Source organism: Staurois parvus, unplaced genomic scaffold, assembly GCF_062004578.1.
Source record: "Staurois parvus isolate SC_StPar_1 unplaced genomic scaffold, SC_StPar_1.0 ptg000684l, whole genome shotgun sequence".
NCBI lineage: Eukaryota > Metazoa > Chordata > Amphibia > Anura > Ranidae > Staurois > Staurois parvus.
The window spans coordinates 1,496,450-1,784,807 of NW_028318480.1; the positions used below are offsets into that span (position 1 = coordinate 1,496,450).

At 42.2% G+C, this 288,358-nt stretch overlaps 2 protein-coding genes and 2 long non-coding RNA genes across 7 annotated transcripts; 3 read left to right on the plus strand and 1 right to left on the minus strand.

Annotated features, from left to right (window-relative positions):
• Window positions 1–78,028: 78,028 nt before the first annotated feature.
• Window positions 78,029–80,676, minus strand: LOC149447485 (uncharacterized). The gene is made up of 2 exons (XR_016305865.1): window positions 80,469–80,676; window positions 78,029–79,073 (listed from the first exon to the last, which is right to left on the minus strand). It is a non-coding gene; the product is annotated as an uncharacterized LOC149447485 (long non-coding RNA).
• A 13,379-nt stretch (window positions 80,677–94,055) lies between these two features.
• On the plus strand, window positions 94,056–207,284 carry MSH5 (mutS homolog 5). 2 transcript variants are annotated; one of them, XM_089652504.1, is made up of 24 exons: window positions 94,056–94,143; window positions 97,895–98,018; window positions 112,716–112,797; window positions 112,945–113,015; window positions 117,933–118,054; window positions 124,976–125,085; window positions 126,138–126,173; window positions 130,214–130,296; window positions 139,206–139,251; window positions 139,348–139,486; window positions 141,553–141,615; window positions 147,311–147,439; window positions 156,219–156,291; window positions 158,297–158,406; window positions 166,722–166,802; window positions 167,999–168,086; window positions 177,550–177,736; window positions 186,692–186,818; window positions 191,390–191,539; window positions 193,202–193,276; window positions 194,959–195,102; window positions 202,358–202,495; window positions 204,161–204,234; window positions 204,506–207,284. In XM_089652504.1, exons 1-24 carry the CDS (start codon window positions 94,069–94,071, stop codon window positions 204,612–204,614), a joined length of 2,436 nt encoding a protein of 811 aa, XP_089508630.1. In that variant the 5' UTR covers window positions 94,056–94,068; the 3' UTR covers window positions 204,615–207,284. The 2 variants fall into 2 exon arrangements, with proteins under 2 accessions (XP_089508630.1, XP_089508629.1); XM_089652503.1 differs by having other exon boundaries at window positions 112,716–112,796; window positions 112,956–113,015.
• Window positions 132,033–137,770, plus strand: LOC149447487 (uncharacterized). The gene is made up of 2 exons (XR_016305868.1): window positions 132,033–135,432; window positions 135,528–137,770. It is a non-coding gene; the product is annotated as an uncharacterized LOC149447487 (long non-coding RNA).
• A 36,184-nt stretch (window positions 207,285–243,468) lies between the features above and the next one.
• On the plus strand, window positions 243,469–278,572 carry SAPCD1 (suppressor APC domain containing 1). 3 transcript variants are annotated; one of them, XM_089652506.1, is made up of 7 exons: window positions 243,469–243,577; window positions 244,073–244,395; window positions 250,256–250,380; window positions 264,977–265,111; window positions 268,636–268,734; window positions 270,707–270,790; window positions 277,947–278,572. In XM_089652506.1, the coding sequence occupies exons 1-7, from the start codon at window positions 243,534–243,536 to the stop codon at window positions 278,049–278,051; spliced, it is 915 nt and encodes a 304-aa protein (XP_089508632.1). In that variant the 5' UTR covers window positions 243,469–243,533; the 3' UTR covers window positions 278,052–278,572. The 3 variants fall into 3 exon arrangements, with proteins under 3 accessions (XP_089508632.1, XP_089508631.1, XP_089508633.1); XM_089652505.1 differs by lacking the exon at window positions 243,469–243,577 and having other exon boundaries at window positions 244,008–244,395; XM_089652507.1 differs by lacking the exons at window positions 243,469–243,577; window positions 244,073–244,395; window positions 250,256–250,380 and adding an exon at window positions 259,865–260,507.
• The last annotated feature ends 9,786 nt before the right edge of the window (window positions 278,573–288,358 follow it).

The following is a 288,358-nucleotide window of genomic DNA, read 5'->3' on the forward strand; positions in this document are numbered from 1 at the left end:
AGTGCTAGTGCTCTAATATTAATATGGAGCACTATATTCATAATAGAGAACCGGTATGTTTCGTACCAGTTGGGACTATGTAATTTTTTGGGGACTTATATTTACTTGGTTGTGATAGCACCTATTTGATATTAAGAGTTTATTTGTGACATGTGCAGTTAAGGTCTTGACTGTTTATTGCTACACATGTTGCCAGCTTACAGCTTGTGTGCATTTGCCTGCTTCTGAAATTAATGTTTTCAATATTCAAGTTCAAGTGAATGGATACACAGCTCTACGTAACTCAGCAGCAGCTTGAAGCAACGTTTATGTAAGCCTAAGGCAAAAAGCAGGTCAAAGGAACTCAAACCCCAGCAAAAGCAACAAAAAATAGCTGAATGTGATATTCAGCTTGCTATAGAAAAACAAAAAGAACAGGAAAAAAGGAGGTGTAGTGACCAGAATTAAGTGAACCTGATTATTTGCTGTGCAGATTTGTGTGTCATGTATCTTCGGTGGAAAAAAAAACTCTGAAGATATGCTGTGGTATCTACAGTTGTGACCAAAATTATTCAACCCCCAATGCTGTAAAGGGGTTTAGGGACTATAGTGTACATTTGGAATTGTATTCAGAATCAAATCCTACAAGGACGTTGTAACTACCCAAATGCAACTAAAATGACATCAATTGTTTATGTAATACAGTAGTAAATGGTTCTTATGTGGTTTCTTCATTGCCACAATTATTCAACCCCTTAAAGACTACCACTCTGAAGAACAGAGGTTCATACAGGTGCTTTCCATCAGGTATTGAAAACACCTGTGGATGTCACCGAGCAGCAATCAAGCATAATAAGCACCAATTAGGCAGCTTTAAAATGACTGTGATACTCAGCTCCTTCTAGACATTTACTGGTGTGGTTACAAACATGGTGAAGGCAAGAGAATGGTCCAGGAAGACAAGAGAAGAGGTGATTTCTCTTCACAGGAAGGGCAATGGCTATAAGAAGATTGCAAAGATGTTAAACATACCAAGAGACACCTTAGGAAGCATCATTCGCAAATTCAAGGCAAAGGGCACTGTTGAAACGCTACCTGGTCGTGGCAGAAAGAAGATGCTGACTTCGACTGCTGTGCGCTACCTGAAGCGTAGAGTGGAGAGAAGTCCCCGTGTGACTGCTGAGGAACTGAGAAAAGATTTGTCAGATGTGGGTACAGAAGTTTCAGCCCAGACAATAAGACGCACACTGCGTAATGAAGGCCTCCGTGCCAGAACTCCCAGGCGTACCCCCTTGCTGTCTCCAAAGAATAAGAAGAGTCGACTGCAGTATGCCAAAAGCCATGTGGACAAACCACAAAAGTTGTGGGATAGTGTTCTGTGGACTGATGAAACAAAATTAGAACTGTTTGGGCCCATGGATCAACGCTATGTTTGGAGGAGGAAGAACAAGGCCTATGATGAAAAGAACACCTTGCCTACTGTGAAGCATGGTGGAGGGTCAATCATGCTTTGGGGCTGTTTTGCTTCTGCAGGTACAGGGAAGCTTCAGCGTGTGCAAGGTACCATGAATTCTCTTCAGTACCAGGAGATATTGGATGGAAACGTGATGCAGTCCGTCACACACCTGAGGCTTGGGAGACGTTGGACCTTTCAACAGGACAATGATCCCAAGCATACCTCCAAGTCCACTAGAGCATGGTTGCAGAGGAAAGGCTGGAACATTTTGGAGTGGCCATCGCAGTCACCAGACTTAAATCCGATTGAGAACCTCTGGTGGGACTTAAAGAAAGCAGTTGCAGTGCGCAAGCCTAAGAATGTGACTGAACTGGAGGCCTTTGCCCATGAAGAATGGGCGAAGATACCCGTAGATCGCTGCAAGACACTTGTGTCAAGCTATGCTTCACGTTTAAAAGCTGTTATAACTGTAAAAGGATGCTGTACTAAGTACTAAGATTGAATGTCACTTGGGGGTTGAATAAAACTGATAATGCTGTGAGCACAGAAAAGACATTTGTGGTTATTTCATTATAACTGTTATGTTATATTTGTCTGACCTACAAGTGCCTCTTTAATGTAAATGTAAGCAAGATGACTGAATGATCAAAAGCAATGTCAAACTGGCCAAAACACTCAATTTCAGTGGGGGTTGAATAATTTTGGTCACAACTGTAGCACCAAGCTGTCAGCAGCAGATCCTTTAACCCTCCACCAGCTTGACATCTTCCCATAGTGAATCCTGGTGTCATCTGTTTTTCAGATAAGCAACGCACACACACCTGGCTATTCAGATGCTGTACAAGGAAACGTGATTCATCAGACCAGGCCACCTTCATCCATTACTCTGTGGTCCAGTTCTGATACTCACATGCCCGTTGTTGGCACATTTCGCTGTGAACACGGGTCAGCTTGGGCACCCTGACCAGTCTCTAGCTGCACAGCTCCATACACAACAAACTGCAATGCACTGTGTGTTCTGACACCTTTCTATCATCTTTCATTTTTTTTCAGCAATTTGAGCTACAGTGGCACTTCTGTTGGATTGGACTACATTGGCCAGCCTTTGCTCCCCACGTGCATTAATGATCCTTGGTCGCCCATGACCCTGTTTCCGGTTTTCCATCCTTGGACCAGTTTTGGTGGCTCCTGACCTCTGCAGGCCATGAACATCCCACAAGAGCTTTAGTTTTGGAGATGACCTGACCCAGTTGTCCAGCCAATACAATTTGGCCCTTGTCAAAGTCCCTCAAATCCTTACACTTGCCTATTTTTTCTACTTTCAACACATGAACTTCAGAGACAGCATGTTCACTTACTGCCTATTATATTCCACCCATTTTCAGGTGGCACTGTCACAAGATAATCAATGTTATTAAGTTTACCTGTCAGAGATCATATTGGGACAGGCTCATCTGGTAGTGACAGTCCAAGCTGCTTTATTCACTTGCACTATGTACGTTTATTCAGCAAGGCAGTAAACAAGCACAGCTTCAATGCAGGAGGGATTTGCACAGCAAGTTTATAGCATAAAACAAACAAAACTCTGGTCAGTTCCTGAATAACAGGAAGTCACTTAATGGGTTTTGAAAAATAAACAAATAAACAAACAAACTTGTTTGGCTACAAGGTAAGATGTAGACGTAAAGTGGAGTTCCAGCTAAAAATAAAAAAATAAAATACAGTCACTTCTCCCTCGGTCCAGCGGTGTCCTCACCACGGCTGATTTCACCGGCCATCTTCTCTTCCTGGCGCCGGCATCTTCAGTGTGGGCACCCGGCTGTGACAGCTTGCGGCTTCACAGCCGGGTGCCCTCTGCACATTCGTGAGAAGCGCTGCACTTAGTGAATGGCCCCGTAGTCTTCTGGAACCTGTCATGTGTCCCAGAAGAATATGGGGGGGGGGGACAACTTCCGCTTCCGATCGCCTAGGTGATCACAGAGGAAGTGGGAGCGGGTACCTGTCAAATTCGGGTACCTGCTCCCCAAAGGTGCCAATCCTTACTGGGGAGCGGGAGACAAAGGCTTAAAGCGGAACTTCCCCTTTTGGGTGGAGCTCTGCTTTAAGCTGGCTATAGATGGATCAAAATTTGGCCAGTTAAGCAGGGACTGGACGAATTTCGATCCATGTGTGACCACTGCTGCTCAACAGCATTCAATCTATCGGTCAACTTCTGTTGAATGGACCTGTTGGAAAAAAGCCACTCGGGCAGCACATGCAGCCAATTGCTGAGCATGCAGTCCCCCCCCCCCACTGTCAGAATCCAATAGCTCAGCATGGGGGATTCTCCCATCCACCTTGAACATGTGGATGAGAGAATTGGTTCAGTGTTTTTTCATTCAGCCACGTGGCTGAAGGAAAAAAATGAACCATGTATGGCCAGCTTTAGGAATGGAGGCTATAGTTCAGTCAGCTGATGAAATCTGATTGGGTTATGGGTTAGTGCACACAGCCATTGCAGAATAATTGTTACGTTGTTGTTCTAGGAGGACAAACAGAAATTATTGTTTGGAATCCTGAGTTTCTGGGGTAGTGGGACTAGGACTGTCATTATATGATTGTTCAAGGACTGCAAATATTGCTGGATTTTGAGCTGTCGGTATATTTCTGAGATTTCTATTAACTGCTCTGATGCTAAACATCTCATTGTTATTCTGAGATTTTGGGTATTATTGATGTGATACCCAAGGTATTAAAGTACTAACGGCTACATTTTTTATTTTGGATATAGTAAGGGAAGGTTGTAATAGGCAGCACAGTGCCTAAGTGATTAGCACATCCACCTGTCAGCACTAGGGTCATTGCTGTGAATCCCAACCATGGCAGTACCTGCACAGAGTTTGCATGTTCTCCCTGTGCCTGTGTGGGTTTCCTCCGGGTACTCCGGTTTCATCCCGCACTCCAAAGGCATGCTGGTAGGTTATTTGGCTCCCGTCTAAGGCTCTGTTCACATACATGCATTTTGCGCTTGATGCTTTCTCTGGTGCTTTTTGCAGCTTGTTTTGTGTCTTTCTACACACATTTTTGATGCGTTTTCTCGTGTTTTTGACACATTTTGCGTTTTGCTCAGCTGTTTTTTTTTTTGTCAATGTGGATTTTTTTTGTTGCTGGACAGAATAAAAATGCAAAATGTTAAACGCGTCAAAACGCACTAACATGCATTTTAGCAGCTTCTCCATTGAACTCTATTGTAGCAAAAATGCTGCTTTTTGCTTTTAAAAAATTCCCTGACCCCTTCCAAAAATGCAGCAGCTCAAAAAAGCATAGATGTGAATAAGTCCCATAGGAAACCATGTTAAATGGACTATAGTGCGTTTCTGCAAAAAGTGCTAAAAAATAAGTGTGAGCGGAGCCTAAATTGACCATAGTATGTGTCTGTATGAATGTGAGTTAGGGACCTTAGATTGTACACCCCTTGAAGGTTAGGGACTGATATGAATGTACAATATATGTAAAGTGCTGTGTGAATTGACAGCGCTATATGTCCTCATGCACACTGGACGTTTTTACAGTTGCTGTTTGGGGCTTTTGACATTTTTTTCTAGAGCCAGTAAACTCCCCAGCATGTTATCCTATATGTCCATGTACACACAGACTGTAATCAACATTTTTTGGCAGGGGCGTTTTTTGGCTGGAAAAAAAGGCAGAACTAGTGGGTTTCTAGAGGAGTTTTTTAGCTGGAAAAACGCTCTAATGCTGAAAAACGTGCCAAAACGCAGTTAAACATGGTAAATCGCGGCAAACCACCATTTTTGGAGTTTTTTTTTTTTACCAAAACAATAATTTGTATTTTGTCAAATTAAACTCTAAAAAACGCTAAAAACCACAAATGCGAAAAAGTGTGGCAAAACGCCGCTAAACACTAATACAAAAACGCAAAAAAAGGCTGAAAAACTCACTTTACAAAGCTAATGTTACCAGCGTTATTAAAACGCCCAGTGTGCATGGAACCTATAAGAACCTGTAATAAATAACCCCTGTCAGTTTGTTTTGGCCGTTTGTGTCCCATTGGGGTGATTTACCTTCACTTCCTGTCCCATAGCTAAAACAGGAATTGAGAGGAGATTCATTTAAATTAAGGGAATCCATTGAGGCCCTCAAATCAACAGAACTAGTGTCTCTTTTGGAAGAATTCCCTTCTATTACTGTTGTGGGAACAACCTAAAATTTAGGATTTTTTTTTTTACATTTACTTTTGATGATAATGGTAAACAGGCAAATAGAGAGGGTGAATCTCTATAATGGGGTCAGTGGTAGCAAAAAAAAACCTGGCATGGTTTTGCACTTTAACCTGACCATAGATGAATTAAAAAAAATTAACAGATTCTTCTATCCTCACAGCAGAGGTGGATATAGGAATCCTCTGCACTGAGACATTGGGGTTGATTTACTAAAACTGGAGCGTGCAGAATCTGGTGCAGCTCTGCATAGAAACCAATCAGCTTCCAGGTTTTACTGCCGAAGCTTAATTGAACAAGCTGAAGTTAGAAGCTGATTGGCTACCATGCACAGCTGCACCAGATTCTGAGTGTTCCGGGTTTAGTAAATCTCCCCCATTGCATTATGCCAGTGGGCATTCTGCACTTTCAGAATGCACTACTCAGCAGCTGCATTGGCTGATTGAGATATTTTTTTCAACATTCTTGCTCGACAGAAGTCGATTGTTATCTTGACTTTTGTTGAGTGGGTACAGCCATACATGGATCAAAATTCAGCCTGTTCAGCAGACGAAACTCACAAATGAAGTGCCACTCTATTGTGTGACACTCCATGAATAACAAATGTATTTCCATTAGAGGTCAGACAAAAATTATGTAAAAAGCCAATGCATTTTGAAGGCTAACCCTTGATCTAGAAAACTGGACACCGGCATGCCACTGCTCTAGAGCCCCCAGCCCAGTGTACCATTATATTTTAAGCCCAAAATGAATTGGCCCTTGGAGAATTGGAGAATGATTTCTGACAAACATACACACTCACAGACAAATTCTTGTTCCCCACTTGTGCCCCCTTTGTATTGATGCATGTCTGGGAGCTTTCACACAAGCTGCAGAGAAAACACTTCATACATTAAGAGTTATCCAGCTGGTAGATTGTAGAAGTTCTCACTGATGGGAAGAGTTAATATTTGCTAAGGACGGCTGCCAAAGCTGTCCTTACTATTATGTTGAATAGTGTGTATGCTTTGTTGTGAGTCTGTCTAAGCTGCACCATCAACAGAAATGTCATTTCCAAATCCTTGCTCTTTATATCATCCTTTATTAAAGTGGTTGTAAACCTCAGACCTATAATATAAGCAAAGCATATCCCTCTAGAGTGCGTACTTATCTCTATCCAGACCAATAAGGGCCAGTACATACCATAAAAATGCACTCTGAATGCATTCTGGATATGTTTTTGCTTACAGTACACACCACACTCCATTCCGGTGCAGTTCTGATGCAGTTTGCTATGTTCCAGTACAGTTCTCTGCAGAAAAAATGCAGCATGTTCTACTTCTTTCTGCACCGAAAACTAGCTGGAACTGATGACATTGGTGTGAACAAGGGCCATTGGAATACATGGAAAATGGCTTTTTTGATGCAGAAACAATACGCACTGGACTGCATCTAATGTGAACTAGTGTTATTTCTGTCTGCTGCCTTATTCCTCTGCTATCTACATGAGTCACATCTGACAAGTTTTCCTGATACCAAGAAAAAAAATGTAACTGAGGAGGCACCTCCAGCACACAGTTTATGATTGCTAGCCTAAGCTTTGTTCCCTTGTGCTGTGCGAAGGGGTGGGGTGGGGGTGCATCCCTTCCCTCCAATCCGCTCTCACTGAGTTCTGCAGAACATAAATTAATTTCCTCACTCCCTGCTTTCTGAAAGCACAGACAAGCTGTATAAATTCTGTACTTTGTATAGATACAGAGGAGAGAGGGCTTCAGATAAACTAAACATGTACAATGTATAGAAGGATTTATTTAATCTCTATTGCCTGAGGCCAGTCACTTCACTGGGTATATGCAGGGCCTTTTTTTCAGCAGGAATGAGGGGGGAAGCAGTTCCAGCACCTCAAGTATGTAATGTCAGGGGTTGATGGGGTGTGTTGGATGGTCTACAGTATTGAGGCTGGCTGCTGGGGGTTCTATTGTTGCTAGTGGGATCTATTGTATCAGGGGATCTATTGTTTTCCTGGGAGATCTATTGTTGCTGGTGGGGGATCTGTTGTTGCTGTGTGGTCAATTGTTGCTGGGAGGGATCTACAGTTAAGGGAGGGAGTCTATTGATGCTAGCTACTGGCAGATCTGTTGTTGCTGGCAGGGGTCTGTTGTTGCTTAGGTAGATTTATTGTTACTGGGAGGGGGCATTTTTTTGCTGAGGATCTATTGTTGCTAGGAGAAGCCATTGTTGCTGGAGTGTCTATTGTTGCAAGGGTATCTATTGTTACTGGGGGAGGTCTATTATTCCTCGCAGCAGGAAATCTAATTTACTGCCTTTATTAGTTAGAAATTATAAAAGTACTTAGCCTGATAAAATTATACTTGGTTCTGTATTGTCTGTGAGATGGGAACCAAGGGATGCTAAGAGGTGGGTAGTGGGCTTGTATATTTAAAAGATGCTACTTCGTTGCTCTCCAACTGCTGCAAGTATTCTACACTTCCAGGTGTGTGTGTGATACAAACCAGCGGGAGGAACTACAGCGTGTGATAGGGGAGCTTTTAATCCATTTGACCTGTCAAATGCATGCAGCTCTGGGGTGCAGAGAAGCAGCGTCTTTTCAATACACATCTGCGAGTAATGTAAGCATGTCTACACTTCTTTTACAGGTAGGTAAGTAAATGTTAGCATGTGAAGAAAGGGTCACTTTAATGCCCCCCAATCATGATGCAGCAAATGACTGCAGATCTACTTGGATCTCTACTCTTCTTGGCTCTCTAAATGTTCTGTCTGGCATGTAATTCAATGACATGTGTGACACGCAGATGGGATTGTGTCCCTTCATTATTCTGCTCATTAGAATGTTCTGCAGCATGTTGGATGAAAGAACCTTGTTTCATTTAGAGACTGCATGGGTTAAGGTGAATTTGTTTGAGAAAAAAATGTAAGCCTTTATTGCTGAGCTTCTCCTAAAACTTTTGGGTCCCTGAGTGTCTTTGGTTTCAGATTTTCAAAATCATTGACCTGGAGCAAGCGTGTAGCAAGTGAAGTCTGAGTGACTTGTTTTGATTTAGTGACTTATAAGGGTATAAATTCACTGGGTAACCAGTAGGCTTCATATTAATGAGCATCTGCTAAACTCGAGTTTAGGAGCTTTTGCCATTTTTTTTTCAAAGCTCCTAAACTCAACTCCATGAAAGCCTATGGAGTTTATTTACTAAAGCTGGAGAGTATAAAATTAGATGCATTTCTGCATAGAAACCAATCAGCTTCCAGGTTTTATTGCCAAAGCTTAACTGAACAAGCTGAGGTTAGAAGCTGATTGGCTACCATGCAAAGCTGCACTAGATTCTCAGTGAACCAGTTTTAGTAAATAAACCCCTATGTGTCCATGTACACATAGTCTTTTAGCAGAGTTGAAGAGCTATTAAAAAGCGGTTAAACCTCCCTCTCCTGAACGCGAAAGAATCGTATTCAGGATAGGAACATTTTGACCGCCGACTGAGGGAAAACTCAAAACACGGTAAAAACACGTCAACCACGGTACTGCATTTTTGCCTCAATTTGCATTTCCCAGCGGTCAGATTAGGCTCGTGTACATGAAGCCTTACAACCAGGCAAAAAAAGCTTTCAGAAAAGAAGTTTTCAGAAAGAGATCAGCAATGACAGCTAACATATTTTCTCAGTAAAGATTTACTTTAACAGGCTGACATTTTTTCTGAATTTCAGACATAGCGCTAAATGCATTGTTGAAATACATAAACTTGAACTATTGTACCTGCCAACAGAATTGTAATTCTGTTCAGTGAGCCTTTTGTTCTGGGGATCTGTACCAACCATCACAGCCAGGTTAGTGAGCTCACTGTTCTTCACTGCAGGTAAGGAAAGCATTTATCCCTATATACTGGAAGCTTCCAGAACATAGAGGGTGGAGGAAAGTCAAATAGGCAGCCTGCATCTTTATTGTGCTTCAGCCAATCCCTGGGGAGGTGTGCCCAGTAGATAGCTGGAGGAGAACATAAATAGTCTGGGCTCTGGAGCAGCTGGGGTCTGGTCCTGCTGGAGAAGTTTCCAGTTGCAAGGGCTGTTGAGACAATCCTGGTGAATTCTGCTGCTGCTAGTGATCCAGCTATAGCACAGCTGAGGGGCTATTTCTAATTACTTCTGGAGCTAAGGATTGGGTCTGGAGGACTCATGGAAGAGTGCCTGGTAGGAGGCGTGCAGCTGCTATGAGATATTGTAAGCTCAAGAATCTAGTGACTGTCTAGTGTGCTGTTCTACTTTTGGGGGAGCAGCGGTAGCTCTTTCTCGGAGGCTGCTCCTGCAGGGTCTCAGTTATTATACATTATTATTATACAGGATTTACATAGCACCAACAGTTTGCGCAGCACTTTACAATATAAGGGAGACAGTACAATTACAATACATTTCAGTACAGAAAGAATAGGAGGGCCCTGCTTGTGGAGCTTACAATCTAAAGGAAGAGGGAGGTGATACAAAAGGTGATAGCTGCGGGGGATGATCTGGTAGAGGTGGGGTAGGCTTCCCTGAATAAGTGAGTTTTCAAAGATCGCCTAAAGGCAGACAGGGTGGGGGCTGACCGGACATACTGAGGTAGGTAGTTCCAGAGGATGGGAGAGGCTCTTGAGAAGTCTTGATAGGAAGATGTCTTGGGAGTAGCGGAGCGGGTGATTTGGGTGATATCTGCGGATGAGGTTAGTGATGTAGCTTGGGGCAGTGTTGTGGATGGTTTTGTATGATGTGGTTAGTATTTTATACGTTGGGTTAGTGGAAGCCAATGAAGGGATTGGCAGAGAGGGGCAGCAGTCGCTGATGGGTTGGTAAAGTGTATGAGTCTAGCAGCAGCATTCATAATAGACTGAAGGGGGGATAACCTATGTAACGGTAGACCAGTGAGGAGGGAGTTGCAGTAATCAAGGCGGCTTTCCCATTGGTTACGGGTCTGAAGACCGTTCTAAGAAGTTTAATTTAGTGAAATGTGACCTCCTGCTACTAGTCCTCATTTTCAGAGTCTCCCATACCACCCAACTCCACTGTATGGTTTCCGGTTGGATGCTGCCACCCCATGTAACTCTGACAACAATCATGGATCAGGCAGAGTCTATTTCTAGGCAGAGCCCAAACTGTTTGCAAGAGCATGTAGTGCATGCAGACACAGCGGCTTGTAGACAAGTGCAGTCTGCTTTCTCCACTGCAGATAGCGCTAAACCGCAGTGGCATAACATGGTGAGAGGAAGTCAAGAGGAACATGTTCCTCTATGGTTTCCTGGGTCCCAGGGGGAGCTATCCGATTGGATGATGCTACCCTATGTGACTCTGGCGGCCATGTTGGGTCAGGCAGAGTCTATTTAAGACCCTGGCTCCTGGGTTTGGCATGCATTTTGTCACCCATCTGTCAGGGAACATGAATAGCCATAGGGAAAGGTTCCAGATGAGTCAGAGCAGGATATGGACATGTCATTCTACCTGGAATCCTCCCATTTGGATGTCCATTGGCCAGGCCAAACTCTGACCAGACTGACACTGAAAGCAAGACCTGCTCCATTCCATATTGCCACAACTGGGCTCTGTGTATTTTTTGTATTTACTGCCATTGCATCTCCTCACATGCAGCTTATCAGTCCTTAGATGAGATGGATGCATATTTTTTCCTATAATTTATACTACTAAGGAGGAGCAGTACTGTATTGTTAAACTAGAATGGACTACAAATACCTCCTTCTCTCTTCTCCTCCTTAACATAGAGGATAGACTTCTGTAGTTCACAGACAGAGCTCAGAACAATGACATTTAATCACAGGCATTGCAGAGTATACAGGGAGTTATAAGCTCACAAGATTTCTGGCAGGATCAACAAGTATTTTTGCACTTAAACAGATCCAACAACACACTTTAAATGCTATTATTAGCAGACCAAAAGGAAGTAAATAAGAGGCCATTGTCAGGGTTTATATACACTTTAGGCATGACAGAGGAAAATACATATTTATTAAGTAAGACTAAATTGTTGTGTATAGAACTGTTTGTCACTGCTTACAAAGGGAATGCCCATACTATGGTCAAGCATATTCTAGAATCAGTTTGGCCAGATGCCAATTACCCTACCAGTCAGTATGCTTCCGCTTGGGTAAACCAAGACACCTGGAGGAACCCCACAAAAATAAACATAAGAACAATATAAAAAACCCAGGACCCACAACTGAAAGAGAAGTATTTTATCCACCATTACTTTAAAAGGAATTCCCACAAAATATATTTATTTGCTACATCCCTTCTGGATTCTTATTGCTGTCTGAGGTATGACAAGGAAATCTCCCTCCACCCCTGACATGGATCTCACAAGCTGATACCTTTGTATTTCAGAAGAGCTACCACCAGTAAGTATTTATTCTATATCCCTATAATAAACCTACTAGGGTTCATACATCACATAAATACCATACCATTCTCTTTGTTCAGGATTCCTTATGGGACTATATGAATAACTCATAACTTTAGCAAGGATTCTGGACAGCAGTGAACATCTGATGATTAATGGATCCTTGCCTAGTTCCACCCAAAAAGAAGAAAATAGGTGCTGCTTACTGATTAGGCACAATTGCCATTTCCAGATTTTCGCTTTAAGGCTTGTCATACATTATACAATTTTCTTGTACAACTTTCCTTTAGATTTACCAAAACCATATAACATAGCTCCCGAATGTCTCTGGATTCGAGGAACTGTCCTTCATTTGGAAGAAAGTCACTCTGTCCCTTCTTCTACATCATTTGTCCCTCATTTTGGTCTGATCTATATAGTTGTATATAAAATGCACTATTTAGCTAATTAAAAGTGTTTCATAGAGCTAAACCTTTCATCCAATTTCTAAATTGCTACATTTGTAAATTGTAAGATCCAATATAAAGGAATAGTACTGGTAAAAAAAAGCACTTGGGGCACATGGCAGGAGATGTGTCCTATGCCTACCTATTTTTGCTAATAGGTGTCCCTCATTCCCATCTCAGAAAGTTGAGAGGTAAGCATATAATATGAGGACAACCCTGAACACTTTCAAATGGTATGCAATCAGGCAGGCCCTTGCACTACATAGTTGAAGGCAAATCTAAAGGAAATTAAATAAGAAAATTGCATAATTGTATGGCCAGCTTAAGTGATACTAAAGTCTTTTTTTTTTCAATAGATTGCATCAAGGTAAAAACCTTGAGCCTTTAGAATTAGATAGCAAATCTACTTTTTAAATCCATGTCCACTTTAAACAGAGGATCTCATTTAAACACAAGTGGCCATGTGCATTGTGATACTACAAGAGGGGAAGAGAAACTAGGATGAGAAGAAACACTTCAATGTACATAACACTGAATGTTTCTGCAACATAAACTACATAAACTCTGTAGCTACAACTACAAGATCATAAAACATTGGGACTTTTGAGCTGGACAAATCCAGGTTACAGTTCCAACTCTTACAAAGTCCAGCTCTGGTCCAGAATTAGAAAAGATGGAAGGTGTTCAATAGTCTTGTCCTAGGGTAAAAATGCTGCTCCACTATAGATACAGTATGGTGGGTGAGCTTTGTCACCCTAATGCAGGAAATGTACTACTGGCAGGATCTCCAGGTGAAAAAAAAAAGAAATCCATTGTAGCCACAACATCTAAGGCACACTAAGTTGCAAAATAGATTTTCTTTCCTAAAATGGTTCCATCATGAAATGTGTTTCTTATTCAGAAATCAATAACAGAATTGAAAATTGACTTGGGCACTTTTCTTAAAATTATTGGCATCTAGAATAGAAGTAGGAAAGGATGATACAGGGGAGATTGGTTCCAGAGAATTATTCCAACTGTAACATCTAAAAATTAAAGCATATCTAGGCTCAAACACAAAAATGCAATACATTCAAACACCTTTCCTTCATATGCAGATTGACATTTGTAGTGTATAGTGTTTTATGGCACTGTTTTGCCTCTCTCGTCCCTCCTCTGGCATGGATGAGGTTGTAAAGTGAACCCGTGCTTTCCCATGCAAATTTTAGTATAGCAACTAGAACTGATTTTTTACTTTTAAAAACTGTTGTAGGATAATTTTTTTACCCAAACTAGAATTGAGCTTAAAGTGTTACTAAACCCGTGACCCTGAATCCGCTATATCCAGCTGTCTGTAGTATATAGAACATGGAATTATTTTAGTAAATGTAAATTGCTAAATACCTTTTCTCATCAGCAGTATATAGCAGTCTTGTGACTTCTATCAGTGTCCAGCCAAGGATGGGTAATTTTCTAGGAGGCGTTTTCATCTCTGGCAATTCACACCAAACAGAGCATGTGTAGACTTGGCACTGCTGCTCTAACTATGGCAGATGGATTGGGGACAGCAAAAGAAGGGGGGGATCAGAGAAGACAGGATCAAACACAAAGTTCCACAGGGAGTATAACAAGCATGCTTTACTGCATATACAGACTGATTTTACTGTTGTGGGTTTAGTAACACTAGTGAACATTGAAATGCATGCAGGGATGACAGACTACCTGAGCAAGGCACTTTTTCATCCAAGTCCATTTACATCCCACTGTCCATATAGCTGCATATAACTTCCAAACAGGTCCACTTGAAAAACAGACAGATCGACCTATCAGAAAGCCGGTGTAAAAGGTGCCTAAGAGAGGAGATCCAAACTCTTACAAATGCCTATTCCTCAGTGGTTCTCTTTAAGGTACTGTAAAATGTACTGAAAACACAATGGTATGAATTGGCACTAACACAGCAAGGATGGATGTCTCACCAGTATATATACAGTTAGGTCCATATATATTTGGACACAGGCACAGTTTTCATACTTTTGGCTCTGTATGCCACCAGAATAAATTAAAACGAAACAATCCAAATGAATTTGAAGTGGAGACTTTCAGCGTTAATTTAAGGGGTTGAACATGAATATCAAGTACAAATTTTAGGAACTGCATCCATTTTTATATACAGTCCCTCCATTTTCAGGGGCTCAAATGTAATTGGACAAATTAATATAATCATAAATAAAATGTTCATTTTTAATATTTTGTTGAGAATCCTTTACTGGCAATGACTGCCTGAAGTCTGGAACCCATGGACATTACCAAAGACTGGGTTTCCTCCTTTCTGGTGCTTTGCCAGGCTCGAACTGCAGCTCTCTTCAGTTGTCCTTTGTTTTTGGGTTTTTCTGCCTATAATTTTGCCTTCAGCAAGTGAAATGCATGCTCAATTGGGTTGAGATCAGGTGATTGACTCAGCCATTGCATAATATTCCACTTTTTTTCTTCAAAAGCTCCTGGGTTGCTTTTGCAGTGTGTTTTGGATCATTGTCCATCTGTACTGTGAAGTGCCGTCCAATCAACTTTGCTGCATTTGGCTGAATCTGGGCTGACAGTATATCTCTAAACACTGCAGAATTCATCCGGCTGCTTCTGTCTTCTGTCACATCATCAATAAACACCAATGACCCAGTGACACTGGAAGCCATGCATGCACATGCCATCACACTGCCTCCACCATGTTTTACAGAAGAGGTTGTGTGCTTTGGATCATGAGCTGTTCCAAGCCTTCTCCACACTTTTTTCTTCCCGTCATTTTGGAACAGATTAAACTTAGTTTTATCTGTCCAAAGAATGCTTTTCCAGAATTGGTCTGGCTTTTTTAAATGTTCTTTGGCAAAGTCTAATCTGGCTTTTCTGTTCTTCAGACTTATGAATGGTTTGCATCTTGTGGTGAACCCTCTGTATTTGCTCTTGTGAAGTCTTCTCTTGATTGTAGATTTTGATAATGATACGCACACCTCCTGGAGAGCATCCTTCACTTGTCTGGATGTTGTGAATGGGTTTTTCTTTACAATAGAGAGGATCCTGCGATCATCCACCACTGTTGTCTTCCATGGACGTTCATGCCTTTTTATGTTGCTGAGCTCACCAGTGCATTCTTCTATCCTCAGAATGTACTAAACTGTTGATTTGGCCACTCCTAATGTTGCTGCTATCTCTCTGATGGATTTGTTTCATTTTTGAAGGCTTACAATGGCCTGTTTCAGTTGCATGGACAGCTCCTTTGAACGCATGATGTAGGTTCACAGCAATAGATTCCAAATGCAAATACCACACTTAGGATCAACTCCAGACCTTTTACCTGCTTAATTGATAAAGAAATAATGAAGGAATAGCCCACACCTGGCCAAGAAATAGCTTTTGATTAAATTGTCCAATTACTATTGGTCCCTTGAAAAAGGGGGATGGCTACTCTTAAGAGATGTAATTCCTAAACCCTTCTTCAAATTTGGATGTATAGACCCTCAAATTAAACCTGAGAGTGTGCACTTTCAGCCTATATCCATTATATAACGATAGCTTGAATATGTTTTGGTAAATAGCTAAAAAAAATTAAATTGTGCCGGTGTCCAAATATATATGGACCTAACTTCATTTCCTTGTAATTCACTTTTAATATTTGCATTTCATCCTTTTATTTAGCTGCTTAGTTGTGTATTTCATTTATTTTATTTGCTCTGAATTTCTTGATCTAGAGGAGCCAAACAAGAACAGAAAATGAGCAGGCTGAGGATTTGATAAAAGGAGGTACGTAGGAGGAAGGAAGGAGGGGAGGGGTGAAGCGCAAGGACGGAAATGAGAAAAAACCGTCTGACACATCTATGAAGCTAAGCTTCCTCTTCCCTTCATTCTGGAGCATAGGTTAATATTAGGGCACTGCATTTTCGTTTTTATGTTGTGCTGTGATTCCAAAAGAGGAGTACAAATCATGTAACATGCACTTGTAATTTTACACAGCTTGGAGAAACACACAGAACCTAAAAAATGAATAAGGTTTCAAAATAAATATACAGCTTTCTATCCCTACCACCAGGTTTTTGAAATATCAGTATGTATGGAGAAATCTAGATATGAAAAAAAATACACAAAAAGGCAGGTACGCAGTTTTATGATAAAAGAATTTAGCGAAAACTGGTGTGAACCAAATACAATGCTATGATCAATAAACAAATGTATTATACTTTGTTTAAAAAAGTTCTCAAACAATGTTGTAAAGAAAATATATATACTGTGTAATTAATATCCAATAATTATATTTGTAAGGAGTCAGTCATATGGACACTGGGGTCCATACAGCATGAAAAAATGGTTTATTTTTGCAGAGCAGAGTGGAGCTGTACACACGCAGCTTGTGTTAGTCAATAGCTGCAATGGCTGTACAGACCCATCCACACATCTAAGTACAACAGGTGTGCGGGGACAGATGTGGGGCTCAAATGCAGACATGTTCATTGGAGGTTACGCATTCACCCCTGCATGTCTTCACACTTGGATGTGCTCTTGGATGTGACCACACTTGAGTCCTTTCAGCCTATGGGGAGGTGCAGCGTGGAGCAGCGGCAGTATATATACAGAGTCCAGTTGCAGGAATAGAACTTGTATTAGATTTTTGTATTAGATTCAATGAGCACCTGGCCAGGAACACTCACAGCTTGTAGCAACAATGTAGAACTGAGCAGGTCTTGCACATGCTGACAGCATCTGTCTTAGAGGGTGGAGTGTGGCGTGGCCGGTTGGGACGAGGATTCTAGGAAGGTTGGCATGTCCCTATTTTCATCTGGAACCTTTTCCTTCCGCTAGTAACTTTCCCTGACAGACGGGTGACCTGTTCCTACGCTACCCACCTGCAATATGCACACCAAACCCTGGGAGCCAGAGTCTTAAATAGACTCTGCCTGACCCAACATGGCCGCCAGAGTCACATGGGGTAGCAGCATCCAATCAGATAGCTCCCCCTGGGACCCAGGAGACCATAGAGGAGCATGTTCCTTTTGACTTCCTCTCCCCGTGTCATGCCACTGTGGTTGAGCGCCACCTGCAGTAGAGAAAGCAGACTGCTTCTGTCTATAAGCCGCTGTGTCTCCATTCAATACACAGGCTGCCTGCATGCAGCACCCTGCTTCTCTTGCATACAGTTTGGGCTGCCTTGACAGTGCAAAAGAGCCCTTAAACAGAAAAAAGTCATTCATTTACAGTAGCTCACAGAAGTAAGTACACCCCTCACATTTTTGTAAATATTTTATTCTATCTTTTCATGTGACAACACTGAAGAAATTACACTTTGCTACAATGTAAAGTAGTGAATGTACAGCTTGTATAACAGTGTAAATTTGCTGTACCCTCAAAATAACTCAACACACAGCCATTAATGTCTAAACCGCTGGCAACAAAAGCGAGAACACTCCTAAGTGAAAATTGGGCCCAAAGTGTCAATATTTTGTGTGGCCACCATTATTTTCCAGCACTGTCTTAACCCTCTTGGGCATGGAGCTCACCAGAGCTTCACAGGTTGCCACTAGAGTCCTCTTCCATTCCTCCATGATGACATCACGGAGCTGGTGGATGTTAGAGACCTTGCGCTCCTCCACCTTCCATTTGAGGATGCCCCATAGATGCTCAATAGGGTTTAGGTCTGGAGACATGCTTGGCCAGTCCATCACCTTTATCCTCAGCTTCTTTAGCAAGGCAGTGGTCGTCTTGGAGGTGCAAAAAAAGAGCGCTCCACATAGTGTAAAACCAAAATCACAACATTTATTTAAGGTATGGTTGCACTCACATGTATGCAAACATCATTAGGCATTGATTGGCAAACATAATCCAAATTTTCCAGTTTCCAAAATGGCCAATGGCCGTTCACGCATGCGCCTGGCTCTGCCCTACGCGTTTCATCACAGGTAACATCAGGGGCACGCCCACATGCCTAACCAAGCTCTTTATATAGGACATGAAGCCCCATAGGATCACATTTGATTGGCCACACTTGGCAAATGAAGCAGGAAGTACACCTGCAAAGCAATCAGGCTCTGATCAACCGGGAACATCACCATCTAGTGCTAAAAGACCAGATGGCAGTCCCAGAATGTGACTAAAGGATAAAACATACGAAAAATATTTTTTACATATATGTATAGTTAACTGTTATTGGTGAAGCAGTTGATATCCCACTTGAAGTTGAGACCGCACGGCGAGCAGCTATTAAGTCGATAAATCCAACTGGTCTCGGCTTTAGAGATAGTTCTTTTTGCATTACTTCCTCATCAATCTGGATCGGACTGGTAGCCGCATGTGTAATGCCCCACACTGCTGTACAATATATACTCCCCTGCACTTCAGTAATTCCAGGGAAGATAATAAGGCCTCAATGGGGAACAGTACATCTTGATGCAGTCAGCAACGTATGGAGACGAACTCGAGATCAAGTACCCATCACCAGGTTATGAAGTGCTGAACACACCCTTGGTGAGTGATTCTCTACTTTCACGTACGCTGATCTGCCTATACCTATATGCCATCTCAAGCTTAACCTCTATGACAACCTCCATTCACTGCTGGAACAGCCATTTATTTTCTTTTAGTCCCTGACTTCAAATATATGACGGCTGGACAATGACTGTCCTTTAACATCATTTGAGACTCATGTGATTCACCCACATGGATGTGGGGTTGACTGAATCATGCTCTCTGGATTACATATAGGATCTTCTATATTTCCTATTTACAGGATAACTGGAACTTTTGAGACTCAGTTTTCAATCATTATTGTCTTTCATTATTATGGAAATTTTAATGATGTTGATGGTCATTCTTTGCCCTCTATACAAAGCTACTTATTGAATTACTCATTTAACAGGGTAATATTTAGAGCATACCTGTGGTTATTGCCAATTATATCACATAACATTACTGACAGCCTGTTGATATTGCAATCCGGATTGCTGACTTTTAATGTTTGCGGTATGTTTTTTTTACCATGCAAGGTTTCACTTTTTTTGTAAAATTTGTAATAAAGGACTTTTGGTACTTCTAACTACTCTGCATGGGTTTATCTAGAACCGTTCTTTTCACAACCTACTGTGGCAGTGCGGTATCCTGCCACGGTCGAAATCAAGCTTATAACCCTAGATTCTCAACCAGGCAGGTTGAGGGGCTCCAGAGGGTTTATGTAATGCAGAGGAAATTGGCTTTTCAGTTTCCTCATTTATTTGTAAAGTCTGCTTTGGGATCTGGACCCTGGAGCTTTCTAAGTGATCTTGGAGGGATGAAATCTCCAATTTGGGGTCCGTGTTTTGAGAACCCCCAGCACATTGATTGTACAGGTGTGTGCTGTCCTTTTTGTAGAGGCCTAACCCATGATTCTGGGCTCCACCCCGGCAGACAGGAGGTCACCACCTTGGAGTCAGGTGAGATTCACCTAGGAGTAGCTGTGTGCTAGTGGCTAGCTGTGTGCTAAACAACCATTTTGGAAAGAGTCTGCAAGAGACAGACGTAAATCTGTGTACAAGCCAGGAGGCTGAATATTTGTTGCATTTGTCTGATGGTGGATATCCCTACATGGGAAGCATGTTATAGAACTTTCCTTTTAATAAAATTGGGCTAAAAGGCCTTTAAAAAAGAAAGTGAGTGGCTGTGTGCTGGAAAAGCTCTACCATTTGAAGCTAGTTCCCACACTACTCTTATGGCTGTCTTTTTGTGCAATAGTTTTGCTCGGTTATAACATCTGTATTCATGATGAGACAGAGTAATTACGTAGGAGTGATCCTTCTACCTTTGTGGCATTTGTCTTATTATTATATTGTCTTCTCTCATTCGTGAAGCGCACCGACAGGCTGATTCTACTTGGCGATTTCAACGCGAGAGAAGGATCCAATCATTCTGCCTGGGATGGCATCATTGGAAAAAATGGAATCGGCAAATGTAACAGCAATGGCATATTACTACTGAAGACATGTACAGCTCACGATCTGATCATCACCAATACCATCTTTCGCCTGCCCACTCGCAAAAAGACGTCCTGGATGCACCCACACTCCAAGCACTGGCATCCTATTGATTATGTCATTGTGGAAAGGAAAGACAGACAGAATGTAAGGGTGACCAAGGCCATGCCGAGTGCTGACTGTTGGATTGACCATAGACTCATCATCTCCAAATTAAGATTTCACATCAAGCCAAAGAGACGTCCACAGGGAAACAAAGCTGTGATGAAATGGATTAACGTCAGAGGAACCCCAACACAGCAGCTTCACTAGCAGAAGATCTTGACAACCAACTCTCAGAGCTGCAATTAGAGGGAAATGCTGAAAAGGACTGGAAATGCTTCTGGTATATTGTGCATTCTTCTGCACTAAAGGTTCTTTGACGCTCACACAGGAAACACCAGGACTGGTTTGAAAAAAATGATGAGATCAAGGCCCTACTTGCTGAAAAGCACAGCCTTCACCATGCTTATCAGAATGACCCGTCGTCAACAGCTAAGCAAAATGCCTTCAACAACACTCGCAGGACCGCACAGAGCAAGCTTTACAAGATGCAGGACTCCTGGTTGAGTGCCAAAGCAGATGAAATTCAGAAGTTTGCTGATAGAAACAATTCCAAACGGTTCAGTGAAGCCCTCAGATCCTTGTACAGACCTCAGCCCTCAGGGAGCTCCCCTCTACTAGACTCAGATGGTGCAACTCTCATTAATGAGAGGACTCTGATCCTACAGCGTTGGGCTGGGCAGTTCCAATCTTGTCTGAACTGCCCATCTTCCATTAACAATGAAGCAATCGACAGAATGCCCCAGGCAGCTATCAACCGCAGCCTGGACGCCCTACCAACAAAGACTGAAACCCTACAGGCTATCAGTCAGCTGCCCAGTGGTAAGGCCCCAGGATCTGATACAATCCCAGTGGAAGATTACAAGGATGGCGGTTCAGTGCTTGTCGACAAACTCACTCTGCTGTTCCAGTCCTTCTGAAATCAAGGATCCATTCCTTAGGAACTGGAAGATGCGTTCATCGTACATCTCTACAAGAAGAAAGGGAATCGACAAGTCTGCAATAATCATAGAGGAATATCACTGCTTTCCATCGCAGGCAAGATCCTTGCATGAGTGTTGCTGAACCGCCTGATTGACCACCTGGAACAGGGCTTATTACCCAAGACACAGTGCGGTTTCTGCAAAGAGCGTGGCACTGTGGACATGATCTTCGCAGCCCAACAGCTCCAAGAGAAGTGTCAAGAGCAGAATCGTGAATTGTACACCACCTTTGTGGATCTCACCAAGGCTTTTGACACTGTCAGTCACGAAGGTGTGTGGCGCATCATGTCGAAGTTTGGATGCCCTGACAGATTCATCCTAATGGTATGTCAGTTCCACAACGGCATGACGGCTTGTGCTTTGGATGACGGAGAAGTTTCAGAGGCCTTTCCCGTTACAAACGGCGTCAAGCAAGGTTTCGTGCTGGCACCAACCCTGTTTAGCATAATGTTTTCAGCCATGATGTCAGACGCCTTCCAGAACAATTCCTTGGGAGTTAGTTTGAGTTACAGGACCAATGGAAAACTGTTTAACCAGAGAATACTCCAGGCTGTCACCAAGGTAAAGGAGACTGTGCTATGAGACCTCCTTTTTGCTGATGACTGTGCCCTGAATGCTGGATCAGAGCAGGAAATGCAAGCCAGTGTGTGGACAAATTCGCAGCAGCATGCGATAACTTCGGCCTCCTCATCAAAACAAAGAAGACCAAAGTGATGCATCAGCCAGCTCCGAAAGCCCAACACCAAAAGCCTACAGTGAAGGGACAAAAGCTGCAAGCAGTGGACCAATTTACATACCTTGGCAGCACCCTATCCCGAGCAGTGACAATTGACATCAAGGTCACCTGCATAATAGCCAAGTCAAGCTCTGCATTTGGCAGATTACTGACCAATGTGTGGGACCGCCGTGGAATAAGCCTTGCCACAAAGCTCAAAGTCTACCGAGCAGTAGTGCTAACTACCCTGATGCATGCCAGTGAGACTTGGACTTTATACAAGATGCATGCTAGGCTATTGAACCACTTCCACATGACCTGCCTCCGTAGACTTCTGAGGATCTGTTGGCAGGACAAGGTGCCAGACACAGAAGTCCTCTCCAAAGCAGGCCTGCCATCAGTTCACACTCTGCTGATGAAAGCCCAGACACGCTGGGCAGGCCATGTTGCAAGGATGGAAGACCACAGCATCCCTAAACAGCTCCTCTATGGTGAGCTGTCTCAAGGAAAGCGATCGCACGGAGGACAAAGGAAGCAATACAAAGACACATTGAAAGCCTCCTTCAAGTACCTGGATATAGACATCACCTCCTCGGAAGCCCTGGCACAAGACCAATCGACATGGTGCACGTTGATTCACCAAGGCTTCCAGACATTTGAGAGAAGAACAACCATAGTACAAGAGAAGCGAGCACTCGGCTAAACTAGAGCTGCAGATGCTGCAATAGTAGTGCCCACATATGTCTGCCTGACATGTGGCAGAACATTTTGTGCCCGTATAGGGCTTACCAGCCACCTAAGGACACACCGTGGACAGCACACTACCTGTTAGATATCAAGGTCCTCTTCGAACATGGTGGACGAACATCATCATCATATTGTCAAAAGCCAAACCTGAGGATAGCTCAGGGCTCCCATTTTGGAGACAGGAATCTGTCCAGGAGACAAGAGGGCTTCACCTTAGGAGACAGGTGTGAGCCAGTATCGCTGTATGCTGCTGCTGTGTGTGAAAGAGGAGCTAAGCATTGAAGAACTTGAAGCTGTGTGCTTTGAACAGCCAATGGTCTGAGGGACCAGTTCTAAATACAGTGGTGTTACTGAAGGATAGCCAAATGGGCTAGCATTTTTCAGTTTATTGTTGGAGAAGAACCCCTGCATGGCTAACCAGTTTGAACTAAACTTTGTGGCGGAACATTGCTTTTGCTCAATTAAATGTGGGCTGCCGTGCTCTTAAACTGAAGTTCGGACTGAAATGTCTTACTAAAACGCATCTACCACTCTGAGTCTAATCACCCCATGCCAATATATATACAATATACTCTTACCAGCCACTTTATTAGGTACACCTTGCTAGTGCCAAAAAAATATCCCCCACACCATTACACCACCACCACCAGCCTGAGCTGTTGCTACAAGGCAGGATGGATCCATGCTTTCATGTTGTTTACGTCAAATTCAGACCCTACCATCTGAATGTCACAGCAACCAGTTTGCTCATTCTCCTCTGATATCTGACATCAACAAGGCAATTTAGTCCACACAACTGCTGCTCACTGGATATTTTCTCTTTTTCGGACCATTCTCTGTAAACCCTAGAGATGGTTGTGTTTGAAAATTCCAGTAGATCAGCAGTTTTTTTAAATATTCAGACCAACCCGTCAGGCACCAACAACCATGCTATGTTCAAAGTCACTTAAATCCCTCTTCTTCCCTTTTCTGATGCTCGGTTTGAACTTCAACAAGTTGTCTTCACCAAATCTATATGTCTAAATGCATTGAGTTACTGCCATGTGATTGTCTGATTAGCAATTTGTGTTACCAAGCTATATCTATAGTGACTTAAGAAAGTATGCATACCCCTTTAAATTTTCCACATTTTGTCATGTTACAACCAAAAACAAAAATGTATTTTATTGGATTTTATGTGATAGACCAACACAAAATGGCACATAATTGTGAAGTGGAAGGAAAAAGATAAAATGGCTTTCAAACATTTTTAGAAATAAATATGTGAAAAGTGTGGCGTGCATTTGTATTCAGCCAGCCTGAGTCAATACTTTGTAGAACCACCTTTCGCTGCAATTACAGCTGTAAGTCTTTTTGGGGATGTCTCTACCAGCTTTGCACATCTAGAGAGTGAAATTTGTGCCCATTCTTCTTTGCGAAGTAGCTCAAGCTCTGTCAGATTGGATGGAGAGCGTCTGTGAACAGCAATTTTCAAGTCTTGTCACAGATTCTCAATTGGATTTAGGTCCGGACTTTGACTGGGCCATTCTGACACATTAATATGCTTTAATCCAAACCATTCCATTGTAGCTCTGGCTGATTGTTTAGGGTCGTTGTCCTGCTGAAAGGTGAACCTCTGTCCCAGTCTCAAGTCTTTTAGAGACTCTAACAGGTTTTCTTCTAAGATTGCCCTGTATTTGGCTCCATCCATCTTTCCAGAAACTCTGACCAGCTTCCCTGTCCCTGCTGAAGAAAAGCATCTTCACAACATGATTCTGCCATCACCATGTTTCATGGTAGGTGTTTAGGGTAATGTGCAGTGTTAGTTTTCTGCCACACATAGCATTTTGCTTTAGGCCAAAAAGTTCAGTGTTGGTCTTATCTGACCAGAGCACCTTCTTCCACAGGTTTGCTGTGTCCCTCACATGGCCTCTCGCAAACTGCAAATGGGATTTCATATGGCTTTTTTTCAACAATGGTTTTTTTTTTGCCACTCTTCCATAAAGGCCAGATATGTGGCGTGCACGATTAATAGTTGTCCTGTGGACACATTCTCCCACCTGAGCTGTGAATCTCTGCAGCTCCTCTAGAGTTACCATGGGCCTCTTGGCTGCTTCTCTGATTAATGCTCTCCTTGCCCGGCCTCTCAGTTTAGGTGGATGGCCATGTCTTGGTAGGTTTGCAGTTGTGCCATACTCTTTCCATTTTCAGATGATAGCTTGAACAGTGCTCCATGAGATGTTCAAAGCTTGGGATATTTTTTTATAACCTAACCCTGCTTTAAACGTCTCCACAACTTTATACCTGACCTGTCTAGTGTTGTCCTTGGCCTTCATGGCTGTTTGTTCACTAATGTTCTCTAACAAACCTCTGAGTGTCACAAGTTAGCCTCTTGTTTGTTTATTCTTACCTCCTTGCTGCTCCTGATTCCTTTCACATGTGTCTGTGCACACGTCGTCTGCTATCCTCTGGGTTTTATTTCCTTCCCTTCCATCACTTCTTGGCCCGCCTCCTAGTTTGCTTGTCTATCTAAGACAAGCTCAGTCTAGCCCACTTTACCTGAGCAACTTCCTAGTTGTCAGAGCTCCTGTGTGTTGTTACTGCCTGAATCATACACTGACTACTTGTGTACCGACCTTGGCTTCGTTCTCTGACCTTGCTTGTTTTCCACCTGTCCTGACCTAGGCTAGCCTATCAGATTCCGTTTGTCTCCTCCCATTATACTCTGCTCCTGCGAGCGGTCTTCTCAACCTCAGCTGGGCGTACCTGGGGGCAGCGACCTGGTCCCAGCTTGCTGCAAGTCCATCCCCACCATCAGGGGCTCTGGTGAAGAAGCAAGCTGGGGCTTAGACTCTGCGCCCTGGGGAACCCCGAGTTGAGTATCAACAAGAGCTCACTTCCACAGGTGATGACACAGGGTGTCAGAGATCGCCTCAGCGCTGGTCCCGGCGCAGGCGCAGAATGCCGTCTCATGCAGGGATGCGGGCGCTAGGTCCTGGCCAGCCGCGGCGACGGAGTTCGCGCATGCGCACTGGCGTTCGCGGGTGCGCGCCAGGCACCAATGACGGCACAGGGCGCAGTATTTAAATCCCCCCTGTGCTGTCACTGGTTGCTGTATGGTCTTTCTGTATCCCTGTTCCTGAACCTGTGTAGTTGTGAGTATTATTGACCCGGATTGCCTGACCTTGCTGATTTCTCCTGTCCTGACCCCTGGCTTGCCCAACCTCGCTCCTGGATGCCCCTTTAGAGATCTGACCTCTTGTTACTGACCTGGCGTGTGACCCGACCATTCTCTGCCCGCTGCCTTGTACCGCACCGACCCCGCGGCTACCGACTCGGCTTGTCTGACTTTGCACCGGCTCATCCATCCCGCCGGGATCTCCGGTCCTCCTAACGTCAGGCTCTCACCCTGCGGGAGCCTCTGGCGGACTCCTCTACCACTGGTGGGTGTACCCAGTAGCCGCGACCTGGTCTCGGGATGCTCCAAGTCCATCCCCACCATCAGGGGCCCTGGTGAACAAGTGACCCGGGACTTAGACTCCGCGCTCTGGGGAAATCTGACCTGTGGATTGTTAGAGGTGCCGCCGGGTAGTCCCTCACACAGGGCTTCACAGAACAGCTGTATTTATACTGAGATTAAATTACACACAGGTGGGCTGTCAGGGATCCCGGGTCCTCGGCGGCGCGCGCATGCGCAGACCGCCGATCCGTCCTAGCCGGCGAGCGCAGAATCCTCGGCGATCGCGGCGGCCGCGCATGCGCAGTAGCGATCGCGGCCGCACCAATGGGAGAGCAGGGCGCCCTATTTAAAGCTGCCTGTGCATCTCCAAATTGCCGCAAGGTCTTGTTCCTGTTCCTGTAAGTACGCTCCTTGTTGCCAAACTCTGCCTGTCCTGTTTATGCTGACCTTCTCCTGCTCTGACCCCGGCTCGTCCCTGACCATCCTTCTGCCTGACCTCCTGCACCGCGCTGCCCGCTACCTGCTGAACCTGGCTTGTGACCCCGACCATTCTCCGCTTACTCCCCCCGTACCACGCTGCCCGCACAATACCGACCCGGCTAGTCTGACCTCGCCTACTCCTGATAGCTGCCCATCCATCCCGCTCGGATCGGGATCTGTCATCCCATCCGTCCCGCTCGGATCGGGATCTGTCATCCCCTTCACAGCAGGCTCTACCCGGGCACATACCCTCAGCGGGACCCCTCTGCCACCGCCGGGGGTGCCCAGGGACGCGACCTGGTTTCAGTCTTGCACCAAGTCCATCCCCACCATCAGGGGCCCTGGTGAAAAGGCAGACTGGGACTTAGACTCCGCGTCCTGGGAAACCCCGTGCCGTGGACCACTAGAGATCCCGTTGGGCGGAGCCTGACAGTACCTTGCGGCCATGACTGAGCCTGGAAGGGGAACTTCCCCTCTGGACGACATCTGTCGACAGATGGAGACCCTTACACTGGGAATTAGGGGCCTACAGGAAGGTTATACGGTATTGGACAGACGCACGCAGTCCTTAGCTACCCCTACCAGGGGGTCTGGGGAACCCATTAGGAAGACTCCGGGGTTGTTACCCGCACCAGAACCCCGTGTCCCCACACCGGAACGTTTTTCCGGAGACCGAAGTAGATTCAGGGCCTTTCGTAACTCCTGTCAGTTATACTTTGACCTCCAGCCTCAGACCTTTTCCTCCGAATCAGTGAGGGTAGGGTTCATTATTTCCCTACTACAGGGGGGACCCCAAGACTGGGCCCACCGTCTCCGAGAGAAGCGAGACCCACTATTGCAGTCAGTGACGGTATTTTTTGAGGCTATGGCCCTCTTGTATGACGACCCGCTGCGCACCGCAACGGCCGAGAAGGCCCTATATACACTCAGGCAGGGTCACCGGACAGTGGAGGACTATGCCGCCGAATTCAGGCGTTGGCATAGTGACTGCCAATGGAACGAGGCGGCTCTGCACCACCAGTTCCGTGTAGGGTTAGCTGAACCCCTGAAGGACGAATTGGCCCGAATAGACATACCTAGCACTTTGGAGGCCTTGATAGCTTTGACTATTCGAATTGACCGCCGGTTACGGGAGCACAGGCAGGGAAGATGCAACCAAGGACAAGGATCAACTGGAACACCCCCTCAGGCCTCTACCCAGTTACAGCCGGCAGGCCAGAATCAGGTTGCCATGGATTCACCCGAGACCGGGCCATCGGGAAGGATCCGACCGACACTTACGCCTGAGGAACGCCAGAGGCGTCTTGCCAACCATCTCTGCCTCTACTGTGGGGGAACAGGCCATGTGGTACGTACCTGTCCAGCCAAGAGGGGTAAGTGTTCCGCTGTTTTCTCTACAGTCACTTCTAACAGTGTGGGCAATACTAGCTATCTGGCGGTACCTGTGTCACTTCAGCTGCCGGGGAGAATAGTGGTGACCACGGCTATTGTGGATTCTGGGGCGTGTAGTTGCTTCATAGATTTAGACTTTGCAGTTCAGCAACAAATTCCCCTACAAACCAAGGAGGTGGGATTGAATATTTTTCTAGCAGATGGTTCACGTATTAAGTCAGGGGTGGTGGACCACGAGACCCCACCTATCCGTACTACCATATCGACCCATCATGAAGAACTCCTTCGGTTGGACGCCATAGCATCCCCACTATTTCCAATTATTTTGGGGCTCCCGTGGTTACGAGCCCATAATCCCCAGGTGGACTGGAAGGCGGGTTCTATGCAGTTCCTCTCCCCATACTGCCAGCAGCATTGCCTCCCTAAGATCTCCCTGATTCCACCGACTTTGTTGTGTCTAGAGACAGATGCAGAGCTGGCGCAAGTCATTCCGTCAGTTTACCATAATTTTCTGGACGTGTTTAGCAAGCGGGGGGCGGACATTCTCCCTCCGCACCGAGCTTATGAATGCCCAATTGATCTCCTCCCGGGGTCGGAAATCCCATTTGGGCGGATATTCCCCTTATCCGAGCGGGAGTTAGGGGTACTAAAGGAGTATATAGATGAAAACCTCCATAAGGGGTTTATTAGACCCTCCACGTCACCAGCCGGGGCGGGCATTTTCTTTGTGGAGAAAAAAGACAAGTCCCTCCGGCCCTGCGTAGATTACCGGGACTTGAATAAGGTCACAGTAAAAAACCGTTACCCGCTACCACTCGTCCCCGAGCTGTTTCAGAGGCTGAAGTCAGCATCTGTCTTCACTAAACTAGACTTGAGAGGTGCCTATAATTTAGTTCGTATCAGAGAGGGGGACGAGTGGAAGACAGCATTCCGTACCAGATTCGGACACTTTGAATACTTGGTTATGCCCTTCGGCCTATGCAACGCCCCTGCCACCTTCCAACATTTCATAAACGATGTGTTCAGGGACTACCTAGATATCTTCGTCATTGTATACCTGGACGATATCCTTGTCTTTTCCCCAACCTTGGAGGACCATAGAGGTCACGTGAGGCGCGTGTTAGAACGGCTCCGCCAACACAGCTTATATGCCAAGGCAGACAAGTGCTGCTTTGAACAGAGTAGCAGTTCGTTTCTGGGTCTAACCATCTCTCCCACGGGAATAGCCATGGATCCTCAAAAGGTTTCGGCCATTTTAGATTGGCCAGCCCCCGCCGATAAGAAAGCGGTCCAACGCTTCATCGGCTTCGCGAATTTCTACAGAAAGTTCATTAAGAACTTTTTGGGCCTAGTGTCCCCAATCACCCAGCTGACCAGGCAGGGGGTTCGCTTCCAATGGACACCCGAGGCACAGAGGGCTTTCGAAGCCTTGAAGGAATTGTTTACGGCGGCTCCTATTCTGAGCCACCCTGATTCGTCCTTGCCATATATCTTGGAGGTGGACGCATCCGAGAATGCGGTCGGGGCGATCCTGTCCCAGAGGAAGGGCATCAAAGAACTCATGCACCCAGTGGCTTTCTTCTCCAGGAAACTGACTCCTGCGGAAAGGAATTATGATATCGGGGATCGGGAGCTCTTGGCGATTAAGGTGGCACTAGAGGAATGGAGATACTTGTTAGAAGGGGCGGTACACCCAATATTGATTTTTACGGATCATAAGAACCTAGAGTATCTGAGGACAGCTAAACGTCTGAGGCCACGTCAAGCCAGGTGGGCGCTGTTCTTTTCACGGTTCTTTTTCCATATAACCTATAGGCCAGGGTCTAAGAACACAAAACCAGACGCGCTCTCCCGCATGTTTGGGGATCCCGAAGAGAACCCCAAGCCAGACACTATCCTGTCCCCAGGAAATTTCTTAGTTCTCCAATCGGAGCTCCATTCTCAACTGCAGACCGCGTCCGTAGGAATGCAAGGTCCACCTGGGGTTCCCTTACTAAATAGGGAAGGACTTTTTTGGAAGGAGGATCAGATTGTGGTCCCTGAGGAGGCCCGTACATTGGTATTAGGATACTGCCACGATCACCCGCTGGCCGGGCACTTCGGGGTACGTAAGACCTTGGAGCTGCTGCAGCGTACTTTCTGGTGGCCTAATATGGCCAGGGAGTGCGAAACCTACATTAAGACCTGTCCCGTGTGTCAGAGAAACAAACCCACTAGGAATAAAGCTTGGGGTCTCTTGCGCCCATTACCCATTCCCGACAGGCCATGGACCATGATTTCCATTGACTTTATCGTGGAACTTCCACCTTCTCAGGACCACACAGCAATCTTCGTGATTGTGGACCGCCTGTCCAAGATGGCCCATTTTGTACCCTTAAAGGACACACCTACGGCCCTTGAAACAGCACGTGTGTTTATTAAGGAAGTAGTAAGACTCCACGGAATTCCCAGGGACATTGTATCTGACAGAGGGGTTCAGTTTACGTCCAGGTTCTGGAAAGCTCTATGTGAAACCCTGGGGATTAAGTTATCGTTCTCTTCTGCTTATCACCCACAGACCAATGGCCAGACGGAGCGTACAAACCAGACCCTAGAGCAGTACCTCAGGTGCTATACCACCTTCCTCCAAGATGACTGGGTTACTCTCCTGCCGCTTGCGGAATTCGCATATAATAATGCAAGTCACTCTGCTACTAGACAGTCCCCGTTTTTCACAAACTATGGGTTCCACCCTGTATTCCTGCCAGATCTAATCCCAGAGGTTGCAGTCCCAGCCACGCAGGATATGTTGACCTTTCTGTCAACCAATAGCAAGGTATTGCGGGAAGCAATGGCAAAGGCCCAGGATGACAACAAGAGGGCGTTTGATAGGAAGAGAAGAGGGGAATTGAGTTTGCGGCCAGAGGACCAGGTTTGGTTGTCCACCGCAAATTTAAAAATGTCCTGCCCTTCAAAGAAATTGGCTCCCAAGTTCTTGGGGCCTTTCCGGGTCAAACGTAAGGTCAACGAGGTGACATACGAGCTGGCACTGCCCGAATCTATGAAGGTTCATCCGGTCTTCCATGTGTCCCTGTTGAAACCGGCAACTCCAGACCCCTTCCCGGATCGAAGGTCTAAGCCACCGGAGGCAGTAGACGTGGATGGGGAGGAGGAATTTGAAGTTGAAGCTATCTTAGATTGCAGGAAGAGGGGAGGCCAAACTCAGTTTCTGGTTAAATGGAAAGGATATGGGGCGGAGGAAAATTCATGGGAGCCGGCCCAAAATGTGCACGTCCCAAGGCTTGTGCGGGAATTTTTTCGGAACCAGCCGTTGAGTAGGGGTCGGTTGGGCATCCGGAGGTTGCCCGTAGGGGGGGGGCAATGTCAGGGATCCCGGGTCCTCGGCGGCGCGCGCATGCGCAGACCGCCGATCCGTCCCAGCCGGCGAGCGCAGAATCCTCGGCGATCGCGGCGGCCGCGCATGCGCAGTAGCGATCGCGGCCGCACCAATGGGAGAGCAGGGCGCCCTATTTAAAGCTGCCTGTGCATCTCCAAATTGCCGCAAGGTCTCGTTCCTGTTCCTGTAAGTACGCTCCTTGTTGCCAAACTCTGCCTGTCCTGTTTATGCTGACCTTCTCCTGCTCTGACCCCGGCTCGTCCCTGACCATCCTTCTGCCTGACCTCCTGCACCGCGCTGCCCGCTACCTGCTGAACCTGGCTTGTGACCCCGACCATTCTCCGCTTACTCCCCCCCGTACCACGCTGCCCGCACAATACCGACCCGGCTAGTCTGACCTCGCCTACTCCTGATAGCTGCCCATCCATCCCGCTCGGATCGGGATCTGTCATCCCATCCGTCCCGCTCGGATCGGGATCTGTCATCCCCTTCACAGCAGGCTCTACCCGGGCACATACCCTCAGCGGGACCCCTCTGCCACCGCCGGGGGTGCCCAGGGACGCGACCTGGTTTCAGTCTTGCACCAAGTCCATCCCCACCATCAGGGGCCCTGGTGAAAAGGCAGACTGGGACTTAGACTCCGCGTCCTGGGAAACCCCGTGCCGTGGACCACTAGAGATCCCGTTGGGCGGAGCCTGACATGGGCTCTATTTACTAATTAGGTGATTTCTGAAGGTAATTGGTTGTAAACTGTTGTGCTAGCTCACACCAGCACTGTCATGGGGGACTCACTAGAGGTAAATTACCTTGGTAAGAAAAGTCTGAAGTTTCATTGGAAATCCTTCTCTGATCCTCTTCCTCCACAATCAGATTGTCTCATTATTAATGTGGCAAGAGAATATACAAATTAAAGGCTCCAGATAATGTGATATTGCTTAAAAACAACTTTTTATGTAAAACTAAAAAACATTGCACTTGCAATGCTACTCACAGAACTAGTATATAATGCTGCCTGTACTTGCTTCTAAGCGCTGTTCAGTGTCTCACACTGGCCTGACACCTGAAATGCAAAAAAGTGCACTTACTGGTATGATCTGATCAATAGGTACAAGATGTTGTGGGGGGGGGGGGGGGGGGGGATGTGCTCAAAAAACTAAATCTGCTGTGTTTTTGCTAGTGAAATACTGCTTTATAAATGCCATGCTTTATCATGCCTACAGTTAACCTGTACATTAAATACTTTTTTAAAAGATGGAAAATAGGCAATCAATGAATAGTAAACAGGTAAAACTCAAATGCCCCTGCACTGCGCTTTCTGGTATCTTAGGGCCCACAAAGCGCTCACATTTCGGTCAAATCCAGCTGAAATGTGAGCCATAGGTTGCCCTGAAAGCACCAACTGATATGACAAAAATTTATTTAAAAATTGACTGGGCTGGTTGGAAAATTATTGGCCCAGCAGTGGCTGCATCCTATCAAATGTACTCACTGTTTGGCAGCACCACTGTATTTGGGCAGACATGGGTGTCACAGTCAGCTGAATACAATACCTCTCAGTGGAGTCCCTCTCCCACCCATGCTGTCAGGGTTCCTTCACACACGAGGTATGTTTATTGCCCTCTAAAAAGCTATCTGCAATGGGTCGCTTTTCAGTGGGCAGGATAGCAGCAGCTGACAGGCTTTAAAGGGGCTATAGCCACATCTTGACTCTTTCTTTTTTTTTTACTTTCTTTTTAAATTCCAAATTGCAGTTTTACATTGCTTCACAAAACTTTTAGCCCATGGTTGCGGTGCAGCTCTTTGATCTCAATGGGTGCATTTGACAGTTAAAAATGTCACAGCCAAAAATGTCACCGCCACAAAGCAAAGTCTCACAGCCACAGTATGTGGACAGCCCTGTCTGGCTGTATTGTTATATCTATTTTTATATTAACTTTGGTTTTTCCCTGCACACCAGGATTCAACCAGAGAGAGAAATTGTTAGTGCTGTTGCAGATTGCTGTCATTCTAACATGTTTCAGGCAGTTGTGACTGTGGGATATGTAGAGGCAGAATTAGAAGAGGATCTGTAAATCTAATCATTCAAATCTTATATAGCCTTTAAAGTATAACTTTTCTTTCGCAAATCTATTCTTTAAACGACTCCACTTCTTCTCTTCACCTTATTCCTCAGAAGTTATAGTTATGATATGTGCTCTGTGTAATGGTTTTGCACACAGCAGCCCTGATCCTCTTCTTCTCGGGTCCTCTGTGGGTGCTCCTGTCTCCTCCTCCTTAGACAGTGCCCCCAATAGCAAGCTGCTTGCTATGGGGACACTGGCGCATGCTCGCTCTCGATCCTGTCTCTGTGCATCCATAAGACACATAGAGCTGTAGCTCGGCCCCACCCCCCGCTGTCTACTCATTGACTCACTGGCTGTAACTGACAGCAGTGGGTGCCAATGGCTCCCACTGCTGTATCAGCCAATGAAGGTAGGGAGTCCAGGGACAGCCAAGGCTCTTGTGCACATCGCTGGATCAAGATGGGGCTCAGGTGAGTATTGGGTGGCTGTGGAAGAAGCAGCACACAGAAGGTTTTTTTACCTTCATGCATAGGATGCATGAAGGCAAAAAAACCTTCTGCTTTTAGAACCACTTTAAAGCAGAACTTTACGCGTAACAACTTGATAAAAAAAGGAACGTAATTATGCTACCAAAATTAGTGTGTGCTGTAAACTGCCTCCAGCATTGTTCCTGTTTCTTTTTGCTGCAGGCTGCCATTTTGCTGAAGCCCAGAGCCCCGAAACATCAGCAAATCATAAAGTGGAACTAAACCCATCGATCTAAAAGTTTCAAGAAACAGTTACATTCCTGGAATGTAGGTATAGTGAACTGTCACATTTGCTCGTGTCCTCAAACTATCAAACTATCAGATGGCTGGTTTGACAGTTGGAGATCAAACAGAAGCAGCTTCCTTGGCAAAGGATAGTAGAGTTTAATTCTGCTTTAATGCTGTCAACAAATCGGCCTCTACAAATTCAGCAGTGCCTAAAAATGGAGAGCGACTAAGCATGTCCAGAGCAAGATGAGACCGTGTATTACTGGATTTTAAACAGTAGAGAAGCTTATTTTTAATGTTTTACATTGCTATACTTGCAAAAGGGGCCAACCTGAAGTGATCTAGCAGGGCTTAATCTTCTGAATAAAGTTTCACTTTAAGTAGCTGAGTAATTCCTTGTCTTCTTGCATTTATTCTTGGGTGTAGATATATACATAACGGCCTCCACCCTTGATCACTCATATCTGAACTTTGACCATGCTGAAATCTATTTATCTAATAACATCAGGGCTTTTCTGTTACTAATTTGTTTTGAACAATGTTACCAAACTAGAAAGACCGACTTTATTGGCACAACACGAGGTGACCTAATTAAAATACTATAATTTTATTTTCACATAATAAAATAGAGATTAAAAAAAATTATGCAACACCCTCAAATACACAATGTGTCTGATACCAACTAACACCCAACCCTAATATGGAATCAGGAACTAATCATTAACGTGTAGCTATTGTGACATAAAATGAGTCTAGGTGCTCTGAATCCTAGTCCACAGTATCACCAAACTCAAGTCGACGCATTTCGCGAACCTTTCTTGCTTCCTCAGGACTGGTTGGATAAGTGTTGCCATTCACTATGAAATATAACAAATGTATAAATATACATACTATAATCACATTTTCATAAACAATACCCTCTATCATCATTTATTTAAATACAATTAGAATTAATTACTTGTCTGATCAGGACACATATAGGAGATGGATGACTAAAAAAAGGTCTTGGGGGCTGATGCAGGAGCATGAAAGACAAGACAATCACCCCAAAAATGGATCCTGGATTATTAGGCGAACCACCAATTATGGGAGCTCAGGTAGCAAAGGACTCAACTAAATAGAATACAAAATACAACAATATGGTGAGAGGTATGATATATACTTTCAACCCTCTACAAAATTGGTGTCCCCTACATCAGGAAAACTCACCATACCTATATAGTGGTGTGACACTACCAAAAATCCAATATGGCCCAACCCCTGTTACTTTCAAGAGGTACACATGTACCAATTTATATATGGCTGATAAAATGGGCCCTATTTTGCATTGAAGGACCCTTTTATCAAAATATCCCCTGCTAGGGTCCTCCAGGATCTGGTCCAATGCTGCAAATTTTACAACACTGGTATCACTGGAATGTTGAAGCCTCACATGGTGTCCTACATGTGTAAATAACATATTGTTTCTAATATAGTAGATATGGTCTTTAATTCTCTGCCAGAAACGGCATTTAGATTTACCCACATGAAAGGCACCACATACATAAAACATAATGTAAACCACACCAATGGTCTGACAATTTACATGGTGTGAGAGTGAATGTAGTTTGTGAGTATCCTGGGGGCAAAAGCCTTTCCCTGAGGAGATCGGTCTCTCTCTTAACCACTTGCCAACTGTGCTATAGCTGAATGACGGCTACAGCGCAGTTGTCCAGTTCTGGGAGGGTGTCATACCACATCCTCCCATGCGGCCTTTTACCACCTGATCACCTGTGTCCAATCACACAGCAGATCACTGGGTAAATGCAGCTGCCGGTTATCGGTTGCACTTTCCTCACGCGGTCACAGCGCGAGGAAAGTACTGCCGATAACTGGCAATTGTCAGAGGACGGATCAGCACTGATGATCAGTGTCCAGAAGTGCCACCCACCTGTGCCCATCAGTGCCACCCACTTGTGCCCAGCAGTGCCAGCCACCTGTGCCCAGCAGTGCCCCCCAGCAGTGCCACCCATCAGTGCTGCCTATCAGTGCCTATCATTGTTGCATATCAGTGCTACTTATCCATGCCACCTCATCAGTGCCACCTATCAGTGCCCGTCATTGCTGCCTATCAGTGCAGCCTCATCAACATGCATCAGTGAAGGAGAAAAATTACCTGTTTGCAAAAGTTTATAACAGAAACAAAGAAAAACTTTTTTTTTCAAAATTTTTGATATTTTTTCATTTATAGTGCAAAAAAGGAGAAACCCATTGGAGATTAAATACCACAAAAAGAAAGCGCTTTTTTTTTTACACGTTTTTTTTTTACTTTTTTGTTTATAGCGCAACAAATAAAACACCCAACGGCGAGTAAATAACACCAAAAGAAAGCTCTATTGTGAAAAAAATGATAAAAATTTTATATGGGTACAGTGTGGCATGACCGCGCAACTGTCATTCAAAGTGCGACAGCGCTGAAAGCTGAAAATTGGCATGGGCAGAAAGGGGGTACAAGTGCCCAGTAGGCAAGTGGTTAAAGTACTCATCATTGCAACAAATTCTCCGCAGTCTCAAATATGGACTATCGGGGATGCTGTTTATTCAGAGAGCTTGTGGCTTCATATTGCCAGCTGTATCTAATAGAGTAGTCTCCGAAATACTATGCCCCTGAATCAAAATTGGGATATCTAAAAATGATATATGCTGGCAATCATATTGCATGGTGAACCTTAAAGTGACACTAAGTCCTCATGCACACTGGACTTTTGTACAGCGGCTGTTTTTGGCTTTTGGCATTTTTTTCTACAGCCAGTAAACTCCCCAGCATGTTATTCTATTTGTCCATGTACACATCAGCTTTTATCGGCGTTTTTTGGCAGGGGAGTTTTTTGGCTGGAAATAAAAACAGAACTAGTGGGTTTCTAGAGGAGTTTTTTAGCTGTAAAAACGCTTGAATGCTGAAAAAAGGGGTAAACTTGGTAAAACGTGGTATAACGAGGCAAATCAGTGTTTTTGGACTTTTTTTGAGCAAAATATTTTGCTGTGTAAAAAAACGCTAAAAAACCACAAACGCGGAAAAATGTTAATGCAAAAATGCTAAGAAACACTAAAAAAAAGTGCGTTTTTAACATGACTTTACACAGCTAACGCTGCAAGCGTTATAATGCCCAGTGTGCACAGAGCCACACTGGAAGTTTTTACAGCTGCTGTTTTTGGCTTCTGGTGTTTTTTTCTACAGTCAGTAAACTCCCCAGCATGTTATCCTATGTGTCCATGCACATACTGTATAGGCTTTAATCATTATTTTTGGCAAGAGCGTTTTCTGGCTGGAAACCCCCCCCCCAGAACTACTGGGTTTCAAGAGGATTTTTTTAGCTGTAAAAATGTTCTAACGCTGATAAAAGCTGAAAAACACACAAAAAAATTGGCTATCTGGCGTTTATAAGCGTTTTTTGAGCCTGAAGATTTTGTGGGAGTATAATTTTAATTAAAAAAAGCAAATGCTGAAAGCACTAAAAAAAACACTAAAAGCAAAAATGCAACAAAACTCAAGTTTTTAATGCAGCATTCTATAACTAATGCCATTGGCATTTTTATAACGACCAGTGTGCATGAGGCTTCAATTTTTTTTTTTAATAACAAACATGTCTATACTTACCTGCTCTGTGCAGTGATTTGCACAGAGCAGCCCCAATCCTCTTCGGATCCACGCCGGTGCTCCTGGCTCCTCCCCCTCAAGCAGTACCCCCCACATAGAGCCGTGGCTCAGCCTTGCCCACCTGCTCTCTCCTCATTGGCTGTGATTGATAGCAGCGGGAGCCAATGGGCTCCCGCTGTTGTCTCAGCCAATGAGGAGGGAGAGTCCCCAGATAGCAGAGGCTAGAGATGAGCGAATCGAACATGACGAAGTGGAATTTGTTTCGAAGATTAGGAAATATTCGATTCGCGCGAATCCGAAAATTAGCAAACTTCGGATGCACGAATCGAATTTTCCCAAAAAATGGCGGCGACATGTGTGGCGACGGAGCGGGGATCTCTGGGAAGGCGCACAGACAAGGCGCGCTGACCCATAATGCATTCATTCATGACATGTGATCGCATTAGCCAATCAGCAGCCAGCCAGCCAGCACTGTGTAATGGTGGAGCTATAAATCGCGGCCATCTTAGAATTCTCCATTAGCCTCCGGTCATTCAAGAGAGACAGACCTGTGTGTATTAGGGACAGAGTTAGGGCCACAGAGACTTTAGGGCCACAGAATCGTTACTCAGGGACACAGAATCGTTACTTAGGGACACAGAATCGTTACTCAGGGACACAGAATTGTTACTCAGGGACACAGAATTGTTACTCAGGGACACAGAATCGTTACTCAGGGACAGACACAGAATTCTTACTCAGGGACACAGAATTGTTACTCAGGGACACAGAATCGTTACTCAGGGACACAGAATCGTTACTCAGGGACACAGAATTGTTACTCAGGGACAGACACAGAATTGTTACTCAGGGACACAGAATTGTTACTCAGGGACACAGAATTGTTACTCAGGGACACAGAATCGTTACTCAGGGACACAGAATTGTTACTCAGGGACACAGAATTGTTACTCAGGGACACAGAATCGTTACTCAGGGACAAAGAATCGTTACTCAGGGACACAGAATTGTTACTCAGGGACACAGAATCGTTACTGAGGGACACAGAATCGTTACTCAGGGACACAGAATCGTTACTCAGGGACACAGAATCGTTACTCAGGGACACAGAATTGTTACTCAGGGACACATAATTGTTACTCAGGGACACAGAATCGTTACTGAGGGACACAGAATCGTTACTGAGGGACACAGAATTGTTACTCAGGGACACAGAATTGTTACTCAGGGACACAGAATTGTTACTCAGGGACACAGAATCGTTACTCAGGGACAGACACAGAATTGTTACTCAGGGACACAGAATTGTTACTCAGGGACACAGAATCGTTACTCAGGGACACAGAATCGTTACTCAGGGACACAGAATCGTTACTGAGGGACACAGAATTGTTACTGAGGGACACAGAATCGTTACTGAGGGACACAGAATCGTTACTCAGGGACACAGAATCGTTACTCAGGGACACAGAATCGTTACTGAGGGACACAGAATCGTTACTCAGGGACACAGAATTGTTACTCAGCGACACAGAATCGTTACTCAGGGACACAGAATCGTTACTCAGGGACACAGAATCGTTACTCAGGGACAGACACAAAATTGTTACTCAGGGACACAGAATCGTTACTCAGGGACACAGAATCGTTACTCAGGGACACAGAATCGTTACTGAGGGACACAGAATCGTTACTCAGGGACACAGAATCGTTACTCAGGGACACAGAATCGTTACTCAGGTACACAGAATCGTTACTCAGGGACACAGAATCATTACTCAGGGACACAGAATCGTTACTCAGGGACACAGAATCGTTACTGAGGGACACAGAATCGTTACTGAGGGACACAGAATCGTTACTCAGGGACACAGAATTGTTACTCAGAGACACAGAATTGTTACTCAGGGACACAGAATCGTTACGTTATTTTTGGGGTGCTTATTGAATTAAAGAGTATGTCAGACAACACGCAGAGGAGTGGCAGAGGAGGCAATGTTTCAGGAGCGAACAGACGTGGCAGCAGAGGAAGGGGTCGAGGCAGCACTAGTCGCAGCCAGAGGCCAGTGCTCCCGGTGTCATCCAGCGGTCGTGTCTCCACCGACAACCCTGCCGTCATCGATTGGTTGGCTCGGTCGTCTTCCTCTTCCCAGGTCACCTCTGACATCTACAGCCAACGGTCGGTGTGTACGTCAGACACAACCGTTAGTTGGCATGGCCCGGGAGCAAGCCCACTGAAATCACGTGTCCTCTACCTGCCCCTGTCCTTTGGTGTTCCCTCACCAAGCGAAGTATCGCATGCTGTGGGCTCAGCCCCACTGTACAGTGAGGAAGAGCTAACAGAGGGCGGTCAGGAACGGGGGGAGACATCCGCCTCTTCAGCAGCCAGGCGAAAAAGTACTGGCGAGGAGAGTGGCTCGGTAGCCGGTCTAGAGACAGGTCTGTCTCCTGACCCACACGCAGCCGAGGGGGCTAGTAGTGAGGCGGAGACCCTAATTGATGATGATGAGGCTGATTGCACTTGGCAGCCTCGTCGTCATCAGGCTATTGCTTCCGCATCATCAGGAGAAGAGGGTGCCAGCTTGGCAGCGAGCAAAACAGTCGGTGGGTTGCCCAGGAGGCAGCAGGGTCGCAGCAGTGTCAGTGGAGGCAAACGGCCACGGAGTAGAGCACCAGCTCCACTGCAGCCTACCACCACGGCCAGTAGTGGTGCCGGTGTGCACGGAGGAAGTAGCAGTCAGCCAGTGAGGAGTAGCGGGGGCAAAGTTTCCTACTCGGCGGTGTGGCAATTTTTCGTCAAGCCGCCCGAGGAAGTAAACGTAGCCGTATGTCGACTATGTGGCCAGAAAGTCAAGCGTGGCCAGGGGGCCCATGTTGGGACTACAGCGTTGCGTCAGCATATGCAGCGTCGCCATTCGGTGGCCTGGGAAAACCGTGATAAAGATACGGCGGTTCTGCCTGCCCCAGCCCCCGCTCCATCACCCGCTCCGTTACTTGCTCCGTCACCCGACGTCAATCGCCCTCTATCAGCCAGTCAAGGCTCCAACACCTCTGCTGAGGGGAGTTGTCGCTCGTTGGCATCTTCCGCTCGTTCAGATGCTCCTTCTCCTGCTACTCCTCTTCACGGATTCCGTCAGCAGTCTTTCTTGGAATCCGTTTCCAAGAGACAACAGTTTGCGAGCACGCACCCGACGGTGCAGAAGCTGAACGTCCTCCTGTCCAAGTTGCTGGTGCTGCAGTCCCTCCCTTTCCAAGTGGTGGACTCAGCACCTTTCCGAGAAATGATGGCTTGTGCCGAGCCGCGGTGCAGAGTGCCAAGCCGGCATTTCTTCGCCAAAAAGGCAGTGCCAGCCCTGCATTCACATGTAGAAGAGATGGTGGGCCAGTCTTTGAGCATGTCGGTCTCTGCCAAAGTGCACGGCAGCGCCGACGTGTGGAGCTGTAACTACGGTCAGGGACAGTACATGTCATTTACGGCCCACTGGGTGAACGTGCTGCCGGCACAGCCGCACCAGCAACTTGGACAGGTCACGCCGCTTTTGCCTCCACGTTTGCACGTCCTTGGTCCAGCAAAGATGTCCGCCTCTACCACCTCTTCTTCCGCCGTGTCCTCAGCCGCCACCCCCGTGCCAAGTCCCATTACCCGACCGGCATATCACATGTGCAGGGCGCAACGGAGTCACGCTGTGCTGCACCTGGTATGCCTTGGCGAACGTAGTCACACAGGGGAGGAACTTCTGAGTGTAATGAACAGAGAAATCGACAGATGGCTGTCTCTGCGCAAACTGAAAATCGGAACCATGTTGACCGACAACGGAAAGAACATGGTGTCTGCTCTGCGTCAAGGAAGGTTGTGCCATGCGCCATGCATGGCTCACGTGTTCAATCTGGTTGTCAAGCGGTTCCTAAAATCCACCATCCCACTGCAAGACATCCTTAAAATGTCACGTAAACTTTGCATGCATTTCAGCCATTCCTACACCGCAAAGCACACCCTCCTTGAGCTGCAGCGGCAGAACGGAATTCCACAGCATCGCCTGATCTGCGACGTTGCAACAAGGTGGAATTCAACCCTACATATGTTAGACCGCCTTTACGAACAGCGAAAGGCCATCACCGATTTCCTGATGTTACAAGCGGATAAAGGTACTCCCCTGTGTAACTTAGATGTCAGCCATTGGCAGCTCATGCGTGACACCTGCCGCTTGCTCAGGCCCTTTGAGGAGGCCACGCTATTCGTGAGTCGGCAGGACTATGGGATGAACGACGTCATTCCTCTGTTGCACGTCCTAGAACAAATGCTGTTAACAATGGCTGGTCAGGGTGCGGTAGACGTGGCGCACAGATCTCAACGCCACATGACCCCTGTGGGGGCAGGACAGGAAGAAGAGGAGGAGGTAGAGGAGGACATTGGTGCTCAGGAATTATTGAGTGAAATGGGTGGTTTTTCCACTCAGCGGACAGGAGTGGAGGAGCAGGAGCATCTGGTAGAGGAGGAGGAGGAGACAGAGGACCCAGACGCACCGTGGCAGTATGCTGTGGAGATGGAGGCAGGGAGTCCCTCGCATTCCTTGGCACAAATGGCCCGTAGCATGCTCGGTTGCTTGCGTAGCGACAGCCGAATAATAACCATCAGACAGAGGGATGACTTTTGGCTGTCCACCTTGTTGGACCCTCGCTACCGTTCAAAAATGGTGGCCTTTTTCACACCTGCTGAGAGGGAGGCCAAAATAAAGTACTATAAAAACCACCTATGTAGTCAGTTGGTCTCTGCCTTTGTGCGCCAACGTCCATCCTCAGACACTGTGGGCCCTGTGCGCTCGCGTTCCGCTGCCATGGCAGCAGGGGAGGGGTGGGGTGGTAGGAGCAGTGGCAGCTCCACCAGCAGCGGCTGCCTCAGTCTGCAGTCGATGATGAGTAGCTTTCTTCACCAGCGCAGTGAGGAAACTACTAACCAGCCGCAGCAGCAGCAGCATCAGGTGGACCTGGAGCAGGACCTCAAACAACAGGCTTGGGCCTACTTGGACAGCACCCTGCCAACCGAGGTAGACAATCCCCTTGACTACTGGGCAACGAAACTTGACCTTTGGCCCCAACTAGCTGAATTTGCCCTTGAAAGGCTGTCATGCCCGGCCAGTAGCGTGGCATCGGAGCGCGAGAGACTCACGTTTGTGAAAATGAATCAGGCGTGGATTAGTCTGGATTTCAAACCACCAGTTCCTGACACAACTGACTAAATCCGCCATGAATCATGCCCCAAACATGTTATTATTTTTAACATAGGCCTCTGTATGGCCTTCAATTTAAGCTGCTTACGCTTCGCCACTCTGCCATGGGCCCCTGTACCGCCTCCTCTTGCTGCTGCCAGGTCCAGAGTGTGTCATGGGTCCCTGTACGGCCTCCCATTGCTGCTGACTTCATCGCCACACTCTGCCATGTGCCACTTTCAGGTCTCCTCACACTGCTGGTGGGTTCCATTTTGTCATAGGGTGCTGTATGGCCTCCCATTGCTGCTGCCAGGCCCGTAATCTGCCATGGGCCCCCGTACCGACTCCTCATGCTGCTGCCAGGCCCGTAATCTGTCATGGGCCCCTGTACCGCCTCCTCATGCTGCTGCCAGGTCCAGAGTGTGTCATGGGTCCCTGTACGGCCTCCCATTGCTGCTGTCTCCATCGCCACACTCTGCCATGTGCCACTTTCAGGTCTAGTCACACTGCTGGTGGGTTCCATTTTGTCATAGGGTGCTGTATGGCCTCCCATTGCTGCTGCCAGACCCGTAATCTGCTATGGGCCCCCGTACCGACTCCTCATGCTGCTGCCAGGCCCGTAATCTGTCATGGGCCCCTGTACCGCCTCCTCATGCTGCTGCCAGGTCCAGAGTGTGTCATGGGTCCCTGTATGGCCTCCATATTGCTGCTGTCTCCATCGCCACACTCTGCCATGTGCCACTTTCAGGTCTCCTCACACTGCTGGTGGGTTCCATTTAGTCATAGGGTGCTGTATGGCCTCCCATTGCTGCTGCCAGGCCCGTAATCTGCCATGGGCCCCCGTACCGACTGCTCATGCTGCTGCCAGGCCCGTAATCTGTCATGGGCCCCTGTACCGCCTCCTCATGCTGCTGCCAGGTCCAGAGTGTGTCATGGGTCCCTGTACGGCCTCCCATTGCTGCTGTCTCCATCGCCACACTCTGCCATGTGCCACTTTCAGGTCTCCTCACACTGCTGGTGGGTTCCATTTTGTGATAGGGTGCTGTATGGCCTCCCATTGCTGCTGCCAGGCCCGTAATCTGCCATGGGCCCCCGTACCGACTCCTCATGCTGCTGCCAGGCCCGTAATCTATCATGGGCCCCTGTACCGCCTCCTCATGCTGCTGCCAGGTCCAGAGTGTGTCATGGGTCCCTGTACGGCCTCCCATTGCTGCTGTCTCCATCGCCACACTCTGCCATGTGCCACTTTCAGGTTTCCTCACACTGCTGGTGGGTTCCATTTTGTCATAGGGTGCTGTATGGCCTCCCATTGCTGCTGCCAGGCCCGTAATCTGCCATGGGCCCCCGTACCGACTCCTCATGCTGCTGCCAGGCCCGTAATCTGTCATGGGCCCCTGTACCGCCTCCTCATGCTGCTGCCAGGTCCAGAGTGTGTCATGGGTCCCTGTACGGCCTCCCATTGCTGCTGTCTCCATCGCCACACTCTGCCATGTGCCACTTTCAGGTCTCCTCACACTGCTGGTGGGTTCCATTTTGTCATAGGGTGCTGTATGGCCTCCCATTGCTGCTGCCAGGCCCGTAATCTGCCATGGGCCCTCGTACCGACTCCTCATGCTGCTGCCAGGCCCGTAATCTGTCATGGGCCCCTGTACCGCCTCCTCATGCTGCTGCCAGGTCCAGAGTGTGTCATGGGTCCCTGTACGGCCTCCCATTGCTGCTGTCTCCATCGCCACACTCTGCCATGTGCCACTTTCAGGTCTAGTCACACTGCTGGTGGGTTCCATTTTGTCATAGGGTGCTGTATGGCCTCCCATTGCTGCTGCCAGGCCCGTAATCTGCCATGGGCCCCCGTACCGACTCCTCATGCTGCTGCCAGGCCCGTAATCTGTCATGGGCCCCTGTACCGCCTCCTCATGCTGCTGCCAGGTCCAGAGTGTGTCATGAGTCCCTGTACGGCCTCCCATTGCTGCTGTCTCCATCGCCACACTCTGCCATGTGCCACTTTCAGGTCTCCTCACACTGCTGGTGGGTTCCATTTTGTCATAGGGTGCTGTATGGCCTCCCATTGCTGCTGCCAGGCCCGTAATCTGCCATGGGCCCCCGTACCGACTCCTCATGCTGCTGCCAGGCCCGTAATCTGTCATGGGCCCCTGTACCGCCTCCTCATGCTGCTGCCAGGTCCAGAGTGTGTCATGGGCCCTGTACGGCCTCCCATTGCTGCTGTCTCCATCGCCACACTCTGCCACGTGCCACTTTCAGGTCTCCTCACACTGCTGGTGGGTTCCATTTTGTCATAGGGTGCTGTATGGCCTCCCATTGCTGCTGCCTCCACCGCCACACTGTGGCTCCACACTCTGGTTTTGGCCCCGTGACTGCCCAAATGAGTGAAGTGTGCGGTGATTCTAAGATCGACGGCACTCATCTGCATGTCATACTGACTGACAGTATTATTTCTCTTCCCCAGCAGACTCCAAGGGCATTTAAATTAAAGGTACAGTGTTCTGCACTAATATAAAGGCTCTCTGAAGCCTAGAAACACCCTTTTTATAAGTTAAATTCGCAGCAAATATATTCGCATCGAATCGAATTTATTCCGCGAATTCGGCGAATCAGCCGAATCGAATTTTTGAATAATTCGCTCATCTCTAGCAGAGGCTGTTGAGAATGTCACTGGATCGGAGGGGGCTCCGGTAAGGATTGGGGTGCTGAGGGGGCCGCTGCAGACAGAAGGTTTTTTTAATCTTCATGCATAGACTACAAGAAGGTAAAAAACCTTGAGACTTTAGAACCACTTTAAGTTAAATTGATTCTCTTCAAGGCTCACTATGAACTCTGAAAGCTCCTCAACTTTCCCTGTCAATGACAAAACGTCAACTTTTGAGGGCCACTTAAGTGATCTGGTAACCGGGCGTGGGCCACAATTAAATTAAATGGTTCAGGATTATGATTTTTTTTTTAATAGCATAAAGAACTTCCCTCTTGCAGCCACTAAATGCCAGCGGAAGGGAGAGCAGTTTCAGGAGGAAAATAGAGAGGATCAGTTTCTATGTATGCTACCACTCCTGTCCAAGTGTAAAACAGAATGTGACAGGGAGATTGCACGGGCCTCCTGCAGCATAGGACAGGGTCGCATTGCAACCCCTGAAGCTACATCAGTGGTTGGGGGGTGTAGTAAAAACATTTCTCAACTATGGGGTTTTACCAATGTGCAAACTGCAAATATAAACAAGCCCTTACCGTCCTGAGCCTCCTATAGGGGGGGTTTACCTGCACCATGGGTGCGGCGCAGTGCACCTGTGGCTTTTCTGCGGGTTAGCTGCGCTTTCCTTAGACTTCTATTATATCATGCTGGTGTGGTGAATGTTCTGAAAGCACACCAAACCCACAGGATATAATAGACGTCTATACATCGCAAAAATGCCACAGGTGCACTGCACTGTAACCGCAGATCAGTGTGAAAGCAGCCTACTAGTTGTAAACCCTTTTATAGGTGCTAATATGCCCATTGAAAAAGCACAGTGTATGTGTAGTGTAGCCTTCCTGGCGGTATTCCCGAGTGTAGCTCGGGGTAAAGTTTTAGTACCAAAAGTGGTAACCCTGAGCTACACTCGGGCTTACCATGCTGCGCTGCTCTGGGATCTGTTCTTCTCTTACCTTGTCCTGCGCTCCCGCGATGTCCCCCCTGCAGTGTCCCCGGCAATGTAATCCGGCGGATGCCGGAATCTGTCTTCTGGGTTCCGTCCCCTGCGTCGGGACGTGCGGGGGACAGAATGGCGGGAAATTTGAAAATGACAAAAAGTGACATTCACTAAATACACTAAAATCACATAGTATAACACTACTGTATCAAACCATTTCACATACATTTTGTCGCTAGTGCTTTGTCCTGTGTCCTGCCTGCATTTTTACTGTTCTTTCTGCCTGGAAACTGAAAAATGTCCATGGTGTCCAAAAAGTGTCCCTTTAGGTCAAAAGCGGTTTTAGACCAGCTAGAGAACAGCGATAGTAAATTAGAACTACTTGCAGAATTGAGTGATAATGATTCGTGGGGAAATTCGTCATCAGACACTGAAAACGATTTTGCAACTTTGCTTAGATATGTGCGAACTTGGCGCTATATTTCAAATTTCAGTGTTTTTGGTTTGATTATATTATTGAATTAAATTTATTATTATATTATTTTTTATGATTATTTATTAAATTATAATTTATGATTTCGTGTTTCAAATTTTATCATACCCGGGATGTTTACTAGATTCTTGTTCGGACAGATTTCAGTGAGTTATTCTTAAAAATTACAGGCCTACAATAAAAAAAATACATATTTCCATGCAAAAAAATGTACCGCTTTCAGCACAGAAATATGGACATAATCAGACCGCTAGGGAGGTTAATTCACTGACCTTCTTTTCTTTTTTCAGCTTCTGCTGGCATCGCTATCCAGGCTGCTAGAAAGGTCCCAGGTGCACTGCACTTGGTATCACAGGGACAGGAGTGGACACTATAGAGGAAGCATCGGTGTATGAGGCTCCTGTTACTTCCACGGCTGCCAGCTTCCTCTGCTGCTTCGTGAATTCTGATGCCCTGGGATGGTGGGCTGGAAAGCCAAGATCATGATCAATGGGTTGCCTACCCTGGGTATGCGCTTACCTGGTTTGAGGTCGCGTGCCACATCTGAGAGCTCAAATGCCATGGGCTGAACAGGGGCGGACTGACAACTCATGGGGCCCCTGGGCAATTGGGGATCATGGGGCCCATGTGTCCTTGCCCACACTCAAAACACACCCAAAAAATCCTATAAAAGGTACCTGGGGCATTTTATGGGGCCCCCTACTGACCCCGGGCCCTCAGGTAGTGCCCGAGTGTTTGAATGGTCAGTCCGCCCCTGGGGCTGAACATCCCTGCCATAGACTATGTTTACACTTGTGGCTAAACTGCTGCACCTCTATAAAGCAATTTGCATTCTGATCACTTTTAAGAGGCGTTTGACAATGTGAAGCCTCCTTGGCACCTGTTTTAACCCCATAAATACCAGACCAACATGATGCAACCACGTGTATTGCACACTGTTACGAGGTGTTTGTGGTGCGTGTTAATTCACTTGAATAGGTCGCATTCTGAGGCGGTGCTGCCTGCTGAGTGTGATAAGAGTGTGATAAGATCACTGTCACTTGGGATGTCAGTGACACCAAGTTAGTTCCCCCCCCCAGTGTCAGAATGTCCGCCACAGTCCTGCTAAAAGTCGCTGATCGCTGCCATTACTAGTAGAAAAAAAAATCCCAGTATCTATATCGCCATTTGTAAACGCTATAACTTTCATGTAAACCAATTAATTTAAATGTATTGGGTTTTTTTTAGCGAAGACGTCGCAGAATACATTTTGGCCTAAATTTATGACAAAATTAGATTTTTTTAATATTTTTACTGGACATGTTTAATAGCAAAGTCCAAAATATTGTTTTTTTCCTCAAAATAGTCAGTCTTTTTTTGTTTATAGTGCAAAAAATAAAAAACGCACAGGTGATAAAATCCCACCAAAAGAAAGTTCAATTCGTGGGAAAAAAAGGACATAAATTTAATTTAGGTGCAGCATTACATGACCCTGCAATTGTCAGGTAAAATAACGCAGCGCCGTAACGCAAAAAATGGCCTAGTCAGGAAGGGGGGTAAATCCTCAGGAGGGCAAGTGGTTAAGGATGGGGGGGGACTAAAAACAAAGCTAAGCAGCATGTTTTTAACGTCCATCCCCTAACTTCAAGTCCAAATGTACCCTTATTGTCCATCTTCACATTTGTCTTATGTTTCCAGTTACAAAGTTGCATAAAAATCTTTGCAAGCACACATCACAGGAATATGCAATATGGCAAAGAGATACAAACCGCAGGGGGCAGATGAGAGCAAGGGGGGGGGGAGGTACACGGGAAGGAGACTGGAAAAGAAGGGGGAGAGGGGGGAGACACGGGCCTACCCCTAGCAGCCATCTAATAATATAAAAAAGGGAAAAGAGTTATTTGTAGATGTCAAATCCTGGGTCTCTATCCAGCTGTTACACACTTGATCACATTTTTTGGACAGTTACTGCTAGTGTACCTAAGTTTGTACAGTGAAAGAGTGCTATGAATTGCTGCCTTCCATCCAGAGTGAGTTGGGGGGGTGGGTGTGTTGGAATCCACTGTTCATATAATTTTGTACAACAATTACAGTACATCAGCATTCAGTACAGATATATTCTTCAACCAATAGATGGCAGTGTTTATAAGTGTGTAGCTGCATCTATGATAAACTCTGTGTCTGTTCTCTGAATAAAGTTCCTGTTTCCTGTTTGCAGAGCAGCAGCAGATGAACACATGTGGACTGTGCACTGTCTGTTCTGTAGGGCTATTTACAGAATCTCTAACAAGGTGATTTCCATTTAAGGAGTATTTCCTTGCTAGCATAGTAAGCAGCAAAGAATAAAGTTTTTTTTAGGCCTCTTTCACAAGGGTGGCAGGGAGGAAAGTGGTAAAAACAGGCTGGTGAGCCACGGTTGTACCACCCCTGACCACTCACCTACAGGCTAAACAACAGTTGGCAGACGCTCTTCACATGCCACGACAACTATGCCTTGGCTCGTGGCCCAGGAAATTTTAACACGACTTGCCAAGTTCACGGGCGGCCTTTCAAACTTACCTTTTCAAATCAATGTGGCCTCGCTGCATACACAAGCCAAATGATTGTCTCACAGTTGCTGCGCATCAGCCTTATTTTAAACTGATGCCTGACAGTAATAGATCGCTTTTCAAATCCCTGACTAGTGTGAACCTCGCCTTAGAATGGGGAAAGTTAGATCAATTGTGATATGTTTATTAATGTCCATGTACCTATTGTGGAAACTGCCCATTCTTTCTGTTCTGACACTTTAAAGGTTCTCTAAATTTAAAACTCAAACCAGACTATTCCTATATAAATATTCTTTGTAATATTGGTATACTGCCTTTTTTTTTTTTTTTGCTCAGTGTTGTCAACTTTTAAATTATTATTATTATACAGTATTTATAAAGCGCCAATAGTTCACTCAGCGCTGTACATTACAAAGGGGGACAGAACATGTGACAGAACAATACCAATACAATGCAAAACATGAGGGGATCGAGGGCCCTGCTCTTTCGAGCTTACAATCTAGGAGGGAGGGGATGGTGGTACAGGAGGAGATAGCTGTGGGGGATGGAGTGGTAGGAAGAGTGGAGGAGGTCAGCAAGTTAGCAGGGGGTGAGGTAGGCTTCCCTGAAGAGATGGGTTTTCAGGGTGAGCCTAAAGGAGAGGAGAGTAGGTGATAATCTGATGGGTTGGGGAAGGGAGTTCCAGAGGATGGGTGACACCCTGGAGAAGTCCTGGAGGCGGGCATGGGAGGAGGAGACCAGGGAACTAGAGAGAAGGAGGTCTTGTGAGGAGCGGAGTGTGCGTGCTGGGCGGTACTTGGATATTAGGTCAGTGATGTAGTTAGGGGCAGTATGGTGGACAGCTTTGTACGTCAGTGTTAGGATTTTAAATTTGATCCGTTGCGCAATCGGAAGCCAGTGGAGGGATTGGCAGAGATAGGTGGCGGAAATGGAGCGGTTGAAAAGGTGAATGAGTCTGGCAGCCGTATTCAGGATCGACTGAAGCGGGGATAGCCAGCGGCGAGGCAGGCCAGTGAGGAGGGAGTTGCAGTAGTCGAGTCGTGATATGATGAGGGAGTGGATGAGCTGTTTAGTGGTTTCTGGGGTTAGGAATGTGCGTATTTTGGCGATGTTGCGGAGGTGGAGTCTGCACGAGTTAGTTAAAGATTGGACTTGGGGCTGGAAGGATAGGTTGGAGTCCAGAATGACACCAAGTACTCTGGCCTGCAGAGCGGGTTTGATATTGGCGTTGTTGGATGTGATGTAGAAGTCAATGGGGGGTGGGGTTCGGGCTGGGGGGAAGACAAGAAGCTCGGTTTTGGAGAGATTCAGTTTAAGGAAGTGGAGCGACATCCAATCTGATATGTCGCTCAGTAGGTGTGTGATTTGGGCAGAGACCGAGGGGGTGAGGTGGGGGGTTGAGAGATAGATTTGAGTGTCGTCGGCATAGAGGTGGTAGTTGAAGCCGTGAGAGTGTATGAGTTGGCCAAGGGAGGAGGTGTAGATGGAGAAGAGAAGGGGCCCAAGGACAGAGCCTTGAGGGACCCCAACAGAGAGGGGGAGTGAGGGGGAGGTGGTTGTATTATAGGTAACGCTGAAAGAGCGTTGTGACAGGTAGGATGAGAGCCAGGAGAGAGCAGAATCTCTGAGGCCGAGGGAGTGTAGTATTTTGAGGAGGAGGGGGTGGTCAACTGTGTCGAAGGCCGCAGAGAGGTCAAGGAGTAGGAGCACTGAATAGTGGCCATTAGCTTTGGCGGTTAGAAGGTCGTTGGAGAGTTTGAGTAAGGCGGTTTCGGTGGAGTGTAGGGGGCGGAAGCCAGACTGTAGGGGATCGAGGAGGTTGTTGTTGTTGAGGTGAGAGCATAGGCGGGTGTAGACGAGGCGCTCGAGGAGTTTAGATGTAAGTGGGAGCAGGGAGATGGGTCTGAGGTTGTTCGGGTCATTGGGGTCCAGGGAGGGCTTTTTAAGTATGGGGGTGATGTGTGCATGCTTCAGTGGGGAGGGGAAAGTGCCGGAGGAGAGGGAGAGATTAAAGATGTGGGTGAGGGAGCGTAGGATGGAGGGGGAGGGAGGTCGTAGGAATTGTGAGGGGATAGGGTCGAGGGGGCAGGTGGTGAGGCGGGCATCAGAGAGGATCTTGGAGACTTCCTCGATGGTAGTAAGGTCAAAGGTGTGGAGTGTTGGGGGAGCTTCAGTATGAGGAATGTAGGGTAAGGTGGGAGTGGAGGTCAGAGCAGTGGTGGGGCCGTGGGAGAGGGGTGATGAGGGGGTAGCTGAGTGAGGGGGAACGGGGTTGGAGAGAGTTTGAGCAGTGACGAAGTCCCTGCGGGTAATGTCGAGGAGGAGGGGGGATGAGGGGGTAGCTGTGTGAGAGGGGACGGGTTGAGAGGGCGTGTGAGTTGCGGCAATGTCCTTGCGAATTGTGTCAATCTTGTTTTTGAAGTGATTGGCAATCTCAAGGGCGGTGAGTGAGGTGCTGGGTGGAGGTGGGGGTGGAGAGAGTAGAGAGTTGAAGGTGGAGAAGAGTCAGCGAGGATTGGAGGAGAGGGCCTTGCTGAGGGTCAGGAAGTAGGCTTGTTTGGCTGCGTGGAGGGAGGAGGTGTAGGTGCGGAAGGCAGATTTGTAGCGGGTGAAAGCTTGTTGGGATTTTGTTTTGCGCCATAGTCGCTCCAAGGCATGACTGCGTCGTTTGAGGGTTTTGGTGTGATCAGTCTGCCAGGGCTGGAGCGGTCGGAGTCTGATGTTGCGTGTGGTTAAAGGCGCTAGTGAGTCAAGGGCTGCTGACAGCGCGTTGTTGTAGACAGTCATAGCCAAGTCGGGGCAGGACAGGGGGAAGATGCAGTCGTGGAGTTGATCAGCTGCAGAGTGGAGGGGGGCAGGGTTAAGGTTGCGGAGGTTACGGCTGGTAGTAGTGTGACATTTGGAGGGGTAGGCGTTGGAGGACGAGGAGATAGAGAAGGTGATCAGGTTGTGGTCAGAGAGAGGGAAGGGGGTGTTAGTGAGGTTGTGGGGAGCGCAGCGGTTGGAGAAGACAAGATCAAGGATATTACCGTCGGAGTGGGTGGTGGATTGTATGCACTGTGCAAGTGCAAAGGAGGAGGTTAAGTGGAGGAGACGGGCTGTGTCTGGGTTGTCAAGGTTGACAGGGATGTTGAAATCCCCAAGGATGATAGTGGGTAGCTCAGAGGAGAGGAAGAAGGGTAGCCAGGAGGAGAAATCATCCAGGAAGCGGGGTATGGATCCAGGAGGCCGGTATATCACAGCAATCTTCAGGGGGGTTGGGGAGAATAGTCGGAGGCAGTGGGCCTCGAAGGAGGAGAAGGATAGGGAGGGGGGGTTTGGGAGGACTCGGAAGGTGCTCTGCGGTGACAGGAGCAGACCAACCCCACCACCTTTACGACCGTTAGGTCTGGGTGAGTGGGTCCAGGTGAGACCTCCATAGGAGAGTGCAGCAGGGGAGGTAGAGTCAGTGGGCTGGATCCAGGTTTCCGTGATCGCCAGGAGGTTGAGGGAGCGGGAAACAAAGAGGTCGTGGATGGCGGTAAGCTTGTTGCACACCGAGCGGGCGTTCAGGAGTGCACATGAAAACGGGGGGGAGATTTTAGGGAGCAGGGGGACAGATACTAGGTTGCGGGGGTTGCAGTAGGACATGGAGGCGGGAGGGTGTTGTGCGGGTAAGGGAGGTGGTGGAGGGCCAGGATTCGGGGAGATGTCTCCCGCGGCTAGGAGGAGGAGAAGGGTGAGAAAGGTGGCATGGGAGCGGGATGTGCAGGAGCGTGAGAAACTCCTAGTGGAGGTGTTCGGGTCAGTGGGAGAGTGGAATAATAGGAGGAGGTGGTGGGTGCCATAGAGGGGCGAAGGAAGCAGTGAGGACACAATATACAAATGTTTAGGAGGAGCAGAGGGATATAGTGAATGGATTTTGGGAATGGAGGAGAGGAAAATGAGAAGGAGTAGAAGAGGCATTTTGGGGGGTGATGAGAGCAGTAGTAGGGAGATGATAGCAATGAGGGGGAGATGTGCAAGTTTTGGGGTGGAGCAGAGGGGTAAAGAAATGAGATTTGGGAACAGAGGATAGTAATATGAAGAGGAGTGTATTATATAAAGGTACACAGAGTGGGATTCAGGCATGTAAGAGATGTTTCCCAGGGTGTTTGCTTGCAGTCTGTCCAGCATGCAGTAGAGTTTCTTGCTGTTGTTGTGTCTTTCTCCTGCTTTAGTTCAACTGCTGTGTTTAACTGCTTTGCACTCTTTCGAAGCAGCACCCCCATCAGAGACTGTGCCCCCCATCAGAGATCTCCCCCCATGAGCTGATCTAAATTTATAGGGAGATGCTCAAATGAGCATTCAACTCCACCCCAATTAGAAGCTGATAAGGCTCACATGAATAGTGGGGGATGTCTCATAGAAACCAGGCTACAGTCGTAAACTGGGTGCAACTGGAGGTGAGGACTGCTCAACATACACACAAATATAAATACACCATTTGTTCTGAATATAACAGGAGTGAAAGCGATTTTGAGTTAGGAGTGGAGGTAGGAGAGATGCATTTACCCAGGAGGAAAACAGCAGGAGTCAATGCGTTTGAGTTAGGAGTGGAGGTAGGAGAGATGCATTTACCTGTGAAAGTAGAGAAGGCATAGTTAGATTGCTGTGTTTAACTGCTTCGCACTCTTTTGAAGCCGCACCCCATCAGAAGCAGCACCCCCATCAGAGACTGTGCCCCCCATGAGCTGATCTAAATTTATATGAAATATTAAATTTGAAGTCTGGGTTCAAAAATATTTATACAAATATATTTTTCAATAGGTAGCTAAATGCATGGATAAAATACATATATGAAGGCTGTATTACCTGCCATAGGATTTGTATTCCTGTCCATCCAGTTCTGAGATTTACACAGTGTAATGCATGCAGTTACAGTGCGGTCCAGTGTGTACAAACACGGTCACTGGCCAGGTTTACTTGCGGCTTAGCGGTTGGTAAGACTGCAGCTCAACTGCTTGTTTTTACCTCACCTTGGCCATCTGTATAAAAAACCTTACACTGCTTGCATTTAAAACAATTCCTGAAGCCCATGTGCACGTGGACTTGGGGCCCATTTACACTTGTGCATTCCTACAGCACACCTGCCATTCATTGTAAATGGCACCCCAACGCATTGTTCAGTAAAATCCAAGTAATGCTCTGCAGCACATTACAACACATATACTGTCCACTGTGTTGTTACACTGTGTTGCTACAATAAAGGGTCATATCTGTTTTTTGTCTGCTGCAGTATGTTGGAAGCACATTTGTAATAAATGGTCTGTCTTAACCCTGTCCCGTCTAGTGTACGTATATAAACTTCATGGCTCCAGCTATGATCCTGATATTAAACCTTTCAGCAGGCAATCAGTTTTCAAGTAAAAGTGATCAAGCGGTGATAAAGCCACTTGATCACTTTCACAGTAATTGGAAGGTGCCTCCCGTCACCCTGTTGCCACATTTGGCCTCTCCTGTCCCACCAGGAAGTCAAAGACTGCTTTAAGTGGTCGGGTCAACTGCACACAGAAGAAATGGAAGAGAATCCATTCCCCAATCTCCACCTGTGATGAATGAAGCCAGGAGCGATGAGGATTGTCACTTCTGGTTTTGTTTTTTTGTTTACCTGGCCAGTACTGGCCAGGGAGGAAGCCAATAACATTGATCTGTGTTTGGGCGCCTTGAAGGGCAGACGAGGGGTCAAGGGTCTCTTAGATTGCTGATATCTCAATAAAGAGTACCTGTCACTGCCCTAGCTACACAAGGGATGTTGTTCATCTCTATATGATAGCAATGAAGTTAAATTTAAAAAAAAAAGTAAATAAATAATCTTATGAAAATAAAATAAATAATAAAGTAAAAAAAAATCTAAACCATCCCCATACTCACATGCAAACATGCACATAGGTCCTGCACACATATGTAACAGTGATTGCACCACACAAGGTATCACTGCGAACATCAGAGCTCACATTTAACTCTAATTGAGATTTTTAAGTACCGTAATTTGTCACCATTGTGAAATTTTAAATCTTGACAAGTTTGGTATCTGTTACTCTGCGCAACACACTCTGTTTTATATTTTACCCAAAATTGGGTATTATATTGTGTTTGTGTGCACTAAAATGCATTTTCATGCAGCATAAAAAGTTACAACAACCCCCATTTTATTCTCCCGGTGCTCAGATTTCAGAACATATATATATTCTTTGGTGTTCTAAGTAATTTTCTAGCAAAAACAAATGTTTATTTTAACATGTATGTGAGAAATGCCAAAATTTGCCTGGATGGCAAGTGGTTAAAGTGGTTCTACGATCAAAAACCTTCTGAATGCAGTTCCCCCAGTGCCTCCCACCTCATACTTACCTGAGACTGATCTCAATAAAGCTCTGTGCATGAGAGCAGAGGCCCTCTCGATCCTCAACAGCTCAGAGACAGTAGCCAGGGGCCATTGGCTCCCGCTGTTGTCAGTCACAGCCAGTGAGGAGAGAGTGGGTGTGGGGCTAAGCACACAGAGCTGGCTCGGGAGTGAGCATGCACGAGTGCCCCCATAACAAGCTGGGGAGAAGCCAGGAGCGTTGGCAGGGGACCCAAGAAGAGGAGAATCGGGGTTGCTCTATGGAAAGACATTGCACAGGGTAGGTAAGTGAGACATCTTTATTGCTTTAAAAAAAAAAAAAACAGGTTTGCAATTACTTTAATGCAGCGCTTGTAACACGTAGCGTAAAACACAAATATTAACGTATCACAATGGGTTACTATCATGTAATGTGAAAGTTCCCGGCAGGGTCACCAACCTCCCAAAGTGAAATTTCCTAGCACGACACAAAGAATTTCCTTACAAAGCCTATTATTTTTTTTGCTGACATGACAAACAATTTACTGACAGAACCACATTTTTACTGACAGGTCAAAAAGTTAGCCAAAATAACTAAATATCAATATTTAGGCTACAAACATGTAGCTAGTGTGATTAGCAATGTGCAAAAGGTATAACAAAAGGCAAAAAGCATACTCCTCCTTTTACATGACAGTCAGGTTAATATAACCCAGCACAGAGTTCCCCTTTACAGTGCAACTCTGATGTAGGGGGGTCTCTGTTCACCAGAGCCCCCCCTCCCTTCCCTACACAAGAGTCCACAGAGCTCTCCTTTACATCAGTCCAAAAAGTTCTCCCTTGCATTAGAGTCAGCAGAGCCCCCCCCTTACACAAGAGTCCACAGAGTTGAGCATTCCCCCTTCCATCAGAGTCTTCAGGATTCCCCATTACAGTGCAAGGGGGAACTCTGCGGACCCTGATGTAAAGAGGAACTCTGGCCACAACTATCATCATACCCTCTTATTACAACCATATATTGCAGTTTACATGCCCCCACTGCCTGTCCTTGTAGACATGGACTCAGGCTCCCAATATGAACTCTAGGAGCAGAACTAGCACGGCAGCACAGAGGAGGAATGAAAAAGCAGGAATCCGGTGACTGTCTTATTATGATAATGACAAATTCTCACGTGGTAACAGTCCTGGGAGGCGGTACTGAGTCCCAGGCCGGCTCCCCCTCCAGTTCTGCTGTAATTCATAAAAGATGCCAAACAGAACCACAACGTCACACTATTTGTGTGAAAAAAAATGATAAAAACTTCATATGGGTGCAGTGTTGCATGACCGCGCAATTGTCACCCAAAGTGTGACAGCACTGAAAGCTGAAAATTGGCCTGGGCAGGAAGGGGGTATAAGTGCCTGGTAGGCAAGTGGTTAAAGGGATGAGGTGGCAACCCTAGTCTTATGGCTGGGTGTTTAGAAATTTACATGTAGTGATATGACCTATCTCATGGTTGGGCAGTGTCCCTCATCTCCTGTATTTACAGGCAGAGTAAATTGGATAATGAATGACAACCTACCAGACCTCCGGCAAATAAAATGTGTGGATGTAATCAACTTTTTTACATTGGTTTGGATATATGAAAAACATGGTGACTGATTCATCATCCTACCTGGGAACCTGGGCTGCCAACCATCTGTAAATGTATAGTTTGTAAAATTCAGCTGATGTCCGTTACAAACAACAGTTGCCCGTAACAAAATATGGCCCCAGGCAGGCTTGGATGGGGGATGGGCACAGTGACGTTGTGGTTCTGTTTGGCGTCTTTTATGAATTACAGCAGGACTGGAGGGGGAGCCGGCCTGGGACTCTGTAGGACACAGCGATCACAGAAATTGCTGGGTGCGGGGGACGCGTTCTGGGAGGATGTCATATGACGCCCTCCCAGAACTGGCCGGCCGCCATAAAGCGGTCATTCGGCTATCTGCGGTCAGTAAGTGGTTAAACCCGAACACATATTAATGACACAGGTTCTGGAGCTAATTTAACCACTTGCCGTCCGCCTGCTGTTTATAAACGGCAGGACGGTGGCACTCCAGGGATGGGTTGCCGTTCATAAACGGCACCCGCCATTTCTAGCTGTGCACGCTCCCTGGGAGCGCGCAGCACCGCAATCCGGTGCCCGCTGTGTCCTCCGGAAACAGTGAAACACCGATCATTGGACGGGATCTCTGTACGAGGTCCTGATCATGTGATCACTGATTGGCCAATCAGTGATCACATGCAAAGTAGTAAGCAAGATGTCACTTGTGACATCATTGCTTACTACCTGTGAAATCTGTGAATGGTACAAGGATATTCACAACAGCCTTGTACCATGTGACAAGCTGTGACCAATCACAGCTCACTCAGTAGTTCTCAATGGCTGAGAGAGAGAAAGAGAAATGATTGCTTTTACATCCTATACGGGTGTAAAAGCAATCACTGTAAAAAAAAAAAATCTTCATCACCCCCCACAAGTAGTAAGTACAGTGTCACCATGGTGACACTGTACTGCTAGGGTGACAGTAAGAAAAAAAAAATATAAAAAAAAAATAAAAAGGTAAAAAAAGTTTAAAAATTATAATTTTTGGTTATAAACTAATTTGGCTTATTTTTTTTTTTTACTAAAAAGCTAATGGAATAAATTTCGGCCAAGATTTATGATGAAAGATTATTTATTTGCAAAATGTTATAAGAAAAACACTTTTTTTCAAAATTTTTGGACTTTTTCATTTACATAGCAAAAAAAATAAAATCCCAGCGGTGAATAAATACCACCAAAATAAAACTTTATCTGTCTCAAAAAAATGGTAAAAATTTCATATAGGTAGTGTTGCATGACTGCGCAATTGTCAAAGTGTGATAGCGCTGAAAGCTGAAAATAGCCCTGGACAGAAAAGGGGTAAAAGTGTCCGGACAGGAAGTGGTTAATGCAGATAAGGCACTAAGTGCGTTTAATTATCACCTTAATCAGCCCAGAACCTTCATTAATACAGTATGTTCGGGTTTAAAGGGATGAGATGGCAACCCTACACGTCTCACATTTACAATGTACTAATGTATTTTATCCACTTCCAGTACAATGACAATGAAAACGTTTATCGCACCAATAAAACTTGTTTGGCCTCCATTTAGCTCTGCTTATAACGAAAGTATGAGAACAGCCCCAAGACTGAGTCACGCCTGTGTCTGTCTGAGCCGTGCCTATCGCTACACTACAGCACCTCCCGCAAACCCACACAGCATGACTGAAACAAATTCTGTCAGCTCACGTCCTATACAGCCCGCCTTTATATACTGCTATAAATAGCTCCCTGGTTCCACCAATCAACAGCTATCTCCGCCCAAAGGACTCATTAGGTGGAACGCAACAGCCGAAAGAGGCTTGGATCGTGCGTGGCACGCCCATTCAGCGCATTCTCCAATCAGCAAATCGCTTTGATGACCTATGCACGTAGGACGTGCCTGAGAACTGAAAGGAGGTGTGTAAAATTGGCGGGAAAGGGGAAGGTCTATCTTGGCGAATGTTTCTTTCCCGAACAACAAATGAGGGTATAGAGATGGAGCAGGGAGGAGTTCATCAGCATATAACCTAGACTCTGCCGTATGAAATACAGTGATAGGACCATTTCAGTGCTGTGTGTGGCTCCTCAGCAAGGGCCCGGTAACACTGCAATGTGTACTGGATTCATGTGTTGGTGTTACTGTGTTCAAGATGAATGGGTTGTAATGGCTGTTCACACATTAAAAAACATTGTTTATATGTCATCGTGGTACAACATGAGCTATATGATGCAGCACACGGTAGTGAGGTGTGTTGGGGCAATATCAGCACGGCTCACTCACACGTCACTGAAGAGGACCTGTCATGGATGCAATTTATCTGTGAAAGATTTGTAATCTAGGTTTGGTTAAAGACTAACGCCACACTTACTATGGAAAACAGATGTAAAGCCATAAACGTGTTCCTGTATAAAAGTGAGAAAACATACTAGTCCATTGGAAAGTTCTTCCCACACTGCTCCTCATCCCTGTACACACATCAATTACACAGGTACTGAGGCCATGTTAATGTAGATAAGGCACTGAGTGAGTTAAAAGTGATTCTAAAGGCTTGGTAATTTTAAAGAAAAAAAGAACAAACATGTCTATACTTACATACCGTGTGCAGTGGTTTTGCATAGAGCAGCCTGGATCCTCCTCTTCTCGGGTCCTCCTGTCTGTCGGGTGCCTTCACAGCAAGCAGATTGCTATGGGGCCACCCGCTGCTCAGTATGTCCATTCACACACCAAGCCTAGGCTTAGCCCCTCCCCCTCTCCTCTTTGGCTCCACGTCTCCATCTTTTGTCTCAGCCAACTAGAAGAGGGAGTCCCAGGATAACCGAGACGCCATTGCACATTGCTGGATCAAGAGAGGGCTTAGATGAGTATTAGTGGGGGCTGGGGGGGAATGCTGCACAGAGAAGATTTTTTACATAGAATGCATGAAGGTAAAAAACCTTCAGCCTTTAGAACCACTTTAACCAGTTGCCGCCCAACCTATGGCCAAATGGCGGGGCGAACACCTCATCCCTCCAGGAGGACACCATATGGGGACCACCACAGGACCGATGCTTGCGTTCGCCTTTGCGGGGGGGGGGTGATTTTTTTTTTTGTTTGGTATTTTTTTAAATTTAGTTTTACACTGTCCCTTTCTTTTTTGGATCTTTCTTATTGCTATCACAGGGAATGTAAATATCCCCTGTGATAGCAATAGGCAGTGACAGGTACTCTTTTCTGAGAAAAAAAACTATTATTTTCTCAAAACGTTTTTTGTTTAAAAATAAAAAGCACACAGGTGATCAAACAGCACCAAAAGAAAGCTCTATTTGTGTGAAAAAAAGGACATAAGTTTAATTATGTACCGTATTGCATGACCGTGCAATTGTCAGTCAAATTAGTGCAGCGCTGTATTGCAAAAAAAAATTGTGTAAATTGCAGTATCTATACCATAGTTTGTAGATGCTATAACTTTCATACAAAGCAATCAATATACACTTATTGGGATATTTTTTTTTACCAAAAACATGTAGCAGAATACATTTTGGCCAAAATTTATAACTAACTTTGAGTTTACTATATATTTTTTATAGCCGAAAGTAAAAAATATTGTTTTTCTTCAGAATTTTCGGTCTTTTTTTCTTTATAGTGCAAAAAATAAAAAGTGCACAGGTGATCAAATACCACCTAAAGAAAGCTCTATGTGAAAAAAGGACATAAATTTTGTTTGGGTACAGCATTGCATGACCACGCAATTATCAGTTGAATTAGTGCAGCGCCGAGTAGCAAAAAGAGGCGTGGTCATTAAGGGGGGTAAATCCTCTGGAGGGCAAGTGGTTAAAGCATCTGAACACACCAAGATACGTGTGAACAAGTGCTTTCCCAGTTTAAAAATGGCTGTGTTTATATCCGGCGAAACGGAAATGATGAAATGCTCATAGCTTCCTGTTTCTTAGACCATAGAGATGATTGTAGGCATTCCTGTCTCCGGTCAGTTCTATGGTCAAACGGTGGAACTGTTGGCTACATTCTCATATTTCTCTGTGGGACAGGAGAGCCTGAGAAAGCTGTAGAAGGCAGGGAGGGGGAAGTGACATTCCTTCCCTACTGCTTGCAAAAATGATCTAGCAGTTAAAAAAAAAAAATTATACCAGAATGATGCCTGTAGCTACAGGCATCATCCCGGTAAAACCACAGTCCAGCGACGTACCAGTATGTTACTTGTCCTTGTTGGGCATATATGTAACAGCAGAGAACATGGGCATATGATGAATCGGGTCTGTGGACCAATGTGATCGCAATTCATTCTTTTTTGTAATGCCCATGTTGAGGGTTAGGCCCAAAAAAGTTTTAAATTCAGAAACCATGATAGATTTCTATGCGAATTGTCTGGCAAGAGCTGAATTTAAGTGGGTGGCCATTTATTGTTGTGCGTATAAATTGCTTTGGCCCACAATCAAGTGGTACAAAAACAGAGGAGCGGCTAAAAGCTAGTGCTGGCATCGAACAGGGCTGACCCTGCTAGCACTGCATTTTTGGGAACACTATACTAAGGATGCACTAGTGTTTGATCAATATATTGATCCATACAAACACTATACTAGCAATGGTGATGATCAGTGATGCATAGCGTGAGTGCGATAATGTGCAGGCAATTTAACGCTAGCTGACCCTGGCTGGGAGGGGAGCTTACAGACCTGGATGTTATCTGATGCCGCTACTGTGGTAATACAGTGATCAGTGAAAAATTCTATATACTGACACTGTACTAATGGCACTGGGTGGGTGACAGAGTGATCAAATGGACAGTCAAAGTGCTTTTACTCAGTGTGGTGTTCACTCTTCTCTCCCTGGACTGACAGGAAGGGCAGAAAAAAAATACCTTTATCAGCGTAGTGCAATACTACCCTAGTAACATTGTGGGGGGGGTTTGATCAGTTTTTTTTTATACTTTGCATTACAGGAGCAATAAAGATTATTACTCTGCAATGCAAAACTTGCTTTGAACTATCATGAATGGGTTAAGTTCATAACCGTTCAAAATACAGTGATCTGTGATTGGCTCCAGTTGGTCACATGGTATAGGGTGCTATGATTGGCCCAATGAATCATGTGAGATCTGTGGGCTAATCACAGCTCACCAGGAAGAGGAGCAAAGCTATTGTGAATCAGCTTGATTCATAACAGCTTTGTTAGCATTGGGTCCCGTTCACTGGGATCTTCATTCTGCTGTGGACACGGGGGGGGGGGGGGGGAAGAGACAGAGTGACGTACCTGTACATCGCTTTGCCTGTAGCTGACGCCCATCTGCATTACATCACAGGCGTGCGGTCTTAAAGTGGCTAAACTGTGTTTTTAATGCATTATCTGCATTAAGGTAAAAAACCTTTTGCATGCAGATTCCTCTTTATACTTATCTGAGCCCAATCTCGTTCCAGCAAGATCAATCACAGCCAGGGACTACAGAACAACCTCTAAATTATCTCCATAACATAAGGAGGGGATGTTCTGTGGTCAAAGGACAGAACTGAGCTTATAAATTGGCTTGAGACGTCGATGCAGCACAGGAAGTTAGCACATAAGAATTATGGCAGAGAGCGGGTGGTGGGTCCAAGCCATGCTGTGCGTGTCAATGGATGCACACAGCGAGCCTCCGGATTATGCCCACACGTCTGCCACCATAGCAGGCGCTTACTATGGGGGCAGATGCAGAAGAAGAGGAGCCAAGATCGCCAGCAGAGGTTTCAGGCTGCTCTGTGCACTACAATTGCACAGAGCAGGTGAGTATAAAATGTTTATTATTTCAGTTTTAAAAAAAATTGCCTTATGGAAGTATTCCTCTCCCTGGACTGTCCAAACCCCTGACTGGACTTCTGTTCATCTCCTTCCCATTCTTCACCACCATGGCTAACCACCACCACCCCCCTGAAGATTTATTCTCATAATATACAGGGCTTCAGGGGAGTGGCCTGCGCATAGAGGAGGAAGCAGCTCGTTGAGTGTGCTCCTGCTTAGACCCAGGGGATATCTTGCTTTACAGACATTATCTCTCACCCTCTCCCATTCTCTGTGGGTCGAAAGGGGTGCAGTGCATCCGGACATCCTCCGGGGCCAGGTCCCTCGACTCTGCGCCAATGCATCCCGGAGTTCTTCACGCCGGATGGTAGGGCCTGTTCCTCCCGCTCCGCTTCCAAGATGGCGGCTGCACACAAAAGCAGCCCTGCTCTGGCTCGCTCCCGGTCCCTCTCACATCTCGAGCCCTGTATAGCAGCCAGCTGAGGGCAATGGGCAGGGTCCCCCCATGTCATCTCCATCCTCACCCACTGACAGTCAGGGACATGAGGAATGGGACCTCAGGGACTATCTCCGGGCCTTGCCCACCCGTACAGAAATGGAGGCCTATGTGAAGCGTCTGGAGCAGGGGTATCGCACAGAACTCCACTGCCTCAAAACTGAATTGCAGGTGATCCGTTCAAAAACTGCGGAGCTGGAGCAGACATGCCATCAGTTGTCCTTTGCTATAACTTCTCAGGAGCAGCGTTTGGATGCTCACGAGGACCATGTTGCCCATCTATTCCTTCATGAAGATTTAGATAACCGCAACCGCTGCAATAACATTCGGTTGCAGGGTTTACCCTAAGCAACTGGCATGGAAGATTTTTGTACCTACGGTCCAGGGCATTTTCACTGGCCTTTTGGGCACTTCTAATTCTGTGAATCTAGAAATTGATAGTGCATCGAGCCTTGGGCCCCAGTAATCCTGATCCTACTAAATCTAGGGATGTCATTTGTCGGGTGCACTTTTACCGTACCAAGGTGGACACCATGTGGAAGGTTCGTGAGAAGGGCCAACTGGACTTTGATGGGGCGTCCATTACGATTTTTCCTGATATCTCTCACCATACCCTAGAAAAGCAGAAAGTTCTCAAGCCCTTACTTGCTTTGCTACAGGAATGCAATATCTCCTATTATTGGGGCTTTCCTTGCCAACTGAAGATCCCGCGTGAGGGCAAGTTCTTCACCATTCAGAAGCCCTTCTGAAATTCCCTTGGTGTTGTCGTCTCTCCATCTACCTGACCTTCCTACCCTGGACTGGCCTTGGTCGTATTCTCTGCCAGTAGGATTTGGACGCTCTTGTACCCCTCACCTGTTGATGTCCACCACTTCGGGTTATGGGCCTCCGGAGGAACCTGGGGACACCGGTTGATATCTATCTGTATGGACTTCACTGCTGCTGCTCATTTTTCTCTCCCCTTTTTTTATTTTTCTCATCGGGGCCTGTGTTCAATTTTCTGATGTTCTGTTTTTGTCATTGTATTTATTATGATTGTGTTTCTACGCATATGTTATATCTGCATCTATAGGGCCGCCTTTGTTGCCCCCTGGTGCTGTGGGGGTTTCTCCCCTGCTCCCTCCGCGGGGGGTGACTCCTGCTCTCCTGGTGCCTATGTGCCCATTTCCGGATTTGTTTATGGGGCATTTTGGAGGTGTATTTCCTTTGGCGTTGGGTATGCAGGGTGCGCACATGGCGGCAGGATGGAGTGGGGGTGGAGTGTCCCCAATTGGGTTTGTCCATTTGCTTCCTATTTGGGGCTTTTTCCTCCCTGTGGGATCGGTACCTTCCATTTACTCCATAATGTTGTTGCTCCTTGTCCACCATTTCCCTCTTTGGGGGTGTGGGCTACTCACTCTCAGCTTTTCCCTTTTTTTTTTTTTGTGTACTTTATCACCTAATTTGCTATGAGATGCCCGCTGCTTGTCCTGTTGCCGCATGTTATACCGATATGTTTAGTCTCCAGTGTTCCGTGGGGGTCTTGGTTGGTTTGAATCGTTGGTGTGTGCCTTGCTTCTCATGGAATCATGTCTCTTATTTTGCCTGTTTTGTGGGTGTCCTTCTTTGCTTGACCTCATGGTTGTGTTTTTATTTTGCCCTACATTTATGGATTTGTGCCGAGGGGAGGCCTGCTTCAGATGCTTGCTAGGGTGGATCTGCCACTTTGCCTCTTTGACCCATGTTCATTTATATCCTGCTTGGGGTTCTTCATGTGCCAATGGCACTGACCTGTGGCGGGGGACGGGGGAATGTCTAATGTTGGTGGGTTCTTCTTATTACATTATTTTGTCTGTTATTATTTGGGGATCCTTAATATCGTTGTGCCTGATCTCCTTACCTACCACCCGGTCTCTTTTGTGAGACCCGTCTGTGTGTGTCCATTTCCCCCCATAGGTTCACTGACCCTCTGGAAGGGTTCGGTGTTTTTTGGATTCTTCCATTGTTTCTCTCCTATTGCTTTTCTCCTGGTTTTTCTTTTTTGTTACTTTTGGGTGTCGGGTAGCTCTGCACCCAGTGAGAGAATCTCTCTCCCCTACTGTTTTTTTTTTTCCCCTGTTCTCTTTTTCCCATATCTTTCTCTTTTCCATTTCTTGTTCTCCTTTCTCTCTTCTCTCCTTCCCCCTCCCCCCTTTTCTTTCCTTTCTTCTGCCATCTTCTTTTCCTTTTACTGTTCTTTCTTTTTCTAGTTCCATCTGAGGATGGTGTCCAGGGCACCATCTCCAACTCCTCTTAAGCTTTGTTCTTATAATGTCAATGGGTTAAATAACCAATCCAAGAGGGGACAGATATTATACTCCCTGCACAAGTCCCAGGTTGACATTGTATTTGTGGTGGTTTATGTAAGGATTTCTTCTACTTATAAAGGGCGTGTCCCTTTCCCTTAGATGAAATATTACAGTGCCTCCAGCCGTTAAAATACGGCAAATATTTAGTAAACCAATAATTTGGACACCTTGATAATTTGATCACCACTTATTATTATACCTTGAATTCTTTTAGCCAGTATGATTTCGTACCATACACACAAAATTCGCCTTATAATAGATAAATATAAAAATGTATTTATGTACAAAAATTATATATATATTAACACAAAACGCAAAAGACTGGTGATAAATGAATATTGATACACACAATCAAAGATATACCCTACCAATGTAATACACAATACTAAGGTATCAAACTAATGAAATCAATATAACAATTTTTAAATGATCTGATTAAAATTAAATTTATTAATGACTAATAATTTCGAGTATCTCAAAGGTTATATTCTCACAAACCGTGGCCATAGGATTGAAAGAAGATATTCTCTGATAAAATATACTCTAATTATTAATATTTAATAAATTATGAAATATGAAAAAATTATAATATGGCACCAAACAATTTTTAACAGTAAAACAGGATCTCTTTACATATATATAACTACCCAATATAGTTGTAATACGCTAAGGTAATTCTATGACTTCTACACAACAGAGGAAATAGGCAATGCAAAATTAAATTAATAGTCTCACCACACCCGGAATTCAGACTATGAAACTCTCCCGTGGATCAGCTGGCAATGGAACACCTTTAGAAATGATATTATAGGGCAAGTGATAGATATTTAGTATGGGAGAATGTAGGAAGTTAGGAGTACAGAGGTTTAGCAGTTTAGTAAAGTTTGGAAGTTTGAAAGGATGGAAGAGGGGTTATAGAGAGGTCTCTTCAGATGTCTTCCGATTTTCTTCCAATGAGGTCTTTCTTCAGTCAGGTTTTTTTCTTTTTGATGAGTTTTTTTTTCTTAAAGGTACAAGGGCTTTTATACCAACTAATCCATTGTTCTAAGATACCTTCCCACCAGGCTTCTTGATTGGCTAGTTGAGAAATGTGTGTACATAAGCTATTTCTCACCTGCCCCCCAGATGGCAGTCTTGTACCATAGAACAATTTGAGTATTTGAGATGACTCATACCTCGGGTGGAATTTAAGGTAATTTCAGGAATTAAATATACGTCTTTTTCCAGATATATAAGTGATCATACCTATAATATTCTAAATGGGGACCATGGAATATATATGTATATTCAGTTATTCCTTCTTGAAATACAAGCTTGTGTGAAAGCATCTGTTTCCTGATGAGACATACCACTGATGCTAACTCACCATATATCTTACTTTTTATCATCTCAATACTCAAATTAGTGATATACAATTCCCATTGCTGAATATTTTGTGTTGTGTGAAACCTATTCTTTATAACATCTCTAGATACTATGCTTTTGTAGTAATATCTTTGTAGTTAGATACATTCAATTTTTAGTCTTAAATGTCCTGAATTTAACTTCGGTTTCAGAATCAAACATTCCCATAGGTGGGAAAGGCCCTCTGTTTACCTGGCTATTGTGTTGGAGTCAGGGTAAACAGACATGTATACTTTCAACCTTAATGGACAATAGCATATTGTGATAGTTTGAGAGGTCTGTTAGTTTCATTACACTTTGCAAAGTTCTGTGTGAGCTCTCAGACAATCAGTTTGGTTCCTCTATTGTCATGTCCAGACCTTGTATATGTTTACCTGCCATCGAAGTCTAAATAATGGTGTTTGACCACCTGTAGAAATTCGAATAGTATATTGTCTCTAGGAGGAAAAAAAAAATCCCTTCATCCATCGTTTACATTTCTCTAGCTGGATGGTCATTCGACTTCTCAACCAAGACAAATTAACCCTTAACGTCCGGCTATGCTGACTTGATGTTATATAGGATTACGTCTTGATAAAATCATGTTTTTGAGACATAATTTCAAAAGACCCACAACATATTGTTCCAGAAGACCCACTTTTGTGCTGATGGCCTCCCGGCATGCCCCCAGAGATATTACTGTAGATGGTTCCACAGTGTTTTTCCCTCGTCTAAATCTAGGGGTGTCTCCATTGCCATTCATAAACGTCCCCCGAGTTCTCTCTTTGGACCATAGGGCGGATCTCAATGGGCGGTATCATTTTGTGAAGTTTTCCTTTTGGAACAGGCTGTACACCGTGGCTAATTTCTATGTCCCGAACCAGGATCAGGTTGCTTCTGTGACACGCTATTTGCACCTTCTTGCTGATTTTGCGGAGGGTACGGTGTTGTTAGGAGGTGATTTTAACGTGGTTTTGGAACCCCTCCTTGATTCCTCTTCCCACCACTCTCAACTATGCTACAGCCATCTTCCACTTTTGAAGAAACAATTTCATGATAATCAACTCTTGGACCTCTGGCGTTCGCTTTATCCTGAGACTCGTAACTATTTTTTGTCGCTCCATCAATCTTATAGCCGCCTTGATTACTTTTTTGCAAGCTCCCAGGTACTTGAGTGGCGTCCATCTAAGGATATTGGTTCTCTTATCTGGTCGGATCACTTTCCCTTGTTCCTTACCCTGTATCCTCCGCAGCCACCATTGATGCTGACACTAGCGATAGCCCTTTTACTCTTACGGAGTTGACAGGTGCTATCGTGGCGACTCCTTTGGGCAACAGTTCTAGCGCTGATGGATTCACTCCTAAATTCTATAAGACCTTCAGGGATCTGCTTTCTCCATTTTTGCTCCGCGTGTTTAACTCTATTTCTGCTAACTCCTCTTTTCCATCGGAAACGTTGGAAGCCCACATCTCCCTTCTTCCCAAGCCATATAAAGACTTGAGCCTCTGTTCTAGCTATCGGCCCATCTCTCTGATTGGTGTGGATGTTAAGATTTATGCCAAATTGCTTGCTGCTCATCTACATCCCCTGCTTCCAGATCTTATTCATACTGATCAGGTGGGGTTTGTGCAGGGTAGGGAAGCCCGTGATAACACTTTGAAAACCCTCTTGGTCATGAATCATGCTCAATCTGTGGGACTCCCTGCTTGCCTAGTGTCTGTTGATGCTGAGAAGGTGTTTGAGTGGGGTGGCCGTTTTTTTAGCTCAAACGCTTTCTCAAATAGGCCTGGGTCCTGGTTTCCAACAAAAGGTTCTTGATCTTTATTCCTCCCCTTCTGCCAGAATCCATCTTAACGGCTCCTTGACGACTCATTTCCCTATAGCTAATAGCACTCAGCAGGGTTGCCCATTTTCTTCTCTTTTATATGTTTTGGTTATGGAGCATTTGGCGATCGCACTTTGCAACAATCTCAACATCACGGTTGTCTCTGTAGGTTCGCAGGAGGTTAAATTGGCTCTTTTCGAGGATGATCTCCTGCTTTATGTCTCTAATTCTCATGTGTTTCTGCCTTCTATTTTGTTGGAATTCCAACGGTACAGCGAGTTTAGCAATTTCAACGTCAACTTAATGAAGATGGGAATTCTTAATGTTTCTATGTCACCTCTCTGGTTGCAAGAGCTCGGGCATAACTTTCCTTTCAAACTTTGCTCTGGCTCTCTCAAATACCTGGGTATTATAATTCCTACTAATCTTTCTCACATATTTTCTGAGAACTATACTCCTGTACTTCAAGGCACGTTACAGGATCTCCAGAATTATGACCATTCCTTATATTCCTGGTTTGGCCGGATCAGTATATTGAAAATGGATGTTGCTCCCTGCTTTCTTTATTTGTTACAGACTCTGCCTATTGCCATACACCGTCCCTTTTTCAGAAGATTGCAAACTGCTTTTACAAAGTTCATCTGAGGTCCTCGGAAGCCGAGATTACATAGAACGATCTTGACGCTTCCTAAGCAGAGGGGCGGAGCAGGGGCTCCCGATATGCGTCTTTATCATGCGGCGGTGGTTCTTACTCATCTGTTAAACTGGTTCCACCATGCCTCTATGAAGCAGTGGGTTTCCTTGGAACAGGTCATGGTACCGTGTGATCTTCTGTTTCTTCCCTGGATAGTCGCTACATCTCAGAGTCCGTCTTCCTCTTTACCGTTTCTGACTGCCCATCTTTTGGGTACATGGGATAATGTGGTCCTGCGGCTTGGGGTTTCTTCCCTGGTTGGTCCCATGACCCCGTGTTTAGAAACCCCTGGTTTCCTCCGGCTCAATCTCGTGCACATTTTCTTTGTTGGAGCAAGGCCACTCATAGGCGTTTGGTGCAAATACTCAGTCGAGGGTGTCTTCTGTCCTTCCGACATTCTTGTACCCTGAGTCGGGCCTCCTTTGCCCAGTGGTTGGAGTATAGGCAGTTTTGCTCCTTTAAGTGCACTTTTGCTGATTAACCAGGGACTCCACGCCGCTCGAATCCTTGCTCCTTCGGGATCTTCCCCCCTTGCGTCCTCTTTCTGTGATTTATCAGATCCTTCTTGCTACTGGGCATCCAAATCTTCCACGGTATGCCTCTAAGTGGGCTGGGACCCTTGCTACCCAGATATCGAATGAGGATTGGCTGAAATCCTTTACCCTTAATCCCCTTTTGTCTCTGACTAATAGAGCGCAGGAAACAAATTTCAAATTGCTTACTCGGTGGTACAGATGTTCTACCTTACTTCACAGGATTGGCTGTTTGAGCAGGAGTTATCTTTTTTCTCTCTTTCCAGTCTATACTGGTTTGTTGTCCTACTGGGTGCCTTTCCTCAGGCGGATCTATTCCTCTTCTTTTTCTTCACCTCCTCCTCCCTCCCCCCTTTTTTTTTTCTTTTCCTTTCTTTTTTTTTCCTCTCCTCTTTTTTCCTCTTCTTTCTCTTTTTTCTGGGTGATTGTTTGGTGTAGGGAAAGGGGTGTGGACTGCTGATGGTGGGTTCCATCGCTTCCTTCTCTGAGCTGATCTCTGTTTATGTATGGTACATCATCCCACAGGTTTTTGCTTCTTTTGCAGTTCTTTTAGACTTTATTATCTGTACCCTTCTGGGGGCCTGACTTTGTACAGAAAGGCTACTTGCACTTTAACCTTGGGGTCTGTAATTGAAGATATTCAGTGCCAGACTGTAACTCTTTATTATTGCCCTTGTTTTCTTGCCTGCCCTCTTTCTCCCCCCCTTCCCTTGCCCTAATTATGTATTTATGTTTTATATCCTACCAATGTTAATTGTTTATGTGCATGTTTTTTTTCTGTATAGTTTCTGAAAAACTTTAATAAACTGAGACTGATCATAATATACAGTGCTTCAAGTATCCTGTGAAACAGGCGAAGGTATTCCACCACCTTAAGACTAGCCACATTGATATAGTATGTTTACAAGAGACCAGATTCTCCTCCTCTTCTCCCAGATTTCTCTTTCCGCATTATCCCACCTTCTTTCTGGCCTCGACCCCTGAAAAACACAGGAGTGCTGATAGCATTCAGTCATAAACTTCTTGTCACATGCCTGATTGGAGACTGAAATGACGAGATCAGCCTCACTTGTGTCACTATCCCTGACCCCACTGGAAGTGAAACAGAGGGTGTCTAGGGACCAGGGGGACAAGAGTGCCAGCAGATGTTGTTTGAAGCACTTGCAACTGGAGTCCTTAAAAGACTGATGAACCACCGATTCAGGAAGAGTAGCGATATGCAGAGCTGGTATGGTAGATCACCAGGCGTGCACCAGAGCAAGGCAGGAAGCTGGGATGGGAGACAGGAGCAATGTCATAGGAATAGCCGGGGTCATCAATGGGCAAACAGCAAGGTACCAAATCATAAGCAAGCCAAAGTCAGGAGCAGAGCTGAGGTCAGGAACGAGTATCAAGCAGGAGAGGAAACGAGTTAAGTCAGGAGCAAGCTGGGTCAGCAACAAGAGAATCACACAGGAACAAGCAGGATATGGGGAACAGCTGAAGACCAGTCAGCACTAAGCACAGGCAGAGGCACCCTTTAAATAGTCCGCCTAGCGCCAATCTTCGCTGTGCTCGATCGCGCATTTCTGTGCACATGTGCACGCCTGGTCACTCTTCTCCAGATAATTCCGTGCACATTTCTATTCGCCAGCCGTCTCACAGGAATTCCCTTACACTTCTGTTCTCCTGTACGAAAGAACTTGCAGACCTTACAGGCAGATATCCACTGCTCCAAGGTGCCCTCAATGGCCAGGAGGTTATCCTAGTATCCTACTACACCCCCAAACTCTTTCAAAACAAATTTTTCTCTCACCTCCTTCAAGTAGTGGCGCAACATGCTAAGGGGATTTTACTCCTCATGGGAGACTCTAACATGGCTCTGAATTCTTCTTTGGACAGACAATATGCGCCAGGGGCTAATCCCTCTCATGACCCGGGTCTAGAAGCTCAAATGTGCACTCTCCTTTGATCACAAGGCTTACTCAATGTCTGGAGAGAGCTCCAGCCCAGAGGCCAAGAATACACTTTTTATTATCACCTACATAATAGCCACTGCAGGATTGACCACTTTTTTGTCCCCTTACGACATCTTTCCCAGGTGTGTAAAATTACTATCCCAGCCTCCCCATGGTCTGACCATGACCCATTTATTCTTTCTTACCTCCCCCACCCTACTTTCCACTGGAGACTCAATGATTCTCTTCTGACTTCCCAGGATTCATGCGCCGAGATCCAAAATTGGCTTCAATTTTCACCAACAATGTCAGCTCCCTCCCCTCAGCTACCACCCTATAGGAAGCTCATGAGGCAACCCTTCGGGGGCATCTGATTCAGATAGCCTGTGCTAAGAAGTGTGCTAAAGAACACAAGCTTCAAGAACTGATGGCGAAGCTCGTCTCTGCGGACGCCCTTTGGAAATCCCACCCTTTGGTGGTCAATTAACAGAGCGGGGCTCCCTGGCCACAGAAATGGATCTTTTGGCCACAGACCAGGCGGAGAAAGCCCTTAGATGGGCCAAGCACAAGTTCTATACCTGTGTGATCAAACCGGGCACAAGGTTAGCAAACAAATTGAATGGGATGGGCCACTTTCAGAAGCCACTCCATTTAGGCACCTCTAATGGGGATCTGACATTGGACCCTTGCCCTTACAAGGTCACGGCTACATTTTTGTCTTCCTTACATGAGAAACCAGCCCCTTTCCCCACGGCTCTTGCAGATCCATTTTTTCAAGATCTTCGTCTCCCTTCTCTCGGTGAGTTAGCCATGGAGACGCTTAACACAGACATTACGGAACTAGAGGTAGTATAAGCCATCAAGACTATTCGTACCTCAAAGGCCCCTGATCCGGACGGCTTTTCCAGCCTATACTTTTGCAAGTTCTCTTCCATTTTGGCACCTCACCTGCCAGCCTACTTCAATGACTTAAAACGGGGTTCCGTACCCTCCCCGGATTCCCTCAGAGTTCATATCACTATGATAGCCAAATCCTCGGAGGATGGCTCTGACCCTCGGGGCTTTAGTCCTATATCCCTGTTGAATGAGGATGTGAAGCTCTTAGGGGAAATTCTTGGTCCATATATATTTGGACACAGGCACAATTTTCATACTTCTGGCTCTGTATACCACCAGAATAGATTAAAACAAAACAACCCAAATGAATTTGAAGTGCAGACTTTCAGCTTTAATTCAAGGGGTTTAACATAAATATCAAGTACAAATTTTAGGAACTGCAACCATTTTTATACACAGTCCTTCCATTTTCAGGGGCTCAAATATAATTGGACAAATTAATATAATCATGAACAACATGTTCATTTTTAATACTTTGTTGAGAATCCTTTCCTGGCAATGATTGTCTGAAGTCTGGAACCCAGGGACATTTCCAAAGACTGGGTAATGATGCTTTGCCAGGCTCGAACTGCAGCTGTCTTCACTTGTTCTTTGTTTGTGGGTCTTTCTGCTTATAGTTTTGCCTTCTAAAGGTGAAATGCATGCTCAGTTGGGTTGAGATCAGGTGATTGACTCAGCCATTGCAGAATATTCCACTTCTTTACCTTCAAAAGCTCCTGGGTTGCTTTTGCAGTGTGTTTTGGATCATAGTCCATCTGTACTGTGAAGCGCCATTCAATCAACTTTGCTGAATCTGGGCTGACAGTATATCTCTAAACACTGCAGAATTCATCTGGCTGCTTTTATTTTCTGTCACATCATCAATATCATCAATAAACACCAATGACCCAGTGCCACTGGAAGCCATGCATGCCCATGCCATCACACTGCCTCCACCATGTTTTACAGATGAGGTTGTGTGCTTTGGATCATGAGCTGTTACAAGCCTTCGCCACACTTTTTTTTCTTCCCGTCATTCTGGTACAGATTAATCTTAGTTTCATCCGAGCAAAGAATGTATTTCCAGAATTGGTCTGGCTTTTTTAGATGTTTTTTTGGCAAAGTCTAATCTGGCTTTTCTATTCTTCAGGCTTATGAATGGTTTGCACCTTGTGGTGAACCCTCTGTATTTGCTCTCGTGAAGTCTTCTCTTGATTGTAGACTTTGACAACGATACGCCCACCTCCTGGAGAGTGTCCTTCACTTGTCTGGATGTTGCGAATGGGTTTTTCTTTACCATAGAGAGGATCCTGCGATCAACCACCACTGTTGTCTTCCATGAATGTCCATGCCTTTTTATGTTGCTGAGATCATCATTGCGTTCTTCTTTCCTCAGAATGTACCAAATTGTTGATTTGGCCACTAATGTTGCTGCTATCTCTCTGATGGATTTTGAACACATGATGTAGGTTCACAGCAATAGATTCCAAATGCAAATACCACACTTAGGATCAACTCCAGACCTTTTACCTGCTTAATTGATTAAGAAATAAGGAAGGAGTAGCCCACACCTGGTCATGAAACCGCTTTTGATTCAATTGTCCAATTACTTTTGGTCCCATGAAAAAGGGGAGATGGCTACTCTTAAGAGCTGTAATTCCTAAACCCTTCCTCTAATTTGGATGTACATACCCTCAAATTATTATTCATTATATAACTATAGATTGAATATGTTTTTGTAAATACCTAAAAAAACCTAAAATTGTACCTGTGTCCAAATATATATATGGACTCAACTGTATCCTGAATCATTGCAAGATCCCGAGCTTCATTCTCTCTCTTGATATCTGCAAGGCTTTTGATTCCCTATGTTGGGATTTTTTACGATGTGTCCTACAATGCTGGGGTTTTGACAATTCCATCTTGTCCTGGATTTCAGCACTTTACTTCTCTCCCTCAGCCTGTGTAAAATGTGCCGGCCTCCTTTTCCGACCCTTTCCCTAGGCACTAGGCAAGGATGCCCCCTTTCTCCCATTCTATTTGTCTTGGCACTTGAACCCTTGGCCATTGCGCTCTGGTCAGACCCCATATTTCGCTGATGATGCGCTCCTTACCCTGACTAATCCCGTAAGCTCTCTGCTCAAGCTACAATGCCTTCTTTCCCGCTTCTCAGTATTATCTGTCCTCCGGATTAACCCTCATAAAACCCTCCTTCCTCCATTTCTCATCTCCAACTGTATTTCCCCTATCCCTGGGTGGACTCTTCTCTAGACTACCTGGGAGTCAAATTGACTTGCTCCTATTCCACCCTCTTCTCAACTATTACCAGCTTCTTTGGACTATCATGGATTGGCCACATACACGCTATAAAAATGACCATTCTCCTAAAAATGTTGTATTACTTCCGGACTTTTGCCCATTCAAGTACCTTCCTTTTTTTTTTTACGCCTGTTTCAAAACCGGATTCTCTCTTTTTTTTGGGCTTATAAACGCCCCAGAGTCTTTCGCTTCACACTGTACACCCATTTGTTCAGAGGAGGCCTGGGGGTCTCTAATGTGGCAAAGTATTATAGAGCGGCACAAATTGCTCAACTCACCCTTCTTCATGCTACCATGGATATCCCCTTGTGGGTACATCTGGAACTCCCCAACTCTGCACCCATCTCTGTGATGGCTCTGCTATGGCTCCCTCATAGGCTTCGCCCCTCCTTCACCTAGCCCTTTAATGCTCCATAGCCTGAAAGTCTGGGATTCAGTCCGCAATTCCGGAAACCTTATGTCCCCTTTTCTACCTCTTTTACCGCTGCTCAAGAGTCCTCTTTTTCCTCCAGATCTGGAACAGCCGGCGACGCTTGGTTGGTGGTCAACTCATGGCTTCACCCAGGTTCGACACTTCCTCACCTTGCGTACCTTCCCTTCTTGGCCCTCTATCCGTGAGGCCTATGGTGCACCGCTGACAGTTTTTTCGTTATGACCAACTCCACCATTGAGTATTTTCTCTGAGACGCAACTCTATGTTCCCTTATCGGATCATGGCCTTCGAACACATCTGTCAGCACTCCCTGGGAGCCTCAGGCACTATTACTCTTATTTACTCTTCTCTGAATACTGTAGACTCCCCCTCATACATTCTTACAAGTCTAGTTGGGAGAGAGATCTGGGATCCCCCATTGAACTGAGCATTGGAATAAAAGCTTGGTCTTCTATCTCTCATTGCTCATTTAACACGACCACAATGGAAGCTGCATATAAAGTTATCTTTAGGTGGTACTGGGTCCCTGCCCGCATTGTAAGTTTGAACCCCCAGTATGATGATAGATGATTCAGAGGCTGTGGACAACGGGGTAATGTGTTTTACACCTGTTGGTCGTGTCCACGCCTTACGGGTTCTTGTCCAGTGTTTTTTGGCCTCCTATACTCATATTCCACATCCCTGTCCCCAAGGAAGCTAAACTGGCCCTGTTACATTGTCAGATCAAGGGCTTAGTCTCTCACCAACAAGAATTAGCCACCTATCTGTTCATAGCTGCTAAACGTGTCATCGCGAAGGCGTGGAAGAAACCATCAGTGTCATTTCAAATGGTAAAAATCAATTTGACAACCCTGATGTTACATGAAAAAATGTCCAGAAATTTACATTATTCTCATGCCAAATTCTTGAAAATATGGAGTCCCTGGTGGACCTACGCCTTCCCTACCTTATCCCCATTAGGTTTGGGTACTTCCTAAGTCTTGACTCCTACCCAGGCCTGCAGGAACTTCCACCATCCCTTTCCCCCGACCTTCTTCCTCCTGTCCCCTTTCTTCTGCCTTCTTCTCTGTCTTTTCCTATCCTGGGTTTTTTTTTTTTTGTGTTTTTTTTTTTTTAACAAAAAATAAAAACATAGATTTTTGTGGTTTTCTACACTTTTATTATATTGAGCCCCCAGGTACTATATCCTGGATCATTGAAGCAGGCCAAAGTTGTAAGACTGCACTATAATTATTCTTATTGTAAACAAAGTTGTTGTAGCCATCGCCTGGCTTGTCATCTGTTTTTTGCATTATACCCTTGTGTGGGTGACCAGTTGTATTGATGTGCTTTATGTTCTAATAAAAATTATGGAACCAGAAAAAAATGGCTTTAAAACCACTTAACTTTGTGCTAGTGTACCTGGCTAAAAAATAAATATATTTAAAATGTACATACAATCCCTGCCAAAACGTATGGAATCCCCACTCTTGGAAAATGTTAATTCAGTTGTTTGTGTAGAAAAAAAAAACGAATCACAGAGATGCCTCAAAACTATTTTCATTTAACATTCAAACCTTCTGACTTTAGGCAACACTTAAAAGAAAAGAAAGAAAACCTTAGTCAGTTGCAACTGTTTTTGCATATCAAGCAGAGGAAAAAAATCTGGAATCACTCAATTCTGAGGAAAATATTATGGGATCATGAAAAAAAAAACACTACAGTACACCACCAGTACTTTGTTGCACCATCTCTGCTTTTATAACAGCTTGAATTCTCTGAGGCATGGATTTAACTATCGGCAAACAGTATTCTTCATCTATCCGGCTCCAACTTTCTCTTATTGCAGTTTCCAGATCAGCTTTGCAGGTTGAAGTCTTGTCATGGACCATTTCCTGTCATTTCCACCACAGATTTTCAATTAACTTGAGGTCTGGACTATTTGCAGGCCATGCCATTGACATTAGATGTCTTTCTTAAAGGAAAGTTTTCACAGCTTTTGCCCTATGGCAAGATGCCTTCAGTTGATGGAATAAGAAAAGTGTCCAAAATCTCAATATAAACTTGTGCATTTATTGAAGATTTAATGACTGTCATCTCCCCGTACCTTTCCCTGACATGCAACCCCATATCATCAATAATTGTGCAAATTTGGATGTTTTCTTCAGGTCGTCTTTATACAATTCATTGAAAGGCACGAAACAAAAGTTACAGCATCATCACCCTGCCCAATGCAGATTTGCGATTCATCACTGAATATAACTTCCATCCAGTCATACATACACAACACCTGGCAAAATATATGGAATCACCACTCTTGGATGTTCATTCAATTGTGTGGTATAATACAGATGTTTCAGTCATGTCCAGGATATTTGTTTTTCTTCTTTCTTGTAGACAGGTTTCACAAACAAACTACTTAAAGTGGTATTAAAGTCAAAAATTGGAAAACCACAGACAGGGTTTTTATAACTGAAGAGACTCTACTTAGTGCATGGCCCACTTTCGCCTTTATTTTTTCCTTGTTAGATGAAACCACAAATTTCAGATAAATTCATAACTTGTCTGTGGCATTATGGTGTAAATTCCCTGAAACACAAATGATAAAATAATTTGTGTACATGTGTCATAGGCCAGCATGTACAGTAAAGCAGGGCTGTTTGTTCATTTACTGTTTAGTGCATCCCCATTGCTAATTGCCTAGGACCTTCTTGCTTTAAAACCCCACCAATTATAAGTTTGAAGAGAGCTGCTGGACAAATACCATTTTTGGATCATTTTTGTGCATTACAAACTGAAGTAACGTAATGTTTCTTCTGCACAGACTTTTGCACAGTTTTCATATTTAAAAATTGTCTTTAAAAGGTAGGGCAACCCTGAGGTAGTTTGAGGAGTGTTATGCAATGTAACCTAAATGAGAACAATAAAATGTTAATAGTTAGACTTAAAGATAGATGTTCTATAATACTAAAAGTAAAATATGTTGTAAAAAAATAAATGAATAATTAAAGTGTCATTATAGGCAGGCCCAGATACGTTGTTTTTCTAGTGGCTCACAATTGTTCTGTATACAAGTAGTTTAGAAACCCTATGCTATTAAATGTGAGGTGAGACTGACTTGTAATTGGAGGTGTTTCCCAGTCAAAAATGAAAATTTTGCCTTTCAGCTCCTCTCTTGGTATTTATCTAGTACTATTGGCTGCTTTGCAATCTTTGTGCATACTTAGCCTTAAGCCTTGTACCCACGGGCCGAAAATCAACCAAAATCAGTCAGTTCGACAGGAAACAACCAACTTTTGGCCAATATGTACTGCTGTCTGTTCTACAGGATCCAGTCTCAGGACAGGCTTCTCTCAAATGGCATGCTGGAAAACTAGCATTTGGCTCACATTCAATCAGCAACTGGTGTGTTCTGGCGGGTGGGAGTCCCCAAGTCAATACAATAGCACAGCGTTGGAGAGCGCTGCACTAACATCGCTTGTGTTGATTTTCATTCAGCCCGCTGAGTTGAACAAAAAAAAAAAAAAACTTCTAGTGTGTACCCAGCTTAACTCAACAGCTCCAAATCTATGTGTGAAAATGCAAAATGTTCTTTTGTTCTGAGTACCATCTATGTAGTTTCCATAGTAGGAAGCTGCACACTGAGGGTTTTTATTAAGCCAGCTCATACATTCATCATTTGTTTTTTTCCCATTCAACCAGTGGCTTGGATGAAAAACTTGTTCCAATTCCCCCATCTACACACTCGATGCGGATGGGGGATGCTCCTGCTTTGCTATTGTGTTTTTGACGGCGAGGAACCTTGCCCGCCGTTAGAATACAATGATCTAAGCTGCTGGCTATAGCTGGTGACACTGATCGATTGAGGAAAACTCAACAGGCTGGTTGTACAGAAGTTGATCAGTAGAACTTCTGTACAACCAGACTGTAGGAACCCTGGCTCTATAGAGCCCTCCCCCTTGCCTGGCTTGTCCTCTTACTTACTTGGGGCCGTACAAGTGGAGTAAGTGGAGAAAGGAAGTTTGGGTCTCTTTCTGTGGGGCGAGTGTGGCAGCTGGAGCGAGGAGAGGTGGACGCTTAGAAATGCCCACGTGACAGTAGCGGGGAATCATGGGAACAGCCGCCTGCTTCGGAGGAGACGGGACGCCGGGAGTATCTGTTTTGGACGGGAGCTCTCGGGTCCCCTGCATTGTTGGAGAAAGCCTCAGTGAAGCCACTGAGAAGCTGGTGACTTCCTGTGTGATGAAGACGGGTTTTTGCCAGAGGACACTGCTCTGCACAAAACTTAGGAGATTGGAACCTCGATCCCCACGGAGGGTGCCCCCTTTTAACAAAAGAGACCATAATATACAGCAGTATCTTGAATGGGAGAGGAAGATAAAGGATGAAGCTTTGAATTTCGAGAGGGAAGGGTGAGTGACTATTATCATGAATAATATAATGTCTGTGCCTCAATTGCCAAAGTAATTAAATTAATAAAAGGGGTGGACATTAATTGTAAAAAGGAGTGGGGTCACCCAGTGGGGAACAAGGAGTCAGAAGACAATATGAGAAGACCGATCTATAACATGATATGATCTATAGGCCCAGGGAGGAGGAGAACACCTGCATGGAGTTTTAACTGAGGACAATTTGGAAATTATAGTGGATTGAAGCTGGAAGGAAAATCTATTAATATAATAAGTAAATCTGTAAAAAGTGGGGGGACAAAAACCCCCCAGTTAAGCTCAATAAAAAAATATTTACCCCCCCAGGAGAAAGGTCTTGTGGGTCATACCCCAGAGAGACCACAGGAAACAAGGAGAAGTTATGAGTCGAGAAATAACTCTGGAAACCAAACCAGATCATCATTATGGGGATCAAATTTAAATCAGATTGAAGAATCAATAAATAATGAAAGTGAAATAGATCCTGAAGATACTGAAGAGCAGAGACTAAAGTCACAAATGCTGACAAAAAGGGATATGGTGGAGATGTTGGCGAAACTTGAGTATTCTATAAAAAACAAAATGGCTCTATTACACAATGACCTGGAGCAGGTCCTGTGATGAGTTGAAGAAACAGAAGGAAAACTAGAGAACAGGCACAAATAATTGTTAAATTGGAAACAGAGGAAATGCGAAGAGAACAAAGGAAGATAGCATATAGACTGGAGGATCAAGAGAACCAAGATAGAAGGAACAATTTGAGGATCAGGGGTTTGCCAGAAGTAACATCAGGAGAAGATTTACAGGATGAAATGAGAAGGATTTTTAATCCAGTAATAAGTAAACCACTGACAAAGCATCTGAAAATTGGTACATAGGATTAAGCAACCTGAAGGTGTGACACCAGAGGCCCCTAGACATGTAATAGTGCGATTCCATTGCTATGAAGATAAAGCAAACATCTGGAAGAAGTTATGGGGAAACTCTGTAGTAAAACATGGAGAAGCGAACTTGGAAATTTTTGCTGATATAGCGCCAGAGACATTGGCCAGGAGAAGATCTTTGAAACCACTACTAGAATTAATGCGTAAAAAGAACGTTCGATATAGTTGGGGCTTCCCAGCATGTTTGATTGGGTGGAAAGATGGGAGATCGGCGAGACTGAAATTCCCAGCGGACTTAAATGCTTTTTGTGTAAGACTTGATATTCAGAAAATTGATATCCCAGGATAGTCGGAAGGGGTTAAGCAGAGTGTAGACTTAGGAAGAGATAAGTGGGTTTTTGTACCCAAATATTCTCCCCTTCATATCCTCATTTATCCAGCAGGTGGTACGCGTGGGGGTGATTACGGGGAGAGAGGAGAGGTTTATAAATATATGTGTATGTTTGCATATATACCCTGTTTCCCCTAAAATAAGACCTACCCCGAAAATAAGACCTAGTGCTATTTTTGGGAATTGCTAAAGTATAAGACCTACCCCGAAAATAAGACCTAGTTGTGATCAGGGCTTTTTTCAGCCGTAACATGGCGGAACGCCATTCTGTCACCTCCAGCACTGGCCCTGCACACACCCATATCTACTGTCTCTTATAAACACAGAAGCATGGCTGAAGTGACAGCACCATCCGCTCCCACAGAACCTCCCTACCTCTGTACTCACTGTGGGACAAGGAAGGAACAGATATCTGCGGGTGCAGTATGCAGTGTGTTTAGGGGTGGGGCATCTCCTCCTGCAGCCTAATGCATGGACGGCGATACCCTAGGGGTGATCACCGGCCAGTGGGGAAGAGGCGGAGCTTACTATAGAGAGGTGCCGGTTGCTGACAACTGTGTTTTGCAATCTAGCTAACCATATGAGGGCAGTGAAGGGGGAGGGGGGTGTGTGCAAAGGTGAGCTGCAGTCGGGTGTTGCAGAGGTAAATTGAGTCAGGTGAGTTGCAGACAGGGTGCATAGGTGAGCTGCAGCTAGGGGGGTGCAGAGGTGAGCTGAGTTGCAACCCACGTTTGCACCCCCCAGCCATAGCTCAGCTCTGCACCCCCTGGCCACAGCTCAGCTCAGCTCTGCACCCCATGTCTGCAATTCACCCCTGCACCACCCTGTCTGTGGCTCATATCTGCACCCTGTCTGTGGCTCATATCTGCACCCTCTCTGAAACTCACTTGTCATGTCTCCCCTGCAACACCTGACTGCAGCTCACAACTGTCATCAGCTGGCCCACTCCATAGTAACCCTCATCCACAACTGCCTGCAGCTCACCTCTGGACCCCCTGTCCACACCTGGACATATAAAAAATAAGACCTACCCTGAAAATAATACCTAGTGTGTTTTTTTTGAGCCAAAAAAATATAAGACGTCTTATTTTCGGGGAAACACGGTACATGTATAGATTACTTTTTTCCCCCCTCTTTTTTTTTGCATCTCTGCTCTCCTTTTCCCTCTAACCCCACCCTTCTCCTTAAGTATATATGGAAGTAGGAGGTATTGGGAATGGTGTTCTGGTTGGGAAGACGTGTTTTGAGAAGAACCCCAAAGAGGAGTCGAGTGTTGGAATATATATTACTTCAGACTCCAGGGCTTGGAAATGGACCAAAAGGGACAAAAAATAGGGATGGATGAGGGGTGGGGGTAAGATGGGCAGGGGTTTTGGGGGGAAGGTGGTGGGGGATAAAGGTCACTCCGAAGATATTTTTCTGTTTCAAATCTTATATACTCAGGCTCCTGTAAGTGGGTACTCAGAGAAGATAGCCAGAAGTAAGAATGACCTTGAGTAATTTTATGACATATAACATGAAAGGGGTAAATACCCTGACTAAAAGGCATAAGATTCTTAGGGAAATTCATCAACATTCCATTGATATAGTGTTTCGGCAAGAGACATACTTATCACAGGACGCAAATTAGATGATATTCTAAATACTACCCAACGTAGTACTGTGCGGATTCACCAATTAAACATGCAAAAAGGGGTTGGAGTTGGGATGGCAAAAAATTTAATATTTACTTTGGAAGATAGACTAGTTGATCGTGAAGGTCATTTTCTATTTTTGAAAGGAAAATTACAGGGGATACAATGCACATTAGCAAATATTTATTGCCCTAATAAGAACTCCATGACATATCTAGAGAGCCTGCTAAGAAAACTTCAAATATTTAAGAAGGGTTACCTGATTGTAGCAGGGGATTTCAATTGTATGGACCCTTTGATGGATACTTCATTGCGTACATGGAGAGACGAAGGTAAAAATCTGAAGTTGGTCAAGAAAATGTTACATCAGTGCCAGCTGATGGACTCATGGATAATTAAACACCCAAAAGATAGAGATTATACCTTCTTCTCTCCGGTGCGTGGGATGTACTCAAGTTTGGATTATATAATGATTGAACATAGGCTGTTAGAATCTTTGGTAAAGTCCAAAATAGAGGTAATGACCTTATGAGACCACGCTCCTGTTATAACAAGACTAAGGTTGGAAAGGGACAGGAGTGAAGGTCGTACGTGGAGATTTAACAAGGCGCTTATACAGGATGTCGAGATGGATAGAAGAAGAGTGAATTAGAGGAATATTTTATACTCAATTAAACAGAAGAGGTTTCCATTGCTACTATCTGGGAAGCACATAAGACTTATATAAAGTGAATCCTAATCTCAATGGGAGCTGAAAAAAAGAAAGAACGGGGAGAGAAAACAAGTTTGCTTAGGGAACTATATGACTTAGGACAACTACATAAGGAGAAAATAGAAATAGAAATACAACAGAAGATAACTCAAAAAAGAGAAGAATTAAATGAGCTGATGGAACAGGAAATGAGAAGAGCCTTTAGTTACAAAATAGATATATCAGTGGGGGAATAGACCAGGAAAATATTTAATGAGAAGATTGAAGGAAAAGAAATCAAGGAGCTATATAGAGAAAATAAAAGATAAGAATGGAGAAATGGTACATTCAACCACTGAAACAACTGATATCGCTAAAATGTTTAAAAAATACTATAGTGAATTATATGAAAGAAACTCTAAAAACTCGATAAAATCAGAGGAAGAAAGAAGGGAAAAAAAGACAGGCGTACTTAAAAGAGGCTGGATTACCTAGACTAGAGGAAGGATCACCTAGACTAGAGGAAGGGAGATTAGCAGTATTAGATAACCCTATATCACAGGAAGAAATCTATACAGTATTGAAGAGTACAGCTGCAGGTAGGAGCCCTGGAGCAGATGGATATATGTTGAGATATTACTGGAAATTTAAAGAACTGGTGCCTAAGATGGGCAAGTACATGAATGCTTTAGGAGAGGGAATGGAAATCAGAGTGGAGTCATTGCAGGCATATATTGAAATCCTACCAAAAGAAGGGAAAGACCCATCCCAATGTGCCAGTTACAGACCCATATTGCTATTAAACATAGATACAAAATTATATGCAAAGGTTTTAGAGAATAGGATGAAAGAAATGATGCCAGAATAAATCCATTTAGATCAGGTGGGTTTTATCCTGGGGAGGAAGGGAAAAGATAATGGATTGAGATAATTATTGCTTTTGCAAAAAAGCAAAGAAGAAAATCATCCGGCAATAGTCCTATGAATTGATGCTGAGAAAGTCTTTGATAGGGTAGATTGAGGATTTATGTTTGACACATGTTTGGCAATAGGACCAAAACTTATGCAATGGATTAAAACGTTATACAGTTCCTCAACAGCAGCGGTCAAGGTTAATAGCTCGCTGTCAGTTATTTAAATGCACAATGGATCCAGACTGGGATGTCCACTCTCTCCCATACTTTTTGTTATATCATTGAAACTGCTTTTGGCGACCGTACAAAGGAATTTAGATGTAAAAGGAATTGTGATAGGGGAGGTGGAGCATAAGGTAGCAGTATATGCAAGTGATATACTATTTTATATAGTGAACCCCAGAGTAACTCTACCCAACTTAATAAAAATTAAAAAAAATGGAGGAAGAGAACTATCAAATTTGAAAATTAACCTCTTGAAGTCAAAAATACTAAATATCAACATTTCAAAGATAGATAAACAGATATTACAGAAAAATAATACAATGCAAATAATACAAATAAGCAAAACTGTGAAAAATTATATGTGAAAGTCCTTTCACATATAATTTTTCACAGTTTTGATTATTTGTATTATTTGCGGTGTATTATTTTTATTATTATTTTTTGATGTTTAGTCAATCCTTGAACAGCAGCATTTAATTTTTCACTTAATTTGTCACTTATTTCCTTGGTGCATGTTTAATACATATTTAGATATTACAGAAAGCTTTCCCTTTGCATGGAGGGATAAGGAGTTGAGTTTAGGTGTAAAGTTAACTCCCACGTTAAAAAATATATATATCAGACAAATTATATGCCATTAATAAATGAGCTGAAGGAAGACTTGAGGAAAATATCTACCAGACCAACCTCCTGGATTGGCCACATAAATCTATTAAAAATGATAATAGTCCCAAAGGACCTGTATAAAATGCATATGCTTCCAATATATTTACTGGGGTCATTCTTTGAGATAATATGATACTTAAGTATTTGAAGGCAAATTTATTACATAACTTCTTCAGCTCTGTGTATACAAAGGGGCATGGGGGAACTCTTGTACATAACGGCAATGGTATTGATACAGCTCCAGATGATCCACATTGGCTCACAATTTACATAGTTACATAGTTAGTCTAGCTGAAAAAAGACAAAAGTCCATCCAGTTCAACCATAGAAAAAAAAAAAAAGTTATAATCCTATACCCACAGTTGATCCAGAGAAAGGCAAAAAAAACCCAGTAAAGCACGATCCAATTTGCTCCTGGGAAAAAAATTCCTTCCTGATCCCGAGAGGCAATCGGATATTCCCTGGATCAACTTTACCTATAAATGTTAGTATCCAGTTATATTCTGTGTATCTAAGAAACAATCCAGGCCTTTTTTGAAGCAATCCACTGAGCTCGCCAGAACCAACTCTTGAGGGAGTCTATTCCACATTTTCACAGCTTTCACTTTGAAGAAACCTTTCTGTGTTTGGAGATTACATTTCTTTTCCTCCAGATGTAAAGAGTGCCCCCTTGTCCTCTGTGATGACCTCAGGGTGAATAACTCTACACCGAGTTCACTATATGAACCACTGCTGTATTTATACATGTTGATCATATCCCCCCTTAATCTCCTCTTCTCTAGAGAGAATAAATTCAATTCCTCTAATTTTTCCTCATAGCTGAGCTCTTCCATGCCTCGTATCAGTTTAGTTGCCCTTCTCTGTACTTTCTCTGGTTCCCCAATGTTCTTTTTGTGAATTGGTGCCCAAAACTGAACTGCATATTCCAGATGAGGTTTTACTAATGATTTGTACAGGGCTAATATGATATCTCTCTCTCTCTTTTAATACAAGAGAGGATTTAGCTCGCTTTAGAAACTGCAGCTTGGCATTGCATGTCATTATTAAGCTTGTGATCTACCAGAACTCCAAGATCCTTCTCCACCATTGATTCCCCCAGTTGTACTCCCCCAAGTATGTATGATGAATACATATTCTTAGTCCCCAAGTGCATAACCTTACATTTATCAACTCCAAAAGATAAACAAACGTAATCAGCGCTCCAGTCTTCATACAACCAAGGAGATGCCAAAATGCCAACCGAAGAGGTGCTGCCCCTCTAAGATTGGGAAATCTGAGCACTAGTGGAAAAGAACAGACAAGGGCGCACTCTCATCGTGCATTACCGTGGTAGAACACGTATTTATTGAATAAAAAGAGGATATATACTCACAAACCAACGTGATTAAAAGCAGTATAAGTGGTCCACAAAGACAGTCACAATACATCTGTGTCTAATGATGCGAATAACTGACGCATTTCGGGGGGTTCAGCTCCTGAAACGCGTCAGTTTATTCGCAACATTAGACACAGATGTATTGTGACTGTCTTTGTGGACCACTTATACTGCTTTTAATCACGTTGGTTTGTGAGTATATATCTTCTTTTTATTCAATAAATACGTGTTCTACCACGGTAATGCACGATGAGAGTGCTCCCTTGTCTGTTCTTTTTCATTTATCAACATTAAACCTCATTTGCCACATAGTTGCTCAATTAAACAGTGCATTCAGGTCGGTTTGTGAGTTGAAGACATCCTGTAAGGACGTTATCCCACTGCACAGCTTAGTGTCATATGCAAAGATTGAAATGGGATCTTTAATCTCAGACCCTATATCTTTTATAGGGCATCATACATACTAGGGGGCGTACAATTGGGGGAATCAATGGTGGAAAAGGATCTGGGCGTTCTGGTAGATCACAAGCTTAATAATGTCATGCAATGCCAAGCTGCAGTTTCTAAGGCGAGCAAAATCCTCTCTTGTATTAAAAGAGATATAGACTCCACAGAGGGAGATATTTTTACCACTGTACAAATCATTAGTAATACCTCACCTGGAATATGCAGTTCAATTTTGGGCACCAATTCACAAAAAGAACATTAGGGAACTGGAGAAAGTACAGAGAAGGGCAACTAAACTGATACAAGGCATGGAGGAGCTCAGCTATGAAGAAAGATTAGTGGAACTGAATTTATTCTCTCTTGAGAAGAGGAGATTAACCACTTGCCCTCCTGAGGATTTACCCCCCTTCCTGACCAGGCCTCTCTTTGCTACTCGGCGCTGCACTAATTCAATTGATAATTGCGCGGTCATGCAATGCTGCACCCAAACAAAATTTACGTCCTTTTTTACACACAAATAGAGCTTTCTTTCGGTGGTATTTGATCACCTGTGCGCTTTTTATTTTTCACACTATAAACAAAAAAAGACCAAAAATTTTGAAGAAAAACGATATTTTTTTACTTTCAGCTATAAAAAAATATATAGTAAACTCAAAGTTAGTTATAAATTTAGGCCAAAATGTATTCTGCTACATGTTTTTGGTAAAAAAAAATCCCAATAAGTGTATATTGATTGCTTTGTGTGAAAGTTATAGTGTCTACAAACTATGGTATAGATACTGCAATTTACGCCGTTTTTTTGCTATACAGCGCTGCGCTAGTTTAACGGACAATTGCGCGGTCATGCAATACGGTACATAAATGAAATTTTAACTTTTGAAGGTTAACTTTTATTAGGTAATGAAAGGGTTAACTGTTTGAGGGGAGTGTTTTACTAGGGGGCAGAGTGTGTACTTCACAGGAACACGCTGATCCCGAGAGTTAAAGTCTTCGCTTAGGTTCAGCGTGCTCTGAACTGACAGATAGCAGAGCTGCAATGTAAACAATGCAGCCGTGCTATCTGTCAGTGATTACTTGATTACACTAACCCGCCGAGAGCCGGTGATGGACACCCACTGCCACAATCAGCAGGACGGGTAGGGCGGACACACGCCTCGCGCGCGCCCCTTGTTTTGCACAATAACGTTAAAAGACGGCGTACAGGTGCCGCCCTGCTGCAGTAAAAACACTGCGGCGGGTTAGCAAGCGGTTAAGGGGCGATATGATCAACATGTATAAATACATCAGTGGTTCATATAGTAAAGCTATTAACCCTGAGGTCATCACAGAGGACAAGGGGACACTCTTTACGTCTGGAGGAAAAGAAATGTAATCTCCAAACATGGAGAGGTTTCTTCAAAGTGAGACCTGTGGTAATAAGGAATAGACTCCCTCAAGAGTTGGTTCTGGCCAGCTCAGTGGATTGCTTTAAAAAAGGCCTGGATTCTTTCTTGGATACACAGAATATAACTGGTTACTAACATTTATAGGCAAAGTTGATCCAGGGAATATCCGATTGCCTCTCGGGGGATCAGGAAGGAATTTTTTTCCCCTGCAGGAGAAAATTGGATCATGCTTTGCTGGTTTTTTTTGCCTTCCTCTAGATCAACTGTGAGTATAGGATTATAACTTTTTTTTTTTGTTTGTTTTTTAATGTTTGAACTGAATGGACTTTTGTCTTTTTTTCAGCCAGACTAACTATGTAAGTATATATGGGAAAATAAAAGACCAAGAGTTAGTTACGAGGTATTGTGTAAGGATAAATCTAATGGAGGTCTGAACGTGCCAGATTTTAGGAGATATTACTGTGTGGTATTACTTTCACAAATAGCAGACTGGATATATAATTCATGGAGAAAAGCTGGGTAATGATAGAAAGCACACTTAGTGAGTCACAGTTAGATAAGATTATTTGGCTTCCACAACAGTTTAGAAAATTTTCAAAAACTACAAGCATTCTAACACGAAATGTTTTTTGTATGTGGGAAAAAATTCATACACAATGGGGGTGGGAATATAATTCACTGTTAATACCGCTGGGGGGGAACAGAATTTTTTCCCTCCAGGGAAAGAGGATATTGCAGGAAAATGGATAAAAGATAGAAATGCACGTTTAAAAGATATCACTGATAAAGGGAAATTCTGCACTTTCATAGATTTAAAAAATAAGAAGGAAATATTTTCCATGTTAGATGAGTGGCGTTCTACTCAACTAAGACATTTTGTAGCAGCACTCCCGCAGCCACTAAGGATGACGGAGGCCATGTATCTATTTGAACAATTTTTTTATGCGAAGGCATGTTACTTCTCACGTTTATAAGATTCTTCCTGCTATATCTGGAACTGTCCATTTTAGAAAAGTTTTTAGAAAAGTGGGAAAAGGAATTCAAGAGGCATCAGTTGCCAAGGGAGCCAGTGATGAGATGGACGTGATGACAGCACTATGGTCCGACCAAGGTGTGGGGAGGATGTCGGAGGCAGGAAGTCGAGAATATGAACCAACAGTCGTGAATATATGATCGATATGTGAGAACGTTTTGTGGGGGTGAGAATAAGAGGTATATCTGTGTTTCAGAGGATTAAGCTCTCTCCACGTATCAACTAGAGAGTGACGATGCAAAAGTTGTTGGAAGGAGATTTGAGGGACAGCGGGAGAGGCGGTTGGGGGGATTTGTCTAGAAAGGGGCATAATGTGCAATTAGAGTCTCCGCAAGCAAGCAGAGTGCCATGTTTATGGTAGTCGATGAGAGCCATTAGATGGGAGAGGAACGGTAGCGGGCCCTGATTGGGGACATAATAATAGGTAATGATGGTAACGTCAGAATCGAGGAGAAGCCCCGACAGGAGGTACCGACCCTCAGGGTCTCTGATTTTGGTATGAAGTGTAAAAGGGTCTGTGCGATGGAAGGCTATAAGGACTCCTCTACACTTGGATTTTGCGGAAGCAGTGAAAACTTGAGGATAGTGGGGGCCACAAAATTTGGGTGTGGAAGTAGTAGTAAAGTGCATCTCCTGTAGGCAGACTACATGCACCTTTTGGGATGCAAAAGAACTAAAGGCTTTGTTGCATTTCTGTGGAACGTTTAGACCCTGAATATTCAGGGTGAGGATGTTCCGGGGAACCATGGGGGAAAAACATGGTCTGCCAAAGTTCTAACTTGAGTATACATGGTACGGTGCCGAGGGGAAATGTTGAGCAGGGAAAAAGGAGCAAGGAAGTCACACAAAGAAGCAAGAGAGGGAGGGTAAGTGGTAGACAATATCTGATAGGAATGGGTAAGGGCAACAGAGGCCCATAGTTTGGCCCCTGGGTCATCCCCATAGCAGATATACTGGGGGGACAAAGGTAGCCCAGGCAGCACAAAAACCCGGTACTGCATGGGCTAGCGATGGGTATGCAGTGACAAACGGGGGAAGACTGCTCAGTTATAAACATATGTAGGCAGACTCCTGCTGGAGTAGCAAGATTCTAGGCTCCCGAGATGTCGGGGAAGTCCGAGGACCCGGCAACACATCCGGCCGCCACAGCATATCAGGGATGTCAAAATGCGGAAGTAGTAGCCGGGTCCAGGCCTCTCAAGCATGTTAAATGGTGCCACTGTAAACACATATAACAGCGATAACAAATCAAAAAGAAAAACCTTAGGCATTCTAAACGTGGACATTGGCCAAAAAGCAGAGACAGGCTAAAAAGTACACTATATTAGCCATCAGGGAGGGCAAAGTTCGTCCACATTTGCAGGCAACGGAGGGACCAAGGAAGACGGCCTCAGGTGTAGATACGGCCCAACAGAGGGCAATAAAGTAGATCCGGGTGCATTTGTGAGCCTCAGTCCATGGAGTCCTGGGGAGCTGGGGCTGGAGAGGAATATCGTCCTCGCCTGTAGGAGCTGAGCTGACCCATGGCAGAGTGAAAAGGGCGGCACTTTTGCGGAGAGCAGGACGCTGACCGTCAGCGAGAGTCATCAGGGGTGGCTACTTGAGGTTGAAGTTGGAGATTCCGCAGTGTGTCGAGAAGGTCATCAGGAGACCTGTAGGTGTAGTCCCGAGATTGAAAAGAGAAACGAACCGCAAACTGGAAGCTCCATCTGTAGACTATTCCTGGTTGCTGAAGGACCTGGAAGTGGGGTTTACGCTCTACGCTTGGCAAATGTAGCTGGGCATAGACCTTGGAACAGCTGATAGATATGGCCCTGGAAGGTTAAAGGCCCAGCAGTGCAGGCTGCTTGTAGAAGGTGTTCTTCATGCGAAAGTAGTGAAACTTGACGATAATATCGCGTGGTGGGCCATCTGGACGACGTGGGGTTAACGCCCGGTGAACTCTGTCTAGGTATTGCTGGGGCCAACTCTTGGAACAGGGTCGTAACTGTGGAGAGGACGTCCATGATGTATTCTGGGAGGCCGCGAACATGTAAATTTGAGCCCTATTTTCGAAGTCCTCCAGTCAGGACTGTAGAGTCACATTTTCATCAAGTAGGAGTTCAAGTTCGTCAGAATGGGTATGCAGAGTGGCGTCTAGGTCGTCGACCCTGTGTTCTAGGTCAGAGGTGCATTGCCCCAGGTGCAGATTTCTTTAGACAGCTTGTCAGTTGTGTGGTCCGAGGTCTGTTTCAGGGCTTTGTGCAGCATCCTTTCAAATTGTTTGTTTGAGAAGGTCAGGAGAAGCAAGGTCAGAGATGGGGGTGTGTGTGGGTGTCCCCAGGTCAGAGTCTGACTCGCCATCCAAAGTGCAGCAGGATCTGGGATGTGCAGCCTGCAGGGCTGCATATGGCTGTGTCTGTGTCACAGATGCAGGAGCGGTCGCCATTTTGGATGTGGCCCGAGCCGAGGCCTCCTTGATCGGTTTAGCCTGTGGCTTGTGCTTGGCGGCCCCCTGGACCATATCTGCGGGTGCCGGGGAGGTCGCTATGGTAACCGGACTGATCATAGGGCCAAGTCAGGCCGGGAGAAATGTCTGGGAGGCTGTCTTCCCCGCTATGCTGCGGAGCCTCAGGCAGACATGTTCGTTCCAGCGGTCCGCGCATGAGCATTGAACATACACTATTTAATAGTACATATAACAAGTTATTTGTTTCCAGTAACCCTCAGTTTTCCTTAACAGAGATAATAAAAACGTTGCAGGGGTGAAAGGAATTTTTGGTATCCAAGGTATGCAAAGGATAGGTTTACGTTACTTTCCTAGGATGGGACTTCACTCACTGCTTTGTGGTGCACTGCATTGAAAAAAATAATGCTGGTTCAATTTTAGGACTGCTGTTTTGCATTGTTGGGCCTTTCAAATGGATATTTAAATGCAATGTAACAGAGACTTTAAGGTTAACATGCAACATAACACATCACATTGGAACACACAGGTGTGAAGGTGTCCTAAGGCCTGGTTCACACCAATGCATTTTTTATTGCTTATTGCAGAAAGCACTACAGTCCATTTAACATGGTTTCTTAAGGGACATATTTACTTTGCATTTTTCAGCCGCTGCATTTTGGAAAGGGTCAGGGACCTTTTTTAAACAGAAAAGGCAGTGTTCAATGGAGATGCTGCTAAAAGGTATGTAGTGCATATTTTCCAAATTTTGCATTTTTATTCTACCCAGGAACAAAAACATTTCCCATTTATCAAAAACAAAATGCGGCAAAAACGTTTGTGAAATGCAAAAAGCATTGCAAAAATGGATCAAAAGCAAACTGCATTGATGTGAACCAGGCCTTAGACTTTTGCTAAACTAAGGTGAGATTAGTCGGGGAGATGATTTTGAGCTCTTTGTATTTACTGGGGGGTGTCATTCAGCTAAAAGTTTATTGTAAATACACTGTATTGTGTGTTATTGCTGTTCATCATTTCATTAAATTCTGAAATCAATTATATTTATTTATTATTAGGTTGATCACAAATGGACCAATTCCCGATGACACACAATGTCCTGGTTACCGATTGTCCAGAAGATGAAGATGAACAATCATCGGAGGTGACATTTTAAAGAACATTTAAAGTTATATTAAAGGATTTTTTTTTTTAAATAACAAACATGTCATATTCACCTGCTCTGTGCAGTGGTTTTGCAGAAAACAGCACCAATCCTCTTCTTAATTCCCCCGCTGGCACACTTGGCCCCTCTCTACTGCAAAGTGCCCCCACAGCAAGCAGCTTGCTATGAGGACACCTAAGTAGGCTTGCTGACGAGCTGCTATTTTGCGTATCTATTCACACACAGAGCGGTGGCTCTACCCCACCCCCTCTCTCCTCATTGGCCCATTGGTTGTGATTGACAACAGCGGGAGCCAATAGCTTCTGCTGCTGTCTCAGCCAGAGAGGAGGGAGAGTCCCCGGGGATTCGAGGCTCATGTGCACATCTCTGAATCACGATGGGCCTCAGGTAAGTATTAGGGGAACTGCTGCACCCACAAGGTTTTTTTCCCTTCATGCATAGAGTGCATGAAGGTAAAAAAACCTTGACCCTTTACAATCACTTTAATATCTTGTGTCTGCAATCATGCTGTAGAAGTAACAATTTGTAACTGTGATTGGCTCCTATATTGGGTGATAAAAGAAACAGGATCTATGAATGGATAGGGGAACCCTTCAGTCATCCACCCATCCTCCATTCATAGATCCTGTTTCATTCTTAGAAGCTGTAGTTACAGCCTTTATGAATGGAGGAGCTGGGCAGATAGGGTCGGTATAGTCAAGTTTTCTTGATGAGTTCCTGTCAATTCTCCTTCCATTTTATTAACCCCTACGTACCGCAAGATTACAGCGGTGGGGGGCATCAATGGAGGAGGATTTCAGCTAACAGAATAGACATTAGCACAAGTGACACATCCAACTGTGACTGTAATAATGTCCCTTGTACTATTTATTTTTTTTTGTTTACTGCACTTAGGCTTAATGTAGGGTAAACAGATTTTTAACCACCTCCTGCCTGGTCTATAATAAAATGATGTCCTCACGTTGCAGCACGATCTGTCACCCACTGTGTCCAACAAACAAATCAGTGTACCGGGCCGCTGCCGGGACATTGTGATTGCTGTGTCCAATCACAGCAGATCACACATGTACACAATGAATGGCTTGTATTCATAGCCATTCATGTGTACTATTGAGTTGATCTCTGTGATTGGTCACAGTAGTCACATGATACAGGCAGGTTCAATCACAGCCCATCTGTACCATGTGATTAACTGTTGCCAATCACAACAGTACACACTTGATGAATGGATGCATTCATAAAAAATGGTTACTTATAACAGTGATTATCACTGTTATAAGTGATCATAGTGTGTAAAAAAACAAAAACAAAAAAAAACCTGATCAACTCCCCCCACTATGGTAACACTGTACTGTCCTGGTCACAGTATGTAAAAAAAAAAAAAAGGAGAAAAATTGTAGTTTGTGGATGCTATAATGATTTGTATTATTATTTTTTTACCAAAGACATGTAGCAGAATAAATGTTGACCCAAATTTATGAAGAAAGATTATTTATATGCAAAATTTTGTAACAGAAATGAAGAAAAACTATTTTTTTTTTCAGAATTTTCGGTCTTTTTTTGTTTATTTAGTAATACACTTTAAAAAAGTCTTCTCTGGTGCAAAAATTAAGGCTGGTTTTTTTTCTAGTTCGCAGCAAGGACTATTCTTACATTGAAAAGTACCCTTGTGCTGGTAGCTGCTATGTTTTTTGTCTTCCACCCCTCCCTGTTGATACTCTATCAGTACTGATCTTCCAGTGCTGCAGGGGTTAATACTAGCTGCTGGACCAGTCACATGCACTTGTCAAAAGTGCCAACTATACCTGCCATTTCCACCCTCTTGCTCTATTTATAAAAGCTGTACTATCCCTTCCTACAGTGAAACACTCTCTATGAATGGAAGAGTCAGAACGTTCATTCATCCATCTGTCATTCATTGATAGAGCACTTTTCATAGAGTGCCCTTTTTTACCGTCCTCTGACCATCACTGTAAACAAAGTCTTATACTGCTAAATCTGTTTATAATAGTTATTAAGCAGCCTTTTAAAAATGAATGGGCTGTAAGTCACCTCAATGCATGAAAGCATTTTTTGCAGCACACTACAGTGCACATTATGTGTTGTTTTGCACCATGGCACATTCTGCGTGTGCTTTGGGGTGTCATTGAAGATAAATGGCACAGTATCATTTTACCATTTTTATCATTTTACTGTGCATTACTGCAATGCGGGTTGTGTGAACAAACCCTGAAATAATTTTAAATGCAACTAGTATATATTACAGAATGTGACTTGATCTTGGCCTCAGCACAGCATTTTGCATAGCAGCACTGAAACTGTCAGAGGAAGTCAGTATTCGATTAAATCAGATTTCCTGCATTCATATCTGCTGGCAAGAAACATACTGGCAGGAGGAGATAGAAGAGAGACTTCATTAGCCCGTTGCTGCTCCTTTATTGTCTCTTTACAGATTGTGGGCAGGCTGGTGGCCAGACTGGGTTGCTTAACCACTTCAAGTCCTGACACTCTCACCCCCTTCCTGTCCAGGCCAATTTTCAGCTTTCAGCGCTATCAAACTTTGAATGACAATTGCACGGTCATGCAACACTGTACCAATATGAATTTTTTAGCATTTAGATAAATCTTTATTTTAGTGGTATTTATTCACCACTGGGATTTTTATATTTTGCTATATAAATGAAAAAGTCCAAACATTTTGAAAAAAAAAAAAAGTGTTTTTCTTATAAAATTTTGCAAATAAATAATCTTTCTTCATAAATCTTGGCCAAAATGTATTCATATATCTTTTTAGTAAAAAAAAAACCAAAAAAACCCAAATTAGTTTATAACCAAAAATTATAGTTTTTAAAAAAAATTAGAATTTTTTTATATTATTATGTTTTTGTTTTGTTTTGTTTTTTTAACATACTGTCACCCTAGCAGTACAGTATAACCATAGTGACACTGTACTAATTCTGGGGGATGATGAAGATTTTTTTTTTTATACGGATTGCTTTTACACCCATAAAGGCTGTAAAAGCAATAATTTCTCCTTCTCTCTGGCTGCATTCTTGCAGCCATTGAGAAATACTGTGTGAGCTGCGATTGGTCACATGTTGTGACTAGCCTTGTACCATGTGACCTCTGTGATCATTCACAGATTTAACACAAGTAATGATATCAGAAGTGACATCTTGCTTACTACTATTCATGTGATCACTGATTGGCCAATCAGTGATCACATGATCAGGACCTCACACAGAGACCCGTACAGCGATCAGTGTTCTGCTGTGTCTGGGAGCGCACACAGGCGGGGCTCCTGCAATGCTCCCGTCCGGCCGTTTATATACATGGGCCACGCGGGAAGTGGTTAAAAGAAGCAGTGAAAACTGTTACCTGTTCTGTCTGGCAGGGCTGTGCAACTCTCAGGAATGAATGAATGGATGAACAGAAATACAAATACTTTATTAGGTAAGACAGCTCTCATATCCTGTATATATTACAATATATTTAGCTGCTTGTCTGGAGTTTGGCTTTATGCTTTAAATGTGTACAGAAAAAAAGAGGTCAGCAGGTCTTACCATCTTTCCCTAACTGCACCTGAAATGAACTGAAAGTGGTCCAGCCCATGGCTTTTATGGACTGGCAATTGTATAATTGGTATAGCACTTTGAATCAATATAGACTGACTAGTACTGATAATTATGCCATTTAATGAAATTAAAATGATTTTCATGCTTTGGTATAGATATACCTCAGTGTATTATGGCAATCTGGACAGCTTGCTGCCGCCTATTACAACTCTAGTGACTGCTCCATACACTTCATGACAGATAGTCCAGATACTGAACATCTACAACTGCTTAAGAGAGGTAGGTTTTATTGTTGCGCACATGGTTTCCATTTTATCAGTGAACATTGTGAACACAAAGTTCTAACTTTAATGTAATATTTACCTGCTAGAGAAGTCACTTTACCATTTAATTGTATAAAAATAAATACTTTTCTACTTCTCTCTGCACTATTCCATGATCTTCTATAATTGCCAGAAAACTTCCCTTCATTGCAACCATTGCAATGGTACTTAGTGTGTAGATAGACTTTTCTAGGTTAAGCATCACCTTACGTGATAAGTCTTAAGTGGCTTGTTAAATTTCCCATAAATCTGCATAGTGTTAAAGGTCAAAATATAAGAGTGTCATCTTTAAGATACTTCAAAGTGCCTCTTGTCTAAAAAGGCCCCAGAGGGTGGGTGTGCAATATTCCATATTATTATTATATTGAGCTGCATTATATGATTATAGTAGGCCAATTGTCTTGCATCACACACTTCACTTTGGAGATGCTTTGCAGTAGTAGGCAAGGGTCTGCTACAAAGTTAGCTATGATAAAGGCATTAAAAATATTTGACCTGGAACAGTTTTTTTTCTTGCTCAGCAAAACTGGAGTTTATACCAAAGCAGTGATTCTGTGCAGCAGTGAAAATTTGAAGTGGGCCTTGTCAGTTAGGCTTGCTATCCAAATTATTAAAGTGGTTGTAAACCTGAAAAACACAAATCAGTGTAATCCTATAGTTAAAGAGATTTTACTTTTACTAAGCATTCGAGCTTAGGTTGGTATCTTGAAGCAATCCCCTTCTCCAGAAATCCTCCCTGCTCTTCTGAACATTGACCACCAATGTAATGGGGAATTTGTACTGACCGCCAATGTAGTGAAGAATTTACACTGACAACCAATGTATTGGGGGATTTTACACCAACAACCAAAACATTTCTACACTGGCCACCAATATAAGGAGAATTTACACTGACCATCAATTTAAGGGGGCTTTTACATATACCACCAATGTAAGGGAGGATTCACATGGGCCACAAATGCAAGTTGGGATATTTTACCAACTACCAATATAAAGAGAAGTTTCTACACTGGCCACCAATGTAAAGGATATTCACACTGATCACTAATATAATAGGAGCATTCACAGTGACATTTACACTGGCCACCAGTGTGAATGAAGGGGCTTGGTGTAGAACCTAATGTAATGAGAAGATATACACTGACCAACAATGTAATTGAAACATTTAGCCTATGTTCACATTTGTGCGTGTCAGGAACGCATGTAGAATCGCTTTCTTGACACCACAGAAACTTTCTGCCCTTCAGCAGATACACAGCAGTGCCATTAATTGTTAATGACACCCCCATGCATTTACTGATGTGTGCATTTTCACATGCACCAAAATTCACAGTGCAGTGGCACTGTGTGGCTTTGTGTGATTTTATAAAAAAGGTTAAAGACCTTTTTTTCTGCATTTCTAGCGCATAAACCAGCCCATTGAAATGAATGGACTGCCCTACATGTGACGTACATCTTTATCCACCCCATCAGTACACCTTTGCATCCTAAATTTCCCTGCTAACCTCTGCATCTCAAACCTCCCCCCTCTTCTTCACTCCAACCCCCCCCCCCCCCCACCTTAACTCAACATGTCCCCTCTGCTCAACTTTGCACCCACCTTCCTTACCTCTGTATATCCCCCCTTGCTGACCTGTGCACCCAAAACTGTAATTCCTTTTCTGCCTACCTCTGCACAACTCCCCTACACTTTGCTGACCTTTTCAGAACAGGCTGATGGTAGGTGAAGTGACAGGGGTGAAGACTTTAAGAGGCAAGGGAATTTAAACTGGGACAGCTGGCAAGTATGGGCCAGCTGCTTTGGGCCCCACAACAATGACTGGGCCCCGGGCAGCTGCCCCTTTTACCCCTCCTTAATGATGGCCCTGGGTATGTATTTAATGTAACATGCATGAAATGTGCAAATTCTGTGTAATATACTTGTTTTAACTACTGGTCAAAGCTTTTCAATTATTGTTTCATCGGGGATACTCTATAGCCAAAAGGTGCTCTTTGTTGTGGCAGTGATGTATATATGACAGCTAATTGAACTGAACCACATTTATGATGGTACAGAAGTGGATTGTACTAGATCATGATTCTCAAAGAACAGAATTCACCCTACTGAAGTCTTCTTAAACTTATATAACATATGAGACTGTGGCCAGCTAAATGTAGATATATTTTACAGTGTGTGCTAATGGTTTAACAACTTTTTTGCTGTGAATAATTTGTAATGATTTGGCTATGGGGGAAGACATATTTACTGTACATGACATGAAAAGGCTTTGGAGTAGTGCAGCAAAATTGCCATGCTTTGCTTTTATGCTCTTTAATTATACAGTGGGGTTGATTTACTAAAACTGGAGAGTGTAAAATCTGGTGCAGCTGTGCATTGTGGCCAATCAGCTTCTAACTTCAGCTTGTTCAAGTAAGCTTTGACAAAAAAAACCTGGAAGCGGTTTCTATGCAGAGCTCACCAGATTTTGCATGCTCCAGTTTTAGTAAATCAACCCCAGTTTGTCTGCACTACTCACTAAGAAGCCGAAGAGTACTAATGAGCCCCACAGCACTCACCAACCACGAAGAGGCAACTGATTAATGGAACCCTACTCCATCAATCTTTACTTGATACAAAGTTTACAGTGCAACATCTCTGGGGAGTGAGGGTTAGGGTATACAGGATACCCAGCAGGTCCAACAATATTATCTTCATGGATAGTTCATGTGGAGGAATTACTCCAGCCCTTCTCACAGACTAGTAGATGACTTCAGCTTCTCTTTCTTTAAACATTTGTTTTTTAAAAAAGGATCACAGCACAACCATCACTTGTACAACGGTTCCAGCCAGGGAGTGTCCAAAACAAACATGAACCATATTCCATATGAAACTGGTAAATATTACAAGGAGATTAAGTACTACATATAAGTACACTCCATTTTGAGCAGTCTATGTTTAGTCATTGGCTCATAATAAAAATTACAAGCATGAAGGTTTGCAAAGGCACCCAAAAGTTTTCATTGTTTTAGAAAGACGAGGAATCAGAGAATGTCCAGGAGGACATCCCGGATCCAAGGAAAATTTTACTTCATCCTCTCGAACATGCTGGTCTGGTGTGTCTTTAATTTGAAATTCGTTGATATTCGATTGAGTCTGTAAACCGAGATTGACAATACTTGATACATGGTGAGCTGTTCAAGCTTCCATTTGAGGTCTACTGGTGACAGCATGTGGCCAGTATTCCAGGACTTTCACAACAGCATATTTCCCTCTGTAGGATGCTTTTTAACTGGCAGTCACCCTTCTTCTCCCTTCCTCCTGGAGTCGCTTTCTAAATGGGCGGCATAGATTTCAGGCCCAAAAATCCAGGCTGTTCTCCTAGTAGTACCTCTCCCAGGCAACAGGCCTGGGAGAAAAGAAACATAGAGCACACTTTCCCGGGGCAGATCCTGGGAGGTAAGAGAGCTTCCTGGAAGTTTCTCCAAATTTATATACTCTCCTCCATCATGCACCACTTGTAAACAAAACTTCTAGTTGTTGGTCAGGGGGACTATAAATATTCATTACTCAGGGTATCCTCTCTTTCCTACACTATTGCCAGGAACACTCCCCAGGAGCAGGAGGAAGTACACCATTACCTGAGCTTAGGGGAACTTGCAGAAGGCAGACTATAAAAAGTCTACTGAGCATGCTCTGAAATGCGTTACCGCCCCCTTCACCTCCTACATCCGACTCTGCTCTCCAAGAATCATTTTGATACACAGACCTAGGTCTTACTTCCTGATCCTATAGATTGAGCTGCTGCTGGACGGCTGGATGTCTCACCTGGATCTTAATGCACCACACGATGATTCTTTTTAACTATTTAGATTGTAAGTGCAATTTATCTATTGTTCACTAATAAATTGTCTATACTGCACTTAGAGGCACCTTCTTCTCCTTTTCATATAAATCAGTCTATGCTACAAACAGCCTGGCAATGCTAACGTTAAAGTGGCTCTCATGCATACAGTGCCGGCTTTACAAGAGGTTAAAAGAAGGCCCCCCTCTATACAAAAATATAAAATTATATAAAAAATAAATAATATGTAATAATAAAAATACTTTTTTATTAAATGTATCTTGGGAAGTAATATTTGCTTGGCATCATCTGGACCAGTATATTGTATATTTTTAGAAACAAATTTTGTCTTGAGCTTACACTCTTAAGGAAGGTAGCCTTTGACTGCATGTGTGTGTGCACCTGTGACCTCAGAATATTTGTGTCATGCATTTTGCCAATGTGTGACTGTCATTGAGAATTTAAGCCGACTATGTGTATCATGGGGCCCCTCCAACCTAAAGTGCTTGGGCCTCCCAAGGACTAAATCTGGCCTTGTATATAAATGAACAATTGGTGCTTGACACCAGGAGACACAGGCATGAGAACCATATTTGTAGGCACAAAAAGTGCTATATGTGGGATGCTGGACTCAAGCCATCGAGGTCCTCTTGCCAGCCAATGACTCCAAAATGATAAACATCATTACAGAAAAAAAAAGTTCATTAATATGGGATACACCTGGGAGTAAACTGGGCAAACTTTGAACATACAGTAAGAAGAGCCTGATGAGCTTATTTCTTGTTGCAATGCATTATGTATAATTTTTTGATATGTCGAGTTATGGTAAAAGTGGTTGTAAAGTCTGTATTTTTTAATAAAATAATAAACAGGTTTATACTTACCTGCTGTGTGCAGTTGCTCCGTAGGCTGACCATACACTATACAATTTTCTGTACAATTTTTGCCCAATTTCCTGTAGATTTACTTTCAACTATGTAGTGCAAGGGCCTGCCTAATTTGATACAATTGAAAGTGTTGTTTAGGTTTGACCTCATTTTTTATGGTTTTTGGTAAATCTAAAGCAAAATTCTCAAGAAAATTGTATAATGTATGGCCAGCCTAAGCCAGGCTATGTGTGCCCAAAGACAAACACAAAGCGACTTGGCCCCACCCCCTGCTCTCTGCTCCCTGGATTTGACTGAGAGCAGCAGGAGCCAATGGCTACCACTGTTCAAAGCAAAGCCTGTGAGACCAGGAAGTGAGAAGACCTGAAGCTGGGCACAGCCCTGGATCGATGCAGGAGTTGGGTAAGTGTTGGGGAGAGGGGGGAACACACAGTGCAATGTTTTTATCTCAATGCAGAGAATGTACTAAGTTGAAGAACCTTCAGATGTTAGAACCACTTTATATTATGTTTTAGTGGCGTTATTAACTTGCATGCTATTGGTTTCCAAGCTGGTATTATATAAATTAAATAACTCAAGCACTTACTATGGTAAATAGAGAACAACAAATACACATATATATATAAATACTGTAGCCGCTAGTGCACACAACCCATGTCTCAGTGGAGCAAATAATAAAAATAAAGGTTTCCCCCCCCCCCTTTTTTTTTTTTTTTTTTTCCCTTCTTTCTCTTCTCTCTATCTACTATGACTCCCATTCTTTTCCTTTTCCTATCCTTTTCTTTCTTTCTATTCCCCTTTTTTCTTTTCTTTCTCGACAACCTCTTAGTCTTCGATCAGGCTTAGTCTTCATTTTATCCAGGATTACTTGGTATATGGTTAGCTTATCTCTTCTAGGATAGTCAATGGTACTCATGACATCTTCTCTTATACTGCGATGCTCATTTGGCCTCATGATAGCGTACTGCTTTTGGTTTAGGCTCTGAAGGTTCATTTTCTCCATGCATAGGCCAGTACGCCGATATTCACTTGGTGGAAGTAAGCTGTTATTACCTTCTCTATTGTACATTTTTGAACCTTGAGTACTACAGGCCTATCTCTGCCGTAATTTGCCATGCTTATGTTATCCACAGTGTCGCACTCTACCATGTTGTTTCTTCCTGTATTTTGGTTTAAGCTGTAACTATGACCTGATTGATGCTGTATGTGCATTTCTTTATATTTTCCTGTAACATGTTGTCACTTCTAAATAAACTTTTATGGAATAAAAAAAAAAATAAAAATAAAGGTGAAGAAAAAATGCTGCGCTACATCAAACAAATGCACAATACCTATGAATCAAATATTGTGAAAAATAAGAAATTAAATCCAAAAACCAAAAATCACCCAAATCAAAACAAAGAATAATAATTGAATCAACTAAAAAAGTCATTATAAACTCAACTACAAATAAAATAGTGTTCTTCTGTAAACTCTCTTGTAGAGGGTCATTTGGCTATCTGCGGTTGGCAAGAGGTTAAAAAGAACTCAACATAGTGCTTTATCCTTTTAAACATTTTTATGTAGCAATAAAACATAGGAAATGCACTCACATTCTGGAGGTGCTTATGTGCACCACCTATGATGAACATCCAGCAGTATATCGAATAAGCACAAGATGGCAGTATCATCTGAACATACATTCCGTATGGTGACAGTTTTCTGAGCTCATACAGGACTCTGCTGTTCAGATGATACTGCCATCTTGTGCTTAATCGATATATTGCTGGATGTTCATCATAGGTGGTGGAGATATGCACCTCCAGAACGTAAGTGCATTTCCTGTTTTATTGCTAAATAAAAGTTTAAAAAACAAGAAATTAAATCCGAAAACCAAAAATCACCCAAACCAAAACAAAGAATAATAATTGAATCAACCAAAAAAGTCATTATAAACGCAAATCCAATCAAAATAGTGTTCTACTGTAAACCCTCTTGTGGATAACGAAAATATGTGCAGCTGTCACAAATTCCAGTGAGAAAACATCCTCCACCATATATCTGCTCACCTCACACAGTGTGACCTCACATTGTACAATGTCACAGTCTAACTACACTTTTGGTCCCAATTGGAAGAACAGCTTGTTAAATGAGGTCTCCAAAGTATGCTTCCTCTTTATAAATGTCTTGGTGTCATCCATAATCTTCATTAAAAAGAACATAGTGCTTTATCCTTTTAAACTTTTTTGTAGCAATAAAACAAAGGAAATGCACTCACGTTCTGGAGGTGCATATCTGCACCACCTATGATGATCATCCGGCAATATATCGATTAAGCACAAGATGGCAGTATCATCTGAACAGCAGAGTCCTGTATGAGCTCAGAAAACCATCACCATATGGAATGTATGTTCAGATGATACTGCCATCTTGTGCTTAATCGATATATTGCCGGATGTTCATCATAGGTGGTGCATATGCATCTCCAGAATGTGAGTGCATTTCCTATGTTTTATTGCTACATAAAAATGTTTAAAAGAATAAAGCACTATGTTGAGTTGTTTTTAACCTCTTGCCGACCGCAGATAGCCGAATAACTCTCCACAAGAGGGTTTACAGAAGAACACTATTTTGATTGGACTTAAGTTTATAATGTATGAACATAAATCACGAGTGCCAAAAAAAAAATTAAAATAATACCAAATTAAATGCTGCTGTACATAAGTGTAAACCTACACCAAAAATTCTAAAACAACAAAAAAAAAATTATTTGTTCTAGTGCTAAATCAGTATGAAAAAATTAATAAACAAAAATATTGATATAAAATACAGTCCCACTCCAAAATTCGTGAAGAAAATATGACAAGTGAAAAAATCCTTAAATATTCAGAAAGTCCTTTTTTCTAAGGAAGTGTGCTTCCACCAAAAATTAGTGCTCAAACCAATATATACCACACTCACCAGATTATGGTGATAAAAGCACCTTTTAGGTATTTATGGGATCCTGGACCCTTATAATATGCCTCCAGATCTCTACTCCACCACAGGAAAGCTTTCCTCCAATTTCCAAGACCACCAGGTTCCACTTCCCAGAGATACTCAATGTAAAAACCAGCATTTTAATTGCATAAGATGAATCCACAATCCTCACAAACTTCAGGGTAGTTTTTAGAGATCCCTCAGTCAGCAGCAGATGTGAGTAGACAGTATGAAAAATCTCCCATACAAAAGATGGCCTCCTGGAACGCAGCACACTGGCGTGCATTCCACTCACCAGAAGTGACGTAGGACGGCAGGACCGGAAGTGCATTGATGCGTTTCGCCCCTCCCACAGGGCATTATCACAGACCTGGTCTTCCAGTTCCGCCGTCCTACATACTCATTTCACTTCCTCACTACCTATCATAGTTTCGGAGGCCATGAAATGCCAGGATAGCACCAACCCCCCCCCCCCCCCCAAATGATTTTGAAATATAAAAAAGAAAAGAAAAAAAAAAGTTTTTGTTTTCTTTCTTCATTTTCCAAAAACTTGTGGCAACAAATGAGATCTGCAAAATACTCACAATGCTTCTTATCAAATTCCTTGGGATTGTCTATTTTCCAAAAATTACTCATTTCAGGGCCTCCAAAACTGTGATAGGTAGTCAGGAAGTGTAATGAGGAAATAAACCCTTTTAAAAGCCTGACAGTGTTTATTGGATTTTGGGGTCCTGTACTTAGCTAGACTGCTAAAAGGTCTCTCACATGTGGTATCCCCATACTCCCGAGAAGTAGCAGAATGTATTTTGGGGAGTAATTCCATATATACACATGGCATGTGTGAGCAATAAATTATTTAAGTGACAATTTTGTGTAAAAAAAAAAAAAAAAATTTTTTGTCAATTTCCAAAAACTTGTGGTAAAAAATAAATTCTTCTATTGACTCAACATGCCTCTCAGCAAATAGTTTGGGGTATCTACTTTCCAAAAAGGGGTCATCTTGGGGGGAGGGGGCATTTTATGGCTAGCATTTGAAGTGTATGTCATCACTCAGTCTTCTAACCACCTGAAGACCAAGCCTTTTCTGACACTTTGTTCACATGAAAAAAAAAAACAGTATTTTTGCTAGGAAATTACTTTGAACCCCCAAACATTATATATTTTTTTAAAGCAGACACCCTAGTGAAAAAAATGGTGGGTGCTACAATTTTTTTTATGTCACATGGTACTCGCGCGGCTATTTTTCAAACGCAAATTTAAAATAAAAATACACTTTTTAAAATTTTAATGTACAAAAACACAATATATTGGCCAATTATTTGGTATGGTATGCCGAGTAAATATATACCAAACATGACATGCTTTAAAACTGCGCATGCCCCGTGCAATGGCGACAAACTGCATACATTTTTAATATCCATAGGCAACGCTTTAAAAGCCTTTACAAGCTACCATTTTAGATTTACAATGGAGGTCTAGTGCTAGAATTACTTCCTTTTATCTGACATTCGTGGCGATACCTCACATGCATGGTGCAACTGCTGTTTACATACTGGCACGGGGTCAACACTCACGCACGCAGCTGCGCGGGGGCCAGAGTACTTTTTTTTTTTTTTTACGTTATTTTGATTTTTTTTTATTTTTACACTGTCCCTTTCATTTTTTTTTTTTGATCACTTTTAATACTATCACAAGGAATTCAAATATCCGCTATAACTTCAAAGGGCATTGTCATATATTCTTTTGTTGAGAAATCTGGAGTCTATCAGACTCTAGATATCTGCTCTGCCCTTACATTATCTAATCTTCCCAAGATCGGTGTGATCAGATGCTTTCCCAATTTACAAATGGCACTGTTTATATCCTGCGAAACTGAAGTGATGAAATGCTCATAGCTTCCAATTTCTTAGACTATAGAGGTAATTGGCACCATTCCGGTCTCCAATCAGCTCTATGGTCAGCTGGCAGAAACACCGGCTACATTCTCAAGTTCCCCCGATGGCACAGGACTGCCCGAGGAGGCTGTGGAAGGCAGTGGGAGTGGGGGGCATCTTCTCCCGCTGCTTGTAAAAGCAATCCTGCAGCTAATTTGCCACTAGGATTGCTTTCACATGAAAGCCCATCGCCGGCTGAAAAAAAACAATACCAGGATGATGCTTGCAGCTGCAGGCATCATCCTGGTATAATCACTCAAAGTCCAGTGATGTACCATGTCACTGGTCCTTGTTGGGTGTATATGCCATGTTCTTTTTTTTTTTTATGCAGCCTGTGGGATGAATGAAAAAAAGAGAAGAAATCTCTGCCATACAAAGTGTGTGGTATGCCCACCATTAGAATATACCTCCTTGCATCCACCCACTTCTAATGGTGGGCACACATGAAATGTAACAACAAATGTTATAAAATATATATGCTGAATCATAGGGGCCATCCACCCACTGGCCACCCCAGGCTCCCATGCTTTGGCATATACAGTGAAGGAAATAAATATTTGATCCTCTTCTGATTTTGAATGTTTGCCCACTCACAAAGAAATGATTTGTATAAAAATCGAATGGTAGGTGTATTGTAACACAGAGACAGAATAACAAAAAAAATTCAAAAGGGCAGCACAGTGGCTAATGGTTAGCACTTCCACCTGGCAGTATTAGGGTTCTTGGTTCAAATCCCAACCACGGCACCACCTGCCTGGAATTTGCATGTTCTCCCTGTGCCTGCGTGGGTTTCCTCCAGGTACTCTGGTTTCCTGCCACACTCCAAAGACATGCTGCTAGGTGAATTGGATCCTGTCTAAATTGGCCCTAGTACGTGTATGTATGAATGTGAGTTAGGGACCTTAGATTATTCGCCCCTTGAGGGTTATGCGCAATAGAGACTTGGAAGCTGTACACGACAGCCATCTTGTTAAGGTCTCAGCCATTTTGTTTTTCATGAACAATGATCTTTCCCCCCTCCTCCCTCCTCTTGGAATGGAATTTGTAGCTGTAAGTTGTAACAGACTTTAAAAGAGTCTCTTATCTTAAATAAAACACAAATAGAGGCCAACTCCAGAGCTGTAAACCGCTAATTAGTCTTGGAAGGAGGTCTATTTTTCAGGAACCATGAAAACCACTTTCCTCTGCCCTATCGTAAAACAATAACTCAGTCAGCCATCACATATGACCTGTTAGGCCATTAGGGCTCTAGGAATGCAGAGCATGCCATAAAATGTCTATTCCACATGTAACAGTTCATAAAATTTATGAGGAACTGGGCACATTAATATTAGGTATATATTTGGAGAGATCATTTCATTCTGAACAGATCCAGGTCATACATGACTATGTTGGCACATGGCTGGAAAACCTTTGTGCAGGGTGCAGCTGAGAGTGGCATTGTTACGCAGGTGACAGCACGGTGCGAGATTGACTGGTCCTTTGGTCACGAGTTGGTGAGAAGGGCAGGGTCGGGGGCCCTGCTCCATCAGAAGCGTTATATAGAGCCAATTGAAATAAAGACATTGTTTTGTACCAGTGTCTGGCTTTTCAGGAAACTAATTACAGCTTCATCATCTGTCTGTTGAAGACCCCCCCTCCCATGTTAAGGTTATAGTCAAGGACACAGAAGGGCTTATCAACAACACCAGCTACCGCGGTAATTTGGATGGTCGTATCTGCGTGAATGGAAGACAGGACAAAAACATCCCGTTTGTCCTTCCACTTCACTGCGAGCAATTCCTCATTTCTCAAGCAGGCCTTTTCCCCCTAAGACAGGTATTTATAAGCCGTTGGGGGAAGCCCCAGCGATTAGGTCGTACGGTGCCACATGCGCCAATTCCAAGATTTTACAAATGTCTAAATAGTTGCATGCTTGAATAAAAATTGTCCATGTATACAGTGAAGGAAATAAGTATTTGATCTCCTGTTGATTTTGAATGTTTGCCCACTCACAAAGAAATCACAAAGAAAGCGATATGGCGCTGCGTTATTTTAACTGACAATTGCGTGGTCATGCAACGCTGCACCCAAATGAAATTACGTCTTTTTTTCCCCCCACAATTTGAGCTTTCTGCCAGTGGGATTTGATTGCCGGTGTGTTTTTTATTTTTTGCGCTATAAAAAGAAAAAAAAAAAGGACAATTTTGAGAAAAAATAATATCTTGGACTTTTTGCTACTAAACATGTCCAGTAAAAAAATGTAAAAAAATTTTTTTGTCAAACATAGGCCAAAATGTATTCTGTGACATGTCTTTACTAAACAAAATCCCAATACATGTAAATTAATTGCTTTACGTGAAAGTTATAGCGTTTACAAATGGCAGTATAGATACTGGGATTTTTTTTTTCTACTAATAATGGCGGCAATCAGCGACTTTTAGCGGGACTGTGGCGGACATTATGACACTGGGGAAGAACTAATGATGTCACTGACATCCCCAGTGACACCAATACAGTGATCATTGCTAAAAAGGAAAGCGCTGATACTGTACTAATGGCACTGGGCAGGAAGAGGTTAACATGAGGTGATCGAAGGGTTAACTATATGTATGGAGTGTTTTACTAGGGGGCAGTGGGGTGTTCTTCACTGTAAGCACACTGCTCGGGATGGCTGTGCTGTGAAAAGCCATCCTGAGCAGTGTGCCCGAGCTGACAGGGAGGAAGACAAAACAGTCTTCCTCCCCGTCAGAGATGCTCGGTAATCACCGGGTGCTGGTGGGTAATTACCGTCCTGGGTCTGGTGATTGGTGGCTGTGAATGGTGGTGCAGGTAGGGCGCGCGTGCCCCCTACCTGGAAATGCAAAATCACGTGTATATGTGATTTTGTGCACCCGTGCCGCCCTGTAGCAATATTTCTGCTATAGGGTGATCGGGAAGCAGTTAAAGAGAGGTTTTCAGGGATCGTCTAAAGGTGAAAACAGTAGCTTCAGAGATAGCCAGACAGATAGGGGTAATAAATGAGGTTAATACAGAATTTATCACAACTGTCGCCATCTTCTTTTATTACTTGATCCTTCACTTATGCAGTTAATATTTGTTATTTTTATCTGTTTGCTTTCATTCTCCTTTTGGATAGCTGAAATTCTTTGTATACTTTACTTTCTGTTCATATTTACAGTTAGCTAACTTGATTTAGATATATTCATAACACTGTGGTTGAATTTGATTAATTTCATTTGTTTATATTATTATTATTATTTTAGGGGAGATGAGTTGTACATGTCTCTACACTAAATATGTTAAGGCACATTTTAGAATTGTAGAAAGTAGGACCAAGAAATAAATAACTGAATAAAATATGTATATGACCTGTTAAACATGTTAATCCAGAGATGGAAAAAACTCTTTTGCAATTCATATGATGACGTCACTCTTACCATTGTTTGGTTTCCATTATTACTTATTGCTGTATTAGGTTGTCAAGGAAGAGTAGCGTATATTAATGTGACTGCATGATTCAAAAGGTGCTTATACAGAATGAGTAAACTATGAATAATTGCAGTGGGCTGGGGCATTTTTATAGCAGATACTTGGTGTTTAATGACGCATTTCAGATTGATGTACTTTTACTTGGCAATGACTGAAAGGCCAAAATCTAAGAAACTATTTTTGAAAGAAAAAAAAAGGATCCTTTTACTTACCTCATTAGCCTGTTTACCTTCCCAACCTCAACTCTTCCATAATGGATTTCATTATAGTCAGAGAAACAAACTTAGGGCTAGAGAACAAGTGAAATCTGAGAAAAGGCACTGATGCCTGAGCCATGAATCTACCTATTGTGAGTGCAAGTTAAACCATGACTTGTTTTGTAGCTCTTTTATTCTGGATGTCTGGCTCATAGATGCCACTAGCTACAACTTTGTGTACTATTATACCTTTTATAGATGTGGGGGAGATGTGACTTTATTTCCTGAGAATGTTTTGCACTTCTATGAAAAAAGTACTTTACTTAATTTATGTTGGATTTAATTGTTACACAATCCTTTTTTTAAAAAAATGTAAAATGATTGTATAAATACCCCCCCCCTTTTTTTTTTTATAAGTGATCACATACCCTCTGTTCTCAGCTACATAAGCACTGGAAGAAGAGAAACAGCAGGTCAGTGAACTTCCCTGTGAAAGGCTGTGCAAGGGGTGTGTCAGGCAATTGTTATCATTGGAGAAGAGGAGGGAGTCTTCTCAGCACAGCTAGAGAACCAACAACATTGTGTTCTCCTGCTTAGTGTGGTCAGTTTTTATTAGGAAAGCAGAAAGACTGGCAGGAACACTAGGGTATTCACCAAAGGAAGCAATACAAAGAGAACAGGATATTGTTTCATGCTGTATTGTCAAGAATATGAAATGTTGGGTTTATATATTCTTTAATGCTGAACTCCAGCCTCATCTTCATTCTTGCTCAGGTTTCTCTTCTGTACTGAAATTGCTTATTTTGATTTCACTGCACAATGAGTTTTTCACAGTGTGCATTGGAATCTGTAGTAAGTTAGATATAGCCTGCCGCATTTCCTGGCTGATTAATATCCAGCATCACCAGTCCTTTCTCTCCAGCCTTACTGTCTCCAACCCACCCTGTCATCCATTGGATTTCAATTCTTTCAGTCATGAAGGCTCAGCATCACATGCTTGTGTTATCTAAGGCAGTCTCCATGCAAATACTGTATCCTTAGAAACACCCACTTCTCCAGTATGACATTCACATCAAGACATTTTCATATACAGGGCAGAGACGAATCTGAAAGTTTGTTTGCTGAAATCCTTACAAATTATATCATATATCCTAAAGCTACCAGCTAGCTGATGTGACAGTAAACTGAAAATTAATTGGTTGCTAAGACATCACGACATTACAAATTCTAACAATAACATCCTTGGAAAAAAAAGTTTGCTAGTGAAGTCCATAGACTGTTCGTTTCTGCAGTGTTGGCCAAGTAGTGCTGTGCCTTATTTCTCCCTGAAAACTGAATTCAGTTTGCAATGTATTCCTAACTTTTATTTAACACTTTTTTTTCAGTAATCACTGATCTGCAACCAAAATGTATTGTGACCAGTGCAAAGCAGGATCCGAATTTCTCTGACTTTCTTCGAACCTTAAGTAATTTGGTTTTGCTCCTCCTTTTTATTACATTTCTCATTATTTTTCTATACATTGTACACATTTCTCTATACTGTATGTGACACGAATAACCCATTCTCTAGAAGCTACTAATATCCTCTTCACTATCACACATTCTCACATGTCTTCCTTTTCCAGATGATGAAAGTGATGGAAGATTGAAAGTGGAGATATTTCTGTATCCTCGTACGGACTTTGGTAATCAGTCTTACACAGCTCTCTATTTGTATCCTGTGTCCAGATATAAAATGTCAGTCATTATCTGTTCTGAAGTCCGTCATCTCTGTTTAAAAAGACAAGCCAGAGGATGACAGCAGAACTTGTGATCTGTGGAGACAGTATAGAAGCTGTAAATTCTTAACACATTACTAGCAAGTTTATTTGTTGGGACAAAGACCAATGTGCGGTATACCACTACAAACAATCCATATTTATGCTTCACTAAAATAATTCTGGAAACATAAATTTGGTCACAAGAGGCAATGGTTCTTTAAAGAAAAGGGAAACTGCTAGCAGGTATAAAGTTGCACTTACCTGCATTAGTTCCCATTCACCTCTGCTATGACTAATTGGCAGCCATTTAAACAGGCAAAGCTTTGACTTTTCCAGGTAATGTCAGGATTTAACTGCTCTCTCCAGTTTCACCACATTTCCAATTTACCAACAAGGCAGCCTATCATGGTGGGCTAGTAAGTATGTGGTGGGGGGAGTGAAGGTGCGGGCAAACTCCACCACTACTTAGATGTGTCAGTGTTTTGTCTGTTCATAAAATCCAGCTTTCTGCAATACCATTGGTGAAGAAAGCTGATGCAAGTATGTGCAGATACCTTTGGGTGTCTGTATTTTATATAATCTGTAAGTGTCTAACTTTATTTAGCCACTTGACGTCTGGGAGAGATTTTACCCCCCTCATGACCAGGCCATTTTTTGCTATACCGCATTTCGCTACTTTAACTGGTTATTGTGCGGTCATGCAACGCTGTACTCAAATTAAATTTATATCATCTTTTCACACAAATAGAGTATTCTTTTGGTTTGTGTCAGTGCGAAGCCTTGTCACTGGGGGAATATAGGCAGAAATGGTTAGGAAAAGGACACAGGGTTTGCACATTTACTAAGTGCAGGACTAAAGCGCATAGATTGTGAGTCGAGAAAATTGCTTTTGCAGCTTTCCTTGGATATTGGTACTTCTGGATGGTTCTCCATAGTTTGGAGTTTTCACAGTGCCTTGGGAGGGAAGAAATCTCCAACCCAGGGTCCGAGTTTTGTAGACAACCAGCAGGGTGTGTACCCAGGTGCACAAAGCCCTTATAAAGTTGGACTGTGAAAGTAGAGCAGGCAAACTAAAATCAGGCTATAATACTCACATACTGCCACAAATAAATGATAAGCTGCTGCAAGCACCTAAATGTGTTCCACATCAATAAAACTCCTCAAGAATAGTGCTGCACTGCCTTCTAGGGACCCAAATAATACACTAATAATAAAACACCCTCCTGAGCATCAAACCCATGTGTAATAGAATAAATCTGTGAAACAAATAAAGTCAATAGTAAATAAAAAAAACTGGCCGAGCCACTAAATACAAATGATAAGTGAAACATATATAAAAAATAAACCAAAATCAATTAGCAATAAACACCTGGCCAGCCTATAATAAACACATGGCTGAGCTGAAGAATAAAGTGTAAAAAAACAACAAAAACTGTAAAATATGTGAAACATATCAGAAATAAAACACGATCACAATAGCAGTAAACACCTGGCTGAGCTGTAATAAACACCCGGCTGACCTAAAGCATAAAGTGTGAAAATCAACAAAAACAGTATTAAATGATTGTAAAACAAATACCTGGCTGAGCAATCAGCCCCTCAGTGGAATAAATATGTGATGAATCGAGTAAATGTTCAACTGGGCTAGCTATTCACAAAAAGTGCATATTCAAAAAAATGATAAGCAGCTCTACTGAATATACAAAAAAACAGATAAATGGTGAATGATAGATAATGCTTACTAAAGTGCAAAATGCAGTCCAAAAGTGATATAACAGTCTCTTTCTGCCAACATTTAAACTAATGCACCAGTGACTTCAACAGGTGTGCAAATCTATCGTGCTCCTCCTCCTTCAGGCATGCACGCTCACCTTGACAGCTGACCCATAGAAAATATAGGTCAACATACGCTCAATATTATTCCCACTGGATCCTCTGCTTCCACAGGTAAGTTATATCACTTATGGACTGCATTTTGCACTTTAGTAAGCGTTATCTATCATTCACCATTCATCTGTTTTTTGAATATTCAGGAGAGCTACTTTTCTTTTCTTTTTTAATTATGCACTTTTTGTGAATATCTAGCCCAGTTGAACATGTATTTGATTCATCACATATTTATTCCACTGAGGGGCTGATTGCTCCGCCAGGCATTTGTTTTACAATCATTTAATACTATTTTTGTTGATTTTCACAATATATGCTTTAGGTCAGCCAGGTGTTTATTACACCTTAGCCAGGTGTTTACTGTTATTGTGATCGTGTTTTATTTCTGATTTGTTTCACATATTTTACTTTTTTTTGTTGTTTTTTACACTTTATTCTTCAGCTCAGCCGTGTTAAATAAAGGCTGGTCAGGTGTTTATTGCTAATTGATTTTGGTTTATTTTTTATGTATGTTTCACTTATTATTTGGATTTAGTGGCTCGGCCAGTTTTTTTTTTTATTTACTATTGACTTTATTTGTTTCACAAATTTATTCTATTACACATTGGGTTTGATGCTCAGGAGGGTGTTTATTATCAACGTATGTTTTGGATCACTAGGGAGCAACGCAGCACTATTCTTGGCAGCAGGCAAACTGACACTGACATCACCAGTGACACTAATACAGTGATCAGTGCTAATAATATGCACTGTCACTGTACTAATGACACTGGGTAGGAAAGTGTTAACATCTAGGGCAATCAAAAGGTTAACTGTGTGCCTAGAAAGTATTCTTGAGTTTACTGCGTGCTGATTTTAATAAGGAATGTGACAGTTTTTATTCACTGGTTTGCATGGAGACAAAAACCGGCACATCCCCAGAGACAAGAGTACCAACACAGATCTGTCTCCTGTCATCTGCTCTGCTGTTCGGCGGGTTCTGGCCATGAATCATCGGCGGGGACCCACTAATCAACATATGCTGGAGCCAGTTATAGAACAGCCAGGTTGGTGGGCGTGCTCCCTACTTGAATATAAACATTCATGTCGATACGTGATTATGCACAGCCGGCCTGCACTGTAGCAGTAAAGCTACAGTGCCCGGTTGGGAACTAGTTAAAGTGGTTGTAAGCCCCTGAAATGAAAAATGAACAAAGCACATCCTTCTGCAGTGTGCACTAACATCAACCTATAGCAGTTAGGGTGATTCTTGGCTGCTGTCTCCTTCTGCTATCTGCAGGAGTCACTTCTGATAATTTTTCTGGACACAAGGCAGTTCTTAGAGATGACATCGTCCCTACCCTCCAAGCCTTCAGCCCTCCAGCACACAGAAGGTGAAAGCCTCAGAAGTGCATGTTTCCCTTTTAGGACAGTGTAGAGGAGGTATATCCTTTCCCTTCATGGAGGTTTGGGATTACACTGGGCTCTCTGCTCTGCGTGTGTCAGATATACACACCTTGCTTTCTGCAAACTGAGAAATACCCTTTGATCATTGTACTTTGAAGAGATGACTGCAGATAAACAGGTATAGCTTATGCAGGGGGATTTGCTTCATCACTGTTTATTACCTGAGGCAAGTCACTTCAGTGGGCTTATGTTAAGTTTATTATTACTTTAAACCACTTCCTGTAAACCCAGGCTATTTTGGACACCCCTGCTGGGGAGGGGATATTATCACATGACCCTGGGCTCCCAGTATTGCTGCACAGAACAAGTCCCACAGGTCATTATAGGAGCACCATTCAATTCAGCATTAAGGACCACCCACTGCCACATCGGTCCTGGGACACCACAGGACCAGACAGAATTTAAGGTATTAAAGGGTATGTGTAAAGGTTTTTTTTTTTTTTTTTATTGCTAGGGGAGGGTAAACCAAAGCCCGTTCTAAAAGTTCACCTCCCCCCCCCCCCCCCCCCCTTCTGACTGGCTCCTATTCAGTACTTCTGCATAGCAGAATGGCAGGGAGCCTGGTCCAGTGAACAGGTAAGTATGTGAAAGGTCTTCGTAATGCTTCTATGACAGAAGCAATCCTGGGAAGGGGGGTCAACAGTAGGTTTACTTCCACCTTAAAGCAGAACTCCAGGCAAAAATTTCTTTACATGTCCTTGTTGCTTATTTCCTACCTTCACTAAATGTGTCATTCATCCACTCAGTAGTTCTGAAATAGCCTATTCATTTTCAAATCAAACTGTTAATTCTCTTTAGTTTCCTGGTTGTAGGACCAGCGGCTGCTATGCCTCCTATTCCCCAAGCCATTGGTCTTGGCCCATCCCTTCTGTAGTTCTTCCTATAGGAAGCAGTGATGTAATTCAGCCCCATTTGCTGTGGTGGGTGGACCAGGACACTTAGACTCTCAGACACATTCAACATGTACAGGCCTAGTGTAACCACCCACATTCACTACAGTTGATAGGAACTGTAGTTTCCATTTACTGCAGAGTGAGGAGAGGATATGATGTCATCCCTGCTGTTACACCTCCTCCTTGGCAGAGCAGATGCTGTTACCTTTTGAATTACAGAGATGGCATCATGACAATTCAGTTAGACTTTTCTCCTAAATGGTAAGGTTTTTCAAAATTCTACTAACTGAGTAGTGGTTTGTGTATGGGGTGTACTAATGGGTGATTTTTGCTTATCCTGGTGTTCTTTAAGGCACATTGTTCATACATAGAACTGGGATAAAGCTAAAAGGTAACATAAATGACCATGAAAACAAAACTTGAAACCTAACTTTTGTGGGTCATAGGTCCTCTTGCAGTTGCTTTAGTCTTTGTAAAACCGCACCAGTATGTCTCTGCTGTTCCCTTCTAATGACCAGGCCCCTGCCCTTTAATGTAGTATGTGAATGAGGACATTGAATTGCTTTTCAGGATTGAAAGAATACCGATAATGAATTTCTATCTGTGCCATCCACAGCGCTGCCTATCTGTAAGCAACGGATCCTTACTGCAAAGTTCTCATTGCTGCCTTCTAACCTCACTGAGCCCGAGAAGATTTTACATCTATCCTCTATCATTCCCTTTGACTGCCCTCTTATGGTGAGACGTAAGAAATATTACGATTGCCAGATCTGAACTGCATAAAGATCACAACATGGTCCAGATGTGTTTTGCTATAAATCTGTTGCAGATGATAGACATGTATATTTTGTAATGTGTGAAATTGCCACATCTTTTGACAACATCTTCCACTACACAGGGCTTACAGTGACACATGAATTAAGCAGGACTCCTAGCTAAAAAAAAAAAACCTTAAATGCAGCTATGTATTCATTAAACATAACATGAAATGTTCTTTAAAGCTCCAGGCAAACCGCTAGATATGCAGAGTGAATATGTGTGGTAGGGGGGAATTGAACCCCCTATGTGCAAAGGAGCTGAGTGAGCTATAGGGATCCTTGTGTCAAGGACCAGAGGTAGCAAAAGATGCTTGCTGGAGTAAACACCTGGGGAACTCAGTGGAAGGGGAAACATGTGATGTATGAGCTAATGTAATAAGTGGCTCATAGACAGTGTTGGTCAAAGAGGTGGAAGAAGGTGGTTTTGAGCACTAAAATGTGTGGATGCACAGGACACAGTGGAAAGTGAAAAAACATGGATGAAAAAACAGAGACATTTTGTTTTGGGGCATTTATTTGATAGAAACAGAATTACACTGTATCTTGATGCACCTATTGGAGTAGTGCTACACTGTTTTTGATTACTATGCATGACAATTGTGCATTTAGCCACTTGCCTCTAGCTTAGCTTTAAAAGCACTTGTATTGTGGCCTCATTCATGCAGGTGTACCAGTCTGTAAGCCTGTGCGAAGGACTGGATTTGGCTGTCCAGGATGCACAGGTGTTGCATGCAGGCAGCCTGTTGAAATCAATGACAGGCAGCTTGCATGGACCTCCACGTGCATCCTGGCCTGTACATTCATGCAGGTCTAATGCTCAGATCAGAATGCAATCTGCCTACATCTTGATTCATGCATCGGGCCTACATGGATGTGCACTTCAGGATGCATGTAGAGGTGTGCGCAGCCAGCTGCCTCTTATTGATTTCAACGGGCTGCCTTGCATATCCCTGCACAGAGCACCTGTGACTGGTATACCCATATGAATCAGGCTTTAGACCCCCTTCCTTCTCAGTTATTTCGTTCGGTACAATATTACAACAGCAACAAAACAGAATAAAAACAACTGGCAGAACAGCTACCTTAAAAGCGGTCAGCTTAAAACATTTTTCAGTTCAAACAAAGATGGGATTACCTTTTCAAGGCATGTCAGCAGGGGATAAGCTCTCATAGACATTATCAGTGTTCTGTTCATGATAAGAAACAATACGCTGCAGGAATATTGGTGGTTTTTGTGTTATCACCAAATGATAGTAAAAATTCATGCTTTAATAGAAATACTGGTCCTGGAATAGAACAGTCTAACATATTTTTAATCAAATATATTAGAAAAGGGAATATCCTAAAGCATTCTGTTAAAGTATAAAAAACATTTTTATATTTCGAGAGTTAGAGTAAGAAGAGTATGTCAAGCCAATTCTTTTTTTTTTATGTTTTGGATTGAATGGAGAAGGGTTAGAACTCCCTGTTGGATTACTACCACTATGCTTATTGCTTTTTTGGAAATGGTTTCACCAGACAAGAAGTGAAAGAAAATCTGAAACAATGACACAAATAAAAAAAAAAAAAAGTGTTCTAACTTTCCACGATCTGTACAAAAAAAACAAACAAAAATGGAAAATTGTATCACACTTACTATAATTTTCCTTTCCTGACGCCAATCCATGGCAGCATACATGTGATATAGCTCTGCCTCTATATATACATCCACAGGACCTATGTATATCTATAAAAGTCTGACTGAGAGCAATCTCCCCCATTCTCCGTACAATCAAGATCAAACAAAGGAGGGTTCATATGCTACCATGGATTGGCATCTGGAAAGGAAAATTATGGTAAGTATGATACAATTTTCCGTTTTCCTGATGCCAACATGGCAGCATACATTTGCTAAATAACTAGCTAAACAGGGAGGGCTAAACTGTATAATCACACTGCATTACAATGGACATGGAAGCCTAGACTACCATTCTGTTGAAGTCCATTGACGTATAAGCTCCTGGATCTTCCCTGTAGTGCCTGATGCAGGTGCACTGTGGTAACTAGCCTGCTGCTTTGCAGAAGTCTTCATAGACACTTTGCATGCGCTGTCCCGAATGTAGAGATGGACCTGGCTGAATGAGCCTCTACCACTTCTGGAGGCTCTTGCCTGGCTTCACTATGTTTTCAGGATGACCTTGACACTCTAAGATGACAAGGTTTACTGCATCTTCCGCCTCTGAATTTGCCTGGAAACACAAACAGCCTCCCAGAGGATTTAAGCTAGGAAGCATCTTGGATACCTGGTAAATCCAGCTTGTGTAGGTTATGTGTCATCCGTGCCAGAAAGGATGGAATCACCAATTTTGTAAGATCAAAACTGAAGCCACTTGGGGACAAAAAGGTGCTCAAGGGGCATAGGCCCCAACTTGTTCAGAAGAAAGAAGATGTAGGACTCTGCAGCTTGAAGCGCTTGCAGGTCCAAAACTCTGCCCCCTGTAGTTACCGAGGGGCACTGCTTCTTGAGTGACATCCTACTGAAGACTCCTTTCTATTGGTGCAAACAAAGACCTGGCAAGGAAATCCAGTGCCAGAATATAATCCCACAGGGGAAAGGTTTTTCCTCCTCAGGGCAAAGTCTCCGGACCAACCTCCTAAAATGCTCCCCTGACCGCTCACACGCTCATTCTCTGATGAAGCTGAAATGGCTGAAATTTGAGCCCTTACAGAACTAGGCTGGGCCCCAAATTCAGATCTGTGTGAGGAACTTATAGCAACTGGGTGACCATCGGTTGCTAGGATCAAAATCCTGCTCAGCTGCAAAGAATGAACTTGTTCCAGACTTCGAGTAAAATGGCATTTGTTGGAATCCTTCCTGAAAGCCTGCAGGATTTACCACTGACAGAGGATAGCCCTAATCCTTCAATCCTTCCCTCTCAATTTCCAATACATTCTGGGCCAGTTGTTGTGGCTTTGGAAGAAAGCCATTTGCTAGTCAACTATTCCTTGGCTGAGTAAGTATGAACAGGAGCCAGGCGCTGTGTAGTTTTGTGATAAAAGTAATACACCTTATATGGAGGTGTGCCTTTAATAATTCATATGGTAAAAAATAGATAACCAGCCTGTGGCTTTAAGAAGCCAGGTTCCAAGATGGATGGCCTGTCCGCTCAGAGGGAAGCAGTGGAGAGTAGTTTGTGTAATTTGCTTCTTTGCTGAACAACTGCTGCAAGTAAGGCAAGCCATAGATGGGTCACTTTTTTGCATTTAATCCGCGAGTTGAACAGAAAAAAACTGACCCGATTCACCAATCCACATATTTGAGGTAGAATGGGGAATTGTCTCAGTAAGCTATTGTATTCTGACAGTGGGGAGACTTCCCCAAAGTCATAATACACTAATCAGTGTTTCAGGTTATAGCCTTCAGCAATGATCAATGATCAAGCAGGAAAAATCCGACAAGGCCGTTGTACATAAGTGGATCGGTTGACCAGCAAATTTCGATCCATGTATGTTCGGCTTAAGTTAGTAGCAGGGCAACTTTCATTCACAGTGTACTGTGTTCAAGAGTCTAACTTGAGCTGTGTAGAAATATGTTTGCTCACTGACCCTTCCTCAGTTTTCAAATAATCCTTACAGATTTTACAATTTTTCTTAGAAAGGTAAGCAACCACTTATCTGCAAAGAAAATATAACACATGCTTTACTTTATTGAAACGATACAGCTTTACACCCCGGTCACATTGGGTGCGATTTGGCATGCAATTTTCATGCCCTGCAACTTGCAAGTCGCACCTTATTGTCTGCAATTGGATCAGACATTTCAAAAGTAGTACATGCACTACTTTTGGTACGATTTGCATAGATATCTGTATAAATGTCTTGCAAATTGCACCTGAAATCGGCGGTTCACCCAACTTTCAATGTAAGTTGCACAATTTCAAAGTCTGGCTTGATGGGACTGGGGGCTTATGGTCAGCTCTGTGTAAGAATATCTGTCTTTGCTGTAAGGTTTGTTATGGAGGTTAATAATCAGCTTCTAGGCTTATTACCACCTGAATGGATTTGGATGAATTGATTGGAAAAAATCCAGGCATCACTGTGGCTTGGCATGGATTACCACTGAGAAGTGGAACACAAGTTAGCACTATTTTAAGTGGTGACATAATTATCTTCTATTGAACTTGTCTTTGCAACTGTGTAGTTAAAGTGTTATTAATCCCAAAAGGAAACATTTATAATATTGCAGCTTACCAATGCTAAGATGTGATAGCTGCATCACATTTTTTTTTAGGCTTTCTTTTTTTTATTTTCACCTGGTGATCTGTCCAGTAAGGCTCTTGTTTTTCAACATGGCAAGCTCTCCTGCAAATGTATAAGTTAGTGTTGAGATAAACCATTTAGCACCGACAAGGTTGCTTACAATGATCAGCTTTTATTTATTCATGTAAAACCTTTATCACAAAAGGAAAAAAAATAACTACTTACAGTGGGGATCGAAAGTTTGGGCACCCCAACCTAAAATTTGTATTAATGTGCATAAAGAAGCCAAGGAAAGATGGAAAAATCTCCAAAAGGCATCAAATTACAGATTAGACATTCTTATGTCAACAAAAGTTAGATTTTATTTCCATCATTTACACTTTCAAAATAACAGAAAACAAAAAAATGGCGTTTGCAAAAGTTTGGGCACCCTGCAGAGTTAATATCTTGTACTGCCCCCTTTGGCAAGTATCACAGCTTGTAAACGCTTTTTGTAGCCAGCCAAGAGTCTTTCAGTTCTTGTTTGAGGTATCTTTGCCCTTTCTTCCTTACAAAAGTCTTCCAGTTCTTTGAGATTTCTGGGCTGTCTGTCACGCACTGCTCTTTTAAGGTCTATCCATAGATTTTTAATTATGTTGAGGTCAGGAGATTGTGAAGGCCATGGCAAAAACTTCAGTTTACGCCTCTTGATGTAATCCCCCGTGGGTTTCGAGCTGTGTTTAGGATCATTATCCATTTGTAGAAGCCATCCTCTCTTTAACTTCAGCTTTTTCACAGATGGCATCAAGTTACCATCCAAAATTTGCTGAAATTTTATTGAATCCATTTTTCCTTCTACTCGTGAGATGTTCCATGTGCCACTGGCTGAAACACAACCCCAAAGCATGATTGATCCAACCCCATGCTTAACAGTTGGACAGAGGTTCTTTTCATTAAATTCTGTGCCCCTTCTTCTCCAAACGTACCTTTGCTCATTCCGGCCAAAAAGTTCAATTTTAACCTCATCGGTCCACAGAACTTGTTTCCAAAATGCATCAGGCTTGTCTATATGTTCATTTACAAAGTTCAAACGATGATTTTTGTGGTGAGGACGTAGAAGAGGTTTTCTTCTGATGACTCTTCCATGAAGACCATATTTGTACAAGTATCTCTTTATAGTGGAATAGTGTACCACAACTCCAGTGTCTGCCAGATCTTTCTGGAGGGATCGTGCAGTCAAACGTGGGTTTTGATTTGTTTTTCTCACAATCCTGCGAGCTGTTCTGTCTGATATTTTTCTTGGTCTTCCAGATCTTGCTTTAACTTCCACTGTTCCTGATGACTGCCATTTCTTAATTACATTCCGAACAGAGGATATTGACATCTGAAAACGCTTTGCTATCTTCTTATAGCCTTCTCCAGCTTTGTGAGCGTCAACTATTTTCAGTTTCAGTTTTCTAGACAACTGCTTAGAAGAACCCACGGTGCTGATTGTTGGGGCAAGGTCAGATGAGTCTGGGCATTTAAAACCTTTGAGATTGACATCATCTGGTCTTCCCAGACGATGATTGAGAACAATCCATGACAATGGCAGGTCTCAGCTTTGCAAAGTAGGCAGTGCATGCTATAAATTCTGCAGGGTGCCCAAACTTTTGCAGACGCCATTTTTTTGTTTTCTGCTATTTTGAAAGTGTAAATGATGGAAATAAAATCTAACTTTTGTTGACATTATAAGAATGTCTAATCTGTAATTTGATACCTTTTGGAGATTTTTCCATCTTTCCTTGGCTTCTTTATGCACATTAATACAAATTTTTAGCTGGGGTGCCCAAACTTTCGATCCCCACTGTATGTAACTGCAGTGTGAATTGGAGTTTGTCTTCAGTTTGTTAGTGTATCTAAAGCTGCTAGTACATCTAACACTTCCCTCCCCCCAGACTGGCAACGCTGCTGTCCAAATGTGCCCCCTGTGCTCATTCATCTAGAATGGGGGACACTCTAATACAGGAGCTGTGTTACTGGCCAGATCACCAAGTGAAAACAGAGGGAAAAAAACTAAAAAAAAGAAAACTAATGCAGCCACCACATCTAAGGATTGGTAAGCTGCAGTATTGGGTTTAATATGTACATAACGGAATGTGGATAATGGACCTCTGATAATGGTTTACTACTACAATTTCAAAAGTGCAGAAGATGTATGCAGAAGCAGTTGTGGAATTTTATGCCTACGTAGCCCACGCACCCACTATGGAGCCTCATGGAGAATTGAAATTAGAATCTCTGTTTATCCTGTTTTGGCAGGAAAGGTGGTATAATAGTCTCTGCACATGCTATAGGTAGTCAGGGAGGAGAAGCAGAAGATGCTGTTGGTATACTGACCCTCTCTCAATGCAGTAAGCATGCAGTGATCCTGACACTTGGCATGCCAGATTATGAAGGCACAAACTGTCCATACAGTATGTGTGAACTTTTGGACAGTGGGGGTGGGGTATGGGTCTTCAGTGTCCACTGCTGTACAGTAGCTTTGGCAGAAATTAAAATGGCTTTTTATTTGGCTTTACAAACATTTAAAATCCACCTAGTGATTGTATAAATAATGATATAATGTTATTATTTTTCACAGATCTGTGCTCTAGGAGGACTGCTAAAGTTTATTGACCGTCGCCGGATTGGTGTTCAGTTAGAGGACAGCAGTGTGGGTGTCCCAATCCTGAGCCTCAGAAAATATGTCTTGTATGTTCTATTTTATTTATTTATTTATTACAGGTACTTATATAGCATCGTCAATTTACGCAGCGCTTTACATATAAATATTGTACACTCACATCAGTCCCTAACCCTCAAGGGGTGTACAATCTAAGGTCCCTAACTTACATTCATACATACACATACGAGTGCCAATTTAGACAGGAGCCAGTTAACCTACCATCATGTCTTTGGAGTGTGGGAGGAAGCTGGTGTACCCGGAAGAAACCCACGCAAGCACAGGGAGAACATGCAAACTCCATGCAGGCGGTGCCGTGGTTGGGATTCGAACCAACAACCCTAGTACTGCTAGGCAGAAGTGCTAACCAATTAGCCACTGTTCCATTTTGGTGATTTCTCTTAGTTTTGCTTTTGCCTCTTATTGCTGAAGCAGTGCCCACTTGTGCCATTATGGCAACCTTAACATATAAAGAATAGCAGCTCAAATGTATTCATGTAGCTAAAGGGACAGGCTATCCACAAGTGATATCCCAAGTATAGGTGGTATCTGGAGGGCTAAGACTGACTGGAGTAGTAAGATCTCCTCTCCTTAGTTTTTGGCTCTAAACCGTTCTACCTTGGAGTTTTGAGGGCTTCCACTCCTTTGGTTTACATCCTCTATATAATACAATTAAATTTTAAAAAGTCCAAAAGGTAGAGATTACATCCACTGTTTGTGTTCATACAGTGCTACTATAATGCACCATTTGATCGCTAGTAGTTTCATAAAAAGCACATTCCTTTTGTGATTGACCCACTTTTAATGACAATAAAATTCTGTTTCTGACAGGAAAGCATAGTGTAGTTATTTACAAATGATTTTAATTTTAATTCAACATTACAAAAGAGAACAAACTAAATGAACACAAACTAAAACACAGTTTAAATATTAACAGTGTGAACCGGGGGGTGTGAGATAATCAGTGCTAGTTAGGGTTAGCCAATGCTTAACCAGGAGGATCAGTGCTTGTAACCATTATACTGTATGGTATATCTTTACTTTTAAAGCTAACACATACTGTATATGTTTGTATTTCTAGGATTGATATTGTTGATATGGAACCAGATACTTTCAGGTAAAATAACTGATAGTAGATAAATAGCAAAGGCATTCCCCTGTATCTGGGGTCTCCAAACTTTTCACTTCAAGGGCCACATTGCATATTTTACACATATTCGTGAGCTGAAAAAAATATGTTCTGTATAATTGAATCTACAGGAGCTGCGCCTCCCTGCTCCCACCCCACTGTTGGGCCCCTTACACACTAGCGGACTGATTGGGCCTGCCTGTTTTTCAGGCAGACCTGATCAGGCCCTCTAGTCTCCTCTATTGAGTGGCAGATGTAAACAGACACATATACGTTTACACCCATCTACATCTGATCTGATCCTATCCGTTAAAAACAGACTAATGTGGATCCGTTCCCCATCCATCTAGCTGGTTGGATCGGATGGCAGTCTGGTGTAAACGGACAGGCGGCCCATTTACATCTGACTGCCCATAAAAAAAAGAGTGGGTTTGGGTTGTGTCCGTGTCCGCTCTGCATATGCGGAGCGGACACGGACCAACTATTCGTTTGCTCAGCTGGGATCAGTGGACTGATCCCCCGCTGAGGAGCAAGCACACTCCAATGGAGCCTGCCCCATGTGGAAGGGCCATACACAAGTACACTGTATGCAAAATTACAGTGGTAAAGGACGTTGATGTTAACAGCAGGCCAGGAGCCGATAGGTGCAGCAGGTCTGCACTGAAGTACTTCATTGGTTTCTAGGACAGCAGCAGTCCTAGCAACCAACAACACAGTGAAGTGCGGAGATGGGCGGGCTTTGTTGGGTTTTGGGACCTGTACTACATACAGTCAGGGGATGAGTATGCAGCGCAAGTCCTGTCTAAAGACTAGCTGTGGGCTGGAAAAAATGTCCCAGCGGGCCAGATATGGGCGTGGGCCGTACCTTTTAATTTATAGTTAGTTTCTTTGTCAGCTTTTATTGCTGTCTGTTTCCTCAATAGGGAGATTCGCCAGTTTTCAGACTGCTTCCTTCTTCCAATTTGCAGATACTCCTTGAGGATACAAATATGTTTGAGTACCCCGTGGTTTAACCCTGGTGGGGTTATTTAGTAATTTTTTTTGATCGTTTTTAAAGCTGTAATCCATGCTGTACCACAAGTGGATGTGTATGTGGTGTTTTTAATAAAACTTGCCTATGGTATTACACTATTGGAGTTCCCTTTGTAGCACCCTCCTAGGAAGCTAGGGGGAGCTAGTGTTCAATTCTTAGTTAAGAGGACTGAGTAGCAGCCTGGGTATAATAGTTAGCAGGGCTAAATTCAGGTCAGGGTTGAGAGGCTCTGCAGGTCAGTTCTCTGATACCTCCCCCTGCGCTAGAATCTTGGGGAAGATTCTAGAAGCAGTGGGTGGCGGTGAGGAGGGGCTGGCCTGCACACTTAGGTGACCCTAGCCAATCCCCAAGCAAGAGGCTTGGCATGGGGATAGGGCAGCCTTTAAATGTGATAGAGCCTGCTCAGACCTCATCGGCCCCCAAAGCGAGGACCATCTGTGCAGCAGGGAAGGAGCTAACCTAGCAGATGGCCTGAAAGCAGCTATCAACCCACCAGCTCATAGGAACAGGAGTGAGTAATCCTATACCCCCTGGGCCAGTTAAAGAGGAAAGGAGCACTCTGGTGGAGAATCTGATTAGCTGCTTACCCAGGACTGTTCAGCTTGCCCAGGGATTCCTTCAGACAGCTGGATAGCGGAGGATTATTTGGGGTCTGGGGTGGTACACCAGGAGAGGCTGGAGAGCTCTCCAAGAAGAGATTTTTGCTGTGCAAAGACTTGTACATAGTTCCAGGAAGTTGTCCTCAATTGCAGTTTCCTTGGGCATCCCATACACCCCTTACCCCATCCAAGCTACTTACCCTTTAAATAAAAAAAAAAACAAGCTCAGTGCCTGTTTACTGTCTCCTGGATGCAAGTCTGTGAGGAAGTGCGTGTTGTTTGGCAGTGCAGGACTATAAGGGGATTCAAATTTCTAGCGACTCCTAAGGGAATAGTGCTACACCTTTTTATTTTTATCCTGCATGGAGGAAGGAGTAAGCGGTCTGAAGACTGCCAGCGGTGGTGCTGTATATGGCTGTGCAGCGGTTGTGCATTCACAGATCCCTTTGGGCCATCCATCCAGATTGACAGAAGGAGGGATATGGATTTCCCAGACAAGCAGACTGTTGCTGGATATTACTGCTGAGCAGCAATGCACTTCATGATCTCTTTGTGGGATCTGAATATCCGGTAAGGAGTTTTTCCTTTGTGGTGGAGCAGCTCTGAAACACGGCTTCCTCCCTGATTGATGTCTGGTCTCCTCTTCACTCATATGAACATTTCTTTTCATTCCAATGGATATTTGGATCTGGGACTAGTTTTTCTAGTTCTGTGGACAGGAACGTTTTATGTTTAAGTTTTTCACGGATTTGTTAGTTATATTTATTTTTGTAATATTGTGACTTAGGGCCAGTTCACACTACATGAGTTTCAGTTCCCTTTTTTCTGCATCTAAAACTCACAGAAAGTAGGTTATATGGTTGTCAATGTCATCTGTGCTTGCAGTTACAGTGCATTCCATTTGCAGAAGAAAAAGTAGAACGCACCAAAACGCATTAAAAACACAGTGGAACGCACATGTCCCTATTTCGACTGCAGAAGAAAAGAGGGGGAAAAAATTAACTGGAATGCATAAAAAACGCACTGGAACACGTCACAAACGCACCTGCGGAAAGATATCCAGGACGCATCTGGATTGCATTTCTATAGTGTGAACGGCTCTTATATTTGCAGTTTAGTGTGAGGCAATCACTTAACATTGATTTGGGAAACAGCGTACTTATAACAGATGTTTTATTATTATTAAAAAAGTGTAGTACAGGAAGGCTGCATCCTTGGACTGGGACATAGTTAAGTGTAATTATCTACATTACATTATGCCTATCTCTAGGTCCCTAGGAGGTGAAGACTTCTTTGTCTTTCACTTTGCCAGGCCAGCTCACTTTCACTCCAGGCACTCGGTATTACAGTCCCCCAGGTGTAAGCTAAATCTCAATAGACTTCTCTGTGTGAGGAAACAGAAATACAGCGTGTCAGCAACTTGAGGAATGAAGTTTGCTGGATGAGGGCATGGTGGTAATGCAATGAAAGTCTTTACACTTGCTGAGCCCTGATTTAGGAATATCTGTTAGTCCCATTTCTGGAGATGTTTTAAGTGAAACTGAAGTCTTTTGTTAAAGTGGAACGTCACTCTCTCAATCAACATTGACTATTTTTAGTCCTTCTGCTGCTAGCATTAGTAAATAGACAGGAAGGTATATCATATTTACTTGTTTTAAACTTTTTTTCTTTATACATTTCCTCAGTTACGTCCTGTTTTCCATGCCTAGGCAAATTATGTCATAAATCCCAGGATCCTTCAGGAGGGGAGGGAGGGTTCTCAGCTCAGCCAATGCCTGGGCTAATGGCATATGGATTCCAGGAAGTAAATGGTACATGAATCATTTGCCCTTATTCAAGATGGCCACTGCCAGAAATACCAGGGGGTGTGTTTGAAAATTAATTATCAGCAAAATAAAACATGGAGACATGGATGGAGTGGTGAGTTTGCTTTGAATATTAACAATGGATTAAATAGCATTTTTGGCTTGAGGTGCTCAGATGCAGTGCAATTCCACTTAATAGACTACAAACAGGCATGTCTCTTCTCTGATTAAAAAAGCTACCTGCCTGCTTGCAGTTTTACATGGTATGTAAACTGAGCTGTGCATGCACAGCTCATCCTACAGGGCCGTTCCATGTCTCTGTATGCGCAGGAGTTAAGTTATCCCAAGCTGGCCAATTGCGATGCCAGAATACCTGCTCTCAGGAAGAAGATGCCTGCATTAGCGAGGGACTTTGACCATTGGAGAGTAGGTAATTTTCATGACCTTAGTTTCCCTTTAGTTCATTTTATATGAAGTGAGAACTGTTTTTTCAGATTCCAAAATGACCAAGAAGAGAGGCAGAGAGAGAAAGAGATGTATTTTTACTAAAGTAACGAAGTGCGTTGAGATTTTATGTCTATTATTTGTCAGTGTTTTGCAGATATTCAAAAGTGAGGCCCATCCATCTGTATACAAGATGAGCTCTGGAGGGAAGGAAGGGCTGAGCCTGTTTGGTATTGATGTGTTTTAAACTTTGTGAGCGCTTTCTTGTCGTTGTATATACAGAATATACCCATATTTACAATGTCCTTGTATATACACTAACACTAAAGATGCAGTTAGCCATGCACATTCTGTATGTTTTATTAGTTTATTCTTTAACCATTTGACCTCCAGAAGGTCTTACCCCCTTTATGACCAGACCATTTTTTTCGCTATTCAGCACTGTGCTACTTTAACTGGCAATTGCTCGGTCATGCAACGCTGTACCCATATGAAAATTTTCTCCTGTTTTCACATAAATGAAGCTGTCTTTTTGGTGTTGTTTGATTACCGTATTTTTCGCTCCATAAGACGCACCTGACCATAAGACGCGCCTAGGTTTTAGAGGAGAAAAACAAGAAAAAAAATATTCTGAACCAATGGACTGCAGACACAGTACAGGAGATGACCAGAGACTGCGGATACAGTACAGGGGATGACTAGAGACTGCGGACACAGTACAGGGGATGACCAGAGACTGCGGCCACACAGTACAGGGGATGACCAGAGACTGCGGACACAGTACAGGGAATGACCAGAGACTGCGGACACAGTACAGGGGATGACCAGAGACTGCGGACACAGTACAGGGGATGACCAGAGACTGCGGACATAGTACAGGGGATGACCAGAGACTGTGGACACAGTACAGGAGATGACCAGAGACTGCGGACACAGTACAGGAGATGACCAGAGACTGCGGACACAGTACAGGGGATGACCAGAGACTGCGGACATAGTACAGGGAATGACCAGAGACGGTGGACATAGTACAGATGACCAAAGACTGCAGACAGTGCAGGGGATGACCAGAGACTGCAGACAGTAAAGGAGATTACCAGAGACTGCGGACCTTTGGGGAGGGAGGGGGAACGGGTACCTGAATTTGACAGGTACCCGCTCCCACTTCTGCGGAGTTGTCCTTCCTTCTTCTTCCCGCGGCGGCTTCTGTGACAGCCGGGTGCCCACTGCGCATGCGCAAGAAGCGCTGCGCTTTGTGAATGGCCCGAAGCCTTCTGTGACCTGTCATGTGTCACAGAAGATGCCGGACCATTCACAAAGTGCAGCGCTTCTCGCACATGCGCAGTGGGCACCCAGCTGTCACAGAAGCCGCCAGGGGAAGACTGCAGCGCTGGAGCGAGGAACAGGTAAGGTCCTGCAGGAGAGAAGAGCTGAGCGGCCGGCCCGATATTCTGACATGGTAGCGGCAGAAATACCGGACCGGCCGCTTTACATTCGCTCCATAAGACGCACTGACATTTTCCCCCTTTTTTTGGGGGGAAAAAAGTGCGTCTTATGGAGCGAAAAATACGGTACCTCTAGGTTTTTTATAATACTGTATAAATGAAAAAGACCAAACATTTTGAAAAAAAAAACCCACAATATTTTCTACTTTCTGTTAGAAAATATATCCAATAAATCAAATTTCTTCATAAATTTAGGCTAAAATGTATTCTGCTACATGTCTTTGATGGAAAAAAAATCCCAATAAGTACATGTTAGTTGGTTTGTGTAAAAGTTATAGCTTCTACATACTATAGTGTATATATACTGGAATTTACATAGCTTTTAAGCAGCTCTGACTTTTTGACTGTCTATCACATTTCTTGAGGCACTAAAATGCCAGGACAGAACAAACACCCCCAAATTACCATCTAAGAGGCATGTTGAGTACATGGAAGATGTTATTTTTTTGCCAAAATGATAAAGAAAAAAAAGTGTTTTTTTTTAACACAACGTTGTCACTTTAATGTGATTTTGCACGCATTCCATGGGTATATATAGAATTACACCTCAAAACACATTCTGCTACTTCTGAATATGGGGGTACCACATGCGTGAGGCTCTTTAGGAGCCTAGCCACTTACAGGGCCCAAAATCCAATAAACACTTTCAGGATTTCAAAGGGTGTACCTTGCGCATTTGATTTCCTGACTGCCTATCACAGTATCTGATGGTGAGTATTTTGCAGATCTCATTTGTTGCTATTTGGTTTTTTGAAAATAAAGAAAAATAAAACATATTTTTTATTTTCTTAATTTTTCAAAACCATGTGACAAAAAATGAGATCTGAAAATTACTCACCATACCTCTTATCAAATACCTTGGAGTGTCTACTTTCCAAAAAAGGGGATCATTTGGGGGGTGTTTGTACTATCCTGGCATTTTAGGAGGCTGAATGAAAAAAATATTGCCCAACAGATACCTCAATTTTCATCAATTGACGTTGATGAAGAAATCTCTGCCAGAAAAAAATGTATGCCTAGCATTAGAATCCACTGCCACACATACACCCCTCAGTTCTTATGTTGGGCATACATGTAATGTTCTTTTCTATGTTCAGCCTGTGTGACCCTAACAGATTCGTCCATTCACATCAATTGATGTGAATGAAGACATCTGTGCCAGAAAAAAGTATATGCCAAGCATAGGAGCTACAGCCACCTGGCCACCCGACTCTTAATGCTGTGCAAACATGTTTTTTTTTTTTTTCTTTTAACTGCGGATTGAGAAAATTTTTTCTGAATCAGAAATCTGAACTGCGGATGGAGAAATCTCCCCCTGCCACACTGCAGGCACTGATGTATGTATTCTGAGACCAGCACCCGGCTGCTGTCAGAATACACAGATCAGTGCTGCAGTTGATTGTCATTCCGGCAAAGCAAACAAAAAGGTTAACAATAACACACAGTAACAATATAACATTAACTTGATAAAACAACTTTTATTTTTCTTGTTCCTTTTTTGTAACTTAACTTTTCTGAACAATAACCTTTTTGTGATAAACAGCTTCCTGACTACCTAACATCGTTAAGGACCCTTTCTGTCAAGAATTGTGGGGACACCTACACTCACTGGCCACTTTATTAGGTACACCTGTTCAATTGCTTGATAATACGAATTGCTAATCAGCCAATCACATGGAAGCAACTCAATGCATTCAGGCATCTAGACGTGGTGAAGATGACTTACTGAAGTTCTAACAGAGTATCAGAATGGGGAAGTAAGGGGATTTAAGTGACTTTGAATGTGGCATGGTTGTCGGTTCCAGACAAGCTGGTCTGAATATTTCAAAAACTGCTGATCTACTGGTATTTTCATGCATAACATCTCTAGGGTTTACAGAGAATGGTCCGAAAAAGAGAGAACATCCAGTGAGCGGCAGTCGTGTGGACGAAAATGCCTTGTTGATGTCAGAAGTCAGAGGAGAATGCGCAGACTGGTTGCTGCAACATTCAGATGGTAGGGTCAGAATTTGGCGTAAACAAAATGAAAATATGGATCCATCCTGCCTTGTGTCAACGGTTCAGGCTTGTGGTGCAATGGTGTGGGGGATATTTTCTTGGCACTAGCAAGGTGTACCTAATAAAGTGGCTAGTGAATGTATGCTGTGCCTTGCTGTACCCTAGAGTTCACTAGCAAAAGAAGCAGTCATTGATGCAGAGGCCAGGTTTGTCAGGACAGGATGGTGAAAAAAAAAACGAGTGTCAAACATTATTCCGTGTTTATCATAGACACATCTTTGTTGGGGTAGGTTGGAGGACATCTGGAAAATGCCTCTCATGCAGCCAACTAATTGCATCTGGATTGGGGCTTTTGGCCACAGCGTCTTCTGGATTAAAAAGGGCTGAGACAATCGCGTCCTGACAATTTAGGAAGAATTCAGTTCTTCCAATAGCTTTGCAAATAATAAACAAATTGTATAGAGTCGGTTGAAATAAATATATAGACACTTCTTTGTACCAGTGTCTAGCTCTGCCGGAGGCTAAATATGGGTTCATCATTTGGTCGTTGAAGTCTATACCTTCCATATCAAGATTATAGTTGGACGCAGAGAGGCTTTTCAATGACACCAGACGCTGTGTGAATTTGGACCGTGTGTCTGGTGAATGGAAGACAGGATGAATACATCATGTTTTGTCCTTCCATTTTACTGTTATTAATTCTTCATGCCACATGTAAGCTTTCTCCCCCTTTCTAAGTGGCATGTTAACAAGCCTGTGCCACAGCAGCCAATTTTTTTAAGGAAAAAATGTCTAAAAAGTGGGATGCTTGCTAAAAGGTGTTCACATGGTACCCCATACAAAACAAGTGTAACAACAAGCCTCCCGCTATCTTACCACTGCTCCCTATGTAGCCTGGGCACACGGGGGCTACACTTAGCTGTCTTTTCCCGCATAAATTCTAAGGTGGTATGTATAGTCTGTGGCCCTCTCACAGAGCTCATACAGTTTGACCCCATATCTGGCACTCTTGCTGGGGAGATATTGCTTGATTGCAAGCCTGCCAGTAAAATGTATAAGGGACCCATCTATGCAGATGTTTTCTTGGGGTGTATACATATCTGCAAATTTTTGGGACAGGTAAATTAGGAGGGGCTGAATTTTGTAGAGACAATCATAGTCAGGGTCACCTTAGGGGATGACAGAGGTTATTGTCAATGAAATGCATAAAATGAATTATTATCTCATATCTTTTCCTGGCTAAGCATTTGGGTGTAAGATGAATCAGGTCTGTGGACCAATATGACCGCAATACTTCTTTTTTGTAATGTTAGGGTTAGGCCCAAAAAGTTTCACATTCAGAAACCGTGATTGGCTTCCACTCAAATGGCCTGGCAAGGTATGAATTTGGGTTGGTGATGATATACTGTAGGACAAATATTACTTTGGTCCACAATCAAATATAGAGGTCTTTGTTGAAAAGAAGTCAAGGAGCGTTGTTAAGTTGGCTGTTTCCACCTGAACCTTGGGCTGGGCTGTCAATGGGAGAATAGCATGTGCTGCTGAATCTGGGGGCAGCCAGTTAGGGTTTGCAAGCAGCTCCGGAAGAACACTATGGGCTCTATGGGCCTGTACATGAATTCTTGGTGGCTGCGGTTGCATTACGCTATTAGTGCTAGCCACCTCACCAGCTTGTACTGCACTGCTGGTGCTTGCCACTTCTCCATGAGATACTGCAGTGCTGATGTCTAAAAGATCATAATGTAGTATGCTTCGGTAAACTGATACATCCGGACCAATCAGCATTTATCCCCTCTAGATCAACTGCCAATAAAATTAGACAATTGTTTCTTAATTTGCAGATACCCGTGGATAATCAGGGAGGTAGCGACATCCTTTCCTTGGATGCAGCCAAGGCTTTTGATAGGGTTGAGTAGCTCTATCTCTGAGAGGTTTTATGGAGATTTGGTCTGGGGGAGGGTTTTCTAAAATGGGTGCGGGTCCTCTACTCAGCTCCCCGTGCTAGACTTCGTATTAATAATGTGCTTTCTGCCACTTTCCTTTTATACAGGGGTACCCACCAGGGTTGCCCTCTATCCCCCCTCCTGTTTGCCCTAGCAGTAGAACCCTCTGCAATCATGGTTCGTAGACACCCCTCTAATGTGGGATTCTGTAGAGGTAATGTGGAGGATAAGGTATCTCTCTATGCTGATGATATGCTTATTTAATTTGGGGGACGTATCTGAATCCATTCAAACCCTAATAAAGACCATAATTCACTTTGGTAGTTTTTCAGGTTTCACTATTAACGGGACGAAATCTGCTCTTACGGCCCTGGATCCTATTTCCTCTCCTCTACCAACATGTGCTAGGCAAATCCCTGTAGTTCAATCCTTCAAGTATCTTGGAGTGATAGTATCTCCAGATCCTTTTTCCTATCATTCTCTTAACTTATTACCACTGTTAGATAGACAGAGGCAGAAGGGTCATTGTTGGTGCAAACTGCCTCTTTTGGTTGTGGGAAGAGTTAACCTTATCAAAATGATATGGACTCCTCAACTCCTGTACATATTTCATAACTCTCCTATGTGGATTTCACAGAAATGGTTAGGCTAGACTCCCAATTTAGGGCCCTTATTTGGAGAAGGAGGACAGCTTGGATAAGTTTGAATACCCTACAGTATGGTAATGATATTGGGGGGTTGGCAGTTCCACATGGTAAATGGTATTTTCTTACCGCCCAGTTCCAACAACTTGTGGGATGGGGTCGACAGGACAATCTAGATCCAATTGCCAGATTGATAACTGTTCCCGATCTGGATTTACTCCCTATTTCTCATTTGGACATGGATCTCCCGGCTCTCCCCTCAAGTCCCACTGCTGTTCTCCTGCTGAAGGTCTGGGAAGCCTTGAAGATAGTCTTAGCCATATCGGGTTTCATGGATTTCACCCCTATTTGACATAATCCTAGATACCCAGAATTAAATCAATTAGAGGATTTCTCTGAATGGAAAAATAGAGGTATACTTTATCTTAGTCATTTATATTCTGATGTTCATTTTAAGTCATATGATCAGCTGGGTCAAGAGTTCTCATTGCCTCATAAATATTTCTATAAATATCTTCATCTCCAGGCATGCTATACAAGCTCAGAAGAAAACTTTATCCCTCATCAGATCCAAGTCTAGGCTGCTTACTGAGATATTACAGGCTTCTTTGCACAATGGTTTAATATCCTGCATCTACAAAGTATTACTCTCCTCTACCCAGGACCATGCGAGTTTGAAATCTAGGGCCCAGTAGGTTATGGATCTGGGGGAGATAGGGGGTGATCATTGGGATTTGGCATTGGAGTTGATACCAGTATAATCCCTGTCGGCCTCACACAAGTAATCCCAACTATTTATCCTTCACAGGTCATACCGAACACCGGTTAGATTGTTTGAATGGGGCAGGAGAGATACACCTTTGTGCCCAAAGTGTATGGCACACAGAGGGGACTTTATTCAAATGATTTGGAGATGTCCAAAATTAGCAAGATATTGGGAGGATGTTCTGGGGGTTGTGTCTTCCCTCTCCCAGACTCCTGTCCCTTCAGATCCATTAGTGTGTCTATTGGGAGCTCTGGACCCTGAGCTGTACTCTCCAGGTATCTATATCATGATTACTCATCTCTTGTACTTAGCAAGAAAACTAATAGCTAGATATTGGCTGCCTAGTACAATACCTTCTAAGAAATGTTGGGTGGAGTATGTTAATTCTCTCCTTTTACGAGAACAAATTACCTGTCGTCACCGTAGTGCTCCATGTAAATTTGAGCTAATCTGGCAGAACTGGCTAGATACGCCTGGCTTGGTACCTCCAAGATTGATAATGAACAGATTTTACAAATCTGATACATTACAGCTATTTGATTGTTGAAATTTAACTTGATGGCCCACCTGCAATTGTTATTTTTGTTCCTGTTGTGTGTTCTGCTCTTCTTTTCTTTCTTTTCCTTCTCTGACTTTTGTTTCCTCTACTCAACCTCTACATACCCTGTAAAATGTTTGCTGATGTGATCTTAAAACTCTGCAACAAAGGGCTGTAAAGATGTAATCCTATTGTGTATGCTGTATATGAACAATGTCCATTTTTCTTGTACACATTTGTATGATTGTCTACTGCCCTGCTCTTTGCTCCTGTATTTCCCTTTATTTTTCAATAAAAAAACTGAACTGTGCCTGAGTTTGAATCTCCCCCCTCCTCACTCCCCCACTGGTCTGCAATCATACTGGGCTATGAGGACGTGTTCTCGGGAACACTCCTCTCATAACTAGACCAGTGATCCATTCTTCCAGTACATTGTCATCCATGGGGAACTCTGTGATTCAGAGCAGTTTGCTCCAACACTGAAGCAAAACGTACATAAACCACAAGTGAGCAGCACTCGGAACCACCTGTTCCAAATGGTCCTGGGCATGGTACACTTAACTGATCCCAGACACAATTCAGAGCTCTCACACTACACAAATGAACTGGCTCAACGGGCCGAACCATGGAAGCCTGACAGTAGTTCTAAGTGCAATCATAGACAAATACTTGACTATCCTTTAGAAGTAATGGATGTGAAATGACCCGTACCTAATTCTGCACACTGAGACAAGCATAAACATACCTTACATTTATTGAACATGCAATAAATGAGCTATAAATAAAGCATAAAACATAACTAACTTTTGTATGGAATGCAGTAAAGGAGTTATAAATATCTCTCATTATAATAGCTTGTCAACATTTTTGGGTTCTCCCCTGCATCCTGACATATTAATTGCCTGTGCTGTCCCATCAATGTGGCAGGATGACTGCTCAGCTCAATATGGAAAACTGGCCTTAGGAATCTGGCACCCCTTATACTTTAGGAGGTAGTGCTACTAGAAACTTTACCAGCTCTTAACTCATTTCTCATCTAAAGTAGTGCTGGAGATGCTGTAATACAGCATTCTCCACAATACACAAATCTGGCTGCCTGTCAGCAGTCTATGTGTATTTGTTTGTCTGTAACCCAGGGTAATGAACTAAGACAGGTTTGCACAGGTCTGTGACAGAATTACCACTGGAGATAACAGATTTTAACTTACAACAGATGCAAAGTTAAGGAGTGATCAGGGTCAGGTTTTAGGCCTCGTACACACCATGCATGCCGAAAAACTGATGGAAACTGAAGCGCAGATTTCACTTGCAGAGACATCAGTTTTCATGCACGCTTCAATGAGCTTTATACACAGTGCAGATTCCTTCCCTGAAAAAATCTGCATGTGGTGTGAACAGGGCACATAGAGAACAATTGATTTTGTTGTGCCCTTACAGAATGTGTGCATAAAAAAACAATGCTTTTGCACCATGGTGTGAACGAGTCCTTACTCTGTCTCAGTGCTACTTTAGAGCCGATTAAGGAGCAATTTTTGAATAAAGTTGTCCTTACAGGTCCTGATTAGCATTGCCTTGCTGTGTGCACAATTCATAATTGTCCCCCAGAGGACTGCTGAGGAGCCTCGAAGCTTGATGTATCTGTTTACCTTTCATAAAACTATTCAGGAAAATCTGATGGAGAAATCAGAAATGTTTATAGTTTTTTTAGGTTGTATTTACAAAAATATTTTGCTGTAACCACTTAGGTCTTTTAAATCGCTGTCAATCCAAGTGGGGAGAGAACTGTATGAGGTGATTATACAGACATTCTAGCTTCTAAAAGCATTGATGTATTTACTTCTGAATGCACACACGTTTATTTATCAGTACTTGTCCCATCTGTGTTAGGTTATGGTTTATGAGACCAACACACAATCAGACTGAGCTTACCTCTCGGCTTGATGTGATCGAGTTCTTCATGGCACCCAGAAACCAAGAAACAACAGGGAACCTTCAGAGCTGCCTGAAAAACATCAAAAATATCCCTGTGAGTTTTAACATTGTTCATGTGTTACTGCTAATTAATTCCTAGTTCCAAGCTTGAGTTAAAAATAATTTGCTGTCCTGACAGCAGCCAAAAACAAAGACAGTTCTGGCTACTATACTTTCCTGATCTTCGGCGCTGTCCCCCCGTAGAGTAATTGTACCAGTACAGAACTGCAGTTCATCTTCTGGGTTGAACAATGCCCATCATCATTTAAAACACTACTTGTGAGCTCAGGGCATCAAGACCCTCCCCTGCCCTGGGTCCACAAGAGAATGCTATAAAGAGTAGCACAACATAATTACATACAGTTCTGCAGCAGTTAGGATCATTCCGCCATCAGAGGACATTTTATTGGTTGAACTAGATGGACTTGTGTCTTTTTTCAACCAGACTCATAATGTAACTAACTATATACAGTTGTGCTCAAACGTTTACATACCCTGGCAGAAATCGTGAAATTTTGGCATTGATATTGAAAATATGACTGATCATGCCAAATAATGCTCTTTTATTGAAGGATGATGATCATATAAAGCCATTTATTATCAAATAGTTGTTTGGCTCCTTTTTAAATCATAATGATATCATAAATCACCCAAATGGCCCGGATCAAAAGTTTATATACCCTGGAATGTTTGGCCTTGGTACAGACACACAAGGTGACACACATGGGTTAAAATGCCAATTAGAGGTTAATGTCCCACATCTGTGGCTTTTTAAATTGCAATTAGGATCAGTGTATAAATAGTCAATGAGTTTGTTAGCTCTTACATGGAAGCACTGACTAGGCTAGATATGGAGCCATGGGGATCAGAAAAGAATAGTCAAAAGTCCTGCGTAACAAAGTAATGGAACTTTATAAAGATGGAAAAGGACATAAAAAGATGTCCAAAGCCTTGAATATGCCAATCAGTACTGTTAAATCGCCTATTAAGAAGTGGAAAGTGAAGGGAACTCTTGATACCAAGCCAAGGTCAGGTAGATCAAGAAAGATTGCAGCCATAATTAACAGAAGAATTGTCCAGGATTCAAAGAAAAACCCACAGGCAACCTCAAAAGAAATACAGGCTGCTCTAGAAAAAGATGGTGTGGTTGTTTTTAGGGAGTAAAATATGGTTACACTTGAACAAAAATTAGCTGTTTGGTCGAGGTGCCAGAAAGAAGTTTTTACTGCATCAATGACACAAAAAAGCCTGATTACAATATGCCTGACAACACCTTGACATGCCATGTAACTCCTGCCAATTTTGCAATCATTGGTCAGGTTAGGAACCTCTGTCACGTTTGTATTGCTGTCTGTGGCCTCATTGTGGAATTCCACTCACTTCCTGTGCTAGTGACAACATTGTCACTGTACAAATAAGTGAGGTGAAATCTCCATTGAGGCTACAGATGGAAATAAAAAGCTAACAGGGGTTCTAAATTTTACAGGGCTAGTTAAATAAAGTATTTTTATTGCTGCTGTTTTCCTATTGTGAAGATTTTTCCCTCACTGTGCAACGAGGTGACAATTAAGGAGCAATAGCAGACCATGTGGCTGCTACGGGGCCCAGTGGCACCGAGAACCTAGGACTAGTCATAGCAGACTATGTGGCTGCTATGGGACCCTGCGACGCAGAGAACCTAGAACTAGCCATAGCAGACCATGTGGTTGCTGCAGAGTCCAGCGGCATAGAGCACCCAGGACTGTCTAGTTACATGTTGCATGTAACATGTTGAATGTTGCATCAGTAATTGGCAAGTAGATTTGGATAAATTGAATATATATTTTCGCTTGGGAACCTCTATATGATTCCTATGCAACCAATTAGTATTCTGTATATCTAGAGGCATTCTAGACTTCCTGTTTTTCTCCTTTAGGGATTTATTACATTTGATATTGTGAAGAGCAAGACCTACCTTTATCCATCAGGATAAGATAACATTTATTATAGACAAGCATCTTGTCAAGAATAGCCACTAAGAATGTTCACATGCTGTTCAAGATGACATTTGCGATTTCCTTTCATCTTTGTCACCTCAATTCTAGCTGATAAAATATTAAGCATTTTCCTTTGCTTCATCAGCTGATCCTAAAGCGCATGACACTTTCCAGCACCAAAGTATCTGACTGGCAGGCATTGTATAAGGTATGTTTACAGCCCAAAAATGATAGTGATCCACAAGTAATGCTCACTGTAAGTAATGCTTTTATGTACAGGATTGCCCTCTAAAATGAAAAAAGAGCTATATGTATCTCAAATCCAGGAAACAAGGGTTTTATTGTTTGTGTAATGAGATTAGTTGATACAGTGCAAACCATTTCTGTAAAACTCATGTCAACTGTATTTCAAGAACTGATGGATTATAGCTACAGTTGTGACCAAAATTATTCAACCCCCAATGCTGTAAAGGGGTTTAGGGACTATAGTGTACATTTGGAATTGTATTCAGAATCAAATCCTACAAGGACGTTGTAACTACCCAAATGCAACTAAAATGACATCAATTGTTTATGTAATACAGTAGTAAATGGTTCTTATGTGGTTTCTTCATTGCCACAATTATTCAACCCCTTAAAGACTACCACTCTGAAGAACAGAGGTTCATACAGGTGCTTTCCATCAGGTATTGAAAACACCTGTGGATGTCACCGAGCAGCAATCAAGCATAATAAGCACCAATTAGGCAGCTTTAAAATGACTGTGATACTCAGCTCCTTCTAGACATTTACTGGTGTGGTTACAAACATGGTGAAGGCAAGAGAATGGTCCAGGAAGACAAGAGAAGAGGTGATTTCTCTTCACAGGAAGGGCAATGGCTATAAGAAGATTGCAAAGATGTTAAACATACCAAGAGACACCTTAGGAAGCATCATTCGCAAATTCAAGGCAAAGGGCACTGTTGAAACGCTACCTGGTCGTGGCAGAAAGAAGATGCTGACTTCGACTGCTGTGCGCTACCTGAAGCGTAGAGTGGAGAGAAGTCCCCGTGTGACTGCTGAGGAACTGAGAAAAGATTTGTCAGATGTGGGTACAGAAGTTTCAGCCCAGACAATAAGACGCACACTGCGTAATGAAGGCCTCCGTGCCAGAACTCCCAGGCGTACCCCCTTGCTGTCTCCAAAGAATAAGAAGAGTCGACTGCAGTATGCCAAAAGCCATGTGGACAAACCACAAAAGTTGTGGGATAGTGTTCTGTGGACTGATGAAACAAAATTAGAACTGTTTGGGCCCATGGATCAACGCTATGTTTGGAGGAGGAAGAACAAGGCCTATGATGAAAAGAACACCTTGCCTACTGTGAAGCATGGTGGAGGGTCAATCATGCTTTGGGGCTGTTTTGCTTCTGCAGGTACAGGGAAGCTTCAGCGTGTGCAAGGTACCATGAATTCTCTTCAGTACCAGGAGATATTGGATGGAAACGTGATGCAGTCCGTCACACACCTGAGGCTTGGGAGACGTTGGACCTTTCAACAGGACAATGATCCCAAGCATACCTCCAAGTCCACTAGAGCATGGTTGCAGAGGAAAGGCTGGAACATTTTGGAGTGGCCATCGCAGTCACCAGACTTAAATCCGATTGAGAACCTCTGGTGGGACTTAAAGAAAGCAGTTGCAGTGCGCAAGCCTAAGAATGTGACTGAACTGGAGGCCTTTGCCCATGAAGAATGGGCGAAGATACCCGTAGATCGCTGCAAGACACTTGTGTCAAGCTATGCTTCACGTTTAAAAGCTGTTATAACTGTAAAAGGATGCTGTACTAAGTACTAAGATTGAATGTCACTTGGGGGTTGAATAAAACTGATAATGCTGTGAGCACAGAAAAGACATTTGTGGTTATTTCATTATAACTGTTATGTTATATTTGTCTGACCTACAAGTGCCTCTTTAATGTAAATGTAAGCAAGATGACTGAATGATCAAAAGCAATGTCAAACTGGCCAAAACACTCAATTTCAGTGGGGGTTGAATAATTTTGGTCACAACTGTAAATTGTTTCAGGCTTCATAGTGTTCATCGGTGCAATCTATGTCAGGCATGGCTTCTGTTGTTTAGGGCTTGTGGAGGTTTAATACGGCATAACCAGGGGGATAATGGTGCAGTAGCCAAAAGAAGCCATCTGCTAAACCACTATGAAGTACAGCATTAACATCCTAAGACAGAAAACATTTACATGTTGTCACTTCTATTCCTAAATTCTAAAAATAAATTAGCATAACTGAACACAATGTTTAAAAAAAAAGTTTTAACATATTTTCGTAATTTGTCATGGAGGCAATTAAAGTGATACTAAACACACACTGGGGTTGATTTACTAAAACTGGAGTGCAAAATCTGGTGCAGCTGTGCATGGTAGCCAATCAGCTTCTCAGTTAAGCTTTTACAAAAAAAAAAAATAAACATGAAAGCTGATTGGTTTCTATGCAGAGCTGCACCAGATTTTGTACTATCCAGTTTTAGTAAATCAACCCCACTGTTTAATTCACATTATATCTTCTCTGTCTGTATGTGGATGATGACACTGTAATTATTTTAATACATTTCCTAATCGATATACAGCTTGTCACATGACCAAGCTCTTTCCCAGCCTGTCTGCAGGAAGAGGAGCTTCTAGTCCATTTTTTGTGGTGCGAACTGCATGCAGAAACGTATCCTGAACACATCCGAAGTGTGTTTTTGTGGTGTGAATTGGCCCTAACAGTAAACTTTACTAATATGATTATTTCAAGTCCAAATAAGCTATTAGTCATATATTATGGGACATAGAAACGTATTTTGAAATACTGGATTATACCACCACCTCCAAGAGAATTGGACATGGGTAATGATGATTTTTGAGTCCCTGTCCCTCAAAATCTGAACCTCAACAGCCAGAGCTTTACAGTCAGTGACCAATTAGAAAGGTGGCATACGAGGGTGGCAATTGGGACATATGATCAGGACAATCTGGTAAGTCCCACAGAGAGTCCATCTGCCTGCCCGGAGCCTGGTAAGGTCAAAGTACTATGACTTCCTTAGCCAGTTCAAAAACACAGGTAGCAGGTAGAACCGGAAAGATAGGGTTATAAAAGTAAGCATCCTTGATGTCCAGAGGCCAGAACATAGCCACGGTGGACAGAAGCAATGATTGATCGAGTAGATTGTAAAAATTAGTGCACAAGGAAGGTTTTAGCAGACTGAGACATTTTCAAAGATCCTACTATAGTGACCTTTGGCAAGGCTGATGCTGGCTAATCAAAGCCAAGGGATTACTGTGTTGATAAGGACTGAAATGGTGTCCTTAAAGCAGAGTTCTATCCAAAAGTAGAAACTCCTCTTATCTGCCACCCTCCGCTGCCATATTTAGCACCGTTTGTAGGGGAGGGGGGAGCAGATACCTGGTTTTGACACGTACCTGCTTCCACTTCCAGTTCAGTTCGCCAGAGGACTGCGGCCTATTTACAAAGCGCAGCATACTTCACACATGAGCAGTAGAAAACAGGCTGTGAAGCCACAAGGCTTCACTGATGGTGTCCCTTAGTTAAGATGTGGCGCCAGCACCCGACAGCCAACTGAAGAATCGGCTCTGGGTGAAGACACCGCTGGATGCTTGGACCGTAAGTGTCCTAATATTAAAAGTCAGTAGTTACAGTTTTTGTAGCACCTGACTTTTAATTTTTTGGGTGGGGATGGGGGGAGAGGGGCAGGGGCTGGAACTGCACTATAAGCTTTAGAGATACACTACAGTGGGGATCGAACGTTTGGGCACCCCAGCTAAAAATTTGTATTAATGTGAATAAAGAAGCCAAGGAAAGATGGAAAAATCTCCAAAAGGCATCAAATTACAGATTAGACATTCTTATAATATGTCAACAAAAGTTAGATTTTATTTCCATCATTTACACTTTCAAAATAACAGAAAACAAAACAATGGCGTCTGCAAAAGTTTGGGCACCCTGCAGAATTTATAGCATGCACTGCCCCCTTTGCAAAGCTGAGACCTGCCAGTGTCATGGATTGTTCTCAATCATCATCTGGGAAGACCAGGTTATGTCAATCTCAAAGGTTTTAAATGCCCAGACTCATCTGACCTTGCCCCAACAATCAGCGCCATGGGTTCTTCTAAGCAGTTGTCTAGAAAACTGAAAATAGTTGACGCTCACAAAGCTGGCTATAAGAAGATAGCAAAGCGTTTTCAGATGTCAATATATTGATTTTTTAGATTACATGTTGAGGATAACCTGCTTCTCATTCTACTAATGCTTGGTGGATCTGCCAGCTCATTTAAGTTTATGACCTTATGGGTGAGGTTCCCCCTTTCTCAATCAAAGAACAATTCAGTTAGTGCTTCATGGTTTTCAGCATCTTGCATGCTCAAATTTACAAGGTTGCCACCTGGTCTTCTGTTCACACATTCATTAGGTTCTACCAGGTGGATGGGCAGGCTTTAGTTGATGCCGACTTCGGATGTAAGGTGCTTTTGGTGGTGCTGTAGACTCCATTGAGCTGCATTTGTTGTTTATTATTTTTGTTTACACGTGGGCCCATTAGCATTTTGTTTGCTGCTGCCTAGCTGTCAGTTGGACTGCTTTTGGTTGTTCCTGTGTTTCAGAATACTATCCTGTATCCTGTAATGTATGATTCATAAAATAGGTTTTTTTGTCTTACCTGTAAATGCTTTTGCAGGTAAAAAAATGTGCATTTATTATTTTTGTCTGCAGGAGCCTGGAAAGCATTGCACCAGCGAACAGTAGATTGCTGATGCCATGCAGGTCTCCTGCAGACAGTCAAGCAGATATTCTGACAAGCGCCATGGTAGTTCATTGAAAATTATAAGCAGACAGCCGCTAAGGCTGCTGGGACTTGTAAACACTCATTCACAGAACTCTGTGAATGAGTGACGTGGTGGTGTGGGCAGAACCCCGCATGGCGGTGCTGTTTTCAAGTCTAACAGAAAAGGGGGGGCAGTGGGCATGGCTGTAGCTATGGGAACATGTTGCCATTATGTTAAACTCTAAAAATGTGACTAAGGGACAAAAAACATATTATCCTTTAAGGGACAGGGGTCCCTCCCCTCTGTTTTTACCATCCACTTCTATTATTGCTAGCTACTAAACCAAGGCATGCTGGGAGCGGGAATGATTATACTGGGCTGTCCTTACAGCTTTGCTTTGCCAGTGTCCAATTCTTCTGAAGGTAGCAATATAGTCCAGTGCTTCAGGATTCTATCCTGTGTCCTGTAAATGATTCAATAAAAACCTAAAAAGGTGTGCAGGTTATAGTAGAACATCTGATCAGTGCAGCTGCTGCAGAACCTCTTGTCCGTGCGCTGCCCAGGGTAGAGTGACAGCCAGAGCTGCAGGAGTCTCCAGAGAGGGAGCCTCTTTTACACCCTGTGAGCTGCAGCCATCTATCCCTTAAGGGGAACTCTGGAATTTTTCTGAATCAACATCTAAAGTCCCAGGATCTATCCATCTGGAGAGGGAGTTAATCTTATACCTGGCCCATCCCAGATGACCAATTGATGACATCAGATTTTATTAATCAAACGTGCATTATAGTGCGCGTTCTGGTGAGTGCGCATTTCTTACATTCTTGATTGCACAAGCACCGAATTTTGGATAAACGCAGGATACATATGAGCACCTACAGTCACCTTATGAACTTTGTATATATTTTATGCTATATATTTATGTCTTTTTATCATATTTTTAGCACTGAACATTCTTGTTTATATTGCTTATTTTGAGGTTTTTATTTGGTTACCTTGGTGCATAGTGGCTGATATTTTATGTGCGCTCACATACACTTATTGTACAGTTTGTTAATATCCAGTGTTCTCTCTCCCATTTTCTACTCACAGGCAGTGTACAACGCTGTGTGTATTGCTGAAATTTGCAGCTCTTTGCCTCAGACTGTTCTGCTTTTTTCCCGCATCTCTTCTGCATTCAACAGTGACCTTAACTACATAGCCAGCCTCATCAACAAAGTGGTTAGTATAGTGCCAAAAATAATTCTTTATAAATTGTCATTTTTTTCTAGGTCTACAGCGGTCCCATACACCCACCATTAGTACTCCAGTCAACAACACTGCTCAGGAAGCTCTGGAATACTGTGCAGGGCCATGTCAGAACACTGAGAGAACAGAGATCCTGTTAGCACAGAGCAAATTCATACACTGTTAGGCAAAAAAGCTTAATAAAAACAAATCCTTGCCATCTTCTTTATTGACAGCATAACATGTAAATAGGTGATACCCTTTATTGGCTAGCTTAAGTAATTGAAGATGCAAGATTCCTTGTGATGAGGAACAAACCAAGGAAGATCCATAACGCTTGCATCTTTAATAACTTCAGTTAGCCAATAAAAAGGGTATCACTTGGATTTCAAACTTTTTACATCCCTTGGTTATAGAAAGTGTGGACTGTAGCTATACTCATCTCTACACTTACTGTACAGCAGCCCTTACAGTGTGATTAATTTTCCTGTTGCAAATTTATTTTACAGAAACTACTAATCCACAAAACGTCAGAGTAGTGATGTGACCTGTTCACAGCCATATTCAATTCAAGTAGCACTTGTAATCCTCTGGTCATGGAGTTCACTAGACCTTCTGTGTCACCAGGAAGAACTGCCAACAGTCAGAGCAGTGTAAGTCCATAGACAAATGGCCATAGCAAACAATAGAGAGCAGCAGAGTCAGTAGACTAATGGTCATAGTTCCACAACTGTAAATGGACTAAAAAAAAGGGTAACAAGCCAAAGATCAAGGTAAACAAGACCAGCTGCATATAAAAGTATAAATATAGTCCAGAAAATGCAGAGGGGAAAATAGTCATTTGATCTCATGCAGATTTTGTAAGTTTGCTCACTTACAAAGAAATGAAGGGTCTATAATTTTTATCATAGGTGTATTTTAAATGATAGAGGCAGAATATCAACCAGAAATCCAGAAAAATTACATGATACAAATGTTATAAATTGAGTTGCAGTTCAGTGAGTAAAATGAGTATTTAAACCCCAAGCAAAACATGACTTAATACTTGGTGGAGAAACCCTTGGTGGCAAGCACAAAGGTAAGAATAGTTGGTTACCAGGTTTGCACACATCTCAGGACTGATTTTGGTCCACTCTTCTTTACAGATCTTATCTAAATCCTTAAGGTTTCTTAGTTATCACTTGGCAACTTGAAATTTCAGCTCCCTCCATAAATTTTCTATAGGATTAAGGTCTGGAGACTGGCAAGGCCACTTCATGACCGTAATGTGCTTCTTTTTGAGCCACTCCTTTGTTGCCTTGACGGTATGTTTTTTGTTATTGTCATGCTGGAAGACCCATCCATGACCCATCTTCAATGTTCTGGCTGAGGGAAGTAGGTTCTCATCCAAGATATTACAATACATTATTATTATTATTATTATACAGGATTTCTTTAGCGCCAACAGTTTGCTCAGTGCTTTAAATACATGGCCCTGCCCATTGGCCACTCAATGCAGCAAAGTCAGCCTGTACAGAGAAACAGCCCCAAAACATATTGTTTCTGCCTCTGTGCTTGACTGTAGGGATGGTGTTCTTAGAGTCATAGTCAGCATTTTTCTTTCTCCAAACACGGCGAGTCGAGTTAATGCCAAAGAGCTCATCTGACCACAGCACTTTCTCCAAATCCTTCTCTGAATCATTTAGATGTTCATTGGAAAACTTCAGATGGGCCTGTACATGTGCCTTCTTGAGGAGGGGGACCTTGCGGGGGCTGCAGGATTTCAATCCATGGCTGTGTATTGTGCTACCAATGGTTTGTTTGGTGACTGTGGTCCCAACTACCTTGAGATCATTCACAAGCTCCTCCCACATATTTCTGGGCTGATCCCTCACTTTTCTCCTGATCATCCTTACCCCATGAGGCGAAACCTTGCATGGAGCTCCAGACCGAGGGCGATTGATAGTTATTTTGTATTTCTTCTATTTGCGAATAATCACTCCAACAGTTTTCTCCTTCTCACCAAACGTCTTACTGATGGTCTTGTAGCCCATTCTAGCCTTGTGCAGATCTACAATCTTGTCCCTAATGTCCTTTGACAGCTCTTTGGTCTTGCCCATGGTAGTGCCCAAGAAAGAGAATCTGTGGACAGCTGTCTTTTATACACATAACTAGTTGTTAGGAGCACCTTCCTAAATTAACAGGACTAATCTGTGTACCACATGAGCACATAGCCAGCCAGTGGGAGCCAGAATTATTGTTGGTTGGTAGGGGATCAAATACTTATTTTACTCACTGAACTGCAACTCAATTTATGACATTTGTATCATGTATTTTTTTATGGATTTTTTGTTGATATTCTGTCTCTATCATTTTAAAATACACCTATGATAAAAATTATAGACCCTTAATTTATGTGTAAGTAGGCAAACTTACAAAATCTGCAGGGATCAAATAATAATTTTCCTCACTGTACATAGAGAAATCTAAGGCATGATTAGTCAGACAGGAGTCAGAGGCAGCATCTCTAGACAGGGCATGAAGAAACAACTGCATCGAACATGCATTTGCGTGAAGCTTTGACCTTGCTTTGACTGCTTCCTGCTCACCCGACTGCAATGTACTGCGGCCGGGAGGCAGCAACAGGCAAAGCAACATACCTGTACGTTGTTCTGGCTGTACCAACACAAGGGGGCGCGCAGCGCTCCCCAACCATGACTGCTGTGTCCGGCGGACACAGTAGAATGAAGATCCCGGTGATCATGTGATCACTATGCGATCACATGATCACAATGAAAGTAAAGCTGTTATGAATCAAACTCATTCATAACAGCTCTGCTTCTCATCCTAGTTATCTGTGATTGGCCCACAGCTGTCACATGATACATGGGGCCAATCACAGCACCCTGTACCATGTGACCAGCTCCAGCCAATCACAGATCACTATCTTGAGCTGTCAAAAACTTAACTCATTGATGACAGTTCATGAATGAGTTAGATTCCTGACAGCAAGCTTTGCATTGCAGGAGAAATGATCTTTATTTCTCCTGCAAAGCAAAGTGTAAAAATAAAAAACAAACCCCATCCCCCACAGTAGTACAATGTTACTATGGTCGCTTCCTATTATTCTGCCCCCCCCGGTCAGTCCAGGGAGAGAAGAGAGAACACTGCACCTAGTAAAAGCACTACATTTTACACACACATGTTCGATTAGCACATTTAACCCTTTGGTCGCCCCTATTAGCCCTTTGATAGCCCCGTCACCCAGCCAGTGCCATTAGTACAGTGTTGGTATATAGAATTTTTCACTGATCACTGCATTCCTGCCACTAGCGACATCAGATAATGTCAGGGTCAGTTAGCGCCTCTCCCAGCCAGGGTCAACTAGCATTAGATTGCCCTCACATTATCGCGCTCACACTATAGGTCGCTGATCACCGCCATTACCTGTATAGTGTTTGTACAGATCAATATAATGATCACAAACAGAACTATACTAGTGCTTCCTTTGTATAGTGTCCCCAAAAATGCAGTGTTAGCAGCATTGGCCCCATTCGCTGCCAGCACTAGCGTTTAGGCCCTTTGCTGTTTTTTACGGAAGAATTGTACCAATTGATTGTGGGCCAAGACAATTTATACGCACAACAATACATAGCCGCCCACCCAAATTCAGCTTTTTCCAGACAATTCACATGGAAACCTATCGCGGTTCCTGAATTTAGAACTTTTTTGGGACTTACATTCAACATGGACATTACAGAAAAGAATGAATTGCGGTCATATTGGTCCACAGACCCGATTCATCATATGCCCATGTTCTCTGCTGTTACATATAGGCCCAACATGGACCAGCAATGCACTGGTACATCACTGGACTTTGAGTGGTTATACCGGGATGATTGGCTGCAGCTACAGTTTTTTTTCAGCTGGCGGTCGACTTTCATTTAAAAGCAATCCTAGTGGACAATTAGCTGCTGAATTGTTTTTACAAGCAGCTGGAAGGGCCATCTCATTTATGAAAAGCACAGGGCGCCAGTGGCAGACCTGCCAATTCTGGTGTTCGATGGCAAATGCCAATCGAGCTATGGTGCCGGGCAGTGAGCACAAGGCCCACTAGAGGACATCGGGCCCTCAGGCCACCCTCATGAAGTCTGTTTCTGATTGTTTGGTCAGAGACATTCACACCAGTGGCCTTCTGGAGGTCATTTTGTAGGGCTCTGGCAGTGCTCATCCTGTTCCTCCTTGCAAAGGAGCAGGTACCAGTCCTGCTGATGACCTTCTATGGCCCTGTCCAGCTCTCCTAGAGTAACTGTCTGTCTCCATGCTCTTGAGACTGTGCTGAGAGACACAGCAAACCTTCTGTCAATGTCACGTATTGATGTGCCATTCTGGAGGAGTTGGACTGCCTGTGCAACCTCTGTAAGGTCCAGGTATCGCCTCATGCTACCAGTAGTGACACTGACCCTAGCCAAATGCAAGACTAGTAAAAAACAGTCAGAAAAGATGAGTAGTGGAAAAAATGTCAGTGGCCTCCACCTGTAAAACCATTCCTGTTTGGGGGGTTGTTTCATTGTCACCCATCTAGTGCACCTGTTGTTAATTTCATTAACACCAAAGCAGCTGAAACTGACTAACAACCTCTGCTATTTCACTGACCAGATCAATACCCCATGAGTTTAATTGACTTGATGCTATTCTCTGATTAAAAATTGTTCTTTTAATTTTTTGAGCAGTGTATGAAATAAGGACTTATTGGTGATTTGGGACTTGAGATTCTTTATTATAGAGGTGGAACTTATATAATTGTATGTATTTTTATGAATAATATTTTTTCATGATTTGTTTTGCTTATCACATTTGGAGTTTGCACGGAGAGAAAAGCCTGCACTATTATAGTTTGAAGATACTTACAATTACACCCCTTCTACTTCTCCCAAACATATGGATACCACATATGTAAAACTTTTTAATGTTTGAACTGATTATGTATCTGACCTTGCATCTTGTGTATCACAGCTACAACCAACATTGTATCAAAAACAGTGTAGGCTCACCTCTGTATGAATGCTCAGGGAATATATGTAGTTTAGGGTAGCTTCACCTATAGCAGTCCCTGTTTTTATAAGCCAAGCAAACCTAGTCTACCGGTACATGGCTGCCCTCAGGAATTATACACAAAGCTATGGTCACTGGCCAGGAAGTATAGTAAGCTGATCAAATGGTGAACAAAAGAGTACTTAGGGTTCCAGTAGTGCAGATATCTGGCTGGGACTGGTGCCTCGCAAGAATGTAGACTAGGAGTCCTAAAAATTTTTAAACGGGGCCAGTTCATGGACCTTCACACTATGGGGGGGGCTGGACTATAGTTTGAAAAAATATGAACAAATTAATATGCACACCGCACATATTTTATTTATAGTGCAAAAACCAGGGAAAAAATACAATATTTAAAAATGCACTGTACACTGTAACGCACTGGACACCACAATGCACTGTACTCTGTAACGCACTGGACACCACAATGCACTGCACTCTGTAATGCACTTTGCACTGCCATGCACTGTACACTGTAATGCACTAGACACCACGATGCACTGTACACTGTAACGCACTGGACAACCCAATGCATTGTACTCCGTAGTGCATTGTACTATGATACACTGGACACTCCAATGCACTGTACACTGTAAAGCACTAGACACTGTACTCTATACCACATTGGACACTGCAATGCACTGTACTCTGTACCACACTGGACACCACAATGCACTGTATTCTGTACCGCACTGGACACAGCAATGCACTGTACACTATCGCACTGGACACAGCAATGCACTGTTCCTGGTGTGCTCTCCTCCTCTCCTGTTGTTCATCTTACTGCAGCAGTTGAAATCAGGGGTTTCCAGGCTGCCACTGGCTGGGTCCTCGCGGCCGAGGTCCCAGTGAGCAGCCTAGCTATTTGCTGGCTGGCACTGTTTTTTTTTTTTGGCTGGCCCAGTGGGCCGGATAAGTGGTTTTGGCAGGCCGTAGTTTGAGGACCCCTGATGTAGATGGTGAAACATGCAGATAGGTTAGTAGGAGGCAAGCAAAGCTGCAGTCGGCAAACAGGCAAGGGATTGATCCAGGTGATAGGCAGGAATGTAGTCAGTGAACAGGCCAGGGTCAATCAGGTGGCAGGCAGAGACATGGTCAGCAAACTGGAAAAGTATCGGTCCAGGTAGCAGGCAGAATTGTGGTCAGTAAATAGGCCAGGGGCAATGCAGGCAGACAGACACAGACTGGCTGCACTAGTGACATTGTAAAACAGCATCAAAAGACACTAAAAAATGTAAAAAGAGAAAATTATAACATAATGTCATGGTTTTTTTTTGGAAGGGGGTATTGTTATGAGATATATATTTTTTTAACACATCATACATGATCACTGATGTGATCACTGTCTAAAATGCTTCAAGTAACAACTAACTATACCTAAAACAAAAATCAAATACCTGTCCCTCATTGACTTCAGTGCAGTGCAAAATTTGGTGCTGTGTTTGAGGATTGCCAAAATTGTATAATTAAGAGGAAGTTCCACCATCATTATATTTCTTCTTTTAGGACCTGAAGTTGCTTTGGAACTTTTCTTCATTTATTTTCAAATTGGACATATTATTTACACTTGTGTGATAAAGGGCACATGCACCTTTTTTCTGTGAAGTAGCATATTCAGTTTAGATTTTGGATTTTTTTTTTTCAACACTGATATGTATTGTTTGATGAATATGTTTTTATTTTAGGCTTGACTAAGATAATTTTAGTTTATATGGTTGGGTTTAGCACTGCCTTGATTTTACATATATGCTTTTGGGCTAATTCACACTATTAGGAGAACTGCCGCAGCGCTTCGCACTGCCCCTTTTTTTTGTTCTGTTGGAGCTTTATTTGAAGTGTACAATACCTACACAGCACTGCTCAACATTGCAGTACAATTCATGCCAGTGTGCTGCGATAAAATGCAGCATGTCTGCGTTTTACCGCAGCATGCTGTAGCACAGTGTTGGGCTGCGTTGCAGTATGAATGGGACACATAGGAAACAGTTGTTTCCTGTGTGTCCCTGCGGTGACAGATGTTTTCCCACATTGTTTTACCACATGGTGAAACATCTGTCACCGCATATAGTGTGAATTGGCCCTTTATGATACCAAAACATTTGTGCAATATTCGTAAACAGTCTTTTTCTATATAAAGGCTGTTCAAAAGTTGACCAGATTTGCACTCTGAAAATTTGGGTTGAATTTGAATCAAATTATACTATTGACTGCTAGGCAACGGAGACCCTATAAACTAAACAAACTTTAAAACAGTCATTCCAACAAAGGGACATTGCCACCTCTACCCTGATGGTACACTATATTGCCAAAAGTATTGGGACATCCCTCCAAGTCATTGGATTCAGGTGTTCCAATCACCTCCATGGTCACAGGTGTATAAAATCAAGCACCTAGGCATGCAGACTGCTTCTACAAACATTTGTGAAAGAATGGTTCCCTCTCAGGAGCTCAGTGAATTGAAGCGTGGTACTGTGTTAGGTTGCCAGTCATGCAAGTCCATCTGTTAAATTTTTTTGCTACTAAATATTCAACTGTTAGTGGTATTATAACAAAGTGGAAGCAACTGGGAACAATAGCAACTCAGCCATGAAGTGGTAGGCCACGTAAAATGACAGATCAGGGTCAGCGCATGCTGAAGCGCACAGTGTGCAGAAGTCGCCAACTGTCTGCAGAGTCAATAGCTAAAGACCTTCAAACTTCGTATGGCCTCCGATTAGCACAACAACAGTGTGTAGAGAGCTTCATGGAATGGATTTCCATGGCACAGCAGCTGCATCCAAGCCTTATATCACCAAGTGCAATGCAAAATTTTGGATGCAATGATGTAAAGCATGCCGCCACTGGACTCTAGAGCAGTGGGGACGTGTTCTCTGGAGTGATGAATCACATTTCTCTGTCGGTCTGGACGTGTCTGAGTTTGGCAGTTGCCAAGAGAGCAATACTTGCCTGACTGCATTGTGCCAAGTGTAAAGTTTGGTGGAGGGGGGACTATGGTGTGGAGTTGTTTCTCAGGGGCTGGGCTTGGCCCCTTAGTTCCAGTGAAGGGAACTCTTAAGGCATCAGCATACCAAGACATTTTGGACAATTTCATGCTCCCAACTTTGTGTGAACAGTTTGGGGATGGCTTTTCCAGTTCCAACATGACTGTGCACCAGTGCACAAAGCAAGGTCCATAAAGATATGGATGAGTTTGGGGTGGAGGAACTTGACTGGCCTGCACAGAATCCTGACCTCAACCTGATCGAACACCTTTGGGATGAATTAGAGCAGAGACTGCGAGCCAGGCCTTCTCGTCCAACATCAGTCCCTGACCTCACAAATGCGCTTCTAGAAAAACGGTCAAACATTCCCATAGACACACTCCTAAACCTTGTGGACAGCCTTCCCAGAAGAGTTGAAGCTGTTAAAGCTGCAGAGGGTGGGCCAACTCAGTATTGAACCCTACGGACTAAGACTGGAATGCCATTAAAGTTCATGTGCGTGTAAAGTCAGGCGTCCCAATACTTTTGGAAATATAGTGTTATGGTCTTCAATTAGAGGATAAAGCACAGATTTTTGTAAAAGTGTCTATTCACTTTAATTAATAGTGTAATAAACATGAAATTTCATATAATGTATATTTATATACATTTTAAAAAACTTTTGGCTTGTAATCTCTATTTTTTCTTGCTTTTTCTCTTTCGTGTTCACTCTCACTCAGATGAATTTTGAAGAAAGCCTGAGAGAGAAGCATTTCTGCATTAAACCATTTGTAGACCCAGCTGTGGATGAGAGTGAGTGACAGACAGATGTATACAGTTCTCAGATGAAGTGTGAAAGCTGAACCCCGAGATAAACAAGTCTTTTCTTATTACAAGAGGCCTGTGTATTCTTACTTAAATATTGGTGTTCATTGTTTATTTCTTCCATATCTGTGCAGTAATCCAGCGTGAAGCTATGCCTCTGCGTGAGCTTCCTCTATTAAGACTAGTTACTGCTGCTCTCTCTCCTTATGCAGGGTGATTGTTCTTTTATCTGCCCCCTCCTGTAGTTTTCTGCAGGCGGCCTGTAGTAGGTGGACCTGTTGGGTCCATCCTATGACTCTGCTCCCTGCACAGGCTCTATACAGCACAGTGATAATGTCACCACTACTTTTACAAGATAATAATTTGTATATAGTTGCACACAGTGTGGCTTTATATCCTTTATATTTTTGTGTTTTTTTTTATCTGTATTGGTTTTTATACAGTGTGAAAAATCTATAGTCACCATATGTAATGTAAACAAGCCCGTAAAGTGTATTTAAACGCCAGCAATAATGGAGGCACCTTCCTCTCTTTTTCATGTTTACTTACTCTATGAATAACTGCCTCAGTGTTATGCCCCCCGCCACTGTAAGCTTCCTGGGTGATCTATGAATGGAGGATAAGTGGATAATTGATAGGTCTACCCCCTCTTGATGAAAGACTGTGGCAGCCTCTTATTTCTATTTACCCCTGCCATGTCTGGAAGATAATGGCAGTTGTGTGTGTGTGTGGGGGGGTCATGGAGGATTTCACCCAATAGAAGGGGTATCAGTACAAGGGACATAATATCAGGGCTCCAGGTATGACCAGAGGTGTGTGGGCTAACACAGGGAAACGCAGGCTCAAGTATGGTGTAAACAATATAATTTATTAGAGGCTATACAAAAATATAAACGCACAATATACACAAAACCAAACCTCCAACTGATAACTGAAAGTACAAGCACACAGACAAGAGCAGTCAGGGCTGGTGAGGTGGAGTGGTCAGGCAGGCCGGGTGAGGAACCATCGGGCAGACAAGGTACAAAGGAGCAGGCAGAAGAGTGGTCAGGAATAGCTGAGGTCGGTGCAGCCAGAGTTTTATCAATGTCAGGAGTCAGGCAGAGGGATCAGGAAGGCAGGCAGACGACAGGATCAGGTTCAGACACAGGGGCTCATAGGAACAATACACCAAGGCACTGATTGCATGCCTGGTCCTGCTTAAATACACCTCCTGCAATCAGCCTCAGGTGATGGCTTGACTGCAGGAGTGAGATTCTGGCTGCTGAGAGCACCCACTGGCCAGCACTGGTACTGCAGCCCACAAGGCAGGTGAGTCCCACCACCAGTGGCAGGTCCATTCCTGACACATATCCTGCCAGCTGTAAGTTATGTCCCTTGTGCTGATTTTTGTGGTTTTTATTTGGCTGTATTTAAGCTTTAACTTAGCTAAGTTTCCTTGTGTTCCTGTGTTTAATTACTTCAGCTCTTTGTGGACATGTGTAGAGTGAAAGTTTAAGCACAAGCTCAAACTTGTGCTCGTTTGGTCAGCTGGCTTTCAAGTAATAGTGATCCAGCTGGCTGTATAGCCATCCGATCACTTTTATAGCTTTACTGCAACGCACTGAAGATGTCTGAATGTGGCCAAAGTATTAGGGTCATGTTACAGTAGCTATCCTGTTGCTAGTTAGTGACAGGATAATTTTCAGGGGTAAACAAGGCAGAAAAAATGCTTGCCTACTTATGTGTTGTTCCTTTGCTGGATGAATTGGCGATACATGATTCCTCACTGGTGACCCATAATTTGCAATGTCTCCGTCAGCAATAACAAGGGAGGGACATGTGGAAGTAGGTAAATACTTTCTCTGCAGTTCCTACTAGCCCAATAAAAAATATTTAGTTTGGTAGATTTTTGTTGGGTAGATTGATATTTAGATTTTCTTGCTATATTTTATTGTAAAGTTGCTTTTATATGGGATGAGCTCACTATTCATTTTATCTCCTATTATGACAGAGAAACGCCGCCTCCAAGGACTGTCAGATTTTCTCACTGATGTTGCTCGGAAAGAACTTGAAACTTTAGACCTGAAGATACCATCATGTAGTGTTATCTACATCCCCCTGGTAAGAGAAACCCAGGGACACAGAACTGCCTTTTATGAAAGACAATTTGTATAAATAGCTAGTAGTAGTTAGTCACATTTAACTGGACTAGGTATGTAATATATGAGACTTTTCACTACTCATCTACATAAGTGACGCTTCCTCATTTACCCCAGGATTTATAGCCATACAGGTAACTCATTTACTTTAATCTGATCATTGTGTGGTCATGAAATGTGTCATGACAGATGGTGATTATCCAAGAACATTACAGGAGATGTGTAAATGTTTGTAAAACCACCCTGCTTTTATTTACATTACTCAATCACCATGGTGCTTTAAATATTCTTGGAAAACACATTAAAACTAAGAAAACCCATTTGGGTAAGTGCAAAAATACCTTCAACATTTCTAAACAAGTACAGCTTAATGTGAATAAAGTGGAACTGAATTTGAAAAAGATTTACTGTATTATAGGGAACATCTTAAAATGATAATTGTGCCTAAGCTGTACACTGAAAATTGTACCTTTTTTCTAGAATATCTCCTGAAAAATAGCAGAGCACTTCCTGGTATTTGATGGTGCACACAGCCTCATAAAGGGAAAACTCCAGATAATTTTATTGAGGGTCCTGGGTGGAAAAGTGGGGAAGCCAGTGCAACACCTACATCATGCTGCCTGCTGCACACTGACCAAAAAATGGGTGTTTCTTCACAGTCTTTGGTTTGTAGTGTGCCACCTTTCTCCTTTATATAGACAAAAAAGGGCCTTGGTAAACACTGAAGAGATTGGCGAAAGTAAAACAAGCCCAATTGGGACCAGTGATAATAACCCCCAGCAAGTGCAAGGGCTAACCATGATAACCCCAAGTATACCCCCAAGACATGTCACAATAATTAGCCCACAGTACAATAATTAAGCCCCAGCATGTCACAAAAATTATCATCCAGAGCAGTACAGTATTTAACCCCCAGAACAGCACAACAATTAACTACCAGCATGAAACAATAATAAAACCCCAGCACTGAACAATAATTAACCCCTTCGCATGACACAACAATTAACCCCCATCATAGCACAATGAGAAATCCCAAGCATGGCACAATAGTTAACTCCATCTACAGCATGGTAATAAACCCTCAGCACTGTATGTTAAAGTATCCTCAGCACTGCATAATAATTAGCCCTCAACATTGAAGGGGTCAGTACTGTGAAGCTTATAGAGTGTAAGGGTCAGGACTGTGTGCAACATTACTTTCTAAGAGTGCTCCCTTACAATTGGTGGTCATTGTGCCCCCTGTATATTAATGGTCAGTGCCCCTGTATACTGTTGTCAGTGTGCCTCCTGTACACTAGTGGTCTGTGTGCCCCCTGAACACTGTTGGCCAGTGTGCCCTCTTTACATTGGTGGTCCATGTGCTTCCTGAGCACTGGTCACTTCTGCACCCCTCCCTCCATCCATTGGTCACTTGTGCACTGCCACCCCTCCATCCACTGGTCACCTCTGATCACCCTCCACTGGTCATCTATGCACCCCACTCCATCAACTGGTCACCCCCTCCATCTATTGGTCACCTTTGCTCTCTCCCCTCCAACCATTGGTTACCTGTGCTCTTCCCACTTCTTCTAGTCACAGGTCACCTGTGCAACACCCCCACCTACTTTCATTCATTGGTTAGCTGTTCACGATTACTTACCATGTTCTTGCATCCTTGGAATCCATGTGCCCAACTGGTGGTGCATACCTGGAGGTGGATCCTAATGGAACTACAGCCCAGGAAACTGCAGGGAGAGGAATTAGGGCAGCATGAGCTTGTGCCACGTAATGTGCTTGGCAAGGGGGCGATGACATTACAGTGGTGGCCAGCCAAAAAAAAGCTCTGTCAGTGTTCGCAGAGATGTAGGTGCTTTAGGAGTGCTAGCAACATTTTTGGGGCTGCTCTAGCAAACCCAAACACCGCGCCAGGCCTTATACAGTAGCTGTATATCTGCACTGTAGGATCTAAGGTACTGCTGCCTCTGACTGTTAGTTTCAAAAGATTTGGATTCAGATTTGGCGATGTTACTACTGTGCTTCTCACTGATGTCATTGCTGAAAGTTCTGATATGTGGAAGCAAAGTTGTGCCTTCTATCAAGATGGATGCCTCCAGAGTCAACACTGAGGCACAAAGCAGAACAAGACCTGGGTAAGTCAGAGATCAGGAAAGTTCAGCTGTAGGGACATCACAGGAAATACTAATGGCTAGTCCTTTGACCTCCGCATGTTTTTTCTGGGCTAGTTGCTTTAGTGCTTGCAGACTTCAGTTCTTCTTCAACCACCCTTTTTCCGTGGTATGTTTTTAGCGGTTAATCAGCGGCCTTTTATTTACCCAGTGCCGTTTATGAATGAAACTGGATAAATAGCTTTTAGGAAGCTGCTCCGCCTGGTTATCAATGTACTTACTGAGCTGTCTTTAGACAGCTGGGTACACAGAAACTGTGCCCAGCTGATCTGTTGGCCTGGATACCATGTGATTGCTGTGATTGGTCATCACAGCTATCGCATGGTCCTCTTTACAGTTCTGATCCCTCCCCTTCCCCTTACATCAGGAAAATGAGAGAGATTGTGTAATTGTTAATAGGGACAGAATAAATGGATCAGCAGCTGCAGATCCATTGATTCTGTTTCAATAACACAAGTATCAGGTTTTATTAACCCTTTCATGCCTCCCCTCCTCTCCTACACATACTATCTCTAGGCAACCAAGTAAATTAACCCTTTCACCTCCATTATACTTCATATCTGAACATTAACCCCTTTATCTCCATCCTGCTAATGTATGTGACCAGTACAGTAACCCCTTCACTTTCTCCTTCTTATGTATGACCTCTACATTAATGTATCTTGTGCATCATTCTCAAGTTCCATGTTTAACTCTGTTAGTACTGGCATGTTTCTTCATTTCCAAAAAATTGTGGCAACAATGGAGAGCACCTTGGGATGTCAACTTTCCAAAAAGAGTCGTTTGAGGGGTTTTCATACTACTCTTGCATTTTTAACAGGAAGTAAGAGTAACAATTTATTTTCTACCTTTTTTTTCCCTTCTAAAAAATAAAAACGCAATGGTTATTAAAGTGGTTCTAAAGGCTTAAGGAGTCATTTACTCTTGCTGCTGTCAATCACAGCCAGTGAGGAGGGAGCGGAGGGCGGGGCTGAGTCTCTCTCTCTCTCTCTCTGTCTGTCTTATGAAGCGAGTGCCCCCAGGGCAAGTAGCTTTCTCTGGAGGCACTCAGCAGGAGGGAGGTGCCAGGAGTGTGGACAGGGGACCAAAGAAGAGGAGGATTTGGGCTGCTCAATGCACACAGCAGGTAAGTATGATATGTTTTTTGTTTTTGTGTATTTTAATTGGGACCTTTAGAATCACTTTAAATCCCACTAAAAGAAACTCTATATCTCTAATAAAAATTATAAGATCATTTCTTTACAGTGTTGCATAATTTTCAGTCATACTATAACAGCACTGAAAAATGGTCTGGTAATGAAGGGGGTATTACAGGCTGGTACTCAATGGTTTACTACTAGCTGTATGATGACCTTGATAAATGAAACTGGTCAGAAAAATAAATATAAGTGTTTACATTTGTATACATTTTATATAAAATTGTACAGAATACATCACATATGGGCCTGACCAGCTAAAGCTAGAAAACAGATACAAATGGGAATAAATGCAGAATCATAGTCAAAAGCAACCAGTTTTGCTGCTGAAGGAAAGATTTTAAAGGGCAGCGGATTGGTATGGATGACACATCCACTTTTCTCAGGGTTTAATCACTCAATACTGCTGGATATGATAGAAATGTCTATTTATATTCATATACTGACATCTACTGGTTAGAATGTATATTGCACCATGCAAATGGCCAAAAAATGCAGCAGGGCCTTAAAAAGACCATGTGACCAGACCATTCGTTTCAACAAAGTTTTCCATAAGATATTTGCATTTAATGTATTTTAGGTGTGTTTTTTACCTACAAACGTCTCCCGTGTGCAGACTGCTGCATTTGGGATGTGATGTCAGAAGCCCTGCATCCCTTTAAAACCAAACACATTAATTACACAGGTTCTGAGGCTAATTTAATGCGGATAAGGCACTAAGTGAGTTTAATTACCACCTTAATCAGCCACAGAACCTGTTTAATTAATATGTGTTCGACTTTAAAGGGACAATGTGGCAACCCTACTGCAGACTCAGAACTGTCATTCAAGATTAGTCTTCAATGACTGCCTCAGCTGGCAATTACAGTTGTGTCCAAAATTATTCAACCCCCAATGCTGTAAAGGGGTTTAGGGACTATAGTGTACATTTGGAATTGTATTCAGAATCAAATCCTACAAGGACGTTGTAACTACCCAAATGCAACTAAAATGACATCAATTGTTTATGTAATACAGTAGTAAATGGTTCTTATGTGGTTTCTTCATTGCCACAATTATTCAACCCCTTAAAGACTACCACTCTGAAGAACAGAGGTTCATACAGGTGCTTTCCATCAGGTATTGAAAACACCTGTGGATGTCACCGAGCAGCAATCAAGCATAATAAGCACCAATTAGGCAGCTTTAAAATGACTGTGATACTCAGCTCCTTCTAGACATTTACTGGTGTGGTTACAAACATGGTGAAGGCAAGAGAATGGTCCAGGAAGACAAGAGAAGAGGTGATTTCTCTTCACAGGAAGGGCAATGGCTATAAGAAGATTGCAAAGATGTTAAACATACCAAGAGACACCTTAGGAAGCATCATTCGCAAATTCAAGGCAAAGGGCACTGTTGAAACGCTACCTGGTCGTGGCAGAAAGAAGATGCTGACTTCGACTGCTGTGCGCTACCTGAAGCGTAGAGTGGAGAGAAGTCCCCGTGTGACTGCTGAGGAACTGAGAAAAGATTTGTCAGATGTGGGTACAGAAGTTTCAGCCCAGACAATAAGACGCACACTGCGTAATGAAGGCCTCCGTGCCAGAACTCCCAGGCGTACCCCCTTGCTGTCTCCAAAGAATAAGAAGAGTCGACTGCAGTATGCCAAAAGCCATGTGGACAAACCACAAAAGTTGTGGGATAGTGTTCTGTGGACTGATGAAACAAAATTAGAACTGTTTGGGCCCATGGATCAACGCTATGTTTGGAGGAGGAAGAACAAGGCCTATGATGAAAAGAACACCTTGCCTACTGTGAAGCATGGTGGAGGGTCAATCATGCTTTGGGGCTGTTTTGCTTCTGCAGGTACAGGGAAGCTTCAGCGTGTGCAAGGTACCATGAATTCTCTTCAGTACCAGGAGATATTGGATGGAAACGTGATGCAGTCCGTCACACACCTGAGGCTTGGGAGACGTTGGACCTTTCAACAGGACAATGATCCCAAGCATACCTCCAAGTCCACTAGAGCATGGTTGCAGAGGAAAGGCTGGAACATTTTGGAGTGGCCATCGCAGTCACCAGACTTAAATCCGATTGAGAACCTCTGGTGGGACTTAAAGAAAGCAGTTGCAGTGCGCAAGCCTAAGAATGTGACTGAACTGGAGGCCTTTGCCCATGAAGAATGGGCGAAGATACCCGTAGATCGCTGCAAGACACTTGTGTCAAGCTATGCTTCACGTTTAAAAGCTGTTATAACTGTAAAAGGATGCTGTACTAAGTACTAAGATTGAATGTCACTTGGGGGTTGAATAAAACTGATAATGCTGTGAGCACAGAAAAGACATTTGTGGTTATTTCATTATAACTGTTATGTTATATTTGTCTGACCTACAAGTGCCTCTTTAATGTAAATGTAAGCAAGATGACTGAATGATCAAAAGCAATGTCAAACTGGCCAAAACACTCAATTTCAGTGGGGGTTGAATAATTTTGGACACAACTGTACATAAAAGATTATGTAGGGACATGAGGGGAGGGGCAAAGGAGCTGTGCCAGCTCAGACAGTAACTAGACAATTCCAGAAGAGAAGTGGGCTATGATGTGCAAGGAGGGAGAGAGAAGTGCTAGGGTGACAGGGAATTGACAATTTCTGGATTGTCAATTCCCTAAGAGGTTTAGAGGCACATTGCAAATCAATTAAAAAAATGTTCATAGAAAGGAAAAACAGTGAAAATGAGAATTTCAAATATTTGCTTTGTCTGTGCTTTTACCTGCAAGTTGCTTAGGCTGGTCACAGTGGGGTTTATTTATTAAATATGGAGAGTGCAAAATCAGGCTCACTTCTGCATAGAATCCAATCAGCTTCCAGGTTTTATTGCCAAAGCTTAATTGAACAAGCTGAGGTTAGAAGATGATTGGTGTCTATGCAGAAGTGAGCCTGTTTTGCACTGTCCAGCTTTAGTAAATAAACCACAGCGTATCTTAACCACCTTCCGCCTGCCATATAGTCCATTGACGGGCACAAGGTGGTTCTCTCATTCTGGGAGGACGTCATACGATGTCCTCCCATTCTCACCGCGCATGCGCGGCTCAGGGAGCGTGCAGCGCAGTGATCGGCAGTGCGCTGTGTCCCTCGGACACAGCGGATCACCGATCCACAGAAAGAGCCGAAGATGTCGGCTCGGTCATGTGATCAGCTTTGTCCAATCACAGCTGATCACATGTAAACAGGGAAATGCCGGTTATCGGCATTTCTCTCCTCACTAGCTGTCACGCTGACAGCTTGAGAGGAGAGGAGAGCCGGTAATCAGCATTCCGAGGGGGGACATCTACACAGATCATCAGAGCACTGATGATCAGTGTGCCCTGATGATCAGTGTAGCCCCAGCAGTGCCACCTGTCAGTGTCCATCAGTGCCAGCTCTCAGTGCTCATCAGTGCCACATCAATGCCACATATCAGTGCCTACCAGTGCAAATCAATGCCACATATCAGTGCCCATCTGAGCTGCCTTTCAGTGTCACTCATCAGTGCCAGTCAGTGCCACCTATCAATGCCAATCAGTGCTGCCAATCAGTGCCACCTATCAGTGCCAGTCAGTGCCACCTATCAGTGCGCATCAATGCCGCTTATGAGTGCCAGTCAGTGCCACCTAACAGTGCCAGTCAGTGCCGCCTATCAGTTCCAGTCAGTGACACCTATCAGTGCCATAGATGAGTGCTGCCTTTCAGTGCCCATCAGTGATGCCTGTCAATGCCCATCAGTGCCACCTCATCAGTGCCACCTATCAGTGTCCATCAGTGCAGCCTATCAGTGCCCATCACTGCAGCCTCATTAGCGCACATCAGTGAAGGAGAAAAATCACACAATTAACAAACTATGAAAAAAAAATTATTTTTTTTTCAAAATTTTCAGTGGTTTTTGGTTTGTTTAAGAAAAAATAAAAAACCCAGAGGTGATTAAATACCATCAAAATAAAGTTCTATTTGTCTCAAAAAAACGATAAAAATTTTCATATGGGTACAGTGTTGCAGGACCGCGCAATTGTCATTCAAAGTGTGACAGTGCTGAAAGCTGGAAATTGGCCTGGGCAGGAAGGGGGTATAAGTTCCCTGTAGGCTTGTGGTTAAAAAATAGAAACGCTATAAAAATGCTCAATGGTAATAGAAATGATTGAGAATTGTCTGTATAGTGTTGATTAATTCTGTGAGTTGTGTGGCACACCCAAGAAATGGGGAAACTTACCTCGGCCAATTATCATACTTGCACATACTGTTTTCAGTTTATTTTGGGTCAGTAAAAGTATTGAAATAATGTATCCTGTTCTTTTAGGTTTGAACAGCAACAATACTAGATATAAGAACTCTTAAAAACATGCCATCAGTTATATAGTCATTGTTTGGGGTGATAAGAACAACAGTGTCATCGATCATTAGCAGGATAACCAATATATAACACACCTTCTTCACTGCATCTAGAATTGACTGATGTAGTCAGTGTGAGGGTTTAGCAACAGAACATTTCTGCAACCGGTGCAACTACTTAAAGAGGCCAGATCAGAGAAGAAAGTCACCAGAGGTACATTTGTTTCAGTTCAGAGAACTGTTACTGCACTAAGAAGGGAGTATGTCCTAAAGTTTTGCTTTAACATTAATAGAAGGTCAGAGAATATGAACCAAAATGTTCGTTTGGTGGATAGATCTTTGTTTTCTTATGGCTCTGCATAATTGTAATAGATACATTCTTGTTCAGAAAGACTCTGTCAAGTATTTGTGTTACTGCATGCAAAGCACTGTAAGGCATTCTACACCTTTCAGCTTTAAGGCACACTAAGCTGTGAAGTGTAGGTTTCACTTACTGTATATCTGTAAGGTATAAGATCACTTGTATTTGTTGAATTGTTCTCCTTTCTGTAAAATGATTTATAATCCCCTCTAGATTGGTTTCCTTTTGTCAATTGAACGTCTAGCTTTCATGAAGGACAAAACTGACTTTGAGATTGAAGGTTTGGAATTTGTGGTAAGAAATGTACTATCTTCTAGCTCATTTGCCAATCACAATATGCATACTGTAAATAGACTACAGTAACCCCATTATACCACATGTTGGTGCACACTGTTTTCTAACTTAGACTCAGCTGCTTCTGTGTCACAATGTATAAGTTTATTCTGGAATCTTTTTTTAGACGTATATCCCTCAAAAAGTCAAGTTATTATTCTGAATAAACAAGTACCTATTGTCATGAATTTAAAAAAGGTGTTGCTCCTGACTTCTGAGACTAAGGAAGCACATGACCTCTTGTTACCAAGCATTTGAGACCTTTTTTTTTCTTTCAAACCAGACTGACCATGTCTATGTGTTTACTATGCAATAAGAGGATAAGCAGGACACATAATAAAAGCTTACATATGAGGAAATACAATAGTTCTATTGGACATATAATATCACAAGCTATACTTTAAACATGTTTTTAAATAGATGAAAGTTTAAAGGGTAACTTCACTTTTGTGGAAACAAAGTAGCAAATAAAAAAATAATATAGCATATAAAATTGATACACAATTCATATTGTAATTGAATGTTATTAAAAATTACCTTTCCTGTATTTTGTACTTCTACGCTAAAAAGGTAATCTTACTGTCTTGGAAAAGGTTGGTTTTACCTATTGTATCTTAGTGGCTAAAGCTTATTAATGACTCTCTCCCTTTTATGTAGACTCCTTTTTTGAATTGCATAAAAAACAAAAATGTTTGATAAACATTGGGGCAAATGGGTATCTAACCCTCCTACTTTGACCCTCCATATCTGGGAGATTAAGATCTGTTTATTGTTGTTTACATTTACAATCCAATTTTTAAACTGGAGTGTGTAACCCTGTTACATGTATACTTCTTTAATGTCCCATACTAACATTTTCTATCTCTGAGATATGTGAGACCCTGCATGGTCACTGAGTGGAGTGTACACTTGTATGCTTTGCACATTACTGGAAGGCAGGGCACAGTATGGTGGAGCAGAGCACACTATGTGAGGGCAGGGCATATTACATGAGGGTAGGGCACATTACATGGGAGTAAGGCACATCATGGGGCACACAGCACAACATGGTACATTATGGGGCACACAGCACAGCATGGCACATCATGGGGCATACGACACAACACAGCTTAGGACACACAGCATGGCACCCCTAAATATAATCTTTTTCTCAACAGTTTCTAGCAGAAGATCGACTCCACTACAGAAGTGCACGGACCAAAGAGCTGGATGCAGTGCTTGGAGACCTCCACTTCGAGATCAGAGGTGAGACTGAAAACATTAATTTATGTAGGCCTGTGCTTACAATGTCTAATGAAAGAAACATTTTAAAGCTGCATTTTCTTTCATAACATATAATATGCAATGATTGAAAACGATGTTGATTAAAGTGTACTGTATATCTGGGCAAAATAAAAAAAAAAACATTCAGTACAGCTGCCCTATATGCACATTTCCTATATTTTAGCTGTTTAAAAACGTTGCAGAATGATACTTTTTGATCTACTAGGAAACCAGTGTGCTCCTAGCTTTTTGTTTGGGCTTATAACACAGTGCCTAAGAGTCTGTATCAACGCGGGCTTGGGACTTTTGTCAATGGCATCAGTTTGAGACACTTTTGAAATCATTTAAAATTCATTGTCAGGTTCATTCAAGTGGGTTTTGCACTCCATAGGCTTGTCCATACAAGTCTATGGGAATGTAAAACCTATTTTACGAAAACAAAAACTTGTCATCACAAGCATTTCTGCATTGAAATCCCAACCAGCTTGTCTGCCTTGCCTACTGGAATACAGAACTTTTTTCTCCCACCCCCCTCTCATTCCCATCGCATGCATTTGTTTTCCAGCAGAATAGTGCTACTGCTTTGCCTTCTAACCTGCCCACACAATGCAGGAAGGGAAAAGACTCTCAAAAGATGTAGTTCTGGGGACTTGCCTACATCATTAGAAACCAACAGCTGCCTCTGTAAGATTTTAGAGATGATGTCACAGGAACCAATAAAAGACATTTCTCGTCAAAGGAACAGAGTGGAAATAAATCAATGTTGGGAAATGATCTAGAAGGGAATAGGAAAGTTTGTAGATAAATTTGGATAATCTGGTTTGTATTCTTTTAATTATGCAGGGTATCAGTTATATTGATATGTAGAAGTTACCTGGGCAGCTGCACTGCCACCCAATCACATCTACTTGCTGCTGCAGTATTTGGTTGTGTAATGGCTGCCCTGCTTCCTGGTCCTAGAACTCTCTCTCATACCTCTGTGGGCTCAAGACTAGTGCCAGTGGGTTTAGAATGGCTGAGAGTCTTCAGGATGCTGACAGGTGGATATTGGAGGACATCCTCTGCTCTAAACAATTCTTTGTTAGAAGCTTTCAGGATCCTGACAGAGCTGCTGCGTCTACAATTAGATTGAGGACACTCTATTCCTGATCTGCATAGGCTACGGGAACAAAAGGCATAAGATGTCTAATAGACCCCCCCCCCCAATGTCTCCATAAAGAGGACCTGTCACTTCTATCAAATAGGAGGCATAACCGCTTAAAAGGCTAAGTTCACTTTTTTTCCTAAATTCCAGCTTCCCTATGTACCAATATACCATCAATGTTGCAGAAAAGAAAACGAATTCTATAATATCCTACACCAGCCCTTACCTCAGTATCCAGATTCTTGTATTATTAACTTTCCCATTAGTTCATGGACTGACATTATTATATTAAAACTGTTAAGATATAGGAGTTCACCAGGTGACCTCATTAGTACACACCCTACACCAGGGGTAGGTAACCCATGGCACTAGTGCCAGAGGTGGCACTCGACAGCATCAAGGACGGCACCCAAGGGAAGTCCTGGCAGACCCACCTCCCAAACAATGTAGCGGGCCAGTGGCTGCATACAGAAAAAGTGATACGGCTGGTGCCCACCACTTTTATTCCTGCTGGTGTCAGTTCCTGCATTGCTCTCTCCACACTGAAGCTGTGTCAAGTCAGATTCCCCAGGCTACTTGTTCTCACTTTGAAAGGATAATTATATTCAGTATTTTTCTTCTTCTGTGGTACAGCACTCTTTTAGCCTAAGACGGCTCATAACCAGGCTTTTACTATCAGTGTACCTGCCCTCCCTCTGAACATTTCTCTCCCTCAGCATCCATGCACCTGGATCAGCTTGGAGGGGATATAGCCAGAGAAGTTTTTTTTTTAAAATGGTTATTAACCTCTTCCATAGCAATATTTTATGAGTAACTACATGCACAGAAGGATATATTGTGGAGGGAGAAGGAATTTAAAGGCTTTTCTGACATAACAGCTATTGGGAACTACTAATTTAGGCTACATGTCCAGGGGCATTTAGCCACGGTGCGAATGGCAGCGGCATGAACCTGCTGATTCCTGCTGCTGTTTTTTACACCAGTGAGCAGTTAGCTGCAGTCGACAAGCCATACAGTAAACTATGACAGGTTACTGGGTGCTGCAGCTATTTGTGACTATTCACACAGTTAGTGGTTATCCACAGTGATGGCTGCTGAACACACACTTTGTGTACATTCAGTAGCGATGACCACAGGTAATCACCGCTTGTGTGAACAGCAACAAATAGCTATGGCCATGAGCAACTTGTCATAAATGTGTACTGTACAAGCTCAGTGGCTGCAGCTAGCAGTTCACAGGTGTCAAAAACAGCAGGAGGAGTCAGCAAAGTCCTGTTGTTGCCATTCACCTTGGTGTCCAAATAGAAGGAACTAATACTTTAAAACAAGGCTTGGCAACTACTATTTTAGAACATATTTTGGGAAGTACAACTTCAGAACAGATATTGGTAACTACTAGAGATGAGCGAATTATTCAAAAATTCGATTCGGCTGATTCGCCGAATTTGCGGAATAAATTCGATTCGATGCGAATTTATTCGCTGCGAATTTAACTTATTAAAAGGGTTTCTAGGCTTCAGAGAGCCTTTATATTAGTGCAGAACACTGTACCTTTAATTTAAATGCCCTTGGAGTCTGCTGGGGAAGAGAAATAATACTGTCAGTCAGTATGACATGCAGATGAGTGCCGTCGATCTTAGAATCACCGCACACTTCACTCATTTGGGCAGTCACGGGGCACGACGAAGAAGATGAAGAAGAAGAAGAAGAAGAAGAAGATGAAGAAGAAGAAGAAGATGAAGAAGAAGAAGATGAAGAAGAAGATGAAGAAGAAGAAGATAAAGAAGAAGAAGATGAGGATGAGGAAGAAGAAGAAGAGGATGAGGATGAAGAAGAGGATGAAGAAGAAGAAGATGAAGAAGAAGAAGAGGATGAGGATGAAGAAGAAGAGGATGAGGATGAAGAAGATGAAGAAGAAGAAGATGAAGAGGATGAGGATGAGGAAGAAGAAGAAGAGGATGAGGAAGAAGAAGAAGAGGATGAGGATGAAGAAGAAGAGGATGAGGATGAAGAAGAAGACGAGGATGAGGAAGAAGAAGAAGAGGATGAGGATGAAGAAGAAGAGGATGAGGATGAAGAAGAAGACGAGGATGAGGAAGAAGAAGAAGAGGATGAGGAAGAAGAAGAAGAAGAGGATGAAGAAGAAGAAGAAGAGGATGAGGAAGAAGAAGAAGAAGAGGATGAGGATGAGGAAGAAGAAGAAGAAGATGAGGATGAAGAAGAAGAAGATGAGGATGAAGAAGAAGATGAGGATGAAGAAGAAGAAGAAGAAGATGAGGATGAAGAAGATGAGGATGAAGAAGAAGAAGAAGATGAGGATGAAGAAGAAGAAGAAGAAGATGAGGATGAAGAAGAAGAAGAAGAGGATGAGGATGAAGAAGAGGATGAGGATGAAGAAGAAGAGGATGATGGTGAGGAAGAAGAAGAAGAAGAAGAAGAAGAGGATGAGGATGATGATGAAGAAGAAGAAGAAGTAGAGGATGAGGATGAAGAAGAAGAAGAGGATGAGGATGAAGAAGAAGAGGATGAAGAAGAAGAGAATGAGGATGAAGAAGAGGATGAGGATGAAGAAGAGGATGAGGATGAAGAAGAAGAAGAAGAAGAAGAAGAAGAAGAGGATGAGGATGAAGAAGGAGAAGAGGATGAGGATGAAGAAGGAGAAGAGGATGAGGATGAAGAAGAAGAAGAAGAAGTAGGATGAAAATAAGAAGAATTCCAGTACAGCAAAAAGTGTATCTGCAGAGAGCTCTGCTATTTCTGACAGTTCTCTGACAGTTCCTTCACATTTACAGCGGTTGAAACATTGTATCTATTTGTTTCTGAATAAAAACATCTGTATCCTAAATGGAAACAAATAGATACAATGTTTCAACCGCTGTAAATGTGAAGGAAGTGTCAGAGAACTGTCAGAAATAGCGGAGCTCTCTGCAGGGACACTTTTTGCCGGCTGTAGAAGGGATGAAAATCGGCCGATCGGGAAAAATTAGATTCGTGCATCCGAAGTTTGCTAATTTTCGGATTCGACGCGAATTGAATTTTTCCTAATATTCGAAACGAATTCCACTTCGCCAAGTTCGATTCGCTCATCTCTAGTAACTACCACCCTAGAAAAAGGAATTAGGAACTGCAGGAATTGGGATTCAATTTTCCAGTTCTACTGCATGGTACCGTCTTGACTGGATCATTGGCTGGTGTTAATTTCTGGAGGATCTATGTGGAAACAGCTCGGTCCATTTACGACAGAAGGTGCAAGAATTGGGGCTGATCTGAGCTCTGAAGGAGCAGAAATTCGGGCTGATCTGGAGTGTACAGGAATTGGGGTTAGCTGAAATGTGAAATTTCATTAATTAGGTGATCTGAGGTGTGAGAGTGCAGGATTTGGGGTGAGCTGAAGTGTGATGATGCAGGAATTGGGGTGATATGAGCTGTAAGGCTGCAGGAAGTGGAGATGATCAGAGGTGCAAAGGTGCAGGTATTGGGACTGATCTAAGGCCTGAAGGAAACAGGAATTGGGGCTGATCCGATGTGTGAAAGTACAGGATTGGGGTGATCTGATGGATGAAGGTCCAGGCATTGGTGTGAGCTGAGATGTGAAGGTGCAGGAATTGAAGCCGATCTGACACCTGGAGATGCAGGAACTGGAGCTGATCTGAAGTCTGGAGGTGCAAAAATTGGGGTGATCTGAGGTGTGAAAGTGCAGGAACTGGAACTAAACTGAAGTGTAAAGGTGAAGGAATTGTGGCTGATCTGAGACCTGAAGAAACAGGAATTGGAGTCTAGGGTGTGAAAGTGCAGAAATTGGAGGGATAAGAATTGTAAAAGTGCAGGAATTGGGGCTGGTCTGGTTCGTGAAAGTGCAGAAACTGAAGTTAATCTGAGGTTTGAAAAATCATGAATTGAGCCTGATCTGGGGTGCAAAAGTGCAGGATTTGGGGTGATCGTATGTGTGAAGGTGCAGGAATTGGGGTTAATCTGGGGTGTGAAAGTGTAGGAATTGGTGTGATCTGAGGTGTAAAGGTGCATGAATTGGTGTAATCTGAGGTGTAAAGGTGCAGGAATAGGGGTGATCTGAGGTGTGAAGGTGCAGGAAAGATTGCCAGTTTAGGGTCTGACATTGGGTTTTATCAGAGAGAACTTTATTGGGGTGACCACTATCACCTCACACTTCATTTACAACTGTATATTTTGCAGAAGTCCTCAGTTGACATATTCATTTCAACCTTGTCATACTTCCCTCACAGCACATGTGTTCTGCACATGTGTTCTGAAAAAGGGGTAAGTTACAATTTACCATCCTTGAAAGCTCAATGTTTTCTTACTAATATTCAAATAATTTACAGTATTTAGTGTCTAAAAATTCCTTTTTGTGATTGAGTGTGTAATGTTGACAACTTTTTTAATATAACTGGCGCTTTCAATTTTTTCTAAAACAATTTTCAGTACACTATGCGCAGACGTTTGCCTACCCCTGCCCTACACCTTCCAGGAGATGGCTCCCACCTACTTCTGTGCACACATACAATCAATGTCAAAGAACGACATTCTCACTGAATACACAGCCTTAGATCTACCATCAACTGTAGTGCAAGGCATGTCTGATTGGATACAGAGTGACTGGATAGATGGTGTATACAGTATCTCCCAGCATTTTGAGAAGGGAATGAGGAACACCTATTAAAAAAGTATATAGGCATAGGACACACCCCCTTCCATGCCTTCTTAAAGGAGAATTATACAAAAAAAGTATTGGTTAAACCCACAAGTGCTTTTTTTTTAACCACTGCTATTCCTTTATATTAGCTTTTCAAATTTACAAATGCAGCAATTTAGAAGTTGGATGAAAGCTTTAGCACTGGGAAACACTTTTTTAAAGATCAACAGTGCATTTTATATACAACTATATATATCGGACAAATGAGCAAAGAGGGACAGAGGGGCTTTGCTCTAAATTAAGGACAGTCCTTTAAAATCAGGGACAGTTGGGAGCTATGGATGGTGTGTCCTCCTATTATATAGTTTTGGTACATCTAAAGGAAATTGTAGAATCAGATTGTATAGTTTGTGGCCACATTTGTACACCTAAAATGAACTAGTTGCACTTTTGGTGCCATTAGTTGTCAAATGCAAAAGCAAACACACATTTTGCCATGTGAAAAAAACGAGTGACAAACGCAGCAAAACGGACAGTAAAAAAGTGCAAACTGCAATATACCAAAATGTCTCATGAGCTACTTTGCCACATGTAGGGCAGCCCATTGAAATCAGTGGGCTGTGTTATGCGTGTGGAAGGAAAAACAAGCAAAAACAAGTGCTCTCACACTACAGTAGGTGTGAATGGGGCCTGAATGTGAAATTGGTGTGTTTACTCCAGATCAATGAGACTCCGTTCACCTCTGCATGTTTCTGAATGCATGGCAAGCTGCCCAGAATATGCAAACTTTGTCATGTGTTTCAGAAAGGCACTGCATATGCACATCTTGCTTGCTTTGTCATTACATGTTAAAGGCACCCCAGGTGCGGGTAGCAGGCATGCGCTTGCTGTGCGACAAACGCACCAAAAGATGTAGTAAAAATGCATCACGTTATGCTCATAAAAAAGTTCCATAGCTCCTTTAGGGCGATTGTCGCACGTAAGGCAGTCCATTCAAGAAAATGGGCTGCACTATGCGTCATGAGCGAAAAAGCTAAAAAAAACCTCACATGCGAATGTAAGTTTCCATTACACGGAGAGGTGAACGGGGCCTGATAGCTGAGTGACTCTGTCCTCCTTTGCACTTGTATAAAGATGGTCATACACTATACAATCTGATTGTACAATCTCTGTACACTCTCCTTTAGATTTACCAGAACTATTGAATAGGAGGACCCACCTGAATAATCTATTCAATTTGTATCACATCAGGCAGACTCTTGTACTACACAGCTGATGAGATATTTAAAGGAGATTGATTGAAATCCTGCAGCACTTTCAAGGTCCCCCTCCTCCAGAAGGCACATGTACAGGCCTTTCTGAAGTTTGCCAATGAACATCTAAATAATTCAGAGATGGACTGGAAGAAAATGCTGTGATTAGATGAGATCAAAATTGAGCTCCTTGGCATTACGCAACTTGCCTTGTTTGGAGGAAGAAAAATGATGACTATGACCCTAAGAACACCATCCCTACAGTCAAGCACGGAGGTGGAAACATTATGCTTTGGGGCTGTTTCTCAGCTAAAAGTACATCCAGTTGGCAGGGTCATGTATTGTAAAATCATGGATGAGAGCATTCTTCCCTCAGCCAGAACACTGAGGATGGGTCGTGGATGGATCATCCAGCATGACAATGACCCAAAACATACCACCAATTCAACAAAGGAGTGGCTCAAGGAGGGAGATGAAACTTCAAGTTGCCAAGCAATATCCAAGAAACCTTAAAGATTTAGAGAAGATCTATAAAGAGGAGTGGACCAAAATCCCTCCAGAGATGTGTGCAAACCTGGTAACCAACTACAAGAAATGTCTTACCTCTGTGCTTGCCAACAAGGGTTTCTCCACCAAGTACTAAGTCATATATTTGCTTGGGGATCAAATACTTATTTTACTCACTGAACTGCAACTCAATTTATAACATTTGTAACGTGTTTTTTTTATGGATTTTTGGTTGATATTCTTCCTCTATCATTTAAAATACAACTATGATAAAAATTATTGACCCTTCATTTCTTTGTAAGTGGGCAAACGTATTGTGATGGCTGTGCCTGATAAAACATTGGAAAACACTTCTATTTATTATGAAAAGTGAAATCCTGCCCAAAAATTGAAGAAAAGCGAATATTAGACTGTTCAAAAAAATAGCAGTGTTTGTATTCTTCTTTACAAACTCAAACATTCACTATATAAACTGAAAAATGTTTGAAGATTTTGCTTTCCTTTGAATCACTTAATTAATATTTAGTTGTATAAGCACTGTTTCTGAGAACTGCTGTACATCTGTGTTGCATGGAGTCATCCAACTTCTGGCACCTGTGAACAGGTATTCCAGCCCAGGATGATTGGACTACATTCCACAGTTCTTCTCTATTTCTTGGTTTTGCCTCAGAAACTGCATTTTTGATGTCACCCCACAAGTTTTCTATTGGATTAAGATCCGGGGATTGGGCTGGCCACTCCATAATGTCAATCTTGTTGGTCTGGAACCAAGATGTTGCACGTTTACTGGTGTGTTTGGGGTCGTTGTCTTGTTGGAACACCCATTTCAAGGGCATTTCCTCTTCAGCATAAGGCAGCATGAACTCTTCAAGTTTTCTGATGTATTCAAACTGATCCATGATCCCTGGTATGCAATAAATAGACCCAACACCGTAGTATGAGAAACATCCCCATATCATGATGCTTGCTCAACCATGCTTCACTGTCTTCACAGTGTACTGTGGCTTGAATTCAGTGTTTGGGGGTCGTCTGACAAACTGTCTCTGGCCAATAGACCCAAAAAGGTACAATCTTACTTTCATCAGTCCACAAAATGTTCCGCCATTTCTCTTTAGGCCAGTCAATGTGCTCTTTGGCAAATTGTAACCTCTTCAGCACGTGTCTTTTTTTCAACAGTGGGACTTTGCGGGGGCTTCTTGCAGATAGCTTGGCTTCACATAGGCGTCTTCTAATTGTAACAGTACTCACCGGTAACTTTAGACCTTCTTTGATCTTCCTGGAGCTGATTGTTGGCTGAGTCCTTGCCATTTTGGCTATTCTTCTATCCATTTGAATGGTAGTTTTTTGCTTTCTTCCACGTCTTTCAGGTTTTGGTTGCCATTTTAAAGCATTTGTGATCATTTTAACTGAACAGCCTATCATTTTCTGCACTTCTTTATATGTTTTCCCCTCTCCAATCAACTTTTTAATCAAGGTACGCTGTTCTTCTGAACAATGTCTGGAACGACCCATTTTCCTCAGAATTTCAGAGAGAAATGCACTGTAACCAGCATGTACAACATTTGCTGCCTTCCTTCCTTAAATAAGGGCAATAATTGCCACCTGCCCCTTTCAATTAGTGATTCAATTACACAGAATCAGCAGCATGCATGTCATGACTGTTGGGTCTGTTGGATTTCTATTACTCTACTACACCTGCTAGTAAATTATTTGCCATGTAGAAATATCATTTCTACCAAAAATAGTGATTGATCAGGTTAGTGATGTCTGACTGCTATTATTTTGAACACAACTGTATTACATTACCTCAAAGAAAAGAGCCTAAAGTGATAGAGTTAAGAGATTAATAGGAAAAACTGAATTAAATAATATGTGCACTCTCCTACACAGACCACGAGACCATGATCATGCATAAGTTGCAGACATTGATTCTGGAAAGGTCAGGTGTCCTACACGAGGTCCTTGAGTATGTTGGGCAGCTGGATGCGCTGCTCGCCATGGCCGTTATCGCTCGCGAGAATGGATATGTGCGCCCCTGCTACACCCAGAAAAACACTATAACTATAAAGGAAGGCAGGTGAGGAGAAGAGGAGCTGTCATTTTCTGTGCCTGTAAGGTACCAGTATATTATTTAATGTACCTCTTAAAGGGGTAAATGAACAAAATCGCAGGTCATTTTTTTTAAAGAACCATAACATTTATAGTTATATGTATATGGCAAAGTTTCAGCTCATTTATAATTGACCTTCATCCCGGGTTCACACTGATGCGGTGCGGAATTTGCAGCGTTTTCTGTGTGAACTCCTCTCCGCATTACAATCACACCCTGTTCATGCGAACTGGTGCGGGTGTGTATGTTAAGTTAACAACACCCTGAAATCGGTCCGCAAAACGCGGTGCGATGTGCAGAATCGGATCACATGGGTGTGAATACCAATGCGATACGATTCTAGTGCAGACCAAAAAAAGGGTCCTGCACCTTTTAGGTGCGGTGCGATTTGAGCCATACAAAATGTATGGCTCCAATCGCACCACACACAATTCGCATGTGATTTGCACAGGAATGCGGTGCGGTGAATCACATGCGATATACCGCACCGCACAGGTGTGAACCCAGCCTAATAGTTATGATTAGGAAATTCATCTTTGAAACTAATGACGCAAGACAATCATTGTTGATTCCCCCAGATAATGCCAGTACCAGGATTACCAGAACACATGCAGCTGAAATGATTTTATGTTTTTTGTCTATTTATTTATTTTATGTTATGTTTTATGGAGATCAAGATCTTTCAGAAGTCATATCTTTGAATCACCATCTCATGTCTATGGCTAGTGTTAGTCCACATCACGATATGTCCAATTTGAGTATTTCTGCATTAGGTCATACACTGTTGACATACCAGGATTTCAATATTATTTCAATATTATTAACAGATCCCGATTATTGCGCACAAAAAACTCACCTTGATATAGACCTAACCACTTATTGTCACTTTTTGGAAGCAAGTCACAGATTTATTGTCTAATCTCCTCTCAGTGCCAGTGGCATTCAAACCAGAAATCTGTCTCTTAGAATTATTACATGAAGAACAATGGCCTTAAATACATTAGAACAGAGGTGGGCAACTGTGGCCCTCCAGCTGTTGGTGAACTACAAGTCCCATCGTGCCTCTGCCTTTTCTGGAACAGAAGCAAATTGCCCTCAAATGAATGCAGGCTTCCCCTCCCTCAATTTCTCAATGTATTAATGCTGTTAACCAAATTCTACCATGTATGAAAGTCATTTATGAACATAGAAAATATGATAAGGTCTGAAATGTATTGTGTATTGTGTAATTCAACCCTCACTAACGCTGACAGCTGAGACATAAGTCTTACAGGAAATTGTCTGTTGGAGATGAACCACTCCATGTTTGTAATTAAGACTGCACTTCTGTGTATTGTAATGCCTAGTACACACAATGAGAAAACCAGGCAAAAAAACGCTTTTGGAACGATCATCCGATAATCTGATCATTAGTACATAGTTTACGAGAGCCTATCACGACAGTTCATGCTAAATTATTCGAAGGGACAAGCATGAACATTTTTCTGGGAAAATAACAGAACGAATGATTTTCGTGTAATTAGTAAAGTATTTGTTTGCAAAAAAAATTCAGTGACCAAGACTGTGCATGCTTGGAAACAAAAGAATACATTATGATACAATACATTACATTACTTCTGAAGTTATAATCTTTTTTACGAGAATTTTTTTAACTTTAGTAACCTATTCGTTTTTGATATGAGACTAGCATGCAAAAAAAAAACCCCAAAAAACAATCATCTGATAGTCTCATCATGCATAAACCTATGCAAAAAAAGAGACAGCGACTGTTTTGGTTCTTGTTTATTAACTCTTTATTGCATTAACTCAAATTGTGAACATATAAAAATGTGAATACCCTTTTTCGCTTTGATCTGTAATGGTTTGTTCTTTAAATTCTAATGTTATAAAGTGTTTAAGAGAAAATTCCATTAAAATTGACCATACCCCCCTTTCCCCCCCCCAAGGCAGCAGTCCCTTGTTAACTCCTTTCCACCGACCATATGCACATGTGGCCTCACTAAACTTTTTTTTTGTTGTGGGGCTTCATATATGCCTATAAGGGTCAACGGTCATGATCAGCATTTGTTTGGGCAGGATTTTTTTTTTATAAAAGCAAAACATTTTTAAGTTAGAATCTGTGTCAAAAAGCAAAATGCGCATTATTGTTTCTGGGCTGTACTATGGGTACAAACAACAAATGATATACACATACAGTGGATATAAAAATTCTACATACTGCTGTTAAAATGTCAGGTTTCTGTGATGGAAAAAAATTAAACAAAGGTCATTTCAAAACCTTTTCCATATTTAATGTAACCTATAAACTGTACAACTAAGTTGAACAACAAACTGAAATCTTTTAGGTGGAGGGAATGGACAATAAAAAATGAAAATAATATGGTTGCATAAGTGTGCACACCCTTAAACTAATACTTTGTTGAAGCACCTTTTGATTTTATTCCAGCACTCAGTCTTTTTGGGTATGAGTCTATCAGCATAGCACATCTTGACTTGACAATATTTGCCCACTCTTCCTTGCAAAAACACTCTAAATCTGTCAGTTTGCGAGGACATCTCCTGTGCTCAGCCCTCTTCAGATCACCCCACTGATTTTCAATCAGATTCAGGTCTGGGCTCTGGCTGGGCCATTCCAAAACTTTAATCTTCTTCTGGTGAAGTCATTCCTTTGTTGATTTGGATGTATGCTTTGGGTCGTTGTCATGCTGAAATATGAAGTTCCTCTTCATGTTAAACTTTCTAGCAGAAGCCTGAAGGTTTTGTGCCAATATTGACTGGTATTTGGAACTGTTCATAATTCCCTCTACCTTGACTAAGGCCCCAGTTCCAACTGATGAAAACCATATCCAAAGCATGATTCTGTCACCACCATGCTTCACTGTGGGTGTTCTTTTAGTGACATGCAGTGTAGTTTTTGCGCCAAACATATCTTTTGGAATTATGGCCAAAGAGTTCAACCTTGGCTTCATCAGACCATAACACATTTTCCGACATGCTTTTGGAACACTTCAAATGTGTTTTTGCAAAATTTAGCTTGGATGTTTTTTTTCCGTAAGAAAAGGCTTCCGTCTTGCCAGTCTACCCCATAGCCCAGGCATATGAAGAATACAGGAGATTGTTGTCACATGTACCACACAGCCTGTACTTGCCAGCTATTCCTGCAGCTCCTTTTAATGTTGCTGTAAGCCTCTTGGCAGCCTCCCAGGCCAGTTTTCTTCTCGCCTTTTTCATCAATTTTGGAGGGACGTCCAGTTCTTGGTAATGTCACTGTTGCACCATATTTTCTCCACTTGATCATGACTGTCTTCACTGTGTTCCATGGTATATCTAATGCCTTGGAAATTCTTTTGTACCCTTCTCCTGGCTGATACCTTTTAACAATGAGAGCCCTCTGATGCTTTGGAAGCTCTCTGTGGACCATGGCTTTTGCTGTAGGATGCGATTAAGAAAATGTCAGGAAAGACCTAGCAGAACAGCTGAACATTATATATGGTTAATCAGAGGCACTTTAAATGATGGCAGGTGTGTATTGACTCCTATTTAACATGATTTTGAATGTGATTGCTTAATTTTGAATACAGCTACATCCCCAGTTATAAGAGGGTGTGAACACTTATGCAACCACATTAATTTAATTTTTTTTATGTTTACTTCCCTCCACCTGAAAGATTTCAGTTTGCTTTTCAAAGTGGGAAAAGTTCTGAAATGATTTATATTTGTTTCATTTGTTTACATCAAAGAAACCTGACTGTATGTGGTATCACTGTGATCATTGTTATTTGGTAGGAGGTTATGGTAGTAGCAAGAAATTGCAGCTAAAGTTAAATTAAATGATTTTTTTACTGCTTTAACCCAATTTTCCTTTGATAATAATAAATAAATAAAATCATCAAAAAATCCATTACCATTTACCACCAAAAGAAAGCCCAATTTGTCCTGAAAAAAAACAAGCTATAATCCACCTGGATGCAGCAAGTACCTGTGATAATATGTACAGTTTTACTAACACATGTGAAAATTGCAAAATTGTGTTACATAGTCTGGCTGAAAAAAGATAAAAGTTCATCCAGTTCAACCATAAAAAAAAAAAAAGTTATAATCCTATACCCACAGTTGATCCAGAAGAAGGCAAAATAAAACCCAGCAAAGCATGATCCAATTTGCTTCAGCTGGGAAAAAAATTCCTTTCTGATCCCCCGAGAGGCTATTGGATATTCCCTGAATCAACGTTACCTATAAATGTTAGTATCCAGTTATATTCTGTGTATCTAAGAAAGAATCCACTGAGCTGCCCAGAACCAACTCTTGAGGAAGTCTATTCCACATTGTCACAGCTTTCACTGTGAAGAAACCTTTCCGTGTTTGGAGATTAAATTTCTTTTCCTCCAGATGACCTCAGGGAGAATAGCTCTACATCGAGTTCACTATATGAACCACTGATGTATTTATACATGTTGCTCATATCTCCCCTTAATCTCCTCTTCTCAAGAGAGAATAAATTCAGTTCCTCTAATCTTTCCTCATAGCCGATCTCCTCCATGCCTCGTATCAGTTTGCCTTTCTCTGTACTTTCTCCAGTTCCCCAATGTTCTTTTTGTTAATTGGTGCCCAAAACTGAACTGCACTGAACTGTGTTCAGGCCATAACTTTAGTTTTTTACCCTTAGTCACTAAGGGGTTAACAAATTATTACCTCTGTATAAGCTTATCTATCTGGGCCGCAACTGCCCTAAGAAATAAAACAAAGTTTGGGAGACATGGGTTAAGGCTAGAGATTTAACACTGTAGAGCTTATAGAGCCGAGTTGGCTGGTGACTCTCCAATGCTGTGTCACCTCAGGAGCCAAAACCCAGTTGTCTCCAGTCCTCTTACCTTAGCCCTGCCCCTTCTCTCTCATACCTTGCCTACTTCCCCTCGACGTCACTTCTTTCTATTTTCTCTTCTCTTTCTTCCCTCCTTCCCTTTCCCTTACCCTTGTATCTTTCCCTTGACAACCCTTATTTTTGGTCCTGGCTTTTTGAACCCTCTTGCCCTCCCTCAACTGGATGACCGAAAGCTCCACTGACTAATGTTGAAGCCACTCTAATTTCATTGGGAGCCAATAGGTTGCTTTTGTAGGTGTGCACAGCCTATTGCATTAATGAGTGCACACCAAATCCCAAAGCCGCAGCAAATGGTGGGTGTGGACAAATTGTGTTTACAGTGGGCGGGGCTTAAACAGACTGCTTTTGGTCCTCCCTCCCACCAGTAGGGTGCTTTCATACTGACGTGGTGCCGTTCTCCCACACCATGGGTGCAGCGCATTGTACCAGTTTTCATGTGGGTTATCTGCGGTTTGCCATAGACTTTTATTATGTCCCACGGTTTTAGTGTGCTTTCTGAAACCAGAAATTGAAAGTGTGGTTATGGTGTGCTTTCAGAAACTTCAGCAAAACCATGGGACATAATAGACGTCTATGGCAAAACGCAGCTAACCCACACAAAAACCACACTGCATTAGTCTGGAAGCCAAGCGGACTATTTATTACTATTCAACTCTCCCTTAATTACTACTGACCCCTGAACTCTCTATTACTTTCTACCCTGGAACTGTGCCTCACTTACCACTAGCCTCTGAGTCACTTCTGAGCTCTGCGTAACTTACTACAGAGTTCAGAGGTCAGTGCTAAGTGAGGCAGAGTTCAGAGGTCAGTGCTAAGTGAGGCAGATTTCAGTGCTAAGTGATGCAGAGTTCAGAGGTCAGTGCCAAGTGAGGCAGAGATTAGGGACCAGTAGAGACGCAGAGTGCAGTAGTAAGTGATTTTCTATCTTACAGATAGGGGTGGGTACTAAAGGACAGCTCATGGATAAGGGGTGGAGCTATGTTTGGCTTGTAGCCCTGCCCTTACTGCCGTGCCGCCCTTTATCACCCACTCCCTTGCCGTACAAAGCCAGTTATTGTCAATCCCAGTCCCGCCTTCCTACTCCCTGTGCCATCCTTTACTACTCTCCCCCTCCTCGGAATAAACAAACAGCATAGCTGTCTAACTTCTGTGTCTCCCCAACAGCAGGCGAGATACAAAAGCTAGTTAGTGGAGCTGTGTGCAGGAGCAGGTCTGGGATTCAGCCTGGATTGGCAGGACACCGTAATTGAATTCAAATCTCGGAACAGTCCTGCCCAATCCAGGGCAGTTGGGAGGTATGCACATGAGCTGATTAGGATGTGCCCAGGCTTGCCTGGTACACCCCGCACATGTCTATGGTTTCTTTAGAGGATATGATTGTATAACTAGTATACTCCCTTCTAAAATGCCTATGCTTACCTGTAGGATGACATGCAGTTGTGACCTGTAGACTCTGCTGTAGTCTCTCATTGCAAATATCCATGTGTGCCACTATTGGTATTGTTTTTGTTATTGTATTTTTTACATTGAGTGGAAATTTAATAAAACTTACCTGTTAAAAAAAACTGTCCATACACTGAAATTCAACTGATTCAGCAAGGACCAGCCAAGGGTCCAAGGTTCCAGCCAAGGCTGCAAAACTTCTTAGTCAGCAGCCTGCAGCTGCTGATCAGTGTATTCTGGCAGTAGTGGGCCATACTGTCAGAATACAATGTGCTGGCAGGGGCAGGAAGCCTGGCTAAACAACTCCCAGAGATGGCATCGTCCCATTCTGCTTGTTGCTAGAACATTGCTAAGACATTCCCAAGTGTTACTGTTTGAGCTCTCAAACCCCTGCACAGGTGTGTTTCATCTCAGTGTCACCTCGCAGTGTATCCAAAAAAATTGCTGCTAACCATCGACAGTGTTTTTCACCACACCATAAAAAATTACAATACATAAGATGTAGTGCAAAAACTCAATCTAAATAAATAAAGTTTAAACTAAAAATAAAAATAAAGTCCTTCTAGTGCAGTGTCATTAGTCCATCACCAATCTTAACAGTGTATGATGTCTTCAACAATCTTCAAACTATATTCTTATTATTATTCTGATCACCCGTTCAATATGTACGCTCACCTTCTATAGTAAACCCCAATATTAACTAAGGTCATAACAGCATGTGTTCTCATACCCAAAGAGAGGCTTCCCAACTGATCAGCAACAGTCTTCTACTTCTTCTCCTGCTGTAACTCAACTCTCACAGGTATGAGGACATACAAACAAAAAGAAACAAAAAAATTCCAAAATCCTTAAAGTGATACACTCACATATATACTGTATGTGCAAATAAGCAATCCTCACTCCTCAATGTAGACTGGCAGCTCACCTCCTTCAGTACACCCCAATACACATATCAACGTCATAAGAGCTTATGTTTCTCCTTCCAAGGCAGCATTATTATTATTATACAGGATTTATATAGCGCCAACAGTTTGGTCAGCGCTTTTACAATATAAAGGAAGACAATACAGCAACAATACACTTCAATACAAGAGGGTTAGGTGGGCCCTGCTCCTTGGAGCTTACAATCTAAGAGGGAGGGGCTGGTGGAACAAATGTAATAACTGTGGGGGATGGATGGGTAGGAGGAATAGAATATTCCATTATTAGCTGAAGGCAGGATAGGCTTCCCTGAAGAGATAGGTTACTATGACATTTTTGTGGAGAAAAAAAATTATTTTATTTAATTTCTTCATTTTCGAAAGAATTCTGGAAAACAAATTTCAACTTAAAAAAACTCACCATACTTCTTACTAAATACCTCAGACTGTCTAATTTCCAAAAAGGGGTCATTTGGGAGGTATTTGTACTGTTCTGGCATGTTAGGGCCTCAAGAAATGAGGCAGTCGGTACATTAGGTGTGATCAATTTTCAATGATTGGTACAATAGCTTGTAGACTCAATAACATTCACAGAGACCAAATAATACACACTGATTTGGGTTATTTTTTACCAAAGAAATGTAGCAGTATAAATTTTGATTAAAATTTATGAAGCAAAATTACTTATTTGCTAAATTTTTTAACAGAAACTAAGAAAAACATTTTTTTTCTAAATTTGCGGTCTTTTTTTGTGCATAGCATAAAAAATAAAAACCTCAGTGGTGATTAAATACTACCAAAAGAAAGCTATATCTGTCTAAAAAAAAAATAACAATTTCATATTGGTGCAGTGTTGCATGACTGAGTAATTATTATTCAAAGTGTGACAGCGCTGAAAGCTGAAAACTAGGAAGGGGTAAAAGTGCCCAGTATTGAGGTGGTTAATATTGGGGTTCACTATAGAAGGTGAGTGTACATATTGCACGGGAGATCAGAGTAATAAGAAGAATATAGTTTGTAGATTGTTGAAGACATCATACACTATTGAGATTGGTGGTGGACTAATGACACTGCACTAGAAGGACTTTATTTTTAGTTTAAACTTTATTAATTTAACTTGAGTTTTTATGCTACATCTCATGTCTGATCATCTCCTCTACTGCAGCATCACTAAGTTCAGAGCTACTGGAATGGCTGGGAAAGAGCACATTGACAAGGTTTTATGCATCTGGAAGTGTCTTAGCAATGTCCTAGCAACATTCAGCTCTTTTTTTCTAGGTAGTCTAACTGCTGTGTATACTGATAAGCAGCTGCTCAAAAGGCTGATCACTGCGTACAGCTTACACTGGCTAAATGAATTTCTACTTTTCCAGATAAATTCACCTCAAGCTTTACTTATTTAAAAAATCTTGCAGGTTTCTGCTAAAGCATACACATCTGTTTTACTTGTCTTATTGACCTGTATTTACTTACTGTCTATTAGTTTGTTGCAGTGCATAAGTTATTACTGCACAATGGACAAATTGTTGTATAACAAAACATAACCTTATATTTATTGCTCTAGAAATGATTCTAGAGAAAAGAAGGCACGTGCCCTTTACACAACAATGTTATGCCATTTCCCCTCATTTCTCATTATCTCCCTTTTCTCCCTTTTCCTCTCTTTCTGACCTTTAGACACCCCATAATGGTATTCTGCACTGGAACTTTTGTTCCAAATCCAGCTCAGACTTGTGAAAAAGAAAAGAGAATAAAAATCCTGACAGGGCCTAATTCATGTGGTAAAAGTGTGTATCTCAAACAGGTAATAGTAACAGACAATGGCAGATAAGTATAAGAAATAAGAAAACATTGATGATTAAAAAGTCTTTTAAGTAAGTAGCTCAGTAAGCCTATCCAGTTACTTGTGACTTTTTATCTACTCATGTATCCCAATGCACCCCTTTTAAAGTGACCCTGTCACCACAGGGTCACTTATAAAAGAAAGCCAGCCGTGTAAAATAAGGATATAATAAATAGTAGCGCTAAAAAAGTGTGAATGACGGGTATGCTACTGAAACAAATAATGCCCACAAAAGGGACTAAAGGATAAGGATGATAGGAATATTGTCCACAGTCCTCATAAAAAAGTTCATATAAACTGGATCCACAGGACTGTAACTCAGAGTTTAGCAGCCAGCTGTCAGAGATGAAGGTCCTCTGTAGTGGGCATATAAATGGAAGAAACCAGTAGCACTTCCTGAGTGCAGTAAATCATGTGATCAGGTTTATTAAAAAAGCATATAGCAACTCACAGAAGTGTGGTAAAAGGCTCGCATTTCACAAGTATAAAGCATCTCCTGCTGAAGCTTTCCAGACTGCTGGATGTAAGGCAATCCGGGACCCGTCTGGTTGCGCTGGTGTTTCCAGAGCTCCAAGTGAGCTGCAGGATCCAACGCCGATTGCAGCGATGTCATCGGAAGTGGTGGAGAGGCAATCTGATTGGCGCATGTTCGGAGCATGCGTGTTCCTTCGTCACTCAGTGACTCGTTGGATCCTTCAGCGCAACCAGAGGGGTCCAGGATTACCTTGCCTCCAGCAGTCTGGAAAGCTTCAGCAGGAGATGCTTTATACTTGTGACATGCGAGCCTTCTACCATGCTTCTGTGAGTTGCTATATGCTATTTTAATAAACCTGATCACATGATTTACTGCACTCAGAAAGCGCTAATTGTTTTCTTCCATATATATTAGCCCTGCAAAATAAGCCCATCTACTCTTACATTTCTGGTGGACTGTGACTTGAAATGCCATCACTTTATTATTATTATTATTATTATACAGGATTTATATAGCACCAACAGTTTGCTCAGCGCTTTAAAATATAATGGGAGACAATACAGCAACAATACAGTTCAATACAAGAGGGGTAGGAGGGCCCTGCTCCTTGGAGCTTACAATCTTAGAGGGAGGGGCTAGTGGTACAAAAGGTAATAACTGTGGGGGATGGACTGGTAGGAGGAATAGAAGATTCCATTATTAGCTGAGGGCAGGATTGACTTCCCTGAAGAGAGAGGTTTTCAGAGATCGCCTAAAAGTGAGCAGAGTAGGCGATAGTCTGATAACTTGGGGGAATTGAGTTCCAGAGGATGGGGAGGCTCTGGAGAAGTCCTGGAGACGAGCATGGGAGGAGGAGACAAGGGAGCTGGAGAGTAGGAGGTCGTGCAAGGAGTGGAGAGTACGGTTTGGGTGATATTTAGAGACTGGTGATTGGTGATGTAATTGTATTGCTTTCTGCATGTATTCCACACTTCGGAGTGTATGGAATACCTGCTCCTGCATGTAGTTGTTCCTCCTACCAGCTCGTATGTCACTACATGTAGTACAAGACAGCAGGGGTAACAAGCATTCGACTTAGAAGGTTCAAATACCTGCAGGCCAGGAAGCATGTTTCAAGACACGTGCAACCAGAAAGTCAAGTATACAGTTGTGTTCAAAATAGCAGTCAGACATCACTAACCTGATCAATCACTGTTTTTGGTAGAAATTATATTTCTACATGGCAAATAATTTACTAGCAGGTGTAGTAGAGTAATAGAAATCCAATAGACCCAACAGTCATGACATGCATGCTGCTGATTCTGTGTAATTCAATCACTAATTGAAAGGGGCACGTTCAAAATAATAGCAGTGTGGAGTTCTATTAGTGAGGTCATTCATTCTTTGAAAAACAGGTGGCAATTATTGCCCTTATTTAAGGAAGGAAGGCAGCAAATGTTGTACATGCTGGTTACAGTGATTTCTCTCTGAAATTCTGAGGAAAATGGGTCGTTCCAGACATGGCAACCAAAACCTGAAAGACGTGGAAGAAAGCGAAAAACTACCATTCAAATAGATAGAATAGCCAAAATGGGAAGGACTCAGCCAACAATCAGCTCCAGGAAGATCAAAGGAGGTTTAAAGTTACCTGTGAGTACTGTTACAATTAGAAGATGCCTATGTGAAGCCAAGCTATCTGCAAGAAGGCCCCTGCAAAGTCCCACTGTTAAAAAAAAGACATATGCTGAAGAGGTTACAGATTTGTCAAAGAGCACATTGACTGGCCTAAAGAGAAATGGCGCAACATTTTGTGGACTGATGAAAGTAAGATTGTTCTTTTTGGGTCTAGTGGCCGGAGACAGTTTGTCAGATGAACCCCAAACACTGAATTCAAGCCACAGTACACTGTGAAGACAGTGAAGCATGGTTGCGCAAGCATCATGATATGGGGATGTTTCTCATACTACGGTGTTGGGCCTATTTATCGCATACCAGGGATCATGGATCAGTTTGAATACATCAGAATACTTGAAGAGGTCATGCTGCCTTATGCTGAAGAGGAAATGCCCTTGAAATGGGTGTTCCAACAAGACAACGACCCCAAACACACCAGTAAACGTGCAACATCTTGGTTCCAGACCAACAAGATTGACGTTATGGAGTGGCCAGCCCAATCCCCGGATCTTAATCTAATAGAAAACTTGTGGGGTGACATCAAAAATGCAGTTTCTGAGGCAAAACCAAGAAATAGAGAAGAACTGTGGAATGTAGTCCAATCATCCTGGGCTGGAATACCTGTTCACAGGTGCCAGAAGTTGGTTGACTCCATGCAACACAGATGTACAGCAGTTCTCAGAAACAGTGCTTATACAACTAAATATTAATTAAGTGATTCAAAGGAAAGCAAAATCTTCAAACATTTTTCAGTTTATATAGTGAATGTTTGAGTTTGTAAAGAAGAATACAAACTGCTATTTTTTTGAACAGTCTAATATTCAATTTTCTTCAACTATTTTTTAGAGGAACAACACAAATTTCATATATATTTTTCTTCATGTTTTGATTTGGAATAGAATGTGTAGTGTTCCCAATGCATTTGTGTGTATGGAAATAAAAGCTATTAGAAGGATTTTGAGCTTTATTCACTTTTTTCAACACACTGCTATTATTTTGAACACAACTGTACATGGGATTCTTTTACATGGCTAGCCTCCTTAACACAGCAAATGCATATGTGGCAAATTTAATGATAGGGTTTCCAAATATGACTGACAATTCAAATTGAATCTAAAGAAAACTGGCAAGACACATTTACCCATTTACTCTAGTGTTTAGAGGAGACCCCATCAGACAAGGGGCACTTTGTTCCCCCTCTCCCTTGTACTTACAGGTTGGCATTTAAAACAAGGTTTCAGTGTTCCCCAGGGACAGTCAGCTACCTGCTTATTTGTGTTGGGCTTTTTATCCTAAAGCATGCAGCTGTATAATACTCTCACTCTCAATCAGACCACCTGAGGAGGCCAGACCACAGCTTCACATCCACTCTTCCTCTTCTGTTTATTATACATTTTGTCACTGCTTTATTTAGTGGGGGTCAGTCATCCATTCTAATCCTGGATGGACAATTAGCATCTGACAATGTGGAGTTGATTTACTAAAACTGGAGAGTGCAAAATCAGGTGCAGCTCTGCATAGAAACCAATCAGCATCCATATTTTTCCTCTTTTTTTTTTTTGCTTAATTGCACAAGCTGATTGGCTACCATGCACAGCTGCACCTGATTTTGCACTCTTCATTTCTAGTAAATCAACACCAGTGTATCTTTGGCTGGTTTATGGTTTGGTCTAGGCCTTTAAGGCTAGCACAGTTTTATTTGTGGTTGCCCCGTAAATAAACACAGTGGTAATTGTAGCCCATTAAAGTTATTCTTTAGGTGTGTTCCGATTTATTAATTGTTATTTAATGCTGCTGTGTACCATTCCATGTGTGCAAGTTAAGTCCGATAAATAATAGTATTGTGCAATATTTCAGTTACATCTAAGAGGATAAATACCTTTAGCATGTATAGAAATTTTTTTTCAAATAATTTTCAATCTTTTATTTACAGTTACTGTAGTTCAGAGCAGTAACAGTCAGAGATTAGAAAATCAGATCAGAAAATTTTCATTAGTTTTTGGTTGTGTGCTGATTGCTTAGAACATATTTTTATACATGAATGGAAAATAATGTCAGATTTATATGTTCATGGCCAACAGGAAATGAATGACACAAGAACAACTGGTCTGTAGTGGTGGAATATGTCGCCTGTCCTTGTCAAACAAAAAAAATAATCTTTTTATATGTCTGCTTTTCAATCTTCAGAAAAATAAAAACTGCTATACAATATTGATTCACATTTCCCATTTCTAAAGTCATCATTCTCTAACACTTTCTAGTTCTAGCATTTTGTAGATATACAGTTTTTTTTAATTTCAGTTCTTTTTTTTATACAATTTATCGAATTTTAAATCTTGCTGTATGTCCATTGGAAGGCTGAGTGGAAATGTCTTAATGTACCCCCCTCTCTTAACTCTCTTAGGTTGGCCTTATTGTCTTTATGGCTCTGATTGGAAGCTACATCCCTGCCTCATATGCCGAGATCGGGCCCATCGATGGGATCTTTACACGCTTACAAACACGAGAATCTGTATCACTTGGCTTGTCCACTTTTATGATTGATTTAAACCAGGTGGGGATTTCTTGTGAGAATCCTCAGATAAAAGGTGCCTTCCTGTTGGGCTATATTCACATTTAAACGATTTGAAGTTCGAAGCTCCAAAAATGCTCAAACTTAAAAAAAAAAATAGTTCCCTATGGTGCCTGTTTGCGCAATCAGGTGTAAACAGGCACCATAGAGAACAATTGATTTTTTAAGTTTGAGCATTTTGGGAGTTTCGAGCTTCAAGCTACAAATCACTGAAGTGTTTATGCAGCCTAATTCCTGGGCTGCGCACATGTTTAAGGTCAATGAGGATACACTCATTGAAGATGAATAGGCTCAGCATCACTGTCCTGGAACTGGCTCACAGCCCTAGTGTTAAAGAATATGGGAACTTTAACCATGGGTATTTTGCATTATGGAAGATTCCCCTGAAAGTGTATGTTACTCCAGAATAAACTTTTTATTTATGTGTGTTAATCCACATCTATATTTCACATTGTGATCTGTATTCCTTTGATTGCCTCCTTTCATGTCAATTACATGGTTGCTCCTGCCAGTCCCCCTTTTCCTTGATGTAAACTAACCACAGCAAGCACAGAAACAGATCAATGCTTCCATGGTCAGTTTATGCCCAATAGGCTTGCGCCTTGCAGGTACAGGACCCATGCCGATGAACAGTGTGCCTGTACTCCCACAATCCATTTTCCCTGTCCTGCTGTGTTGATTGGCAGGGGCTCTAGCCAAAGTCTCTCTCAAATCGCAGATGTAGCCCTCTGGAACATAGCATACACAGGTGGGGAGCATAGTTCTCCGACTTTGTACAACATAATATTCTGAAGAGGACTTTGTGATTTGTGTAGTCACATGACTGAGCAGAAACACATAATAAAAGTAAAAAATTATTATATTCTTTTTTTAAACTAAATGCTTCTTAGCTTTCTACATAATATGTATTTATTTACCAGGTGTCTTAAGATTTTTGCGTTTACATGTACCCTAGTTTTAATATCCAGTGCTTTTGTTTGAGACTAGAAAACTGCAAACTCATGATATTGAGTGCCTGCACCATGCTCCGAGGATCTATTTACTCTACATATTGCATATGCGTAGATCTTGCTGAGTCAAACTATTAACTCTGCAATCAGCAAAACTCATGCTCCCTGCTCACTGCAGAACTCTAGTGTTGGACTGCCACAGAGACCACTGCTTTCCCACAGAAATCATATGTCCTTCTTTGTAGCATGCTGGTAGGGATTGGGCTTTTTACATTTTGCTGACTGAAAATGAATTTTCAGTTGGGTCTTTGTATAAACAACAGTCCCACATCTTTAAAAAATGCCCTTTTCCTCAGTAATGGAGATATGCTTTTCAATTTCTGTATGGATTGTGCATTCTGAAAGAATTGCGCAACATTCCCATAGACACACTCCTAAACCTTGTGGATAGCCTTCCCAGAAGAGTTGAAGCTGTTATAGCTACAATGGGTGGGCCAACTCAATATTAAACCCTATGGACTAAGACTGGGTGCCATTAAATTTCATGTGCGTGTAAAGGCAGGCGTCCCAATATGTTTGACAATATAGCGTATTATGTATGTTTTGGATTGCCTGTACTATACCTTCTCCATGTTTTTATAAATCCAATAGTAACTCAATTTATATATGACACCATTTTTTTTTTAAATTCTAGGTGACACGTGCAGTGAATAATGCAACAGTGAAGTCTCTTGTTTTAATTGATGAATTTGGAAAAGGAACTAATACAGTAAGAAATATATTTTCTCTCTGGCAAGTCTCCTTAAGGTGTTACTAAACCCACAACAGTAAAATCAGTCTGTATATGCAGTAAAGCATGCTTGTTATGCTCACTGTGGAACCTAAGGAGTTAATCCTCTGCATTGTGTAAAAATGCTATTTGATCCTGACTTCTCTGATCCTCCCCATATTCTAGTGTCACCCTTTTATCTCCTGATAAGATATATTGTGTGGAGTTACTCTGCATATGCTCAGTTTGGTGTGTATTGCCAGAGAGGGTTTTTTTTTCTTGGGAATGTACATGTGATCAGCACAGGGCCAGTCAGCGCTGTCCAGACAGAGTTCAGGGGTCCTGCCTCCTTCTAGAGCAAAATGAAAGCCCCTCCTACAAGCTTTAATCAGTGCTCTGCTGGACACTGATAGAAGTCACAAGATTGCTATATACTGCTGATGAGGTATTTAGCCGTTTATATTTACTATCATAATTGCCTTTCCATGTTCTGCGTACTGTGGGAGACCAGATATAGTGAATGCAGGGTTCTGGGTTTAGTAACACTTTAAAGGCCAACTCCAGTCTGAACTGTATGAATAAAGGTAGAAGGTTAAAATGTCTGTCAGGTTTGTAATGCTCTGTGTGTCCCCTACTAGGGAGATTTGATCTCTCCTTTTATAGCTGTGATTTCAGGACAATCATAACAGAAGGCAGAGGTCACTGGGGCAGTACACACAGCAATGTAATATTTTCACTCTACCAGAAAAATAGTTGTTGTCTGTAGCTGCAGTGGAGGGGACAATTCCTGTTCCTATGACACCCTTTCACCAGGACAGTAATGAAACAACAAAACCAACCTCACAGAAGTTCTAACCTTTCCCACTCTATGGATAAACAAGTTTTGGCTGGAGCTGGGCTTTATAAGATGGGGGGATGGATTGGAACAAAGGCATGTGCCTTGGGGAGATCTGAGTATTTAGGAGCATACTCAATCTATCCTTGTCAACGGCTAATTACAAAGTCCTCTCCAGATGGTACTTTGTATCCACAAGTGTCTTGAGGTACTCACAATCTTTTATATTCAGCTAGCAGTATAAATAATATTGCAAATTGTTAAAAACCTCATTGATGGACCTCCACCTCACTATAAACAAGATCTCAAGGATCCTTAAAAAAACAAAAAACAAAACAAGTATTCTCAGGACTAAACAAAAATACTTTGAGAATTGTTAGACCCTCTAGTTAAAATGCATCAATACTTCACAGTTCAGTGTTTACTATTGATTGCCCATACCCTATTGATGGGAGTGGAGAGAGCTGGCAGCTGAGAGGATGATCCTGCTTTCCCCAACTCCCACACCCCACTCATCAATCTGTGACATTTACCTGTATTTCCATCTGTTAGTTTATTCTATATTTTATATCTAAATGTAATTTACATTGTGAGATGTGATCTTAACTTGGAAATATACCAGCATGGAAGGCACATTACTGGAAACCTGCTATAAAGTTGGTTTACAATGAAAGTTGAACAAATGCAGATAATGTAAGGACATGTCTACATTCAAAATACTATTATTATGAAACATTATTGCATTTACTAGGCTGATTCTTTCTCCAATGAAAATTAACATAAATGAACATTGATACAGAATGCAATACATTCAAAGAATTTAGATGCATATTATGTGCATTTCTAGGTGGATGGGCTGTCTCTGTTGGCTGCCATTCTGAGACACTGGATCAAGCAAGGGTCTTCTTGCCCTCATATTTTCCTGTCCACCAACTTTCACAGCTTGATACAACTCAAGATACTCCCAGAAAATCCAAATGTTCAGTATCAGGTGAGATAAGTTTAGACAATTAAAAGATTTTCTACTCGTATGCATTAGACAGAGCCTTCCTTATGTTATCTAACTTGTACTGGGAGAATGTCAGCTTCAGTTTGATTTTTGTGAGTATGAACACAGACATCCTTCAGTGTCATACTTATGGGGAGATTTGCTAAAACTGGTGCACACGTAATCTGGTGTAGATGTGCATAGTAACCAATCAGCTTCTAGGTTTTATTGTCAAAGCTTAATTGAACAGGCTGAAGTTAGAAGTTGATTGGTTACTATGCACAGCTGCACCAGATTTTGTGTGCACCAGGTTTGGTAAATCTCCCCCGGAGAGGGCTCGTTCACACTTGACTAATTTCTAACGCTTGCCAAATTCCCCTATAGAGTTTGAGAGGTGTTAAACAGGCATTTGGGAAGTGTTTTTAACCCTCCTCAAATGCCCTATATGCATTTTGGAGGCATTTGTCAAGCGTTAAAACTGCACTAGGAGCTCCTATAATTAAGTTTAATGGTAGTAACGTTCTGCAAACGCCTCGCAACTGCCCTGCAAAACGCCTGCCAGCTGTTTGAGGAACATCACCATAGACTTGAATGGGAGGCTTCAACTCCTCCGGACTCCACATGAGGCATTAATTTTGCCGCAACGCAACAGGACGCTAAGGCTCCTGTGTGAACAGCACTATGTGCTGCCATGTGTAGAATTTTCATAGGCGTTTGAGGAGCATTAAAAATGCTTCCCAAAGGTCTGTCTAACGCCTGCTAACAAAGCAAGTGTGAACTTAGCCTTAGAGTCCTTGCTTTGGTGGCAAGAAATTATGATGGCACCTCTTGTCAATTTGTCACTCCTTTTATTTCTACTCATGTCACAGTTACTGTTGAGAAGAAAACAACCAGAATCAACCTTTGGAGCTATCACAACTCATTTGAAGGCATATCTACAATTAGGTCATTTTTACATAGGCAGACCAAGCGGGGTCCGCCTGTCTGATTTTCAAGCTGTCCTAATTGGACCATCCATTGCCTTCTATGGAGTGGTGGATGTAAACGGACATGTGGCTGTTTACACCTGCCTGCATCCAATCTGCTAAAAACATCCCCATCTGTCTAGCGGATCAAATGACAGTTGGATGTAAACGGACAGGTGATCTATTTTACATCTGACCATCCACAGAGGAAAGCAGGCTGTGTCCATGCCCACTCCTCATAAGTAGAGCAGACACAGACCTTTCATCTGCCTTCTCAGCGGGGATCAACGGACAGATCCACCTGTGCCAAAGGGGCCTTAGTGTGTAGGGTTCGTGAATTTAAAGTCTACTAAGAAGAACTTGTGACTCCCCTCATCAGCTTTTATAACCACCCTATTTCCTAGTGTAGCTGTGATGCTGAATATTCCTACAACTGCACAGGTGGTTTATGGTAATTACAGCCCATAAAGTTTCAGGCTGGGTTCACCCTTGTGTGGTGTGTTGCAGTGCATTAGTGCAGGCGCCCTTCATTCGTGTTACATTTGTGTGTAAAATTGGTATAAGGTCTCGTCATACGAGTGCTGACATCTGTATTGTGTTCCAGTTTTGATATGTAGCTGCTGCATCTGCATCCATTTCCTTAGGCTAAATATGACCCAATATACTGTGTGCCCAGAAGAAAAGAAACACTCCTATTATGTATAAGTACAACACTGCTGCCACCTTAAAAAATGCAATTCCCCAAAAAAAAACCAAATTGACAAAATTCACAATTTGAGGTGGTGCTGTGATCCCTCCTCATCAAACATGTATCCACAGATTCAAATGCATAATGTGCATAATATTACACCTCGTGTGACCTCACTTGAAAAAATATCCACAATATATGCTCTTAACCACTTGCCCTCTAGAGGATTTACCCCCCCTTAATGAACAGGCCTCTTTTTGGTACTCGGCGCTGCACTAATCCAACTGATAATTGCGCTGTCATGCAATGCTGTACCCAAACGAAATTTACATCCTTTTTTCACATAAATAGAGCTTACTTTTGGTGGTATTTGATCACCTGTGTGCTTTTTATTTTTTGCTCTACAAACAAAAAAAGACTGACAATTTTGAAGAAAAACAATACTTTTTACTTTCGGCTATAAAAAATATATAGTAAACTCAAAGTTAGTTATAAATTTAGGCCAAAATGTATTCTGCTACATGTTTTTAGTAAAAAATCCCAATAAGTGTATATTGATTGCTTTGTGTGAAAGTTATAGCATCTACAAACTATGGTATAGATACTGCAATTTACGCCATTTTTTTTCTATACAGCACTACACTAGTTTAACTGACAATTGCGCGGTCATGCAATACAGTACATAAATGAAATTTCACACAAATAGAGCTGTCTTTTGGTGGTATTTTATCACCTGTGCACTTTTTATTTTTGGCGCTATAAACAAAAACATTTTTGAGAAAAAAAACTTTTTTTAAAAAACTATATTTTCTCATTTCTGTCATAAAAAATATCCAAAAAACTAAAATTTCGTCATAAATTTAGGCCAAAATGTATTCTGTTACATGTTTTTGGTTAAAAAAAAATCCCAATAAGTGTATATTTATTGCTTTGTGTGAAAATTACAGCATCTACAAACTATGGTATAGATATTTAATTTACACAGCTTTTACTTTCTGACTGCCCATCACATTTCTTGAGGTGCTAAAATACCATGATAGTACAAACACCCCCAAATGACCCCTTTTCGGAAAATAGACACCCTAAGCTATCTGCTGAGAGGCATATTGAGTCCATGGAAGATTTATTTTTTTTTCCACAAATTTCTGGAAAATGACAAAAACATATATATTTTTTTTACACAAAGTTGGCATTTAAATTATATATTTCTTGCACAAGCCATTTATATATGTGGAATCACACCCCAAAATACATTCTGCTACTTCTCACAAGTATGGTGATACCACGTGTGAGATTTTTTGGGAGCCTAGCCACATACAGGAGCCTGAAATCCAATGACCACTTTGAAAGCCTGAAGGTGCGTAACTGCCTCATTTCACTTCCGCACTACCTATCACAGTTTCGAAGGCCCTTAAATGTCAGGATAGCACCAACCCCCCCCCCCCCAAAAGACCCCCTTTTGGAAAGTAGACACCCCAAGAAATTTAAAAAGAGCTATGGTGAGTATTTTGCAGATTTATTTTTTCTCACAAGGTTTTGAAATATAAAAAAGAAAAGAAAAAATGTTTTTGTTTTTTTTCTTCATTTTCCAAAAACTTGTGGCAACAAACGAGATCTGCAAAATACTCACTATGCTTCTTATCAAATTCCTTCATGTGTCTACTTTCCAAAAAGGGGTCACTTGGGGGGGGGGGGGGGTTTGGTGCTATCCTGGCATTTCAGGACCTCCGAAACTGTGATAGGTAGTCAGGAAGTGTAATGAGGAAATAAAGCCCTTTAAAAGGCACTTATTGGATTTTGCTTATTGGATTTGAAGGTGCTTATTGGATTTTGGGGTCCTGTACTTGGCTAGACTACTAAAACATCCCTCACATGTGGTACCCCCATACTCAGAAGAAGTAGCAGAATGTATTTTGAGGAGTAATTCCACATATACCCATGGCATGTGTGAGCAATAAATCATTTAATTGACAATTTTGTGTAAAAAAAAAAATTTTTTTTTGTCATTTTCGTAATAAAATAATCTTTCTATTGATTCAACATGCCTCTCAGCAAATAGTTTGGGGTGTCTACTCTCCAAAAATGGGTTGTTTTGGCGGGTGGGGGCATTAGAAGTTTATGCCACACATCACTCATCACTCACATCACTCACTCTTCAAACCACCTTAAGACCAAGCCTTTTCTGTCACTTTTTGTTCACAAGAAAAAAAAGTCAGTATTTCTTGCTAGAAAATGAAACCCCCAAACATTATATATTTTTTTTAAAGCAAACACCCTAGTGAATAAAATGGTGGATGCTGCAATTTTTTTATGTCACATAGTACTCACGCAGCGATTTTTCAAATGCAATTTTTTTTTTTAAAAATACACTTTTTTTACTTTTAATGCACAATGCTCTTCTTTGCAGAACTGCTTGAGTTCAGTTAAATTTGATGGTGTCCTTTTGTGTACTGCCGTCTTCAAGTCATTCCACAGATTTTCAATGGGATTTAAGTCTGGGCTCTGACTAGGCCATGAAAGGACATTCACCTTTTTCTCCTTCAACCACTGTGTGGCCATTTTTGCTGTGTGCTTTGGGTCATTGTCATGTTGAAAGGTAAACCTTCTTCCCATTGACAACTTTCTTGCATCAGATTTCTCTCATGAATTTGACGGTATTTTACCCCATCCATTTTTTTTTCTATCCTGACAAGTACCCTAGTCCCTGCCAAATAGCAACACCCCCGTAACAGGATATTACAGGATAGTACCACATCCATGATTTACTGAAGGAATGGAGTTATTTGAATGGTGAACTGGATTTCTACCAGACATATCGTTTAGTGTTGAGGTCAAATAATTAAATTTTAATCTAATCTGATCATAACACCTTTTTTAATGTGACCTTAGTGTTTTGGAAAAGGTCAGGCCATGTGTATTTGTATATCCAAGGTATTTGCTAAGGAGCATTATGTGTATTTTGCAGATCTCATTTGTTGCCACAAGTTTTTGGAAAATGAAAATATATTTTTTCTTTTTAAAAACCTTGGGACAAAAATGATTATCTGCAAAATACTCACCATGCCTCTTATCAAATTCCTTGGGGTGTCTGCTTTTCAAAAAAGGGTCATTTTGGGGGTGTTTGTACTATCCTGGTATTTCAGGGCCTCTGAAACTGTGATAGGTAGTGAAGAGGTGACATAAGGAAATATGCCCGTTGAAAGCCTCAAGTTGGTCATTGGATTTTAGGGGCATGTATGTGGCTAGCCTGCCAAAAAGTATCTCACATGTGGTATTCCCATACTCAGGAGAAGTAGCAGAAAGTGTTTTTGGGTGTCATTCCACATGGACCCATGGCATGCGTGAGCAATATATCATTTAAGTGAAAACTTTATGTAAAAAAAAAACTTTGTCATTTTCCAAAATTTTGTGGCAAAATATAAAACCTTCCATGGACGCAACATGCCTCTCAGCAAATTCCTTAGGGTGTTTGCTTTCCAAAAAGGGGTAATTTGGGGGGGTTATATACTGCCCTGGCATTTTAGCACCTCAAGAAATTTGATAGTCAGAAACTAAAAGCTGCGTAAATTCCAATATATATACCATAGTTTGTAGATGCTATAACTTTAACACAAACCAATTAATAAACAGGTATTGGGATTCTGTTTTACCAAAGACATGTAGCAGAATATATTTTTGCCTAAATTTATGACTGCGTTTATTGGATATTTTTTATAACAGAAAGTAGAAAATATCTTTTTTTTTTAAATGTGTGGTTTTTTCGTTTATATCACAAAAAAATAGAAAACACATCGGTCATCAAATACTACCAAAAGAAAACTCTAATTAGTGTGAAAAAAAGGACATACATTTTGTTTAGGTACAGTTTTGCATGACCGCGTAATAATTAGCAGTTGAAATAGTGCAGTGCCGAATAGCAAAAAATGGCTTAGTTAGAAAGGGTTGAAAACCTTTCAGGGCTGAAATGGTCAATACAAAAGAAAAAACTGGAATACTAGTCAAAAAGAAGCTGCTTTCACAAGACACACATGGTGTATCAAAAACAACTAAGTTCAATTATGTAAATACAACATATCTTTATAAATGTCAGTTTAGTTATAATTTAAGTAAATCAACTCCAAAGATTTCCATAGTTAGGTTTCTATGCATTACTTTTAAGAGAACTGATCAAAAATTGGCTATTATATTTTTATATTTCGTAAATACCACATGCCTGGACCGCTACTTAATTACCACTTGCATTTAATTATGTATTTCCTTCTGTGAATTGATTTTAACCCTGTTTTATGCAGTACTTATTGAGTGTTTTGTGGTAAATACCATAAAATGGCATAGGGAATTGACAGTTTCAGGATCGCATGTGATTTTTTGGGAACTTAGGTCCAGACACCTAAATAACACATGCAATATGCTTTATTGAATGAAGCCCTGTGTCTTAGTTGGAGATGTTTCCCTCCTCTCCGTTTTCCTCCCCCAGTAGGCAGAAATGACAATACCCCAACAGAAGTTCTAAACTTTCCCCACTATATCCAAATATTTTAAATAAAGTTTTGTCTGGCAATCTACTTTACAGTACATGCACTGGACTAGTTAGGTTATTCATTGCAATTTTTTTGGGTGTTTGTGCAGGGGTTTTTTTTCAGCCTTTTGGTCTAATTTTAATACCTAATTAAGTACCATCACACACTTTCATAGCATATGCAACAAATCAGCAGGCCAGTTAAACACCTTGGACAATCAGAGCTGTCTCTAGGATGCCACTTGAGACATTTCTGGGGAGTGCAATACACTCTACGAATTATGAATTGTTGTGTCAACCTCTGTGTAGATGGCAGTGAGATCGTGACCACTTGCCCCAATTCCCTCTGCCAATTTTCCTCCACAATTTCCCCTGGATCTGTTTGCCATCCCTTCTTGCAGGGCAACATGATGGTAGCAATCATACCATTCTGAAGAGAAGAATACATCCGTGATATGAGTTCTTTCTTTTAACCTCCACAGAAGCTATTATGTCTATCAATGGGGTTTTAATTGAGCATCAGAATGGTTGATTTGATAAAATCTCTGGTTAGGCAGCTGAAATTCTTGCCACAGAGACTGGAATGATTTTAAAACACCCTGGAAATTCAGTTGATGGATATACTATATCCCAGCTTAATACCAGTTGTCAAACCTCTCCAATTTATCTAGCTCTACAAGCAAAGGGTTACGCCTTATCAATGTATGGGTTAAAATTCCCTTATATTGCATAAAGGGTTTAATTTCCAGCCAAACCTTATTGAGCTTTGCTGGGCTTTTTATGCATATCATGTAGGTGTCCCACGTCCCAAGGCATTCTCCCTGCTGCTGTGCAGTGTAAACACTGCACTTTGCTGGCGGTAGCTCAATAGTTCCCAGCGTTCTGGAAGCCCTCATAAATGAAAATCACAGCTCACTCGGCAGTTGCCCTGCACAGCGGTCAATCCATTTACTAAGATTTGTGCTGAAAATTTTATGTGGCTGAACAAAATGCTATTTACCAAACAATTGATACTGAAAATATACACAAACACTAAATTTTCAAGTGCAGTTGTGATTGTTCTAATAGCTTGTTTGATGTCAGCAGACTTTTGAGTGGTGTCTGGATAGAGAAGAGCTGGTCTTCTTCTATCAGTTGAAAGATGGAGTATCGGAAGTAAGCCAGGCAGCCAAGGTAGCAGCCATAGCTGGAATGCCAGAGGAGATCATTAAGAGAGGTGTGGAGGTAATGTACTGCTATTAATTTTCAATACTGACTTTTCAAATAAAATACAGATTAAATCTGAAATCTGAGTAGATATAAAACAAACAAATGCAAACCATGGAAGTACCTGAATTTTACATGGTTTTAGCTTTTTGCAGTACCTTACAAAAGAGCTGAGTGAGAGGAAAAGCAGCACAAGGAGACAATCAGTTTACATGCTATCAAGGAACATGGTTTTAGGGATGATTGTTCTGAGTGTTAGGTCTTATACACATGGAGGCTGAGGCCCATACAGCATGATTGAGTCATTTGTTTACATGTCTGGAGCTGTCTGCAGGCATTCTTTGTTGGTAAAATAGAGAAGTAGCACTGTATGGACACATGACGTTGTGAGTGGTCGATCAAGGGCAGCGCATCTGTTTCTGTACGTCTATCAAACTCAGATATATCTCTGTGTCCATATAGCTGCTGCATCTTCATTCACTAGCATAAGCTGCCTGCATACAGCTCCCAATGGCTCCAGACATGTAAAAAAATATCTCATTCTTGCAGTACAGGCCTCAGTGCCCATTTGAATGAGGCCTTCGGGTTAGAATTACAGGGATGGTTAATATAAGGGTTAGTGTTAGGTTCAGAGTTACAGGGAAGAGTTAAATTAAGGGTTAATGTTAGGTTCCAGGTTACTGGGAGAGTTAATGAGCGTTTGTGTTAGGGTCAGGCTTGCTGAGAAGGTTAATCTGAGGTTTAGTGTTTAGGGTCTAGAATACAGGAATGGTTAATGTAAAAGTAGATGTCGAGGTAAAGTTTACAGAAAGAGTTGATATGAGGATTAATGTCAGCGTTGGAGTTACAGGGAAGGGTAAAGCTGAAATTTAGCTTCAAAAATACTTACACCTTTAGTCACAGCACTTATCTGTAGTAAAGTATATCCCACATTGTGCAGGTAGTTGGATCCTGGAGAATTTCACTGCAGGGAAGCTGGTGCTCTTCCTGTCTTCTAACATTCAGCGCTGCAAAGGTAGCAACTTCTGGTCTTCAGGTAGAACAGCAGTACAGATGTTCCAACAGGGACACACACCCTCGTTCCTCCTCCGCCACTGAGAATTTTTTTCATTAGTTACCATGTCTGTAACACAATCTGTGACTGGGAGAGTGTGTGATCAGTCACAGGATTTTCTCCTCCATTCACAGATCATGTAACAAGCAGAGTACATAAAGCTGTTAACCATTGAAAGTTCAGAGACAGGAAGAGGGCAAGCATCCCTGAACGCTGTGAGGGCAGGGTTATATGTAGGGTTATTGTGTGAGATAATGCTGGGCTTAGGGTTGCAGCTAGGGGTAATGTGAGAGTAAGTGTTAGAGGCGGGGTGGTTTATATGAGGAGTAGTGTCAGGGTTGAAGATCCACGGAAAGATAATTTGAGGATTAGTGTTGGGGTCCAGGTTACATTCAGGGTTTTTGTGAAGGTTAATGTTAGGGTTAAGGTTACGGTGAGAGGCAATATAAGGATTAGTGTTAGGATCAGGGTTAAAAGGTAGGCTAACACAAGGAGGGGCCTCAGGGTATGACATTGCTCTATTCTGAGATCTTTGCACTGAAAGATAGCATTGCCCTGTGCTGCAAGCAAATGTATCCTGACTGCCAATGGTCTTGGTTATAATTATTGCAATGTACTTTAATTCACAGGTTTCAGAGCTGTTCCGGAGAGGTCAGGCCATAGAGTGCACCAATCAAGATTCCATGCAAGAGAAACTAGATAAGTAAGACAGAAAGTTAATACTTGCACTCATAACTTTTGTTATATACTGAATTTTGGCTTGGGCAATTTATGACTCTCTAGTGCCCATAAAGCTAAATATAGCATAATTAACCACCAGCTGGCCATGCTTCGAGTTTGCATCTTTTAATAGCTTTAAAATACATGTACAAAACTTTTCCTTTTTCCATTTTCCTTTCTTGACAAGTATCCTCCTTCACAATATCTCTCTCCTTGTGCTTATACACAATTTACATCCCTATTTTTCCTCTCAGGTCTCAGAAAGTGGTGGATGGTTTCCTTAATCTGGACCTGGATGATTCTCAGATTGACCTACAAAAATATTTGTCTGAGGAGGTTCTGCCTTTCTCTTCTGTACTATAAGTGAAAATGGTATTGAAGTTAATTTATTGAAGAATTACATTTTTCTCGTAGCCAAGTGAACCCAGGTTCAATTTTACTACCCAGTTATGTGCAGAGAAAGTGAATAAAACAGGAACATTTGCACATAACTGGATGATTAAAGTAATTACAGCATCTTTTATTAGAAAATCAATACCAATGTCTTTTCATTTTATGACTGATTTTTATGGGAGATTCCTATGAGCATTAACAAGTAAAAGGAGAAATTTAAATGACAAGTTCAACTTTTAATAAAAAATAATAAATACACATGTTTTTGCAGGTAAAAAATGTGCATTTACTATTTTTTTGTTTTGGGAGCCTGGAAAGCATTGCACTAGTGATCAGCAGTTCGCTGGTGCCATGCAGGACTGCTGGAGACCTGCCAGAGTATTTGTGTGCTCGTACCTCATACCTTGTACTGGCAAACAGATACACACTGACAGGAAGAATCAATGAACTACCAGAGCGCTCAACAGCACCGTGGTAGGTCATTGAGCACTACAAGCCAACTGTTGGAACTTGTAGTTTTCCCATTCACAGAATACTGTGAATGAGTGACACGTGCAGAGCCATGCACGGCCACTTTTTTAAAAAATTGTGACAGCTAGTGGGGGGGTGAAGATCCCCCACTAGCTGTCACAACAGGGAAGCAGGGGCCTGTCCTTTCATAACATGTTACATATTACACCCTGCATATGGGTGTAACATGTTACTTAAAGTGACCCTATCCTTTAAGCATATCTAAACAAAAAAAAAAAAAATGTAATATATTGCAACTTACTCATTACTAAATGTGGTGGCTGCATTAGTTCCCTTTTTTCACAGTTTATTTTCACATTGTGATCCACCCAGGCTGGACTTAAAACATGTCTTCCTCCCTTAGGCTCTCCTTATACATGCAGCAGACCTTGCCACCCCTCTGAAAAACCATATGTGGTGGAGCAATTTTCAAAAGGGTTTTGACAAGTGGTAAGGAGACAATATATCTCCTCCTCACCTAACCCTCTTAACTGCTGCACCACTGTGCAGCAACCATGTACATTGCACTTGCTACAGGGTGGGTCATATTTACAGCAGTACTGCCTGTCGTATGCAATGAGAAAGTATAATTTTTGTCACGGCTGTGTCATGTATACAGCTTCATTAGGTTGCCTTTTATGGTCTCCTGACCTGAGCTCTTAATCTCCTTTACAAGGGGGCAGGGGAAATAGTCATTTACAGAAGGAAGATAATATTGTTTATGTTTTTAATTCAACTCATAGTAATGACAAGGACACTGGATTTCTGGCAATGTCAATGGGTATTTTCTGTAAATGCTAACAAAAATAGAAATCCTTAAACCACTTATAAGCTAAATGCGTCTAGTTACTTTGTATATTGTGAACAGAAACGTACAGCAGGAACCGTGTATTCCAATAACGCAGTTATCTCATTGTAATCTCATTGTTATTATCATTCATTAGTGAATAGCATGTTTAAATTTTTGGTATAGTAGTTCTCGTTTTCCATAGAGCAAATATTAGACAATCACTTGGTAAATTTAGCAGTTTTGCAGTTTCACCTGAAACTAATAAGATATGTGAAACAAAAACCATTTTGTGAATTTGTAGACTAAAGATTAGTTCTGACTAAAATCAGTGATTTTTCCGAGGCAGGAAAACCGCTAAAGAAAAAAAAAGCATCCCCATTTTGGTGGCTTGGAGGGTCATAGTTTGTGAGTGAAGGTCTATGTTCCCATTTATGTTCTTTAATAATTGTGAAAAATCTTTTGAAAGCATAAATTCACCTAAGGAACATGATACACGTTGCATCCACATTTAACATAACATGTAACATGTTCCATTACCTGGAACTCTCACCCTCTGATCCCTCCCCTTCGTGACAGTGGCTGGCAGGGGATCCTCTCCCGCACCTGCTGTCACTTTTCAAAATCAGATCCATCCACAGAGCTGCATCTTTCATTCACAGGAATCTGTGAATGAAGAAACTACAAGTCCTGTCTTCTACTGCGGCAAACGGCTTGTAGTTTTTATTGGACTGCAAGAGCTCTGATGAGCGCTGTTGTGGTTCATTGACAGTTTCTGTACCTCTGAAACTTACAGCCCATACAGCAGTACAGGCTCAGAGCTATAGGAAGAGTCTGCAGATGCCTGACATTGCACCCGCAATCCATTGATCGTGGGTGCAATGTTCTGCAGGCTCCTTAGAAAAAAATAATAAATGCACTTTTTTTCTTGTCTCCCTTGTCAAGGTCTTTCCTCCTGGCTATTCCAGTAAGTCGCTGTTCTTGCTAGATGTTTATATTTAGTTTACATTCACAAGAGTGCACCAGAAGTGTGATTATATGATAGCTGGGGCATACCTGATAACTCCATCAGGGAAATGCTGTTACTGTGTCCCTGATGATACAAGATCTGTGGATGGATCCATTTAAGTGGCCTGACCCTTTGGGTATTTTATGACAAAAATGTCTTGTTTCTCATAACTTCAGTTATTGCCACAGAATATGAATACTCACACAAGCTATTCAGGAAAATTGTAGTACCTATATTTCCTGTGAATCTGGAGTAGTGTTTTTTAAAGGTTATGTTTAAAATTTTCATGTGTAAGAAAAAATATGCATATACAATAAAATGCCTGTTGAAGCTAATACAACATGTATCCCGTTTTTATGTCAGTAGTACATCATACACATAGTGGAACCTAACAGAATATATATACATAATCACAAGTTATAAAAGAAGAAATAGTACCAAAGGAGTTGAGGTCTACACAGAATCCCAGCATAGTTAGACGTTAAGGCGGAAATTGGGTCCAAGAGCGCCATATTTTATCAAAGCGTTTTGGGGAGACCCTAATGGTTTATAAGCAGGAGTAGTTGAGTGGTATCCATTTAGGGAAATCTGGAAGCATGTAGAGAATGTTTTTATATTGTGGAGGCCTTTCTTAGAGCAATGAAAGGTACTGGTGTGAAGCTTCTTTTGTCTGGAGCACTACAAAAGAAGACTTTGGCTTGCACTACACAGTATGTAAGAATGTTTGTTTACTGTACTCCAGAAATTTGCAACCAAACTATTTTTTTGTACATTATAGGATTCAGGCAATTTTTGAACATGTATAAAGACCACATCATTTAAGGCCTAGGTCAGAAACAGTTTGGGGAGCAGCAAAATGTAGCTTGTTTTACTCTTTTATTACATTTCTTTTTACAGTATTGAAAGTTGTCCATTCCAGTCACTTCGTTTGTAAATCCTAAAAATGAATTATTCTTATTTGTTGTTTTTGGTCTGTTAAATATACCATTGAAATAACCATAACAGATAATCATTTGTTATTTGTCTGGTAAAGGCAAAAAGCAGAAGCGGTTGATCCTGCCAGAAAACCTGGGAGCTGATAACTTCCTGTGGACTCTGCCTCTGTTGACTGTTACATGTTGTATGATCACTGAAGGCACTCAACTACATAAACACCATGCATGTCTTATCATTTATAAATTCTTTTATAGGATATATCCATTTTAAGTGCCCCTCACATTTTAAGGATCCCACTACTGATACATGAGTTTTAGAATTTGTGTCATAACTAGGTGACAGCATAGAACCCATTGTGAGTGCTCTATGGCTGGGAAAAGTGGCATCCCTTTAATAAGATATACCTGTAAGAAAACAGGTAAATTCTTCCTAGACCTACAGTATATTTGTTGATACACTTTAGAAAAAGTAGTCACAAAGGTTATCATTCATCATTCATTTTTATATTTAGTTTAACACTTAATAGCTCTCTTCTTGTTCCCTGGAGAGCTATGTTCTTAGCCTGCTGAATGGACGACCTGGGATGACAGGGCAGGCAATCCCTTCTTGCTCTGGTGAATTTCGCTATAGAGATAGCTCCTATTATGTTTTTTTGTGCCAAAATGCACCAGTATCGGCACCTCCTGGCACTAGTCCTGTACTGCGCATTTCAGGTGTATTACATACACAGCACAGACAGCTTTATATAGTGTATGTATAGCTTGATCTCCGAGTCTTCTGCAGATATAACACACACACTGGCACTGGAACTGGCACTGTGACAACCACATGAACCACTTGCACGTCCATGTCTAACCAAATGCCGAAAGCATCTGGTAACTAGATCTCAAATCTTCTGTTCAGTGCAGGAACAGCGAGCCAGCTGCAGGAACCAGGCATAGATATGACATGTTGGGATGCCCCATGTGCTGTGTGAGTGGACAGTGACCAGATCAATGTGTGCAGGATGGGGAGGTTGGTTACCTGGGTCACCTGTCCATTCAGCTTGCATATTGCATCTGGAAATAAAGTTTTTACAGTTTAGCACAGCAACTATTAAGCCATTTTGTGTTGGATGCAAATTGTCATAGACTGTGCATGCTTATTGCAGCTGAAAGAAGAATTTGGTGTCCATTTATTGGTTTCAAATTTAAAGGTAATAAATTGCTCAGATTTGCTGTACAACTTTGAAGCCTTTGTTGGATTGGCCACAATTTTTGAGGAAGAGAGCAATCTTAATGTATCTGGAAAGGAAAAAAAATTGTATTCTTTAGGAGAGTGAAGACAGAAAACTATTACAGATTTGCACTACAGATCCTAAGCTTTTCTGAACAGGCTGCAATTATTTGTTGATCTTGCTGGCACCAAATTACCCAAAAGGACTTGGTACTCTGACATTCTCAGAATCCTGGGTGACATTCTATCTCAAGACCTAGTCTACCATCCTGCTTCATGGTCGCAGGCTTTTGATGGCTTGGCTGTTGAAGACAAAATCATGAGAGTTTAGAATCTTTCTGACTCCATTTTTCCTACACTGCCAGAAGCCTAGTCCTCCTCCTAGACCCAGATTACTATGTGTGAAGCGTATAATTCATATGCTTTTACTGTACTGTTGTAATGTTGCCTATTTATTGGCACAGTACGCTTGCTAATTTTTTAACGTGTCACTTGCTATTGTATAAAGTTATTTAAGGTAGTACTGTGTTGCAGAACTTGTGAACCACTGGCTAGTTAGTTGGGTACCCGCCCAGCCTGGGTTAGGAAAGGGTTAAGTCCACTGCTCCCAGTGCACGGGCTTGTTGGGGCTTTAGCCAGCCCACCTATGATATAAACTGGGGGAAGGCTGAGGTCCCAGGGCTCTTGCCCTGGCCTGAGAGAAAGTGTTCCAGTTCTTGTCATTCCGGTGTACTGTTTCTGTTCCCACGCACAAAGGAAAACTACCAGCACTGAGGATCCCGGGATGCCACCAGCATGTTCTCTATGTGCCCTGTTCACATCACAACACTAGTATCGAGTATCACCTGCAGATTTTTTGCTCCGCAGGAATCTACAACGTGTATAAAATTAACTGAAACACGCATGAAAACTGACGTACACACTTGTCTCTGCAAGTGAAATATACATGTTTTTCCATCAATTTTTCTGCATGTATGGTGTGAACAAGGCCTATATGTTAGGAACATTTCAACTATACAGGTGAAACTCCAAAAATTTGAATATTGTGCAAAAGTTCATTTACTTCAGTAATGCAACTTAAAAGGTGAAACTAATATATAAGATAGACCCATTACATGCAAAGCAAGATAGTTCAAGCCGTGATTTGTCATAATTGTGATGATTATGGCTTACAGCTCATGAAAACCCCAAATCCACAATCTCAGAAATTAGAATATTGTGAAAAGGTGCAATATTCTAGGCTCAAAGTGTCCCACTCTAATCAGCTAATTAAGCCATAACACCTGCAAAGGGTTCCTGAGCCTTTAAATGGTCTCTCAGTCTGGTTCAGTAGGAATCACAATCATGGGAAAGACTGCTGACCTGAGAGTTGTGCAGAAAACCTTCATTGACACCCTCCATAAGGAGGGAAAGCCTCAAAAGGTAATTGCAAAAGAAGTTGGATGTTCCCAAAGTGCTGCATCAAAGCACATTAATAGAAAGTTATGTGGAAGGGAAAAGTGTGGAAGAAAAAGGTGCACAAGCAGCAGGGATGACCGCAGCCTGGAGAGGATTGTCAGGAAAAGGCCATTCAAAAGTATTGGGGATTTTCACAAGGAGTGGACTGAGGCTGGAGTCAGTGAATCAAGAGCCACCACACACACAGACAGATCCTGGACATGGGCTTCAAATGTATTCCTCTTGTCAAGCCGCTCCTGAACAAACAACGTCAGAAGCGTCTTACCTGGGCTAAAGAAAAACAGACCTGGTCTGTTGCTCAGTGGTCCAAAGTCCTCTTTTCTGATGAGGGCAATGTTTGCATCTTATTTGGAAACCAAGGACCCAGAGTATGGAGGAAGAATGGAGAGGCACACACTGCAAGATGCTTGAAGTCCAGTGTGAAGTTTCCACAGTCTGTGTTGATTTGGGGAGCCATGTCATCTGCTGGTGTTAGTCCACTGTGCTTCATTAAGTCCAGGGTCAACGCAGCCGTCTACCAGGAGATTTTGGAGCACTTCATGCTTTCTTCTGCAGAAGAGCTTTAAGGGGATGCTGACTTCATTTTCCAGCAGGACTTGGCACCTGCCCACACTGCCAAAAGCACCAAAACCTGGTTCAATGACTGTGGGATTACTGTGCTTGATTGGCCAGCAAACTCGCCTGACCTGAACCCCATAGAGAATCTAAGGGGCATTGCAAAGAGAAAGATGAGAGACATGAGACCGAACAATGCAGAAGAGCTGAAGGCCGCTATTGAAGCATCCTGGTCTTCCATAACACCTCAGCAGTGCCACAGGCTGATAGCTTCCATGCCATGCCGCATTGAGGCAGTAATTGCTGCAAAAGGGGCCCAAACCAAGTACTGAGTACATATGCATGCTTATACTTTTCAGAGGTCCGATATTGTTCTATGTACAATCCTTGTTTTATTGATTGCATGTAATATTCTAATTTTCTGAGATTGTGGATTTGGGGTTTTCATGCGCTGTAAGCCATAATCATCACAATTATGACAAATCACGGCTTGAACTATCTTGCTTTTCATGTAATGAGTCTGTCTCATATATTAGTTTCACCTTTTAAGTTGCATTACTGAAATAAATTAACATTTGCACAATATTCTAATTTTTCGAGTTTCAGCTGTACATGAGAACAGGTAACCACCCCCTTTCCCTCATAATAATTTAAATGTTTCCTGCCAATGTGCATTTTTAGTTATTGTCAATGCTGATCCAGAAGCATATATTGCTCTTGCAAGAGCATGATCAATTTCTCCCAATTTTTAGGTCTCATTTTGTCTATAAATGAAAGTATTGTGTAATTTTCATTACTTAAATGCTGCTGCTGAAGAAACATTTTGTGATGATCCAGAAGCAGCAGAGTGTGTCTGGAATGTGAATTCTGCAAGGAAAAGCTACTTGCACTTGCACATAATGGTCCTCATCATTTCATTCCATAAAGTACTTCTTAATGTCTTTAGGGCACCTCTGGCAGGCAAGGATGTGTTTTTGTCATCCTTGTAGCATTTGGAAAATAATCTTTCTTCTCACAATGTTTGCAAATTGCAGCTTTGCTTTCAGCAGAAATCGCACTGTGGAAATGGTTCCAAACTCTAGATATTGGTCTCACCATTTTACTGAAAGGAGAAAAATAAAAGCCAAGTTACTGACCAGATTATACAGTGGGTAAACATTATGCTATGATGGCGGAGAGCATTAATAGTAATCATTTAAAGGTTCAAAAAGATAAACTAATTTTATCAGACAAATTTACCCTCTTACCTGTCAATCCGGGCCTGAGAGGATAGAAACTATCATCTACTGTATCCCAACAACCACCCAACTGTAGGAGGTACAAGATGGAGCCCACAATCAAACTAAGCTAGAACCTTTCCTCTGCAGTGCCCCCTAGTGGCAAAAATGCATCTCTCTCTCTCTCTCTCTACATAGATTATCATAAACCTTTCATTAAGGTATTCATGTTATATAGTTTGAATACCATAGATATATTATTTATCATTTTAAAATTACATATTCCACGCTTTTTTTTTTCCAAACAAAAAATGGCTTTTTTCCAGTTAAAAAAAAAATTTCCAGGCCTTCCCTCCTCTAGTCAAGATTAGAGAAGAATCCTTGTACTTTTATCATATTTGCACTGAAGTTGATCAGTGAAGACTGTTAAATTTTGGGGGTTATTTACTAAAACCGGAGCATGCAAAATCGTGTGCAGCTCTGCATAGAAACTAAACAGCTTCCAGGTTTTATTGTGAAAGCCTAATTGAACAAGCTGAAGTTAGAAGCCAACTGGCTACCATGCACAGCTGCACCAGATTGTGATTGCACCAGTTTTAGTAAATCACCCACTTTGTCCTTGAGCCTGGTCTGAAGTTATTCAAAAGGGGTACATTAAAGGGCTGGCATGAACAAAAGAACCTGGACCTGTAAAACATTAGAGGGATATGAAGAACACCACACTACTGCATTGTAGTATGCTAAAGAAGAGCAAGGTCATTGCTAAGGGTTACTAAGTACACATTCAAGGAACAAAGCAACCAGTTGAGGCGTGGTACCTGGGTAAGACGAGGTGTCCTCTGGTAGTGAGGGAGTTGCAATTTGGGCTTCTTTTCTCTAGGCGGTCCATCTCCCATAGCAACCGGGAGCAGACCAGTGTTACAGAGGTCCTCAACCTAACTGTACAATATGGAAGAGGTAGAGTTAACCTAAGATACGCATGAGATGCACGCTATGTGTCCAGTGGGATCCTATTCTGTTACTGGGAGTGAGGTAACAGAGGTACACTGGCTGGTGCAGGTGGCATGTTTGGCCTAGCACTCTGCATGCAACAAGTGGAAGTCACTGTATATGGAGCTGTGGGACAACATGTTATCAGTAACTTGGCTTCATTCTGCATGCAGTGTTAGCTCATCTCTAAGTCGACATTAATGTTTGCGCACATGACCGCAGTTCCTGCCTAGTGCTGGGAATTGATGTGCATGCCCCTGGCAAAGGTACCCTTAGTGCACGGGCATAGTCAGCCCCACTCACAACATGGCGTAATTGTTAAAACACAACAACCTTGCATCCGCAATCAGTGAAAAGCTGTGACATGAAGTCTTTATGTGGATCCTTCTGCCAAATAACATCTTTAATATCTGTAAGAACTGCTTTGATCTTTCTAAACATAGCCAGCTAGTCACTTGGCAAGTGGCTGTCTGTGCATATCCACTCATTCTCTGAAGGTTTTATAGAGAAACCAATCTTGCTACAAGGAATCATCCCTGCAATGGGGTTCCCACCTTATGTGTACGGAGTGTTTGCACTTTCAAATGTCCTGCCACCCTGTCATGATATTTAACACTCTGCTAAAGACATCCATATTTTTTCAAGCAAAAACAAGGTCAAAAAACATATCTTGGGGCAATGGAGTTAGAGATTTTTTCACATGGGGTGAATACTTGTATGCAGGGTACACAGGAGCACAACTGTTGGATCATTAGTTACAGAAGAGGAATATCTTACAAAGAAATGTATAAACTGTACGTAGTTGAGTTCCTCCTGTGTAACCTGCAATATGGGATGCAACATTCACCCTCGAAAGAGTTAGGATTGGGGAGCATTACTATGAGCAGTAATACCAAAGCTCTCTCTCCCTCAGCTCTGCTCAGGATATGTGAGCAAAGTGATGATGTCACCACAACTTTAACAAGGTATTATCTGAGGCTGTAAAGGCATTTGGTGCACACAGAGTGGATTTAAATGAAAAGTTTTTGTGTCTGGAGTGCAACTTAAAAGCTGAGTTAGTAAAATTTTGATGGGCTCTTTCTGCAATGATCAAACGTGGTAACAGAGTTAAGAGCTGTCTGTGGGAAGAACAAAGATTGTTTACTGGTATGGAACAAAACTTATTCATGAATCAGTAGTATACAAGGCAAATGGCATGCAAACATATTGAACATCCATTTATTCTGTATAGAGAGATTACACACACAAAGAGAAACCCAGATGTCACTTTCGCTCACTGTTTAAGATATTATTATCCAGTAATCCTGGGGCCTTTGTGTGTAAAGTTTCCACGTGGCTGTCTGGAGCTGGAAGAATAACCTGCAAAAAACATCAATGAGAAGCTGCTTAAAGTGGAACTGTGAATGCATTAAGTCACACTTCATTTAAGCCAATTCAGTAAGTCAGGGCAGGGAACAATGACGACATGGAAACTGCAGTAAGCCATGGAAATCCAGTTTCAATGTACTGGAGTCAGACCAATGAAAGATTATTTCCGGTTGTTTGCTATGTGTCCTTCAAGTTATCATTATTGTTTTCATTGCCTAATTAATACAATCTTATCAATTTATATTCACGTTTTTTAGGTTGTTTCCTTGTATAGTTTGTAAAAAAAATACAGTACTGTGCAAAAGTTTTAGGCAGGTGTGAAGAAATACTGTAATGTAAGAATGCGTTCAAACATATATATTTGAATTCTTTATTTTTATCAATTTACAAAATGCAAAGTGAGCGAACAGAAGAAAAATTCTAAATCAAATCAGTATTTGGTGTGACTACTCTGTGGCTTCAAACCAACATCAATTGTTAAACTTGCACAAAATCAGCAATTTTGTACATTTAGCCCTGGTTCACACTGGATCTGACTTTGAAATTGTGCGACTTCACTGGAAGTCGCATGCTTTCAAAGTCGCATGTTAGTGGCAGATATCTGTGCGACTTCGTGCACAAACGTCTATGCAAGTCACACCTGAAATCGCAAAAAATAGTGCAGAAACTACTTTCAAAATTGGTGCGACTCTGACAGAGTTGCACTGATTTGAATGGTTCCATTGCTGACAATAGGATGCGACTTGTTATGTGATTTGAAATTGTGAACCAGGGCTTATGCAGGCCATAGACGGGGAGAAAAACGGCCGATTTTTCTTTTAAAAAATGAAAAATCGGTCGTTCAAGCGGCCGACGTTACCAGCAATGGTAAAAAAAAAAAAATCGGCCGATTTTCATCCCGTCTACAGCCGGCAAAAAGTGTCCCTGCAGAGAGCTCTGCTATTTCTTTGACAGTTCCTTGACATTTATAGCGGTTGCAACATTGTATCTATTTGTATCCATTTAGGATACAGATGTTTTTATTCGGAAACAACTAGATACAATGTTGCAACCGCTATAAATGTCAAGGAACTGTCAAAGAAATAGCAGAGCTCTCTGCAGGGACACTTTTTGCCGGACTGGAATCCCTCTTATTTTGCATTCTTCCTCTTCTTCTTCCTCTTCCTCTTCTTCTTCTTCTTCTTCTTCTTCTTCTTCATCATCCTCTTCTTCTTCTTCATCATCCTCTTCTTCTTCTTCATCATCCTCTTCTTCTTCTTCATCCTCATTCTCCTCTTCCTCTTTTTCTTCTTTTTGTCTTCCTCTTGCAGGTCACTGCTCATGCGCAGATTTTTTATCTGTAAAAAAATCGGCTGATTTGCCCATCATTGCCGTGAAAATCGGCCGATCGGCGAAATCGGCCGATTTTTTTTCCAACTTTACCGATAAAAAAAATTGCCAAAATACCGAAAAACGGCCGAACAAATAGCCCACTAACGATCCCAAAATCGGCTGATTTTATTTTCGACCAATCTAGGATTTTCGACCCATCTATGGCCTGCATTAAAGTCAGATGTATGATTAACCAATTATATCAAGCAGGTGCTAATGATCATCAATTTTATATGTAGCGTGACAGTGTGAGACCCTGCCACTATGTGAATTTAAGTAAAAAGGACACAGGATTCTCAAAATTAGGGTTTAAGAGGCTCTGGCGTGTTTATTGTCAGCGTGTTTATTGACAGCTAGTCAACTGCACCAAAGTTTAAACATGTATTGCAATATGTGTGAACTAAATCCCTATTTTTTATGGCGGCGTTGGCAGGAAAGGTTAATTAGCAATGTGCAGAGGGTTCCTCCAGGATTTCTAGTGTTAACATGTGGCTACACCCCGTTAGCACCTAATAGATAAATGGATGTAGTCTCAGTTAACACACCTGACCAGGGGTAACCTTCTTTACACTTAAGAATTTTTAAAGATGTCTATAAGTGGAAGTCTGCTTTAACATTCTGAATTTTAAGCGACTTTGCCTCAGAATTAAAGCTGAACTCCAGAATAAACAGCTATAGCCTAAATACAAGAGAAGTGTGAATTCTTGAATCTTGGTATGATTTGTACTTCTTCTGAATCTGTGCACTAATCCAGTGTCTCTGGCGGAGCTCCTTGTAATAAAGTTTGTGCAGGATGACTAGTCTTGTATCCACCCCTGCCTGTAGGTTTGAGGTTGTTGCTGTTACTTCTACAAGTTATTATTTGGGTTTGCAAAGGCATTTGGTGCAGGGGCGGACTGACAACTCATGGGACCCCTGGGCAATAGGGGATCATGGGGCCCGTGTCCTTGCCCAAACTCAAAAAAGCCTATGAGAAAGGTACCAGGGGCATCTCATGGGGAACCCTACTGACCCTGGGCCCTGGGGCAGTTTCCAAATGGTCAGTCCGCCCCTGATTTGGTGCACACAAAGTGGCTATTGATGAATACATTTGAATTAAAGTTTTTGAGCACAGAGTTCATATTACTGGAACATTGTGTCCTCTCGCACCATCCATGCCACCAGTCTTCACTCTCTTCAAGAGCTACAGAGCCCCAGGAAACCTTTTCATTCAATACACACTTGTGGGTGTGTCAGATCCTCATACCTGGAAACATGCTGGATTTGACCCAGCAATACTGGAATTTAGCTCCAGGAGTCATTACCAGGATGGTTAGAACTCAGGAATTACTATTCCAGAGATGTCAACAAAGTGCAACGTGTCTGTCATTTTTGTGAGTCACACATGCTGCACCCTAATGGTAAATGCCAGTAAATACTGTGTAGGAGGGGCCTAATCAGTGACCCTGAGAACTGGGAAGAGTCAAAACGTGTGTACTTAAACTTTGTTTATACTGTAAAGATTGAATGATCACAGAAAAAATCTGTATGCAGCAATGACACCACATACAGTATGTTGCAGGTCATACATTTCTTCTGGCAGAAAAGGATAATGTTTATCCACAAGGCACTTCCTAATGATAATATAACATGCACTTACAGACCACAGAATGACTGAGGAGCACTTCCCTTGCAGGGAGTATCACATTACAGGGTCACTCTGTGATCCCCAATGTCATTGTGGTTATCCTGCTCCTAGTGGGAGACAGCTCCAGGACACACCCTGTGTGGGGAATCCTACTGTTTTCCTCAACAGCTGCAGTACCTCTCCATAACGCCTCTCCCCCCCTCTCCATAACCAGCGAGGCTCTGTCTCTAAAACTGTCCATAGATGGATCAATATTCGTACAGTTCAGCAGGGACCAACCAGATTTCTAACTATGTGTAGACACTGTGGTTGTACCAAGCAACTTCTGTACAACCCCCCCCCCCCCCTGCTGAAAATTTCTGCATGATCAATGCTGCAGGCTATAGCCTGCAGTGTTGATCAGTGTATTCTGACAGCAGTTAAAGCAGAGTTCCAGCTGAAAAAAAATAAAATAAATGTCAGCAGCTACAAAAACTGTAGCTGCTACCTTTTAAAATACAGCCACTTACCTGTCCCTCGGTCCAGCGGTGTGCCCACCACAGCTGGTTTCACCGGTCATATTCTCTCCCTGGCGTCAGCATCTTTAGTGTGGGCACCCAGCTGTGACAGCTTGAGGCTTCACAGCCGGGTGCCCAGTGCGCATGAGTGAGAAGTGCTGCACTTTGTGAATGGCTCTGTAGTCTTCTGGGACCTGTCACGTGTCCCAGAAGACTACAGGGAGGACAACAACTGCTTCCAATCGCCTTAGGCGATCGAAGTGGGAGTGGGTATCTGTCAAATTCGGGTACCCGTACCCCCCACTCCCCAAATGTGCCAATCCTTAATGGGGAGTGGGTGACAAAGACTTAAAGCGGAACTTCCCCTTTTGGGTGGAGCTCTGCTTTAAGGATCCAGCTGTCAGAATACAAAGAAGGTATGGCTGGGGAATCTGGTCAGTTTTTTGTTTAATCAGCTGGTTGAATGGAAAAGACACTGACTCATCTATAGCCAGCCTAACCTGCACTCACATTACAGGTGTACCAAATATGCAGAATCTCCTATTTAAGGACTTCTGCATCAAGAGGGCAGCATGGAGCTCACAGCAGGGGACAAATTAGTTCTCAGTGATCTCCTGCCAGCCTGAATAAACAGCACAGTGCTAGTTTCAAGTCTGTGGATATTTTGCAACCTACTACCTGCCTACAACAGGCCAGAATAGATGAAGAGGAGGGGCTGGATTTGTGTCTGTTCAAGGGCAAAGTGGACTGGGTGGGGGTGGGCTGCTTCAAAGGTGGAAACAAATTTGCTGGCAGGATCAGGGACATGGAGAACTGAAGATGCTACTAGAGAGGTGTTTGATTGTGTATGTGTGTTGCATGTGTGTATGTATGTATGTATTGACAGCAAAATTGATCGGGGGAATGGAGGACCTCATCTATGAGGATCAATTAGCCTGGGTTCACACTAGGATCAGCATGTGAATCGCACAGGAATTACATCGCATTTCTGTGCAATTCACATGCGATTCTGTGCAATGCGATTAGAGCCCATTCATTTTGAATGGCTCAGATCGCTCTGCATCTGCACCAAAAAAAGATGCCAGCAGCATTCTAGGGAATGCACTGGAACCAGATCACATGATGATTTTGTACCATGTGATCCAGTTCAGGCAAATGCACTGCGTTTGCCACCTGCTTTTATGGTGTTGTCACTTTGAATTGACACCCTCAGCAGATTGCAAAACCCTGTGTGTTTGAACCCTGTGTGTTTCCCACACTGCACTGCACAGTGTTTCTTGCGCCGCACTAGTGTGAACCAAAGCTTACAATTACTTACTCTGCAGAGGAGGCGCTTAAAGTGGAACTTTAGGCTTAAGAATTAAAGTTAGTGGACAGGCAGGATTTTTAATGTAGAAGAGACATGCTTTGTCTCTTTTGCATTAAAACTACTTATCTGCCTATCCACCCTTGTACAGTGAGCTGAGCATGAGCAGCTCACTGTACGAATTCAGCAATGCTGAACATGACTGAACTACCACGTATGCATGGGAGTGACGTCTTCCCTGCCCCACCAATGACAGCGGCTGGCGATTGAGACTGATTGAGCATCCCAAAACAATATTACAAAAATCTATCCTATATATAAATTCTTTTAATAATCATAAAGGTGCTCAAAAATCTTTTGCCATGCCTTTAAAGATGCTGCCATGCAATATGCATGCAACCACCCCCACAGTATTGAAGGTGTGCACTTACTTCATGGGATGGACACAACTATTTGTATAAACAGGAGGTCAGATAATGCTTCAGAGTGATAGATGATTTTTCCAGATACTTTACAGCAAGGTCTGCTTCTCATCCACCCCGGTTAAGCAGATCCCTGTTCTACAGTTATCCAAAAATCAGAAATAATTCCCATAGTGTTGAATGTTATAAAGGATAGAAGGAAACATGAATGGGCAAAATACTGTCAAATTCTTGAGGAAAATCTGCTGCCCTCTGCCAGAAAGTTGTCAGTGGGAAGAAGGTTTACCTTCCAACATGACAATGACCCAAAGCACACACCAAAAATGGCCACACAGTGGTTGAAGGAGAAATAGGTGAGTGTCCTTATATGGCCTAGTCAGAGCCCAGACTTAAACCCCATTGGAAATCTGTGGAATGACTTGAAGACTGCAGTCCACAAACGGTCACCATCAAATTGAACTTGTACTTGAGTAGTTCTGCAAAGAAGAGTGGACAAATATTGCAAAGTCTAGATGTGCAAAGTTAACAGAGACATATCCAAACAGACTAAAGGCTGAAATTAAAGCAAAAGGTGGTTCAACAAAATAATGACACAAGGGGGTGAATCCTTTTTCCAACTAAGTAATCCTGTTTTTGATTTTTTTTTTCTTACATGTGGTATATCTTTCATTTGGATGTTAGAAGTTGCACTGATAAACACAGCTGGATAAAACAAAAAATGTGTCTGTCTTCATTTAAGACTGTAAAGCAACAAAATGTGATTAGTAATATATTATATCGCACTATGGTCCGTTCTAGTTCAGTGGTTGTAACCCACATAAGCAGCCAACACAATATTGCAGGTTACAATACATGAACATAAATACACAGAAAGTGCAGCGCTAAAACAAACTCTTAAATACATTTTTCCATATAGCAAAAAGTCCAATCCAGAGCTTTTTATATGTAGATGACAAAATGTTCATCAACCAAGACCCTTCAGATATCCAATAGGTTCCCAGGAAACCACCAAAAGGAGAAATCCTTCACCAACACCAATCACACTGTCTCTTACCAGATGATATTGACCCCCAAAAGAAAGGTCAATATGCGCTGTGTGCTCCCTATAAGTGAACACTGGACTGTAAATACTCCATAAGGATGCTGGTCTTCAATACAAAGCTTATAGATAGTACTAAATAAGTATTATCCTCATAGAGGACAATCCAAATTGAAAGGAAAGAGGAATCCTCATAGTGCAGTAAATATTACATTTTTAATGCCTCAAGTGTAGTATTAAGCATACATAATATAATAGTTAAAACAGCATGTCACCATGTCCAAAAATGACGGTAAAGGGACAGTCACAGCTGCCTTTTACCACTTGATCAGCTGTGTACAATCACAGCTGATCACCATGTAAATATGCTTTCTGGTTATTGGCAGTAGTTTCCTCATGCTGTCACAGGATGAGGAAAGTACTGCCAATAATTGGCAACTGTGAAAGGATTCATCTGCACTGAGCAGCCCCAAAAGTGCCCAACAGTTTTACCAATCTGTGACCGTGAGTGCCACCTCTTAGTGCCCATCAGTGCCCCATATCAGTGCAGTCTAATCAGTGCCTCCTCATCAATGCCCACCAGTGCAGCCTCATCCGTGCAGCCTATCAGTGCTACCTATCAGTGCCCATCAGTGCTACCTATCAGTGCAGCCTCATCAACGCACATCACTGAATGAGAAAAATTACCTGTTTGCACAATTGTGTAATAGAAACAAAGAAAAACTTTTTTTTTCAAAATTTTCGATATTTTTTCATTTATAGTGCAAAAAAGGAGAAACCCAGTGGAGATTAAATACCACAAAAAGAAAGCTCTTTGTGTGAAAAAAAAATTATAAAAATTTCATATGGGTATAATGTTGCATGACCACGCAATTGTTATTTAAAATGTGACAGCACTAAAAGCTGAAAATTGGCCTGGACAGGAAGGGGGTAAAAGTGCCCAGCAGGCAAGTGGTTAAAGCTTTTTTTTTTTACACCGTCCCTTTTTTTTTATCAACTTTATTGCTATCACAAGGGATGAACAACATGTGATCTGAGGTCTATTAAACTCCAAAACTCTCCTCTGGCCTCCAATGCAGCCGATCAGAGACAGATCGGTCTGATCAGCTGCTTCACTGGCCGATAACCGGGGAGTAAACACAGAACCTAAGCCGGAAGTGAGGAAATCCTTGTCACTTCTGATTTTTGATCTCACAGAGAGGGACAATGTCGGTGCTGCCAGTCAGAGAGGTCCTGAGCTCCTGGGATGGGAAAGGATAGGAAAGCCTGGGAAAGGGTGGTGGCAGGAGGGGGCATGCTGTGTAACCACTCAAATCACTTTTACATTACAGGGCATTGCTGGCTGAAAGATGCAGGCTTCATCCTGGTACAACCACTTTAACCACTTTTCTCTGTGTGAATGTCATACGATGTCGCAGGTTTAACTGTTTAGGTTCCTGAAAAGGACATGTAGCCACGATCTGAGATTAAGAAAGGAGACATAAAGGATAAGTTCACATTTTGGACAAAAGTAATAAAAACGGGTGGAGCATGTCACATGTTCCAAAGGTGAATTTATCCTTTTATCTTAAGTTGCGGAAAGGGTTCTATACTGGTAGAGCAGTAACAATGTGGAAGTCCCTCTCCCAGGAAGTAGTACTAGCTAAGAGTGTCGACAACTTAATATTCTTCTGGGCCTACCATGCCGTGTTCTATACTGTGTCTTTGATAAAGAAGCAGCAGGAGTATTGAAGAAAGCACAGATCCACAAAGAGAATGAAGCAGAAGCAGGGAAATCCTTACACTGAGGATCCATAGATACAGCTTCCTCTCCAGCAAGGAAAACAGAGGGTAGCACAGTAGTGACATCACCAAACCTCCTGAGACTAGCAATCAGAGGAGCAGTGCCATAGATGACATTCACACTGTTGATATACAATAAAGATAGAGGACAGGAGTATCTAGGCACAGAAATATGTCAAGAAGTGCTTTGCAGCAGACTTTCAGTAGGTGATATTCTCATGGTATATACACTATATTGCCAAAAGTATTGGGACGCCAGCCTTTGCACGCACAAGAACTTTAATGGCATCCCAGTCTTAGTCCGTAGGGTTCAATATTGAGTTGGCCCACCCTTTGCAGCTAAAACAACTTCAACTCTTAGGAGTGTGTCTATGGGAATGTTTGACTATTCTTCCAGAAGTGCATTTGTGAGGTCAGGCACTGATGTTGGACGAGAAGGCCTGGCTTGCAGTCTCTGCTCTAATTCATCCCAAAGGTGTTCTATGGAAGTACCGTTCTCCTGGCAACCACCAAACCCAGACATATCAGATTGCTAGACAGAGAAGCGTTATTCATCACTCCGGAACATGTCCCCACTGCTCTAGAGTTCAGTGGCGGCATGCTTTACACCATTGCATTCAACGTTTTGCATTGCACTTGGTTATGTAAGGCTTGGATGCAGCTGCTCAGCAATGGAAACCCATTCCATAAAGCTCTCTACTCACTGTTGTTGTGCTAATCTGAAGGCCACACAGAGTTTGGAGGTCTTTAGCTATTGACTCTAGACAGTTGGCGGCTTCTGCGCACTGTGTGCTTCAGCATGACCCCACTCTGTCATTTTATGTGGCCTACCACTTCTTGGCTGAGTTGCTGTTGTTCCCAGTTGCTTCCACTTTGTTATAATACCATTAACAGTTGACTGTGGAATATTTAGTAGCAAGGAAATTTCACAGATGGACTTATTGCGCAGGTGGCAACCTATCACGATATTACGCTTGAATTTACTGAGCTCCTGAGAGCGACCCATACATTCACAAATGTTTGTAGAAGCAGACTGCATGTTTGAGTGCTTAATTTTATATACCTGTGGCCATGGAGGTGATTGGAACACCTGAATCCAATGATTTGGAGAGGTGTCCCAATACCTTTGGCAATACTGGGACTTTTGAGTTTATAGAATATACTCCCCTGCTACATTTAAACACTTATCCCAGCGTTTAACTAATGCCTGGAACGCTTCGCCATAGAAAGATTTATCAGTATGCCTGAACCAACCTAGGACAGCCTGCTTCACTTTGTCATCATTGTGCTCACCGTTCTCACAGAAAGATTAATCTTTTGTGCAATTGCACAACAGGTTAGGCATCGGTTATCCAGGATCAGGCATTCCACGTACTGAATGTTCACAGGAATGACTGCTATGGGCGGGGAACCACCACAGCCGGGATCATTGCTGAAGCACATATGGCCATCTTTTTGCCTATTTTACCCTGATGTACCCTGATGTATCTCTAATAATAAAGCCTTTACAACATACTACACTATGGGAGTGTTCTTGTCGCCCCCTGGGGGAGTGTTCTAGCCCACAGATCCACTCTAAGGACGGAATACCACCCACTACCCAGGCCATCCGGAGGGACAGCATCCACCAGGATTACACAGGGGGACCCCTTTGAGGAAGAGGACCACTTACCTCGGACCCTATAGAGGGATTACCTAGCATCAGGATAATTACATATAAGGCGCATTTAATATGCACGTCCGGTGAGTGCGCATTTCATTACCATTACCACACGGATACCCAAGTCACCTCAATTTTTCATATTCATCTATATATTTGCTGGACTATTCCATAATTCTTATATTTAATATTAAGGACTTACTGTTCTCTTTTGTTCACCTATTGTTTATAAGCGCTGCACTCTTCATATACATCATCTTTGAAACGTTTACAGTATTCAAACATCTTACTGTGGTTGAATGTCTCATCACAGTACTGTGCTTGAAGTCTTCTGTAGTAATCTGCAGATTTTACACCTTCATTCACAAGAAACTTCATCACCACACATTGTACCATGCACGCACTAACACTGTTGTCTGCCATTTTGATTAATGGTCTCTGGACTGGCCCACGACATGTGCACCACCTATCAGTAATAGGACACACTTGCCACTTACTACTGTGTGTAGTACCGCCACACTAGCATCCCTTTTTATACCTGTAAAAAGTCCTGGTTTGACTTAAATGCCCCTCGTGTGTGTGTATATGTATATATATATATATATATATATATATATATATATATATATATATATATCTATCTTTCTTTTTTCTGCTAGAGGAAGAATTGAAGATCTTGCAAACCTGTCTATATAATGTATTTAATCATCAATTTTAAAGCCATGTAAAAAAAATATTAAAATGTGCTCACTGTAAATAACTCCCTGTAAAGCAGCCAGTACCTTTCATTCACAGTAGACTAGTGAGGGGGGGAGGAGGAAATGTCATTGTAGACTGTGCCACTGACAGTTAATCCCTGCGGTGCTGACACTGCTCCCTCCTCTGTGCTTTGTTGTGTGGCAGATTAGTGCCCTTGTTGGCACACTCTGCATCCCCTACACACAGCTGTAATGTGGTACAAAACGTAAAGGTGCACTGTGGTCATAGTTCAAATTGAAGTCTTAAAGTGTATTAAAGCCCAACATTTTTTTCAATTTTGAATTATGTGTGAACCTATTGAAACCTCTGTCATTTTTGTACAACAGTCTATGTCACCTCTGGGCATATTCTGCCCTTCTTTTGTCCTTGTGACCACTGTTGGAAAGTGAAGGGAAATCCAACATTTTAGGGTTCTTTCACACATTTGTGTGGAGACCTGTGTTGTTCTGTGCCTGATCAACACAGGTCTCAGTAAGGACATATTGCAAATAACTGTGCCCACAATGGAGGTCTCCACACCACAGCTCCACTAATGAATATAGACATTAAAGCAGTATTAAAAAAATAAGTTCACCTTTTCAAAAAAAAAAAAATGCCCAATTTTCTGCAGATAAAAAAAAATGTGCATTTATTATTTTTTTCTGAAACCCACAGAGCACTGCATCCATGATCAGCTGATCTCAAGTGCAATTTCAGTCTTCTGCAAGACTTTCAGCATAGCTGTCTGCCCGTACCTCGTACAGGCCGACAGTTACTTGAGAGCAGGAAGAATCAATGGACTACCAGAGTGCACAGCAGTGCCCTGATAGTTCTTTGAGAACTATAAGTCAACAGGGAGAGGGGGAGAGCTGCAAGAGCTGGAACATGTTACATGTTCCACCCTAAAAGTGAGTAAAACATGTAACATGTTCTGAAAGTGAACTGATCCTTTAAACCCAAAAACAATATTCTATTAAATTGCAGCTTACAATTCCTTAGCTATGCAGGTTGCATTTGTTTTTTTTAGTTTTTCCTTTATTTTCACCTGTTGATCCTTCTTGTCATTCTGTTATTATCCAACTTCCTTTGACAGAACAAGCTGTCCAGACAAAGCAGCAGTTAGGGGGTTGAGACAAACCATTTACCGCTGACAAGGGTGCTTACAATGGCCATCTTTTATTCAATTATGTAGTGGTCACCCCTGTAGGGGCCACTAATTGCCACAGGTTCCTCTCCCAGATTATCGCAGAGGTAGCCAGACACACAGCAACAATCACTCACTCTGGTTCAGTGATCAGACTAGGGGTTGTCTTTTGAGATTTATTGCTGAATAACTTGGATGGGGTGAAAGGAGATATGGGGTACTCCAGCAACACTATGCAGTAACAGGAGGACACTCTTCATTATATCTATGATTTGTAGAACAGTCGGTACAGCAGGAGATAAGAGAAGGACTAGTACTGGGATTTTGTAAGAATTTCCCCAGTCGAAGCAACCACTGGCACTTGTGCACAAGGGAAAACAATGATCAGTGACTAGGATCCTAGACTCAGGTCTGTACTCACAATGTCCCTTGATAACTGGATGCCTCCTGCCAATATCAGCCAGACTTTTGCCAGTAAGAGCTCCAGACCAGATTCCCAGTGAAATCCCTTAATTAGTTCCAAAAATTCTCAGAAATAGACCCCTAGCTGTGACCCAGCTGGTACCTCAGTGAACACATGCAGAGCCTCAGATGAGCTGCTCAGACAGGCAGCAGACCTTCGGGCTGGGAACTTCTCCTGCTGGACAAGAACAGTGCTGCCTCATGCCCCAGATTATTTATGTACCCCCTCAGCCACCTACTGGGTACTCTACCCCAGGGATTGGTTACATAAATATTCAGGCTGCTGTTTTGTCTTTTCCAGCCCACAACATTCTAGAATCCTCCAGAAGATAGAGGGAAACAACAGGGTGAAATTCAGAACAGCCCCAAGCAATAACAAACTTCTCCACTGACTACAAAGGAGCCAAAAAATAAACCCTACATTTTCCTAATTATCCTATAAGTTAGCTGGAGTTCAGCTTTAATTTGATAGTCAAGTCCATCTACATCTGCTAGACTAATGTTCTCCATATACTAGACCAGGGGTCCTCAAACTTTTTAAACGTGGGGCTAGTTCATGGACCTTCACACGGTTAGGGGGCAAGACTGTAGTTTGGAAAAAATATGAACAAATTCCTATGTACACCACACATATCTTATTTGTAGTGAAAAAAACAATACAATATTTAAAATGCACTGTACACTGTAATGGATTGCACACTGATACACTGGACACCGCAATGTACTGTACACTAATGCACTTGACACCACAATGCCCTGTACACTGTAACGCATTGTACACTGATACACTGGACACCGCAATGCACTGTACACAATACACTGTACTCTGTAACGCACTGGACACCGCGATGCACTGTACTCTGTAACGCACTGGACACCGCAATGCACTGTACAGTATACACAATACACTGTACTCTGTAACGCACTGGACACCGCAAAGCACTGTATTCTGTAACGCACTGGATACCGCAATGCACTGTACAACGCACTGGACACCGCAATGCACTGTACTCTAATGCACTGGACACCAAAATGCACTGTACACTGTAACTCACTGGACACCGCCATGGACTGCACTCTGTAACGCACTGGACACCGCAATGCACTGTACACTAACGCACTGGGCACCACAATGCACTGTACTCTGATAGACTGGACACCGCAATGCACTGTACACTGAACACCACAATGCACTGTACACCGTACCGCACTTTGCACCACAATGCACTGTACACTGTAACACTCTGTATTCTAACACACTGGACACCGCAGTGCACTGGACACTGATACACTGGACACCACAATGCACTGTACAGCACTGTATTCTAACACACTGGACACCGCAATGCACTGTACACTGATACACTGGACACCGCAATGTACTGTACACTGTACTCTAACACACTGGACACCGCAATGCACTGTACCTGGTGTGCTCTCCTCCTCTCCTGTTGCTGCTCTGGCTGCAACAGGTGAAATCCGGGGCTTCCAGGCAGCCTAGCTATTTGCCAACACAGTTTTTTTATTTACTGGCCTTGCAGGCTGGACAAATGTCTTTGTCGGGCTGTATCTGGCCCGCAGGCTGTAGTTTGAGGACCCCTGCACTAGATGAAAAATAATTTGAAAATCTATCCGTTGGCCCGTTCGGTAATTTTTCATCCAGTTAATGGGCACAAATGCCCTGCACACTGTAACGCACTGTACACCGCAATGCACTGCACATTATACACAATGCACTGTACACTGGAACACACTGGGCACTGCAATGCACTGTACACTAATGCACTTGACACCACAATGCACTGTACACTAATGCACTTGACACCACAATGCACTGTACTCTGTAACGCACTGTATTCTGATACAATGGACACCGCCATGTACTGCACTCTGTAACGCACTGGACACCACAATACACTAACTCACTTGACACTGCAATGCACTGTACACTGTAACACACTGGACACCGCAGTGCACTGTACACTGTAACACACTGGACACCGCAGTGCACTGTACACTGTAACACACTTTGCACCACAATGCACTGTACACTGTAACACACTGTATTCTAACACACTGGACACCGCATTGCACTGTACACTGATACACTGGACACCACAATGCACTGTACACTGTAACGCACTGGACACCACAATGCACTGTACACTGTAACGCACTGTGCTCTGATACACTGGACACCGCAATGCACTGTACCTGGCATGCTCTCCTCCTCTCCTGTTGCTGCTCTGGCTTCAGCAGGTGAAATGGGGCTTCCAGGCAGCCTAGCTATTTGCCGACACCGTTTTTTTTTTTTTACTGGCCCGGCGAGCCGTATCTGGCCTGCAGGCTATAGTTTAAGGACCCCTGCACTAGACAAAAAATAATTTGAAAATCTATCAGTTGGACCGTTCATTCATTTTTCATCCAGTTAAAGGGCACAAATAGCAAATCCTGTTTGACTTTTCAGAGCCAAAAAAAAATCAAAGGAATAGGTTGGAAAAGAGAAGAAAGAGTGGGAATCAGACGTCATAAAGACTGATTTATAAACTGTTGGTTTGCTTGCAGTCTTTGCAGAGTGGAGCAGAGTTCTGCTTGTTGTATCTTCATACTGCTTTAATTTAACTGCTGTGTTGAGCCCGGGTTCACATATATCCAGTGTGGTATATCGCATGTGATTCACACAGGCACCGCATTCCTGTGCAAGTCACATGCGATTTGTGTGCGGTGTGATTGGAGCCATACATTTTGTATGGCTCTAATCGCACCATACCTGCACCAAAAACGTGCAGGACACTTTTTTTGGGTCTGCACTAGAATCGGATCGCATGGGTATTCACACCTACGTGATCTGGTTCTGCACATTGCACTGCGTTTTGCAGACCGCCTTCAGGGTATTGTTAACTTAACATACACACCTGCCGAGGTTTGCATGAATGGATTGCGATGTGGTGCAGAATTCACACAGAGACCGCTGCAAATTTCGCACCACATCAGTTGGAACCAGGGCTTAAACTGCTATAACACTCATTCAAAAAACATGCTGCCTGTGACTTCCTCTTAAGCTGATCTAAATTTCTAGGTTGATAGGCCAGGGAAGCATTTGTCAATTGATCATTTAGGAACTGATAACAAACACTTGAATGGAAGAGGAAATTGTCAAAAAAACAGACCAGCTACAGACACAGGCTCAAGTCATAAAAGGTAATTGATTCACTAAAGGCAAAAGCTGGTGAGAATCAATCACCAAAAATATAAACAAGTTTCAAGGATATCAGAGCATGTACCAAAAAAGCAATAGCAGTGTCAGTTATCAGTCATATATGACACGGGAATTGTACATGTGGATATTTCAAGTAGTCATTTACCTGTGAAGGAGCAGAGAAGACATGATAAGAAAGTGATAGAAGTGGTGTTAAAACTGCTATAACACTCGTTTAAAAAACACTCAAGAAAAAAAGCACGCTGTCTGCGACTGACAGCTGTGTGAGTTTTAAAGCTTTTTAGAGCACAGTCTACCTACCTTGGGGATTCCATGTTTATTAAGGCTTTACCATGAAGCACCAATCCACAACACAAAATGATTCGAAGTGTAGGAAGCTCCTCCAGCCACCAATTAGGTTCAAAGCTCCCTTTGTGGAATGTGATTAGTGATATAGACTTACTATAATGGAAAGCCCAATGCAAAATGGAAAAGTTATTTAATGTGTATGAAGTATGAAGACCTATGGTTTTTCTTCACAATTACCTTATGGACCTACTCAGTATTAAGTGGGTGGCTGTAAAGTTATGGCTGATAGATGTAAACACTCTTTGTATAGTGGGACATGGGTCATGTACAGTATCCACCAGGGGTGGACTGACAACTCATGGGGCCCCTGGGCAATAGAAAATCATGGGGCCCCTGTGTCCTCGCCTACACTCAAAACACACCCAAAAAAGCCTATGAAAGGTACCCGGGGCATCTCTTGGGGCCTCTACTGACCCCGGGCCATCAGGCAGTGCCCGAATGGTCAGTCCGCCCCTGGTATCCACCTAACATGTAATTTTAGCTCTTATCACTGTATGATAGGAAATATCTTACATGGCTTCTATGGAATAGAATGTGGTAAAATAAAAATAGCATGGTGAAGTGAGAAAACAAAATGAACCAAATGCCACCCCACACATACAATACACGCAATACACTAAGTATTCTTTGTGACTCCTTGTTAGTTCACCCGTTTACAGAACTGGTGCTGTTTTTGTGACCGTTGATGATAATTAATCCATGGACTGCTGACGGCGCCAGTTCTGTCCATGCTGTTTTGTTTGACAGATTAATACTATATATGCACCCTGTTCAGACTGTACAAAGCATAAAAAGAGCACACACCAACTCCACTTGTATTGCATAGAAACTATTACAACACTAACCGCCCTGAAGCAAATAAGTGCTATGGACAGGTATTATTTTGTTAATGACTATAATTACATTTCATTGTGTATAACACAAAGCAGCTTCTACTATTCAATGCCAGTGGTATTATAGTTGTGGTGTACAGCATACTGAAGCAACAATTCACAGTACAAGCAATTGTTATTATTCTGATCACTGTTAGGCTACATGCACACTAGGAGCTAAAAAACGACAGGAAAATGCTGGATAAAACTCGCTCAATATTAGCAGTTTTTGCCAGTGTTTTACTGTTTTTTTTGTTTTTAAAGGACTCTCCTGTCCTGTATTTTTGTGAATGACTACTATGTATCCCATATTCATTCAAATGGGAGGGGGGGGGAGTGGGAACTGGGGGCCCTTCTTGTTAAAGGGGGCCCTTCTTGTTAAAGGGGGCTTCTAGATTCCAATAAGCCCTCCATCTGCAGACCCCCACAACCACCACCCAGAGTTGTAGAGAAGTGGCCCTTGTCCCCATCAACATTATTATTATTAATATACAGGATTTATATAGCACCAACAGTTTGCTCAGTGCTTAACATGGGGACAAGGTACTTACCCCAAAGCACTCCCTTCATGTTATTTTTTTCAGGTACTTCTACAGCGCCATCAATTTATGCAGCACTTTACATATATAGTACATTCACATCAGTACCTAACCCTCAAGGGGCGTACAGTCTAAGGTCCCTAACTCACATTCATACATACACATACTAGGGTCAATTTAGACAGAATCCAATTAACCTGCCAGCATGTCTTTTGATTGTGGGAGGAAACCGGAGTTCCCAGAGGAAACCCACGCAGGCACAGGGAGAACATGCAAACTCAGGTGATACATGGAGGTGAAACAAATTCTCTTACATAAATTGTACCTACCTACCTGCAGCCCTCTCTATCTGATATCTGCCATTCAAAGTCCAAAATTTACACAGCATTCATGAGCTCCAGAAGGCAGGGTGTGTGGATCTGACTTCACACACAGCACAGCATAGAACAGGGAGCTGAGTGTAATATGAGTCCTGAGTGGAGAGAATGGACACACCTACTTCTACACATAGGGAAACATGCACAGCTGAAGCTATCGTTCACCTGCTGTGTGCTGGAGGGGGGGAAGGGCCATCTGATGTTGGTGTAGACCAGTGGTTAACTTATGAGCTAAAGGGCCCTCATATGCAGCCCCTGACATCAGCAAAGGGGCACACATATTGTTCAATATATGCAATGCTTGAAAGGGCTGTCAGAATCTGCAGACTTAATAGAGAATATGAGGGTCAGAGAGTGTGGACATGCTACATTTTGGGGATATGCTGTAAAAGACAATACGACACTGAAAACATGTTAGGCTAGTAGAGATTAATACTATTACCCTAATCAATGTTCCCATTGCAGGCTGCTTAGGTCTGACAGCCGCACATCATATACCAAAGGGTTGGGTACTAGGGGCATAGACTGTCAGAAGTGACTCATACAGATAACAGAGGAATGTGAGAGCAGGCAGAAATCACACTAGGTGCTTTGGATCAAGGCAAGTACACATTATATAAGATTGTGCTTTGTCGCATTTTTCACTTCAGAGGTTTATAACCACTTTAAGCTACAAAGGCAGTCAGATAAGGTTGTACAGATATTGCAGCAAAGATTATACTTGTAGCGTTTGGCAGGCAGTACCGCTGCAACCCATTTAGGTGAATTGGCTTTATTGTAACTGCATTAAATGCATGTGGTAGTGGCATGGTGGTGGGAGCTTTTTCGGAGTTAAAATGAATAATGAGGAGGCAACATATCATCTCCCAAATGCCTTGTGAAAAGCAATCTGCTGCAGATCAGTTTTCAAAGGGGCAGTAAAGACTGCAGCAAGTGTGAACAAGCTCTTCCTGTGTGCATTATACTGTATTGTAGTACTAAAACTTTTTGATGAAACAAATCCAGAGGGCTGTTATTAGTAATGCTATAGAGTTACTGTTTGTACCAGATTGATGCTAGGGGTACCACATTCATTTTTGCAGTTATATTGGTCATAGACATTAGTCAGATATGCAAGCCTCATCTTACTGCCTATGTGGCTCAAATCACATCACATTCGAACCAAAAAGGTGCAGCACCCTTTTTTACCCGCACATAAATTGCATTGCATGGATGTTCTCACCCATGTGATGCAATTTCTGGCAATCACATTGTGTTTCGGGATCATTAATTTAACAATGACACCTGCACCAGATTGCTTGAACGCCATGTCATTGCAATGCAGTGTGGGAAAGGTACAGGATTCGCAGCGTTTCCTGCACCGCACTAGTGTGAACCTGGTCTAAATGTCTGCAAGTTCAACTTTGTGCAAAAAACAGAAATGTCCAAGTTCCTCCAGAGATCATGTCTGTGCTTTATAAAGTGGTTAACACAGTGGTTAGGACTTCTGCCTTGCAGCACTGGGGTCCTCAGTTTGCATCCCAACCAGACACTACCTGCGTGGAGTTTGCATGTTGTTTTTGTGTTAGCATGAGTTATCTCCAGGGGCAGACTGACAATTCATGGGGCCCCCGGGCAATAGGGGATCATGGGGCCCCTGTGTCCTTGCCCAAACTCAAAAAAGCCTATGAAAAAGGTACCAGAGGCATCTCATGGGGCCCCCTACTGACCCCGGGCCCTTGGGCAGTGCCCGAGTTTCCAAATGGTCAGTCCGCCCCTGGTTATCTCCCACATTCCAAAGACAGGCTTAGTTGTACCTAGTATATGTATATGTGAGAAGGGCCTTAAATAGTAGGCTGCTTGTGGGCAGGGACTGATGTGAATGTAAATTGTCATTTCTATATATTAGTGCCTGTAATAAATAAATCTAATTCAGGAAGGAGGGAGATACCTCCAGGTCTGGAAACAACACATCTCTCAAGCAGTTGATATGATATCTGCCAGATCAGGTTACAGTCATCTCATGTCAGCGGTTAAAGCAGAGTTCCAGCTGAAAAAAAAAAAGTCAGCAGCTACAAAAACTGTAGCTGCTGACTTTTAAAATACAGCCACTTACCTGTCCCTCGGTCCAGCGGTGTCCTCACCATGGCTGGTTTCACCGGCCATCTTCTCTCCGTGGCTCCGGCATCTTTAGTGTGGGTACCCGGCTGTGACAGCTTGCGGCTTCACAGCAGGGTGCCCAGTGAGCATGCGCGAGAAGCGATGTGCTTTGTGAATGGCCCCGTCATCTTCTGGGACCTGTCACGTGTCCCAGAAGACTGTGTGGAGGGAGGACAGCTTCTGCTTCATCTAGGCGATCGCAGCAGAAGTGGGAGCGGGTACCTGTCAAATTCAGGTACCTGCTCCCCAAAGATGCCAATCCTTAATGGGGAGCGGGGGACAAAGCGGAACTTCCCCTTTTGGGTGAAACTCTTCTTTAAGAAGTCCATTATAGGGCATATTATTAAATGATTAAAGTATACTCCACCATGTTTTTGTATATATTATTTGCAAAACATTTAAAGCAGATTAAAAACCTAAATCACTATGTACATTAAAGAGTTACTAAACCCAGGACCCTGCATTCACTATATCTGGTCTCCCACAGTACAGAGAACATGGAAGTGCAATTATTTCAGTAAATATAAACTGCTAAATACCTTTTCTCATCAGCTGTTAGAGCAGTCTTGTGACTTCTATCAGTGTCCAGCTGAGCACTGGTTAAAGCTTGTAGGAAGAGTTTTCTTTCTGCTCTAGGAGGATGCAGAACCCCAGACCCTCTGCCTGGACAGCTGATTACATGCACCCTCCCACGAAAAACAAAAACCCTCTCTAGCAATGCACACTAAACTGAGCAGGTGCATGTGGCTACGGGTTCAGTCTGTCTTATCAGGTGGACAGTTGAACAAGAGAAGGGCAGAGAAAACAGGATCAAATGGCCTTTTTACACAATGCAGAGGATTAACCCATTAGGTTCCACAGTGAGTTTAACAAGCATGCTTTACTGCATATACAGACTGATTTTACTGTTGAGGGTTTAGTAACACTTTAAACACAGATTTTTTTTCCCCTTAAAATATTATTTTTCAATTTTTTCACCTATATTGCATCTCAGTGCTGCTGATCTCCTCCAGACTCTTTCAGCTACTTCCTGTCTACGTATACTCATGCCAGCGTAGGCTGTACATTATTGCTGTAGAGTGGCTTCCTGATGGTGACAGTGGTGGCCTGAGCAGTTTACTATAGGGCAGAGCAGCCCATAGTAACACAGAAGTAATACAGTTGTGTAATAAATGATTACTTTTATTATTGGTATAGCTGCTGTGTATTTGGTAATATATAATGGCTGAAGTAAGACAACAGTAATGCAATGATGTAAGGAATGATTCTAGCTATTGTCCGTAGAGTAATAATACCTTGTAGCGTAATAATAATATAATGGTACAGGGAGTTTGCTGGAAGATACTATAAATGCAATAAAATTGTTAAAGTGCAGCCACGGAATGTAACGCTTGTGTGCCAGGGAAAGGTCAGTATGTGGATGTTATGCATGCTCTGTAGGAAGGACTGTGCAAAGTATATTTGGCCATTGAATACATACAGAATATGAAAAAAGTACTTTTTTATTGTTTAAAGGCTGATGTCATTACCTTTGCATGGAAAATAGGTTTATATTTTTTTCTATAAGGCACTGTGCTGCTTTAACTGGTAATTGCTCAGTCATGCAACACTGTACTCAAACAAAATGTATATAATTTTTTTTTTTCACACAAATAGAGCTTTGTTTTGGTGGTATTTGATCACCACTGTGTTTTTTTACTATTTGCGATATATACAAAATTTTGAAATAAAAATAATATTTTTTACTTTCTGCTATAAACTATCCAATAAAAAAATAAAATTTCTTCATAAATTTTGGCCAAATATGTTTTGCTACATGTCTTTGATAAAAAAAAATCCCAATAAAAGTTATAGCTCCTACAAACTATGGTATATATACTGGAAATGTTATTTATTTATTTTAAATACTACTAATAGCAGTCATCAGTGACTTTTAATGGGACTGCGACAGTGCAGAAGGCAATCTGACGCTAACTGACGCTGGGGGGAACTGACTAACTGCTACTGACAGTGACCAATGACATTAATACAGTGATCAGTGATATACACTGTCACTGCACTGATGAGACTGGCTGGGAAAGGGTTAACATCTAGGGTGATCAAGGGGTTAAGTGTGTGCCTAACCATGTGTAATGCGTGTAAAGTGTGCTGCTTTTACTACTAGATCTCTAAGTTTATCATCCCTGCTTTGAAGGGATGATAAACACAGAGATTGTTTCCTCTTTACAGAGCTCTGTGTTGATTGTCACCACAGAGCTCTGGGCTGTGATTGCCTGTGCACGCCCGAAACCCGGAAGTAGGCAGTGATGTATGGGTATGTTGCTTTACCTACAGTGGCCGCTCGCCCACAATGCAATGTGTCATTAAGTGGTTAATATGGCCTTGAGGGAAAGCATTGAGACACAGATGGGATGTCCTCCCACTATAGTTTGGAGATATAGAAGGCAGGAAGGTGATGCTAACAGGGTTATAAGTGACACTAAAGCTTTGGGGGGGTTCTGTTTTCATTTTTAATTATATACATTTTTATACTTGCCTGCTCTGTGCAGTGATTTTGCACACAGCTGCCCCAGTCCTCTTCTTTTCGGGTCCCTGCCAGCGCTCCTGGCTCCTCCCCTCAAGCAGTGCCCCCAGAGAAAGCAGCTCGCCCTGGGGGCACCGCTGCATGCTTGTCCCCAAGCCACTGCTCTATGCATCCATAAACTTGGCCCGCTCTCTCCTTATTGGCTTACTGGTAGTGATTGACAGCAGCGGGAGCCAATGGGCTCCCACTGCTGTCTCAGCCAATGAAGAGGAAGAGTCCCTAGACAGCAGAAGCTTTTGAGAATGTCACTGGATCAGAGGGGGCTCAGGTAAGAATTACACACAGAAGGTTTTTTACATTAATGCATAGAATACACCCAGCAAACCACTACATGCAGCATTAAAGGACATATACTGGAGCTGTTTTACCTGCCAAAAGATTTTTATGTCTTTCCCCCTAGTTCTTAGATTTACACAGTCTTGCCATACAATGCAGCCAACCTTTTAGCAGCCTGATTGTTGTCTACCGCAGGTCACTTGCCTGCCCCTAGTCTGTGATTAAACACTGAATAAGTAGCAGATGCTTGGTAAAGTCATCATTCTGCTCTCTCCTTCTGTCAGCATGTTCTTTATCAGCTCATGGCCTTACAGGACCCTTCATTGGATCCAAATGATGCCTGTCCTCCCAAATATAAGTGCTGCTATACAGTGAATTACAAGAGCCTGAATTAAAAAAATAATAATTGAATATACTGCTACAAAGTGTTGAAGCATGGACAGCCCCTTAGTCCCATTTATACTCCAACGTACTGTGTGAGACAGCATTTGTCTCTGGAAGACGGAGGTGTTTGAACCATGAAATAGACTGGTCTGTGTTTTTCAGGTCCTGTTTGCAGGTGTATGCTATAGGATCACACAATCTGGGTCTTGCGTTCTTCAATGTGAAAGATATGTGCACTTTCACATGAAGGCGCTGAATGCTCAGTCATGGCCAGCAGGAAGACAATTTTGGCTGTGGTATATTAACATTAGTAAAGGACATGGCTGTGATCCATTTGTTTCATTGTTTTGAAGCATTAGAAGAAAGCATAAGAGGGCAGTCAAATCGTCATTTCTTTATTTAAGGTGATTACCAACCAAAATTGTCATTTGCGCCTAAACAGACACCAGTAAGTAGGCATAGCTAAGCTTCATATGTCCCTCAGTGGTGATATTCCTCTGTAGATGTTTATGTCTCCATCCTTCAGAAGGCCAAAATGCTTCGTCATGTTCTAATGTTATGCAAGTATCTGGCAACTCTTCAAAGACATTTAGTCAGCTTTGGCTCAACTTAAAGCTCTCACCTGTAATTTCTTCCAAAACCCTGAAACAATGGAGGTGATAAATTGAGTCTGTATTATATCCAATCTACCAAATGGAATATAACACCAGACTTTGGTTATTACAGGCTACTGCAGTTGGAAGTAACTGGGAATTCTCACCCCTTTCAAGTCCAGAAAGGAAAAGTTTAATACACAATATGTCTTAGGCAGGCCATTCATGATTCATTGTTTTTTTGGGCAACTAGCAGATTGAAAGAAAAAAGTGAACCAATTCCCTAATCCACACATTCAATATGGATGGAGGAATCCTTCTCGCTGTGCTATTGTATTCTTCCGGCGGGGAGCCTTTTCCACCAGCAGAATACAATGATCAATGTTGCCAAGTATAGCCAGCTGCACTGATTGTTTGATGAAAACCCAACAGGCTGCACAGAAGTCAATAGATCAACTTGTGTATAACCAGATAGACCATACACAGATCGAAATTTGGCCAGTCCCTGAAGAAACGGCTGCATTTCGATCCATGTCTTTTGAAGAGAGCCTGAACTCTGAAAGCTTTGACCAAAAAAAGACAGGTAGAGGGGGCAGAGGACAAGTAAAAAGATCAAAAAGTGATCTCTTTGCTGCTGATCGTTTTCCTATTACTAATTTATCTTGTCTTGTGTCTCTCTTTGGTGGTTGCCATCTTTGTAGAGGCAGGGCTTTGCTTCTTCATGTCAGAGCTGCGACCCAGACCCTGATGATTGGCGATCTGATAAATGGTTTGAGAAAATTCAAGAAGCAGGAAGATGTATGCAGTGCAGCTTCCTCTGCAGCAAGCAGCATAGTAGTTACATCACCAAACGTCACTTCCTCTCTGGTGAGGCTTGCAATCTGAAGCAGCAGTGCCTTAGATGATCTCACACTGCAGATATACATCCATGAAGCTATAGAACAGGCTCCTGTACATGCTCCAGTACAGGGTGCTGTTTGAGCACAATTAACATTTCTAGATCCTCTTTATAACATAGCAAATTTTCACTATCTACTTTAGATCTACTTAAAACAGTAACCTCAACTTGGTCACACACATGCGCAGTAACTCTCTATTCAAACCTATGGAGAGTTTTTTTTTTTGCTTCTGAAGACAGAGTGCTGGAAGAGTGCTGGAAAGGTGTGCAACAGTGGGGCCCCTCTGCAAAGACATTGTTACTTTTCCCAAATGGGCAAAATGGGAGTGCCTCTTTAATGATCACTGTAACACAACATCCATACTTTTCAACCTTTTTAAGTTAAAAAACAGGAAAACCAATATACTGCATATTTCTAAAAAAAAAGCTGCGTCACCCTAATCTTAAACTAATTTTCTAGATTCTGTATCTATATCAACCAACATGCACAATCGGCTACAACAATGTACACCACTAGGTGCTCAAACAAAAACAAACACAACTTATATAAATGAATAAATATTAGTGCACAAATTTCATATCATATCTGCTCTCTGGAAAACATCACATTTCTGATGACATACAGAAATGAAAACGCATTGGTTGAAGCAAGGTGGTGTGAAATGATCCCACACAAGTAGAGCACACACACAGAAACAGGAAAAGCTGCTGGTGCATAGTGCCTGTGAATAAGGAACGTTTGTTTCCTGAGAGCTGGGCTGAGGACTTTCTTGTAAGTGAATCTGATATTTCTAGATGTCAGTTTAAATAAATGGTTTTATGCAATGGGAAATTTTTTCATCTTTCCACTTTTTATATAAAATTGAGGAAATTTTTGAAAAATCACAGAAAAAGGAGCTGGCATTGCTTATGAAATATACAATAAACCTGCTTTTTAAAGTAAGTGCTCAAAGAGATCTGGCGAGTCATGTGGCCTATAATGTGTGGATGGACTTTGCTAGCTATGGAAAGGCACTGCCACTTTTAACATTAAGGCACTTTAATTTGGAGAATTTTTGATTACTTATTTATTTTACTTACAATTTATATCATGCAGAGAGCACATAGGATATGAAATCTGTGCACTAAAATTTATTAATTCTTTTTTTTTTTGTTTGAGCATCTAGCTCTATACATTGTTGTAGTTTATTATATGTTGGTAATCGCCTCAGGCTTTCCTAACTATAAAAGACATCTGGTTAGAACAGAATCACTTTGAAAGCTGATGTTTTCATTTAAGAAAAAAAAGCTTCTGCACTCTCATCGCTGATTCCATATGACAGAGGCAATTAGTAAAACAGCGCTAAAGTGTGTTCAGCTGTTTCTGCTGTTTACAAAGATTACAGATCATGGAATTGCTCCCTTTCATGTGAGATTAGTAAACAAGTTTTGCAAGCAAGTCAAGAAATGGAAGCAGTAATGGATCAAATGCTATTGGCAGTATTTTCATTGTTATAATTATAGATTTGTAGCAGCAGCATACAGATTAAAGGATTAATGTACTTTGGTTAATGTTAAAAATTAAAAAATAAAATATTTTCCTCTCTATAAATTGTTTAAATGCTATGGCATCTAAAGTTGTCACAGAAGCCTACCTGTAGTCTGCGGCAGAGGTACAGGGAAATAAACTGTGAGAGGATTATTATTATTCATACATTCCCAACATTACCCCAGATCCCAAAAGGAGACTCAGGGGCCGATCTCACCTGCTAACAGTTAGCCGACAGCTAGCTAACAATTTGACAGAAGCAGCATTGCATTTCATTCCAAAATTGACTTTACTTCTGTGAATAGTTCTGTAAAACTGCAATACAATCACATAAACTGAAATTACATTATGTTTGTATACAGTACATGTCTCTCACAAATGCCTACAAACAACACATATCTTGCAAACCGCTACCTACAATCACATTAAATACATTGAAATGCTATATAGCTACGTATGTGACTTTAACAAACACAATGAAAGAACTTAGAGGCATATGTGTATCAAAGGAGAATGAAGGAGACCTTCACTGGTGTTCTTCTAGAAGCTAAAATGGCTGCAGTGGTTTATGGGAAATCTTTTTTCTTAAAGCGAAGTTCCAGCTGAAAAAAAAAATAAAAGTCAGCAGCTACAAAAATTGTAGCTGCTGACTTTTAATACAGATACTTACCTGTCCCTCGGTCCAGCGGTGTCCTCACCACGGCTGGTTTTACCAGCTGTCTTCTCTCCCCTGCGCCGGCATCTTCAGTGTGGGCACCCGGCTGTGACAGTTTGTGGCTTCACAGCCGGGCGCCCACTGCGCACGCACGAGAAGCGCTGCGCTTTGTGAATGGCCCTGTAGTCTTCTGGGACCTGTCACGTGTCCCAGAAGACTACACGGAGAGAGGGAGGAGGACAACTTCCGCTTCCGACCGCCTAGGCAATTGCAGAGGAAGTGGGAGCGGGTACCTGTCAAATTCGGGTACCCGCTCCCCAAAGGTGCCAATCCTTAATGGGGAGCGAGGGACAAAGGCTTAAAGCGGAACTTCCCCTTTTGGGTGGAAAGCTGCTTTAACAAACATGAAACATTTCCTGTTCTTGTCGAAAAGGAGTAATAAAAACAGGTGCAGTTGCAGTGAACACCCACTAGATGGCTCCCTATGCAACACAATGATGATATATGATATACAGAACACATGCATTATATCATTTGAATGAGTTGTCCTTTAATTTAAACATTTAAATAATATATGCAATACATTATATATTAGAGTCACAAAATTGAAACTCCGTAAACATAAATATATTTAGTGATGTGTAGCCAGTTGCTACAAATATCATCATGCCATTCAGGGACATTTACAGATGAGACTATGGTTAATCATTTTTCCCCTAGTGCCCAGTACTGGGACCGCTACATCACTTCCTGTTAACAGAGTGGATCCAGTTCTTCTGACAGGAGAGGATCCTGGGACCTGTAGTCCTATAACCAATACATACTGTATTTCTGAGTGCTGATTGAACTACAACTACCATAGAGCTGGGGAACCACAAGGTTGCTGGGAGAGCAGATATATTCTACAGCCAGGAACTGTCTCGGGCTCTTGGTGCAGGATTCAGAACTGAACACATGGGGGCCGCATGCTGCCTACTACTGCGGGACTCTTCATACCAGTTCTGCACAGCAGTGACGCTGATCACCAAACCGAGTTCCAGAATCCATTCCAGGATTTAGTAAATCTTGGTGAAAACTTAAGGCCAATTTCCACCTAATGCAATACTTAACCTGCATGAGTGTGACAAAAATCCCCCTACACCATGACAAGGCAAAGCCTTGATATTGTGGCTTTAACCTCTGTAGCTTCAGGCTCAGTGGAGAAATTCATCCTGAAAAGTTCAGAGCAGGAACCCCAAAATCCTTCATGTCAGGTTTCAGAGCTCTGCTTTCCTTCTTTTTCTTCTTTGGACCTGTTCTGTATTTACAGCAGAGATCAGAAGGCTGGGAGGCTGCCAAGTCACTCACAGAACCTGGGGACAGGGAACAGAATGAGCTGAACTGTTAAAATGAAATTAAAAGTGTTTCTGCTCAATACTTTAGGAATTATTTCATAGCACCTTCAGCTTCAGAGGTCAGTGAGGGCTTGTTATGACTCTCAGTTACTTCTCGGTAAGAATTTTTAAATATTTTAGTGTCCTTAACCTGGCCACTGTTCTTCTCTAAGGTATGAACAACTTCCTTTTTTTGGAAAAAACATGACTCCTGGCTATATCTGATGGTCTGGGGCCAATGACAAAGTTTTGATCACATGCTCTTAGCTCAAAGGAGGCTTACTGCCAAGGCAAATCTGCTAAATGACTAATTTTGGCTGATTCTCATTTGCTCAAGTCACTTTGGCAGAAACCATGTGATCTGTGCCTTAGCAATGGTTGCGTGATCAATCATCTATGGAAACCCAGGGAGCCATTTTTTCCAGGAAGGTAGAAGATTCAGTTTCCATTTATTTAATGAAATAGGATTGCTATAGCTCAGATTTATTGTTTAAGTATAAGTCAGTTTTACATTTTATACTGTATCCTCCTGTTGCCTTTGAGTGACTCATGCAATACACTGCATTGGCTGCATCAACTAAAATATTTATTTCTACAGTATGTAGAAGATTTTAGATGTGGGAGCAGAAAGAAAAAAATGACAGGTGAATTTGGTGGAAGGAGGGGCAGAATAGGGAGAAGAGGACAAAGGCGAGAGAAACAAAGGACGAAGGGGACATGGTATTGGGGGGATGGGAGGGAATGCAAAATGTTCCCTGGTCCCGTCTGGTCCAGGGTCCCCTGTGAGACACTGCACATGTGACAGCCTGTAAAAGCTACAGGAAGCATCACACAGGAGAAAGATAGATAGAGACTTAGCAAGAATCACAGAGATTATCCAGAGAGGGAGGAGGGACAGCTAACTGGCCCAAACACAGACCAAGAGGTCGGGGGATAGCAGTAAGGAGAAAGTGGGAGAGCGAAACAGCACCCATAGCTAATCCTAAAGACAAGGACAGCTCTTCTGACAGATGGAGACCCTGGAGGAGATGCCAAGCCTAGCAGAGGAGAGAGTGTGAGTAACATCAGAGACAACACATAGCTGTACAAGTAGGAGACTGTAACTGTGCTGTGTATTGACCTCAGGGAAAACAGTGTGTTAGAGGGAGTGCAAGTAACAGAGCTCCATAAACTAGGCAAGGGTTGTTACTTGTCACACAGGAGAGGCATCTGCTGTCAAACAAAGAGTTAGACAAAGACCACCACCAGCTGTAACAGAGCTGAGAGCGTATGACTAAAGGCGAGGGTTGTGAAAGAAGACAGCACTTGGGACAAAGAACAAGAGAGAAGAGTTAAAGAAGAGGCAACACAGATGACTCATACTATTGCTAGTCAAATTATTGTTTGACAGTACTAAAATGTATTAGCATTGCTTACAAAATGAATGTGCAGTAACTAGGTGGAAATTGCAGCGATATACTTTAAAGCAAAAAAAAGATTTAAGATATTCAAAGATCACTATGAATAAAATATTATTGTTTTGCCCTACCTCTCCTCTTTGTGCCCCCAGATCCTCCTGCGGCACCCTGGGCTCCCCACCCTCAGTTACCCAAACCCCTCTCTCCTCTGGCCTCCCTTGCCCTTCCCGAGGTTTTCTCCGCAGCCTTCGGGTGCTCTACAATATCTTGGAGGAAGAAGGGGGTGGCCAAGTTCATGTACAGGATATCGAGGGTCTTTGGGGAGGGCCAAGCATTCTGGCTGGGGTCCCTCAGGCACTTAGAGATGCTACAGCTTCCAGTGGAGGATACCTGAGCTTTCCAAGGCTGGTGAGGGGGCTCACGCAAGCACTGCGGGCAGCAGATCCTCAGGAATCAGTGACTCACAAAAAAAGAGGTGAGTTTAAGACACTTGGTAAGTCTTTTGATATTTCCTTCTGATGCTCTCTATGTCCTGTCTTATTCTTGCTAGTTGGACATAACAGTGGGTGGAGAGGGTGCAACTGCAACCAGGTCCTTACGTTCCTGGGGCCCAACTATGAAAGCTCCTCCCCCTTACCTACAAGCTGTGTGCTCCTATTACACAGAATAAAGCAGTATTTCACTTTTGTACACCTCACATTTCTCTTGTGATGGTGCAATTATACTAAATGTAATTAAAACTTATAGCCTCAAAGGCTGTTGGAACAGCTAAAGGTTTTTAAATGAGATATGAAGAAAGAGAGAGTGTCTGGATCTGGGTGACTTTTTAGGGTTAGTCTGCTAGGACTTGATATTTCAGTTTATTTCAGATGCTGGAAAGGTAAATTATATATATTTTTTTTCATTTGTGAGATCTTTGAATTGACATTTTTTGTGTCTCCACACCTTCTGCAACAGAATCACACTGTCCCTAGTGGAAAATGTTAAAAGATAAATGGGATCATGAGTGAAGTAGTAGTTGTGAGCTATGGAAAGAGGGATTTCCTGTTCGAGAAAATGTAATAAACCAGCAAGTGACTGATCCTACAATACACCAACTATAGCTAAAATATTCCCATTAGCTCAGTAGACCCTTTTACTTGAAGTACCTGGTTTTATGAAATATTGCATATTCGCTCACTGCATGCTCTCTGTCCCTCAACTTCATCCCTCCCCCCATGCCTCTGATCAGACACTTGTGTATCATAACCCTCTTTAATCTGCACCATCTGTCTGGGTGTAATCTGTACATTAAGAGATAATGCACAGAGCGCGAGGGGATTATTACTTCATGCAATAAAAATTATTTTTCATGCAACCTGTCATTTCCAATAAATAAAGAATGTAATTTGGAAATGTATACCAGAATTATGTCAAACTAACCAGAATTCCGGAAGAATAATTTGTGAAAGCTATAAGATGGTAATCAGTTAATTGACATTGCCTATGTATTTTGTCTTTTTATATAATTAAATGACCACTATAAAGATTAAATGTATAATGTTTCAAAATGGTAAAATGTGGGGTTAAAAATGTACTAATGGTTATCCAAACAGGACATATTTCAGATAAAGATGATATACTAAGAAACAATACTTTCCAAAACAGCTGATTTCTTGTCAGGTAAAACTACTAGTTGTCATTTTACTGTCACCTTTTGTCTTCATGCCAAAGGTACATAGATGTTAAATATCTTCTTCACAGGTGTGGGGACTTTTATATACATTAAATAGCTGGGACTGTTTTCAGTAGTAACTCTACATAATGTAAGTTCTGTGACTATTATGAGCTTAGCTTTATCTCTGTTTGAACCCTGGGTCACTGCAGTCAATGTCAGGAAGGAGAGCAGTGGCAGATTGATGAGCCCTTCCATCTGCAGTCATTGAACCTGGAACTTTTGGGTCCATAGATTGAATGTCCCAGAACTAGTAGCTAAAAAGTTGGAGATTTGAGAATCGTTGCCCCCAATCTGTGTCTGCATGAGACAGAGGTGACATCAGAGGTCTCTTTTGACCATTCATAACTCCATTGATAGAACCTGTCTGCACATGTGTGTATGGTTTGAACAGAAGCTTTGGAAGCTGCCATATATCTTACTAATTTTCTTGGGGTATCATCCCAACATTTAAACAAACAAATTGCATAGAGAAAAATGGGAAAAGGGATTTTTCCAACAGCCACCAGAGAAATAGGAATACCAAACTCTTCTCAAAGTTAAATATAAAATCATTAGTAGTAATTTTTTAAAAACATGTTAAAAATCTCTCATGAATTTATTTATTTATTACTTATATAGCGCTGTCAATTTACACAGCGTTTTACATATATATATTGTACATTCACATCAGTCCCTAACCCTCAAGGGGCGTACAATCTAAGGTCCCTAATCCTCATTTATACATACACATACTAGGGCCAATTTAGACAGAAGGCAATTAACCTACCAGCATGTCTTTGGAGTGTGGGAGGAAACCGGAGCACCCAGAGGAAACCCACGCAAGCACAGAGAGAACATGCAAACTACAGGCATGTGGTGCTGTGGCTGGGATTCAAACCAACAAACCTAGTGCTGCCAGGCAGAAGTGCTAACCATTTATTCACTGTGCTGCCCATTACAATACAATAACATTATCGAAGATGCAGATTTTGATGTTCAGATATATCTTAGCCCAAATGTTGCTCTATTTTGCAAGTATTCCACTTCTTCAGGACCACAAGTTTGTTCTGGACATACACATAACAAAAAGAATAGGGCATCTACACATCTACAAAAAGAACAAAAATGTTAAATTAACTTCCACCTAGCAGCACTAGGGTCATCGGTTTGATCCAACCACAGCACTACCTGCATGGAGTTTGCATATTCTTCCTGTGCATGCATGGGTTTCCTCCTGGTGCTCCAGTTTCCTCTGACACTACAAAGATATGCTTGTACTTTAATTGGCTCCTCTCTAAATTGGCCATACTAAGTGTATGTATGAATCTGAGTTAGGGGCCTTATATTGTAAGCTCTTTGAGTGCAGGGACTGATGTGAATGTACAAGATATGTGTATACCACAAGAAAAAAAAATTAAAAACAAAAAACAAAAAAAGAATTACAATATCATAAAAAAATAAGAGAGAGCTGTCTGCCTGAGGAAAAAAAATATAAATACAGTATAAATCATGCAAAAAAATTACCCAACATCTATGCTCCAACATGGAGTGCAAACAAATCAGCAGTTAAGGTAACTGAACAAAGGGGGAAAAAAAGCTTACCCAGGTTCACCACCTACCACTGGGGACAGAGTCTGAAGAGGGCACGGACAGGCATCAAGCACACATAAACCACACATAATACAGCCACAAAAAGGAAAATAACAGAAAAATCAAAACACAAAAGAAATAAAGAAAAACAAAACAAACGCATTAGTGACATAGAAACAAATAAAAAACAGAAAAGACCAACAAAACAGGAACAAACATGACGACAGACCCAAAATGGAACAAAAACATACAAACAAGCATACCCAAACAAACAACCAATCAAAACATACGCCAGAAATAACCCCACAAACAATCAAACAGACACAAATACTATATATAGGTATATTAAAAAATTATATGAATCTATTTGACAGCTAACAATCTTAATCTTTAATATATGTAATTTTATCAAAGAAACATTAAGCTAAAAACACAAAAACAAAATATTACTAAGTAGCAGAAAAAAACACATACCGTAAGCCAGTATATGGCTGTCCAGTACCACACATATCACTCCCAATATCACAAATTTCCAATAAAGGATCCAATTAAAAGTTCCCTAAGCCACATCCAAAAGTGGGCATAGCAAATAGCATCATTAAGGCCTGAGGGCTGTATAACCTTAAACCTAAAAATTTATTTAGTTTAGACCTGGAGGATCTTTTTGTCAAGATCTCCACCTTTAAAATTAGGGTGCATTCTAAGCAAGAAAACGTAAAGATTACGTACTATAGTCATAATTACTAGCAAAATGTCTGGCTATCGGGCTTTCTAAATTGCCTTCATTGACATCATTCACATGATCTTTAATCCTTTTGCCAAATTATCTGATATCTGGACATACAGTATTGGCAGTAGGGACAGTGGTCACATTTGGTGCCTCTACATTGAGATCCTCAAGGGTTGTTGGACCTGTCCCTTGAGAAATGACTCTGAACTGGAGTATCTCTAAATGAATTGCCTCTAGCGAATGTTAAACGAGGTCGATCATCTACAAAGTGTTTAGGAATAGAATCTTGCATTAAAAGATGTCAATGTTTCTGTAATATCTGTCCAGTCACATGATTGTGCCTGTAGACTTTTACAGTGGGTGAGATCTTAGTCATCCCTGCTTCCTTTTCTCCTTGAAATAATAGTAAATCATGTGGACTCTTCTTCAGCCTTTTTAATGGCCCTCCTAAGGGATTTTTTGCTATACCCAAATCTAAAAAAGTGATCTGTTAATTTATTTGCTTGTTGTTCAAAATCAGATTCATCGGAGCAATTTCTTCAGAGTTGTAAATATTGATCCGTTGGCATTGCCCTGATAATATGCTCAGGATGTGCACTATGTCTGTGTAGTACAGCATTTCTAGCAGTTGGTTTTCAGAACAAGCTTATGGAGATAGTTCCATCTTCACCTTTCACAATAATCAGATCCAAAAAAAGACAATGACTACTGATCTCAGTTCAGAGTAATACTGAGATTCAGGTCATTGTCACTCAACTGTCAACAAATTGTAGAAGAGCCTCTTGTGGGCCAGTCCAGAAACTAAGAATGTCATCTATATATTTGTTCCATAATGTAATAAGACAGAGATAGTTACCAAAGTCAAACAGCTTTGAATTGTAGTAGCTTCAAAACTGCTCTGTTCAAAAGCTAATTGGCAGAGGAGCTAAGCAAGATACCCACAGCAATCAGCAGAAAAGGAGGAGTGTGGAGAAATATTGGGCCCATTCACACTGGTCCACTTTGGTGATTTGCCAAATGCATGTTTGTTAACCGCACATTATTTTGTAGAATAGTGTGCATTGTGTTAAGGCAGTCATTCATTTAAAAAGGCTGCCAATGTACCAAAACAGATCAAAAATTGTGCCTGCAATATTTTTCCTGATGCAGAGCACCACAATGCATGGCAGTGCATTACCATGCATTGCTGTGTGCTGCAACAGTGTGAGTTGGGGTGCCATTCAGAATGGGGTGAATGGGCCCAGAGTCGCTGGCATTCCCTGCCTAAAGGTAAAAACCTACTCACTAACTGTTCCCCCTACTCCCCCCAGCTTCATTCCCCAAACACTTACTTAAGTCCACTCAGCAATCCAGCGCTGTCCTGACTGCAGCTCTTCTCTCATTTCCTGGTCTCACAAGACACACAGGCAGCAGTGGGAGCCATTGCAGGCGTGACTGAGCCATGCTGTATATGTCAATGAATGGGGCCCCCTTAGATCATGGATTGTTATGGGGGCACTCACTCGTAGAAGGAGTGGACAGAGTCAGCGGGGGCCTTTAAAAGATGAAGTAAGGGATTACTCTGTGCAATACATGTAAGCTCTTTTTTATTTTTACACAAAAAAACTACGCTTTAATATCACTTTAAGGTTAGTGTAGAGTAAGGAATGGTTAAATATCCCATCATTTTTGGTTTTTGTATCTGTGCCTCATTGGAGACATTTTTATTGACTTCCTGTCCTTAGACACAGGAGGAAATGAGAGGAAATCTCTTTGAAGTGTGGGAAAATAGCCTCTTTGATATCACTGGAACACCTGTCCCACTAGAAGACTCTTCCTCTATTTCTGTTGGGGTGACGACACTAACACTTTCATCCAGTCTTGTCTCAGTGACAGTGGTTACCAGGAACAAATAGAGAGGGTGAATCTACCCAGCAGAGACCCAGGAATTAACATTTGTCAAGGGTACTAACCCTTACCCTTTCCATCTAATGTTTTGGCTTTAGATATACTTTATTGGCCTTAATTTAATGCATCCAGCAACAAAAAAATAAATTTCTGGACATGATACAATTTACACATTTCATTGTCTAGTCACATAGTTGCCTTTCTCCATGTGTGTCCAGTCCTAGAAAAAAAAATCTGTCCATAAGAAGCCCTGATATGAACTCTTAATTTAATCCGAACAGATGCAGGTTAGTAAAATGGGAACAGATGGAAAGAGACATTAATTACACACAGAGACATATCAAACCTCTTTAAAAAAATCCACTTTATAAAAATGTCAGTCCATTATACACCAATCAGATGTCAGATGTAACACACTTCTCTTCCTTTCAGGTGTGAAAGGCGTGACACGATCCCAGAGCATCCACAATGATGTCCCCTCCTCCTCCGTACGCCTGACACGGCAAGAACAGCGTATTCGCCGCCATACACTAACTAGTGGCATTGATTACAATACGGTACCTAAGACCCGTGTTTTTGAAATATAACTGACTTTACAGAGAGTAGATATGATTATCATTCCAGTTTTCTATGTGCATATTTAGTTATATATCTATCTGATGTAGTTTGCAAACAGATTTGGCCATCTTTGTGCCTGAATAAGTGGTGTTTCACATTTGGCTGAAAGAGTCACTGTGGTTCAAACAATCAGATTATCAGTGATATTCTCCAACAGTAATTGTCTTGCATGGGATTAAAATGTATTCAACCCCACAAACAAAAATGTAATATATTGCAGCTTACCGGCCCTTGGATGTGGAGGCTGCATTAGTTTTCCTTTTTCAGGTTGAGAAGATTGAGCTTAAAAAAAAGCTTGTCACCTGCACCTGGCGCTCCTTGCAGTGGAGAGAACGATCAGAGCCATTTGGAGCGGTGGCATCTATGTGAATCTACAGTCTACAGAAAAATAGCTGTTTATCTTTCTAGAATTCCAGTCCTTGTAACCTACTGTATACTAAACTGATTTATGAAACAGTCATCAGTTTTATCTTCTATGAACTACAACAGAATGTCTTCCTTTGTAATGGAGATTAGGAGAGGAAGATGAGTTACTTGTCCAAATCAGGATAGCATTCTAATGATAACCATAACTCCCTATATAGATACAGTGGTGTCAGTGAAGGTTGTCATCTTAGGACAGGAATTGTGTTACTGGCAGAATCACCTGGTGAAAATCCTGAAAAAAAGAAAACTAATGCAACCACCATATCTAACAACTCATATGCTGCAATATATAATATCTTTAATCATGAGTTTAGATACGCTTTAAATCTAATTTGCTACTATGGGTCAACATGCAAACTGCCTAATTTATCTAAAAGTTTGTATAGGAAAGATCTATGGGGGTAAGAAACTCATTATTGTAGAGTTTGAACTTTCACTCTTTTATTGTTACTTTTCCCTGCAACCCATGGTTGTAGAAAAGAAAAATTGCTTCCCTCACAAACACATTCAGTGTTGATGAGGGCATCCCTCTCACAGAGCTTTTGTATTATGAAAGCGGGAGGTTTCCCAGCAATGAGAATACAATGATCACAGTGATCGAACAAAAAAACCTGACAGGCTGGTTGTACTGAAGTTGATCAATGGATCAACTTCAGTTCAATCAATCTGCTCATACATGGATTGAAATTCAGCTGGTCCCTGCAGAACCAGACGGATTTCAATCTATCTATGGTCGTCTTAAGAGTTCTGCACTAACGTGTTTACACCAGTGTTGGCCTCCAGTGGGACTTCAGCAGGTCCTGACTTTCAGCAGAATCATGTATGGAAAGACTGATATCTCCTTGATCATGGTTCTTATCAAATGGCAGCCATACACCAATCAGCCATAACACTGATTGAGGTTAAGTGAATAACATATGTTGTTACAATGGCATCTGAAAGTTGGTGGTAGCAAGTAAATATGTGGTCTGTTGAAAGCAGAAAAAAAAGTAGTTTGTTGTTTATGGGGCTGCTTAGTCAGGGTGCAAATGCTGACCTGTGTCCACAGCCAAAAGGGCATTCAATGGGCACATGAGCATCAGAACTGGAGCACAGAGCAATGGAAGAATGTGACCTGGTCTGATGAATCATGTTTTCTTTTACATCATCTGCATGGCTAGGTGCATGTGCATGCTTACCTGGGGAAGGGATGGCACCAGGATGCAGTATGGGAAGAAGGCAAGTGGGCACAGGCAATGTGATGCTTTGGGCAATGTTCTGCTGGGAAACCTTGGGTCCTGCCATTCATGTGGATGTTACTTTGACACGTATTGCCTACTTAAACATTGTTGCTGACCAAGTACACTCTTGTATGGAAATGGTATTCCCTGATGGCAGTGGCCTCTTTCAACAATTTAATGCATTCTGTCACTGCAAAAATGGTTTAAAAAGGGTTTTAGGAGCACAGCAATGGTTTAAGGTGTTGCCTTGACTCTGCCTCTAAATTCTCCAGATCTCAATCCAATTGAGCATCTATGGGATGTGCTGGAAAAACAAGTCTGATCCATGGAGGCCTTATCTCGCAACTTACAAGACTTAAAGGATCTGCTACTGATGGCTTGGAGCCAGATACCACAGCATACCTTTGTCTAGTGGTGTCCATGACTTGACAGGTCAAGGCTGTTTTGGCAGCAAAAGGGGGACCTAATTAAAGATAGGTAGGTAGTCATAAAGTTCTTACTGATCAGTGTACATCCAACCTCTCATTTGCAAAGCAAATTTGATTATGATTGGTTGTCACTGGGCGACATGGTTCTTAGAGGAATTTTATCCAATCTATCATATCTGAACTATTTGTTGCATCTGTCTGAAGACAGCAGATTTTAGTATAGTATGTCATGACATGCAGGTCTGGGAGCAGAAGATATCACACTGCCATATTGTTTTCTTGTATGTAAGTTTCTCATAAGATTGTTCATTATTAAGTACATCGGGCCTCACTTCCCTGTCAGGACAGAGAGTTTAGCAGCCACCCCTCCTCTAAACTTGCAGAGTGCACTTGCAATTCATCCACCTGTGATCTTTTCATAAGCGGTAGTTAATAAAATAAATAAAATATATGACTCATTCAGCAAGCTACCTTTATGTCATTCCAGTGTTTTACCACAAAACACGTCAAAGCTGACAAGTCTGCTGTACTTTGTAAACCACACTTAGAATGGCAGAACTTAAAGGCACCCACACAAGTTTCGGTCCAGTTCTTTGATAGTCCGATTGTTGGGATATTAGGAAAAATGTGTGTGGGAATTTTATGGTCACTTTCCATGGATTTATTTTTTTTGTCACACTGAACAGCATACAACCAGATAGGGAAAATATTTGAATTCTTTGTTCTTGTATTGTTTGGAGTAAAATGACATGAGTATTTTTTAATTAATGCAAAAAAAAGTTATTTTAATGAAAAATTATTGTGATTTCATTATAATCAAACAAAAAACACATGTGTGGCACCATCAAAAGAAAGTATTCACTTAGAAGGAAGTAATGAACCACATAGTCGTTCCTTCTTTGTTCCATCAGCTGAATTAACCATCAGAGGCCTTCATGGGATCAAAGACAGGCAGATGTCTTCCCCTCCATCATTCCAATTGACATATCTGCCCATAAGCAGGTGCAGTTAACTAGTCTACTACTTGGCTGCTTTGTCCCAGAATAGTGTGTGGCAGCAGAGAATAGTTTAATCAGGTGCTAGGTCCCTTTTAGCTAGAGCCCTCCTGAAGTGATGCCACAAGTGAGTCAATGGGCAAATATATGCCAGATTGGGAGAAGCCCAGGGCAGTCAGGGATGGGAACCAGATACTTCACCAGCATGTAGATGTTGTCAGCTGTGCAGAGGCCCTGGCTAGGGCTGGAGGACAGGGAGAGGTAGTGCTGCACACAGAGGAGCCGACTGTAGTCTTCCTGTCTCTTTTGGTTGGTCGAGTCTAGAGTGGGTTGCAAAAGGACTTTCAGGCCAGGCCAAGTGTTCTCTACTGTGAGTTCTATCACCCTGGAGGACTTGGAAGAAGTGTACAGATACTATAGGTGCAGCTGCGTCCTGTCTCTGGAATGACATGCAGGGAGTCGTGTGCTGGATGCACAGAGCCTATAGCAAGTCAGAGCCCTCTGAGATAGTACTAATGACCCTCGGCAGGGGAGATACTGTGCAAGGGAAGATGGCTTAAATGTGCTGTATGCTGATTTCACATAATGACTGCTGTGGTTCATCCACTATGTGTGACTGATAAAGTAATGTCCAGTGACCATATTTTATATCTAGACAGATGTGTTTGGAGGAAATGACATATCTATCTCATCGCTTAACCAGACTGGTACTGAGGGGTCATCAACCCAGTAATAATCAACACATAAAAATATACAGAGTATCAGACGTTCAAAGATGACCCATCACTACACTGTTACATAGCACTCACAAGTTCTAAAACAAGTCATCTTTTATTACAAAGCATTTTAAAAAACATACAAAAGTGGGGACAAAATCCCCTATTGTAATCATACATAAACTAGTAAAAAACGACAATGGCCATTATCATGGATTGGGGTATTCGATGCATTCCACTACCGTTTCCTCAGAAGTCCATACTTCTTCATATGATAAAGTGCTATTTATCAGTAATTTATCTATAACAATAAATACACATAGATATGTCAAGTGCACAAATCCACATAGGGTCTATATGAACAAATACATTCCAATTTACTTGTAAATATAGACAAGCAAAGTATTCCGTCCTGTTGGGAAGAAGACAATAACACAAGAAAAAAAAAAAGGGGGCAGAAGAGAGAGAAAGGAATTAAAAAAAATTAGAATACGCACTATGGGGAGGCAGAAACAAAACTACTAACGGGGAATATGTTTTTGAGAATATGCTTATTTTATTTTATTGATGGTTTTTTTTCTCTGTTCTGCCCCTTTTGTATGTTTTTAAAATGCTTTGTAATAAAATATAACTTGTTTTAGAACCTGTGAGTGCTATGTAATGGTATACTGATGGGTCATCCTTGAACACCTGCTACTATGTATATTTTTATCTATTGATGTCAAGTGACCCGGATGGCATGTTTATGTGATGTGATTGGGTAATACCATCTTCTGAAAAAGGCCTATGTCATGGCGTTTGGCACAATATGGTGGAGGCAAAGAGCTACAAGCAGGTGGGTTGTTGTGCTATCAAGAAGAAGCAGGGAGGGGTCTTGCACCTGTTGGCGCAAACACTCAATCAATCAGAAACCCCCATTTATGTCTGTGTATGACCAGCCCACACAATTTAATATTGCATTTGTAGTCGTGCACAGGGGTTGGAGAAATTTCTATATCCCTTTGCAGGGACATAGACAACAGTAGAAACCCAACACAGTTGCTAACCTTTTCTTATCTTTTTCAAAGAAAACTAAAAGTTGCAGCTGAAGTTATGCTTTAACCAGAGTGACATTGCGTGTGAACAAGATCACAAAGGTGATTGGGGACTCCCAGAAGGAAGCAAAGGAAATCACCTAGAAGTCTAGTAAAAACAAAAATCATAAAGCAGGCATGCCACAATAGTGTTCCAATGGTTATATTTGTAAGTCATTAATTATGTACAACAACATACATAAATGCATCCAACCAAAAAAGGCCATCCCAAGCTACCAAACTACACTAGACAAAATGTATTTATCATGGGCTATACCTATATAATGCAATACATCATATCAGATGGGAAGCATAATATCCATATAAAGATTATGCCAATATGCCAGAATGACACCCAATACAAATGGGTGGGGAAGGCAGCATTTACAGGTACAGAAAGATGTTGTGCCCTAAAGCATTGTCTTCTATCCCCATCAGTACCAGGTGTCCTTTTTATGCTACTAGTATCTGTATGCCCTGGCATAATCTTTATGTGGATCTAATGCTTCCCAGCTGAAAGGATGTATTACATTATTTACTTATAGCCCATGTTAGATACATTTTGTCTAGTGTAGCTTGGTATCTTGGGATGCCTTTTTTGGTCAGATGTTTTTATGTATCGTGTTGTACATTATTGATGATTTTTATAACTATTTAAACCCTATTGTGATGTGCTGTCTTTATCATTTTTATTTACTGGATTGTATGAAACTCCCATGGAAGTCTCTGTATTTAGTTTTAGCACCCCTTCTGTTATATGTTTTACATTGAATTATGTTTTATTAAGGGTGTGCAGACTTTTCTGACTATTATCTAGTCCACTGTGAATTAATTGGACCCCACTCCAGAGAACCTCCATAATGATGTCTAAAGGGGTTTAGTTTTCAGTGAAAATTATTTATGAAAATGTTGGGAAACTGCTAAAAAAATAGCTTTTTGCTCTTATTACTACAATCTATTATCAGTTGCTAATTGGTCTGCCCCTAAACTCCCTCTGTACAGACCAGATGACCAGATCGGGGGAGGAGTGAAGGATCCAAATTCAAGGTTTTAAAAATACCAATATACAGCACTTGACTATATTAAGAAAAAGAATACAATTTATATATATATCAAATTTAAGTATAAATAATTATCCCATACAATGTAAACTGATCAACCAGTAAAATGAGTAATATACAGTAATAATTAGAAAAAGTCTGCACACCCTGAGCAAAGCATATAGTTCAACAGGAAGCCTATAAGAGAAAGGAGGCTAACCCTAAGGGGTTTATTTACTAAAGCTGGAGAGTCCAATATCAGACTCCCTTCTGCATAGAAACCAATCAGCTTCTAACCTCAGCTTGTTCAGTGAAGCTTTGGCAATGAAACCTGGAAACTGATTGGTTTCTATGCAGAAGTGAGTCTGATTTTGCACTCTCCAGCTTTAGTAAATAAACCCCTAAATGTCAAGGCTTCCTCAAGAGTCTCTAAATATTCAAATAAATAAAAATGGTAAACACACATGTGTTGTATACCAGTGATGAACTTTTATGATTTATCACTGAAAGATCATTTGTTTTTACACAACAAATTTTTGTTATTTTGACCTTAATGTGTTTTTTTGTGTGCACAGTTTATTAGTAGATATGTGTTATCAATATACACACTCATCATTTATTTTGCCGGATGATTATCAATATACCATTGTTTGGAATAATGATTTTGGATTTTATAGGGTTTTATTTTTTATTTATAGTGCTGTATATTGGTATTCATTTTTGAATATTTTTGTGATATTTGTACAGCTGCTAGGGTGGTGTTTCATAACATTTCTTATGAGTGTGGAATATTTATTTAATTATTTCAAATTCCAATGGAAGCAACAGGTTCATTTTTTAACAGTTTCTTAACTGATTTGCAGGATTTTAATATATCATTGTATACCTCCCAGCTTTCTGAGATGGGAACAGGGACGCCTATTAGCAAAAGTGTGTAGGCACAGGACACCTCCACTGCCATGCCCCCCTTAAAGGAGAATTATATATACATATATAAAAAAAAGATTGGTTAAACCAACAAGTGCTTTTTTACCAATACTATTCCTTCATATTGGCTTGTGAAATTTACAAATGCATCAATTTAGAAATTGGATGAAAGGTTTAGCACTGTAAAACGCTTTTTGATAGATACAGTAAATAGTGCATTTTATATACAACTGTATACATCAGACCCAAATGAGGAGGAGGGAGAGACATAGGGACTGTCATTCGAAATCAGTTACAGTTGGGAGCTATGACAATGCATTGGATTTTAGGTTTAGGTCTGTTTCAAGGGAACGTGATTTTGGGGTTCATCACTGGATGGATCACCATCAGGAGGAAGGAGGTCCTGATTCCCATATACTTTATAGATCTTTAGTTATCACTAGAAGCATAACAGCAACAAGAAGGAGGAGGTCATGGATCCTCTATATAAATGTTTAGATATTAATAGAGGGATTACCAACAGAAGGAACGAAAGGCCTAATTTCTCTATATGGATCTTTAGTTATCACAAGGTTTAACCACCAGGAAGAAGGAAGTCCTGATTCCTGTATATGTTTATGTTGATCATACACTGATCAAAATTCTGCTGGTTCATAATGAACTGCTCAAAATTATGGGCGTGTAAGCAGGTTGCCTGCAGTGTGTTAGTTAGGAAGTTGGCTTGCCCAAGCAAGGTAAGGGGTTAACTGTTAGCACCTCAGTTCCTGAGCTTTTTTGGGCCCTGTCCTTTTACCCAGTGATATATATAGGGGGAAGGCCAGGCTCTTAGGGCCTACTCCCAGAGATACTGTGAGCACCATGGAACACTGACAGGGATTGCTGCACCCAGCAGCCCGCTGGAAGACATCAGAAGGCCGGATAACTGCCAAGCCTTGGAGAATGCCAATAATGGACTATCACCTTGCTGAGGTACGCCTGGGCAGCCTAACTTAGTCAGTTAGGAAAATGTTGCACTGGAGTGTATTTTAGATCAAAACTGTCCAGTAAAGTTGCATCAACTGTTCAAGCCTGGTCTGAAGCAGGGGCGGACTGACCATTTGGAAACTCGGGCACTGCCCGAGGGCCCGGGGACAGTAGGGGGCCCCATGAGATGCCTCTGGTACCTTTTTCATAGGCTGTTTTGAGTGATAGTTTCTGGTGTATGAAAGAACAAGGTCAGTAAAGCACACGTGGGGTACGAAGCAAAGCCACTACTAAAGGTTTACTCAGCAAAACAAGCAGGATGAGGAACACAGTTCAAGAACTAGAATAAGATACATTGCAGACGGTCATTAAGCGTGGTACCTGTTATGGCAGAGGGTTCTCTGGTAGCGAACGGGTTGGTGATATGGCTCCCTCCCCAGCAGTTGGAAACCTAAAGGTATTGGGACCGAACCCGCATTATAGACCCACAGCTTTGCCGCTTGGTATGAGATGAGAGGAAAGAGTTAAATAAGGACATGCATGAGGTTGTGCTATGTGCACGGTGGGACCCCATCCTGTCACTGGTAGTAAGGATACAGATGTATGCTGGACTGGTGGAGAGGGCATAAGCTCAGCAGTGTCCCTCCTAAATGCAATATACAGAGGAGAAGTGTGTGTAGTGACACAGGGTAGCATTCTACAGAGGGACTCTGTGTAATTAATTTCTGCACACATTTTTAAAATCAGGGAACCGCCATAATGTTTGATCCTCATGTGAAAGCAGTCCCTGCCTCGTCCCAGGCATTGATGAGCGTGCACACATGTAAAAAGGTACCCCATATGCAGAGTGAGTGGCCCTATTGGCCATCTCCAGATCGACATCCCTTGTCTGAAAAATATATCCAATCAGATGCAGCTGCTGTTTGGATATTTTGACAGCTATCGAGGCAAAGTAGGAATTTTTTCCATTCGAGCTGTATAGTGTGGATGAAGGAATCTATTCTTTTTTTTATTTTACCAAAAGTATAGCTGATTCTTGGAACAGACTTCCAGCAGAGGTAGTTTGTTAGTCAACAGTAATTAAATGTACACGTGCTTAAGACAAACATAAATCTAACTCAAAAAGGTACAAAAACAATAAAATATCAAAAACGGTCAGCCTTGACTGATCACTTGACCTCTTTCTACCAGCACTCTTCTGTGTTTGTATAGCAGGTACTGGATTCATTGCTGCCAATGTCATAGTTTTGACCATGTAAGGGCCCTAATGGAGTAAACATGGAGGTGAATGGTGATCAGAGACAACAGGCGGTGTTGTACTTGTTGGCACAATGGAGGAATGCCAAGAGGACATAGCTATGATGGCCATCAAAGAGGTGCCCAACCTGTTTGTATGCACTGGGGCCTGTGCCATCCATGTCGCTTCACCTGCATTCCATATTTCTCTCCGCTTTCTCATGTCTCATTTATTTTGCTTCCTCCTTGCAAAGTGAAATAAAGACAGAAGAGGACAGGGTGGGTGAGAGGGACTGCAAGAGCTCTGAACAGATAAAGGAGGGGTGGGAAAGAGCGGGCGATGAGGGAGTGTCAGCTCTGGCCGCATAACTTCACTATTCACACAGGGCTGCTATTTGGGAACAACAGGAGGACAAGTCTGTGCGGCTCAGCACAGAAATTGGAGAGGGTTCCAGAGAGGGGGTCAGCCAGGGAGAGAGCATCAGAACTAGTTACAGGTGGAGCCAAATAGCCAGGGAGGCAGAATACCAGGGGATGGAGTGCAGGAGAGAAAAGTGGGGTCTCTGGTAAGGAACAGAAGGCAACAGAGGAAGAGAAGAGGATTAAAAGGGGGCCAGAGAGAGGGGGAGAGAAGTGACAGCCAGTGGCAAGAAGTCTGAGCAGAATAGAGGCAGGGAGGAGGGGGGCCTGGGAGCTATAGACAGGTATATACACTGACACGCCTAGCACTTCACAGGGACTACATGTACACACCCACTGCTATACAGCCACATGTACAAAGCATAGCCACTCACAAACACGTATGCACACACATGTACATACACTCAGAAATATGCATGCATCCACTTCCACCCCTCCATGAGAGCAATACTGAATGAACCTATACATGTGTACACAGACACCTGCAAAACATTGAGCTACATGTGTTGGAGGTCCTGAACTCTGTACCCCACACACGGTATGTATGGCTGTGCACGCTGCCTATACCATCCTCATCCTTCCGCTTCACAGCAGCCGAGAGGCCTTGACCTTCTACCTGTGGGTGAGTCTATAGGATCGGGTCATGTGATTGGGGGGGGTTTATGTATGTGTGCCTAACACACTGCCTATCTATCTATCTATCTATCTATCTATCTTGTCAGCTTTCCCAAATCTATTGGTCAGACTATCTCTGTATTTACCCTGTAACTGTTTGTCTGTCCATCTGTCCATTTATATATGTAGCTTTCCATCCAGATCGATCTATCTCTCTATCAACTTTCTTACATTTCTTTCTTTCCACCTTCACAACTTTGTCATATCTATCTAACAATCAGAATATCTATCTATCTATCTCTCTTACTTGACAAGTTTGATAATCAGTATATATATCTTTTTTATCATTACATATCTATTTTTATCCCTCTATCTATTTGAGTATAGTCGCACCCTTGTGTTCCTTTCACTTTTTTACATCAGTCTGTCTATCTATCTATCTTTACAAAATGGTCATATCAAAAATCAGTATATCTATTTTTATTTATCTATCTATACAAAATCGTCATATCAAAAATTAGTATATCTAGATCTATCTATCTATGTATGTTGCAGTATTGTCTCTCTTGTCCTCCAGGCAATGACCCCCCACATACACATGCTGTAATCTGTTAATCCTCGGCGGGGTTGTGACACTCGGTCTGTGTTTATGTGACACACAGTGGTGACTCTGCTGTATTTGTCTTCTGGATTGTACAGTAAAGAAAATGATGGGTTTGGTTGTTGTTGACAAAAGCTGCAAGTAAAGTGACTAGTTTTTCCTGAATCCACCCCATAGTGTTATCAGGTGATGCTAGGTTGTAAATGTCACAGTATGGACAGAATGCAGAACAATAAGATGTGAAAAGTGATGTGTGATCTTGGCACTTACTGTACATCCTCCTTGCAGCTGTCATCCTTCTAGAGCACATTATAATACATGAAAACAAAATACAAGAAAACAAACATTTCCTTCTCCATAGTTTTCCAGCCACACATAACAAAGGTGATTGTATTGGTGGAAACATGTTACAATCTGTTCACTTCATTGTATGATTTTTATTTTCATTTGTTGCTTAAAAACTGACCAATGTGTTCCTTTTAAATTTTTTGAACTGATTTTTCTGTCAAAAAACACAAAAGAAGCAACCGGAAGGGTCACAAAAATAATTTTATATAGAGTTTTAAAGTGTAGTACTCAAAAACTATTTATTGTCAATTCATTGATTTCTAAACAAATCTAAAGTTGATTGCATTGTAATCAAAAGTAATAAGTGATGGAATTTTTATTCCTCCTGTAGAAAATGCTACACCCAATTGCAGTCAATGCCAGTCACATTACCAAAAGTCTTGGCATTTGGTCATGTGATACCTGCCAAAGATGCTAATCAGTCAATCTGAGTACTGATCTTCCTTCCCTTCAGCAGGACCAAATTACTGAAAATCCTAGATGTTTGGTTGCATGGCTGGCAATTGAAGGAGCCTGGAGCAGCATTTTCCCCAGGGTAGCTAAATTTTTTAGCCCTTCAATTCAGTTCAATTAGTTTTTCAATTTCTGTAGAAGGGACATGCTGTAATCAGCTGCAGCCACTGAATTGTATATTATGATAGCTTCATGTGCCACTATCACAGTACAGTGTCATGGCAGGGGGATTCTTCTATCCACCTCATTTGTGTGGATGAAGCAATTTGTTAGTTTTTTTTAATTTTACCTGTTGGGTTGAGTGTATGGCCAGTTTAAAGCATGGATTGAAATTTGGCTAGTTCAGCAGGAACTGGCTGAATTTCAATCCATGTGTGGGCAGAGAGGTTGTATAGAAGTCAATCTACTGACTGATGTCTATGCAACTGCCCTGTCGGATTTTCCCCACTTGATCAACACTTCCAGCTATAGCTGGCAGTGCTAATCAGTGTATTCTAATGCCTGCTGTCAGAACACAATAGCTCAGCAGGGAGGATTCCCCTACCTACATGGAGTGCATGGATGGGAGAATCAAGTCAGTTTTTTTCATTCTCCCTGCTGGTTGAACCCCAAAAAAACCCCTAATCTACGGGCTGCCTTAACTTTTATTTATTCATCATTATTCAAAACTGTTGGTAAGGCATTAGGCTGGGTTCAAATGTGTGCAGTGTGTGGTTGGGTGAAGCATGCTGCAGCGGCAGTAAACACATTAAGTCCAGCTATAATTAAGAAACTTGTATAGAAACAACGTCTCAAAGATACAAACAGCCCAGCAGAAAGGCTCCCAGCTTGGAAACATTCACAGTTCTGTGCCAAAATGCAGAGTGGAGCAGGTTCTGATACACCGACAGTGTGTGTCTCTGAGGGTGTATTGTGGACTGGCCAATCTAAGCCCAATGAGGATGGATTCCTATGAAGGATAGCGGGTCCCTATTTGGTCCCTATTTATCCCAAACTTTTCCCTACTGCTATTCATGTTCCTGTCCCTACCCTGTCCACTTGCAAAATGCGCATTAATCCCAGGAGCCAGGGTCTTAAATAGACTCTGCCTGAACCAGGATGGCCACCAGTGTCACATGGGGTGGCAATATTCAACCGGATCACTTCCCCAATGACCCAGGAAACCATAGAGGAATATGTTCCTCTTGACTTCCTCTCCCTCTGCAGTACTGCTGCGGATGAGCACCACCAGCAGTGGAGAAAAGTGACTGCACCTGCCTACAAGTGTGTAAATGCCTTTTCCATTAAGGCAGCCTATTAATCTTATATAGGCTGTCAGCGCACCTAGTCACTTCCAAAAGCACAACAGAACCTTGTTTAGGACTGCATGGTAGAGCATTGCGGTGCACTCTAGTGCAGGTGTTTTGCCCTAGAGCATGTGGTACTGTTCATAATGAATGGCACTCCAGCATACAGATGAAGGTAATGTCACATTACAGTGTAAATGTGGTTTGCAGGTACCTTGAATAGCCTGACTTTCCACTGGCTTGTGTGTATAGGCAGCAGAGACATAGAGGCGGCTTTTCCCTGTGTAGTTATCATACACATATTTTGTAGAAATGTAGTCATCTTATATAAATGTATTTATATATTGTAACAACATTGTAAACCAGATTAGAACCTGTAAAACAAGATGTTCTGTGAATTCAAGAAGATCCTGCCAGAGTGATGTCCCTTTGGGCCCCAAAGGTTGTTTGCCTACAGGCTTCAATAATGGAGTCTGGACCTGTTGACACCATTTTTACTTATTGCTATCCTCTAAATAATTTAGAGACGTGGGGTCCTATCAGACAGTTTTGCTTCCACAGTGGCTTATTGGTGTTGGATATGGATAATAAAAGCCCAGAAGCAGGCAAGAGGGAAACTGTACTGTACCCCTGACTTACTCTGCTAGAATTATTTTGCAGTGAGCTATATTCATGGCTGCATGACAAATATTTATCACAAGATTCCCACATGGGTTCAACATTCCTCAGTACAGTGCTAGTAATCGCGTGTGCCCAATCATGCATGACACAATGCCCACTTGCTGGTGGATGGATTCCAAGAAATATAGGCTAGCTATCGGTGTGTCTTGTTTATTTATTCCTTGTTTCATACTTTCCACAATATGAAAAGGGCCATAAATCACAGAAAGTGATCAGATGTTGATGTAAAAATCCTTTGTTTTCCTTAATCCTACTTCAATAAGCAATTCTAAAATGGAGTGAAGGCTTGATCACACTAGTCAGCATGCTAAAACACGCATGTGGTGGTGTATGTTGTGTAGGGGCAGTGGACTGCATTGCAACAACGTAACGCATGGGTTTCTTTCTTTTTTTTTTTTTACTTTATTGAACAGTCACAAAATGATACACGATTCAGCTCTATGTACTGCAGTGCATTGCAACTTTCAGTGGTGCAATTCGGTACGGTTAGTTGCACTGTGTAAAAAGCATGCATGCTGCATTTTTACATGGTGCATGTGTAATGTGAACAACTCACATAGAAAATGATTGTTTTCTATGTGTCCATGCATTGATCTATGTACATGAATGCAACTCAATGGACATGGTGTGAACAAGCCCTCATAGCCAACTAAGGACAGGAATTGTGTGGTTGGTAGGATCACCAGGGAAAAAGAAACAAAAAAAAAACAAAAAACTCTATTTTGCTCTATCCTAAACTAAGGACAAAAACATTTACAGCGGAGTTCTTCTTCAAAGTGGGCCTACCTCCAACCAGGTCATGTCAATGATTTGAAAGCAGCTTTCATTATAATGATGCCTGGTGGTCCTACCATGAAAATGATTGTTCAAGCACTTCCTATTCTAACACTCTGTCCCAGTTATGCTCCTGTGTTGCCACCCTGTCACAGGAGATCAGCATCAGTGAGATGCAACAAAGGATGAAAAAGAGATGAAAACTATATTTCATTAAAGAAAATGCAATTATTTATAATAGTGCTTTAGCAAACTAAATGTAATCCATTTGGGGGTTACATCTACATTAAAGTCCATTTCTTAGTAAGTATTTTGGATATTTATCCCCTACAGCTTCGCCGGATGAAGGAGCTGGAGCAGGAAAGAGATGCTCTGCTAGATGGAGTTCAGCTGGTGGACAAAGCACGGGATTGGTACCGGGAACGTCTACATGAAGCAGAACAGAAGAGGGAATGGCAGTGCACATTGGTAGGGTACACACCAATCCTGTTTCATTGTGGACTAACACTGATGTGGGCAGCACAGTAGCTTAGTGGTTAGTACTGATGCTTTATGCAATAGGGTCCTTCCTTTAAATTACCTCCAGAACATTATCTGCATGGAGTTTGCATGTTCTTTCTGTGGAAACTCCAGCTCCCACACGCCAAACACATGCTGATAGCTTAATTAGCTTTTGTCTGGCCCTAATATGTGTGTACAAATTGTCTATGTATATGTGTTATCACATTCTGCAAGCCTATTCCAAGCTGAGCAGTTGGTGTGGGTTGAGGGAAGAACTAGTGACCTACCTTGCATGAAAAAGCTTGCTAAGAAAATTCTGGGGAAAGGGCTCTTAAGCATTCCAGAACCAGTGCCCATAGAATTGCGGAGTGTCAGATATGACTAAGCGAATATCATCCAACACTGATGTGTTCAACTTTGATTTTTTTATGTAACACCAATCATTTCCATAGTGTGTAATGGCATATTTACACTATATCTTTATCATTGTAGTGCACTACTGGTAGGATGGTTAAGCAGGCCTCTAAAGATCATGCACATAGCCTTTGTTAGCTTCTATAGCACATTGCAGCTCTGAAACCCAATTATTTTAATACTACTCTTTCTTGGATCTCAGTGCCTGTTGTTAATGGTAAAAATGAAATGTCCATAAAATGTGGGAATGCAAGTAAAAAAATGAACGTTATTTTATAGTACTGAACATAATGATGAACAAACAGAAAGAGCAACATTCAAAAAATAAATAAAAAAGCAGCCTGTAAAATAAGAGAGAGAATACTTACCTATCCCACTCTGAATTTTGCTGTCTAATATATCTGATGATCTCCAGCATCCAACACACTACCGGTTGAGCCCTGTGCCTCCGTCTTCCACTGTGTTTGCACCTGCCAGTTGCTATGTCCTTAGTTCTGCTGGAACACAGAAGTGGTAGGGCAGCCTGTGGGTGGAACAACAGTGCGAAGCAGGGAACACTGCCATCCAATACACTCATGTAGCACAATCCCCTTAGGGGTCACTGAGTTTTGGGTCTCCCTAAAGCTCTGCACAACCAGGCAACACGTATTTTCTTCCACACTTTGCACACAGAAGTCAGTAAACAGTCCTTGAGCTTGGTTTTATTAATATACAGGATGCCCAAGGAAACTGTAAATTTGAGGACAACTTAGAGCAACTATGTACAAAAATGTGGACAAAAATAGTCTGTTCTCTAAGAGCATCCAAAGCTCTTTGGTGTACCTCAGACCCCAGATGAATCCTCCTCTTCACCCAGCTGCCTGAGGATATCCCTGGGCAAGGGGGCCCAAGAACTGTAGATTCAGAACAGTCCCTGATGTAGACTAGTTGGGTATTGCACCTGACCGCCCTCTCCCCTTATCTTATCCAGGGGGTGTAGGGGTATTCACTCTGTCTTTCCCTGTTTGTTTGATCCGTTGGTGGCTGCCTTCAGGACTTATGCTGGGCTGGCTCCTTCCATGCTTTACAGGCTGTCCTCCCAAGGAGACGATGGGACGGAGGAGATTCTCCCTTCCAGAATCCTGCCTGCAAGTGGGGTCCCCTCCCTAGGGCCCCCTCCCAGGCTCCTCACTAAAGCCTTCCTCTCAGTCCATCTTCCATCCGACACTGACCTGACTCGTCCCAGGCTCTGTGATACTTAAGGGCTGCCAAGGTCACCATGCCCAGCCTCCTGCCAGGGGATTGGCCAAGGTCCCTCAAGCACACAGATCTGAGCCTCCGCTCCTCCTCCAGAAAGCTCTTAGGTTTCTGGAGAGGCGGGAGGGCTCCAGAAGCTCTGACCTTCGTAACCTCCCTAACCTGTCCTGAGGTGAACTCCTACCTCACTCACAGGCTGACTCATCTCAGGCTGCTACACTGTCTAAAAAAACAAAAAAACCAAAACCATCTTACCTAGCTAACCTGGAGGGTGCTACACTCAAAAACTTGTTGATTGCTGAGGACCCTTTGGCTGGTGTAATTCTGCAAGAGATTGAAGACCAGAGGCATGGCTAGTTGGACAGGTAATTATTATATCACTTCTCTTAAAGGGTTCTTTTTTAACCAACAAATTCATGTTAAAGCTGAACTCCAGGCAGATATGAATAAATCAGAAAGAAATGTTGGTATTAATTAACCACTTGCCAGTCCCCTTATAGTAGACATACTGCTACAGGGCAGCAGGGCTGTGCAAAATTACGTATATATACACGTGATTTACATTTCCATGTAGGGGACGTGTGCATGCTGCCCTACCTGAGCCACCATTGATGGCTGCAGATGTCAATCACTGGGTCCCAGCCGGAGAGTCCACAGTGGCACCCGGCAATCGCTGAGTAACACTGACAGGGGAGAAACCTGTGTGTAAACAACACAGGTCTCTCTCCTGCCAGGAAGAACATGCTGCTGTGTATTTCTCTGCACAGCAGAAATATACACAGCAGCATTTATCTCTGGTAAAACACACACAACACATTATATAAAGCAGCACATAGCACACAGTTAACCCTTTGATCACCCCAGATGTTAACCCCTTCCTGGCCAGTGTCATTAGTAAAGTGTCAGTGCTCTTTATTAGCACTGATTAGTGTCATTGGAATGTCAGTGGCAGTTAGTCAGTTCCCCCCCAGTGTCAGAATGCCTACTGCAGTCCTGCTATAAGTCACTGTACACCGCCATTACTGGAATAAAAAAAATAAAAATAAAAATTTCTGTATATACACACACCATGATTTGTAGACACTATAACTTTTGACGTAAACCAGCTTAATATACACGTATTGGGATTTTTTGTTTTAGCAAAGACATGTAGCAGAATACATTTTGGCCTAAATTTATGACAAAAATTTATTTTTTGCATTTTTTTACTGAAAAGGTTTTATAGCAAAAAGTCAAAAGTTTTTTTTTTCAACATTGTTGGTCGTTTTTTGTTTATAGTGCAAAAAATAAAATATGTACAGCGTTGCATGACCACGCAGTTGTCAGTTAAAGTAACTCAGCGCCGTATTGCAAAATATGGGGGGTAAATCCTCTGGAGGGCAAGTGGTTAAAGGTATTAATTTTCATTTGAAATACCTCCCATTCATTCTTAAATGTACCTAGTGTAAATACCTGAAGTTGACTTTTCAGTCTCATCTAAGTCCCTGTGCCACAACATTCAGACTGGAAAGGGGAGAAGTAGTACTTGGGGCCAGTCAAGTCTCCTGAATGCTAATGTGAAAGAAAAGAGAGCAAGAGAGATGAATTCATCAATCTGCTGCTGCTCCTTTGTCCTGTCACTGGCTGGGGAAAGTGTGATGACCTGAGAGTGTTGCTTAACTGTAGTAGAGTAAAGCTGGGTCACTAGACTGACTGTGTTGGGTCAGCGTCACTGTTCCTGCTAAGTTCAACCAAGAATTGAATTATTTCTATACTCTGTATTTCTATTCAGAGTTTTATCCATTACCACAAAAAAGGATTGTGTCTGCGTACAAGTTATCTCATGTTGTCTCTTGCCTTAGGATCAGGCGCCTCCTCCTCCCCTCCTTGGATCAGCTCTTTTGGTACAGATTCAGGAAGTCAACAAATTCTTGAATGACCTAATTTCCTATCCAGAAAAGGTAAGGATCTGTAAACCCCTAGATCAGTGGTGGTCATCCTAACAAGGTATAGCCAATTGCAGCTCCTGACATCAGCAAAGAACCACACATAATATTCAGAATAAGGAATGCTACAGAAGACTGCCAGAGACTGTAGAATATTAAAAAGGTAACAGTTGGAAATGTTGGACCATGTGGTTTGAAACATATATAGGAAACAGCCAGAGACCAGAAACTTGTTACATGAGACTGCTAGAGATCATTGCCATTAGATTCTCTTTAAAATTCCACTCTCCCACTGCTGTGGTCCGAGAGCCATAAGATGGTCACCAGGTGTGATTTGGTCCAGTTTGGACAATGATACTTCTTCAGAGCAAGCAGAGATTTTGAAAGCTATGAAAGTTTGAGGTAGCTGATGTATGAAATCTTCAAATGGAGACTTAAAATAAAATAGGGCATTATTTAATAATAGTTATTTAGTAATATTAACTTGTTTGTGAAATCTACTAATTACTACATATAACAATTTAGTGCGTGTGTCTGTAATTTAGTGCTACTGCTTTAAAATAAACCTATCGTTAAAATTGACATATTGATGACATGATTCAACAGACCACGTCAGCAGAAAAAAAAAAAGTCTTAAGTCCAGAAACTCATGGTCTCTGACCACCATGAATATTGTTGGCATTTTATTTCATTAAAGACATCAAAAAGTCTTTTATTTCCAGCCAGACCCTGTATGCTGGTCTTATATTGAGATACTAGGACCAGCAAAGCACAGTCAGTAAAGCCTGCATGTGTATTGTTCAAATTATGACTGACTCCAATATACAAATATAATTACAATGTATACACAGAAATTTTTTTTAGGACTCTAAAGGACCTTTAATAAAGCCCTATACACCCCTGAGTGCAGGTAGCCTGGGCTTATACTTACCTTCAACCCCGATTTAGCAATTCTACCACCAATATGTATCGGGCCAGCTCTCTTTTATTCTGCATTCTGCATATGGGTGGTGTTTCCCTATTCATCCTAGTGGCTAGCCCTTCTCATGGTAGCCTTCAATGACCGCTCAGAGTATGGCTGTCCCCATAGGAATGAATGGGGCTATTCAGGTCCTTGTGGGTGGTTAAATCACTGGATTGGGACTGAAGGCAAGTCCAGGCTGCCCTCACTAATGGGGGCTGGGCTTTATTTTAAGGTCAGCTTAATTAAAGGCAAAGTTCTCCTTTAAAGAGACCCTGTCACCAGGTTCTCTGACATATTCCACATTTTCTTTATATAGCTCAAGTTTGTGTTTTAATGGTCATCTCTAGGGAATGTTAAAGTATCTGGAGGCTTAGATTGCCTCATCTAATATATGCTTCTGGTGTTACAGTTCTGTTGAGCTGTGCTGTAGATATCACATTTTCTAACAACATGCTATTCTACACTGCTCAAAAAAATTAAAGGAACACTTTTTATCAGTGTATAGCATCAAGTTAGTTAAACTCCTGGGATATTGATCACTTAAGTAGCAGAGGGGGTTGTTAATCGGTTTCAGCTGTTTAGTGTTAATGAAATTAACAACAGGTGCACTAGATGGGCAACAATGAGACGACCCCCAAAACAGGAACGGCTTTACAGGTGGAGGCCACTGATATTTTCTTCCCTACTCATCTTTTTTTCAACTTATGGTAAGTCAAGTTAGCAAGGTGCTTTTTTTCTAGGAAGGCTTGGCAAGTTAAAGTATCAGTCATTTTTGCTGTCCATAATGATAATTATAGCAAATAACACATGCATCTTAGTGTTGTGAATAGGCATCTAGTTTTTAATCCATTATTTACTGTTCTGATGTCAGGAAAATTAATCCACTTTGTCCAGCATCAGAACTGGACAAAATGAGCAGTACATACAATCCAATATATCTATTATAATTTGGAAAATACAGCAATGTGTCATATACTGTATGTTCTCTATTCATTTCTTGATGTGTCTTCTCTATCCATTAAGGGACATCGGCGGCAGTCCCCATACAGCACTAAACACTCTGATACCATCACCTCACTGCGATATCAAAACCAGCTGCTAACACGGGTGAGTATGATGTGTGAGGATGTCAGTGACGTCATTGAAGTGGTAATACTGGGAAAACTCTTCAATTGAAGTCAGTAATCTCAGTTTTATGTGATCTATATGGCAGCCAGATGCAGCATTCTGCTAATAACTGGTGGGACTGTAGCATCTTGCCACATGATGCTTTACTGTGCATCCTCTCTTTTATGCTTTAGTTTGTGAGTGAGACTTCAGGAAAGGGCAGAGCTAGAACCTGGGAACACAATGGCCTCCTTTTAAAGTCAGTCACCTTTTAACTAACAATTTGGTTGTTCCAAGTCACTCAACCCCATACAGGCATACCACAATCCATTTTTTAAAAACATAACGTACCACTTCTTAGCAATGAAGAAATTATTTTCTTTGCACCGTAACATTATTAAAGGGGCTTGGATCCATCAGAATCCAAGAAGGCATCCTGTATCACTTCCTCTGATGCAAGGCCCCTATTGGAAGACACAGAATACATTTGATACTGTAATTGGCAATGAGGAGGTTATCAGTTGTAGCAAAGTGGTGTATACGGCTGCACAGGGTGACAGTGCAGCAATTAATTCACTACAGGCCAAATAACATTGTCACCCTTCAGGAGGAATGCCAGATGCTGGCAGGATCACCATGTATTTTTCTCCACTGTTTAATGGAGGACAAACACTGTGGTTTCATGGCCTGTGGTGGCAGTATACCCAGGGGCCATGAAGGTACAGTGCCTTTTCCTTCAATAAACATGGGAGAACTGAGTACCGCAATCATTTTATCATTAACATCCATGAAAATAAGGATTGTTACAGGGGCGGACTGACCAGTTAGCCACTTGGGCGCTGCCCGAGGGCCCAGGGTCAGTAGGGGGCCCCATGAGATGCCCCTGGTACCTTTCATTGGCTTTTTCATAGGTTTTTTGGGTGTGGGCAAGGACACTGGGGCCCCATAATCCCCTATTGCCCCGGGGCCCCATGAGTTGTCAGTCCGCCCCTGGATTGTTATAATAATAACAACATCACAAAATACCGTTTTGTACCCCTGTAATCAAAGGGACCACTGAAGTCTTCTTTCTGCCAGGAACCATGAGGGCATCTTGTGTCACTTCCCCTGATGTAAGGACCACCATTGGAATATGTAGAAAACACTGACTGGCACTGAAGGATAATAGCTGTGACATTGATAATCCTGATACAAATCATAAAGAGAATCCAGGGAGTTCAAAGGATGACCACTAAGTATTTGCACATTAATATACACTATATTGCCAAAAGTATTGGGATGCCTGCCTTAGTCCGTAGAGTTCAGTATTGAGTTGGCCCACCCTTTGCAGCTGTTCAGAGAAGGCTGTCCACAAGCTTTAGGAGTGTGCCTATGGAAATGTTTGACCAGTCTTCCAGAAGAGCATTTGTGAGGTCAGGCACTGATGTCGGACGAGAAGGCCTGTCCGCAGTCTTCACTCTAATTCATCCCAAAGGTATTCTATTAGGTTGAGGTCAGGACTCTGTGCAGGCCAGTCACGTTCCTCCACCCCAAACTCGCTCAGTCATGTCTTTTTTGGACCTTGCTGTGTGCACTGGTGTGCAGTCATGTTGGAACAGGAAGGGGCCTTCCCCAAACTGTTCCCACAAAGTTGGGAGCATGAAATTGTCCTAAATATTTTGGTATGCTGACAGCTTAGAAGTTCTCTTCACTGGAACTTAGGGGCCAAGCCCAACCCCTGAAACGCAACCCCACACCATAATACAACCTCCACCAAACACTTAGCACAATGCAGTCAGGCAAGTACCGTTCTCCTGAAAACCCTGGTGTCCATCAGATTGACAGACACAGAAGCGTGATTCTTCACTTCAGAGAACACGTCTTCACTGCTCTAGAGTTCAGTGGCGGCGTGCTTTACACCACCGCATCTGACGCTTTGCATTGCACTTGGTGATGTAAGGCTTAGATCCAGCTGCTCGGCCATTGAAACCCATTCCATGAAGCTGTCTACGCACTGTTGTTGTGCTAATCTGAAGGCCGCATGAAGTTTGGAGGTCTTTAGCTATTGTCTCTGCAGACAGTTGGCGACTTCTGTGCACTGTGCGCTTCAGCATGCGCTGATCCTACTGAGTAATTTTTCATGGCCTGAGTTGCTGTTTTTCCAGTTGCTTCCACTTTGTTATAATGCCACTAATAGTTGACTGTGGAATATTTAGTAGCATGGAAATTTCACAGATGCACAAGTGGCAACCTAACACGGTGTCACACTTGAATTCACTGAGCTCCTGAGAGTGGCCCATTCTTTCACAAATGCTTGTAGAAGCAGTCTGCATGCCTGGGTGCTTGATTTTATACACCTGTGGCCATGTAGGTTAATGGAACACCTGAATCCAATGGTTTGGAGGGCTGTCCCAATACTTTGGGCAATATAGTGTATATATAATAGAAAACCAATGTTTATTACAAAGAGTTCTAAAAATCACTACTTTCATATAGCAATACAAAGGTATCCTAATAAGTCTAGTGAGGATGATCTACTTCTTCAGGGCTGTATTCTAGGACAAATGTATATTACATAGCAGTCTACATCTATAATCAAACGCTCCAATATTTTTTAAATACACAGTACTGTGCAAATGTTTAAGGCAGTTGTGAAAAAATGCTGTAAGTTAAGAATACTAATACTACCATCCCTGCCAGGACTCCCTGTTCTTCGTTACGCTGAAGATATTGACATTGGCTGTATGTTTGGGGTCATTGTCCTGCTGCAGAATAAATTTGGGGACAATCACACGTGCCCCTGATGGTTTGGCATGATGGATAAGTATCTGCCTGTATTTCTCAGCATTGAGGATACTATTGACCCTGACCAAGTCTCCAACTCCATTTGCAGAAATGGAGCCACAAACTTGCAAGGAACCTCCACCATACTTCACTGTGGCCAGCAGACACTCATTATTGTACTGGTCTCCGGCCAGTAAACTGCTTCCTGCTACATTCAAATATCTAAAATTTTGACTCATCAGTCCAGAGTACCTACTGCCATCTTCTGCACTCCAGTTCCTGTGTTTTTGTACACATTTGAGTCGCTTAGTCTTGTTTCAATATTAGAGGTATGTTTTTTTTTGGCCACAATTCTTCCATGAAGACCACTTCTGGTCAGACTTCTCCGTACAGTAGATGAGTGTACCTGGGTTCTACTGGTTTCCACCAGTTCTGTGCTGATGGCACTGCTGGACATCTTCCAATGTCAAAGGAAAGTAAGCATGATGTCTTTCATCAGCTGCATTAAGTTTTCTTGGCTGACCACTGCGTATACAGCCCTCAGCATTTCCAGTGTCATTGTAAGTCTTCAAAAGAGTTTGATTAATTGAATTGATGTCGGTTTGAAGCCAAAGTGTAGTCACACCAAATATTGATTTCTCTCACTTTGCAGTTTGTAAATTGATAAAAAAATAAACATAATATAGATTTTTTTAAAGCATTCTTAAAGCATTCTTACTTTACAGCATTTGTTGAGACCTGCCTGTACCTTTTGCAAAGTACTGTATATCATAAACAGTGAGTACAGCAGTTATTACAAAAATCCATATGCTACCACAGATACAATAGAATATTATTATGTCTGTGGTAGCATACGGATATTTGTAATAACTGCTGTACTTGCTGTTTATGATATCTTTTTAAAATATTTGTATCTTTTGATTATAGATGTAGACTGCTATGTAATATACATTTGTCCTAGAATACAGTCCTGGAGGAGCAGATAATTCATGAAATGCATAGACTTATTAGGAAACCTTTATATTACTATGTGAAATTAATTTTATTTAGAATTCTTTGTAATAAACTTTGGTTTTAAATTATATATATATTGCTCTGCAAATACCTGGTGGTCATCCTTGATCTTCCTGGTTTCTCTTCTTTGTATCAATTTGTTAATGTATGGATTACTGATCTTTTGTATGTATACATTATATTATTGATATGGGCTGTATGTTCGAAACGAACGTTAGTTTGACTCGAGCCTCGGCCATTCGTGTGTTTGCCTGCTGCCTCCAGATCAGGTGCATTGCTTTGGCCAATCAAAGTGCATGATGATATCACGGGGGGGTGACCATGCCCATTGTGACATCATCACACTATTTAGCTGTCAGATGGCGGGAGCCAGCGCTGAGAGCATAGCATTTTTCTTTTCTTCTTTCAGGTTGGCGGCGGTGTCGGCAGACATCGTTATTAGCATTGGATCTACTTCATTTTTTTCATTTTTGCTTTTACTAAAGGACTTGTCAAAGACAGTCTCCTGCCATTTTTACACTATACTTTTTTTTGTTAATGGGTACCAGTAACATGTAGCCCATACTTACATGGGTGGAGGTGGGATCTGGGGGCCCCTTGTTAAGGGGGCTTCCAGATTCCAATAAGCCCCCCATCCGCAGATCTCCACAACCACTGGCCATGGTGGTGGGGAAGAGGGCCTTTTCCCCCCCTGTCCCAAAGCACCCCCCCATGTTGAGAGCATGTGGCCTGGTATAGTTCGGGAGGAGGGCACCCTGACCTGCCTTGTTGCATACTGGAATAAGGGTCTGACATGGATTTTGGGAGGGACACCCATGCCATTTTTTTAAAAGTTTTGGCGTAGGGGTTCCCCTCAAAATCCATACCAGACCCGAAAGACTTGGCATGGAGGAGGGGGGAATCTCATGCGTTTTTTTTTAATGCTGGACAATGCCAGCAATTCTTTTTACATTCAGCTGTCAGCAGGAAACCCCGCTGACATCTGAAACAATAAAGAATGTTCTTAGTAGCTGTGCGGTATCTTACTACATACTCAGATGCAGTAAGATAGTGAAATGTCCCCCTCTGTTAGAAGTTTGCGGTCGAACTTTTATGTTCAAATGTTCGATCATGAACCAAACAGAGTTGTGTGCGGCCCATCAATAATTACTGATTATTACTAAACTCTGATAACTCTCCTCCTCTGTGTACATAGCTGCAGAGCATGATCACGCAGTTACTTCACTGCAGGCTAAACTGTTGTCAACTTGCAGGAGGAAGGCCATGGAAGATCACTATGTATTTGATCTTTATAATAATAACATGACATAAAATTGCATATGCAATCACTGACATCACAGTAATTATGCCAGGTTCCATGACAGGTTTGCAATGTTGTTAATCAATGTGTACAGTCCAGATGTATAACTAGAACCTTCTGGGCCCCGGTGCAAGAAATCATGAAGGACCCCACTGAACCCCCCTCTAAGCCTGGGGCCCTTCCCACTGATCCCAAGGCCCTTCACTCCCATCTAGTTTTGCCAACCCCGATTACTTTGTTTTACTGACAAAGCATGAAAAATTTACTGACAGTGCAATTTTTACTGACAGCCTAAAATATCACAGAAACTATTATAAACTAAAGCAATAAATATTTAAATTTCATTAAAATGGTGTCTTTGTGAGCATACCTTAAAGAAGAACTTCCTTAAAACCAGCAACTGTTGAGACAATAAACACCTTGGTCAGGTCTATGTACTGCATAATTTGTAGAATGCAGGGTCAGGAGTAAGTAACAAACAAAACAACATATGGAGTGCAGCAGTCAGGATGAGCACTACATTCACATCAGAGTCTCCCCTTACATCAAAATCCCCTGCATTCCCCCTATAAATCAGAGTACCCCCTTACATCTGTGTCCCCAGAGTGCCACCTTACATCCAAACACCCCTAAATCCTCAAGTATTCACCTACATCAGTGCCCCCTAAAATCAGGGTTCCTCTTACATCCTCCAGAGCACAACCTTACATCGTCCAGAGTGCCCCCCAAATCAGTGCCCCTCTATATCAGTGATTCCAAAGTGCCGCCTTACATATATGCCTCCAGAATGCTCCCTTACATCCTCCAGAGTGCCCCCTTACATCTGTGCCTCTAGAGTACCCACTTACATCTGTGCCTCCAGAGTGTTCCCTTACATCCTCCAAAGTACCCCCTTAGTACTACTAAGGGGGCACTTTGAAGAATGAAAGGGAGCACTCTGGTGTTACTAACTTAGAAGTGCCCACTTAGATCCATCAGAGTGCCCCCTGAAATCTTCCTCCAGAGGTCCCCCTTAGTGCCTTCAGAGTGCCCCCTTACATCCTCTTTTAGAGTCCCCCCTTGGTGCCTTCTTAGTATAGTAGGATGTAAGGGGGCACTCTGAAGGCACTAAGGGGGAACCCTGGAGGTATTACGTTAGTACCAAGGGGGTACTCTGGAGGATGTAAAAGAGCACTCTGGAGGCACCAAGATAGTACCTCCAGAGTGTCCTGCAGAGAGTCATTGATCCACACCATGTGGACCAGACTGTTCCCACTATGTTGGTGTTATAAGGAGCAACCACCCACCTCATGGCCAATCCATTTCCATCCTGCTCGCCCTCTCCCTGCCACAGCCCTGACATTAACCCAGTCCAGTTTGTGATGGATGTTGCTATGTCAACTCTACCTTTGGATTAGTGCAGCTCCTTGTGGGCATGACTTCCTGCAGCAGGTGGCCTCTGTCTATCTGGTGAAGTGCAGGGAGAAGCCAGAGGAGTCCGGTCTACCCATTAAACATCAGTCTGATCCTGGGACTGTCTCCTCCTCCACTCATACCAGGCCAGCAGCCTGTGCCACTATTTTTCTAGCTGGGGATTGGGGCATCTGTACTGCCACCATCGGACTCACCCCCTGCTGCCTGAGCAGTAGCAGCAGTCGGGCAGTTCCAAGCCAACAGCAGACTGCCTTGGGCCCCCTCCCCCAAAGTAGTGACCCTGGTATTTCTTTCACTGGTACAGTCAATAGTTGGCATTAGTGTATTTAGAAATACAGGGGTTGATTTACTAAAATCTAGTACAGCTCTGCAGAGAAACCAATCAGCTTCCAGTTTTGTTTTTTTTGGCAAAGCTTCATTGAACAAGCTGAAATTAGAAGCTGATTGGCTACCATGTATAGCTGCACCAGATTCTACACTCTCCAGTTTTAGTAAACCAACCCCACAGGGACAATTGAGAATGCACAGATCACAGAAAGTCACACAGACCAGACCCTATGGCAACTGATAGAATTGCCAGCTTGCCAAGCAAGATTTGTTTGTAGCTGTCAGAGAGGGCCAACAGGCAGAATAGGTACCATAGACCAGATCTTTGTGTCTTTCCAGGAGATATCGATACAGAATGAGAGAATGTGGAAGCTGCAGAGAGAGAACGAAGCACTATACAGGGAACTGGAGGATCGCCATCTACACAGAGCTACATTCATCTAATGCCATGTCTTACAGAACCTCCTCATGGCATGGAACATTTTTTCTCAAAGGGCATCAGCAAAAGCTCAGAAGAAAGTCTGAATCTATGGGAAATGTCATGATGGAAGAACAGTCTGGGCATATTATACATATAGTTATATAATAACAAGCAGAACAGAGATTTAGGTGGCCCTTGGTATGACACGTCTTCCACTTTCACTATTGCGCTGTGGGTGGTCTCTTCCTACTGGACCAAGAAACCTCCAAGCATCACCTTTAGAACAAAAAGCACATAGAATGCATCTTGTATGGATGAAGATTTGCTAAGTTGTTGTGTTCTGGACTTGTGATGTTCACAGCTCTGCATGGTGTTAAGCTCTCAAGTGACTTGTTTTCTTTTTCCCAGTGACCACAATAACTGACCTGTATGGAGTATTACTTCTAGCCTCTGTCATGCAGAGAATTACTTCCTTGCTGTACAGACACTTACTGAGTATTACCTCAATGCGTCACTCATTAAAGAATATGCCTTTTTTGACCAATGACATGTTGAGTTTCTGTCTTGTACTCTATAAAGTGCACATACAGTATACTGTATGCAGCTATTCAAAAGAAACCACAGTCTTGCTTCTATTAAGTGAAGAGTAATAAAAAGGTTAAAATGATTGCCTTTCTTACAGAAAATGTGGCTCCAAATTTCCTCAAACGCTGGCCACTTGTGTGAAAGCCTAGTCACTTGGTCATGTGATCTGATGAAAGTCATATTCAATATGGCTGATCCTCCCCTTCAGCAGAAGTGTCTAGGTCTTCAGACATGTGGTGCAAGCACTGGAGGGTGCCTTTAGAAGCATAATTATGTCAGCCCCTCTGTCTTTATTGATCCTGCTAGGCTGTTAAAATATTTTTAATTTAGCATTCGAGTACAGATCTGCTTTAAAGCGGAACACCAGGCAGTCAATGAATAATAATGACAGTTAATGCAGTTATATTTTTATTTAAAACAGTATTCCAGGTATGGATATTTTTACATAGTTCCATTGGTCCAGCTTGGGCCAATGTAGCTATGCATATACAATACGTTTGGGATCCTTGTAAAAGCTGGAAGTCACTGTGACAGGCACTGCTACTACCGTGATCTCAACTAGCTTCCAGGCTCTTTGCCGATTGGCTGCACTTCTGCATTGTGAAACTTTCAAACTATTATTAAATAAACCTGTGCATATTGTCACAAGATACATGTGTATACAAGGAAGGAGACTTGTGCTTAGTGGTAACCTTAGCTCACAAACCTCCAGGGAATATTTGTTGCTACCTAAAAAAATCATCAACTGATTGGCTGCAACTGGGCACGTGACATTTCTCCTATAGCTCTGACCAACATACTCTTGCGTATTTGTTTTTGTTGCACAGTGTAGCAGTCTTGTTACATATCAATTCAGGTGTAACAGGTAAAAGAGTTTTCAACTGTAAAAAAGAGGTAGTCGCCTCATTAGTACAGCGTCATCCTCGCAAGTTCCTACTTACTGGGTGTATCAGGCTTAAGAATTCTACAACTACATTCATGGATCTCTGAATGAATGATGCAGCTGTATGGGTAGGGTTTCACACAGCCGTGAATTTCAATAGTGACATTGACTGTGGGGGAGAAGAACCCCTGCACACTGTCATGGAGGGGCACCGTAGGTTTGGGGGGGATTTAATTAGAACATGTTACAACCCAACATGTAACATGTTGCAAAGATGGAGCTAGTCTTTAAAGCGATCTAAAGCCAAAACCAAAAATAGTATATTGTGTAGTTTACCAATCCTTAGATGGGATAGCTGCATTTGTTTCTTTCCCTTTATTTTCAATTTTGACCTCTGATCCTGATAGTATAAGGGTAACACATTTCCTGTCCTAGGGTGGCAACACTGAAATGGGGGGGGTTACAGCTTACAGAAAGTGGCTTGGAAAAAAAGATAGCATTTTGTTTAGATTTAAGTAATCTCTATATTATAGTGATAAGGAGAGGGGGTGTAATCTGTAGTCCAAACTAGGGTGTTGTAACTCTAGGATACATGTGGCAGAAGCACTGGGTGAAAGAAAAGAAAACAAAAAAGAAAACGAATGCAGCCTTCATGGTCCAGTATGCTCCAATAGATTACATTTTTGTTGTTTTGTTATACTTTAAAGTGCTCTTTCTTTGGAAAAGTAACAGTTGTTTAAAATAGATAAATCCCTATGTGTAAGATCACTGGGAAATGCCCCATCACCTCCTCTCTGACCTCCAGTCCTTATGTAATCAGGTAAAACCTGACCAGTTCAACATTATATCTAAAACTAAAAGAAAAAAAGTGTTTTTTTTCTGGAGTTGTACAGTAACTTGTATAATAAGTAAAACCAAAAACAAAAAAATTATATATATATATATATATATATATATATATATATATATATATATCTGAAAGTCCAGAAATGTTGGCCATATTTTGCCATTTTGACATAATGCATTGGAATTAATGGGAAATGTAAAATCAAAGCATTTGTAGCTCATAAACCTGGAACTGTTCTTGGGGCTTCAAATTCTACTCATTGATTTATGTTTTGTTCACTGAAAGGAAAAACAGTAAAAAAAAGATAGAAAAAAAAATCTAAAAGCAACAGAACACATATAATGATTAAATGCATGCACCCACAAAAGAGGAAAAAACATAAAGAACACCAAAAGGCCTATTCACAATTGTGGCAACACACCTACTCGATGCCAGGTGTGTTGCAGTGTTATTAACTGTGAGAGGAATCACAATGCACTGTACAGTAGACGCACAACATACCCGATGGATATATCTAGCATTTTGATGCACTAGGTTTCTAAAAAAGGATCATGGGCATTTTTTTATCTGTTGTTCTGTGTGCTAACTCACTGCGATGGATCGTTTGAGAGTGGATAGGCCCTCAATAAAATACAGTATACTAAAATTGCCTAAATACACCCTCCGCATAAACTACAGCCTCTAAATAAAGAAAAAGGAGTAGATTGCTTTTTTTTTTACCCAAGCAGCTCTATAAAATTAGTTTCAGTGAAATTTTGCTGATGGTAACATAAATGTTGCCAGCCTCACACCACTCATTCCTAACCAGGTTTCTTCTGTGGAGCTATGTATCAAAAACAGTTGTGATTGCAGCCAAAAACTCCAATACTGCAACAAATGTTTTATTCCAAAACAAGTATTTTCCATAGATATTGGATAATATTGACATACATGATCTCCATGTTTAGTTCAGTCTATGGTTCCAACCTGTACAACGAGTCATTCAGATACAGCAGGGACACAGCCTTCTTCTTCATTGGCTGCAGTGTCAAGGTCACATGATTCAGGTATATATTCCAGGGTGTCATCAAGATTATCAGGGCCCAAGCGGTAGTGAGTCTTCTTATCAACAGAGACCTGTTACAGAGAGTGATAAATGCTGTATTATGATCAAACTACATTTGCAATGTACATGTGTACAAAACAAAGCCATCCCATGTATGACTCAGCAGTCCGATCAGACACATGAACAAGTTCCTGGTTCCTTGGAAGAAGAGTGGATGTCAATGTCTAGGCTAACACTTCCATGCTGTATCTATAATCTGCTCAGAGCTCGTGTGGAAAGTTTTAGGGCCCCTGCAGACCATTGCACAGGCTTGAATTTTTTTAAGGCAGTGCAGGGAAGTAAATCTAAATCATGGGGCCCCTAGCAATACATTTGCTAATTCCCTGTAGCAGCTGACAGTGTAATCTGTGACAATAGATGTCATTAAACTTAAAACAGAATAAATAGAAAAATCAATGATTTATTAGATTGCAGTTTACCAATTCCTAGATATGGTTGCAGCATTAATTTTCTTTTTATAGGCTTTGCCTGGTGATCTGGCCAGTAAGCCTATTCATTTTCAACAGACTAAGTTGTCCAGCAAAAGTGGCATTTAGAGGGATGAGACAACCCATTTACCACTCACAGGGGTGCTTACAATGGTAAGCAGTTATTCAGTCGTGTAAAACCTCTATCCCAAAATGAAAAAAAAAACCAACAGTTTCTGTAAATGGTTAAAATGTGTTAGCTGGGATTCAACTTTAGTTATTTGGTCAAGTCCATCTAAATCTGCTAGTGCTCAAATGGCAAACTATGTTCATTAAGTATCTTGGCGTACATATTCCTACCAATATTTTTAACTTAGCAGATCTAAATTATAAACCTGTGTCTACGCTTTGATTACAAACCTACATTTTGATTGTTTGGGCATATCAATATGGATATCCTGCCTACGTCATTATATGCCTTTCAAACGATCCCCGTATTCCCTCCCAATGGAATTACCTCTCAACTTAAAAAGTCATACATGATTATATCTGAAATTGTAAAAAACTCAGAATAAAGGATATGATATTATGTCTACCCAAGTGCAAGGGTGGTGTATCCCTACCAAATGTGACACTCTACCTTCATGCTTTGTCCCTCATTAGAATCCTGGATTGGAATAATTGCAAATCCACTGAACATTGGATTACTTTAGAGTATGACCTCATTATCCCTGATCTCATCTCTCTCCACCATGGTCACCACCAGCTTCCAGACCATCTAAGGAATCCCTTCCTTTATTAATCGCTAATACGTTACACACATGGGCATTATATACATCCAAAGGCTTACTTTTGCCTAGGCCTAGCCCCTTAACCCCTCTATTTGATAGCTCTGCTTTCCCTCAGACTTTGGGTATTACTTTCTGTCTTGGACAAAGGAAGGTAAGCCCCTCCTTTGTTAGACCCTAACACAAGGGCAGTTTAACTCCTTTGCTGAAGCTCCTGCCCTCACTCTATATACCTGCCAAGGTGTGGTTGGAATATTCACAACTACATTTCCCGATGTCTATACCTTCATTACACTCTATTAATATAACCTACTCGGACTTTGAACCTTTATTACTACTGACTGCCAGGCCAGGATACTCCTTCTCTGTGCTGCATCAACTCTTGTTCAGTGAAACGTACCCTCAACCATCTAACTTTCTCCTTAAATGGGAAAAGAAACTCACAGTACCCCATGATACTTTAGATTGGGAAAAGATGTTAACCCTCATGCATAGGAAGACAAAATGCCCAAAGAAAAGTGCTTGGTAACTGGAGTGGTGGTGTGATCTGTTAAAGCTCTGGGGATCTGCATGTTTCCATTTTCGGCTACAATAGTAGCAATGAAAGATAATGATTATTACGTAAACAAGTGTTTTGCAGCATTTGTTACAAAGTAAAACAAGAAGCCTAGGTTCACATTGGTGTTACTTCAGAAAGGTCTTGAGTGTCACAGAGCTGTATGACAATGGAAAGTGCATTGTTTTCAATAGTGCCCGGGCACGTCAAAACAATTCCGCACAGAATGATTTTGGAAAAGGTTCCTGTATTACTTTGGAGTAATTCCAACACAAATTTTGACCCTATGCAAACCATATCCAAGTGGCACTATATAATCGCACTGAAATTTAGGCTCACACTGCTGCAATCCATCTCGAAGATATTGCCCAGGAGCTAACCATCACACTGCGTTTAGTAGCATAAAATTGCACACTTCCCATTTTCTTCCTGAAATGTTGACATTCCTTCTCATATTGGCTCATTCTTTGTAGACTTGGTCGAACAGTGATTGGTAATCTGTCAAAGGTGGACACAGACATTCAAGTAAACCTATCAAGATAGGTTCTGATTTCCTCAGACATCAGCACGAAATATCCCCAGTTAGATCCTGGGATGTTAGGGTATGTACACAGGTTTGCTTTATTAGCCTCTCTGTTTGCTTCTATATCTGCCTCAGGGCTTGTTCACATCAGAACATGGTTTGGAAAAAGCACATTCTGTGCAGGTTTCCCTCACTGAAGATGACTGCACTGCCCTTGCGATCTGCATATAGGTTCCAATTAATTAACAGCACTCCAAACGCAGATGGCAACACAGTGCATTTGTGGGCACCAAATCGCACGGTACCATGCAGTTTGGTGTGGTACATTTTTAAAAGGAGTGCTGGTGAACTAGCCCTCAATCTTCTTCTCCTCTCAAGCAGACACACAATGGTAAGCACCAGCTTTGCTCTGCACTCCATTTCAATTACACAGCTCTATCTCCTTGCTCAGAAAACTACCAACAAAGTGGAAGAGGAGGCGCCTGGAGTAAAACATCCCCCCAAGAATGGGGTTTCGAGAAAAAAAGCCTGAAAACGCTGATGCAGCTAAATGCAGCTGCCGCTAAACTCATTTACAAAGCGCAACTATGTGCAGGACACATTTCAACTTACTGAAATATGCTGTCAGATACAAACGTCTGTGTAAATGTGGCCTACGTGTCGCTAATAGCTATGTATAAATAAGATGATTACTTTGCATTGAGTTTATAGAAAAGTCTTCTACACACAGCTAAACTGAAATTTAAATATTGGTGTGAACATAGCCTAAGGCCTTCTATTGAAGCCTTTTTCTTTTAATCACCCTGTACGATAAAAATTCTCAGCTTTAAAAATTGTCAATATATCATTTTATGCACCTTCTTCCATTTTTCCCCCTTCCCCTATTTTTGTGTTTTTTGCTTTCCTTCAATTTCTCTCCAACTTCTCTTCTCAAATGTACTCTACTGGGTTGCAGAAGACAGGATTACTTGCCTGATATCATTACTGGGAATTGTGTGCCCTTGTATAGGTTCTTCCTCCCATGTCATGTTTTCTCATATTCAAGTCTGATATGTTGATCACTCATAATCTTATACGGATTTTTGCCATCTTTGTACCTATTTCACGATATTGTGGGCTTAAAGTGGTTGTAAAGACTCAATTCTATGCATGAAGGTAAAAAAACCTGTGTGCAACAGTGCCTCAGCCCCCCTAATACTTACCTGAGCATGATCGCAATCCAGCAATGTGGACAGCTTTGGTTGTCCCGGGTCTCTGCCTCCTCATTGGCTCCTGCTGCTGTCAAACACAATCAGTCAGCAAATGAGAAAGAGGGGGCGGGGCCAAGCCACAGCTCCATGTGTGAATGGACACACAGAGCAGCGGATGCCCCATAGCAAGCTGGTTGCTGTGGGGGCAAACAACAGGAGGGAGAAGCCTGGAGAGCCTGCATGGGACCCAAGAACAAGAGGATCCAGGCTGCTCTGTGAAAAACCACTGCACACAGCAGGTAAATATAGCATGTTTGTTATTTAAATTAAAAAAAAAAAAACAACCCTCAGAATCGCTTTAATAACTGTTCATTTTCATAGCATACAAACGTCTTTTTCTTTTTTTTCTCCAAAGAATATATATGTGCATTTCTATATGATGCTCACATCTGTGTTTTATTTATTATGTATACTCTTTTTTGTGTACCTATTAAAAACTTATTAAAACTGAGATTAAACATAATTTTGGTAGTACATCTACGGTTGGTCATAGACAGATATTTTTTTTTCAATCAGCAACAAGAATATTTTTTCTTTTCTTTCATATATAAGCCCCACAGAACTTTGTTGATCAATTTTTACTCCTATAGCATGGTCACTTGTATGCAGTAACAGCTGGACTGCAATTATTATGCAGGGCAGACACACCATCATCTATAGCTGGTGGGGAGAAACCTGCCAAATGAATCAGTTCATGAATAATAAAGGAGAAGGTAGTGGCAGCTCACCTCTGGGTCCAAGTCTTCTTCCTGCAGGATCCAATCTGCCTCCTCCATGGGGAATAGATCAGTCTGTGAATTGTGTGAAGGAAACGTTTACACACAGCTATGGGGTATTGCTAAGTGATATGTGAGATGTGCCAACACATAGCAGGAGGTAACAATGATTCTTATAAAAAGGCACATAGTCATTTTATATCAAAGCATACTTTGCTCAACACACAGTCCAAAAACTTGATGTCAAATCTTTATATAACAAACTTCCCAGGCTGACAGAGAAGGGCAACCAAACTGATAAGAGGCATGGAGGAGCTCAGCTATGAGGAAAGATTAGAGGAACTGAATTTATTCTCTCTTGAGAAGAGGAGATTAAGGGGGGATATGATCAACATTTATAAATACATCAGTGGTTCATATAGTGAACTCGGTGTAGAGCTATTCACCCTGAGGTCATCACAGAGGACAAGGGGGCACTCTTTACGTCTGGAGGAAAAGAAATGTAATCTCCAAACACAGAAAGGTTTCTTCACAGTGAGAGCTGTGAAAATATGGAATAGACTCCCTCAAGAGTTGGTTCTGGCCAGCTCAGTGGATTGCTTTAAAAGAGGCCTGGATTGTTTCTTAGATACACAGAATATAACTGGATACTAACATTTATAGGTAAAGTTGATCCAGGGAATATCCGAAAGCCTCTTGAGGGATCAGGAAGGAATTTTTTTCCCCAGCAAGAGCAAATTGGATCATGCTTTGCTGGGTTTTTTGCCTTCCTCTGGATCAACTGTGGGTATAGGATTATAACTTTTTTTTTTTTTTTGGTTGAACTGGATGGACTTTTGTCTTTTTTTCAGCCAGACTAACTATGTAACTATGACTGCCACAGATTGCTCTTCAGAGGGCAAAGTTTGTGTAAATGAGCCCTAGCCGTCTTGGGGTGACTCCCTGTGTTCTATCCATATGGGAGCAGTGTTGTTGTCCTATGACGGGATGTGTGTTAGGACTAAAGGAAACCCCCCTCCTCTTTTCCATTATATGGAGATAGATGTTGTGTAGTCCATACAGATATTTGGGAACAATGTTACTGTTAAGAGTGCAGCAAAGGCAGCGAAAACAGTTATCAGCTCACTGGATTTCTCAAATGTCAACAGGTACTTTCTTGCACCTGTCAAACAGATGTAACAGAATGCATTCAATGGTGTATTTAACAGACTGCTGGATAAAAATTAAAAGTCACAAAGCAGGATCTGCAAAAAAGAGGCTTTATTCTTATCTGTCCCACCACCCCTTCCTCTGATCTTGACTTCTTGCAGAACTACTGTACAGCCTCTTCACTTCTGACAGATCTCCAGGTGTGATGGATGCCTGGTCCCCATGCTGTGGATGATTCTGCTGACTGCTATTTCACTGCAGGATATATGAGGTGTCAGTGGAAGGAAGCACAGCACATGGCAGGGGCACAATGTCATCTGACACTCCCAGAAGTGTCAAATGTAAATATTTTTCAGAGAGCAAAGATCAGAGGGCTAGGCAGTGAGGCAAATGAATAAAAGCCCTCTTCTTTCCTGCAAGTCCTACTTTGAGACATTTTAACCCAGCGACAAATGTACCTTTAACATGTTAAAGCTCAATGCCAGCCAGAACTGGATACAGCAGATTAAAACCTTTTTAGTATAATTTTTGTCCCCATCGAGCAGATTTCCCTTTTACTTCTTGTTAGTGCTATATGTGTAGCTCACACCGTAGGATGCTGTTAGAGTAGATTTAGATAGAAGTCTAAGTCTTTCTTGCCTCTGAAGACTATCTTGTGCTCTAGAGGCTACAGACAGGCGGTGAGGAAGATGCAATGCCTCCTCAGCATTGGGCAGCACAGTGGCTAAATGGTTAGCACTTCCACCTGGCAGTACTAGGGTCATTGGTTCAAATCCCAACCACAGCATCACCTGCCTGGAGTTTGCATGTTCTCCCTGTACTTGCGTGAGTTTCCTCTGGGTACTCCGGTTTCCACACACACTCCAAAGACATGCTGATAGGTTAATTGGCCCTAGTATGTATGAATGTAAGTTAGGGACTTTAGATTGTACACCCCTTGAAAGTTAGGGACTGATATGAATGTACAATATATATGTAAAGCGCTGCATAAATTGATGGCGCTATATAAGTACCTAAAATAAATACATTTATCACCCACTGATCGCTATATGTCAGGCAAACAGCTGGAGGCAGTTGGTGAGTGGAAAAAATATGACTCAATAAAAGTGCAGTGCTTCTCCTTTGATTTCATCTGGATTTATAAAGTGATCTGCAAATTTCCCCTGTGCTAATGCCACCACCAGCACTCACCGATACATGTGGTTGCATAAATCCCATACCACTGTGCTGCAACTCTATGTATGGCATGCGTTAGGGGGGGCTTATGACAGAAGCCCATCGGATGCAAAGCATTGTGGCTGCAGCATGTGTATACCCCTGTATGGCTGCCTTTACAGCTTAGGAGAGGGGTGGTAAAAACACAGCTCAACGGCATTTGAACCGCACATGTAATCTCAGCCTTAGCAAACCTGTTGTAACGTTCTCTGTCAAAAGCAATGATTCCATCCACTGCTGCCATTGCCAACTCATGGAAACTAGCGCTGATTCTGAACTAACTCTACAGAGATGCGATCTGCCCAG

Coding starts and splice junctions, on each gene's coding strand:
- MSH5 (XM_089652504.1), top strand. CDS start 94,069: ATGGACCAATTCCCGATGACACACAATGTCCTGGTTACCGATTGTCCA. Junction 139,252..139,347: donor TGGGGAGAGAACTGTATGAG/GTGATTATACAG, acceptor CATCTGTGTTAG/GTTATGGTTTATGAGACCAA. Junction 158,407..166,721: donor GTGTTATCTACATCCCCCTG/GTAAGAGAAACC, acceptor AATCCCCTCTAG/ATTGGTTTCCTTTTGTCAAT.
- SAPCD1 (XM_089652505.1), top strand. CDS start 244,023: ATGAATAAAATATTATTGTTTTGCCCTACCTCTCCTCTTTGTGCCCCC. Junction 250,381..264,976: donor GTGGCATTGATTACAATACG/GTACCTAAGACC, acceptor TATCCCCTACAG/CTTCGCCGGATGAAGGAGCT. Junction 270,791..277,946: donor AAAACCAGCTGCTAACACGG/GTGAGTATGATG, acceptor GTGTCTTTCCAG/GAGATATCGATACAGAATGA.